The 203,155-nt window shown below is 46.4% G+C and overlaps 6 protein-coding genes, 2 long non-coding RNA genes, 1 other non-coding gene and 1 pseudogene across 34 annotated transcripts; 4 read left to right on the forward strand and 6 right to left on the reverse strand.

The window, feature by feature from the left end:
• Nucleotides 1-5,432: 5,432 nt before the first annotated feature.
• LOC100352112 (olfactory receptor 6C74-like) lies at nucleotides 5,433-9,780 on the reverse strand. Its single transcript, XM_070058375.1, has one exon. It carries the CDS (start codon nucleotides 6,594-6,596, stop codon nucleotides 5,505-5,507), a length of 1,092 nt encoding a protein of 363 aa, XP_069914476.1. The 5' UTR covers nucleotides 6,597-9,780; the 3' UTR covers nucleotides 5,433-5,504.
• Nucleotides 9,781-22,801: 13,021 nt separating this feature from the next.
• On the forward strand, nucleotides 22,802-44,786 carry LOC127488304 (uncharacterized). Of its 2 annotated transcripts, none has more exons than XR_007915963.2 (3): nucleotides 22,802-27,621; nucleotides 27,749-27,850; nucleotides 40,820-44,786. It is a non-coding gene; the product is annotated as an uncharacterized protein (transcript). The 2 variants fall into 2 exon arrangements; XR_007915961.2 differs by lacking the exon at nucleotides 40,820-44,786 and adding an exon at nucleotides 35,416-35,553 and having other exon boundaries at nucleotides 22,806-27,621.
• LOC100351365 (olfactory receptor 6C74) lies at nucleotides 28,368-29,617 on the reverse strand. Its single transcript, XM_002722534.5, has one exon. The coding sequence runs from the start codon at nucleotides 29,406-29,408 to the stop codon at nucleotides 28,443-28,445; it is 966 nt and encodes a 321-aa protein (XP_002722580.3). The 5' UTR covers nucleotides 29,409-29,617; the 3' UTR covers nucleotides 28,368-28,442.
• LOC100349877 (olfactory receptor 6C75) lies at nucleotides 36,085-134,167 on the reverse strand. Of its 2 annotated transcripts, XM_070058376.1 has the most exons (4): nucleotides 133,667-134,167; nucleotides 46,062-46,568; nucleotides 37,817-37,901; nucleotides 36,085-37,480 (listed from the first exon to the last, which is right to left on the reverse strand). In XM_070058376.1, exons 2-4 carry the CDS (start codon nucleotides 46,485-46,487, stop codon nucleotides 36,519-36,521), a joined length of 1,473 nt encoding a protein of 490 aa, XP_069914477.1. In that variant the 5' UTR covers nucleotides 46,488-46,568; nucleotides 133,667-134,167; the 3' UTR covers nucleotides 36,085-36,518. The 2 variants fall into 2 exon arrangements, with proteins under 2 accessions (XP_069914477.1, XP_069914478.1); XM_070058377.1 differs by lacking the exon at nucleotides 46,062-46,568.
• LOC100349619 (olfactory receptor 13A1) lies at nucleotides 57,435-63,859 on the reverse strand. Its single transcript, XM_051836947.2, has one exon. It carries the CDS (start codon nucleotides 59,943-59,945, stop codon nucleotides 59,019-59,021), a length of 927 nt encoding a protein of 308 aa, XP_051692907.1. The 5' UTR covers nucleotides 59,946-63,859; the 3' UTR covers nucleotides 57,435-59,018.
• LOC100350863 (olfactory receptor 6C4) lies at nucleotides 76,160-77,082 on the forward strand. The gene is given in 2 exon segments (XM_017338468.3): nucleotides 76,160-76,847; nucleotides 76,850-77,082. Coding segments are annotated over 2 exon segments (921 nt in total).
• Nucleotides 84,250-85,226, forward strand: LOC100350606 (olfactory receptor 6C4-like). The gene has a single exon (XM_002722532.3). The coding sequence runs from the start codon at nucleotides 84,279-84,281 to the stop codon at nucleotides 85,224-85,226; it is 948 nt and encodes a 315-aa protein (XP_002722578.1). The 5' UTR covers nucleotides 84,250-84,278.
• Nucleotides 104,364-133,673, reverse strand: LOC127488305 (olfactory receptor 6C74-like; annotated as a pseudogene).
• A 4,630-nt stretch (nucleotides 134,168-138,797) lies between the features above and the next one.
• On the forward strand, nucleotides 138,798-178,293 carry LOC103345547 (uncharacterized). 21 transcript variants are annotated; one of them, XR_007915928.2, is made up of 7 exons: nucleotides 138,798-138,986; nucleotides 144,935-144,980; nucleotides 145,197-145,354; nucleotides 145,700-145,897; nucleotides 149,971-150,103; nucleotides 150,926-151,129; nucleotides 159,074-178,293. It is a non-coding gene; the product is annotated as an uncharacterized lncRNA (long non-coding RNA). The 21 variants fall into 21 exon arrangements; XR_011382612.1 differs by lacking the exon at nucleotides 145,197-145,354 and having other exon boundaries at nucleotides 138,799-138,986; XR_011382611.1 differs by lacking the exons at nucleotides 138,798-138,986; nucleotides 144,935-144,980; nucleotides 145,197-145,354 and adding exons at nucleotides 139,708-140,038; nucleotides 143,171-143,302.
• Nucleotides 178,294-180,420: 2,127 nt separating this feature from the next.
• Nucleotides 180,421-187,656, reverse strand: LOC103345546 (TBC1 domain family member 26). 4 transcript variants are annotated; one of them, XR_011382601.1, is made up of 6 exons: nucleotides 185,852-185,947; nucleotides 185,299-185,406; nucleotides 184,013-184,196; nucleotides 183,397-183,496; nucleotides 182,871-183,023; nucleotides 180,421-181,303 (listed from the first exon to the last, which is right to left on the reverse strand). It is a non-coding gene; the product is annotated as a TBC1 domain family member 26 (long non-coding RNA). The 4 variants fall into 4 exon arrangements; XR_011382603.1 differs by lacking the exons at nucleotides 185,299-185,406; nucleotides 185,852-185,947 and adding an exon at nucleotides 184,868-185,003; XR_011382602.1 differs by lacking the exons at nucleotides 185,299-185,406; nucleotides 185,852-185,947 and adding an exon at nucleotides 184,375-185,001.
• Between the last annotated feature and the right edge of the window lie 15,499 nt (nucleotides 187,657-203,155).

Consider the following 203,155-nt stretch of genomic DNA (forward strand, 5'->3'; position numbering starts at 1 on the left):
CACTTGGAATAGTGAGATGGCATTGGTACATGCCACCTTGATGGGATTGAATTGGAATCCCCTGGTATGTTTCAACTCTACCATTTGGGGCAAGTCAGCTTGAGCATGTCCCAAATTATACATCTCTTCCCTCTCTTATTCCCACTCTTATGTTTAACAGGGATCACATTTCAGTTAAATTTCAACACTTAAGAATAACTGTGTGATAATTACAGAAGTAAACCTGTCATATTAAGTAGAACAGACAAAAAAAATACTAAGAGGGATAATGTATTAAGTTGTTCATTAACAGTCAGGGCTATGCTGATCAAGTCACCATTTCTCATAGTGTCCATTTCACTTCAGGAGGTTTCCTTTTTGGTGTTCAGTCAGTTGTCACCGATCAGGGAGAACATATGGTATTTGTCCCTTTGGGACTGGCTTATTTCACTCAGCATGATGTTTTCCAGATTCCTCCATTTTGTTGCAAATGACTGGATTTCCTTTCTTATTGCAGTATAGTATTCTAAAGAATACATATCCCATAATTTCTTTATCCAGTCTACCGTTGATGGGCATTTAGGTTGGTTCCAGGTCTTGACTATTGTGAATTGTGCTGCAATAAACATTAGGGTGCAGACCGCTTTTTTGTTTGTCAGTTTAAACTCCTTTGGGTAAATTCCAAGGAGTGGGATGGCTGGGTCAAACGGTAGGGTTATATTCAGGTTTCTGAGGAATCTCCAGACTGACTTCCATAGTGGCTTGACCAGTTTGCATTCCCACCAACAGTGGGTTAGTGTCCCTTTTCCCCCACATCCTCGCCAGCATCTGTTGTTGGTAGATTTCTGTATGTGAGCCATTCTAACCGGGGTGAGGTGAAACCTCATTGTGGTTTTGATTTGCATTTCCCTGATTGCTAGCGACCTTGAACATTTTTTCATGTGCCTGTTGGCCATTTGGATTTCCTCTTTTGAAAAATGTCTATTGAGGTCCTTGGCCCATCTCTTAAGTGGGTTGTTGGTTTTGTTTTTGTGGAGTTTCTTGATCTCTTTGTAGATTCTGGTTATTAACCCTTTATCTGTTGCATAGTTTGCAAATATTTTTTCCCATTCTGTCGGTTGTCTCTTCACTCTCCTGACTGTTTCTTTTGCAGTACAGAAACTTCTCAATTTGATGCCATCCCAATAGTTGATTTTGGCTTTGACTGCCTGTGCCTCCTGGGTCTTTTCCAGAAATTCTTTGCCTGTGCCAATATCTTGAAGGGTTTCTCCAATGTTCTCTAGTAACTTGATGGTGTCAGGACGTAGATTTAGGTCTTTAATCCACGTTGAGTGGATTTTTGTGTAAGGTGTAAGGTAGGGGTCTTGCTTCATGCTTCTGCACGTGGAAATCCAGTTTTCCCAGCACCATTTATTGAATAGACTGCCCTTGCTGCAGGAATTGGTTTTAGATCCTTGATCAAATATAAGTTGGCTGTAGATGTTTGGGTTGATTTCTGGTGTTTCAATTCTGTTCCATTGGTCTATCCATCTGTTTCTGTACCAGTACCATGCTGTTTTGATTACAACTGCCCTGTAGTATGTCCTGAAATCTGGTATTGTGATGCCTCCGGCTTTGTTTTTGTTGTACAAGATTGCTTTAGCTATTCGAGGTCTCTTGTGCCTCCATATGAATTTCAGCATCATTTTTTCTAGATCTGAGAAGAATGTCTTTGGTATCCTGATTGGGATTGCATTGAATCTATAAATTGCTTTTGGGAGAATGGACATTTTGATGATGTTGATTCTTCCAATCCATGAGCATGGAAGATTTTTGTGAATGGCTATTTTCTATGATTTTGCCTGTGTGTGGCTGCAAACCCTTTAGTGGACTCTCAAGCCTTCCCAGGGATATTTTGGTTTTTGCATCCCTGTCTATATTTGCAGAAATGGGTTGGGAAAAGTGAGGACTAATTTCTTCTACTCTGCCTGGTAGGTCAAGGAATATTGTTTTATATTTATATAAGAAATCAAGAAAATAGAAAACTTTCAGGATGTGTGATTTTATTGACTGAGTTCTCATATAAAATTAATCCTTTTAAATTGAACAATTCAGTGACAGGTAGTACAGTCAAGAAGTTTTGCAGTCAGTGCTTGTATCTAATTCCAAACATTTTATCACCCCGGAAAGATGCCCTATTTCTATTCAAGTAGGTTGCTCCTCATATTGCCACTCTCCTATGATTCCTCAGCCAGATTATGCCCAGAAGAAGTGAAAACAGAAACTTTAACAACAAATACATGTCCAAATACATAAAACCTGGAAGAAGCTCCTGGCTCCTGACTTAGGATCAGCACATCTCTGGCCATGGTGGCCAATTGGGGATGGAAGACCTCTCTGTCTCTCTCTCCCTCTCCCTCTTCCTCCCTCTCTTTCTCTCTCTCTCTCTCTCTCTCTCTCTCTCTTTCTACATCTTCTCCTCTCTGTGTGTAACTGTGACTTAAAAATAAATAAACGAAAAATCTTAAGAAAAGAAAAACAATAGAAAAAACATGGAAACAGTTCAAATGTCCACCAAAAAAAACTATGGATAAACAAATTAAAGTCTGTCTATGGGGTATCTAATTGTAAAGAATTTGTGTTCAGGCTAGTACTGTGGCATAGCAGGTTAAGCCGCCACCTGCAGTGCCAGCATTCCATATGGGCACTAGTTCGAGACCTGGCTGGTCCACTTCTGATCCAGCTCTCTGCTATGGCCTGGGAAAGCAGTAGGAGATGACCCAAGTCCTTGGGTCCCTGCACCCATATGGGAAACCTGGAAAAAGCTCCTGGCTCCTGACTTAGGATCAGCACATCTCTGGCCATGGCGGCCAACTGGAGATGAAAGACCTCTCTCTCCTCTCTCTCCCTCTCTCTCTATCTCTGCATCTCCTTCTCTCTGTGTGTAACTGTGACTTACAAATAAATAAATAAATCTTTAAAAAAAAAAAGAATGAAATGGGCCAGCGCTATGGCACAGTGCATTAATGCCATGGACTCAAGCGTCAGCATCCCTTATGGGTGCCAAACCCGGCTGCTCGACGTCCCGTCCAGCTCTCTTCTGTGGCCCGGGAAAGCAGTAGAAGCTGGCCCAAGTCCTTGGGCCCCTGACCCATCTGGGAGACTGGGAAGAAGCTCCTGGCTCCTGGCTTTCAATTGGCACAGCTCCGGCTGTTGTGGCCATCTGGGGAGTGAACCATCAGATGGAAGACCTTTCTCTCTCACTCTCTCTCTCTGCCTCTCTTCTCTCTGTTTAACTCTGACTTTCAAATAAATAAATCTTTTTGAAAGAAAGAAAGAAATAAAGAAAGAGAGAGAGAGAGAATTGGTGTTAATCACTGATAATGTAATTTTTAAACTGTGTACTTTCTTCTTGTTGGAAAAAGTAAGATGAAAACATTGATATTTATCCCACTTATTTAAAAGTGAATTATCAAAGACAGTCTGCTATATTAGACCAATAATACTGTAAAATTTTAGAGATCAAAAATCAATGACAGTACAACTCATTTGTCATTCTGAGAAAAATTATTATCAAATCAATAAATTCACCACATGTGGGAAGAACAAAATAGCCTTAACAAAATCACATGGAAAATTTTACACAACTGTGTTGTTAGCTGAGTCAAGTCTAGCCTGCAGATTGTGATTATGTCAGTAATGTGACCAACGAAAACCATGATCATTGTCAGTAACCAACTTATAACAAACCAAATGCAGATACTGGGTTTTGCTTCTAATCTTATCAGTTCTGATCAAAGCCTTGAGTAACAAAGTTACAATTGTCACATTTATTCTACCAGTAAAACATCCCACCATCCTCCCTGTGCCATGCTCAACTCACACTTTTGTAAAAGTATCAAGTCACAGAAAGCATCAGTACTGTCACTCACAGTGGTACTAAGATGATGCCTAAAGGTGACCACCACCTGCCCTCTTACTACACAACTGACACACTTACTCATCTGTGCATTCGGACAGCGTCACAGCCACAAGCAGAATTCTTCCACCTCTGATTAGATTTTACCAAATCGTAACAATTTTGTATGGTAGGGAAAATCTTAATTATCAAGTCTGTACCCCACAGTTCGCAATACATCTTTACTTGAGGCAATTCAACTTCAGTGCTTTGCTTGTAAAACCAACCTGGCAAACCAATGAAGCCAACAATGTCTTTATTTCAGCCATATTCATTTATGTGATTTCTTCCTAGGGAGAATTAGAATTATAAAGATTATATGCATGAATATATAATTATATAATTAATATTCATTTTATATACAGAAAATTAAAAATAATTGTATTGAGAATCTGCAATGAGTTTACAGATTGAAGGACAGTCAGACGTCAATGTGTGTGTGTATTGTTATTCACCACTGAATATCAAGACCCTGGTCACCTATGCTTGAATGACTTCCTATTCTCTTTTTTTTTCTACAGGCAGAGTGGACAGTGAGAGAGAGAGACAGAGAGAAAGGTCTTCCGTTACCATTGGTTCACCCTCCAATGGCCGCCGCGGCCAGAGCTCTGAGGCCGGCGCACCACGCTGATCCGAAGGCAGGAGCCAAGTGCTTATCCTGGTCTCCCATGGGGTGCAGGGCCCAAGCACTTGGGTCATCCTCCACTGCCTTCCCGGGCCACAGCAGAGAGCTGGCCTGGAAGAGGGGCAACCGGGACCGAATCCGGCACCCCGACTGGAACTAGAACGCGATGTGCCGGCACCACAAGGCGGAGGATTAGCCTATTGAGCCATGGCGCCAGCCAACTTGCTATTCTTAATACCCAGGTATTTTATTCTCTACCTCCTTACAATTACCACAAGTAGATACACAAAACCACAGCTTGTCAGCTTTGAGATTCCACCTACATCAAATAGATTCATGTATTCAAGGGTGTTCATTAAAATCATTTATATTAATGATTTACAACAAATGAAAACAAGATGAGGGACAATATTTTGATCTCAATGTAAAGAAGATGTTCAGAGTTTTCAGAAAGGATTAACAGGTCAGCCCCTAATTTAAGATAAATAATCAAAGATGAAAAAGGTAATAAATATACAATTTAGGGGGCTGGTGTTGTGGTGTAGCAGGTAAAGCCGCCACCTGAAGAGCCGTCATCCCATATGGGTGCCAGTTCATGTCCCGGCTGCTCCACTTCCGATCCAGCTGTCTGCTATAGGCTGGGAAAGCCGAGGAAGATGGCCCAAGCCCTTGGGCCCCTGCACCCATGTGGGACACATGGAAGAAGCTCCTGGCTTGGATTGATGCAGCTGCAGCCAATTGGGAGTGAACCAGCAGATTGAGGAATTCCTCTCTCTCTCTCTCTCTCTCTTTCTCTTTCCATCTCTCCATCTCTCCATCTCTCCTTCTCTGTGTAACTCTGACTTTCAAGCAAATAAATAGATATTGAAAAAATATGTACAAATGTGCTGAAGTTTGGGTACATGGAGGAAATTCTGGATTCAACTGTGGAAATGCTGCACCCTCCACTGAGGAGCTGTGGTTCTACTTCCCCCTGCACAGGGCACCCCTGAGAGCCTGGTACACCTGCTTGTTGCGCAGGGTGTAGATGACAGGGTTCAGCACTGGGGTCAGCACCGTGTTCACCAGAGCAGCCTGTCTGTTGAAGTCCACCCTGCTCGTCTGCTTTGGCTTCACATAGATGAAAAGACAGCTGCTGTACATGAGAGAGAGGACGATGAGGTGAGACGAGCAGGTGGAGAAAGCTTTCTGTCTCTCCTTGGCTGATGGGAGCCTCAAGATGGTGACTACGATGTTGCTGTATGCAATGACAGTGACAAGGAGGGATATAAAGAGAACCAGAAAAGCAACATTGAAGAACAACATTTCAATAGATTTAGTATCAGAACAGGAGAGCTTAGCCAAGGGCCCAAAATCACAGAAGAAGTGAGGGATGACATTGGGGCCACAGAAGGACAACTGGGAAAGATGGACAACTGGGACCACCATGAAGAGGAATCCCAAAGTGAAGCAGGCAGTGACCAGCAGGGAACACACCCTGGGGCTCATGATGCTGGAGTAACGCAGAGGTCTGCAAATGGCCAGGTACCGATCCAGAGACAGCACTGCCATAAGGAAAAAACCAGCTGACCCCAGAGAAAGAAAGACAAAAGCTTGCGTGAAGCAGGCAGCAAAGGAAATCACTTGCCTCCCTGACAGGAAGATGGCCAGCAGTTTAGGAATCACCGTGGTTATGAAGCAGCATTCCACAAAGGAGAAAGTGCTGAGGAAGAAGTACATGGGTGTGTGGAGGCGATGGTCAGCCCAGGTGATGGTGATGATGAGCGTGTTTCCCATGATGGAGGCCAGGTACGCCAGCAGGTGCACCAGGAACAGTATTTTCCCCAGGTGCTGGACAGCAGGGAAGCCCTCCAGGATGAACTCCTGGACCACAGTTCTGTTCCCTGCATCCCACATCATCAGCTTTTTCTTTCCATCATTACTTCTCACCAAACTCTCTTGCTGTCTCAAGACTGAAGAAAAGGAGAACTTTATATCATTAAACATACATGGCCTGGGTAATGGCCCTTTTTTATATGAGAATACTTTTTTAAATCTTTTTGTTAATATTTTCATGTTATCTCTTTCAAAGTGAGAAACCTCATAGCCATTGTTTCACACCCGTCAACTCCCATGTTTACAACAGCTCCAACTCTGCCAATCCATAATCATGAAGTGTGAGCTGAATCCGGTGTCCCAGTTGGTGACAGGGACCCATCTAATTTACCACTCTCCTATAGGGAGGAAGCTGGAGTTAGTAATATGGCCAGAAACTGACACAGGCACTCCTATATGGGAAGCAAGCATTCCATCTAGCATCTTATTGTATAGATTTTTCCCATTATTATACAAAAATAATTTTTATCTATGAATAAAATGAATGCAGCCCTAAAACCTGGATAAATTACAACTTTGTCTATAGCTCCAAGTCTATGTAAAAATGATGTAGGAGCTAGCACTGCTGTATGGCAGGAAAGCTTCTATATGTTGCTAGCATCTTACGTCAGAGTGCAGGTTGAAGTTCAGTATAACCAATGCCAACGCCGCCAATCCTTTTAATCTATGAGATCTACTCAAAGAGGAATCGGACTCTGCTTCATCTTACTACAATTAAATAAAAGAGATGACCCAGACACACTAAGACTACATACCCATCCACATGGAGTTCCCAGTCAACAATGCTGCACCTGTAGATCTTCACACTTCTGAAAAAAATCAAGATGCTGGGCTGGGCTCTGAGTACTGTATGAAAACAAACAAAAAGACTTGCACTGAGATGCCCCTATGCTGTCCCAGAGAGAAGTTCAATGTGTATATCATGTGAGCTCTTTATCTTCCATGAATCCAGAGCTTTCCAAATCAGGGGAGGCTGAAGTTATAACTGAGTGGCAAATGTGCCACTGAAATAAAAAAAGGGGAGCACATCCTCTCTCCAAACTTTAGAACTTGGGTGTGAGTCCACTTGCACCACCAAAGGGATCTCATAGCCTCATTAGAGGCCCCAGGTCTCCCAGATCCCCAACATGTTCCTACTCCTGAATCAGCCGGCTCCAACAAAAGAACTTGATTCCTGGAGAAAAATGACCCAGGATAGCAAAGGGACAAGAAATTGGCTCCTGACTTAACCTGGTGTGTTACACATAGATCACGAGTATATGTCGTGTGTTCCAGGGATTGGGTTTCCTATTCTTACCTCAGTAGACAGGAGGACACTCATGCTGTTGAGAGAAGAAATTAAAGTTATATGGAATTGTCCCATTGTTGGTTTGTCACTGGCCTGTCTCTTGACACCAATTAGGATCTACCAGGACAATTGGCCACAGACATCATTAGGAGAAGATGGAACAAAGCCATCTAGAGACCAGTGTCCCTCCAGGATCTCTGTTGGATACTAATTGGGTACTCTTGGAAATAGAAAACTTATTATACAAGCATCACATTTGCTCTTTCATTACGATTGCAAATATAATAATATGGACTTACAGATGTCTGAATTCTTCCCAGGAAAAGTCTTTGAAAGTAGGGCGCCTGTAGTTACTATAATAACAATATAGTCTATAAAGTCCCGATTGCATTATATTACTAAGGTGGTGGTAGATAGGTCAAATAGGAAAACTGCATCCTCTCCCGGCTGCATCGAGTTGTAGCTCCCCCTAACTCTGGCAGAGCAGTGCAAAGTTACGCTATAATTAAGAGCCAGAGTCTCATAACATTATGCCCAAAATAAATTTCCAGGTTTCATTAAAAATCGCTGTAATAACAAAAACTAAAAAAAAATCCTCAATTTGATTGTAAAGACATCCAAAGTATCAACATCAAGATGAGATAGATACATGAATTATGTAAAAGTTCAAAGCACCTATCATAAAAATGCTTCAACAGGAATTCAAAAATGCTGAAACTAAATTCTGAAAAATGAAAATCTCAGCAATAATACAGAATGTTTCAGCCAAGAAACAGAAGACATAAAGAAGAATAAAATAAAAAATTTGGAGCTGAAAAGGACAGTAAGTGAATATTTAAGAACTCAACGATGAGTGCAACAGCAAATGGGTGGTACAGAATGGGGAATATTAGTGGATTATACGCAGAATGAAATTAATTACCAATGTCATCACCAGAAAGAGAATGATAAAATGTAAACAGACCCTAGTGGGTCTGTGGGACTATGGAAAAGATCTATCACATTTTTGAAATCCTACAAAGAGCAGAAACAAGGCAAGATTGTTACACATCGGGAAATAAACAAACCCAAGAGATTCAAGAAGATCAACGGATCCCAAATAGGATAAACTCAACAAGCTCCTTCCAGGACACAGTGTAGTTAAACTTCTAGTAATTAGAGACAAAAAAAACCGTGAAAGCAGAAAGAGAGAAACAATATGTTACCTATGAGGAAAAATAACTCAAATGACAGTGAATTTCACATCTGACACCACAGAGGCTAGAAAGAAATAACACAATATTTTCAAGTGGTAAAGAAAAGAAATGTCAGTATATAGAATTATAAATACTTATGAGTTAAGTGAAGATAAAGACATTCTCAGATGAAGGAAAACCAAGTATCTGTCACAAGCATAAACAAAATGCTAAGTATGAAACAAGATCCTTACCTTACAGCCTATACAATAATCAACTGACAATAGATAGGGATCTAATCTAAGATGTGAAACCAGGAAATTACTAGAGGAAAATATAGGGGAAACACTGACATAGGCAAAGACTTGTTCCATAAGACCCTAGAAGCCAAGGCAATAAAGCCCAAAATAGACAAATGAGATTACATAAATCTAAGAAGTCTCTGCACAGCAAAGAAAAGTAAAGTACAGAGGCAACACACAGAATAGGAGAAAATATGTGCACACTATACATCTGATGAAGGATTAATATCCAGTATATATAAGGAGTTCAAGAAACTCAGCAACAACAAAAACAATCCGATTAAGAAATGGGCTAAGAGGGACCACTGCTGTGGCACAGCAGGTAATGCTGCTGCCTGTGGTGCCAGCATCCCATACTGGCAGCAGTTCAAGTCCCAGTGGCTCCACTTCCAATCCAGGTCCCTACTAATGCACTTGGGAAAGCAGCAGAAGATGGCCCAAGTCTTTTGACCCCTGCATCCATGTGGAGACCTGGAAGAAACTCCTGGCTCCTGGCTTCTGATCAGCCCAGCTTTGACCACTGCAGCCATTTGGGCAGTGAACCAGTGGATAGAACATTTCTCTCTCTGCCTCTCTCTCTCTCACACTCTGGCTTTCAAATAAATATATAAATAAATCTTTAAAAAAAACTTCAGCAATATTTAAAAAGAGAAATTGGCTAAGAATATGAATACGCATTTTTCAAAGAATGAAATACAAATGGCCAACAGAGGGCTGAAAACATGCTCAGGATCTGGGAGGAGCCAAGATGGCGGAATAGAGAGGATGCACGCTGATAGTCTGGGAAAAGATAGGTTAATAAAAGTGGAATTTCAGTAATCTCCGGAAATGCTTGGGGAAAAAATTGCAGAGGAAACTCTTCCAGATCTAGTGGATCTGACACAGATGACCTGCAGGGAGAGCAAGGACGCCCACGGAATCTGTGCTGAAAGGGGAGGTGACCCTGTAACCAGAGACATCGGCGGGGAAACCAGCTTGAAGCCCCACAAGGGAAAGTTCACCAGACTAACTACAGGAGAGAGGAAAAAAAAGGGGGGACCAGTAAGGTCTCTCTCTGCCCACCTCACAAAGGCGAGCAGGAGACAAAGAGCAGGAGCCATTTTGGACTTACGTAAAAGGTGTGCTAGGGACCTCAGGGCTGTGCGCAACCTGAGAGCTGCGCCTGCCCCCAGGCAAACAGAAAAACCTGACTGGGGTGGGGGTGGGGGTGAAATAACAGGAGATTAGGACTTGTGAAAGGGTGGAGCTAATGAACTGAGTGGGGGGGAAGAAATGGTGGGCGAGAGAACTCACGTGAGTACTCTTCAGAGACGCTACAATTCCGTAACCTTGGCAACCCGGTGGGAGACTGCAGGAGAATTTGAGTCCATACTGAGGGCAGCACAGATTCTTTTTGTGGTCCTGGGGAAAAGCAGACGAATGATATACCCACAGAAGGCAGAGATTGGAAGCTGACTACCTTCAATTCCACTCAGCTGTGAGGTATTACTTCCCTCCTGAATCAAAAAAATATAAATAAATAAATAGAGAGAGAGAGAGAGAGAGAGAGATTTACCATGCCTAACCTGAGTGTGTCACCTTTGGCACACCTTTAGCCCTGAAGAACCAAGCAAAGCTCTCTGGCCACACCCATCTCAAGCCTCAAGCCTCTAAGGCTCCTCCAAAAGCAGAAAGTCCACTTAACACAGTCATAGCATAACAAGAAAAAAACACAACAGCGAGGGAAGAAGAATCCAAAGAATATCTCCACAATGCCAAGCAACAAACACAGAAACTGAGGGAACAAGATCAAGGAAGACATTATGACACCCCCAAATGAACAAGACATCATAAGCCAAGATTATGAGGATGATGAGATAGAAGAAATGCAAGATACAGATTTCAAAAAATTTATAATAAGAACATTTAGAAGTTTTCAGAAACAAATTTTTGAACTACAGAAATCCTTACTGGACAGGAAAGAAAATCTCTTTCATGAAAATGAAATCTTAAGGAGGAATCAAAATGAAATCCAGGAACTAGTAGAACAGGAAAGTGTGATGGTGAAGAGAAATCAAAATGAAATGAAGAACTCAATAGATCAAATGACAAACACATTGGAGAGCCTTAAAAACAGAGTGAGTGAGACAAAAGAGAGAATATCAGACTTACAAGACAGAGCACAGGAAAGTATACAGTCAAACCAAAGAAAAGAAGAGGAAATTAGAAATTTAAAAAATATTGTTGGGAATCTACAGGATACTATTAAAAAAACCAACATTCGAGTTCTAGGAGTTCTTGAAGGCATGGAGAGAGAGAAAGGAATAGAAGGCCTTTTTAGTGAGATAAGCAGAGAACTTCCTGGGTTTGGAGAAGGACAGAGACATCCTAGTACAGGAAGCTCATAGAACCAAAAGTAAACATGACCAAAAGAGACCCTCACCATGACACGTTGTAATTAAACTCACCATAGTGAAATATAAAGAAAAGATCCTAAAATGTGCAAGAGAGAAACGTCAGATTACTCTCAGAGGATCTCCAATTAGACTCACAGCAGACTTCTCATCAGAAACACTACAGGCTAGGAGGGAATGGCGAGATATAGCCCAGGTGCTAAGAGAGAAAAACTGACAGCCCAGAATATTATATCCTGCAAAGCTCTCATTTGTGAATGAAGGTGAAATAAAGAACTTTCATAGCAAACAGAAATTGAAATAATTTGTTGCCACTTGCAAAAGATGTGCTGCACACAGAAACACAGAAACACAGCCATTAATATGAAAGAAGGTAAAGGAAGAAAACCTACCAGTAAAAGATCATAGGAAGCTCAAAGCATATACTAGAAAATATCTTTGGGAAAATGGCAGGGCAAAGTCATTACTTATCAATAGTTACATTGAACGTTAATGGTCTTAACTCTCAAGTTAAAAGGCAAAGATTGGCTGATTGGGCTAAGGTTCAAAACCCATCTATTTCTGCTTACAAGAAACACATCTTTCCAACAAAGATGCATATAGACTGAAAGTGAAAGGCTGGAAAAAGATATACCATGCCAACAGAAATGAAAAAAGAGCAGGCATAGCCATCTTAATATCAGACAAAATAAACTTTAATGCAAAAACAGTTAAGAGAGAAAAAGAGGGGCACTATATAATGATTAAGGGATCAATTCAACAGGAAGATATAATGATTACCAATGTATATGCACCTAATTACAGGGCACCGGTTTAGTAAAAAAATGTGTAAATGGACTTAAAGGGAGACTTAGACTCCAATACAATAGTACTAGGGGACTTCAACACACCACTCTCAGAAAAAGACAGATCATCCAGACAGAAGATCAACATGGAAACAGTAGATTTAAATGACACCATTGCCCAAATGGATATAACAGATATCTACAGAACTTTTCATCCTACACAGAAAGCATTTACATTCTTCTCAGCAGTACATGGAACCTTCTCTAGGATTGAGCACATACTAGGCCATAAAGCAAGTCTCAGCAAATACAAAAGAATTAGAATCATACCATGCAGCTTCTCAGACCATAGTGGAATGAAGTTGGAAATTAGCAACTCAGGAATACCTAGAACATATGCAAACACATGGAGATTGAACAACATGCTCCTGAATGAACACTGGGTCATAGAAGAAATCAAAAGAGAAATCAAAATCTTTCTGGAAGTAAATGAGGACAATAGAACAACATATCAAAACTTATGGGATACAGCAAAAGCAGTGCTAAGAGGAAAATTTATATCAATAGGTGCCTACATCAAGAAATTGGAAAGGCATCAAATAAATGAGCTTTCAATGCATCTCAAGGATCTAGAAAATCTGCAGCAAACCAGACCCAAATCTAGCAGGAGAAGAGAAATAATTAAAATCAGAGAAGAAATCAATAGGATTGAATAAAAAAATTACAAAAAATCAGCCAAACGAGGAGCTGGATTTTTAAAAAAATAAACAAAATTGACACTCCATTGGCCCAACCAACTAAAAAAAAAAAGAGAGAGAGAAAAGACTCAAATCAATAACATCAGAGATGAAAAAGGAAATGTAACAACAGACACTACAGAAATAAAAAGAATCATCAGAAATTACTACAAAGACTTGTATGCCAGCAAACAGGGAAATCTCTTAGAAATGGATAGATTCCTGGACACATACAACCTAAATTGTATTGAACCAGGAATACATAGAAAACCTAAACAGATCCAAAACTGATTCAGAAATTGAAACAGTAATAAAGGCCCTCCCTACAAAGAAAAGCCCAGGACCAGATGGATTCACCGCTGAATTCTACCAGACATTTAAAGAAGAACTAACTCCAATTCTTCTCAAACTATTCAGAACAATCCAAAAAGAGGGAATCCTCCTAAATTCATTCTATGAAGCCACCATCACCTTAATTCCTAATCCAGAGAAAGATGCAGCACTGAAAGAAAATTACAGACCAATATCCCTGAGGAACATAGATGCAAAAATCCTCAATAAAATTCTCGCCAATAGAATGCAACAACACATCAGAAAGATCATCCACCCAGACCAAGTGGGATTCATCCCTGGTATGCAGGGATGGTTCAATGTTCGCAAATAAATCAATGTGATACACCACATTAATAGACTGCAGAAGAAAAACATATGATTATCTCAATAGATGCAGAGAAAGCATTTGATAAGATTCAACACCCTTTCATGATGAAAACCCTAAGCAAACTGGGTATAGAAGGAACATTCCTCAATACAATCAAAGCAATTTATGAAAAACCCACGGGCAGCATCCTATTGAATGAGGAAAAGTTGGAAGCATTTCCACTGAGATCTGGTACCAGACAGGGATGCCCACTCTCACCACTGCTATTCAATATAGTTCTCGAAGTATTAGCCAGAGCCATTAGGCAAGAAAAATAAATTAAAAGGATACAAATTGAGAAGGAAGAAGTCAAACCATCCCTATTTGCAGATGATATGATTCTTTACTTAGCGATCCAAAGAACTCTACTAAGAGACTATTGGAACTCACAGAAGAGTTTGGCAAAGTAGCAGGATATAAAATCAATGCACAAAAATCAACAGCCTTTGTATACACAGGCAATGACACGGCTGAGGAAGAACTTGTAAGATCAATCCCATTCACAATAGCCACAAAAACAATCAAATACCTTGGAATAAACTTAACCAAGGACGTTAAAGATCTCTACAATGAGAATTACAAAATCTTAAAGAAAGAAATAGAAGAGGATACCTAAAAGTGGAAAAATATTCCATGCTCATGGATTGGAAGAATCAACATCATCAAAATGTCCATTCTCCCAAAAGCAATTTATAGATTCAATGCAATACCAATCAAGATACCAAAGACCTTCTTCTCAGATCTGGAAAAAATGGTGCTGAAATTCATATGGAGACACAGGAGACCTCGAATAGCTAAAGCAATCCTGTACAACAAAAACAAAGCTGGAGGCATCACAATAGCAGATTTCAGGGCATACTACAGGGGAGTTGTAATCAAAACAGCATAGTACTGGTACAGAAACAGACGGATAGTCCAACGGAACAGAATAGAAACACCAGAAATCAATCCAAACATCTACAGCCAACTTATATTTGATCAAGGATCCAAAACCATTCCCTGGAGCAAGGATAGTCTATTCAATAAATGGTGCTGGGAAAATTGGATTTCCACGTGCAGAAGCATGAAGCAAGACCCCTACCTTTCACCTTACACAAAAATCCACTCAACATGGATTAAAGACCTAAATCTACGACCTGACACCACCAAATTATTAGAGAGTGTTGGAAAAACCCTGCAAGATACAGGCACAGGCAATAACTTCTTGGAAAAGACCCCGGAAGCACAGGCAGTCAAAGCCAAAATTAACAATTGGGATTGCATCAAAATGAGAAGTTTCTGTACTGCAAAAGAAACAGTCAGGAAAGTGAAGAGGCAACCGACAGAATGGGAAAAAATATTTGCAAAATATGCAACAGATAAAGGGTTAATAACCAGAATCTACAAAGAGATCAAGAAACTCCACAACATCAAAACCAACAACCCACTTAAGAGATGGGCCAAGGACCTCAATAGACATTTTTTTCAAAAGAGAAAATCCAAATGGCCAACAGACACATGAAAAAATGTTCAAGATCACTAGCCATCAGGACAATGCAAATCAAAACCACAATGAGGTTTCACCTCACCCCAGTTAGAATGGCTCACATGCAGAAATCTACCAGCAACAGATGCTGGCCAGGATGTGGTGAAAAAGGGACACTAACCCACTGTTGGTGGGAATGCAAACCTGTTAAGCTACTATGGAAGTCAGTCTGGAGATTCCTCAGAAATCTGAATATAACCCTACCATTCAACCCAGCCATCGCACTCCTTGGAATTTACCCAAAGGAATTTAAATTGGCAAACACAAAAGCTGTCTGCACATTAATGTTTATTGCAGCTCAATTCACGATAGCTAAGACCTGGAATCAACCCAAATGCCCATCAACAGTAGACTGGATAAAGACATTATGGGACATGTACTCTATAGAATACTATACAGCAGTCAAAAACAATGAAATCTGGTCATTTGCAACAAAATGTAGGAATCTGGAAAACATCATGCTGAGTGAAATAAGTCAGTCCCAAAGGGACAAATATCATATGTTCGCCCTGACTGGCGATAACTAACTGAGCACCAAAAAGGAAACCTGTTGAAGTGAAATGGACATTATGAGAAACAATGACTTTATCAGCCCTTATCATCACTGTTGATGCACAGTTTAATACTATATCCCTTTTAGTATTTTTGTTTGTCCTACTTAATACCATTGGTTCAGCTATGTAATTAACACAGAATTACTCTTAGGTGTTTAAAGTTAACTGAAAAGCGATCTCTGTTAAATATAAAAGTGGGAATAAGAGAGGGAGGAGATGTACAATTTGGGACATGCTTAAGCTGACTTGCCCCAAGTGGTAGAGTTAGAAATGTGCCAGGGGATCCCAATACAATCCCATCAAGGTTCATGTACCAATGCCATCTCATTAGTCCAAGTGATCAACTTTAGGTCACAATAGAACATAATGATAGGTCTAAGCGTCAAAGGGATCACATAAACAAGACTAGTGTCTGCTAATACTAACTGATAGAAATAAAAAGGGAGAGAACGATACAACATGGGAAGCAGGATACACAGCAGACTCATAGAATGGCAGATGTCCTAAATAGCACTCTGGCCTCGGAATCGGCCCTTAAGGCATTTGGATCTGGCTGAAGAGCCCATGAGAGTAATTTAGGCATGGAAAGCCAAGACACTCTGGCAAAAAAAAAAAAAAACAAAAAAAAAAAAAAAAAAAAACAACAAACCTAAATGAAAGATCTCTACAGGTGAGATCACAGTTGAAAGAACGGGCCATCAAAGAAGGAGGTACCTTTCTCTGAAGGGAGGAGAGAACTTCCACTTTGACTATGGCCTTGTCAAAATAAGATCAAAGTCGGCGAGCTCAGAGGGCTTCCATGGCCTTGGCAACTCATGATTAGAGCCTGGGAGATTGCTGACACCTTAAACAAGAGTGTCAAACTGTTAAGTCAACAACAGGAGTCACTGTGCACTTACTCCCCATGTAGGATCTCTGTCCTTATTGTGTAATTCAATGTGAATTAATGATATGACTAGTGCTCAAACAGTAGTTGGCCATTTGTGTTCCGTGTGGCGGCAAACTAATGAAATCTTTACTTCATATATACTAAATTGATCTGTATATAAAGAAAATCAAAAATGAATCTTGATGTGAATGGAATGGGAGAGGGAGCGGGAGATGGGAGGGTTGTGGATGGGTGGGAAGTTTTGGGGGGTAAAAGCCATTGCAATACTTTGGAAATGTGTATCTACTAAATAAAAGTTTAAAAAAAAAAAAAACATGCTCAGTATCACTAACCATCAGAGAAATGCAAATAAAAACCACAGTGCATTTTCACCTCACCGCAGATAGAATGGAATCCAAAAATCAAAATAAACCAAATGCTGGTGAAGATGTGTGGAAAAAAGATACCCTAATACATTGTTGGTGGTAATGTAAACTAGTAAAACCATTATGGAAGACAGTATGGAGATTCCTCAGAAATATGAAAAGAGATCTACCATACGACACAATCATTCCACTCCTGACTCAAGGACATGAGATCAGCATATGAAACAGTTATCTGTACCCATGTTTTAGCAGCTCAACTCACAATATGTAAGATAGGAAATCAACACAAATGTCCATCAACTGATGGTGAGTTAAAAAAATTACAGTATATGTAAATGATGGAATACTACTCAGTTGTAAAGAAAAATGAACCCCTGTATCACAACAAAATGGATGTAGCTGGAGACCATTGTGTTTAGCAAAATAAGCCAGCCCGAAAAGATAAATATCATATGTTTTCTCTGATTTTTGGTACTAATGCATAGAATAAAATAAAAGAAATATGTTTGGGTGAAACTGACTTCTTCAGAATTATTGTTTATAGGCCTTGTTTATTCTCATCCTAAATACTGGTCTCTCTACATACTATTTGTTAAATTATTTAATTAGTAGAGGATGAAATTGTAATTGTAAAAATAAATTAAAAGTATGTTATTGCAAAAATTAAAAGGAAAAAAGAGAGAGAGAAAGAAGCATGATCATGGGCTTTAAATGGTGTATATAAAATACATGAAGTCTGTTCTTTGGAATGGGAGAGAGAGTAGGAGATAGGATGGTCTGCAGGTGGGAGGGAGGTTATGGGGGAGTGGGGGGAACTGCTATAATCCAGAAGTTGTACTTTCAAAATTTCTATTTATTAAATAAATATTTATTATTATTTTATTATTAAATAATATTATTAAATATTATTTTATTATTCACTAAAAGTTTTCAAGAAACAAGAAATCTGTTTTCTTTACATATAAATTTTTTTTTTAAATTTCAAGAGACTATAAAGCTCTCAGATATGTCTGTTGTTACTGAGGCAAAGGCACATATAAAACTAAGCATTTAAAAATTCAGTGACATTCAGTACACTCAAGACACTATGCAATCAGCACTGCTATCTAATTCAAACATTTTGGTTCCTTTCACAAAGGAAACTCCATACCTATTAGAGCAACTGATGCACATTTCCACTCCCCAGAATTTCTCTCAGAGACTATATGAAAGGGTATTACAAAAGGAATTCAAATAAATACATGCACACACATATCATACCAGTGGTATTCACCATTGAATAAAAGTGGCAACAGTTCAAATATCCCTCAACAGATTAATGGATAAGGAAATTTTGGCAAGTCTATGGTGTATTAACTGTAATGAGCAAATTGTGTTATTCAAATACAATGTAATTTTTTAATGATGCACTATATACTTGTAGGAGAGAGTAAAATGAAATTATTGTGTATTTTTGAATTTATTACAAAGTAGATTTTCAATGATGATCCATTATATAGTTTCAAATTTTAGACATAAAAAAGGCAATGACTATGCAGGAAAAATTATGAGTAAAGAAATACCCTCATAACATGAGTAAAAGAAACAAGCTTTAGCCCAGTGCCATGGCTCACTTGGCTAATCCTCCACCTGCAGTGCCGGCATCCCATATGGGTGCCGGGTTCTAGTCCCAGTTGCTCCTCTTGCAGCCCAGCTCTCTGCTGCGGCCTGGGAGGGCAGTGGAGGATAGCCCAAGTGCTTGGGCCCCTGCACCCTCCTGGGAGACCAGGAGGAAGCACCTGGCTCGGGGCTTCAGATCAGCACAGCGCCGGCCCTAGCGGCCATTTGGGGGGTAAACCAATGGAAGGAAGACCTTTCTCTCTCTCTCTCTCTCTCTCTCTCTCTCTTTCACTGTATGTAACTCTACCTGTAAAATTAAAAAAAAAGAAACAAGCTTTAGCAAAATCATATGGAAATTTTATACATATGAGATAAACAAAAAACTTCCATGGTTAGTTAAGTCAAGTCTAGTCTTCAAATTATTTTCTGATTATATCCATAGAAGTTTCACGTCACAGCCATTTATTATCCTCACAATGACGAAACCATGTGGTCAAGGTAAAACATCTTTGCCATGAACCAGCTTACCAAACCAATTCCAATTACAGGGCTTTGTCTACATTCCATCAATCCCACCTAAATTACAGTTGTAACTTGAAATCTTCCATTAAGTCATAGAATTTTCCCTACACCATGCTCAAGTGGTACTTTTGTAAAAGTGTGTCACATGTCATATGAAGTCTGAATAATGTAATTCACATTAGTGCTAAAGGTGATCACAGCCTCACTTCTTCCACAAATGTGGGGACCTATTCATAGGTGAAGTTAGAAACAGTTATAGTCACAATTGGACTTCTTCCCACCTCTGATTAGATTTCTCCCAAATTCTTTATATTTCCTAAAGCTGGCAAAAGATCCAGTTCCTTGTTCCAGATCTCATAATGCATCACTTCTAGAGGGGCTTCAAATTCAAGTCTTTAAGTGCTCAAGTCAACCTCCAAAATCAAGGAAGCCAAGAGGACTTTGATTTCAACCAAGGTGTTTATGTGATTACATCACAGGGACAACTAGAATTGTAAAGATTTGTGAAGAAAGAGAATTGCAAAAAATATATATCCATTAAACACAGACTATTCATCATTGAAAACAACTGGACTGAGTAACTGACTTAAGCAAGTGAATGATAGAATGGGTCAAATATGTGTGCGTGTGTGCTGTTCTTCATAATTCAGCACTATGACCATGCTAACTATCCTTGCATTAATTTGATACTCTTTTTAAAAGTATTTATTTATTTATTTGAAAGGCAGAGTGACAGAGAGACAGGAAGAGAGAAGAGAGGTGTCTTCCATCGACTGGTTCACTCCCCCAATCAGTTGCAATGGCTGGAGCTGGGCCTGTGCAAAGCCAGGAGCTTTCAAAGGACCCATCCATCCTTCTTGTGGATATAGTGCAAAAAAGAAAAAAAATGTCAACCTTTAGTAGACATATCTGCAATCCCTAGCTGATTGCAATAGCCAAGATGAAAACTGCCTAATTGTCCATCAACAGATGACTGGATAAGATATCTTGCTGGCTATATATGGCTTGAAAAGTGTGCTTTAACAAAAGGATACTATGGGTTTTCCATGACACTTTGGAATCCCTTGAACCTTTTGATTCATTCTCATACATACCTGTGTAAAATATTTGTGTGTGTGTGTATGTATATATATATATATATATATATATATAATGTGTAGCAATACATTGTACATGATAGATGTATGATTATATGTATATATATTGATATGATGGCATGCTGTCCAACTCAAAGATAAAGGAACTCATGTCATTTGTGATAAACTGGGTGAAATTGGAGGATATTATGGAAAGTGAAATTAACCAGATATAGAAACAGTAATCCTGCATGATGTCTGCTATGTATGGAATCTAAAAGGAAAATAGTTGAATATGTCAAAACAGAGAATATAAGGGTGGTCATCAAGGTGGTGGATTCAAGTGGGAAGAATAGAGAGATGCTGACCCAAGAGTACAAAGTAGTAGTTATACAGAAGAACTAAATCTAGGGTTCTGAAAGTCAAGCATGAGAATCTGAGTTATTAATGGAGCTATATTCTCTATTAGAATTAGAATTTTCTAAGAGTAGATTTTGTGGGTCCTTACCATGTGCAGGCACATAAAGGATAACTGTGAGATGATGAATATTTTTAATTACTGGTCTCCAGTAATCATTACACTATGCATATGTGCATTACAATATCATTTTTGCATGCTTAAGGATTGATTTTTTATTTGAAAAGCTGAGTTACAGAGAGAGGGTAAGAGACCTTCCATCTTCTGATTCATTCACTCCCCAAATGGCTGCAACAGCCAGGGCTGGGCCAAGACAAAGCTAGGAGCCCAGACTTCCATCTGGGTATCTCACAGGAGCTCAAGGGCCCAAGGACTTGAGCCGTCTTCCACTGCTTTCCCTGGCACATCAACAGGGAGCTGGATCAGCTGAAAGTGGAGCTGCTGGGACTCCACCAGCACTCATAGGGGAGGCCAGTGTCTCAAGTGGTGGCTTAACCCACTGTGCCACAGTGGAGACTCCTACATCTTAAATTTAAAATCACATCAAAATTTAAAATTTCAAAAAAATCCCAATTCAAATATAAACCATTCAAATATAAAATCCATTCAAATATAAACCTTAAAATTTTGAGCTTTTTGGGACTGGCATTTGGTTCAACAGTTAAGATGCATTTGGCAATGCTCACATCCTATATTTTTTTTTAATTTGACAGGTACAGTTATAGACAGTGAGAGAGAGAGACAGAGAGAGAAAGGTCTTCCTTCTATTGGTTCACTCCTCAAATTGCTGCCACAGATGGCGCTGTGCCAATGCGAAGCCAGGAGCCAGGTGCCAGGTGCTTCTTCCTGGTCTCCCATGCGGGTGCAGGGGCCCAAGTACTTGGGCCATCCTCCACTGCCCCCCCCCCGGGCCACAGCAGAGAGCTGGACTGGAAGAGGAGCAACTGGGACTAGAACCGGGCGCCCATATGGGATGCCAGCACCACAGGTGGAGGATTAGCCAAGTGTGCCATGGTGCCAGGCTAAAGCTTGTTTCTTTTACTCATGTTGTGAAGGTATTTCTTTGCTCAAAATTTTTCTGCAGAGGATTAACCGAGTGAGCCACGGCACCCGCCCCTTACATCCTATATTTGAGTATCTGGTTTGGAATCATCAAAGAGCTTCCCGTCCAGTTTCCTGCTAATGTGCACACTAGGAGGCAGCATGTGATGGATCAAGTATTAGATCCCTTACTTCTAAGGGTACTGCTTAACAACTTGCCATCAGACCCCAAAATCCCTTAAGCTGCCTGATAAAAATAGCAGGTTAAGTGCTACAAAGACAAATGGATAGGATTAAGTGGTAAAGTGAACATACAGATGGATCAAGTGTTAAAGTGATCATATAAACAGGATGAAGTGTTTGGAAACAATAATAGAATTCAAAAGGTGTGGAGGCTCTAGCATGAAAAGTGGTCCATACAGCAGACTCATAGAATGAGTAGCACTGTGAACTCAGAATTTGCCCATAAGGCATTCCAGTCTGGCTGGAAAGCCCATGAGAACATTTCAGGCATGGAAATCTAAGACACTCGAGCAAAAATTGCCCTACAAAGAGGACCCCTGTGGGTAGACCCCCGTGGAAAGAAGTGGCCCCTGAAGAAGGATGTACTTTCCCTGAAGGGAGGAGAGAATTTCCTCTTTGCTTATGGCCTTGTTGAGCTAGGTGGATCCAGAAGGCTTCTGTAGCCGAGGCAGCTCATGTCAAGTGGCTTGGGTGATCACTGATGTCAGACATAAGAGTGTTACTTCTTAAAGACACAGTGAGAGTCACTGTGCACTGCCTTCTGTCCTCAAAGAGTTGTATCATGGGCCTTAATAGTGAAACTGTTCTGCAGAATCACTTACTTGTAGTGCATTAAATGGAGGATATTATTACATCTCACAAGTTATAGTTCTGTCTAAGAGCTCCCAACAGATGTATCATCCTTGTGTTCTTCTTTGAAGACTATTGAGTTTCTTTTTCTCTTTTTTAGAAAGCATAATCTTTTTTTACTTAATGAATGAATTTTTATATATATACAACTTTAGGAATAGAGTGGTTCTTTCCCTCATGCCCCCAACCCCACTCCCTTCCCACCTCCCATTCCCTCTCCCATCTCCTTAATTTATGGATCATTTTTAGTATGACTTTATATATAGAGGACCATCTCTATGCTAATCATATAGGTCAACAATCTGTCCCCATGCCCACATGCAATATACAGAGTACAGTTTGGGGAGAGAATTTGTAGTCAATTCAATAGGGACAGAGGTCCTACCTGGGGCACAAGTGCACATTGACTACTGTTATTCCTTTAACAACTAACACTTTTTTTATGACGTCAGTGATCACCCCATGCTCTTGACCTGAGCTGCCAGGCCTATGGAGGCCTTTTGTGACCATAGACCCTGTCGCTACTTGGACACGGCCATAAGCAAGGAGGATGTTCTCCTCTCCCTTCAGAGAAGAGTCTCTCCTTCTTTGATGACCCTTCCTTTCCTCTGAGGTCTCCCAGAGATCCTCCGTGTAGGGTTGTTGTTGTTGTTTTCCCCCCCCGCAGTCTTGTCTCCCCATGCCTGAGATGCTCTTGCAGGCCTTTCAGCCCGAACTGGAAGCCTTATGGGTTGATTCTGAGGTCAGAGTGTCATTTACTGCGAAAGTCATTCTAGGAGTCTACTGTGCGGACTGCTTCCCATGTTGGCGCCTCCTTCCTTTTTAATTCTATTATTTTTACTGGGTATTTGATGGTATTTATGTCATCCCTTTTAAACTTAGTTCGGTCTATCTGTTGCCTTTAACACTTAAGTTGATCATTGTAACATTGAAGATGGGTTTATACCACCGATTCTTATGGGGTTGGAGCCCCATGAGTAGTTCTTAGCCTGTACCCTTACAGGTGAGTCTATATGCTGGTATGCATAACTATACCTTTTTTACAGTTTCAGACTACCTCCTCCATCTCTTATTCCCTCCCTTTTTTTAGCTGGTATCTTTCTCCAATTGCTTTAAAATAAGTATAATTAACCCTGCGTTACATCGAGAGTTCAGCCTACAGGGTGAGGTAGAAGAGAGAGAGAGAGAGAGAAAACAGAGGAAAAAGAAATAATAAACAACCATCAAAACCAAACCGAAGGAAGAACTGCGGAGAGGAGCATTTGCAAGCACCCAGGTGTCTCGGACTTTGGGAAATCTCTTACTGGTGGCCATCAACAGAGCGCAGGAAACGCGAGAGAAGAGGCAGCTAGAGACGCAGGAGAACTCACAGCCTGACTATCTGCCTCACTTTTCAATACCTTCCTAAAGTTCATCCACAAAACAAGCCTGGGAAAGTGCATGACGCGGGAAAAAAGGTAGAAGCAATCACCCACCAACAGCAGCTAAGTAACCGGAGCAATAAATACAGCGGACCGCCCACACGAGGAAGGCTCCTTCTCCGGACTCTGCGGCTCCCTCGGGATCCGGGCCAGAGAGACCCGGGAAGAGGGGTCCACGGCGGGGGCGGCAGGGTCGGGACCCCAGAGAGAAGAGCGGAAACCGAGCTCAGGTGGCAGAGCGAGCATTAACTCCACAGAGGGAACCCCGCAGCCACAGCGCCGCGCACCTGCTCCTCCGTCAGCTCCAACACGGCTGGGAAGGGCGGGGGCGCGGACGCGCGGGACGACCCCGCCCCAGACCGCGGGCGCCCACAGGCCACGCCCCCGCCACGCCCCCGGCGCTTTCCCGCCCGCCGCAAGCCCCGCCCACCACCCGGTGCCCTCAGCCCTCAGGAAGGCGAGGCCCCTGCGCCCGAGGGCGCCGTCGACGACCCCCAGCGCGGCCTGCAGGTCGCCGAGGGGGCTGCTGCGGACCCCGCTGAAGAAAACGGAGCTGTGGACAATGGAGGACCCGCCAGGGCTCCGGGACGGGACAGCGGTGCGGGGTCACGTGAGGGCCGCCTTCCGGAACCGGAGTCAGAGGAGAAGAAAGGGAAACGGGACGCGGGGCGGACCGCGCCCAGGGACGGGTTCCAGGAGGACGGGCGCCGGCCCCAGGCTCAGGACGCCGCTCCTCGGAGGGGGATGCGGGAGCCGCGCCCACAGCTCCCGGGAGGGCGGGAAGGGCCGGGCCCTGGGGAGGCCGCGGGGCTGCGGAGCCCGGGCGGCAGGGGGCGCTCTCCGGGACCACGGCCTCCTGTTTTCAACTAGTTTTATTCTTACCATTGTGTTTATTTATTCGAGAGAGAATTACAGAGAGGGGAGAGACGAGGGTCTTCCGTCCTCTCGTTCGCGCTCCAAATGGCCACAACAAGGGGTCTCCCAGGCAGGAGCAGGGCCCAAGCCCTCGGGCCACCTTCCACGGCTTCCCCAGGCCATTAGGAGAGAGCCAGACGGAGAGGGGCAGCCAGGACTGGAACCAGCGCCCACGGGGGAAGCCGGCCCTGCAGCCGGAGGCTTAGCCAACCAGGACACAGCAGAGGCCTGGACCACTGCGTTTGCGGTGCTGTGCAGAAAAACTGACTTGAAACTTACCAGACTCCACGAGCTAGAATCCTGCTGTCTTTTAGAGAGAGGAGGCCTTGCCTCCTGCGTGCGGGCTTGTAGTTTATAACTGTTGCCGGCAGAAGTCTCTGAGGTCTAAAGTGCAGGTAAGGAAGTGAGGTTAAGGTGGCTGCAGGTCATCCCGCACTGTCTAGGGTTAGAGGCTCTGGAGCTGGCGCGGTCACACTAAGGGAGGAGCCCAGGAGTGCAGCGTGGGGCGACAGGGCGTGCACAGAAGGGCAGGGCTGTGGGGGCGCTGTGGCACCCACATGGGAGACCCAGATGAAGCTCTTGGCTCCTGATTTCAGCCTGCCCAGCCCTTGCCATTGTGGCTATTTTGGAAGTTAACAGGCCAATAGAGGGTCAGTCTCTCTCTTTTCCTTTGCCTCTCTCTCTCTCTCTCTCTCTCTCCCCTTCCCCCTCCCCAACGTTCCAATGAATAACTAAAATAAATCCTTTAACAAAGAGAGAAAGAAAATCGATGGTAAAATCAAGAAATCAATGGTAAAGGACAAAATACCCAGCCCCACTTATGAAATTCATATACATTTCTTCAGGGAGTGTTTTTCACACCTTTGTCAAAACTAACTGGGATGTAGGTGCATGAATTTCTATGGATTCTCTTTAGTTCCATTGTCGTATATGTCTATTGCTATGTTGGTACCATACCGTTTTGGTCTCAATAGCTTTGTGGCACATCTTGAAATTTTGCATGGTGATGCCTTTAGCTTTGGCTTCATTGTGTTAAGAATACTTTCAGTATTCTGAGACTTTTGGTTTTTTGGTTTTCATAACAATTTTAAGATTTTTTTTCTAATTCTGTGAGGATGTCATCAGAATTTTGATGGGGACTATATTGAATCTCTAAATTGTCTTGGGTAGTTCTGACATTTTAATAATATTAATACTTCCAAATCAAGAGCATACGAGGAAATTTCATTATATTGTGTCTGCTTTAATTTCTATCATTAAATTCAATTGCTTTTAAATTTCCATTGAAGAAGTCTTTAACATCTGGTTGAACTTATCACAAGGTATTTAATTTTTTTGAGCTGTTGAGAATTGGATAGCACTTATCAAATCTCATCAAGATAGTTGTGAGTATATAATAAGGCCATTGATTTTGGAATTCACAAACTGTGTAGCTAATAAAGAATTAATAATCCAGAACATATAAGGAATAAAAAAAACTTCACCTGTCAGGTAGATGCCTCACATCAGAAGTTTGGAATTTACCTGGTTCATGAAAGTGAGATGTAAGTGAGGTGTTGAAGGCATTTGTTGAGTGTGGATGCTTTCTATGATTCCCTCCATCTGTGGACTCTGACATTAAACAAACTGCTTATCTGCCCCCAGTGTGCAGTGGACATAGGGTGACAGTGACAGTGGCTCTAATTCAGCAAGGGTAGAAATGGAGGCTACAAGGAAGTCATGCATCCAAGAGTTTTCAAGTTGAGATGGGCAAATCCAACAGGACTTCCTGGGATAGGTTTCAGGGCCGAGGACTAATCCTCTGTGACATGGGCCTTGCCTCTGGGTCTCAGCCTGCGATACTTCCATCTTCATTTGAGCCAGTAATCGTCCTTTCTTCTCACACTCCTCTGATGTTTGCCTTCTTCCTGATGTCAGCAGCTGGTTGTTTTGCACATACACCTTACCTGAGTCAGTCTGCCAATGCCCCGTGCTTGGCTCTGACCACTTTCTACCAGAGGCTGTTCTCACAATCTCAGGCACCTCTGGAAAATCTTTATTGACCTGATTTGCATAGTTCATGGTGGTTTTTAATTTTTTTTATCTTTGACACTAGCAGAACAGCCTAGTAGAAAAGCTAGGTCTACAGGGGCCCAGAAGGAATCTCTACTCTCCCTGGCTCCAGGACAAAAAAACAATAGCATGGATCTTCATACAGAAATGACCCCCATGAGGTCTGACACTCTCCAGCATTGCAGCAGAGGAGAAAGCCTGAGGGAGAATTCCGGAGGTGAGGGCTCCACAGGACAGGCAGGGCTATGTTAAATACCTGTTAAACTTGAGTGTTCTCTCTCACATTCTATCACCCAGTGATTGAAAACAGAGAATAAATAATGGCAGAAAAGAATTGTGAGAAAAGATGTGTCCAAGGAAGGACCTTCTTACTTTTGTTTGTTTTTTGCAGCAGAAATTCCAATGCTTTATGCAAAGTTCACAAAACCCAGCCATGCATTCCTGGAAGACAAGAGCCAAGCCTGGGACAGGGAAACTGGAGGTCAAAGCTCATGGGGTGGCCCTACTACCATCAGGTGCTGTGGTGCTGAGACAACCTCTTAGTCTCTATGGGCCTCAGGTTCCAAATCAGAGAGGTAAAGTGTGTATTGTTCCTCTCTGAGGTCCTCCTGCTCAGGTTCCTCTGAGTCCCAGGGGAACTGCACCATGCCCTGGAAACTGAGGCTGAGACCTGACCTAGTCCCTCCTCTGTGTCTCCTGCAGGTCTGGAGCTGAAACCACATCCTGAGATCCCAGAACTGAAGGTGCAGATGAAGGAAGAGGAGCAGCTCTCTGGGACATGAGAATGACCCAGAGAATGGCAAGGTAATGTTAGGGTGAAACCAAGTGTGGGTGAGATGAAGGACACATTGTGTCAGAAACCTCAGGGGATACTCAGAAAGGCCTACTCCACTGTCCCCCTCCTGTCCAAATCACAGAACTGAGAAATTGGCAAAGGTGCCCATGTGGGATGCCAGCACCACATACGGTGGCCCCACCTGCTATGCCACAGCACTGGCCCCAATTTGATACTCTTAATATTTAAGAATTCTGTTAGTTATCTCCTTATAATTATCACAAGTAAATATATGAAAAAACAGCTTCTCAGCTGAGATTCAGCATGCATGAAATATATTCACAGATTTGAGGTTCTTGATTAAATTAAAATTCTTGGGATCTTATTGATTTAAAATTAATGAAATGAATATAGCAGATAATATTGTATCCTAGAGTAAGATAGAATATAGAGCTATCAAAAAGATTTATTGTATCAAATATCAGCTCTTGATATTCAAAGATAAAAATCAAACATGAATAAACACAGTTAAAACTATAAAGTTCTGGAGAAGATTCTGTAGATTGGAAAGATTGGATTCAATCTAGGAGAAGCTACACCCTCCACTGAGGAGCTGTGGTTCTACTTCCCCCTGCACAGGGCACCCCTGAGAGCCTGGTGCACCTGCTTGTTGCGCAGGGTGTAGATGACAGGGTTCAGCACTGGGGTCAGCACCGTGTTCACCAGAGCAGCCTGTCTGTTGAAGTCCACCCTGCTCGTCTGCTTTGGCTTCACATAGATGAAAAGACAGCTGCCGTACATGAGAGAGAGGACGATGAGGTGAGACGAGCAGGTTGAGAAAGCTTTCTGTCTCTCCTTGGCTGATGGGAGCCTCACGATGGTGACTACGATGTTGCTGTATGCAATGACGGTGACAAGGAGGGATATAAAAAGAACTAAAACAGCATCATCAAAGAACAACATTTCAACAGACTTGGTATCAGAACAGGAGAGCTTAGCCAAAGGTCCAAAATCACAGAAGAAGTGAGGGATGACATTGGGACCACAGAAGGACAACTGGGAAAGATGGATAACTGGGACCACCATGAAGAGAAATCCCAAAGTGAAGCAGGCAGTGACCAGGAGGGAGCACACCCTGGGGCTCATGATGCTGGAGTAACGCAGAGGTCTGCAAATGGCCAGGTACCGATCCAGAGACAGCACTGCCATAAGGAAGAAGATGGTTGCCCCCAAGATAAGAAAGAAAAAAGCTTGTGTGAAGCAGGCAGCAAAGGAAATCACTTGCCTCCCTGACAGGAAGATGGCCAGCAGTTTAGGAATCACCGTGGTTATGAAGCAGCATTCCACAAAGGAGAAAGTGCTGAGGAAGAAGTACATGGGTGTGTGGAGGCGATGGTCAGCCCAGGTGATGGTGATGATGAGCGTGTTTCCCATGATGGAGGCCAGGTACGCCAGCAGGTGCACCAGGAACAAGATGTTCCCCAGGTGCTGGACAGCAGGGAAGCCCTCCAGGATGAACTCCTGGACTGCTGTCCTGTTCCCTGGATCCCACATCGCCACCGTTTCCATTCCTTCATCAAGTCTCATTGAGCTTTCTTTGAAATTTTTACTTAATATATACTAAGTTGATCTTCTGTATATAAAGATAATTAAAAATGAATTAGGATGAAGAATGAGATGGGAGAGGGAGTGGGAGATGGGATGGTTGTGGGTGGGATTGAGGTTATGGGGGGAAAGCTGCTATAATTCAAAACTTGTACTTTGGAAATTTATATTTATTAAATAAAAGTTGAAAAGAAAAAAACTGAAGAAAGGATAACTTTCTTTCATTTAAAATAATACAGATAAGGGAATTGGACTTGTTTGTTTTCAAATGAGACTACTCATCATTTATTTTATTGCTATTTCTTACTTTCTTTGAAATGGAAGAGACAGAGAGAGAGAGAGAGAGAGAGAGAGAGAGAGAGTGTCCAATCTGCTGCTTCACTCCCCAAATGACCAAAATATCTCAAGCTGGCCTAAGACGAAGTCAAATGTTGGAGGCACTCACCTGTTTGAGCCATCTCCAACTGCCCCATGGGTATGCATTAGCAGAAAGCAAAAAGTTGCAATTAAGCTGGGATTCAGAAACAGACAACCAGTTTGAGATGCAGGGTTTCCTAGTAGCACCTTGACCACTAGGCAAAATCCTAGTGCACTGAAGCCTTTGCATGTTATGTCTATATCATACATTTATGTCTATAACATAGATTAAAATGTCATCTAAAAAGTTAAGAAATTAGGAAGGAAGGAAGAAGGAAGGGTGGGAGGTAGGGAGAGAGGAAGGAAGGGAGGGAGGAAGGGAGGAATAGGTAGAGGGTGAGAGGGAATGAGAGAGAAGGGGAGGGACAAGGAAATTTCATTTTGTTCTTAGAATTGTTTGCATGAACTACACTGAATCTGTTCTTTGTATTAAATCACATTAACATGAGAATTGATGATAATTACAGTGTAGATATTATCACGCTTTTGCTGGGACTCTGAATATCTAGTGTATCAATAAATTCCTTAAATTACAAACATAAAATAAAACATTTTATTTCATATGTAACTTTTGTACTTTGTCAAAAGATAAAATTGAATATTACACGTAAGAATACATGTATCTTAAAATTATTGAATAAATAAAATTTTACTGGTAACTACCAGTATTCATAAGGAATAATGTAATATTAAGAATATTAGTGGCTGGCGCCGCGGCTCAATAGTCTAATCCTCTGCCTTGTGGCGCCAGCACACCGGGTTCTAGTCCCGGTCGGGGCGCCGGATTCTGTCCCGGTTGCCCTCTTCCAGGCCAGCTCTCTGCTGTGGCCCGGGAGTGCAGTGGAGGATGGCCCAAGTGCTTGGGCCCTGCACCCCATGGGAGACCAGGAGAGACACCTGGCTCCTGCCTTTGGATCAGTGCGGTGTGCCAGCCGCAGTGGCCATTGGAGGGTGAACCAATGGCAAAGGAAGACCTTTCTCTCTGTCTGTCTCTCTCACTGTCCACTCTGCCTGTAAAAAAAAAAAAAAAAAAAAAAAAAAGAATATTAGTAATTTTCCGTTACAATCTATTGCCAAGCAGAAAAATAAGTATCTTCTAAATATGCCACATAATACTTCTAACCAAGTACTCAAAATGTGTAGCCAATAGATTAATATTACAAATAAAAAAGTTAACTGACCCCAAAAAATACCCTATGATCATGATTTTCTCTAATCTCACAAAAAATTCCTTCATCATGTCTTGGGATTTGCTTCCACATTAGGGGACCTAATATCACTGGTGAAAAATGTTTCTGTGGCCTCGACCACAGAACCTTGCAGTGAGATAGAAGCCTCACAGAGCAGCACTAACTCGAGTGTTAGAGACAGCTCAGCTCCTTTTGGCCCTAGCCTAACTTCAGGCAGTAAGACAGGTGCCTTCTCCTCCATCCCATATTAAGTGGTCATCAATGAAGAATCTTAATCCTCTGGCCTTCTCACTGCATGTTAAAGGCTGCCTACCAGGAGATAGAAAGGGCAATGGTATGACTTGTCTCCAACAACTATTTTCTGAATACCTCTCCATCCTATTGTCTACCTATGTAGAATAAATCTTCTCTAGTGCTCATTCAATCCAGACTTAAATAATTGTTTCCAGACCTTGTCTCTACTGTTGAGGAATCATTTTATTTCTTCATACCATTTGTTGAACTCTCTTACTTAGTGTAGGCTTAAGTTTGTGTTCAATAAGTAAACTGAAAGTAGATCTTTGTAAAAGAGTGGGAATGGGAGAGGGAAGAGGAAGAAGGATTGGAGTGTGGGAGGGAGGGTAGGATTGGAAGTATCACTATGTTCCTAAGCTGTATATATGAAATACATGAAACTTGTATAACTTAAATGAAAGTTTTTTAAAAAATAGCTCTTTCATATGATGATGTCATTTCCTTTGGGAAAATTCCCAGGAGTGGGATGGCTGGATCATATGGTACGTCTGTTTTCAGGTTTCTGAGGAAGCTCCATACTGTCTCCCATGATGGTTGTACTAATTTACATTCTCTCCAACAATGTATTAGGGCACCTTTTTCTCCACATCCTCTCCAGCATTTGTTAACTTTTGATTTGAGGGTGATAGCCATTCTAACTGGGGTGAGGTGAAACCTCATCGTGGTTAGTGATCCTGAGCAACTTCGCATATGTCTGTTGGCCTTTTGTATTTCTTCCTTCAAAAAATGCCTGTTCATGTCCTTAAACCATTTCTCAACTGAGTTGTTTGTTTTGTTGTTGTTGAGTCTCTTGAGCTCCTTGTGGTATTTTAGATATTAAGCTGTTATCTAAGTTTGCAAACATTTTATCCCATTCTTTCAGTTGTCCCTCCACATTGTTGGGTGTTGGCTTTTATTGCCTGTGCTTTTGTGGTCTTATCCAAGAAGTCTTCGCCTAGTTCAATGTCTTGCCATGTTTTTCCTTATGTTTTCCTCCAGTAATTTGATTGTTTCGGTCTTGGGTTTAGATCCTTCATCCATTGGACTCAATATTTATGTAGAGTGTAAGGTAGAAGTCTTGTTTCATACTTCTGCATGCGAAGAACCGGTTTTCCCAACAACATCAGTTAAATATACTGTCCTTTCTCTAGGGAGTGATTTTAGCTTGCTTGTCAAAGATTTCTGGGGTTTCAAATCTGTTCCACTGGTCCACATGTCTATTTTTATGGAAGCGCCAGGTTGTTTTGATTGTAACTGCCCTGTAATACGTCTTGAAATTTTGTATTATGTATTATAATGCCTTTGACATGGTTTTTATTGTTTAAAATGTCATTGGCTGTTTGGGACTCTTGGGTTTCCATATGAATTGTAGGATCATTTTTCTAGATTGACAAGAATGTCCTTAATAGTTTGATTGGGATCTCATTGAATTTGTAAATTGCTTTTGATAGTATGGACATTCTGATGAATCAATTCTTCCAACCCATAAATATGAAGGACTTTTTTTCCTTTTTCTATTATCTCCTCCAATTTCTTCCTGTAATTGTTTATCATTTTAATTATAGAGGCCTTTAATGTTTATCCCAATAGATTTAAAAATTTTGTAGCTATTGTGAATGGGACTGATTTTCCATGTTCTTTTCTCAGCCATGGCATTGTTTGTGTATTCAAAGCCTAATGATTTTTGTGTGTTGATTTTATATCTTGCAACTTTGTCAAAGCATTTGTAAAATATAACATCTTTTCATGATTAAAAAAAACTTAAGCAATTTGGGTATAGAAGGAATATACCTAAGAGCAATCAAGGTAATATAATACAAACCCACAGCCAGCATCATACTGAACGGGGAGAAGCTGGAAGCGTTTCCACTAAGATCTGGAACCAGATAGGATGCCCACTTTCACCATTGTTGTTCAATATAGTTCTGCAAGTTTTAACCAGAACCATTAATCTAGAAAAATAAATCAAAGGGATTCAAATTGGAAAGGAGGAAGTCAGATTATTCCTGTTTGAGATGGTATGATCCTATACTTAAGGGAATCAAAAAACTCTCTCTTTCAAATAATAAAATGTTGTTTTAGATTAACAATAAGTTAAGCAAGAAATATTTGAATTTAATATGTATCTTTGTTTCATCTTTAAATAATCTATTTTCATAATATGTTTAGCAGGTAATAAAATAATAAACCCTTATATTTTTATTTGTCATTGAAGTTTTCAAAAACTGAGAGAAAGCAATGTTTTAGTCTTATGAAAGTCTTGATGATAAACACAAAACATGGAAAACATGGTTCAAACAGGCTGTGAGGATATAACTGTTATCCCATAGGTAGAACATATTCATGCTGGCCTACATCAGCCTGCGTGGGCAGTATCAAACCAAAAGAATCCAGAATTAGGCAAGGATTGAATCTCTTCAATATGTGTTTATTACAATAGAGAGGATCCTCCAACCGCAAGATCTGCAAGCATCTCAAAGTCAAACAGTAAGACAGCTTTGCTTTAAATGGAGGAGTAACAAGGCTAACAGGATCTTTGTTGTAGGGGAGAGGCCAAGGTGAGGGGGAGCAGGTGGAAAAACCAGACCCTTCCACAGAAATGGTTCTTCCTGTGGCTGGCCAATACTCAGAATGAGTTGTTAAGAAGGAATGTTCTACACTTTTGTCTCTGCTCTAGGAGTTGACACACTGCATGTAGCATTCCTTCTACCAGCCATTTCTTTAACCTTCATGACAGAATAGAAAAACCATAGCACTACTCCAAAGTCCATCTCATCACAGATGTCACATCCTCCATGAAAAATTCCTGATTCCCAAAAACAGAGTTGAGTAAACCCTCCAATGTGCTACCAATACATCTTGTATTTACATACTCTTCAAACTCAAAATGATTTGTTTGGCAATGAAAATTCCCTATCAGACTAGGAACTGGAGTACTCACTTTGCACCTGCATTCAAAAAGTAGAAATAAATTCTTCTTTATAATGTGTCATGTACAAATAAACTACATACTTTTTCTAAAAAAAAAAAAAAAGAAGAAGAAGGAATGTTCTGTACTTAGGCTCCGACTACCATTTGGTCAAGGCAAGGCAAGTGGTCATCAGTGGACAAGTCAAGGGGAATTGCAAGCAAGGGTCAGCAGCAAACCTCTGCTGTGGATGCCCGTTAGGACAGGCTCAACCGGATGACATCCTCAGCCTGCTGACACCCAGTCAGCACGGTTGCATTAGGATAGATGCCATCTCACCAGTTACTGCCCTGCATCTCTGGATAGAAAGATTCTGATTTGTTTTGGTCATAAATGACATATTCATCACTTGTTGATACAAAACAGACTATGAGCAAAGCTGAAAGACATGGAGCAGCTCTCATGTGGAGAATTTAGAATAAATCCGCATGCTGAAACTAGTAACATTCATTAGGTTCCTTCTTGGTGTTTCTGAGGTAATAACTTTGGAAATTTATTTGCTGCCGCCATGAGCATGAAGTGCTGAGCAGATGGTCACCTAAGGCTCAGAAACCTCAGGTATGAAGGTGTGTGTTACCCCAGAAGGCAAGCAATTGAAGCCACCTATAGGCTGGCCAAGGGTAAAGGAAAATCTTGAGTAGATGATACTGGAAGCTGATGGTGATCATCTGGTTGGCTCTGGCTCCAGCTGCATCTGAAGCACTGCCCCTTAGATCTGTAAGTCAGGCTTTCCATGATTATCTTTCAAAATGAGGCTAATTACTCCACGGACGAACATCCAGACAGAGTGGGCTTAAGGTCAGGAGCCAGCGTATGTGGCCAATGTAACAAGGAGATTGAAGAGACCCCCGTGGCCCCAGCCACAGTGCCTTGACCTTCCCCTTGACGGGCACACTGCAGGTTACTTACCTCAGCCTCCTGAGAACTCTGGCAAAGCACTCTTGGCTGGCTTGGAGGGACATTTCCGTGTGTACAAGTCGGGTGAAACTGCTTCCTTCTGGGTACAGCTGACCTTGCATGGAGTCCACTCATGAACCCGACACACAGTAACTGATGCAGTTTTAACCTGTTTCCTCATATTCAGGAACTTATCCTCCTCTTAAACTTTTCTAACTGTGTCTCCTGTACCTTCTTGCTACAGAAATGGTCAGCCAAGCAAATGGCAGCTCCTACACAGAAAGTCTCATGAGGAGAACATAGTTCTTACATGGGAGGAGAGAACTCAGAACCACACAGCCTGCCTTTCAGCAACCTGATGGCTCCAGGTCTTGGCACCGTCAATTACAAGAGAAAAGGCACAAATGCTTCCTTTTTTATTTTTTGTTTTAAGAAAGGTTTACAAATAATTGCATTAAAGAAATTTTGCACAATTAGAAGATGATAAAGTGATTGTTCTAATATCCTGCAGTTACACTAGGCTCTTTGTGGCTCCAAAACCACAGATCCCAAGAGAAAACTTAGCTTCTAGCTGATTCATTTACATGACAGGAAACAGTGAGAAGTCTGTGCTGTGGCCTTTAGGCTGAGCCCCTGCCTGCTGCACCTGCCTCCCATACAGACCCCGCTTCCTGTCCTGGCTGCTTCTTTTCCCATCCAGCTCCCTGCTTGTAGCCTGGGAAAGCAGTGGAAGCTGGCCCAAGTGCTTGGGCCCCTGCACCCATGTGGGAAACCTGGAAGAAGCTCCTGGCTCCTGGCTTCAGATCAGCCTAGCTGCAGCCGTTGTGGCCATTTGGGGAGTGAACCAGCAGATGGAAGATCTTTCTGTCTGTCTCTATGTATCTAAAGCTCTGCCTCTCAAATAAAAAATCTTAAAAAACAATGAATGAGTTATCATTTGTTTTCATAAGTCTATCGTATTATGATTTTATACAGTTTTCCAGCCTGATATACAGCATGGAAGTAACTTGCCTCTGACAATTTCAAACACGCTTCAAAAGAATAAGTTGGCAAAGAAAGTTTCTATGGTTTGATTTATGCTCTCCATCAATGTTACTTTAATTGAATTTATATAAAGTTAAAAAATGAGAATATCACAAAAGATACTTTGCAGCACAATATGGAGGAGTAATTCATATTTTCAAATAGTGAAAAGTACTGAATTGCAAGATAAGGTAGCAGGTATCTAGGTTATAAATGGTGAGAGATAAATTGCCGAATTTGGAGTTTCTGCAGAAGAGATTTTCACCATGGTGGAAAATTGAACTGGATGAACAATAGGCCATTTTCCTTCCAAAACTCCTTTTCCTATTTCTGCAGTCTCACCTTGCACACAGCACCCCTGAGAGCCTGGTGCACCTGCTTGTTGCGCAGGGTGTAGATGACAGGGTTCAGCACTGGGGTCAGCACCGTGTTCACCAGAGCAGCCTGTCTGTTGAAGTCCACCCTGCTCGTCTGCTTTGGCTTCACATAGATGAAGAAACAGCTGCCGTACATGAGAGAGAGGACGATGAGGTGAGATGAGCAGGTGGAGAAAGCTTTCTGTCGCTCCCTGGCTGACGGGAGCCTCACGATGGTGACTACAATGTTGCTGTATGCTATGATGGTTACAATGAGGGACAACACAATGACACATAAAGCAAGGAAGAAGGTATATATTTCAACAGCTTTGGTGTCAGAACAGGAGAGGTTAATTAAGGAACCTAGATCACAGAAGAAATGAGGGATGAGGTTGGAGCCACAGAAGGACAACTGGGAAACCTTGAGAACCAGAGCAGTGATGAAGAGGAAGGACACCGTGCAGCAGCAGAAAACCAGAAGCAAACACACCCGCAGGTTCATGATGGCTGGGTAGTGTAGAGGCTTGCAAATGGCCAGGTATTGATCCAAAGACATCACAGCCAGGAGGAAGAAAATTGTTGACCCAAGGAATAAGAAAGAAAAGGCTTGTGTGAGACACGCAGTAAAGTGAATTCTTTGCTGTCCTAAAAGAAAGATGGACAGCAGCTTAGGAATCACTGTGCTAATAAAACAGCATTCGCAGAAGGAGAAACTGCTGAGCAAAATATACATGGGTGTGTGGAGGCGCTGGTCAGCCCAGGTGACAGTGATGATGAGCGTGTTTCCTGTGATGGAGGCCAGGTACGCCAGCAGGTGCACCAGGAAGAGGACTTTCCCAAGGTGCTGGACAGCAGGGAAGCCCTCCAGGATGAACTCCTGGACAGTTGTCTCGTTCCTCACCTCCATCAATATCTCCATCCCTCTTTGATCTGTTGGGCAGAAAATACTCTCACTGATAAATAGTTTAATTGATGACCACCATTTCAAAAGCTGTTTGCAGTTAATATTCTCAATGGGAAGTAACTTTCTATTTTTAAAATATTTTTATTATAGGAAGCATACATTTAGCTTATTGATCAGGACACCCATTTCCCACATCAGAGTGTCTTGGATCTATTCTGGCTCAAACTCCTGACTCCAGCCTCCCATGCTAATGCAGACACTGAGAGGCAGAGAGGATGGCTCACTTATTTGATAACAATCACCCTGTGGTTTAGATGTTAGAACCATTAACTTGCAAATTATTCCCTTGTTCAAGTACTCACCAAGAAATAGCTGGCGGGAAACAGTGCTTCTGCAATCTTGTGCTTCTTTTTCCTTCCAACAAACCAGGGTCTTTTCCCAAAGCCACTGGGAAAGAAAAAGAAAGAACACCCAGTTAGGATATCTTTGCATTATCAAAAAGGCAGTTGGCATCTTGTGTCCTAACTCAGTTGGAAATTACTAGTAAGGCTGATTATTTCCAAGGAAAACAGAGATTTCCAGACCTTAGAGGATGAACAGTTGTAGTTTCCCTTTGGCTAACTTGCTGGTAAAGCCCACTTCACTACAAAATGCAACATGCCCACATCCGCCCGAGCAAGCGCAGGTGAGCTGCTGCAAGCTCCTTAGCACGCGGTGGCCCACTCTAACAGACGTGACGGCAGAGTCCACCTTGAAAACCAACAGCACTGCTTGTGCATCGCCCCAAAAAGACCCAGGAAAACAGACAAGAAGGGCCTAATTTCTGGGCCACTCTCCCAGACCGGCCTCTCTCCACCTGTCTGAGTTAGTGAGGTCATCACAATGGAAAAAGAAAACACATTTAAATGCCCTTATCTCAGGGATGTTTGCCACCACCACTGAGGATACACAGGGTCCCAAAGGACAAACTCTTGGACATTCAGGCATCATTAGAGGAGCGAAAATGAGGCAGGGACTACAATCACAGCAAAGTCTTGGGGGTATTTAATTATTCATTGTTGGAAATGGGAAAGTTCAGCAGAAATATACTCTAGTTACCATTTCTCTGCCATCATTCTCTGTAATCTACGTGGTTCCCAATAAAAGACTTCAGAGGGGCTGGCGCCAGGGTTCACTACATTAATCCTCCACCTGCAGTGCTGGCATCCCATATGGGCACTGGGTTCTAGTCCTGGTTGCTCCTCTTCCAGTCCAGCTCTCTGCTGTGGCCCAAGGAGGGCAGTGGAGGATGGGCCAAGTGCTTGGGCCTGTGTATCCACATGTGAGACCAGGAAGAAGCACCTGGCTCCTGGCTCCTGGCTTTGGATTGGCACAGCGCTGGCAGTGACGGCCATTTGGGGAGTGAACCAATGGAAGGAAGACCTTTCTCTCTGTCTCTCTCTCTCTCTCACTGTCTGTACTCTACCTGTCAAATAAATAAATAACAAAAAAGACTTCAGAGATGGATTTGGCAAGATGACCCCAAGGTGATATCATCTCAAATTATGTATTTCAAGAGACATAGGGACAAACCACATAAATATTTTTATAATTACTTTTTTAATGTTTTCTGCATGATTTTAACCTCACATTTTTTTAAAAAATGAAACTTATTATTTGGGCGATTTTTCAATTTCATGCTCATCAGCTGTTTATTGGCTCCACTAAATACAGAGTTCAACAAATAAAGAGCAAAAAGACCATGGCTCTGCCGGCCAGGAGGCACGGGCTATACACAATGGACAAAGGCAAAGACATCCAACTTCACTGCCATGAAGTTTAAAAGACACAAAATCATCAAAATTATACTAGCACATATCATAAATGCATTGCTTTTCTTTTTATAAGTTTTATTTATATAAATGGAACAGCCGTCATGTATTTCAATGCACAGTTTTAAGAGCATAATGAAACTTCCGACCCTTCCTACCTCCTTTGCTCCTACCCTCCTTTCTCCTTCTTTTAACTTTCAAGAACACTTTTCAATTTACTTTATAACCACAAGCCTAACCCTACACTAAATAAAAAATTTGACATGTACCAATTAGGAAAACCACTGTTTGTCAAGAAGTATAGATAGTGGCTCTAAACAGTGATCAAATCTCAAAATGTCAATTTTGCTCATATACATTGCTTTTTTGTACTCTATGATTTCCTTTAAGTTGTTGTATACACTTGACAAAATCAAAATAGTCACTGTTTTAAATACTTGTTAAATTGGTAGGGACTATACACTGCTATAGTTTTTCTTTATTGACATATAATTTACATACTGTAAAATGCACAAATTTAACTGTAGAGATCAATAATTTTCTGCATATATAAACAGCAATGTAACATTGCTGAAATCAACTTATAAAATATTCCCTTTTCAGCACAAATTTCCTTGTGCTCTTCATAGTCAATAGCCCACACTACGAAAAACAATTTTTTCTGTTTCTATCATCAGAAACTACTTATGTCTTTTTTAAAAATTAGCTTTTATTGAGCCAACATTTTGGCATAGCAGGTAAAGTCATTGCCTTCAATGCCAGCAACCAATATGAGCACCAGTTCATGTTCTGGCTGTTGCATTTCCAATCAGCTCCCTGCTATTGTGACTGGGGAATCAGCAAAGGGTGGCCCAAGTGCTTGGGCCCCTGCACCACGTGAGAGACAAGGATGAAGCTCCTGGCTTTGGTGTGGCTCAGCCCCAATCATTGTGACCATCTGGGGGTGAACCAGCAAATTAAAGAGCTCTCTCTCTCTCTCTCTCTCTCTCATTCTTTCAAATAAGCCATAAATATTTTATGATATTTTATGTATTTATTTGACAGAGTTATAGATAGAGGGAAAGACAGAGAGAAAGGTCTTCTATCTGCTAGTTCATTTCCCAAATGGCCTCAATGGCTAGAGCCAAGCAGATCCAAAGTCAGGAGCCAGGAGCTTCTTCTAGGTCTCACACATGGGAGGAGGAGCCCAAGCACTTGAGCTATATTCCACTGCTTTCCCAGGCCACAAGCAGAGAGCTGGCTGGGAAGAGGAGCAGCCGGGACACAAACTGGTGCCCATAAAGGATGCCAGTGCTGCCGGCGGAGGCCCAACATACCAGGCCACAGTGCTGGCCCCAACAAATAAATCTTTAAAAAAATTAGTTTTTACTTCCTTGAGAGACAGAGAGAGGTTGAATTATGTATACTGATCAAGTGTTCACATGGAACCCAGGCACTCTGATGTGGGAAGTAGAGTCTTATGTCCTTGGCTAAACTCAAACTCTCCACCAGTTTTGAATGGAAAACAGCTTTTGAATGGAACATGTTGCTTACCTGGCTTTTTTTTTCCTACAGATTCCTGAAACTCATCTCTGCTCTCTCGTATTGCTTGATGGTTCTTTTATACTGCCTTGTAGCAACACTGCATACATAGAATGTAAGTCGCCCCTCTTCCATTGGTAGTCATCTGTGATCTCTTTGATTCAATAGTATAATTAAAGCTGCTATACACAATTTCTTTTGTTGCAAAAGAGAAGGTTTCATTCTTTTTTACTGCTTAGTAGTATTCCAAAGTGTATATAAACCACATTTTCGTTATCCAGTGGTGGGTTCATGGACATCTGGGCTTACTGCATATCTTGGCTATTGTGAATTGAGCTACAATAAATACAGGGTACAGAAAAATCTTTCTTTTTTTTTTTTGAAAGATTTATTTATTTATTTGAAAGTCAGATTTACACAGAGAGAGGAGAGGCAGAGAGAGAGAGAGAGGGAGAGAGAGAGAGAGAGGCCTTCTGTCCATCAGTTCACTGCCCAAACGGCCGCAATGGCCGGAGCTGCCCATATCCGAAGCTAGGAGCCAGGAGCTTCTTATGGGTTTCCCACGCGGGTGCAGGGGCCCAAAGACTTGGGCCATCTTCTACTGCTTTCCCAGGCCACAGCAGAGAGCTGGATCAGAAATGGAGCAGCCAGGACTTGAACTGGCACCCATATGGGATGGTGGCGCTTCAGGCCAGGGTGTTAACCCAATGCGCCACAGTGATGGCCCCCAGAAAACTCTTTGATACACTGCTTTCATTTCATTTTGGACAGTTCCCAGGAGTGAGATGGCTGGCTGGGTCATAGGGTAGGTCTTTTCAGATTCTGGAGGAATCTCCACACTGTCTTCCATTATGGGTGTACTAGTTAACATTCCCACCAACACTGTATTAGGGTATTTTTTCCCTGCATCTTCCCAGCATTTGTTGTATTATGGTTTTGGATGATAGCCATTCTAAGTGAGATGAAACCTGATTGTGGTTTTTATTTGCATTTCTCTGTTGGCTAGTAATCCTGAGCACTTTTTCACATGTCTGTTGGCCCTTTGAATGACAGCTTTCGAAAGATGCCTGTTGGGGTGGCTCTGTGGTGTGGCAGGCAAAGCTGCTGCCTGCAGTGCCAGCATCCCATATGGGTGCTGGTTCATGTCCCGGCCGCTCCTCTTACAATCCAGTCCTTCACGATATCCTGGGAAAGTAGTAGAAGTATGTCCAAGTCCTTGAGCCCCTGCACCCATGTTGGAGACCCGGAGGAAGCTCCTGGCTCCTGGCTTCAGATCTGCTTCAGATCAACAGCTCTGGCTGTTGTGGCCATTTGGGGAGTGAACCAGCAGATGGAAGACACCTCTCTCTCTCTCTCTCTCTCTCTCTCCCCCTCCCTCTCTTCCTCTCTCCCTCTCTCTGCCTCTCCTTCTCTTTCTGTGTAACTCTTTCAAATAAATAAATATATCTTAAAAAAATAGATGCCTACTTAAGCCCTATGCCCATTTCTTAACTGGATAATTTCTTTTGTTGTTGTTTAGTTCCTTGAGGTCATTACAGATTCCAGATATTAATCCTTCATCAGTTGCACAGTTTGCAGCTATTTTCTCCTGTTCTGTCTGTTGCCGCTTCACTTTGTGGAGTGTTTCCTTTGCACTGCAGAAACTCTTAGCTTGAAGCAATCCCATTTACATAGTTTTGCTTGTATTGCCTGTGCTTCCAAGAAGGCTTTGCCTATGCCAACCTCGTGCAAAGCTTCCCCAAAGTTTTTCTCTAATAATTGATGGTCTCAAGTCATGGGTTTAGATCCTTGGTTCATTTAGAGTTGACTTTTTCATAAGGTGTCAGGTCGGGGTCTTGTTTGGTCTTCCTGCCTGCAGAGGTCCAATTTCACCAGCACCACTTGTTGAAGAGACTGTCTCTTTGGGGATTGGTTTTAGCTCCTTTGTCAAAGGTTGTAGATGCATACATTGGTTTCTGAGATTTCTATTCTGTTGCGTTGGTCTACATGTCTATTTTTGTGCCAGTATCAGGCCGTTTTGATTATAACTGCCGTCTAGTATGTCTTCAAATCACAGATTTGAGGAGTTTTCACTTATACCTTTTTAAATAATATTTCTGTCCCTTTCCCTTTCTCATATTTTTCTTTACCATGTATAAATGTTCTTTAACATGTATAATACATGTTACTAACATGTATAATACATGTCACTAACATGTATAATACATTTACTAATGCTGTAAAATTGCACATCAGCTGTTCTTCATTCCTATTGGGATTTTTTTCTTTTTCTCCTCTGATTGCCTGTTTTCAAATGAACTGTTTTCCCAGTTCATACATTTTCTTTACTGTGATCTATTCCACTGTTGATATTCTCTGCTGCAGTTTTTCATTTTACTTATAGTGCTTTTCAATGACAGTATTTCTATATGTTTTATGATTTCAATTTCTCTGGTTAAATTTACTTTTGGGATAATCTTATGTTTTCCTGATATCAGTAAATGATTCTCTGTATTTCGTTTAAATTCCCAGAGCATATTAATCAATTATTTTGAATTCAATAACAGCTGGTTTGTAAACGTCCCTCTCTTTGGGGTCACCAGCTGGGAAATTATATTCTTTGGGTGGTGAAGTTTCTCCTCCCTTTGTGCCTTACAGGGACGTTGATACATTCGGAGGAGCAGGTGCCTCTTCCTGTCCTACATACTGGTCATGGTGGAAAAATCTGCTAAGATACAGGGGAAAGCCCCACTCAGGGTGTAGTGCAGCAGGGCTGGCACTGGTCAGGGCGCAGCACCCAGTTGCTAAGCAGCTCTATGAGTTCATGTCAGTGTTGAGCAAAAATGCGTGGGTCTTCAGGGACCAACACTGCGCCTGTCCTGAGTGCCTTTGAGAGTTGTGAGGTCTGGAGTCCCACTGCCTGCAAGGGTCCTGGCAGTGTTTCTGCTTTGCAGACCTCACTCAGCAATGGCACTGGTGTCTGATGAGTGGCACTCTTAGAGGAGCCACAGGGCTGAGGTATGTAACATGGGCACAGCTGAAGAAACCACATCTCTCTCTGAGGTTCAAGGACATAATGGTTCCGATGCCTAGGGCACACGTACTCACACTTTCAATTTAGCAATGGTCTGAGTTGATAGAGCATCCTGTGAAGCAGCCAGGGAGGAGGGATGCGACCTCGAGAGTGTGCAGAGCTGCAGTGGCTCAGGAGGCAGGGTCATCCAAATCTCTTTGCATCTGAACCAGCAGCTCAGACAAACAAACAGACAAACCTTGGATCCAGAGCCCAGGGAAATCCTACCCTCCATGGTGGAGGCTCTGGTGTTTGAGGTATGGGTGCAAGTTTGGAGTCAGGACCAGTGAAGGTACTAGCTGTCAGTGTCAGCTGAGCTGCACTCTGAAGTGTGGGAACACGTAGGGAGTCTAGGATTTGGGGCCATGATGTGAAGTATCTCTCTATGACCATGGCTCCCACGTATTGGTGTGGCACGATGCTGTTTAGCCACAGAATTGGAATATAAGTGTGAGCATTAGTGGAGAATCAAAGACTCAGGTCAGGGACATATGCGGGTTGGAAGTGGTAGCTTAGGCGCCAGAGTGATACAGCGGTGACTGCTTCTTGATGGGCATTGTCTGTGGCAACACTTCCTGCTCTGGATCTCCCATCAGGAATGACTGTTGGTTTCCTCCATGCGTAGGATGCCAGTGTCTTGTGCAGGGCAGTGCCCCAGTGGTTCCTGCCAGGTGACTGCTACTTACACCCTCAATCTTCTCTCTGTGTTCTCGACCATCTCGTGGCACCTCTGACAGGCAGTCTTACCAGAGGTCCTTCCGGGTGGAGATTCTCCATGAATTTTCCCTCTGTGTTGCTGCACATTCTTCCAGGGGCCTCAGGCAATGTTGGTTTTGATCCCTGTCTACTTTTTAGAAAGGAAACTTGGGAAAGGCAAGGACCAATTTTTTTTTTCTACTTTGCCATCTTGATCAGGAATGATCTTGGTATTCACGAGAAAAAGTTCAGCGGAACATACAAATTTTGGAAAGTTTGTGTTATTATTCAAGTATATGTACATATAAAATTAATCATTTTACTTGTACAATTAATTGATATGTGTACATTTAGAGGTTAGGTAATCACCACTTCCATCTAATTCCAAAATATTTTCATCACTCCTGTAGGAAGTTCCATATACATTAAAGCATTTTCACCCCATCTCCTCTCCTCCAATTATTCCTATCCAAGTTTATACCCAAAATAATAAAAATATCAACTCATACAAAGACAAATCCACAAATATTCACAGCAGAGCTACTCACAAGAGAAAGAGCTGGAAACAATTAAAAAAAGATGTGTCTGTGTTTTTTAAAATACAGTATGATAACCATGTTTGTCCATGCTTTGAATCAATTTGATATTCTTAAAATTTATGAAATATTTAAATTAGTTCCTTACAAATATTCAAGAGGATACATGAAACCACAGCAGCCCATCATTGACATTCCAAATGCATCAAAAACATTTATGTATTAGATACTCTTCCTTAAAATTTTAAGTCTTATTAATTCAAATGTAATGAAAATACAAGAAGATATTTTATCTCAATATAAGGAAGATTATTCAAGCTTTCAGAATGGAAAAATAGAGCAATGATTCTATTATTAAACTAAAAATGAAAACCTGAATAAACTAACATATTTATAAATTAAAACATGTTTAGAAGATTATGCACATTGAAGGGAGATTCGATACAGATTATGCACCCTCCACTAAGGAGCTGTGGTTCTACTTCCCCCTGCACAGGGCACCCCTGAGAGCCTGGTGCACCTGCTTGTTGCGCAGGGTGTAGATGACAGGGTTCAGCACTGGGGTCAGCACCGTGTTCACCAGAGCAGCCTGTCTGTTGAAGTCCACCCTGCTCGTCTGCTTTGGCTTCACATAGATGAAAAGACAGCTGCCATACATGAGAGACAGGACGATGAGGTGAGACGAGCAGGTGGAGAAAGCTTTCTGCCGCTCCTTGGCTGACGGGAGCCTCACGATGGTGACTACGATGTTGCTGTATGCAATGACGGTGACAAGAAGAGTTGTAAAAAGAATCAAAAAAGCAATATCGAAGAATAACATTTCAACAGACCTGGTATCAGAACAGGACAGCTTAGCCAAAGGCCCAAAATCACAGAAGAAGTGGGGGATGACATTGGGGCCACAGAAGGACAACTGGGAAAGATGGACAACTGGGACCACCATGAAGAGGAATCCCGAAGTGAAGCAGGCAGTGACTAGGAGGGAGCTCACCCTGGGGCTCATGATGCTGGAGTAACGCAGAGGTCTGCAAATGGCCAGGTACCGATCCAGAGACAACACTGCCATAAGGAAGAAAATCATTGAACCCAGGGAAAGAGAGACAAAAGCTTGCATGAAGCAGGCAGCAAAGGAAATCACTTGCCTCCCTGACAGGAAGATGGCCAGCAGTTTAGGAATCACCGTGGTTATGAAGCAGCATTCCACAAAGGAGAAAGTGCTGAGGAAGAAGTACATGGGTGTGTGGAGGCGATGGTCAGCCCAGGTGATGGTGATGATGAGCGTGTTTCCCATGATGGAGGCCAGGTATGCCAGCAGGTGCACCAGGAACAGTATTTTCCCCAGGTGCTGGACAGCAGGGAAGCCCTCCAGGATGAACTCCTGGACCACACTCCTGTTATCTGTATCCCACATCATCATCTTTTCCGTTTCTTCTTCAACTCTCACTGGGCTATTGTGCAGTGTGAACAATGTAGAAAGGAGAATCCTTTTTCATTAAACCTAAAAAAAGTAGAAATTTATGTTTTTTATTAGAGAGAGAAAGGCCCACTGTCCACTGATTCACAACCCCAAATGCCCACACAACAGCCAGCTTGGGGTCTGTGCAAAGCAAAGAGCTTTGAACTCAGACCTCGCACATGGATACCAGGGACCCAAGCACATGAGCCATGTGTGTACATCATCTAGAACCTGGAATTGGGAGGAGGGCTTCAAACTGAAGTAGGATCTTCAATAGGGGAAGTAGGCACTCCAAAGAGCACCTTAACCTCTAGGCCAAATCACAGCTTCAACTATTTTGAAACATTAGATTTTATATATAACTTTTGACTGTTGCTAAATAAAAATAAGTTATTTTAATACCTGAACATAATTTGTGCAGCCAAAAGACCTAAGTTAGGACTGTGCTTGCAAGTAGCAATCTGCTTAAATGATGATGTTGGGGCCAGCACAGAGGCACCAGAGTTAACCTCTAGTTATGGTGCTAGCATTCCATGTCAGAGTGCTGGTTTGAGTCCTGACTACTCTGCTTCCAATCCAGCTTTCTGCTAATGCCTGGGGAAGTGTTGGCCCACGTGCTGGGGAACATGGCCAGCCATGTGGAAGACCTAGATGGAGCTCTTAGCTCCTGACTTCAGCCAAGTCCAGCCTGTCTGTTGTGGCCATTTAGGAGTAAATAAACAGAAGGATGATCTCTCTCTCTCTCTCTCTCTCTCTCTCTCTCTCTCTCTAGTTCCGTGTGTGTGTGTGTGTGTGTGTGTCTATCTCTGACATACTGACTTTCAATAATAAAAAGATTTGAAATAAAAACACTGGATTGTAATAGTTATTTTGCTCTATATTCTATAGCTACCCTAAAAAATAATCTGTATGCCAACCACGTTTCTGATCATGCCACATCTTACTGATAAGAAAATACTCATATTATACAGCCACACTTTCAATATTGCCAAAGGAAAATTATAACTGAAAAATATGTTCATGGAATTCTGTAATCCCACAAAACACATCCCTTCATGTCTTAGGACTAGTTTCCAAATTTGGGGATATAGTGTCATTGAAGGAAAACCATTCTAGGGCACCAACTGCAGCTCCCTTGAAGTGAGTGAGATGGGACAGCCGGATGTTAGAGTCTCAGCCCACCTCTTTTAACCCAAGGCTGACATCACGCTAAGCAGTCATCCAGGCCAGAAGTTTTACCTTTTGATCTTCCCATCCTTAGGTAAAGGATGGCCACAAGGGAGAAAAAGATCCATGGTGTGACTTGAGTCCTACAATTAATCTCTCATTCATTCTCCTTCCTACATTTATCCCACATAAAACAAATATTTCCTTTGCCCTTTACACCCACTAACATTTCTTGGGGGAGATTTTGTCCCGTTGGTCAACCTGTGCTCCTCTCAGATCCCTGAACTAGCTCTTTGATTTAGCCAAACCATTCACTATGGGGCGTCTGTTTAAGAGGAACAGACTCCACCTCAGTTTACCACAAATGAATGACTGACTCAGTGCCACGTGGGCCACTTAGTGTCACCAGAGCTCTATCTGCAGATCTTTGCAGATGATGAAATATCAAGAATGTTGGGCTAGGAAGTTGGAAAGGTAAGAAAAGACACACTTGCGCCTGAAATGTCCCTGATTGTCGCAGAGAAAACTTCATCGCATGCCTCAGGTCTGCTAATCATCCATCTTCAATGACTACACAAATTTCCAAACTAGGAGGAGGCAAAGTGACACTCAGTGGAACACTTTACACTGGGAGACAGAAGGGAGCACAGCCTTTCTCGGTGTCTGGAAATTGGAATCAGTCCATGTGCACTCCCAAAGTGTCTTCATAGCCTCCCTTCTGATCCCAGGCCCCAGATCCCCAACCTGCTCCTAATCCTGAACCAGCCAGCTCCAGCAAGAAATGCTGTTTTCTGGAAAAATACTTCAGTGCAGCAAAGATACAGAAATGTTCTCCTCACTTAACCTGGTGTCTTGGCCATGGATCTTCTGTCTCCAAAATGAGTTCCAAGCATTAGGTTTCCCACTAATTGCACTCTCCAGACAGGGGAGGATACACATGCCCTTGCAAGAATAAATATATGGAATTGTCCCATCATATGACTGACATTGGACTGTCTCTTGACACCAGTCAGGAGCCACCAGGGCCAGTGGGCAGCAGCCACATCAGGAGCCATCTGGAGACCAGTGTGCCTCTTGGATCCCTGGTGGCTGCTAATTGGGTACTGTTGGAAATGGAAAATAGTTACAAAAGCATCACAGTTACTTTTTAATTATGTTGCAAAGATAATGAAATGGACACATAGAAGTCTGAGTTGTCTCTCATAAAAATAGTTAAGAGTAGAGTATCTATAATACTCAGGATTTATGATTTTATGATTTCCCAAATTGCCTTTTCTTACTAAGGGGTGGGGGATTTAGATCCTTTCCTACCTCTGCCAGAGCAGTGCAAGTTCAGATAAACCCCAGGGTGTAAATAGGAACCAGAGTCTCAGGGCCAGTGTTGTGGCTTGGTGGGTAAAAGTGCTGCCTGTGATGCTACATCCCATATGGGCACGGGTTCGAGTCCCAGCTACCCTACTTCTAATCTACCTCCCTGCTGATCGCCTGGGAAAAGCAGCAAAAGATGGCCCCAGTGTTTGGACCAACTACATTGGAGACTCGGATGAAGCTCCTGGCTTTGATCTGCCCTGCCCCAGTTATTGTAGCCATCTGGGGAGTTAACCAATGGATGGAGAATTGGCTAATCTCTCTCTCTCTCTCTCTCTCTCTCTCTCTCCTCTCCCTTCTCTCCCCCCCCCCTTTCTCTTTTTCTTCCTCTCTGGAATTCTAATGTTCAAATTCACAAATAAATCATTAACAAGTTTAAAAAATTAGTTTTCATTTATTTAAGAGACAGCAAGGAATTGATTATTTTATACTGATCAAGTGTCTACATAGAATTCAGGCACTTGGATGTGGGAAGTGAAGTCTTAACTCCTTGGCAAACCTCAAACCTCCTCACCTTTTTTAAAAAAAGATTTATTTATTTGAAAGACAGAGTTACAGAGAGAAGTAGAGACAGAGAGTGATGTATTTCATCTGCTGGTTCACTCCCCAGATGGCTGCAATGGCTGGAGCTGGGCCAATTCGAAGCCAGGAGTCAGGAGCTTCTTCCGGGTATCCCACATGGGTGCAGGGGCCAAAGGATTTGGGCCATCTTCTACTGCTTTCCCAGGTCATAACAGAGAGCTGGATCGGAAGAGGAGCAGCTGAGACTAGAACCGATGCCCATATGGGATGCCGGCACTTCAGGCCAGGGCTTTAACCCACTGCACCACAGTGCCAGCTCCTCCTCACCTGTTTTAAATGGAACGCAGTTCCTGTTTCTTCTCTGGCATTTTTAATCAACACGTTTCTGAGACTCCTCTATGGTCTCCCATGTTGCATTCTTGTTCTTTTCTACAGCAAAGGATATCACACCCTTCCCTCTTTCCACTGATGGACATCTGTGACCTCTCAGATTCAATGATATTATCATCAAAGCTGCTAGAAATAAGCTCGCATGTGTCTTTGGGGGAACAGAGTCACTCCCTCCCCTTGGTGTGTGTCTTGGAGTGAAAGAACTAAATTACAGAGGAGAGTTCTTGCTGTAGTTTGAACTTCATTTGACTCCCCAACTCAGGGTGCCGGGAGAATGGACACTTGGCTCAGCTCTGGTGTCTGACATGGGAACCCAGTGTCAGGCCCACACGTCTGTGGGGTCTTTGCCCCCTGGAAGGCAGTGTTAATGTATAAAATAGCAGTGTTTTTCATTTTTACTAGTTGCATGACTCATATATTACTTCTCCAGTGACTGTCATTCCTTATTCAGGTCAGCAATTTCATGTCACATCAGTCGCCTTCTACCCAACAAACCCCCTTCACCACCTTTTGGACTTTAGTTTTGCTGCAAGAGAATTTCTTCAGCTCTTCATCTTACTTGTACCTGAAAATTCTGTACACGACTTTCACCTTTGAAGGATACTCTCAGCACATGTGCTGGTTTGAGGTCCTTTTAGAACTTGGGAGTTGTCATCACATGATCTTCTGATTCCCATAGTTCCTGGTGAGAATCAACATCCTTCTTATGCTTATCACTCTAAATGTAATATGTATTTCATCCCGGATGTCCTGGGCTTTGTCCATCATAAGACACTAACAGAATATTTTTCTCTTCCCCTCTGATTCTGTGTTTCCGGTAACCTGTTGCCTGCTCACAGAATCATTTTCTCCAGTGACCTAGTCTGATGCTAACACCTCTGTTGCATTTTGGTTTTCTTTCCTTCACTGTTCTCTGCAAACACAGAATTTCTGTGTGCTTTACGACTTCAATCTCCCTGAGAAATTTATTTTGGGTGTCAGTTTATGTTTTCCTGATGTCTATAAATTGTTTCTCTGTATTTTCTTAAAATCTCCTGAGTTTCCTTGAACAATTATCTTGAATTCTGAATCAGCTAGTTTGTAAATGTCCACCTCTCTGGGGTTTCTGACTGGGAAATTATATTTGTTGGGTCTGAAGTTTCTCTTCACTCTGTCTTACAAGGACGTCTGTGTGTGTGCAGGAGCATGCACCTCTGCCCTTCTTTGCACACTGGAGAGAAATCTACTAAGATAGAGGGGACTGGAAGGGCACCCTCAGGATGGAGTGCAGCAGTGCTGGCCCTGGTCAGGGTGCAGCAGTGTAGTCTCCAAGCAGCTCTGTGCACACTCATGTTGCGTTGACAAAAATGCAAGAGTCCTAAAGGCCCAACACTGTGTCCATCCTAAGTGACACTGAGAGCTGGTGAGGTCTCGAGGATCACTGACTGCGAGGGTCCACCCAACCTCTTTTTCTCCCACTCGGGAAACTGTGGTTTAAGGGGATCCCTACTGGCACTGTTCCTGCCTTGTGGACCCACTCGTGGTGGTGGCACCACTGATGTCTGATGAGTGGCAGTCTTAGAGGAACCACAGAGACAGCACAGAGACGAGGCATACAGCATGGGAATCCCTGAAAGAACCCTGTGTCTCGGAATTGGGGAGGTAACAATACCAACGCCCACGGCACAGGTCCACGAACTTCCACGTTAGAATGGTATGTGAGGTGCAGGTGCTTACGAAGGGAAACGTGCAGAACTACAATGGCTCTGCAACAAGCTTTCCATTGCAACTGGGCCAGTTCCCCAAGCCGTTGCCCAGAGAAACCTTGGCCCAGTGCCAAGAGCAATCCTGCCCACTACGGTGGAGGCTCTAGTGCTTGAGGAATGGGTGCATGCAGCACGTCTCTCAGTCAGGAGCGGAGTGTGCACTTGCTGTCACCGTCAGCTCAGCTGCAGTCTGACGCGAGGTAACATGCAGAAGCCTCAAGGTGTGGCTCTCTCCGCATGGCAAAGCTTCAGATCAGGAGGTGCTCTCCATGCTGTGTAGACACAGAGTTGGGGCCTCCGACGAGCATTCGTAGAGAAGCAGAGACACAAGGTCAGAGACACGGGCAGGCTGGAAGAAGTAACAGCTCGGGTGCTAGAGGGAGACAACCGTGCTTCCTTCCCGAGGGGCAGGTGCATGCAGCAACATCTCTCTCTGGGATCCCAGCAGGAAGGACTGCTGCTTCTGTCAGTGGCAGGAGATGCTGGTGTCCTGTGCAGGACGTGTGGCTCACAGCTTCAACTTTTTGTCTCTGTTCTTGGCCATCTCCTGGGCGGACACTCACTGTGACTTGGTCACCTGTGTTGCTGCAGTTTCCTCAGTAAGTGTTCAAACCTTCCCAGGGCTGGTTTGGCTTTTGGATGTGCGTCTGTAGTTGGGAAAGGGAATTGGAAAAGGTGACAGCCGATTGCTCCACCATCCTGGTCAAGAATCATGATTGCTTTTTCTTATAAATAATTCAAGCAGATAGAAAACTTTCAGTGTTTCTGTGTTTATATTGAAGTAAATGCAAATATAAACAATCATTTTAGATTGTGCAATTCAGAAACATGTGTACCTTCAGAGGTTACATAATAACAATTTCTAATTCAAAACTCCCATAGGAAGTCTCACACCCATGAAAGCATTTCTCCCCATTTCCACTCCTTCCATGATTACTACCATAGCTTATACCCAAATAAAGGAAACAGGAACTCAAGAAATTACATATCCAAACACGTTAATAATAGCTAAAGGTGGAAGCAATCAAAGATAATATAATCTTTAAGCTTTGTATTTTATACTTGTAGAAAAAGCATAGTGAAAATATTATGCATTTGCTCAATTTTTTAAAGTAGATTACCAAACAAGTCTAGAGCCTGCTAATACTAACCGATAGAATAAAAAAAGGGGAGAGCGATCCAACATGGGAAGCGAGATACACAGCAGACTCATAGAATGGCAGATGTCCTAAAGGCCTCAGAATCAGCCCTAAAGGCATTTGGATCCGGCTGAAAAGCCCATGAGAGAATTTCAGGCATGGAAAGCCAAGACACTCTGGCAAAAAAAAAAAAAAAAAAAAAAACCCTAAATGAAAGATCTCTGTGAGTGAGATCCCAGTGGAAAGAACAGGTCTTCAAAGAAGGTACCTTTCTCTGAGGGGAGGAGAGAACTTCCACTTTGACTATGACCTTGTCTAAATAAGATAAGAGTTGGTGAACTCAAAAGGCTTCCATAGCCTTGGAAACTCATGACTGGAGCATAGGGAGATTACTGATGCCATAAACCGGAGTGTCGATTTGTAAAGTCAACAACAGGAGTCACTGCGTACTTACTCCTCATGTAGGATCTCTGTCCTTAATGTGCTGTACATTGTGATTTAATGCTATAACTAGTACTCAAACAGTATTTTTCACTTTGTGTTTCTATGTGGGCGCAAACTGTTGAAATCTTTACTTAATGTATGCTAAACTGATCTTCTGTATATAAAGAGAATAGAAAATGAATCTTGATGTGAATGGAAGGGGAGAGAGAGCGGCAAAGAGGAGGGTTGCAGGTGGGAGGGAAGTCATTGCAGGGGCGGAAGCCAATGTAATCCATAAGGTGTACTTTGGAAATCTATATTCATTAAATAAAAGTTAAAAAAAAATAAAAACAAAAAAATAAAGATTACCAAAGATAATCCACTCTCTGAGACCAATAACTTTTTCAAATTTCAGAGACAAAAAAAAAGCAATGACAATGCAGTTCTTTTGTCAGTCCAGTAAAATTATTAGCGAAGTAACACCTGAACCACATGTGGGAAGCAGAATCTTTAGCAAGATCCCCCATTTCTTGATGTAGGTTCTTATTGCTTTAACTATCCTCTTCACATTGCTTTTGCTGTATCCCATAAGTTTTGATATGTTGTGTTGTCATCTTCATTTGTTTCGAGGAATTTTTAAATTTCTCTTTTGATTTCTTCTATGAAGTCAAACAGAGCATGTTGTTCAGTCTCCATGTGTTTATATATTTTCTAGAGGTTCTACTGTTGTTAATTTCCAGCTTCATTCTTCATAACTCTGAAAACAGATCTACCCTTTGACCCAGCCATCTTGCTCCTGGAAATTTACCCAAACGAAATGAAATCAGTGTATGAAAGAGTTAGCTGTACCACCACATTTATAGCAGCTCAATTCAGAATAGCTAAGATATAGAATCAACCCAGCTGTGCATCAACTGATGATTGGATGAAGAAAATGTGGCCTGTGTATACAAAATGGAACACCATTCAAGCATAAGAAAGAATTTATTTTGCAACAAAAATGGAAAGTAGAGATAATTTTTCTTGGTAAAATAAACCAGTCCCCAATAGAGAAACATCATATGTTTTCTCTGAAATGTGTTAGTTAATATATAAAATAAAAAATGTATAAGAATGAAACTGACATATGATTTAGCTATTGTGTATAGCCCTTGTCTATACTCCTGTGGAAGAGTGGCTTTTCTACTTCATACTTGTTGGCTAATTGGTCCTCCTCTGGCCTCCCCATAGGCAGCTTTCTGACCAGCTCATTGTAGGTATCTCTCCAAGGGGTTTCCCACACTCACACATGAATGTATATTTACTCCCTCACTTTTAAACAAATCCTTCTCTCATTTGTGTGTCTTATTTATGCCTCTACTTTGCATTCTCATCTCTGTGGGGGCAAGCACTTGGAATAAAAATGAAGACACTGCTCAGTGTAGGAGCTGCTTCCTCGGGGTCGTGCAGAAGTCCCCAGGAGGCTGAGCTTCAGACAAACCTAGGGGACAGTTCCATCGTAAGAAAGCGCTCATGTGCAGTGCTGGACAACCACATCTGCTGATTCTAAGGCAGCAAAATGAAGGATTCTGATGGGCTTCATGGTCGGATTAGGCTCTCATAGACTGAGTGCAAGCATTGCAGGGTAAGGGGCAGCACACGGGAGCACATCAAGGCCGAGCACCTCAGCACCAAACCACCAGTAGGTTCAGACCCAGGTGTACGGGCATTTAGTCTGCCAAAGGCATACAGTTTTCTCAGCCCCAGAAAAGGATAACACAAGGGGCTGTCTCCACTTGTTCTTGAATGTGGCATAGAGCTACCTACAGGAGGCCATTTCTTCAAGAGCCCAGGCTGCTTCTTCATCCCAGGGATTTGTAGAGAATGCCAGGGACTCACTCTGGTTGGGCAGCTGAGATGCCATGATGCAGCTGTGTTCCTGGCCTGTAGGGTGGAGCCCTCTCATGAGAATGGCCATGAACTCACCCAGCTGCAGGAGGAAGACCAAGGCCTAGCCCTGCCTTGTCAAATGTCTTCTTGCTCACCTTTGATGGAAGTAAGCCCTCCACCCCCCTTTCCAAGAGAAAAGGTCTCCTTAGATCCATTCAAAATATAAAATAAAATCACAATCTACTCTGTGCAATAGAGTCTACACTTCCCCAGGCTTACAGAGCTGCCCTTTCTCTGGAATAAACAACTGAACCTGCCAGACTATTCCAGAAGAAGTCTACTTCTGAGAAGGTGGCTCAGGCCTCCTGCCCCTGTAGATTTCATATCAGAAGGACATGACCTATAGTGTCAGATGGACAGCTTTGTAGTTCAGGCCTCAGTTGGTGCAGAAGCCTCCATGGAGAGGACCCGGATCCTGTCCCCACCAGCCAGAGCCATGATAGTGTAGTTGCAATGATGACAAACCAACCCACCATTTACAGGAGGTCGCTTGAGTCAGGAAGACCAAAGGAGCAAGGGCTTATGATTGGGGAGTTAAAGGAACATGTGTTTCCTTGGTTTGTAGGCATCAAAGACAGAAAGCTGAGGAATGGGTGACATGGGAAAAAAGAAGTTCTATCATTCCTGGCTCTTAAAGACTTGATCCTGGGACGTCATGGTCAGCCAGCCCAGAACGTGCAACCGGCAGAGTGCCTGGGGGTTAAGGGTGGGTCCAGGACTAAATCACAGGATTAATGTTGAGAGAGAACATAACCGGGAAGCAACAGCTGCTCTGAGTGCCCAGCAGAGGGTGCCAGTCAGTGCCCGTTCCTGCAAAATCCACCACAAGAACAAAGTCTTCATTATCAGGTCAGCTGGAGGGGTTTATGCCGGAGAAGGCAAACACCGAAGGAGACAGCAGTCCAGCAGTGAGGAATGTGTGCCAGCACACAGGGAGAAAGACAAGCTGCTTGCTCCCCCAGGACTCAGAGGGACAAAAGTGGCAGAGCCCGACAGCCACTAGAGGGAGGAGTGACTTGAAGAGCAAAGGGGACCTGTCTGAGTTTGGAGAACAAGAAAACAGATGGCTCTGGTGAGCTGGGACAGCATTCAGGACTACAGAAAGGTGAGCCTCCCACCTCTGCCAGGGAGTCCCTAAGTGAGGTTCCTGGGTGAGGATGGTGTCGTGTCTCAGTCTGGAGATTCCTGAGCTAAGCAGCACCCCCCTTCTGCATCAGAGACCACCGCAGTGGCTTCTCATTTACTTACTCCAATGGCCTCTCCCCACTGGGTGATTTTTAGAGCCAAGTCCACAGCTGTCCAAAGCCCCACCTGGGTGGTCCCGTACAATTCAACCTCTTTTACTCAATCTAGCCACTCTCCAAGAGCCAGCCCTGGGCAGGGACTGTGACATGGCCATCCTCGTCCCCAGGGGTCACTCACCAAGAATAGCATCCTAAACTCAGCTCTTGGCTTCCCTTTCTTAGATTCCCTCACTCCGGGTTGGCAGCATCTCGAGGTGGACATACTGTCCTCGTACTTAGAAGAAAACTAGGGCTCAAGTGAGCCGAATGCTACTGAGAGAGTCTGGATTTGAACCCCGATCTCCTCCCTCCCTCCCAGTTCAGGGCTCTTTCCACACTCACACTTCTTCCCTGGGCTTCTACAACTCCATGACACACACCTGACACACAGCACTCTCATGCCTTCTCTTTTTATCGTCACCATCGTGGTGCAAGTCACTGTGGGTCCATGTCACTGCATCAGCACCTCTCTAAGAATGCACAGCAAGTGTTATATTTTTATTTTGTCAAATTTGTAACGGTCTCCTGAACTCTCGGTACTGTGTAAGTGCTTTTTAAAAATCTGTTACAAATGTAGAAAATGCAGAAATTATAAGAAACTAAGACAAGTCATATAATAAGAACCCTTTTTGTTATGTTGAAAATATACTAGTGGGGCTGGTGCTGTGGCACAGTAGGTTAATCCTCCTCCTGTGGCGCCGGCACCCCATATGGGCACTGGTTCAATACCTGGCTGCTCCACTTCCAATCCAGCTCTATGCTATGGCCTGGAAAAGCAGTGGAAAGTGACCCAAGTACTTGGGCCCCTGCACCCATGTGGGAGACCTGAAAGAAGCTCCTGGCTCCTGGTTTCGGATCAGCACAGCTCTGGCTGTTATGGCTATCTGGGGAGTGAATCAGTGGATAAAAGACCATTCTCTCTGTCTCTCCCTCTCATTTTCTATAACTCTACTTCTCAAATAAATAAATAAAATATTTTTAAAAAGAAAATATACTAGTGATCATTCTGAGTCATTGGTGGACATTTTCAAACCTTTGCTTGTTGGAGAGTCTCCAATAAACATTGAGACTTTCAATATCTTATTGAAGGATCATAATGCTATTAGAAGACATTGTAACTGGCCTGTAACTTCTATGTTCCTAAACCACTGTCAGCCACAATTCAACAAATTCTTGAAGTTCATACCCAAAATCAACGTGCTTCTGATGGATGATAATGAGAATGCTGAATGAAGAAGAATCAGAGCCAACACATCAAACTCAACCTTCAACTGCAATAGCACACAATTTGTGTTTTTATTCTGTCAAATGATACAGCCTAACATTCACATCTTGCTCCTACCATTCCTAATGGGTCGGGATAAAGAGAATGGACTTCCCAATACAATTTCCCAACGGTGTAGAACACAGGCTCAAGACTTGTTTTCATGCGAGACGGAGGATTTGTCTACCCAGTTTTATTCAGAAACAATGGAAGGCTAGTATTGCCTTCTTTCAGTGCTATGTGACTTCTTATAGCCAAATCATAGCAGTGGTCCCCACTCCAGACCAATGCAGTAGATCAGATCCTTGTGGTCTGAGAGCAAATTCAAGGAAGGGTGAGAAGACATGGGCATCTCTCATCAGGTAATGAAAGGTGGAGTTTCTACAGTCAAAGCAATGTGGTAAAGTCCAACAGGGTCAAGAGAAACCAATTGAGTTAAGATGGTAGCCATAGAAGGTTCCTTAGGGAAGAATAGTCTCATTAAAACATTTCCTCTAGGGGCCGGTGCCATGGCTCACTTGGTTAAACCTCCTCCTGCAGCGCAGGCATCCCATATGGGTGCTAGATTCTAGTCCTGGTTGGGGTGCTGGATTCTGTCCCGGCTGCTCCTCTTCTAGTCCAGCTCTCTGCTGTGGCCTGGGAGGGCAGTGGAGGATGGCCCAAGTGCTTGGGCCCCTGCACCCACATGGGAGACTGGGAGGAAGCACCTGGCTCCTGGCTTTGGATCAGCATAGCTCCGGCTATGGCGGCCATTTGGGGGATGAACCAATGGAAGGAAGACTTTCTCCCTTTCTCTCCTCCCCCTTCTCTAACTCTGTCAAATAAAATTAAAAAAAAGAACATTTCCACCAGTCCAAACATCCTGCCTCACTCAATCTTTGTAGCCCACACACCTAAATTCTAGGCGTCCTTTCAGGATTTACACCCTGAACGTTGTGCATACGTTTGCACATGACTGTGTGTCTAGAACACAAGGAACACGTTGCTTCTCTATCTGTTTGGCACTAGCATCATCTTGGGGTCTGACTACGGAACCCCACTTCTCAGAGGTCTGGGGGCTGTCTCCCAGTCCCAATCCTCACATCAGCTAGCCCCAGGACCCCAGAATTCTGAGCTTATCCATGCAGGCATTCTACTGGGGTGGAAAAGACAGGTTTTATTCACTCTCTAGTCCATAAATCTGCCCATCAGAACCCCTCACAGGAAGGTCAATACCCAATGAAATGATAATTTCCAAGGAAAACGCCTTCTAAAAGCAAAACTTAGTTTCTGAAGAATGGGAAAAGCTTCCTGAGAGCTGTTTTGACTTCATTGTTTCTCAGAGAATAGATGAGGGGGTTGAGGGTAGGACTCAGCATGGTATAGAGCACGCCAGCCACCTTGCTCTTCTCTGCACTGTAGCTGGAGACAGGGCTTATGTAGGCGTAGAAGACAGCGGCGTAATACATGCACACTACAGTGAGGTGGGAAGAGCAGGTGGAGAAAGCTTTCTTCTTCCCCTCCGAGGTCCGCATCTTCAGGATGCTGGCGATGATGGAGCCATAGGACATGACAGTCATCAGGAAGTTCAACATGCCATAAAAGGCGTCAGCCAGGACAACCATGACACTGTTCACATAGGTGGAGCTACAGGAGAGACGTAGCAGGGGAGGGACCTCGCAGAAGAAATGGGTGATGACATTGGGGCCACAGAAACTCAATCGCAGCATCAGTCCTGTGTGGATGGCCGTGTTGAAGGCACAGAGCACCCACACGCCCGTGGCCAGTACACCACAGCACGTCTTGCTCATCATGGTGTTGTAATGCAGGGGGTGGCAGATGGCTGCGTACCTGTCATAGGCCATGACCGTGAGGAGGAGCAGCTCTGAGGACGCAGACCACGTGAGGAAGTAGAGCTGAGCCATGCAGCCCCCGTAGGAGATGGAGCTCCTCTCTGACAACAGATCTGCCAGCGCCTTGGGCATGATGGAGGAAGTGCAGATCACGTCCATGGTGGCCAAGTTAAACAGGAAAAAGTACATGGGAGTGTGGAGGCCAGGGTTGAAGGTGATGGCCAAGATGATTAGGACATTGCCTGTGAGCGCCACAGTGTAGAGAGAGAGGAAACAGCTGAAAAAGAGCACCCGGTATTCGGGGTGCTCTGAGAAACCCTGCAGGATAAACTCGGTCACCAGCGTCTCATTACTCATAGTCTGCAGGCTGGGAGGGGGTTCTGTGTCTGTCAGGTGAATCTCCACACACAGCTTCACGTCATTCAGGGCTAGAGAGAGAGGGAGGAGAGGTATCCCAAGGAAGGCTGCTAGCTTGTTACGTCCATACCTGACACCACGGCCTGGGCAACATTACGCAGGTGCACTAGGATGTAGTAATTAGGACAGACACACCAGTTTACAGTAGGCAAGGGTCAGGAGCATTCAGGTCATGAAAAGTAAATGCAGATGGCCTGCTAAATTCATGAAGCATCACTGAACCCCAGTCAAAGAAACAAGTGATCCACTCTTCACCATCTGTGACTTGGCGAGGTTAGATAAGCATGGCAGTGACTACCGTTAGCAAGGGTGCCTGTTCCACTGGAACCAGCCCTCTCCCTTCTGCCATGTATCCTGAGGAAGTAATTCAAAACACAGTGTCAGAGCAGTGCTACTGGTAATCATGCATTTTCTCATGTTCTCTACCTTTTTTTGAGGAATTTATTAATTCATCCCAGTCTCAGGGTCACAAAATTGCATATAATAGTGAAATTTTAAAATCAACCTATACCCTTAAAAGTCAGTTTACTAATATAATATAATGCTGAGTACTTGTCATACTGGTACTCTGGGAGTGTTTTACTGATGCTTTTCTTAAGATAGAACTAGAGGTTGTGTTGTGGCTCAGCAGGTTAAGCTGCCTCTTAGGACGCCTGCATCCCATATCAGAGCGCCAGTTACAGTGCTGACTCCTACACTCTGTTCCAGCTTCCTGCTAATGCACTTGATGACCCACCTGCTTCAGTTTCTGCCACCTACATGGGAGACCCCAATGGAGTTGCTGGCTCCTGGCTTTGGTGTGGTCCAGCCCTGGCTGTTATGGACATTTCCGGTAGTGAACCAGAAAACGTAAGATAACTCTCTCCCTCTGCTTTCTCTCCGTCACTCCCTCTCTCTGCCACTCTGCCTTGCAAATAAAACTAAATAGATCTTTAAAAAATAAATCCAATAACAGAGAATGAAAAAGATTAAATGTAATATGCACAATCCGATCTCATTTTTGGTTTAAAACAAAGAAGGAGGCTTGTGCATGTACTAGTAGAAAAAACAACTGGTGAGTGATAGACCAGAGTTTGAACAGTGTGGATAGCTTGTGGTATTTTCATCCCATTGCTTCCAAGACAGGACAATCAGGAACTCTAACAGTTGTTCCATGACCTCCAACCTCCACATGCTGCCCAAACCAATGCTCCCAGCCACAGTTGCCAGGAGCCCCACCTCTCCAGGCTCTCTCCCCATGCATCTCAACCCTCAAACCAAGAACTCCGGGTTTGCCCAGCACTCCCAGCATGGCCAATGCACCAAGGTCACACCAGGCTTTCCTGGTTCTGTTCTTGCAACCCCCTCAGCCAGGAATGCCTTTCCCAAGAACCAGATCCACCATCAGCCAACCTTGTCTCTGCACATCCTTCCCCTGGGCACGGAAAGGACTCCTACTTCTTTGTGTCCATCTGTGTTCTCTACTCGTCTGTCCTGGAACCCATCGCACATCACGTTGTGATCAGGCTACCCAGCTGTCCCTTCTAAGGTTGCTGCGTATGCCCCGTTTATCTCAGCACACCCCTTCCTAGCACCCAGCCCTATGCCTAGCACCCAACCGCACTGCAATGATGTTATAGAACAGTCTAGTGTGAAAAAGAGCAGAAAGGTTTCTCTTCTGAAGACAATGCACCTACTTCACTATTTGAGATAAAAATCAGCATGGGATCACACTTGCATTCTCCATCTTTTCAACTCCTTATTCAATAAAAGAGCTAACCAAGGTGCCCATTTCTAAACAAAAATTCTATCTTTGTCAAACCTCAAGAAACGGATTTACCACTAACACATTGAAAGATTTACACAACATGAGGAAACATCACCTGCACTCTAGTACATCACTATTCTAGCAGGTGAAGGCTGCTCTCTGTCCTTAAGAGCTGAGAGCAGAGTTAGGGTGGGGTGGTTCAGAGCTGGTGATAGTGATGGACATGGTTCTGGCAGCAAGGTGTCAGAATAGCTCCGAGACTTGGCTGGAGAAAATCAACAATGTGTGTGTTAGGCCGTTTCATTTTCGTTTGGGAAGAAAAGATTTGGACAATCACTTTTGCTCGGTTTCAATGGGGCCATCTGAGAAAACAGCTCTAACTTCACCTACTCCTTACCACAGCCCAGTAGGTGGCTCCTGTTTAACTCCAGGCTGAAAAAAAAACAAAATTGGACTTACCCCAGACATCCCCGGATAAGGTTTCCTGCCTGCTAATGTCCTCCCTAGGATTCTCACTCTTCTGCAATCCATAGTGGTGCACAATGCTGGCCAGGATCACAGAGCTGCCGCTGCACCCAGAGACCAGTAGGGGGCCAGACCTGCCCTAAGCCACTGCTGGGGCACCAAGACAGCTTTTCACAAAGGAAACCTTAATGCCAACCTCTCTCTAAACACGTCCAGAACCAAGAGAGAAAAAATCTGTTGCATTAATGGAGGCTGTGAACAGGTGCTGAGCAGAGAGAAGTTTCAACAAACCCACTCACATTTAGGGACATATTACCCACTCCCTGGGACTTCCAGGGCAGGTGGACAGTCCCCTGGTCTGGTCGGTGAATAAGGAAATCAAAGAAGCAAAGAGTCTTTCTGTGACAATGACCAAGGACCCTCTGTGGAACCTCAATAGCTACTTCTCCTTCAGGAAAACAAAGACCTTTCTCCCCCGAGGTTCTTGGGGCACTGGCTTTCATTCTCATCAAGCACCACAAGAGTATCACCAAGAACAGGAGTGAAAAGGACTTCAGGTGGCAATGACCAAGCTGAAGCACACACGACTCCAGGCGGCACGGTGGCTCCCACAGGCAAGGTGACAGGGTATTTAACCCACGGTTGTTCCCCACACTTGAACTCTTCAGTGTCCAAGCTCCCGAGAGAATGAAGTGCATCTGGAGGGTTGCTGCAATCTCGTGGAAGAAATGGCAATGGCTGTCCTCAGAAATCCCCAGAATCAAAAACCTTTCACCTCCCTGAGTTTTTCCTGAAGATAGATGGAACTTTATCAGAATACATTTTTGCTTTCAGTGAGATATTGTTAGATCCACTTTGTTGTTGATGGTTTCACAGATGGAGAATCTGCACTGCCATGAATAGCTGAGAACTTGTCTACTCCCATTGTTTTAATCTCTAAAGGAGTTGAAGGATTTTCACAGATACAAAATAATTCAATGTCCTATCATATATGAAAGTAGATGTTCCTACTGCAAAGATTTCACAAACAGAAAACTAAGCATCAGAACGTGCCAAAACTTCATATGCTCTGAAAGACATTTTGAAGATGACTTTGTTCTTTTTTTTTTTTTTTTGGAAAATCACAAAAGAATCTAAGTGGCTTGCCAGAGTCACACAGAGGAGCAGAGACAAAGCTAGTGTTGTGTCTCACATGTTTGGAATTCCACTCCCAGGATTCTTGGCTGTATGATATTTTAGATGCCTACCTAAATCTACCTCCATCCAATGTCCAAAAAAAAAAAAGCCACCAAAAAATCAACCAAGAGCTGATTTGAGCATTTTTATGGCTGAGGTGTGGAATGCAAACCCGGAGTCTCAGCAGGCTCTGGCATCTGCCAGAGCTATTTCCTTGACTGACCAGTCATGACACACAAGCAGAAAGACGCAACTGACCCTGTGCAGTTCAAGGAAACCCAACAGTTAGCGACTGATCCAGATTAGGAAGACTCGGAGTTTTAAACAGAAGATTCCCCTGTTTTTAAATCCCCACTGCAATGAGCCATCCTCGGAACACACATAATTACCTTGACAAAGCGATCTCACCCTCCTGGAGCTGAGTTTACCTGTGACCCTTTCTCTCTCTTTCTCTCTCTCTCTCTCTCTCTCTTCTCTCTCTCTCTCTCTCTCTCTCTCTCTCTCTCTCTCTCTCTCTCCCTCTCAGTGGCGGTTGAGGTTGGGAACCCAGTGACACTCTGCAAAGCCTGTGGCAGTCAGTCTAGACAGAAGGTTCTTTGCCTGTATTTAAACCACTCTCTCCTTGAACATCCAACTGATGTTTCGCCAAGTTTGTCCATGCCTGCGGGAGACACTTGGGAGAGTGGCTCACAGCCATTACTCTAAGTGGACCCTGAAGGAGCAATTAAATTAACTGCCTCTTTGCTGAGGACGTGGCTGTCCCTGGTGCTCACACAAAGGCCAGTTCAGAATCCTGATTCTAGCACATGGTAAAGAGCACAGGCTCAAGTCAGGGGCAGCAGGACCCACCCATGTCACAGCTCAGAATCTGGAACAGGGACCCACCCAGTGCCAAGTGTTCATAACAATGTGGGCACTCTGGGCACCGAAGGAGAAGGTCAGGCCAGCAGCTGACATCTCTGCTCTGCCCTCCACGGAAGACGAGAGGCACAAAGCCAACAGTCCCCCTCCTCTGCAGATTCCACCCAGCTAACAGAGCTGGCCGGCACTGTCTATCACTCACACCTTGGCTCCTGGTCTCCTTGCTACTTCCCTGTCCCATCTCCACCGTCTCCCGCCAGATCTTAGTCCCTTCTTCAGTCAAACCACCCCTGATTCCCAGAGGGCAAAGAGCCTTGTCTGTCACCTCCAGGGATTCCCCCACCAGGCCCCGGTGGCCATGCCACGGGCTGCAGGACCTTGAAAACCTGAAAGCTGATGGTTTTGTCACTGTGGGCTGCTCTCTCAACCACCCCAGGACACAATTATCACAATGAAAAGGCTTACCACACACACACAAACACACACACACACACAATCTCAAAACGTCTGTGGAAAATTATGAGAACACCATACATGGATTTCCAAATTATTTTGTGCCAAAATAAACATATTTTAATTCTATTTTTCCACTATAGGATTATTCTGTATTAGCAGGCAGAGACTAGGCTACACATATACCACCCATCACCCTAGAGACGTGCCCAAATATAGCTAGCACCTTTTGCACGCAATTATTAAGCAACTGGTTAGTTTGATAGGAGAGTAAAGTAGGTTTGTTACCAAAAGGTACTTCAAGTATTTGCTAAGCAGCATGATATTCTTGGAATGAGAATTGTTATTTTTCATTAATGGCTTTGAAACCTGACTCTGTTACTTAAATAGCAATGTGGATTTGTATATGACTTATAATTGCATTTGTTTTTCAAAATATGCAATGAGAATAATAATACCTACCTTCAGGATTTCCTTTGGACTAAATAAAATGACATGCATGAATCCATTTTCCAAGCTGTCCGTTACCATTATGGATGGGTCACCATAATGGAACTATTGAAATAATTACAAAGAAGACTTCTGACTTGGCACTTTTAGGCCAAAGTAGGTTACCGATTCTTCAACAAAATCAAAGGTATACCAACTAGGAATTCTTTCTGTGACATTAATGTTATGTTACCATTCAGAAGTAAATGTATGTTAGACTAAAGCCTACACTATTATAACAAAATATGTTGGCTTAACTCCTTCCCTTTCACCCAACAGTTTAAAGGTTTGCATGAGGGTTAGGGTAGTTTCCAGACTTGGTGTGAAAGTTTTGCACTATGAACTCGTTAGGCAAGCCCAGGTTCTTTTTACAAACAATAAAAGTCATTCAAGGGGTGGCAGTGTGGGAAAGAGACAAGAGAGCTGCCATCCACTGGTTCACTCGCCAAACGCCGGCAACAGCTGGAGCATGGCCATACCAGTGCCAGGGGCTGAGAACACCGCACAGGTCTTCAATGAGGATGGCAGGAACCCAATTAGATGAGCCATCACACTGCCTCCCCGGGTCCACATTAGCAGGAAGCAGGAACCCAAGCCAGGAAGCAAACCCAGGCACACCAATGTAAGATGCAAGCATCTAGACCATTAGGGTAAACAGCTTCTTCAAGTCAATGGCTCTTTGTTATTCCCCTTGACACAAGGAAGCTGCTGCCACCTCTACATTTCACCTCATGGGAAGGGAAGAAGCAGAAAGCTCAAAGAACATGATTTGTCTCAAGCAAGTGAGACAGATATTCCACACAGAGCTTATGCTCACAGTGTTGGCAGAATTTTACATCACATTGCATCACCTCACTAGAAAGAACCTGGGAAATGTCATCAAGGAAGGAAGACACAAGCACATGAAAAAGGGGGAATAAATTTGGGGGAGGGAGCAAAAAAATAATAATTGCCACAATATCCAAACAGAAATTAGAGGCAGGAGATTTAGACAAGGAGACTGGAGGTGAAAGTGAATTTTATATGCTACTCCCATGAATAGATACTCAAGAAAGAAATGAAAAATGAGTATTTAGTTATACAAAGAGGAGGAAATAAAGAGAAGACTGAAGAATTAGACTATTGAGTGGTCAACACTGAAAGCTAAAAGAGAAATTTAAGGTAATGACAAGTCTGGAAAGCATCTCAAAGTGGTGGGACTAAAAATTTATGTGAACCTAAACATTTGCCACTTGATGGATAAGAGAGCTGAGCAGCAGTGGGGAAAACTGACTGTCAGGTGGGTGAGTCTTGTTGGTCAAAGAAATGGTTGGGGCCGGCACTACGGCTCAGTAGGGTAATCCTCCACCTGCGGTGCAGGCACTCCAGGTTCTAGTCCTGTTCGGGGCGCCAGATTCTGTCCTGGTTGCTCCTCTTCCAGTCCAGCTCTCTGCTGTGGCCCGATAGTGCAATGGAGGATGGCCCAAGTCCTTGGGCCCTGCACCTGCATGAGAGACCAGGAAAAGTACCTGGCTCCTGGCTTCAGATCAGCGCAGTGCGCCGACAGCGCACTGGCTGCAGCAGCCACTGTGGGGGTGAACCAAGGGAAAAGGAAGACCTTTCTCTCTGTCTCTCTCTCTCTCACTTTCCACTCTGTCAAAAAAAGAAAGAAAGAAAGAAAGAAAGAAAGAGAGAGAGAGAGAGAGAGAGAGAGAGAGAGAGAGAGAGAAAGAAAGAAAGAAAGAAAGAAAGAAAGAAAGAAAGAAAGAAAGAAAGAAAGAAAGAAAGAAAAAAGAAATGGTTGGAAACTTGGGGAAAAACTATGGATCCGTAGACTATCTTCAGGAGTCCTGTCTGGGCAGTAAAACTGCCCATTTTTCCTATGCTATGTCCAAAGTTCAGCCAGGACCAGCTGGAATGACCTTTTGAATACGTTCTGGTTCATTTCTCATCACCCAGGCACATCCCTGAGCACAATTCCCATTCTTCAGACCTGCCCCCTTCTGTTTTCCCCCCTCACACTCAACTATTGGCCTTGCCGCCTACATTCCTGAGAAAAGAAATAGTCTCCTGTCAGAGCTCCTCAATTTTATTTCTCCCCTCTTCAATCTTTCTATTTCTTTATACTCAGTGTTTGTGAATCCAATCTTCTGCACAATTTTTATGAGAAATCAGTAAAAGAGCTAAGCAAAAGTCATTATTCCTTAAAGAAACTATTGGTCCTTGTCATCTTCTTCGGATGTCCATATTACCTTGGAATATTCACATAATTCCCATGGCAGACATAATTTGCACAACATGCGCAACAAACGTCATAAAATATTTCCTTATAATTAAAAAATGAGTCAAAACAACTCAGAAAGCAATGATGATAGAATTAGTAGACACAGACACTGAAATACATGTGTTCAAGAAGCTAGTAAAATATTGACAATATTAAGTAGAGACAAAGAAGATATAAAAATTTCTAGAGGTAAATCTAAATGTCTGAGATTAACAGTACACTGGGTGAGACATTGCAAGAAAAACACTAGTGAATGTGAGAAAACACCAATAAAATACCCAAAAGAAACAAAAATAGCAAAAAAAAAAAGAATAAGAACAGTGAATTAGTGAGCTGTAACACAACATCAGAAACCTAATATATGTGTAATTATATCTCCTACACATATGAGAAATAGGAAAAGAAAAATTCTTGAGTAAGTAACAGATAAAGTTTTTCCAAATTTAGTGAAGAATATAAACCTACAGACAATAAGTTCATGAACCCCAAACACAATAAACATGAAGAAGTTCACACCAAAACACATGCTTAAAACCAGTGATAAAGAGAAAAATCTTAAAAACCATGAGCATAAAAAATGCACACTAAACACAGAGAGACAAATCTAAGAATTACAGAGGATTTTCTATAGACTCAATGCATGCAAGAAGTGGAGAAATATCTTTAAATGCAAGACCAAAAAAGTGTAAAATTTTATACACAGTAAAATATCTCTTGAATATAAATATGAAAAGAAAATAAGAAATATAAAAGATAAAGTAACTCATCACCAGAAACATGTGCAGAAAGAACTATTAAAGAAATCTTTAGTAAGAAGGAAAATTTTACCTGATGAGAATCTGGATTTATTCAAGAATGAAGAAATGAATTAAAAAACCGAGGGTTTATCTGGGGATGAATGTAATATTTGGTTTCTTATTATTGAAATCATTTGAAAAGATGGTCAACTTCTTATTGAGAAATAACAGTTGTATCACAGGGTTTATATCAGCTCCAAAAGAAAAAGGAATGAAAACAATGACATAAGAGCTACCTAGAGACAAATGGAATTAGACTTTTGTAATGCCCACATAGTATATAAAAGGTAATATAATATCACTTGGTAGAGTCTGTGATAAGTTAAAAATGAATACAATAAGACCTAAATAGGCTCCTAAAAGAACTTAAGCAGAGTTATAACTATGATGCCAAAATAGGAAATAAAGTGGAATCATTAAGGATACTCTAATAATACAAATGAACAAAGAAAATGAGAATAACAAGAAAAGAGGATATATGAGACAAAACGAAAACAAATAGCAATATATTAAGTTTAAATGTAAGCAAAGAAATCCAGGGTCCTGTCAAGAATTGACGTCGCTGTGAAATACAGTTGGAAGTAGATTCATGGATCAAATGACGATGCACGGTATGAATGAGAAATTCAATAGCAATGTAGAAATCATGAACAAAAATTTTGGACATTTAAAATCCAATTAGTAAGATAAAAATACAGGCCCCTGCACCCGCATGGGAGACTCAGAAGCTCCTGGCTCCTGGCCTCGGATCAGCACAACTCCAGCCGTTGCGGCCAGTTGGGGAGTGAACCAGCAGATGGAAGACCTCTCTCTCTCTTTCTCCCTCTCTGCCGCTCCCCTTTCTGTGTAACTTTGACTTTCAGGTAAATAGATAAATCTTTAAAAGAAAAATGATAAAAATGCAATCAAGGGCTTCAACAACAAAATGGACCAATTTTTGATCTTGAGGACAAAACTTCGGAAATAACTCAGTCATATAAAACTAAAGAGAGAAGAATTCAAAAGAACAAAGAGGACCACCACCTGTGGCACCAGCATCTCACATGGGGATTGAATCCTGGCTGCTCCTCTTCCAATCCAGCTTTCTGCTATGGCCTGGGAAAGCAGTAGAAAATGGACCAAGTCCTTGGGCCCCTGCACCTGCATGGAAGGCCCAGAAGAAGCTCCTGGCTCCCGGCTTCAGCTCAGTCCAGCTCTGGCCACTGCAGCCATATGTGGAGTGAACTAGCGGATGGAAGACCTCTCTCTCTGTCTCTCCCTCTCTCTGTCTGTAATTCTACCTCTCAAATAAATAAATAAAATCTTTAAAAAAATTAAGCAAAAGCTACAGCAGTCAAGACAATGTGGCGTTGCATAGCTTGTCATATAGATCAATGGACTAGAACCAATTGTCCAGAAATAAGCCCTTATGTGGGGAGCAACTCGGACTAGACTGTTACTGGAATTAAGACTTATTCTATGCATCTGCTCTCCCACAATATGGCGCTGAGAAAGGTGGAAACAGCTTCTACACAGCTGCCTCCAGTTCAACCAATAAACAGCAGGACCTGCTCCTGATTGGAGGAGAGCAGTGTACTCGGCGTGTGGGTAGCAGAGTTGGGATTGGTGGAAGAGGACTATAAAGGAGGAGAGAGACAACATGCACCAGGAACATCTATCTGAAGGAACACCTGTGCAGCCCCCGAGAGAGCCGGCCGGCGGTGTGCCGCTCCCCCACGAAGTGGGGAAAGTGGCAGGGGGAACCGCCCTTCCACGGAGGTGGAAGGGACGGTAGCCAACCCGGGAAGAACCAGCAGCAAACCCGGGAAGGGCCGAGCAGACAAAAGAACAGCGCAGGGTCCTGTGTCGTTCCTCCATGAAGAGGGGGAGCGACACCCTTACATTTATGGTGAATTTTTAATAATATGCCAAGACAACTCAATGGGAAAAGAATAGTTATTACAATGAGTAACACTCAGACAACTGTATATCTACATTCAGTGGAATGGAGTTGGGTTCCTACATTATACCTTTTCTCCAGACTAAGCCAAACAGGGGTAGATGTAAATGAAGAGCCAACACTTAGAAGAAACGGTAGCAGTAAATCATGGTGATCTTAGTGCAGGCAATGGTTTCTTAGATACAGCATCAACATCACAAATGACAAAAAGAACACATAGGTAGGTAGGTAGGAAGGAAGGAGGGTTGGAACGAAGGAAGGAAGATGAGACTTAATTGACATTTTAAGAAACTGCTTCAGGGAGCCCACAGAAGCAATAAAACTATCTGTATTTTCAATTTTTAATTTTAGTTTTTCATTTGTACAATGTACTTTGTAGATATAATTCTAAGAACGTAATGATATTCCCTCTCCCCCCCACTTCTTCCTACTTGCCTTCCATCTCCCTTTTTTCTTTTTTTGTTAGTTTTTTCAGATAACATATTTTAAATTCACATTTCAGTAAAAAGGCTTAATACTTAACTGCATAACAAGTTTAAGAAGCAAAAAGCAAAAGTCCTGGTTAAGTGGGAATACAGACAATGGCTATAAGCAATAACTGAATGAAAAAATGACCATTTCACCTATATGCAGTAAATTTTAAAGTAACCAAATCATAAATCTGATTTTAAAATATTGTATCCAGGGTTGTAAAGAACACCTACAACTCAATGATAAAATAAGTAGCTCATTTTTAAATAGGCCAAATATTTGAATATATAGTCTCCAAAAATACAAAAATGGCAGATAAGCATGTACAATACCATCAGCTATTAGGGAAATGCAAATAAAAACCAGGGTGCAATTCTGTTTCACAGATAATACGGAGCATTGGCAAGAATCCAGCTCTCTGCTGATGCACCTGGGAAAGCAGTAGAAGATGGCCCAAGTCCTCGGGACCCTGCAACCTTGTGGGAGACCCGGAAGAAGAAGCTCCTGGCTCCTGGCTTCGGATCAGCGCAGCTCCGGCCATTGCAGCCAATGGGGAATGAACCATCAGATGGAAGACCCCTCTCTCTCTCTCTTTCTCTGCCTCTCTGTAACTCTGCCTTTCCAATATATCGTTTAAAAAATGAAATTACTTGGGAGACTTTTGGGATATTTAAGAAAACGGAAATTTAGGAAATTGCGCGTACAGTGTGCTCCGGCATCAAAACATGTAACAGCTGTAATGAAATTTTATTAACTGCCTTTTCTGTTATAAATGGTATTGTCAAATGTATCTGTATTTTCTACATTTTCAAAATGATAGTTTATTTTTCCAAAAAACAAAAAAAAACAAAAAAAAAAAACAAAAAACTACCTCATTCCCCAGAAACAGTAAAATGCGTGTACCCTCAGGTCTCAAGGGCGGCGCCCCAGCCACCTGCAGCCGCCCGGGAGCGGAGGGAGCCGGCGCCCGCGCACCGCCCCGCGCCGCCGCCCGGCCGCGCCCCCGGGGACCCTGAACGCGCAGTCAGCCCCGCAGACCTGCAGAGGGGGGACAGGGACGCCCCTGCCGGGGGCCCCCGGGAACCCCGAGCCACGCGCAGCCCCCGAGGGGGTCCGCCCCTCCACCCTGTCTCTCCCCGCCTGCAGGGGCGCCCGCTTCCTCCACCCCACGGCCTCCCCTGTGCGCGGACTCCTGCAGGCCGGGTCTTGGGCTCCCGTGTGCCCGCTGCGGACCCCACCCTCCGTGTCCCCCCGGGGGCGGCCTCCTCCGAGGTCTCCGGACTTAACGCCGCGCGGGTGGACCAGTCCCAGCGCCCGGCCCGGGACGGCTGGGATGAATGAGGGGCAGTAGATGCCAAGCAAAGCAGGTGGGAGGCGGGCAGGGACCCCCTGGGGAGGCGAAGTGCGGGCGGGGCCAAGCTTAGCAGGGGGCGTGGCCGGTGCCGCGTGGAGCGGGGCGGGGCCCGAGCGGGGCGGGGCCGCCAGCTGGCCTCGCGGCTGTGGCAGGTGCAGCCCCGGGTGTGCCAGGAGAGGCTGTGCGGCCATGCCCTCCTACACGGTCACCGTGGCCACCGGCAGCCAGTGGTTCGCCGGCACCGACGACTACATCTACCTCAGCCTGGTGGGCTCGGCAGGCTGCAGCGAGAAGCACCTGTTGGACAAGGCTTTCTACTAGGACTTTGAGCGCTGCGCGGTGAGGACCCCGGCCGGGCCGGGGTCACGGCTTGATTGGGGCGACGGGGTCCCGGCTGGGCGCACCTGAGAGCCAGGCGCACTCAGAGAGCGGTGCTGGGGTAGCGGGCGCAGCCTGAAGGGACCCCCGGGTGCCGCGCAGGTGAGGGAAGGACGGTCTGTAGGGCGCTTGCGTCTCCCTGGGGGGAGGAGGAGGAGGAGGTGAGGGGGGGGGGGGTCCTATCCGTCCTGTTCCCGAGCCCCGCGCTGGGTGGGGCTGCTCAGAAGCCCTGAGGGTCCCCGCCCTGCCACGGGGAGAGAGCGCAGTTCAAAGGAGCCGGGTGCCCTCTCTGTCCCCCTCTCCAGGCCTCGGTTTCCATAGCTGTGAAATGGAAGGCTGGCTTGAGTCTGGCCCCGGTCGGTGGCTCAGAGTGGCGCTGGCCGGTGTCTCCACACCTGGCCCGTTTTTAGTGTCCGGACAAGCCCCAGACGGAAGGAATAAGAGAAGCCAGGCCAGGAGTAGCCATCCCGTCCCCCAGTAGAATATACTCCAGGAAGGCCAGCCTGCCGAGACTGAAGGCTCCGTGGCGGAGGAAGAGGGAAAGCAGCTTCCTTACACCCCTCTTGGCTGGGGACCCTGGAGCCGGGGAAATTCAGGGAAGGCGGGCAGCTAGCATTTGCCCCTCGGCTCGCTCTGTGGGGCCAGCCGCTTCCCATGCCCAGGAGGCCGAGGCTCAGAAACCAGTTCGCGGTGCCTGGCCCAGTGCACAGCAGGTTCTCAGTGAATGACCGCGGGTAGTGGTCCCGGATGCACTGCCCTCTGTGACCTCCAGCCGACAATCTTAGACTTTCCCCAGCTCTCCTTCTCACCGTGTAGGTAGGTCAGATCACACAGAATTCCGCGTAACTTGCTGGGTTTGACAGACACACCTGGCGATTCCGCGTTTCTGTTGGCTCTAAGCCGTGGAGGTGTGTCTTAGGTCTGCAGACCCCAAAGGGGGCGAGTCATAGTCTCCTTTTTTGGGTTCTGAACTCCACGTGGGCTTCCTTCCTGCCCACCCCGAGCCTCAGAACTCCGAGGTAACTTGACATAGCACCTAGCCAGGTTCAGCATGCTGCTAGCCTGGTTTGGGCTTCCTTCCACAAGAGTTAGGGGTTGAGGATGAAAATCACCTAGAGCTTGGGACCCTCCCATCAGGGCACTGGCCCTGAGGACACTGGCGCAGTGGAAGTAATTGCTCATGCATCACCCAGGCGCTGATTTCCATGGATTCCCCAGAACCTAGGGGAGGGGGCCAGGACACAGATGACTTAGTGAACCCGCTGCTGCGCGCACGTCTCCACGAGCCAGCAGGGTGCGCTGCGGCGCACGGGTGCGCAGCCTGTGGGCTGCCTGCCCAGGAGGGAGACACAGAGATCCGGTGGTAAAGAGGGCATGGGTCGATGCTGAAAGCACGTCTTGTTCTTAGTCCCTCTCTCTGTCTCCCTCCCATGCAAATAACATCGCGAGTGAATACCTTGGTGAGAAACCCAGAAGCAAATTTTGGGAGAGCTTTGCATGTCACATGTGGGGGAGGGAGAGAGAGCAGGAGAGAGATCCAGCCAGCAGCAAAGCAAAAGGGGACTGCGCACTGCAGAGGAACCAGCTGGGGACAAAAGGCCCCTCACCCACCCCCCATGGAAGACCCCATCACAGATGATATTGAGCCCCTCAGAGTCCAGTGATCTAAACCCAGGAGAGACTCTGCCAGGGACCTTCTGCCAGGTGCCTGCAGGTGTGGGTGGAACAGGAGCTGGGGGGACTCCATTCTGTGTGCCAAGGGATCACCCTCCCTCCCCTCCCTCAGAGAGGTTTCGAGTCTCCTGTTCATGGGTCCCTGCCCACAGCCCGACCGCTGCCTCCCTCTGAGCCCTGCTGCCTTTTGTCCCAAGAAGCTGGACTCCTCTCTCCCTGCAGAGTGTCCCCCTGAGCCCCCACCCCGGGTAGCTGTTATTTGGAATGCATGGATGACACCTCTATGACAGGTCACGATGCTTGGTGGTTCACACCCAGTGCCAGCTTCTTGCTAATGCCCACCCTGGGCCCCTGCCACCCATGTGGGAGACCCAGGCGGAGTTCCTGTCTCCTGGATTTGGCCTGGCCCAGTCCTGGCTGTCGTTGGCCATTTCGGGAGAGAACCAGCAGATGGGAGCTCCCTGCCACTCCCCACTTCTCTCTCCCCCATCCCCCCTTCTCTCTGTCTCTCTTCTGGCCCCCGCCCATTCTCTCCACCTTTCAAATTAAATAAATCAATAATTTAGACTGGGACCCACTCCCCCTTACCAAGACTCCTTGGCACCAGTCTCTGAGGCCACTTCCCGCCCCCTCCAGCTACAGAAAAGCCACTTCCCCCGAAGCAGCCACCCCAGGTCCAGGCAGGCCTCCCAGCAGCCACTCCTGGGACCAGACCACATCCCAACTTCCCCCTGATCCACTTGCCCCACCAGCACCTAAATGTTTCCTGTCTGCTTCCGTCCTCACAGCCACTTCTCCAGGCTCACGGGGATTCTCCCAGGGTTCTGCGCCCCGGGGTTCGGAATTCAGAAGCTCTGTTTCTTCCTCCCATGTGCCATCCTGGCTAGTATTTTGGGCATGTGTGCCTGGGCGATCATAGCACTTAGGGTCCATGCTGGCTTGTGGCTGCTCATTTAGACTTCTAGGGGCACGCTGCAGGGGGGAGGGCTCTTGCTGAGAGCTGGCCAGGCAGGAGCTGCCCCCGCTCTCTGCATGAGTGAGTGGCGTGCTGGTGGAACAGAAGGGTGTGCCAGCATGGCAGGAGGCAGAGAGAGGAGGCTTCTGTTTTCCTGACCCTTAAGGCATTTGGGTCTGCCTAAAGAGCCCATGAGAGTATTTCAGGCATGGAAAGCCAAGACACTGGAAAAAAAAAATGACCTAAATGAAAGATCTCTGTGAGATCCCAGCGGAAAGAACGGGCCATCAAAGAAGGAGGTACCTTTCTCTGAAGGGAGGAGAGAACTTCCATTGTGGCCTAGTCTAAATAAGATCAGAGTTGGCGAACTCAAGAGGCTTCCATAGCCTTGGCAGCTCATGGCAAGAGCCTCAGTTGATTACTGATGTCAAAAATAAGAGTGTCAATTGTTAAATAAACAATGGGGTTCACTGTGCACTTACTCCCCATGTAGGATCTCTCTCCTTAATGTGTTGTACTATGTGAATTAATGGTATAGCTAGTACTCAAATGGTACTTTATACTTTGTGCTTCTGTGTGGGTGCAAACTGTTGAAATCTTTATTTAAATTGAAAATGAATCTTCATATGAATGGGATGGGAGAGGGAGTGGGAGATGGGATGGTTGCAGGTGGGAGGGAGGTTATGGGGGGGGAAAGCTGCTGTAATCCAAAAGTTGTACTTTGGAAATTTATATTTATTAAATAAAAATAAGTCAAAATGCAAAAATAAAGAAAGAGGGGGGGGAGGGAGGGAGGGAAGGAAGGAAGGAAGGAAGGGAAGGGAAGGGAGGGAGGGAGAGAGGGAGGGAGGGAGGGAGGGAGGGAGGGAGGGGCTCACTTAAAACCAAACATAAAATGAAGTCCACTGCCCAGGTCATTTGGTCATCTATGATTAATGAAATAAAGTTCTCTGTGCTTCAGCCATGAAACTGCAAGATACCTCTTTAATAAGTAAAAACTATTCTCATTTACTAAATAAACAAGTGCAATTGCCCTGGACATTGTGTGTTTGATGAATTGAAGTTCTCCTTTCTTCTCCTGTGATGCTGAAAAAGGTCAGGATGAGCTGATGAAGGAGTTAAAAACCTGATGATGTGGGTTAGAAGGAACAGGACTGCAGTCCAGGAGTTCATCCTGGAGGGCTTCCCTGCTGTCCAGCACCTGGGGAAAATCTTATTCCTGGTGCACCTGCTGGCATACCTGGCCTCCATCATGGGAAACACGCTCATCATCACCATCACCTGGGCTGACCATCACCTCCACACACCCATGTACTTCTTCCTCAGCACTTTCTCCTTTGTGGAATGCTGCTTCATAACCACGGTGATTCCTAAACTGCTGGCCATCTTCCTGTCAGGGAGGCAAGTGATTTCCTTTGCTGCCTGCTTCACACAAGCTTTTGTCTTTATTTTCCTGGGGTCGACAGCTTTCTTCCTTATGGTAGTGTTGTCTCTGGGTCGGTACCTGGCCATTTGCAGACTTCTGCATTGCTTCAGCATCATGAGCCCCAGGGTGAGCTCCCTCCTGGTCACTGCCTGCTTCACTTTGGGATTCCTCTTCATGGTGGTCCCAGTTGTCCATCTTTCCCAGTTGTCCTTCTGTGGCCCCAATGTCATCCCCCACTTCTTCTGTGATTTTGGGCCCTTGGCTAAGCTCTCCTGTTCTGACAGTAGATCTACTGGAATGTTGTTCTTCTACCTTGTGTTTCTGGGTCTTTTTACATGCCTCCTTGTAACCATCATAGCATACAGCAACATCATAGTCACCATTGTGCGAGTCCCATTAGACAGAAAGCTTTCTCCACCTGCTCGTCTCACCTCATCGTCCTCTCTCTCATGTACGGCAGCTGTCTTTTCATCTATGTGAAGCCAAAGCAGACGAGCAGGGTGGACTTCAACAGACAGGCTGCTCTGGTGAACACGGTGCTGACCCCAGTGCTGAACCCTGTCATCTACACCCTGCGCAACCAGCAGGTGCACCAGGCTCTCAGGGGTGCCCTGTGCAGGGGGAAGTAGAACCACAGCTTCTCAGTGGAGGGTGCAGCTTCTCCTAGATTGAATCGAATCTTCCAATATGCAGAATCTTCTCCATACTTGTAATTTATAAATGGCTACTTTGTTCACATATGATTATCTTAGAATAGGAGCTAACAGATCTTATACTCCATTGGGAAAGCTCTAATAGGCTGCCTATTATATGGAGATAAATGTATTATCTGGTATCTTTCTTTTATTGGTTTTAAATCAATGAGATTCAAACATTTTTAATGATGAACCTCATTAGTGAATCTATTTGATACACGTGGAATCTCAAAGCTAGGAGGCTGGTTTCAAGAATCTATTTTTACATAATTTTAATGATAGAGGAAAAAGTAATTATTAAGACTATTGTGAAAAAAGTCATGTGGTGTAGCGCTGTGGTGTAGTAGGCTAAGCCTCTGCCTGCAGTGCTGGTAGCCCAATGGGTACTGGTTCACATCCTGGCTGCTCCTTTTCTGATCCAGTACTCTCTGCTAATGGCCTGGGAAAGCAACGGAAAATAGCCCAAGAGCTTGGGCCCCTGCACCCATGTGGAAGATCCTGAAGTAGCTCCTGGCACCCAGTTCCAACCTTTGCATCCATTCTGGAGTGAACCAATGGATGGAAGACTTTTTCTCTTTCTCACCAAAGAGCTGAAAGATGTCTATGATGAAAATTACAGAATATTAAAGAAAGAAATAGAAGAGGACACAAAAATGAAAAAATGTTCATGAATTGGAAGAATTAATTTCATCAAAACATCCATGCTACCAAAAGCAGCTTACAGATTTAATGCAATCCCAATGAAATATCAATGGTGTTCTTCTCAGATCCAGAAACACTGGTGCAAAAATTCATATGGAAACATAAGAGATCATGAATAGCTAAAGCGATCTGAACAACAACAAAACAGTCAGAAGCATCACAACACCAGATTTCAAGACATACTACAGGGCAGTTATAATCAAAACAGCTTGGTATTGGCAAAAAGCAGACATGTAGACCAATGGAACAGAGCGGAATTCCCAGAAGTCAATCTACACACCTAAAACAAACTGTGAGTTTCACCTCAACCCAGTTAGAATGTGTGTCACTGAAAAATCAATAAAATAGTAAATGCTGGTAAGGATCTGGGGAAACGTTACCCTAATATACTGTTGGTGACAATGTAAGCTAGTACAACCATATGCAGTACAGTATGGTAATTCCTCAGAAATTTGAAAATAGATCTGCCATGTGACCCAGCCATTAGACTCCTGGGAATTTACCCAAATGAAGTGACATCAGCATATGAAAGAGTTATCTGTATGCTCATGTTTATAGCAGCTCAATTCACAATAGCCAAAATATGGAATCAATCCAGATGTCTATCAAATGTTGACTGGATAAAGAAAATGTGGTATACGTGCACTATGGAATACTACTTAGCTGTAAAAAAGAACGAAATCCTGTCTTTTGCAACAAAATGGATACAGCAGGAAAGCTTTAAGCTGAGTGAAATAAGCTGTGCCTAGAAGACAAATATCACATGCTTTCTCTGACCTATGGTAGTTAATCCAGAATATAAAAAATAAATGGGAATGAAATGGACGCTTTTGGTTTGATAGTTGTTTTAGCTCTTGCTTATACTCTAATGAGATTGTGGTCTTCCTACTTTTTACCTTTTGAATATTATGGTTAGTGGTGCATTAAGCCTGTGATTATGGAGTGGACTGCAGTTATGTATTTGAAAGGAATGAAGAAAAAAAAAGGAAAGAAGAGAGGGGTTAAGGGAGGAAGGAGATAGAGAAAGATGGTCATTTATTTAGAATTGTAACAATAAAAATAAAATCTGTTCTCTTTATATTAATAAAGTTTTAAAAATAAAAAACTAATTTGTTGGAAATGTATATTCATATTTTATTTAAAAATTGCAAAATAAAACAGAGTTATCTTGTATACCTTTTGTCCAGTTTATTCAAAGAGTAACATCTTGCCACACTATGGTACAATATCTGAAGAAGTATTTTCACATTGATACAATTGAGAAATTCCCACCATCAAAAGGATTCTTTATTTTAAACACTGAAAGCCATATCTACATTCTAGTTCCATATTTTTGTGCAATAACTTTCATTTTTTTAAAAAGAACAAGTATATGTATTTATCTCAAAAGCACAAGAGAGACAGGAACATAGGAAGTCTTCCTTGTGCTGGTTCATCCCCCAAATGGATCCAAAGGGCTGGGCCAGGCTGAAACCAGAAACCTGGACCTCCATCTGGTTCTTCCATGTGGGTTCAGGGGATCAACCATTTGGGCCATCTTCTGCTGCTTTCCCAGGTGCATGTTTTGGGAAGTGGTGCATCTGTGTTTTGAATCAGTGCTTTAAGATATTGGAATCAAGGTGGAGCAGTAGAATGCTGGCCATTCCATACAATAATTTTTAAGTTGCCTATACTTTTGCGCTCAATGTGAGTGTCCATTGGCACTGCATAGTTGTTCTATATTTCGTAATCCACTTTCTCCATCTGTTTCTAACTGGTGTACCTAGCCCAGTCACATTCAATGTACTCATGTAATTTTGATGCCTCATGCCTGCCTTCCATTTTATTTCTTGCTCCTTATCCTCTCTCTTCTTTTCATTTTCTTATTTTCTTTCTCCTGGCTTCTTGTCTGTTGTGAACATTTTGCTTTCACAGTTCTGTTTTCACTCGTCTACAGTACTTTTCAGCATGCGTTTTGTGCACAGTACTTTTCTTTGTTTAGTATGGTATTTTAACTGATTCCTCTAGATGCCATGTCCTTTCTGTTCAGAGAACTTCCTTGGACCATTCCTTTAGGATGTCACCTGTTTGTGACAAATGCTTTGATTTCCTTCATCCGAGAATGTCCTATGGTATCTAAAATTATATACACTAAGAGTTCTCTTCAACACTCTTGCATTTTGTGTCACTTCTTTCAGGTCCCTGTCATTTTTTTTCCTCATGGGTAGCATGTTTCTTCCTCTTTTCTGCTCTCACGTGTTTCTTTTGTTTTAGACTACCAATGGCCACCATCTGGAGTTTTCAAGGGAGAGGGAGAGGGAGAGGGAGAGGGAGAGGGAGAGGGAGAGGGAGAGGGAGAGGGAGAGGGGAGACTCCCCCTGTTTGGGAGTCACCCATATTCGTGAATCGCCTGGGAGTTCTTTCTTCCAGACGTGGAACAATTCTGCCCTGCTTCTTCTCTTTCCTTGACTCTGAAGATGGGAAAGATCTTTTCCACAGTCCCATGGATCCATGAGGTTCTGTTTCATCATAGTGTCTTTCGACTGAGGCGATTTGAATTAATTTTGTCCTACATTCCAGTTCACTAAGGTGTTCCCTCTGTGTCCTCCTTATGCCGGTGAGCTCCATCATTATTGCCTTTTCCACTTCCAAAAAAATTGATTCTTATTCATGTCTTCTATTTATTGGATGAAATGTTTTATATTTTTGCTGAAATTTTCTAATAAAATTTTAAGAGCATTATTATTACTCACTAAGCATTTTTATGCTGGCTGCCTTAAAATTTTTGTTGTAATGGGGCTGGTGTTGTGGTGTAGTGGGTTAATCCTCTGTTTGCAATGCTGCAATCCCACATGGTTGGCAGTTCAAGTCCTGGCTGCTCCACTTCTGATTCAGCTCTCTACTAATGTACCTGAGAAAGCAGAGGATATGGCTCAAGTGCTTGGGCCCTTGAAATCATGTGGGGTTCTGGAAGAAGCTCCTGATTTCAGCTGGTCCCAGTCCTGAGCATTGCAGCAATTTGAGGAATGAACCAGTAGATGGGAGATCTCTCTCTCTCTCTCTTTTTCCGTGTGTGTGTGTGTGTGTGTGTGTGTGTGTGGTGTATGTCTCCCTCTCCCTCTGTTACTCTGCCCTTCAAACAAATAAAATAAATCTACAAAAATAAACTTTGTTGTATCATGCTAATATCGGTCTCATTTTCATGTTGGTATATATTGATAGTCTTCAATCCAAAATCATCTTGGTTTTAGTTCTTGATATAGCAAGTAATTTCCAGGGGAAATGTGGACATTTTGAGTACTATGTTATGAGATCTGGCTGTTATTCAAACCTTGGGTTTTATCTGCCTTTGACACTGCTGAGGCAGAGTTAGGGGAGTTCCAACTCATGGTTGCCTGTGGGTCCAAATTTCTTACTTGACCTATCAATGCTCCCCCTTAATAAAAATGCATTTTGGAAAATTATAAGAGCTGGGAATTATAGGTATTATGCTTCTAATGATTTTTGTGAGGGGAACTTCATATTATTATACTTATTATTATACATATTATTATACATATATAATATTATTATACAAACATAATGAAAGATCAATTGTGATACTTGTGTAATAATTGACTATTTCTATCAGTGTCCAATTAGCAGCCACCAGTGACCCTAGAGGAATGGATATTGGTCTCTAGATGGCTTTGTTCCATCTTTTATTTTAATGATGTCGTTTGCCCACTGGTCTGGGTGACTACAGACTAGTGTCACGAGACAGACCAATGCCAAATATATGATGGGAAACTTAGACACAGTTTCATTTCTTCTTTCAATCTTATAAGCAACCTCCTGAGTGTGTGGAAGTGAAGCAGTGGGAAACCCAGTGCCCTGGGATGCATTTTAGAGACCCACAATCTATGTGGAAGGCTCCTTGTCTCCTTGCTGCCCTGGAGTGTGGTTCTCAGAAAATAGGGTCTTTTTCTGGGGCTGACTGGGTGAGGAGTAGGAGCAGGCAGGGATCTGGGAGAGCTGTGGCCTCTAGTAGGCAATGAGAGCTTTAGGAGGGCCAGTGGACTCACACCCAACTACAGAACACTTGGGAAAGATAGGATCTGCTTTCTTACCCAAAGGCAAATTTGCCACTAAGTTGTCCTTTTGATTTGCCTGGGTTTGAAAGCTCTGGGTTCCTTGGAAATGGATGATTAGAAGATAAGATGCACATGTTGACCATTTCTCAGGACAGATAAAGGGCATCGCAAGTACAAGTGTTTATTGTCTCACATTTCCAGCAGCTTAGCCTAGCAACTGATTTTTCAGAAGAGTGAAGAGCTGCAGAGAGAGAGCTGGTGACTAGGAACTGAATGTGGGTGAGTACATGGCCTTGGTGGCCTGGGTCATCTAATCATTCATTTGTTGTAAACTGAAGCAGAGTCTGATCCTCTTCAAGATCTTTCACAGTGAAAGGACTGGGGCTGTTGGCTTTGGCCAAACCAGAGAGACCATTCAGAGATCTAAGGTGAACATTAATCAAGCAGTGTGCTGTCTCAGCAGAGAGTAGTCTATGGATTTAAAGAGCCAAGGAGAATATTCATTCTACATAAGTAGACTGTAGGGGGGGCAAGCAATCATAAAATATTTGCTGGCTTCACGTCATACCGTTGCTCTTTCTAGCTCGTGGCGTGCATTCCTTAAACATAGATAGAGAGTGCACCAGAAGATTCAGCCCTCGATGACCACTTAGCATGGGGTGGAAGGAAAAGCACCTCTGTTAGTGACCGATGTTGGTCTTGGGTGAATAGAGGCTGGGCAGAGTCTGAAACATTCCACTTTGTGCTGCTCTGTGACTCCAGTAATCTAACATCACTTACTGGCGGAGTAGTTAAGGCCACGTAAAACTTTTTCATCAAATTTTGAAATAAACCCTAAGACCTAACGATGGAAATTTTTGTAGAATTGAAGAATTTCACTGCCAAAACTGTTTTTAACAATATTTCTACTGTAATATTCATCTTATGACTGCACAATGTGAGTTCTTTTGAGCAGTGTTACAGGGTGTGTTCAGATACATGGCCAACAAGAGCCTCAGATGATTACTGACTTCATAAATAAGAGTGTCAATTGTTAAATCAACAATGGGAGTCACTGTACACTTGCTCCCCATGTAGGATCTCTGCCTTAATGTGTTATACTATGCAAATTAATGGTAAAAATACTACTCAAACAGTACTTTCTACTTTGTGTATTTGTGTGGGTGCAAACTGTTGAAATCTTTACTTAGTATATACCAAGTTGATCTTTTGATTATAAAGATAATAGAAAATGAATCTTGATGAAGAATGGGATGGGAGAGGGAGTGGTAGTTGGGATGGTTGAGGGTGGGAGGGAGGTTATGGGGGGAAAAGCCACTATAATCCAAAAGTTGTACTTTAGAAATTTATATTTATTAAAAAAGTTTAAAAAATAAAATAAAACTGATACATGGCCAAAGGAAGACTGTTTTACTACTTGGCAATAGACTGTATAGGAAAATGAGTAATGCTTTTAAAATTGCACTGTTATTTATGCAGACTTGTAGTTGCAATAGAATTTTACTGGTACAATATTTTCAGGTTTATGCATTCTATTCATAGATTAAAAATCACTTACCTTTATTAGCATGAGGGAAAGATATATATAAAATCTTAAGTTCTTATAAAACATGGGATGGCTAATCCTCTGCCTGTGGCGCCAGCACCCCGGGTTCTAGTCCCGGTCGGGGCGCCGGATTCTGTCCCGGTTGCTCCTCTTCCAGGCCAGCTCTCTGCTGTGGCCCGGGAAGGCAGTGGAGGATGGCCCAAGTGCTTGGGCCCTGCACCCGCATGAGAGACCAGGAGAGTCACCTGGCTCCTGGCTTTGGATCGGGCAGCATGCCGGCCGCAGCAGCCATTTGGGGGGTGAACCAATGGAAGGAAGACCTTTCTCTCTGTCTCTCTCTCTCAGTCTACTCTGCCTGTCAAAAACAAAACAAAACAAAACAAAACAAAACATGGAATGAGCATTTAGCCTACTGATTAAGATGTTACTTGAGATGCCTGCGTGCCAAATTTGAATGCCTAGGTTTGAGCCTCGCTTTAACCCAAATATCAGCTTCCTGCTTATGCAGTCCTTGGAGGCAGTGAGTGATGGCTCAACTAGTTGGGTTTCTGCTAAACATGTACATGAGGGAGACCTTGTTGAGCTTCCAAGGCCCAATACTGGCATGGGGCAAAACCAGATATTTTGTGCATTTGTGCTTTGATCAGTAGACTGAAAACTTCTCTTACTCCCTCCTATACAAATAATAACTACCTAACTAAATTAAAAAAAAAAAAAGTACTCACACTCAAAAAATAGTGTAATCGCCCATGCTATTCTGTTAAATGAAATAAATTTCTCCTTTCTGCAGTTGTGACTTTGGAAAATAGCACTGGAGAGCAGGTGAAGAAATGGAAACGTTGACGATGTGGGATGCATGGAACAGGACAGCAGTGCAGGAGTTCATCCTGGAGGGCTTCCCTGCTGTCCAGCACCTGGGGAAAATACTGTTCCTGGTGCACCTGCTGGCGTACCTGGCCTCCATCATGGGAAACACGCTCATCATCACCATCACCTGGGCTGACCATCGCCTCCACACACCCATGTACTTCTTCCTCAGCACTTTCTCCTTTGTGGAATGCTGCTGCATAACCACGGTGATTCCTAAACTGCTGGCCATCTTCCTGTCAGGGAGGCAAGTGATTTCCTTTGCTGCCTGCTTCACGCAAGCTTTTGTCTTCCTTATCTTGGGGGCAGCCATCTTCTTCCTTATGGGAGTGTTGTCTCTGGATCGGTACCTGGCCATTTGCAGACCTCTGCGTTACTCCAGCATCATGAGCCCCAGGGTGTGCTCCCTCCTGGTCACTGCCTGCTTCACTTTGGGATTCCTCTTCATGGTGGTCCCAGTTGTCAGTCTTTCCCAGTTGTCCTTCTGTGGCCCCAATGTCATCCCCCACTTCTTCTGTGATTTTGGACCTTTGGTTAAGCTCTCCTGTTCTGGTACCAGGTCTGTTGAAATGTTGTTCTCCAACCTTGTTTTTTTGGTTATTTTTATACCCTTGCTTGTAACCATCCTTGCGTACAGCAACATCATAGTCACCATCGTGAGGCTCCCGTCAGCCAAGGAGCGACAGAAAGCTTTCTCCACCTGCTCGTCTCACCTCATCGTCCTCTCTCTCATGTACGGCAGCTGTCTTTTCATCTATGTGAAGCCAAAGCAGACGAGCAGGGTGGACTTCAACAGACAGGCTGCTCTGGTGAACACGGTGCTGACCCCAGTGCTGAACCCTGTCATCTACACCCTGCGCAACCAGCAGGTGCACCAGGCTCTCAGGGGTGCCCTGTGCAGGGGAAAGTAGAATCACAGCTCCTCAGTGGTGGGTGTAGCTTCTCCTAGATTGAATCGAATCTTCCAATATGCAGAATCTTCCACTTGCTTGTAGTTTATAAATGTTCACTTTGTTCATGCTTCTCTTAGATTAGGGGCTAACTGATCTTCTACTCCATTGGGAAAGCTCTAATAGGCTGCCTTATATTGAGTTAAATATAATATCTGGTATTTTCTTTTTATTAGTTTAAATCATTGAGAGTATAATTTTTTCATCATGAAGTTCAAAGGCTAAATGCATAAGGACTCTCAAAGCTGGGAAACTGGTTTCAAGATCTGCTTGTTGTAATTTTGAGGTTGAGAAAAAGTCGTATTTATTAAAAATATTATTAATTCAAGGCTGACTGATCCTTGTAATGATACTGAATTTTGAAGAACAATACACACAAACACACCTACACATATGAATGATATTCTATCAAGAAACTAAAATGACTCAATACAATTGTTTTCAATGTTAAATTTTCCATATATAAATGTAATAGAATTATATATCTTTATCTTTTTAAATTTTTTTATTTTTTATTTATTTGACAGGCAGAGTTATAGACAGTGAGAGAGAGAGACAGAGAGACAGAGAGAAAGGCCGCTACACCTGGCACTGCGCTGATCCAAAGCCAGGAGCCAGGTGCTTCTTCCTGGTCTCCAATGCAGGTGCAGGGGCCAAGCACTTGGGCCATCCTCCGCTGCCCTCCTGGGCCACAGCAGAGAGCTGGAGTGGAAGAGGAGCAACTGGGACAGAATCCGGCGCCCCAACCGGGACTAGGACCCAGGGCCATATGGGATGCGGGCACTGCAGGAGGAGGATTAACCAAGTAAGTCACGACTCCAGCTGTATATCTATATCCTTGAATGATTATCTTTGGATATCCCACAATAATCTTTACAATTTTTTCTAAGATGAAATTGCATAAAAGTCCCTAGTAGAAAGTCCCTGTGAATTCCATTGGTCTGCAAGGTTGATTTCAGTACTCAAAAATCTGAACATCAAGGACCTGATGCCAAGACACATTGTGAGTTCTGGAACAAGGAACTGGATAGTAAAGTTTTTTCCTGATATATAAAATTAAAGAAATTGAGGGAACTTTACTTAGAGGTGGGAAAAGTCTCATCGTGGCTGTAACTCTTTCCAAATGCACCTATGAACAAATGTTTTCATTGTGGAATAAGAGGTTAGGATGTTATCTCTTTAGTCCATTATAGGATTAATGTGAATGACATTGTTGCCATGCAACACATTTTTATAAAATTATCACTGGAGCATGACACAGGGAAGATGATGGAATATTTTAATTGCAGAATTCATGTTACAACTGTAACTTAGGTATAAGAAATATTGATCATAAATGATGGATTGTAGATAAAACCCTGTAGCTACAGATGGTTTGGTATACTTGGTTAAGGGAAATTGATTGTATTTTGCTTCGACCACATTTTTCTGCAGTTGTGAGGATAAAAAACGATTGTTATGAAGTGTTTAGGGACACAGTGACAAAAATTTTAAGAATAGACTTAACTCCACTAACAACACAAATTTTTGTTTACCAAATGAGTATATAACTTCCATACAATTTTGTTAAGTATTCCTTCATTTTTGCATGTGTGGTGAAGGTACTACTTTGTGATAAATTTCGCCCATAATGACATGAGCTACATTGTTATTGTTTCTTTATCTTTAAAAATTTAAAATGTTAATCTCATGTAATGTATTATCTTCAGTACACAACTTTGAAATAAATGGAACAATATAAAAGCTTTTCAACTTACTTTTCCTACAAAGTCCATAGTTTAAAATTTCACTGCAAGTGATTAACACTATCTGTTTACCACAATTGGGTGCATTACAGCTATCCTTCAGTTTCCCTATCGATTAGTCTATTGATGGACATTTGAACTGTTTCCAACTTTTGTCTATTGTGAGTAGCACTACTATGAATGGATGTGTCTGTGAATTTACTTGAATTTCTGCTTTCAATTCTTTTGGGTGTAATGTAGGAGAGGAAACATGGGGGAAGTGGAAATGGGGAACGAATGCTTTTATAGGTAGGGGGTTTCCTTTGGGTTTATAAAATAATTGGAATTAGATAGAAGTGGTGATCACATAATATCTTGAATATACTACATGTCACTGAATTGTTTAATTTAAAATGATAAAATTCCATAGACGTTTACTTCAAAAAAATACATAATTCTGAAAGTTTTCTAGCCCCTTGAAATTTTTATCATGATAATCAACAGTCCTTTTTAACTAAGATGACAGAGTAGAAGAAATCAGTCTTCACCTTTCCCAACCCCTTTCCAAATAAAGACGGGGATCCAAACACCAACATTCCCCTGGGAAGACTCAAGGCTCGAATGGAGAATCTTCAGTAACACAGAGTAGAAACTCACGGGGAATATCACCCAGGAAGGTCATTGCTGAGACAGGCACGTGAGAGGGGTCACAACATGGCTGAGGACGGAAGAGAGAGGCTGAGACTGAAGGCATCAGTCCCTGGGGGAAACAACAGTGGTCTAGAGAGCCCGCTCTACAGAGGACACTGGCATCTTTTGTCACTGAGGGGACAACGGCTGTTCCTGCTGGGAACCCAGCTGCACACACCTGGCCCTCAGGAAGCAGCCACTGATGTTGCCCTTTGTGACCTGAGCTGTCACTTCCTCCACCCTGTGCCTGCCCCCGACCCCGAGCCTTGCCTTCCCCATGAGTGCTCACAGGGTAGGCCTCAATGCTGTGGTTAAAGCGCACACACCAGGCCTTATACACGAGCAGTTGTGGTGGTGAGGTAGTTCACAGCCTGAGCCCCAGATCCAAGGTCTCTCTGTGTGCTCCCACGCTTCACAATGCAGCTCACTGACATGGAGCTAGTCCAAACTCTGGCCCAAGTATCAGACTGTGCTACATGCACTCAGCTTCAGATACTGCAGCCACCACCAGAGTGAGAAGCTAGTACCCTGCGTTCTGGAGTCAAGGTCTGTAACTTGGAATACCAGCTCAGCCTCGGTGGAGAGCGAGGCCAACCCTTACTACAAGGGACAGAAGCTCCTCATACTTCCATGTTTGCATCCCTATTCCCTGGCTGCTCAACAAGCACCTGTACCTAGCATTCTATTATTAACAGTCTGGGAACCTGATACTCTGGCCATAGTACTGTCCCTCCCCACAGCCCAGAGATGGAGTTCCTTCAGGGGTGCCCATGTTGTATGCCTCATCCTTGTGGCTCCTCTGACACCAGTGACTGTGACACTATGAGTGGGCCTGCAAGGCATAAGCAATGCCAGTAAGGATCCCTTATGCCTCAGCTTCCCTGTGTGGCAAGAAGAGGTGAGGAAGACCCTTGAAGTCATTACTATTGAAGAACACAGTGGCCCTCAATGTCACTGCACACAGGCACTTATGTCACCCACAGTGTCAGCTGACAGAGCCGCCCAGCGACAACACCGCTGCACCTGCAACTGCTGCCCTCCATCCTGAATGTGCTCTCCCCCTCCCCTTTCTCGTAGGGGAAGATTTCTCCCCGCAGAGATCAGTCTGTATTGACTGGAGGAGGGGACTGCTCTTCCTAATGCACACTCGTCCAGGTTAAGGCAAGAAAGCAAGGGGAACTCACATCACTGAAAGAATACAATTTCCCAGTAGGTGACACCAAAGACCTGGACATCTACAACCAGCTAATAAAAAACTTGAAGTTTTTTAGCAGTGTTGAAGGAATTTTAAGAAAATACAAGGAAACAATTGAATAATCTCTAGAAAACATTAAACGATCCAAATAAAACCTAAAAGCTGAGGGGCTTCTTTGCTCCTAGAATTGCCTTACAAATTCCAAAGGGAGTTCTTTGAGGTGAGCAAAGGACACTAATTGCTAACATAGAAACATAAAAGTAGAAAACTCACTGGTAAAATAAGCACAGAGTCAGATTGAGAGCACCCCAACACTGTAACAGTGATATATAAATCTCTCATTGTATCATAAAGGTTAGAACTAAAAACTATTAAATAAATCATTATAAAATAACTTCTTGGGGAGAAATGAGTAAAAGTTGATTTTTTATGTGATAAAAGTTAAATTATGAGCTTAAAATAGGTTGTAACAGCTACATTTTATCTTATTCATATACTGAAAAGCAAAAACCTATGCTAAAACAAAAACAAGATAATAAAGAGAAATAAAATTGTATCACTACAGAAAACCATCTCATCATGAATAAAGCAAGAAGCCGAGAAGATTCACAAAAGAACCAGACAACAACTCACAGAATGGCAGCAGCAAGTCCTTGATTATCAATAACTACCTTGAATTTTAGTGGATTAAATTGTCCAATCAAAAACAAAGAGGGGGTGGGCATTTTGGACAATGATTTAAGTCATGGCTTGCAACACCAGCCCCTCATATGGGTATCTGGGTTTGAGTTCTGGTTCTGTTTCTGATCTAGCTTGCTGTTAATGCTCATTTTGGGAAGGGACACAGGTGATGATTTAAATAATGTCCATGCCACACAAGTGGAAGACCTGGATTGAATTTCATCTGTTACCAGCCTGTCCAGGCCAACTGTTTTCTGTTTTCTGTGTCTCTGTCTCTCTCTCGCTCTCTGGCTTTCTCTGCCTTTCAAATAAGTAAAATAAATAAATAAAATTGAAAGATGTGGAGATCAGGAGGGGGCAGCATGTGGTTCAGTGGGTTAAGCTGCATCTTACAATGCTTGAATTCCACAGAGTGCTGGTTCAAGTTCTTTCTCAGCCAGCGCATTGTTGGTGTATATGAATGCTATACAATATATGATATGGTGTATAGGAATGTTATATAATATAATATTATACATAATAATGCTTCCATTTTCACCGTTCAATATGAGCTGGCTGTTCTTTGGTCATGCATTGTTTTTATTGTGTTGAGGTATGCTCCTTTTATCCCCAACTTCATAAAAAATTTCATCAAAAAATGATGTTGTATTTTATCAAAACTTTCTATGCATTATTAAGCTAACCATGAGTTTTACCTTCATTTTGTTGATGTGATATATCACATTTATTGATTTGTATATGTTGAACCATCCTGCATCCTTGGGATAAATCCCATTTGGTCCAGGTAAGGATGATATCTTTGATGTGCTGCTGTGTTTGATTTGCTGCTATTTTGTTGAGGATTTTTTCCATGTGTTCAGGGATATTGGTATGTAGTTATCTTATTTGTTGTAACTTTTTCTGGTTTTTGAATTAATGACATGGCTAGTCTCAAAGAAAGAGTTAAGGAGTATTCCTTTCAATTATTTAGAATAGTTTAAGAAGAATTGTTAGAATAGTTTAAGAAGTTCTTTATTAAAAGTTTGGTAGAATTCAGCAGTGAATCCATCTGGTCCTTGGCTTTTCTTTGTTGGGAAGCTCTTTATTACTGATTAGATCTCAGTTTGGGTTATTGGTACATTCAGGTTTACTATATCTTCATGTCTCAGTTTTGAGAAATTCTAGGTGTCCAAAAATCTATCCATTTCTTCTAAACTCTTTTATTTGTTGGCAGATAGTTGTTTAAAATAATTCTTAATGATTCCTTTTCTTTCTCTATTGTCAGTTATAACATCTTCATTTTCCTCACTGATATTATTAATTTGGGTGTTGTACCATTTTTGGTTAGTTGGGCCAATGCTTTACCAATTTTGTTAATTAAAAAATCTTCTATACTTTCCACAAAATGGATGAAACTACAGATCATTATGCGTGGTAAAATCCCAGGCTCCCAAAAGACAAATATCACATGTTTTCTCTGATTTGTGGTAGTTAAAACATGAGAGAGTACAAAAAGATAATGGAAAAAAGATACTGGTAAACTATGCTCATGAGCACATTGAAGTGATAATTCACAATGATCAAGTGGATTTTCACCCTGTAATGCCAAGTGTTTCCAAAATACACAAATATGCATATGATACTCCATATTAATGAAAACTGCATGAACATCTCATTAGGTGCAGAAAAATAACTTGAGAAAAATCAAAATTCTTTCATAATAAAAATAGTCACCAAGTTATGTATGGAAGGAATGCACCACAATAGGTCTCTGGATACTGCTCCAAGGTAAGGATTCTTGGTCCTTTCAAATGTCGATGAATGATGGATGATCTAAAAATTGATGAGCCGTATCTCCCTTGGGGTGTGAGTGTATGTGTGTGTATAATCAATTTGTTATGTATGTGGAATCTTTTATTTTCTTTTTACCCATGGAGATGAATATGTCACAACACAATGAGGGCAGTGAAGACAGAAAAGGCCCATTTTAATGGTATCTTGTTCTTATATTTGAACATCCAGCCCCTTATGAGAAAATCATCTAATTGGAGTTGATTTTCATGGCTATGTAAGTAGAATTTGCTTTCTATATAATTGGAGGACTTCTTTCAAGCTCCCATCAGTGTAACCTCAACAACTACGTTGCTGAAATTTGCCTGTGATTACTTTGGGTATTGGGTTTATGCACTCACAGAGAGTAAAATAGAGGTATAATTCCAAAAAATATGCAAATTATACTGTAAATACATTATTTATCACTTAATTTTTTAATTATAATTTTAATTTGTGAGATCCAAAATGGCTGAATAGGGAAAAGAAGTGTTGATTCTGACCACAGGAAGGTAACAGAAGCAGAAAATTTGCATTCCTGGGGGACAGTTGGAGAGAATTTGCAGTGGAAATTCCACAAAAAGAAGAGGGACTCCATGGAGCAGTGGGGACAGTACGTCCACACAGCAGTGAACCAGAAACTGCTGGCGATTCCACAGAGGGTGGGAGGAGGAGATGCCATCTTCCTTAAGCAGGGAAGCCGGCAACCAGCAGGGAGAAAATGATGCCTGCTTAATAAGGTGAGTATTTTCTGGTGCATCTACCATGACTGCAAGATTGTATCAGAGGAATACATCCATGATATCCACCGATTTGGGGGCTAGCTTGGAAGGTTGTCAGGAGACAGGGTGTCTTCTTAGGCATGTGCAATGTTCCCTTCCACTATATCAAGGTTCCCACACACCAATTGCCATGGCAGAGAATCAAACCATCTCCTTAGGTGAGGCAGCTGGCTCTGAGAATGCCATGGCTCTTTCTATGGATGGGGGAGGCTTGTGGGTCTGAGAGTGGATCCCCTGCTCCCATTGACTATGGGAGACCTGTACCCTGTGCCTGTGGGAATTCTGTGACTGTGTGATACAGCATGTGATAAGTTATAGCTGGGTCTTTGGGCATTCACTATGTCTGGGTTTGCAGGTTTGGGATTTCACGTTCACACTGGGGAGCATGCAGATATTTTGTGTGGTTCATGCACCTGCGTGATGAGGTGCCTAGGCACTGAGGGCTCATCCTGGGTGATGTGTTCACCTTGCCAGAGAGGGGCTGATGTTGTAATTATGCCAGTTGATCTTATCATACTCTCCCCTCTGTTGATGATAGAGGAGATTTACAATGTCTAACTTGTCACCCTGGGCTCTTGTCTCACCCTCAAGCACTGGCCAGAGCCCCAAGCCCTACCCAACACTTCTAGACATCCGCTGAAGGAGCAGATACTCCACTAAACCACAGAGGCATATTTCAAAGCTAAAAGCCATCAGAGGAGAAAACCAACAAGTGTTTCCACAAATGCCTAAAAATAGACATAGAAATATAAGAAACATGAACAAGGAAGACAAGAGAGAGAGAGAGAGAGATGAGCCACCTTGCTTGTTCACTGCTCAAATGCCCACAAAAGCCAGAGCTGGGCTATGCTAAAGCCAGGAGACAGGAACTCCACAACATCTCCCTTATTGGTGGAGAGGGTTCCCTAGAACTCAGGACACCATCTGCTGCTCCCCAAGGCATTAGCAGGAAACTGGATTGGAAGCAAGAAAACCAGACTAGAACAGGCACTCTGACATGGAATGCCAGCATTATAATTGAAGCCTTAACTGCCCTACCACAACACTGGCCCTTATAGCATTCTTTATGACAACTGATAGCTATGAGGCAGATCTAATTTATCCATCCTTTTAGTTTACATACACAACATTCAAAGGTAAAAGATACAGGTTGATAGGATTCAGATAGCAGAATAGAGAGGAAGCTTACTGCTCTAGTCTAGGAGAAGATGGTTTTAAAAAACTGGAGAGAGTTCTGTCTCAGGGAAGAATTAGAGAAAAAAATGGCAGAGGAAACTCCACACACATTAGAAGGACATTGTGGACCTATGCAGAGGGTGAGGACATGCATACTTCAGGACCCCAGCAGCTGACAACCTCAGCACAAGCTCTGGAGTGAGGTGAGATCAGTCTGCAGCAGCCCAAGTCACTGAAGATAAAGCTGTGGGAAGAACCTGATGGGACTCTGGCTCGGAGTCCTGTGGGAGACAGTGTATCTACCAACCTAGAGGATTAAAAAAGGTGGGGCTCGTTGCTCTCTCTCAAACCATTCAGCACTCGTGTCCCATAACTAGCAGAGAGCAGGCAGGTGCCGTTCTGGACATACATAACAGCTGCACCAGCTCATGTCCACGTGCCCAGCTACCAGTCGAGCAGAGACGCCTGAGTCTGGCAGGGAGAACTGATGGGGGTTGGGGGCTCATGGCAGAGGGAAGCTTGTGTGTCAGGACTGTGAAAACTCTGTGACTACATAGAAGGGCTCGGGGCGTGGCTGGGACACTGGGCAGTCACTGTGGGCGGCTCCACATGCTCAGAGCTCCCTGATTCCCTGGTGAGGGGCATTGCTGCAGTGCTTACACTGAGGACTACACAGAGCTTTTATGTGCTTCTTGTGGTAGAGTGGATGAGTATTATACCCACTGGGGCTAGCACTCAGGCACTGGTCTCCTTTGAGGAGAGGAGGTGAGCTGGGACTATGCCAACAGAGCAGAACTAACCTCCCCTCTCATGTAAAAAAGAAAAAAGGAGATTTACCATGTTCAACCTGGTCAACCTGGGTATCACCTTGGACACTCGCTTCCCCCTGGAGCACTACAGAGCTCCCTGGCCACACCCACAACATGCTTCTAGGTATCCACTGAAAAAGCAGACAGTCCACTAATCCAAGAGGCATAGCCCAAAGATAACAACCATAAGGGGGAAAAACAAAGAAGAAACTAACGAGTATCTCCACAAATGCCAAATAATAAATGCAGCAATTCAAGAAACAAACATAAGGAGGACAACATGACACCCCAAAAGAATACAACACTTCAATACTAGAATATGAAGATGAAGAGATTGAAGAAGAAAGACGAAATCAGAAACAAATCCACAAACTAAGGAAATCTGTACATGACATCAAAGAAAATTCTCCCATGAAATGGAGATCTTAAAGAGAAATCAAATGAAATCTTGGAAATGAATAATTCAATAGAGCAAATAAAAAATGTGGTGGAAATCCTTAACAACAGACTTGGTGAAACAGAAGAAAGAATATCCAAGTTATTATAAATCTCTGGAATTTTTACAATCAGACCAAAAATAAGTAGAAGAAATTAGAAAACTGAAAAACGCCGTTGGATATCTATAGGATACTATCAAATGACCCAACATATGGGTCTCGGGAATTCCTGAAGGCTTGGAAAATGAGAAAGGACTATAGGGCCTTTTAGTGAAATAATAACAGAAAATTTCCCTCTTAGAGAAAGAAAGGGACATCGAAATATAGAAAGCACATAGAACTCCTAATAGACATGACCAGAAAAGATCTGAACCATGAAAAATTGATTCTGAAATGCACATGAGAGAGACACCAGATTACATTCAGAGACTCTCCAGTTAGACTCACAGCAGACTTCTCATCAGAAGTCCTGCAGGCTAGGAGAGAATAGTGAGATATATTCCAAGTCTTAAGAGAAAAAACTGTCAACCCAGAATACTGTACCCTGCAAAGCTCTCATTTGTGAATGAAGGTGAAATAAAGACCTTCTATAACAAGCAGAAATTGAAAGAATTTGTTGCCACCCATCCAGCCTTACAAAAGATGCTTAAGATATGACAGTAGAAGATGGCGGAATAGGAAGGGAGCACACTGATAGTCCGGGGAGAGATAGTTTAATAAAAGTGGAGATACTGCAGGTTCAAGGAAGAGTAGGGGAGGAAACAGCAGAAGAAACTCTTCCGGAACGCGTGATTCACAGTGGACCTGCATGGAGAGCGTGGGAGCCCACAGTTCGGGACACCAGCGGCAGACTCAACACACCAGTGCTGGAACTCGAGGTGAGCCGAACCTCAATAGCCCGAGACACCGGCAGGCAAGCGGAGAGAGGAGACTAGAGGGAACGACCCCCTGGGGGGGGAAACTTCACCAGGCTAACTGGGAGAGAGAGAGGGAAAAAAAAAAGTGACTGGTACGGACACGGGTTTCTCTCTCTCCACTCACCTCTCAAGGGCGAGCAAGACAAAGAGCAGGCGCCATCTTGGACATACGTCATAAGCAGAGCGACCTCAGGTCTGCACCAGCCCTAAGCCTAGCAGAAAAACCTGACTCTGGGCGGGGCGAATTAACAGGAGATTAGGACCTAGTAAATTTGTGGTGCTACTGAACTGAGACTGTGAAAAAAGAGACGGTGGGGGAGAGAACTCATGGAATTCACTTGAGCACTCTCCAGAGACGCTACAATTCTATAACTTTGGCAACCCAGTGGGAGACTTAAGGAGAATTTGAGCCCACTCTGAGGGCCGAACAGATTCCCTGTGTGGTCCTTGGGAAAGAGCTTCCGATCACTGGCTCCTGTGGGTATATCATTTGCCTGCTAACTACCTCCAACTTCGTTCAGCTGTGCGGAATTACTTCCCTTTTGAATCAAAAAAAGAAAGAGAGAGAGAGAGAGAGGTTTACCATGCCTAACCTGGGAGTGTCACCTTTGGCACACCAAACAGAGCTCTCAGGCCACACTCATCTCAAGCCGCTAAGGCTCCATCAAAAACAGATAGTCCACTTAATCTAGAGTCATAGTATAACAAGAAAAAGCACCACAGTGAAGAAACCAAATATCTGCAATATGCCAAATAGCAAACGCAAAAACCGAGATAATAGAAACAAGGAAGTCACCATGACGCCCCCAAATGAAAAAGACACCCCAATTCAAGATTATGAAGATGATGACATAGAAGAAATGCAAGAAGCAGATCTCAAAAAATTGATAAGAACATTAAGAAGTTCTCAAAAACAAATTCTTGAACTACAGAAATCCTTAATGGACAAGATAGAAAATCTCTCTCGTGAAAATGAAATATTAAGGAGGAATCAAAATGAAACAAAACAACTAGTACAACAGGAAACTGTGATAGTGACGAGAAATCATAATGAAGAATTCAATAGATCAAATGAAAAACACAATAGAGAGCCTTACAAACAGAATGGGTGAAGCAGAAGAGAGAATATTGGACTTAGAAGACAGAGAACAGGAAAGGATACAGTCAGACCAAAGAAAAGAAGAGGAAATTAGAAATCTAAAACATATTGTCAGGAATCTTCAGGATACTATTAAAAAACCCAATATTTGGGTTCTAGGAGTTCCTGAAGGCATGGAGATGGAGAAAGGATTAGAAGGCCTTTTTAGTGAGATATTAGCAGAAAATTTCCCAGGTTTGGAGAAGGACAGAGAAATCCTAGTACAGGAAGCTCACAGAACCCCTAATAAACACGACCAAAAGAGATCCTCACCACAACACGTTGTAATTAAACTCTCCACAGTGAAACATAAAGAAAAGATCCTAAAATGTGCAAGAGAGAAACGTCAGATTACTCTCAGAGGATCTCCAATCAGACTCACAGCTGACTTCTCATCAGAAACCCTACAAGCTAGGAGGGAATGGTGAGATATAGCCCAGGTACTAAGAGAGAACAACTGCCAGCCCAGAATATTATATCCTGAAAAGCTATCATTTGTGAATGAAGGTGAAATAAAGACTTTTCATAGCAAACAGAAATTGAAAGAATTTGTCGCCACTCGTCCAGCCCTGCAAAAGATGCTTAAAGATGTGTTACACACAGAAACAAAGAAACACGGTCATCAATATGAAAGAAAGTAAAGGAAGGAAAGCTCACAGCAAAAGATCACAGGGAATTCAAAGCATATATTAGAACTTATCTTTGGCAAATGGCAGGGCAAAGTTACCACTTATCATTAGTCACATTGAACGTTAATGCCCTGAACTGTCCAGTTAAAAGACACCGATTGGCTGATTGGGTTAAGGAACAAAACCCATCTATTTGCTGCTTACAAGAAACACATCTTTCCAACAAAGATCCATACAGACTGAAAGTGAAAGGCTGGAAAAAGATATACCATGCCAACAGAAATGAAAAAAGAGCGGGCGTAGCAATCTTAATATCGGACAACATAAACTTTACCACAAAAACTGTTAAGAGAGACAAAGAGGGGCACTATATAATGATTAAGGGATCAATACAACAAGAAGATATAACAATTATCAATGTATATGCACCTAACTACAGGGCACCAGTTTATCCAAAAGATTTGTTAACGGACTTAAAGGGAGACTTAGACCCCAATACAATAGTACTGGGGGACTTCAATACTCCACTCTCAGAAATAGACAGATCAATAGGACAGAAGATCAACAAGGATACAGTAGATTTAAACGACACTATAGCCCAAATGGATCTAACAGATATATACAGAACTTTCAATCCTACAGCTAAAGATTTTACATTCTTCTCAGCAGTACATGGAACCTTCTCTAGGATTGACCACATACTAGGCCATAAAGCAAGTCTCAGCAAATTCAAAAGAATTAGAATCATACCATGCAGCTTCTCAGACCATAGTGGAATGAAGTTGGAAATTTGCAACTCAGGAATCCCTAGAGCATACACAAACACATGGAGATTGAACAACATGCTCCTGAATGAACACTGGGTCATAGAAGAAATCAAAAGAGAAATAAAAATCTTTCTGGAAGTAAATGAAGATAACAGCACAACATACCAAAACTTATGGGATACAGCAAAAGCAGTGCTAAGAGGAAAATTTATATCAATAGGTGCCTACATCAAGAAATTGGAAAGGCACCAGATAGATGAGCTTTCAATTCACCTCAAGGATCTAGAAAACCTACAGCAAACCAGACCCAAATCTAGTAGGAGAAGAGAAATAATTAAAATCAGAGAAGAAATCAACAGGATTGAATCCAAAAAAAATCACAAAAAATCAGCCAAACGAGGAGCTGGTTTTTTGAAAAAATAAACAAAATTGACACCCCATTGGCCCAACTAACTAAAAAAAAGAAAAGACCCAAATCAATAAAATCAAGAGACGAAAAAGGAAACGTAACAACAGACACCACAGAAATAAAAAGAATCATGAGAAATTACTACAAGGACTTGTATGCCAGCAAACAGGGAAACCTATCAGAAATGGACAGATTCCTGGACACATGCAACCTACCTAAATTGAATCAGGAAGTCATCGAAAACCTAAACAGACCCATAACTGAGACAGAAATTGAACTCGTAATAAAGGCCCTCCCAACAAAGAAGGACCAGATGGATTCACTGCTGAATTCTACCAGACATTTAAAGAAGAACTAACTTGAATTCTTCTCAAACTATTCAGAACAATCAAAAAAGAGGGAGTCCTCCCAAATTCTTTCTATGAAGCCAGCATCTCTTTAATTCCTAAGCCGGAAAAAGATGCAGCACTGAAAGAGAATTACAGACCAATATCCCTGATGAACATAGATGCAAAAATCCTCAATAAAATTCTCGCCAATAGAATGCAACAACACATCAGAAAGATCATCCACCCAGACCAAGTGGGATGGTTTAATGTGTGCAAAACAATCAATGTGATACACCACATTAACAGACTGCAGAAGAAAAATCATATGATTATCTCAATAGACGCCGAGAAAGCATTTGATAAAATACAACACCCGTTCATGATGAAAACTGTAAGCAAACTGGGTTTGGAAGGAACATTCCTCAATACAATCAAAGCAATCTATGAAAAACCCACAGCCAACATACTATTGAATGGGGAAAAGTTGGAAGCATTTCCACTGAGATCTGGTACCAGACAGGGATGTCCACTCTCACCACTGCTATTCAATATAGTTCTGGAAGTTCTAGCCAGAGCTATTAGGCAAGAAAAAGAAATTAAAGGGATACAAATTGGGAAGGAAGAACTCAAACTATCCCTCTTTGCAGACGATATGATTCTTTACATAGAGGATCCAAAGAACTCTACTAAGAGACTATTGGAACTCATAGAAGAGTTTGGCAAAGTGGCAGGATATAAAATCAATGCACAAAAATCAACAGCCTTTGTATACACAGACAATGTCATGGCTGAGAAAGAACTTCTAAGATCAATCCCATTCACAATAGCTACAAAAACAATCAAATACCTTGGAATAAACTTAACCAAGGACGTTCAAGATCTCTACGATGAAAATTACAAATCCTTAAAGAAAGAAATAGAAGAGGATATCAAGAAATGGAAAAATCTTCCATGCTCATGGGTTAGAAGAATCAATATCATCAAAATGTCCATTCTCCCAAAAGCAATTTATAGATTCAATGCAATCCCAATCAAGATACCGAAGACCTTCTTCTCAGATCTGGAAAAAATGGTGCTGAAATTCATATGGAGGCACAAGAGACCTCGAATAGCTAAAGCAATCTTGTACAACAAAAACAAAGCCGGAGGCATCACAATACCAGATTTCAGGACATCCTACAGGGCAGTTGTAATCAAAACAGCATGGTACTGGTACAGAAACAGATGGATAGACCAATGGAACAGAATAGAAACACCAGAAATCAACCCAAACATCTACAGCCAACTTATATTTGATCAAGGATCTAAAACCAATTCCTGGAGCAAGCACAGTCTATTCAATAAACGGTGCTGGGAAAACTGGATTTCCACATGCAGAAGCATGAAGCAAGACCCCTACCTTACACCTTACACAAAAATCCACTCAACATGGATTAAAGACCTAAATCTACGACCTGACACCATCAAGTTATTAGAGAACATTGGAGAAACCCTTCAAGATATTGGCACAGGCAAAGAATTTCTGGAAAAGACCCGGGAGGCACAGGCAGTCAAAGCCAAAATCAACTATTGGGATTGCATCAAATTGAGAAGTTTCTGTACTGCAAGAGAAACAGTCAGAAGAGTGAAGAGACAACCGACAGAATGGGAAAAAATATTTGCAAACTATGCAACAGATAAAGGGTTAATAACCAGAATCTACAAAGAGATCAAGAAACTCCACAAAAACAAAACCAACAACCCACTTAAGAGATGGGCCAAGGACCTCAATAGACATTTTTCAAAAGAGGAAATCCAAATGGCCAACAGGCACATGAAAAAATGTTCAAGGTCACTAGCAATCAGGGAAATGCAAATCAAAACCACAATGAGGTTTCACCTCACCCCAGTTAGAATGGCTCACATACAGAAATCTACCAATAACAGATGCTGGCGAGGATGTGGGGAAAAAGGGACACTATCCCACTGTTGGTGGGAATGCAAACTGGTCAAGCCACTATGGAAGTCAGTCTGAAGATTCCACAGAAACCTGAATATAACCCTACCGTTCGACCCAGCCATCCCACTCCTTGGAATTTACCCAAAGGAATTTAAATTGGCAAACAAAAAAGCTGTCTGCAGCCTAATGTTTATTGCAGCACAATTCACAATAGCCAAGACCTGGAACCAACCTAAATGCCCATCAACGGTAGACTGGATAAAGAAATTATGGGATATGTACTCTTTAGAATACTATACCGCAGTAAGAAACAACGAAATCCAGTCATTTGCAACAAAATGGAGGAATCTGGAACACATCATGCTGAGTGAAATAAGCCAGTCCCAAAGGGACAAATACCATATGTTCTCCCTGATCGGTGACAACTGACTGAAAACCAAAAAGGAAACCTGTTGAAGTGAAATCAACACTATGAGAAATGGTGACTTGATTAGCATAACCCTGACTGTTAATGAACAACTTAATACATTATCCCTCTTAGTAGTTTTTTTTTTTGTCTGTTCTACTTAATATGACTGGTTTAATTCTGTAATTAATACACAGTTATTCTTAAGTGTTGAAAATTAACTGAAATGTGATCCCTGTTAAACATAAGAGAGGGAATAAGAGAGGGAAGAGATGTACAATTTGGGACATGCTCAAGCTGACTTGCCCCAAATGGTAGAGTTAGAAACATACCAGGGGACTCCAATTTAATCCCATCAAGGTGGCATGTACCAATGCCATCTCACTAGTCCAAGTGATCAATTTCAGTTCACAATTGATCATAATGATAGGACTAAGAGTCAAAGGGAGCACATAAACAAGTCTAGTACCTGCTAATACTAACCGATAGAATAAATAAAGGGGAGAGTGATCCAACATGGGAAGCGAGATACTCAGCAGACTCATAGAATGGCGGATGTCCTAAACAGCACTCTGGCCTCAGAATCAGCCCTAAAGGCATTCGGATCTGGCTGAAAAGCCCATGAGAGTATTTCAGGCATGGAAAGCCAAGACACTCTGGAAAAAAAAAAAAAAAAACACAAAACAAAAAAATAACACCTAAATGAAAGATCTCTGTGAGTGAGATCCCAGTGGAAAGAACAGGTCTTCAAAGAAGGAGATACCTTTCTCTGAAGGGAGGAGAGAACCTCCACTTTGACTATGACCTTGTCTAAACAAAATAAGAGCCGGAGAACTCAAGGGGCTTCCATAGCCTTGGAGACTCATAACTGGTGCATAGGGAGATTACTGATGCCATAAACAGGAGTGTCAATTTGTTAAGTCAACAACAGGAGTCACTGTGCACTTACTCCTCATGTAGGATCTCTGTCCTTAATGTGCTGTACATTGAGACTTAATGCTATAACGAGTACTCAAACAGTATATTTCACTTTGTGTTTCTAAGGGGGTGCAAACTGTTGAAAGCTTTACTTAATGTATACTAAACTGATCTTCTGTTAAAAAAAAAGAAGAAATTATCAATTCCCAACTTGACTCTCACTGGGATTAAACATGACAATAGGTCTGATCTGATTTCATCATCATTTAAAAAATCATCTATTATTTTTCACTTTATGTTTCTGTGTGGGAGCAAACTGTTGAAATCTTTACTTAATGTATGCTAAACTGATCTTCTGTATATAAAGAGAATCGAAAATGTGAAATGGAAGGAGAGAGGGAGTGGGAGAGGGGAGGGTTGCGGGTGGGAGGGACGTTATGGGGGGGAAGCCATTGTAATCCATAAGCCGTACTTTGGAAATTTATATTCATTAAATAAAAGTTAAAAAAATAAAAAAAAAGTTTCCCAGTTGTCCTTCTGTGGCTCCGACCTCATCCCTCACTTCTTCTGTGATCTAGGTTCCTTAATTCACCTCTCCTGCTCTGACACCATAGCTGTTGAAATATATGCCTTCTTCCTTGCTTTATGTGTCATTATGATGTCACTCACTGTGACCATCATCGCATACAGCAACATCGTAGTCACCATCGTGCGGCTCCTGTCAGCCAGGGAATGACAGAAAGCTTTCCCCACCTGCTCGTCTCACCTCATCGTCCTCTCTTTCATGTACGGCAGCTGTCTTTTCATCTATGTGAAGCCAAAGCAGACGAGCAGGGTGGACTTCAACAGACAGGCTGCTCTGGTGAACACGGTGCTGACCCCAGTGCTGAACCCTGTCATCTACACCCTGCGCAACAAGCAGGTGCACCAGGCTCTCAGGGGTGCTGTGTCCAAGCTGAGACTGCAGAAATAAGACCATGGAGTTGTGGAAGGAAAATGGCCTATTGTTCATCCAGTTCAGTTTTCCACCATGGTGGAAATCTCTGCCATCATTCTTGGTAATCTACATGGTCCTCTGTCAAGGTCTTCAGAGGTGGATTTGGCAAGACTGCTTCAAGGTGATAAAATGTGTAAAATATGAAATTATGCATGACAAATCAAATTGCAAAACATTCCCATTTCACCACAAACTTCCTGGTTCCTCATCCCAGTCATTAGCCCACACCAAGAAAAAAACAATTATGTTCTTATTTCTGTAATCGCAAATTACTCATGCTATTCTTAAAATTTCTTTGTATTTATTTGCGGGACAGAGACAGTGGCATTGGTTTTTGTGTAGAATCTAGACTCTGATGTGGGAATCTTAACTGCCGGGCTAAATTCAAAACTTCTGCCTGTTTTTGAATGGAATGCAGCATGTGGCCAGGCTGCTTTTCCCAGGCCACTAGCAAGGAGCCGGCTGGGAAGTGGAGCATCCATGACTTGAACCAGTGCCCATATGGGATGCCGGCATTGTAGGCAGTAGCTTAACCCTCTGCACCACAATGCTGGCCCAGGATTAACGTGGATTTTTAAGAAATGATAGAAATCCCATGTCCTTTTACTCAGTTTCCCCAGATAGCTTCATCTGACAAAACAAAACAGAATATCACAGCCAGAAAAGTGACATTGATAAGGTCAAGATACAAACATTCCCGTGCCCACAAAGATTCATCCTGTCACTCTTTCAAAGCCACACCAATTTCCTACCTGCTGCAACTGATATGTTCTCCCTAAAACTTTTCCATTTAATTACTGACCTATCATCTTTATCTATCCAAATATGTCATGTATAATTACCTACAATCCATCAACCATCTAAATCTATCATTTATATATATATATATATCAACCAACTATTTATATCTATTATCTATTTATCTATCTATATGACATATAGACTATATCCAGTTTTTAGCTATTATAAATAAAACTTCTCTAAATATTTGTTTACAGGCTTTTTTTCATTAAAAGCCTCATACCACCTATAATCACTCCAAAGGTAATGAAATATTTTGATGTAAATATGTAGAGATTTTCTTTCACCCTTGGCCAGCACATCAGCTGGGTTAATTTACTTGCCCTCTGGAGTAGTACAGCCTGAGGGGACTGAGCCTTGGGTTACTGTGTACTTAGCAGATCATTCTCACGGTTGCTGCGAGGTAATTTCCAAGGTTATTATGAGAGAAGCCCTGAGGCACCCTAGTAGAATTTAAAGCTGAAACAAAGATACACATATCTCAGATTTAAAGTCTCAGCCTTAATTTATTGTCAGCCTAAAACAACATTTTACTATGAGAGAGAGAGAGAGAGAGAGAGAGAGAGAAGAAGAAGAAGAAGAAGAAGAAGAAGAAGAAGAAGAAGAAGAAGAAGAAGAAGACGACGACCACGGCAGCAAAGGAGAAGGAGGAGGGGGAGAGGGCAACAAAAAGGAAGCAGCAAACCTGTAAGATCTGTGACCTGCATTCGTGTAGGTCCATGACCTCAGTAGATACAGCCCTGCAGTTTATGCGTTATCAACTTAGACAGCCTTGTAGGACATGCAGTGTTATGGCTGTGCATTTGGCCCCATTAGATAGTTGCTTAGTCAACTAAACCTCACTAGCAGAGACCTCCATGATACATAAAGGAGAATTTTATTTCATTTAAAAAGTTTTAATTAATTAACTCCTTTTTTTGAAAGACAGAGAGAAAGAGATCTTCCATTGTCTGGTTCTCTCCCCAAATGCCTACATTAGCCCAGACTGGGCAAGGCCAAAGCCACAAGTTGGCCATGGAAATTCAATTCAGGACTCCTACATAGGTGGCAGTGACCCAGCTTTATGGGACATCATCTACTGCTTTCCAGGGTGCACATTATCAGGAAGCTAGAATCAGAAGCAGAGTTGATACTCAAATCAGGCGCCTCAATATGGGATGCAGGTTTCTTGAACCCTTACACTAAACACACACCCCATAACGATTTTTAAAAGAGGGAAGAAGGGAAGTGTTTTCTTTCTAAGTAAAACAGATGGGTAAGAATCAGAGATACATAGGTGAAATCTACAAGTCACAACAAATACATCAACTCAAAAAGTAATAGAAACAGTAATAGAAAATAGAAACAGATTCATAATGAGTAATGGAATTGGGTTATTGAGTTAAAAACTTCCCAAGTCCAGGAACACATAGTTTTACTGGTATTCAAAGAAGAATTAACACCAGTACATCACACATCATTCCAAAAATATAAGAGGAGAGAACACTTGCCAACTTTTCCAGACAATCACTATTACCCTAACATTAATGCTTAGTGAAATAAGCCGGCTCCCAGAAGACAAATATCATGTTGTCCCTGATTTGTGATAATTAATCATTCTCCTTGGTTGCTGTGAGGTAATTTCCAACGTTATTATCAAAGAAGCCAAAAAAGTGATGTACATTAGGATGCCAAAAAAGTAAGGTACATTAGGGCAAAATTGACATTTTGAGATTCTGTTATTGTTTATAGCCCTTGTAGGCATCGGCCCTTGTTTATAGCTCTTGAGGAACAGTGGTTTTCCTACTTAACTGTTTGTTGAGTACTTTATTTAGTTTACTTAGTTCTTTATTTATCAGTTATTCTTGTTGCTATAAGGTAAATTGAAAGTATGTCATTGTAACAATTAAAAGAAAAATAAGATAGGAAGGAGGAGGGAGGGTGGGAGTGAGGGAGGATCGGGTGGGAAGTATCATTGTGCTCTTCAAACTGTATGTAGGAAATACAAGAAACTTATTCCCTTTAAATAAATAAAAATTATTTTTAAAATTGCCAAACAAACAAGACCTGACACAAAAATTCTCCACAAAATAATAGCACATCAAATTCAGCAACATTTGAAAGCGTTATATACCCTGACCAAATGGAGTTTATCCCAGAAAAGTATGATTGCTTGAACTTACAAAATTATTCAGTGAAATGTACGTATTATTGGAATGTACAGCAAAATGTATACATGGTGATAAAACATTCTCATGATATAAACACTTGAAAAAAAAAAAACAGAAGGAAAATTCCTCAACCTGATAAAGTGGTTTTGCTTAAATCCAAATTAATACAAGGATACTGAAAGCTCTCTCCTTAGCTAAAATCAGGAACTTTTCTAGCCACTGTTACTCCACATCATACTGTAAGTCCTAACAAAGGAAATTAGGCAGGGAAAAGAAATAAAAGACATTCACATTTTAAAGGGGTAGCAAAACTATGCTATGTTCTTGAACATAGAAAAGTTATAAGAATACACACACACACAGACACATACACAACTATTAGCGTTAATATTGGTAAAAGGGATCATAATGATAGGACTAAGAGTCAAAGGGAGCACATAAACAAGACTAAGTGTCTGCAAATACGAGCTGATAGAATAAAAAAGGGAGAGAACGATCCAACATGGGAAGTGAGATAAACAGCAGACCCATAGAATGGCAAATGTCCTAAACGGCACTCTGGCCTCAGAATCAGCCCTTAAGGCACGCGGATCTGGCTGAAATGCCCATGAGAGTATTTCAGGCATGGAAAGCTAAAACACTCTGGCAAAAAAAAAAAAAAAAAAAAAAAAACCCTACATGAAAGATCTCCACGAGTGAGAAGAACAGGTCATCAAAGAAGGAGGTACCTTTCTCTGAAGGGAGGAGAGAACTTCCACTTTGACTATGACCTTGTCTAAATATGATCAGAGTCGGTGAATTCAGGGGGCTTCCATAGCCTTGGCGACTCATGACAAGAGCCTAGGGTGATTACTGATGCCATAAACAAGAGTGTCAATTTGTTAAGTCAACAACAGGAGTCACTGTGCACTTACTCCTCATGTAGGATCTTTGTCCTTAGTGTGCTGTACATTGTGATTTAATGCTATAACTAGTACTCAAACAGTATTTTTCACTTTGTGTTTCTATGTGGGTGCAAACTGTTGAAAGCTTTACTTAATATATGCTAAATTGATCTTCTGTATATAACGATAATTGAAAATGAATGGAAGGGGGGAGGGAGAGGGAAAGGGGAGGGTTGCAGGTGGGAGGGAAGTTATGGGGGGGGAGCCATTGTAATCCATAAGCTGTACTTTGGAAATTTATATTCATTAAATAAAAGTTAAAAAATATTGGTAAAAGAGTTTAACAAAGTTTCAGAATGCAAAATCACCATACAAAAATAAGCTATACTTATCTACACTAGCAATAAACAGTACAAATGGAAATTAAGAAAACAATTTTCATTTACTAAAGCACAGAAAAGAATAAAACAGGAATAAATTTAACCAAAGACTTTCATACTAAAGACTACAAAGTATCATTGAAAGAATTCAAGACCTAAATAATGAAGACATCTCATGGTCAAGGATTCTAAGACTTAATATTATTAATTTAGCAACATTCCCAAAATTAATTTATAGAATCAATGCAACATTTATCAAACTTCCAGCTGCCTCTTTTTTTTTTCTTCAGAAACGGGGAATAATATGGAAATTGAGATGGAAATGCAAAAGGGTCAGAATAATCAAAATGAAATAGGAGGAAACAGATTTCCTAAAATCAAAACTTAATGTACACTGATGGCAAATCAGTATGTGTAGTTATGGCTTAATGGTCGATATGTCAATCAATGGTCCAAACAGAAGCCTTTAAATTTGTGGTCAATTTCAATAAAAGTACCCAAGATAACTCAATGAAAAAGCATAATCTTATCAACAAATAAACTGGAACAATGTAATCTACTTACAATAATTAATTCTGGACTTCTATTCACCTCATATATAAAAATTAACTCAAAATGGGTCAAAGAAATAAATGTATGAACTAAAATTTTAAAATTCTGAGAAGAAAGTGTTGGTGTAAGATGGTGTGACCTTATTTTAGGCAAAATTCTTAGCTATGACACCAAAAACCGAAAAACAGCCTTGTGGTGCAGCAGGTTGAGCTGCCACCTGCAATGCCGCATTCCATATCAGCACGCAAGGTTCAGTCCCCCTGTTCCACTCTGATCCAACTCCCGCTGCTGTGCTGAGAGGGCAGTGGAAGATGGTGCTGGGTCCCTGCCACCCACTGGAGGACATGGATTGGGTTCCAGGCTCCTGGCTTCAGCCTGGCCCAGCCCTGGCCATGGCAGCCATTTGAGGGGTGAAGCAGTGGGTAAAAGATCTCTCTCTCTCTCTCTCTCTGTGTCTCTCCCTCTCTCTCTGTAACTCTACCTTTAAAATAAATAAGTAAATCTTTATTTTAAAAAGAAAAACATAGATTAAGCTTCAGCAGAATCCATTTTGAGTTGGTGGTGAGAGAGAGAAGGATGTAGTTTCATTATTCGACATATCCAGTTTTCCAGCACCATTTATTAAAAACATCAACCATTCCCCAATATGTGTCCTTGTCACCTATGTCAAAAATAAACTGGCTGTAGATATGTAGGTGTATTTCTGGGACCTCTAATGTGGTCTCTTGGTTTAAGTGTCTGGTTTTATGTGTCAACGTCCACATCAGGATTTGTCCTTCACTGGCTGGTAGTGGCCAGCCTGAATACATAGATTCAGTTTTTGCATCAACTTTCTATTTATCAAGCTGACTGTTCAACTGTAGTCTACCCCAAGGTGACACAAAGTGCATCTGAATAGTTGAACTATCATGAATTATTAAGTCTTGACTGAAACCCGGGGGAGGCTTGTATTCCTTTCAGCGAGTGGGCCACAGGAACTGATTTTTCCTAATGTTGCTGAACCCCAACCTCAACATAGTTTTCCAGGCGTTCAAATCACAAGGTGGGAGGTTGTTTTAGTGGTTTCCATGTGAAGAAATTTTTTGAAGCTAGAAACTAGTATATATTTATGATGTATAATTAGAAGCCATATATATTTATGATGTACAATTAGAGACCATATATATTTATGATGTTCTGATATATGTATTCATGAGCCATCTGTAAAGTGGACTCTAAAGATTACTGGGCTTAATCTCCAAATTTTATGAATAAAGAGAAGTGTTTCAAAAGGCCACAACCAAGAACTATAAAATGGACCCAATAATCATTCTCTGAGTTTTAGAGCACTTCCAATAATTTTCATTTCTAATAAGATGAAATCTGAAATTTGCAATATGAATTCAATGCCAAGTATGATCCAGTCATCATCAAAGTACACAGCCCTTGTCTGTACTGCTAAGGAACAGTGGGTGTTTCTACTTAATATTTATTGAATTATTTACTTAGTGGAGGGTTAAGCTTGTGATTATAAAATAAACTGAAAGTATGTCATTGTAAAAATTAAAAGAAAAAATAAGAGAGGAAGGAGGATGGTCGGGAGGGAGGGGGGGCTGGGAGGTATCACTGTGCTCAGTCCTAAACCTGTACATATGAAACACATGAAATCTTCACTTTATATCGATAAAGTTTCTTAAAAAATTTACTTCTGATTATCTAACCTCGGAATTTGGCTTAAAAACAAAGGCAAAATGATATTAATCTTTTTTGGAGTACTCTGAAGATAAAACAAACACAAATAGGAGCTAAAATCACACAGAGGTTAAACATTGGATGAGGGAATTGTTGGTTTTCATGTAGATAGAAGACAATATTATAGCTGAAAGAGAAATTCACCAAGAAAAAAAAGTGTTTGTTTCAGTTATTTTCATTAGTAACATAAAGTAGATAAACAAATGACTGAAGATTCTATCACCTTGATTCTTTGGAAGAAATTGTACAAATGGGGGCTGGCGTGGTGGCACAGCAGGAAGGACACTGCCTGAGACAATCACACCCCATTATGGATGCTGGTTCAAGTCCCAGCTGCTCCACTTCTGATCAAGCTCTCTGCTATGGCCTGAGAAAGCAGTAGAAGATGGCCCAAGTGCCTGGGCCCCTGCACCCATGTAGGAGACCTGGAAGAGGCACTTGGCTCCTGGCTTCTGTCTCGCCCAACCCTAACCGTTGGAGCCCTTTGGGGAGTGAACCAGCAGATGGAAGATTGATCTCTTTCTCTTCCTCTCTTTCTGTAACTTTGCCTTTACAATACATAAATTAATATTTTAAAATATTTGCAACAAAATGAATGCAACTGGAAATCATTATACATAGTGAAACAAGCCAGTCACACAAAGACAAATACAAATATGGTCTCTCTGATCTGTGGTAACTAATAGAGTACTTAATATGTAATCTACAGGAGTGAAACTGACACTTTGAGATGCTAAGGTTTTTTTAAGATTTATTTATTTATTTGAAATTCAGAGTTACACAGAGAGGCAGAGAGAGAGGGACAAAGAGAGACAGAAAGAGAGAGAGAGAGGTCTTCCATCCCATGGTTCACTCCCCAGATGGCGACATCAGCTGGAGCTGCGCCAAACCAGGAGCTTCTTCAGGGTCTACCACATGGGTGCAGGGGCCCAAGGACTTGGGCCATCTTCTACTGCTTTCCCAGGCCATAGCAGAGAGCTGGATACGAAGTGGAGCAGCCGGGATTCAAACCGGCGCCCATTCGGGATGCCGGCACTGCAGGCGGTGGCTTTACCCATTACGCCACCACACCGGCCCCATGCTAGGGTTTTGGAAAGCCCTTGCCTTGGCTGTCAGGGAACAATGTTTCTCTTGTTCGTTTTTGTCTTTTTGTTTTTCTTCATACTAATTGGTGAACTCTCTATTAGTGTAGGGCTAATCTTATGAATATAAAAATTAACTGAAAATTGATCTCTGTAAAAAACAAGAATGGGAAAGGGAGAGGGAGGAAGAAAGGCAGGAGTGTGGGTGGGAGGTGGGTGGGGGCAAGAATCATCATGGGCCGGCACCGCGGCTCACTAGACTAATCCTCTGCCTGCGGCGCTGGCACCCCAGGTTCTAGTGCTGGTCAGTGCACTGGATTCTGTCCAGGTTGCTCCTCTTCCAGTCCAGCTCTCTGCTGTGGCCCGGGAAGGCAGTGGAGGATGGCCCAAGTGCTTGGGCCCTGCACCCGCATGGGAGACCAGGAGGAAGCACCTGGTCCTGGCTTCAGATTAGTGCAGCACGTCGGCCATAGCAGCCATTTAGGGGATGAATCAACGGAAGGAAGACCTTTCTCTCTGTCTCTCTCACTGTTTAAATCTGCCTGTAAAAAAAAAAGAAAGAAAGAAAGAAAGAAAGAAAGAAAGAAAGAAAGAAAGAAAGAAAGAAAGAAAGAAAGAAAGAATCACCATGTTCCCTATATGTATATATTAGATGCATGAAGTTGTATTCTTTAAACAAAATAAAAAATGTAAAAAAGTGTATGAATGTGAGATAAAGGAGCCCCTCCCCTGGACACATGTCCCTCCCACCGTGATCCTGTCAGCATAAGACCCACTCATAAGCCAGGATTTCTGTGATGGTCTGGAGCTGGAATCAGCGACTTAGCAGGATCAGAGCACCTGGGATTGACATCAGAGCCTGTGTGTCAACGCTCCGGTTGTTTCACATCCCTGGAGAATGAGCCAGGACCCCAAACAGTTCCCCAGTTGCTGTCCAGTGTGGGAATGACGCTGGGCCTCTGGCTGGGCTGAGAGCAGCAGTGAGGAGCACAGAGGATGTGACACATCGACATCCATGGTAAAGGATGCAGTGACATCACTCCCCTGGCCACACGTGGAGGGACTACGGACATGAGCCCTGGTACCGTTTCCATCATTCTCTTCATACCCACAGCCCAGTACTCCATCTTCCGTCATGTTAGCAATTTAATTGCCCTTTGGTTATTAATCCTGCTGAGCCATGCTTACAGCTAAAGTGATATGAACATATTTTGGTAATAGTTTTCATCAGAGGGATGACCGGAAATCCAGTAAATGCTAGCGCCTCACACTGCTCTTGCTGCTGCTCCCCCTCGGGCTTAATCTAGAGTCTGCAGCCCTCACCTTGCCGTTCAGCATTAGGAGCCCCGGGCTGTCTCTATGCTGGCTGCAGGACGCTCCACCCCTCCCCCTCCACTGCAGGAACAGAAGCAGATGCTGGGAGAAGGACTGTTCTCACTCATCCCAACATTGCATTCAGTCCTGGTGGGAAGACCACAGCCACACTGCTGGAGAAGGACGGCTCTGAGCTGCTACCTGCTGCAAGGAAGATGACACTGTCGCTGTTCTACAGCCCGGGAGGCCAGGGAAGAAGCTGCCCAGAACGTGGGCGCTGTTTCTGCTGCTGCCTCTTAGACAGGGAGAGACCGATGCACAAGCCAGACAATCCCCCTGTGAAGGTCAGCTCAAGGTTTGAAGACTTCCTAGCTTGTCCTACGGACCTCAACACCAATAGCCACACACTGCAAACGTAATAGGTCATCTGTATCAAAAAGTCAGTTAATGAAGCACCCACAATTTCTCAATTATACTAATGTATTTTTCTGATTTCTACTATGGCTGAGAAAGTACAGATTTTGAATTTTTTCTTAAATATGTTCCCTTCCATGGAAATTCGTTTTATTTGATGTACCGAAGTCCTATGCTCCTCAATAAAGAAAAATCTCCATTAAGAAAATTCAGAAAAGGATTTTACAATTAAAACCTGTGATCATCCAATTCATGGGATATTGAGGGAGAGGGTAGTTGCACCCCAGAGTAAAATGTGGCCCTGAGCAAACAGAGGTGTCACTGTGCAGGGGATGAGCAAACACAGAGAAAGTGAGCTTCCCAGAGATGCTCCACTGTAGAACTGTCCATCAGGTGGACTGCGGACAAACTGCTCTCTGAAACTCTCCACCTCAGGGACAAGCAACTTTTATCTTGATATTTTCATTCTGTGCATAGTCTCCCTGAGAGCCTGGTGCACCTGCTTGTTGCGCAGGGTGTAGATGACAGGGTTCAGCACTGGGGTCAGCACCGTGTTCACGAGGGCGGCCTCTCTGTTGGAGTCCAGCCTGCTCTTCTGCTTCGGTTTCATGTATATAAAGACGCAGCTGCCGTACATGAGAGAGAGGACGATGAGGTGAGACGAGCAGGTGGAGAAAGCTTCCTGTCGCTCCCTGGCTGATGGGAGCCGCACGATGGTGACTACGTTGCCAGACGTGGTGACGGTGACAAGGAGGGATGTCAAAATGATAAGCAAAGCCAGGCCAAAGACCAGCATTTCTATAGATCGGGTGTCAGAATAGGAGAGATGGATCAGAGGGCCGAGGTCACAAAAGAAATGGGGGATGACGTGAGGGCCGCAGAAGGACAGCTGAGACACCTTCCCCACGAGAGCACTGGTGAGAGTGAAGCCTGCGGCAAAGCAGGCAGTGACCAGCAGGAAGCAAGTCCACAGGTTCATGATGCTGGGGTCATGCAGAGGCCTCAGATGGCCACCCAGCGGTCCAGAGACATCACAGCGATGAGGAGGAACCCTGAGGCTCCCAGAAACACAGACAAAGGCTTGTATGAAACAGGCAGCAAAGGAACTCGTTTGCCTGCCTGAAGGGAAGATGGCCAGCCACTTGGGAATAACCGTGCTTGAGAAGCAACACTCACAGAAGGAGAAGATGCGGAGGAGAAAGCACATGGGTGTCTGGAGCCGGGCATCCGCACAGGTGATGGTGACTAGGACTGCATTTCCTGTCATGGACGCCAGGTACGCCAGCAGGTGCACTGGGAAGAGGACCTTCCCCAGGTGCTGGGCAGCAGGAAACCCCTCCAGGGTGAATTCCTGGACACTTGTCCTGTTCCCGGTTTCCATGGGCAGCTCTGTCCACATCAGCAACACCCAAGTCTCATCTGTAACAGAGATCATAGAGCACTAGAGATCAAGATGTTTGGCTGCCTGGGAAGAAGACCCACTGGGATGGAAGAGGCGAGCTGGTGCCCCGCTGCAGAAGAAGCTGAACCCACAGTGGCTCCGAGAACTGAGAGCGGGGTCATCTTTGGGAAGATAGTTGGCCCTTGGGAACTTTACTTTCACCCTCTGTGAAATGAAGGTGATGACGGGACCCCTGTTCATGTTCTAAGAGTTAAATAAGATGAGGAGTGCAACCATCTTGGGTGTGACATCAGTGTTACCTATGTGCGCCTCAAAGGCTGTGATATTACAGTCAATAGTGTGCTGTACAATACACCGTGTCCTGTAGACTGGGTTACAGGCGTTCGCATAATTCTAAGACACTCTATTGTACCTCTAATGCCAATTCCTAAATAAAGCACATAATGTCAATAAACACAAAACACAACGTCAGTGATGTTCTCTTTGAACAAGAGCTTTTAAGAACGTGCAAAACTTCATTCATATCATGATCCCAGTCGTGATCATAATTTGCTGAAGGCTTTACTAAGGCACAAAACCTCAATTCACTATTTCTCCTATTCTCCGTAATCATCGTCTTAGGTTGCCCCCCACCCCTTCCTCTACAGAAGGATAAATTGGGGTTTAATGTGTCCCAGGGAGGTGGGCTCACACAGCTGGTACATGCAGAGCTGGACCTGTCCAGACCCAAAGCCCTTACTTTCAAATGTTGTGATAAAATATTATGAATAGCAACAGATCCATTGCTGCAACACCTCCAATTTACATGCAGTGAAACTTCATTTGTCTTACTTTTTTCCATCATTCAGTTAATTTCACCGACAAACCACGAAACTTTGGAACGACAAACCCACAACTGGGTGTTGCAGATGGACGGTTTCAGCTCAGCCGCCTTACAGAGCGATGTGAGATGAACAGGGACCCCCGATGCTGCTTGGGGACATAGACTAGGACTCCCCTTGCTCTTCTGGGGCTCCAGGCTGGCCGGTAAGAGAGATGGGAGCGATGGTCGTTCTCAGGCTCAGCACACTTAGGACGGTCATTCCGGGACCTTGGTACCCTCCCCCCGTTTACATCAAAGCTACACCAGCTTCCTTCTCCTTCCAGCCGCCTGCCTGGACCAGTTCTCTTTGATGGCATCTGGCTCTGGTATCTCCATCCCACACTGAAGCTCAGCAGGGCTGAGTGTGTCTGTCTCACTAGCCTGCCCTGGGCCGGTTCAGGCAACCCCCCTGAGCTCACTGCACAGAGGACGGCCTTAGGCACCTCTGCCTCTGCTCCAGGAGACAGCAGTGGGTGCACGAAGCCCACCTCCGAGGGCACTACTTCCTCCTCCTCTAGGTAGTCTCTTCCAAGACGTGAGGAGCTTGCCCAGGTCTGACAGCAAGGAGAGGAAGGAGACCCATTAGCCAGCTCCTGCTGTCCCGGACAGGGGCGACTGTGCATCTGTCTTCCCAGTGTCCCTGACAGACACAGCCTGTCCCCATGCTTTCTGTAGTGCAGAAGGCTTCACATCAATACAGGGTGCTGTCTTCCATGGCAGCCTTGACTAGAGAAGCCCCGGAAAGGAGGAAGCAGGCGAAAGCACCACATTGCACAGCCCCCCAAGTCTGGGCCAGTGCTCGGGGCTCTGGTGCAAGATCTGGCTCTGCCCCAGCCCAACAGGCAGCCTCGCTCTCTGTGTACCTGTGAGGTCAGGTGCAGGCCTGTGAGCTGTAGGGGCACCCACCGACACACTCACTTGTCTCCACACAGCTACTCCACAGCACACCCCCTCCCTGATGCGCACTATCCCTCTCTCATTACCCCACCTTTCCGTGTCCCACTGCATGAGATGAGAACCTCCCACACGAAGCAACAGGGCGTGCACGAGCAGGCTGTCTCCAGCCAGCGAGCAGACAGCTCAGGTGGCCAAACCTCTCTAGGAGCTGAGAGCAGGGGCAGAAAATGAAGGCAGCGCTGGCTCCCCAGAGCCAGCTAAGTGGTCACTTTTGAGAGCAAGAGTGCCCGGCCTGCCTCTGTGTTGATTGCTCCCTTGTGTCACAACAGTGTGCTTTGAGAGAAACACATTTTACACAATGAAAAGGAGGACATATATAATAAAGGAAAGATTGATGGGACAGAAAGACGTAATCTGAATTTGCCCCTGAGTAAATGACGAGTCGACAAGACTGGAGGATGGTGTACTGCCTCACTGTGTTAAACCACTCACTGCTTGCGATGCCAACATCCCAAATGGAATGCCGGTTGGAGTCCCTGCTGCTCCACTTCTGATGTAGCTTCCTGCTGGCGTGTCTGGGAAAGCAGTGGATGATGGCCGAAGCACGCGGGCCCCTGACATCCATGTGGGAGATCAGGATGGAGTTCCAGGCTCCTGGGTTTGGCCTGGCCCAGCCCTGGCCCAGCCCTGGCTGTTGCAGCCATTTGGGGAATGAACCAGTACATGGAAGAGCTCTGTCTCTGTGTGTCACTCTGCCTTTCAAATATATAAATAAATCTTTAACAAAAAAGAGTTGACAAGATGAAAATGGAATCCCAAATCATAAACTGTTAGAAAATATATTTCTTTCGTTAAGTTTTATTTATTTAATTTTGCAAATCAGACTTACAGAGAGAGAGGGAACAACAGAGTGGCTCCCTCCCCAGATGGCTGCAAGAGCCAGGTCTTGGCTAGGCCAAAGCCAGGAGCCAGGCATTTCTTCTGGGTCTCCCATGTGGGTGGCAGGGGCCCAAGTGCCTGGGCCATCCTCTGTTGCTTTTTTCAGGCCATTGGCGGGAGGTGGATTGGGAGTGGAGTAGCTGGGACTTGAAACACCACCCATATGGATGCCAGCGTTGAAGGTAACAGCTGAACCCACTATGCCGTAACCCCTGCCCCAGAAAAGTTATTTCTATTTTTAAGCCACCCAGTCTGCAGTATTCCAGGATGGCAGTCCTACATTTTATAGCACAGTAATCGAAATCGAGACATCTCCGGCGCCGCAGCTCACTTGGCTAATCTTCCGCCTGCAGCGCTGGCACCCCAGGTTCTAGTCCCGGTCGGGGTGCCGGATTCTGTCCCAGTTGTTCCTCTTCTAGTCCAGTTCTCTACTGTGGCCCGGGAAGGCAGTGGAAGATGGCCCAAGTGCTTGGGCCCTGCACCCACATGGGAGACCAGAGGGAAGCACCTGGCTCCTGGCTTCGGATTGGCACAGTGCGCCGGCCAGGGCGGCCATTTGGGGGGTGAACCAATGGAAGGAAGACCTTTCTCTCTGTCTCTCTCACTCACTGTCTAAATCTGCCTGTCAAGAAAAAAAAAAGAAAAAAAGAAATTAAGACATCAAAATTCATACAATACCACAATCGAATCCACAGGCCCCATCCAGATTTTAGTAGTTATCTCAACAATGTTCTTTATAGCAAAAGCAAAGCAAACAAAAACAAATGACAATAACTGTCTTGTTCTCCCTTCAAATTTTAATGTGGTATCCAATCCAAGATCCAGTGTTGTGTTTACTTGTCAGGTCTATTCAGTAGAAGAGTCTTGCACCAGTTTGGTTTGTATGCTGTTTCATTGTGATTAGGTTAAGTTTAGGCATGTTTGGCTAGAATACTAGGGAAGTGAAGCTGTGTTCTTTTCAGTGTAACACCAAAAGTCCTTGATGTTGACTTATCCCATAACTGGAGATGTTAACTTTTATCACTTGACTAATGTAGTGTCAGCTAAAGCTCTCCACTTTACAGTTAATAAGTATTCTTATTTTTCTTGTTTATTTATTTTTAATTTGAAAGGCAGAGTGAGAGAGAGAGAGAGAGAGAGAGAGAGAGAGAGAGAGAGAATCTTCCAGCTGCTGGTTCACTTTCCAAAATAGCTGCAACAGCTAGGTTTGGACCCAGCTGAAGCCAGGAGCCAGGAACTCCATTCTATCTCCCAAGTGAGTGGCAGGGGCTACACACTTGAGCTGTCCTCTGCTGCCTTCTCGGGAGCACTAGCAGGGAGTAGGCTGGAAGCAGAGCAGCTGGGATGCAGCATGTGGATGCAGGTGTTGCGAGCAGGGGTTGATCCTGCTGCACCACATCGCTGGCCCCCAGGAGACCCTCCCCCTGATTTGCGGCAACTAATACACAGAGTACAAAAAAGTAAGTTGTATGAGCAAAATTGACATTTTAAGATGTGATTATTGTGTATAGCCCTTGTCTATATTCTTGAGGAATAGTTTTTTTTTTTAATTTTACTACTTGTTGAAATCTTTTTTTAGTGGTAGGTTTAGCTTGTGAGTACAAAATAAATTGAAAGTACGACATTATATAAAAGAAATATAAGAAAGGAAGAAGGAGAGAGGGCGAGACTGAGGGAAGGAGGGAGGGAGGGAGGCAGGGCTGGGTGAACATCAGTATGATCTTAAAACTGTCTACATAAATACATGAAACTTGCCCACTTGAATGAATGAATGAATGAATGATAAACAAAAGGAAAAAACCGATAAAGGAAGCCCTGCAGACAGAAGGGAGTCAGAACCAGAAGAAACCTGGGGCACCACTAGTGAAGGGCAACACAGACATGAACGCCAGGCTTCAACTCAAGTGACGCGACGTTTCTTCTGAGTAGGGCTGGGAGGGCATTGCCGCCTCTGCTCTCGGTCTCCTGCACCCTGGGCCTCTGTGTCGTGAGTGAGTCCAGGCTGCTTACCAGGGAGGAGCAGCCTCCTTGAGGAAGAGGTAGACCAGATGACAGCTGGCACCAACCTCCAGACATGCAACTGAGGTCCCTTGGGCCTCCCAGTTCCAACCACTGATGAGATACTGCAGCCACATCAGGGACCCCAGGAAAACTCCCGAGATTGCCAACTCACAGAAGTGAGGAAGAACTCTTTTTTGTTTTAAGTCTATTTCCAAAAATAAAAAATAAAAAATAACTAGGGAATTAAAATCAAGCCACAGACTTGGAGAAAATACTTTCCAAATGTATATCTTGGAAAATGACATATCCAAATAAAGAATGCTCATAATTCAATAAGAAGATAATAAATCCAATAGAGAAACGGGAAACATTGGTAGCAATACTTCATCAAAGAAGATGTGTGGAAGATGGATGCGTCCAAGGAAAAACAGTTACAATCAGTAGTCATCATGACAGTGGATTACAAGTTAGCAATAAAATTAAACCAACCGCTGCTATGTACATCATGTGAGTAGCTCAGAAACTGGAAGTACGAAAGAAGCTAGACAAAGCGTACATTGCCTGTGTTTAATTTATGTGAGGCTTAAAATAGGGAATACTACTGTACAATGATGGAAACAAGAACAATGGTTTTCTACTGGGGTGAAAGGCCATCTGTAATTGGGAAAAAATAGGAGAGTTTTGGGAAATGCAAAAATGATCCATATCTTAATTAAGGTGATGGTTACACAAGTGTACAGGTATGTGAAACTAATCAAACTTTAAACTTATCAAGATGCATTTCATGAAATATAAGGCACAGTCCCCCTCTGTCGCTCCCCCTCTTCGTGGAGGAGCGACACTGAACCCTGCCTAGGCTTCATATCCAAGTCACGGCACCATTATGTCGCTCCCCGTCTTCGTGGAGGAATGACACAGGACCCTGCGCTGTTCTTTTGTCTGCTCGGCCCTCCCCGGGTTTGCTGCTGGTTCTTCCCGGGTTGGCTACCGACCCTTCCACCTCCGTGGAAGGGCGGTTCCCCCTGCCACCTTCCCCACTTCCGCGGGGGAGCGGCACACCGCCGGCCGGCTCTCTCGGGGGCTGCACAGGTGTTCCTTCAGATAGATGTTCTTGGTGCATGTTGTCTCTCTCCTCCTTTATAGTCCTTCCACCAATCCCAACTCTGCTACCCACACGCCGAGTACACTGCTCTCCTCCAATCAGGAGCGGGTCCTACAGTTTATTGGTGAACTGGAGGCAGCTGTGTAGAAGCTGTTTCTCCCTTCTCAGCACCATATTGTGGGAGAGCAGATGCATAGAATAAGTCTTAATTCCAGTAACTTAGTCTAGTCCGAGTTGCTCCCAGTTGCTCCCCACACCCCTCCCCGCAAAACGGAGAATGGAGAAAGTAAATGCTCAATTCAAGCTGACATTTTCATATAATTTATAAGCAAATAGTAATTTTGTAAGAAAATAAAATACTTTCAAAACATTGAAATAATGGTTGTTCTTCAGAAACAAAATACAACAAAATGAAGTATTATAATAATCTGAATAGTGACATTTAGGTGAAAAATATTTTTAATTGTTGCAAACACTCTTTCTGAGTCTAGTCTAAGGGGAGGAACTCTGTGGAGGCAGTTAGGAGTTAACAACAAAATATCTCCTCTGGTTCTTTGCTGCTCAAATAATCTCATATCTTGTATGATAATTTTGAGGAAACTTGTAAAAATATTTGAGTTTTCCAGGTGGCCCTACCTTCAGAAGAGCTGATGTGCCTTTATGTGATTTATTTCATGCTGTTTGCAAGGAAATCCCAATGCAGAAGCATCAGGCTCAGTTCCTCTACTGTTACAGGCTTTTTTCACTGGCTCAAAATTCCTCTGAAGTGAAGGAGGATTTTTCATGTAATTAAAGTTTTATTTAGTTATTCAGTATTTCTCTTAAAGATTATGATGATTTGGGAGGATGCTTTGTAAACGAGACAAACTTTGTTCAACTACAAATTCTAATACAGCATATAATTCTATTTCCATCTCAGGCGTAATGAGTCAGATTACCTACAATGCATTATGTTAATAAAACCATCTGGGACCCAACCCAAGTATGTAAGATGGTCAGAACTGTGGAAGGGTTCAACAAGTTATCTGAGTGGACTATACCTGGAGATTAGATGATGCCATATTTATGAAGTCTAGTCTGTAAAACAGTGTTTATCAGGGGCCAGCGCTGTGGCCCCAGCCTGCAGTGCTGGCATCCTATACGCACACCGGTTCGAGTCCCAGCTGCTCCACTTTTAATCCAGCTCCCTGCTAATGCATCTGGGAAAGCAGTGGAAGATGGCCCAAGTACTCAGGCCCCTGTTCCCCTGTGAGAGACCTGGATGAAGCTCCTGGCTCCTGGCTTTGGCTTGGCCCAGCCCCAGCCATTGTGATTATTTTGGGAGGGAACCACCAGGTGGAAGATCTCTCTCTCTGTAACCCTGCCTTGCAAATAAATAAAGCTTTATAAAACGTCAGTCTGAAGATCTTAAAATCTCAAGGAATGTATATATTATGAAAAGACTACAACAGATTTCAAATTTTTGCATAAAAATAAACATCTTTATAAAAAAGATTTATTTTATTTATTTGAAAGACAAAGTTACAGAGAGAGAGAGAGAGAGAGAGAGAGGTCTTCTATCTACTGGTTCCCTCCCCAAATGGCCACAACAACCAGAGCTGAGCCAGTCTGAAGCCAGGAGCCAGGAGCTTCTTCCAGGCCTCCCATTATGGGCCCAAGGACTTGAGTCATCCTCTGCTGCTTTCCCAGGCCCATTAGCAGGGACCTGGATTGGAAGTGCAACAGCCAGAACTGGTGCCCCACAGGATGCCGGTGTTGCAGGCCAGAGCTTTAACCTGCTGCGCCACAGTGTCGGCTCCATAAACTTATTTTTTAATTTCATTCCCCCACAAGCTTTTGAAGGTACTCTCACATGATTCAGAGGATTTTTTAAATCACAGATTTTGCCCCCACTCCCCACCCCCGGCCAGGAGTTTCTAATTCTGTGGCTGGGACCCACATTGCTAACTCATTGTTAACGAGCTTCCAGGTGATGTATTGCTACTGACCCAGGGCCCACGCTTTAAGAATCAGTGCTATATTTCATTCCTTTGACACTCACTCCAAGCCTCTCCCACTAAGCGCAGTGTTCAGTGAAGTATCAGAGAGATGAAGCCACAGCTATAACAAGCTTCCATCCACAACATGGCAAGGATCACCCAGAGCACCAAGAGGCTTAAAGGAGGTGCTTATTAAACCCAGCTGTTTGTAGCAAGAGGGCGCAGAGGAAGTGGAGGTGGGAGAGAGGCAGAGGTTGTTAACTTGCCTACTTAGTGCCAGCTGGTCCCGAGGCTGTGAACAGACATGGCTGCAGAGCTGTTAGTGGTAACTGTGATGCCACGCGTGCAGGCTGGCACAGAGCTCTCCAGGGCTGTCTGGGGCCCGTGTCCTCCTGGATGCCAAGTAAGGAGCTGCCACACGGGATTTCTCTGCCCATTGGGCTTCACATGGAAGGTGCCAAGTTCATTTCCCAGCCTCCTTGTTGCTCAGGGTGATAAAGGAGCATATAATTAAGTCTTTAGGGAGTGGTTTCTCCACTGTTTAGTTTAACTTGAAAATGTTTTCTTGTGAAGCTTATATACCCGTGGGGAAATCATTCAATCTTGCCTGCATTGCCCTGCTGATGTGCTGGATCATTAGTGCAGGGAAGTAGTTATCAGGCCTTCCTTAAAACGTCTCCCTGAACCTCAGGTGGTGCTCAGGGTAGGGCTGGCAAGGAAGTTACAACATAAAAATTATTTGCACAATATAGTGACTCAGTATAGGGCCTGTACTGGGGAAGAAGGAAAATGAGGTAACAGGAGGAGGTACAAAACATCAAAGGTGAAAGACATGGAAGGAAGGAAGAGAGGGAGGGAGGAAGAAAGAGGGAGTAAGGGAAGTATCACTATATATTTTTTAAGATTTATTTGTTTATTTGAAAGGCAGAGTTACTGAGAGGCAATTGGGGACTGAACCATTGGATGGAAGACCTCTCTCTCTCTCTCTCTCTCTGCCTCTGCCTCTCCTTCTCTCTCTGTATAACTCTTTCAAATAAATAAATAAATCTTTTAAAAAGCAAATATAAATAGAAATCAAGGAATGGTAGTCTATAGCTCTTTAAAAACAAAACAAAACAAATAAACTGGAGGTCCAAGACTGGGTGCAAGTTATGTGCAGAAATCAAGGACTCCATAGCAATGGCAGAAGCCAGTTCTACACATTGCATCCTTCTCTACTACTAAAGGTAGTCATCAAAGAGGGTGTATAGATCAGCTATTCCAGAACTCTGAAAATAAGCAGTAGTAGCAGGATTGGAAAGACAGAAACCTAAAATCCCACCACAGCAGTGGTGAGTGTACCCTGGCTTTTGATCCTGGGGCCTCTTGACGCCTGGTCCAGGACACAGGTGCAGTCACAGGAGTTGGCACAGAGAACCGTGAGGCTCCACGCTCCCGACTACAGCACCTGAAGGGAAGCCTCAGGGAACTAAATGTGTTGGGAAGATTATGAAAGAGACCTCAGGAAAGGAAGCCACTAAATTTTTAAACAATTTCAAAGCTTAATACAAAACCATGTATGATTGGATCTGCTGCTAACCAGTATAATAAAGCATCGAATAGCTCTTGTGATGGTTTTGAGAACTGAACTGATGATGAAGCCACTTCCTACAGAAGATGAGATGGGACTTTTGCCCTGAACTTAACCAATCAATTTCTTGCCAAATTAAATATATCACCATTCACCAAAGGAATTTAAAAGTTTACAAGCTGGGGCCAGCATTGTGGCACAGCAGGTTAAGCTGCTACCTGTGATGCCAGCATCCCATTTGAGAGCCAATTTCAGTCTCAGCTGTGCCGCTTCCAATCCAGCTCCCTGCAAATGCACCTAGGATAGCAGTGGAATATGGCCCAAGTGCTTGGGCCCCTACATCCACGTGGGAGATCCGGATGACTCTCCTGGCTCCTGGGTTCAGCCTGGCCCAGCCCAGGCTATTGCAATTATTTTGGGAGTGAACCAGAAGGTAGAAGATTTCTCTCTCTTTCTCTCTCTCTCTCTCTCTCTGCCTCCCTCCCTCCCTAACTCTGCTTTTCAATTACATAAAATAAATCTTTTTAAAGTTTGCAGGCCATATGCATGATTCCTAGTCCATAATTACTCAGCAAATAAAGAACCAAGGAAATTTCAATTCTCATGGGAGAAAGATGATCAAGAGACACAAACACTACAATGGTACAAATGTAAATATTTAACAAACATTTTAAACAAACTATTTAAAAATGCTTCAGTATACAATTGCAAGCACTCTAAAATTAGCAGGAAAAATAGGACTCAGTTATGACCAAAGAAGAACAAAACAGAAATATCAGTCCTGAAAAAATACAATAACTGATACAGAAAACTCATAGAATGTGTCCCAACACATACTGGATATTACAGATTAAATGGGAATTAAACTGAAAATAGATCAGTAGAAATATTCCAACCTTGAAACTGGAAGGAAAAAGGATTTAAAGCAAATGAACGAAAACTTGGAGATTTGTAGAGCAATAACAAAGGGTTTAATATCCTTGTCATAAGAGTCTCAGGATAGCAGAAAAAAAAAACTCAGTGCTAAAAAAAAAAAAAAAAAAAAAAAAAAAAAAAAAAAAAAACATTTCAAGAGATAATGACTGGAAGCTTCCTAAACTTAGGAAACCACATAGTCCCACAGATTCAAGAAACTGAATGAACCCTGTGTAGGTTAAGCGCAAAGAAATTCCACACTCATACAAATCATAGTCAAATAGCTGTGAACTATAGACAAGTAATAAAATCAACCAGAAAAAAGGACATATTACTTGTAAAGCAAGAAAAATTGAATGATTATTATGTGCTAACCAGAAGCTACAGGAGTGACATAATGTTTAATTACTGAAAGAAGATAATTAACTTGAAATTTTATAGTTAGCAAAAGGATGTTTAGGAATAAAGCTTAAATGAAGGTGTTATAGATAAAGGAAAACTAAGAATTTTAATGGCGGACAACTTCAAAGGGATTGCTAAAATACGTTCTTTACACACAGTGAAAATTAGAAAATGATACCAGAATAAAATGCTCCATTAGACATAATAAGAGAAATGGTCAATTTAATGGGCTATTCTTATCTTCTTGAATTCTTTCACATGTTTGAAAATGGAAAGTAAAGATAGCATTGTCCAAGGGTTTTTCAATGTATATGTCACATATAACTGAAACATATAGGGGGAGAGTGGAAGACGCGTATGGTTGTAAGAGTTACACATGCAAATTCAGTGACAAAGCGATTCTATGTAGACGGAAAAGTTAAATACATAAACCACTAAAAATGTATACAAAGAGATATAGTAAAAACCACACTTGACTGGGATGGACAGTTGGGTCAGGGGTTAAGCCACTGCTTGGGATGCCTGCATCCTATATCAGAGTGGCTGGCTGGAATCCTGGCTCCACTTCTGATCCAGCCTCCAGCTAATGCACAGACTTGGAGGCATCAGGGGATGGCTCAAGTACTTGGGTCCGTGCCAGCCACCAAAAGCAAGGCCTGGATTGAGTCCCGGGTTCTTGGCTTCTTGGCTGGCTCAGACCTAGGTATTCCAGGCATTTTGGGAAATGAACAAGTGGATAGGAAACCCCTGCTTGTCGGTCTGTATTTCTCTGATTCACAGTCTTTTTCTAACTTTTTATTTCAGAATAGTTTTAAATTTACAAAACAAAAATTGTGGGGCTTTCCAGTATACACCACATCCAGCCTCCCCTATGATCAACATCTTGTATTAGCATATTTGTCACAATCCATAAACCACACCCAGTCTCTCCTATTGTTTTAAACCCAAACTCCCTGTATCCCTCCCATCTCTCCTAACCACTAGATATGGAAATTCTGTGGTCATGCTGAGTTTGTTTTTTCTTTTTTTAATTCTAATATGTGGAAGAGAATATATGATATTTGTGTTTCTGTGTCCAGTTTATTTCAATTAACGTGATATCCTCTAGTTCCATCTACTTTCCTGGAAATGACAGAACTTAACTCTTCTTTATGGCTGAATAATATTGCATTATATATATATATATATATATATATAAACCAAAAGGTTTCACTAAGACACTTTAGAAACTCATAAGAGTCTAGTAAAGTTGCAGGTCATAAAATCATCACTCAAAATATCAATAGCCTTTGTATACACAAACAAAGAATGGCCAACAAAGAACTTGTAAGAACAATCCCATTCACAATAGCTACAAGAAAATTAAACACCTCCAGCCTGCGCCACGGCTCACTAGGCTAATCCTCCGCCTTGCGGCGCCGGCACACCAGGTTCTAGTCTCGGTCGGGGCGCCGGATTCGGTCCCGGTCGCCCCTCTTCCAGGCCAGCTCTCTGCTGTGGCCAGGGAGTGCAGTGGAGGATGGCCCAAGTGTTTGGGCCCTGCGGAGAAGCACCTAGCTTCTGCCATCGGATCAGCGCGGTGCGCCGGCCTCAGCCCACAGGCCGTGGTGGCCATTGGAGGGTGAACCAACGGCAAAAAGGAGGACCTTTCTCTCTGTTTCTCTCTCTCACTGTCCACTCTGCCTGTCAAAAAAAAAAAAATTAAATTAAACACCTCGAAGTAAATTAACCAAGGATGTGAAAGACCTCCTCAATGAGAATTACGTAACACTAATGAAAGAAATAGATGACACACAAAAAATGCAGAAGATGGGAAAGTATTACATGTTCCTGGATTTGAAGAATTAATATTTTTTTTATTTTTTATTTTTTTTTTTATTTTTTGACAGGCAGAGTGGACAGTGAGAGAGAGAGACAGAGAGAAAGGTCTTCCTTTGCCGTTGGTCCACCCTCCAATGGCCGCCGCGGCCGGCGCGCTGCAGCCGGCGCACCGCGCTGATCCGATGGCAGGAGCCAGGAGCCAGGTGCTTTTCCTGGTCTCCCATGGGGTGCAGGGCCCAAGCACCTGGGCCATCCTCCACTGCACTCCCTGGCCACAGCAGAGAGCTGGCCTGGAAGAGGGGCAACCGGGACAGAATCCGGCACCCCAACCGGGACTAGAACCTGGTGTGCCGGCGCCGCTAGGCGGAGGATTAGCCTAGTGAGCCGCGGCGCCGGCCCAATATTTTCTTTTTTAAAAGATTTATTTATTTGAAAGAGTTACACAGAGAGAGAAGGAGGGGTAGAGTGAGAGAGAGAGAGATCTTCCGTATGCTGGTTCACTCCCAAATGGCCACAACAGCCAGAGCTGAGCTGATCTGAAGCCAGGAGCCAGGAGCCAGGAGCTCCTTCTGGGTCTCCCACGTGGGTGCAGGGGCTCAAAGACTTGGGCCATCTTCCACTGCTTTCCCAGGCCATCAGCAGGGAGCTGGATCAGAAGAGGAGCAGCTGGGACTCTAACTGGCACCCATATGAGATTCTGCTACTGGATGCAGCAGCTATACCTGCTATGCCACAGCACTGGCCCCAATGAATTAATATTTTCAAAATGTCTATACTAACAAAAGCAATTCACAGTTTCAATTTGATTCTAATCAAAATACCAATGACAGTCTTCTCAGAACTGTAAAAATGTCAAAATTCATATGGAAACACAAAAGAGCCCGAAAGTGAAAGCAATATTAAACAACAAAAAGAAAGTCAGGACAATACAATACAAGACTTCACATCATACTCCATGACAGTTATAATCCAAACATCCTGGTACTGGTGCACAGACATGTGCAATGGAACAGAACAGAAATGTCAGAAATTTATACATGCATCTACCACCAACTAATCTTGCAGAAACTAATCCTTGGAGACAGGAAAGTCTCTTCAACAAATAGTGTTGGGAAAATTATATCTATACATGCAGAAGTATGAAACAAGACCCCCTACCTTATATAAAAATCAACTCAAAAATAGAAAGTTATAGATCTATGGCCTGATATTATCAAATTATTAGAGGAAAACATTGGAGAAACTCTGCAGACATGGCATAGGCAAAGACTTCTTGAAAAATACCCTAGAAGTGCAGGCAATAGAAACAAAAATAGACAAGTGGAATTTCATAAAGGTAAGAAGATTGTGCACTGCCAAAAAAAAAAAAAAAAAAAAACCACACTCAATGAAGTGAAGAGGCAACCAACTAAGTGGGAGAAAATATTTGCAAACTAAAGGATTAATATCCAGAATGTATAAAGAGGTCAAGGAACTGAACCACAACAAAACAAACAGTCCAGGTAAGAAATGGACAAAGGACATGAACAGGTTTTTTTTTTAAGTTTTTATTTAATGAATGCATTTTTTCATAGATGCAACTTTAGGAATATAGTGGTTCTTTCCCCATACCCCTCCCCCAACTCCTATTCCACCTCCCTCCCCCATCTCTCTCTTCATTATGGTTCATTTTTAGTTTGATTTTACATACAGAAGACCAAAACTCAAAAAATGTTGATGATATGTAGGGGAAAAGGTACCCTAATACACTGCTGGTGGGAATCTAAACTGGTACTACCATTATAGAAGACAGTATGGAGATTCCTCAGAGATCTGAAAATAGATCTACCCTATGGCCCTACTCCTAGGAATTTACCCAAATGAAATGAGATTAGCATATGAAAGAGTTATTTGTATCCCCACATTTACTGCATCTCAATTCAGAATAGCAAAGATATAGAATCAATGCAGATGTCCATCAGTTGATGACTAAACAAAATGAATGTGACTGGAAACCACTATACTTAGTGAAATAAGCTAGTCCCCAAAAGACAAATATCATGTTTCCCTGCCTTATGGTAACTAATATGAAGAGTACAAAATAATATAATATATATGAGTGAAACTGACATTTTGAGATGTGGAAATTGTTTACAGCCTTTTTCTATACTCTTGAGGAACAGTGGTTTTTCTACTTCCTACTTAATGAATTATTTAGTGGAAGGTTACATTTGTGATTATAAAATAAACTGAAAATAAGCCATTGTAAAAACTAAAAGAAAGTAAAAGCTAAGAAAGGAGGAGGGAGGGTAGGACGGAGGTTAGGGTGGGAAGTATCATTACGCCCTTAAATGTGTATATAGGAAATACATGAAATTTGTTCTCCTTATATAAATTAAAGAATTTTAAAAAGAGAGACTGATATGCCCCCAGGATCTCTCAATATCAATGATTACCTGCTTCCTTAGTGCTATTTACTTTAATTTTAAAATTAAATTTCTTTCTAAAAAAGTTCTGTAAAGGTATCTATTCTCCCCAGTTGATTTAAAGCTTAATTCAATTTCAATAAGAATCTCAAGCAAGATTTGTTATGGATATAGACAGATTCTACTATATAGAAATGCAAAGCATTAGAATAAACAAATTCAAAAAAGCAGCATACAACTGCAGACATCACACTGATTCTAATACCTACTAAAAAGCCAGAGTAATCAAACAATGTAATATTTATAGAGACACATAAATCAATAGCATAGCATAGTAAATTATCAATTCCCAACTTGACTCTCACTGGGATTAAACATGACAATAGGTCTGATCTGATTTCATCATCATTTAAAAAAAATCATCTATTATTTTTCACTTTATGTTTCTGTGTGGGAGCAAACTGTTGAAATACTTAAGGTATACTAAGCTGATCTTCTGTATATTAAGATAATCGAAAATGAATCTTGATGTGAATGGAAGGGGAGAGGGAGTGGGAAAGGGGAGGGTTGTGGGTGGGAGGGACGGATGGGGGGGGAAGCCATTGTAACACATGAGTCGTACTTTGGAAATTTATATTCATTAAATAAAAGATAAAAAAAAAATAGCATAGCATAGTGGTACCAAAGATAGATGTGCACAGATACGCTCTATTGGTTGTGCACAAAGGGACAAAAGAGGTTCCATGGAGAAAGGATCATCTTTTCAACAAGTGGTGTTGGAGTGATTGGATGTGATATGCAAAATAATTAAACCTCACATCCAGCTCAGATTAATTTGGAATGAATCATGGATGTAAAGGCAAAATGCAAAACTTTAAAACTTTTAGAGTAAAACCAAGGAAATGTGCTTTGCAGCAAGACAGTGGAATAGGAATCCATGTACTCCAACTTCTTCCCTGGCCACAGCCAATCAACACCAGTATCCCTCCCTCTGTGACGAGCCCAGCTGCTGGGTGAGGGGCTCCTGCGCTTCAGGCAAACACAAAAGCAGTGGCACAGAAGCTGGAAGGATAATCTGAGACTCGCTCTTGCTATGAATGCTCTTCCTGGAACAGCATCACATGATCGGGGAGCCCCTCCAGCTCCAAACTTCTCCATGGAGAGGGAAGGGAAGGGAAGACTGAATGTCCAGTGTCTAGGGGCAGGGAGCCCCAGGAATTGGTTTCTGCTTTACCTGAATCTGAGCACTGACAGGGAAGTATTCTAGATTGGAAGTTGTTGAAAGCAAAGGCTCCTTGGACAAGGTCACACACACTCACCATGGAGCCTCTTGTGGCTCCAGGCAAAGCCAGTAGGTAAAAAAAAATAAATAAATAAAAAAATAAAAATAAATAGTAAAATCCTAAAGCAAGCTTCCACCTCAGTAGAGAAAGAATTGAACCACGCACCCAGAAATGCCATTTTTCTAAGGGCATCCCAAGGGAATGCCTTCTATCTCATTTGCTTTTTGGTGTTGAAGGGTCCCAGATGTTTTACAAGCCTGATGCCACTGAGAACAAAGGTGGTAGTCTGTAGTAATATGGGCTCATTGACCAGAGCCCCTCTCTCGGGCTCAGGGTGGTGTGACTGGGAAGATTCCACCACTGGCTTACACCTTAGGAGGAAGAGAGAGGGCTGAAACATGATCCACTGTTCAGAATTTTTAGGGGGCTCCCCAAAGGACTGCTTTTAGCCTCACCTGTTTTGGAGCATGGATGGGACCCCAAATATTCTAGATGCTGGAGACCACTGATAACAGAAACAACCAAAACCAGCAAGCACAGCGGGTGACACCTGGTGGCCTGTCCCAGGAGTATGGCTGGTCCAGGGCTCTGGGATGGGACAGGTCAGGTCAGCACGGTGAGCTCCTGGCTTGTTCCCCTGCCCTTGGACAGGACACTCCTCACCCAGCTTGGCATCTGGCTACCCTCAGTAGCCACCACAGCCCAAGCACAGAGGTCTCCCTGCCCCACTCCCGGCTCCCACATATCTGGGGAGCAGAGCAGGCCTAGTCTTGAACCCACATGCCAACACAGACCACACCAAGGCACATTTTCACCCACTGCACAGCAGAGTGAGCAATGAGGCGACTGTGTATATGCCCTACACACAGGGGGTGCCACTGAGGGCTCAGTGGCATCATCCATGGACATAGGCATGTGAGATCAGTGCCACCTACTGGGAGTGACAGTCCCTATGTCACAGCACAGGCAGAGAGAAGTCCCACTCACCTCCATCATGAATCCATTCGATTCTGTCAAATGTACCTCCTGCCTACACTACCAACACCTGGTCAGTTGGGCAGTAGACGCAGTACTGGACACTGGTCGCCTCCCAGCCCAGAGTGCGCATCCTCAGTGCCTGTGACATCACAGAAGCCTCCCAGCCAATCCCAAGGGGCTCTGCTGTGGCAGGGGTCAGGGTCCTCAGTCCTGGCTTCATTACAGGTCACCAGAAGTGGGGCCTGTGTTCTCCCCAGGGCCCAGGTGAAGAGGGCAGGGCTTTGGCAGAACTGCCCCGGAACCAGGGGTGCCTGGGCCCTCTGCCACCTGCCATAACGGTCCCAAGTCCCAGGCAACCTGCACCTCCTGCCCCTCCTTTATTCCTCTGCAATTTTATTACAGCACCACTGTGAAAGCCTTTCTCTATGAACACAAGGTGGCACAGGGAGCCCCATCATGGCCTGTCCATCTTCCTGAGGTCCCCACACTCGGGGCTGCCCCTGCAATGACCTGAACGGAGACTCCCAGGGCTGCAGCCTGCTGTCCTACCACAGGCCCGACCCCAGCACTCCCAACCCCTGCTGACCCCTCCTGCTCTGCTCCAGCCCTTCTTCCCAGGAGTTTTAGGAGGTGGACACAGGGCGTCCTCCTGGGATGGGGGGAGGGGAGCGGCCCGCTGAGCACCACCTGCATAGGACCTCAAGCCGGCATGGCCCAGACTGTCCAGAGCGGGAGCCAGGGCCCTGTCCTGACACTGACCAGGGCTTCAGGCACAGAGCACTGAGAACTCCTGGGCACCAGCACCTGAGCCACATGCTGGTAACACCGGACTGCTGCTGACCTTAAGGACAGGGACAGCACATGTCGGGCAGGAGCAGCCACATGCCCACAGCTCCCTGGAGTGCTGATAGCCAGGGTGCTCCCCCTGGGGAAAGTGGCTCAGCCCTCCCCCAGAACCCCTTTGGTCCTGGGCCCCACACTGCCCCTAGGCTGCCATCTTGGGGCCACAGTCTGTTCTTTTCCCTTCAAGGGCCCGTTTCTCTTCCTCTGCCCACTTCCTTTACCCTGGCATGGGGACCACAGTGTCCAGGGCCCTGGTCACCCACATACCTGCTGGCCTCCCCTGTGGAGTGTGAATGAGTGCACAGCTGTGTCATGTCCAGAGGTGCTGTCCAGCAAGACTTGGGTTTTACTTACTCTTTTATTCCCCCCCTCCCCACTCAGCTTCTCCTCTTTTAAATTTCATTGTACACTCTTTTGGAGATTCACAAAGAACTGTAAAATTACACAATGAATGATGAGTGGGGAATCACCCAGCTTCAGCAGTCAACTATTCTTAATTGGGGGGAAGATGCCCATGGGTTTTTCTTTCTCTCCTGGGCTTTCCTTCTTCAGATTCCCTAGGGTTAGTGTTCTCCAGGTTGTATGTTCCTTCACTGGGGGTGAAGGAAAGCATGGGCCCCAACCCAGCTCCTGAATGGACTGACGCTAGTCTTCTGTGGTGGGTTAGGGTGCACAGGGATTAGTTCCCATTGTTGTTGCTACAAATGTTTCCTTATTATCAGGGGGTTGTTACAAATTTTTAATTCATGGATCTTGGGGGGGGGTGGTTGCTTCCATCCACTGTTCTCCCCAGAGGCCTGCAGTTGCCAGTGGCTGCAGCTGGATCTCAACCCCAATCTCCCACGTGGGTGGCAGGAACCCAATACTTGAGGCATCCTCACTGCCTCCCAGGGTGCACGTGTGTAAGAAGCTGGACTCAGGAGCCGAGGCTGGGGATGGACCCCGGGTGGTGCAGTATGCGATGCAGGTGTCCCAGTGGTGTCTTCCCCACTTTGCCTGCCCTGGGGTTGTTATCACGGACAGGTCTGGTCCTCCTCTCCCCCATCTCACTCAGGCTCCTGCTGGGTAATGCCATCTGCCATGAGGCCCTCACCAGAAGCTGGTGCCCGTGCCACACTCTCGGGCTGGTCAAGCCACAAGCTAAAGTGAACTTTCATTTTCTAAGCAACGCAGCTTCAGGTATTTTGCTATTGCCACACAGAGTGGGCGAGGACTTCCCTCCAACTTCAGCACAGTGCCCTCCAATGTGCTTGAAGGGTTTCTGAGAAAGCCTCTTCCCAAAGCATCAGGTGCTCCTCATTCCGGATTTCAGCTGAGGTCACCTGAAAGCCCACTCTGGCTTCCTGTGCCACCTAAACACCCAGGCACTGAGTTCTCTTTTAGGGGTGGCTGGGAGTAAAGGCAGAGGCCAGCTCAGCAGCACTGCTCAGGGCATCTGGGAGTCCGGCAGGACTTCGAGTCCCTCTAGTCAACCTCAAGAGACATCGCGGGGCCTCATCTGAGTCCTGGGAGACAGGGGCTGGGCAGGTGCTGGGAAACGCTGAGTCTGCCTTTGGCCGCCACTTCTTACAGGGCGCTCTGGAGCTGCCCTGCAACTCAGGTGAGCCATGGGCCTGCGTGCACGGCTGAGAGCTGTGGCTACCCGGCCGCAGAGATCACCTCTGACAGTGGTGCTTAGGGAGCACAAGGTGAGCCTGCGTGCTAGGGCCCTTCCCACCCACAGCACGTGACCTCAGCACACAGACCAGACCCCTCCAGCGTGCTGCTCCAGCCCTTCCTTGAGAACCACTCTGAGTCCCAGGGCCAAGGGCTCTGCTCCCGTGGTGTTCACGCACAGGCACAGCCACATCGCCTATGGGACCCAGCGTGGAAGACCAGTGTCAACCACCTGGGCGCGACCTTCCCCGCATCACAGGCCACACAGAGAGCCAGTCCCACTCACCTCCATCATGAATCCATTCGATTCTGTCAAATGTGCCTCCTGCCTACACTACCAACACCTGGTCAGTTGGGCAGTAGACGCAGTACTGGACACTGGTCGCCTCCCAGCCCAGAGTGCGCATCCTCAGTGCCTGTGACATCACAGAAGCCTCCCAGCCAATCCCAAGGGGCTCTGCTGTGGCAGGGGTCAGGGTCCTCAGTCCTGGCTTCATTACAGGTCACCAGAAGTGGGGCCTGTGTTCTCCCCAGGGCCCAGGTGAAGAGGGCAGGGCTCTGGCAGAACTGCCCCGGAACCAGGGGTGCCTGGGCCCTCTGCCACCTGCCATAACGGTCCCAAGTCCCAGGCAACCTGCACCTCCTGCCCCTCCTTTATTCCTCTGCAATTTTATTACAGCACCACTGTGAAAGCCTTTCTCTATGAACACAAGGTGGCACAGGGAGCCCCATCATGGCCTGTCCATCTTCCTGAGGTCCCCACACTCGGGGCTGCCCCTGCAATGACCTGAACTGGAATTGCCAGTGGTGCAACCTCCTGTCCCAGAAAGGCCCCATCCCTTCATTGCCCACCCCCACTGTCCCCTCCCATGTTCTTCCTGTTCCTCCTCCCTGGTACGTTAGGTGTTGGCACCAGGGGGCCCTCCTGGGATGGAGGGGATGGCAGTGGCCAGCAGACAACTGGACCTCAAGCCAGCCTAGCTCAGACTATCTACAGCAGAACCCAGGGCCCTGTCCTGACACTGACCAGGGCTTCAGACAGATCACTGTGACTCCTCCGGACAAGCACCTCATCCGCATGCTGGTAACTCCAGGCTAGTGCTGGCAGTAAGGGCAGAGACAGCACATGTGGGGCTGGAGCAGCCACAGGCCCGCAGCTCCCAGCACTGCTGATGGCCAGGACACCCAGCCCTGGGAGACCCAGGGTCACTGTCAGCAGCACCTGGCCGGTCGTGCTAAGCACTGGCTCTGCAGAGGCCAGGAGGCCCCTGTGGGCCTGGCTCAGCCACATGGGCTCTGGCTCAGGCTGCCTTCCATGTACTCCCTATGCTGTCTGCCTGGTGAAAGGGAAGCTGCCTTTCACTGTGCGGCCTCGTGTTCCTCTGTGTGACGTGAGCACACGTGGATACCCAGCATGTGTCTGCTCCAAGGCTCTCCCTGGGGCTGGAGGCTCCACATCAGAAGCACACAAAGGCTTATTTATTTAGTTTTTTATTTATTTGACAGAGTCAAACAGTGAGAGAGAAAGAGAGAGAGAGAGACAGAGAAATGTTTTCCTTCCATTGGTTCACCCCCCAAATGGCTGCTATGGCTGGAACTATGCCTATCTGAAGGCAGGAGCCAGGTGCTTCCTCTTGGTCTCCCATGTAGGTGCAGAGGCCCAAGCACTTAGGTCACCCTCCATTGCGTTCCTGGGCCACAGCAGAGAGCTAGTCTGGAACTAGAACCCAGGGCTCATATGGGATGCCAGCACCACAGGCAGAGGATTAATGAAGTGAACCATGGCACTGGCCCCACAAATGCTTATTTTGGACTTTGTCATTGTCACCTCCTGGAATGCTGGCTATACTTAGTGGCACCAGGTGTCCTGCAATTGTCCCAGCCTGCCTCCCTGGGCTGTTTCTTAGTGAGGATGGGGGAATGCCAAGGGCACAGCCCCATGGGGCAGCTCCCCCACATGAGGGGCACACAGGTCACGTGAGGTGTGGGTGGCCTGGCAGGACTGGAATGCACCCACCTTCGTGCACACCTGTGCACCTCAGTGCAGCATGCATGGGTGAGGCTGAGTGGACGAGTGCTGATGGGCTCAGGAGGTGCCCAGGATCAAGCCCTGCTCTGGTCCAAAGACTGCCAGCTGCACAGTGCCCGCCAGCTTGGCCCAGGGAAGGGGGAAGCCAGGAGGGAGGGGCGCCCTCACCGCTGGGACATGGCTTCTGGGCTGCAGGGTCAGGTGGTGGCCACAGCATTGGTCCTCTCCACATCGGCCCTCTGCCCTTGCCCTGGAGGGGAATGAGAAAGAACAGAAGATGCACCTGTCCCTGGAGCCCCTCCCTGCCCTTGCTGAGACCCCAGCACAGGCCTCTCCTGACCATTCCACCATAGCTGTGGCAGTGACAACTCAGGACCACCCACAGCCTGGGCTCAGCCACGGGCCCTTCAGGGATGAGGAAGAGCCCCCTGCTCATCACCTCTGGGGGAGCCCAGGGCTTCCCAGCACCTGCTCTTCCTGGGCAAAGTGGCTCAGCCCTCACCCAGCACCTCCTTAGTCCTGGGTCCCACATGAACCCCCAGGCTGCCATCTTGGTGCTACAGTCTGTCCTTGCCCCTCCAAGGGCCTTTCTTGGCCTCTGTCCTCTTACCTTGTGCAGGCACAGAGAACACCGTGCCCAGGTCCCCATCCCCACCCATCTACCACTGGACTCTCCACTCTGGATGTACCATTAGCCCCTCATCTGCTAGGGAGCTTCCTGTGTCCATGAGCCCACCCCAGTGTCCCTGTCACACCTGAGCTGACCCACCTTGAGTCAGCACTGATTTATCCATCTAGAACTTTCTACCCAGATGGGAGGGCAGGGAGGCCACCCAGGAATGCCCTGAAAAGTCCCAGTCATCACAGCTTCCTTTCTCTCCTTCTCTCATTGCCCTCCCCACAGGCAGCCATCACTTCCTGTGCTGATGCCCAGGATGGCCTCAGTTCCGGGGCAGGGGTGCGGTCTGAAGTCTGCACACTGGGCAGAGCTGGCACATGGGCAGGTCGGAATCAACAAGTAGCCGGGAACTCTGCCACTCCCAACAGTCTGGGGACGAGTTGTGCGGCCTCTGGCCATGAAGACACTGAGGTCGACGCACAGGCGTCCCCACACCATGAGCTCCACAGGTTTCAAGGGCATGGGATGAGATAGCAGGGCCAGAAGGGTGGCTGGGCTCTCAGCAGGGACCTCCAACACCCAGGCCTCCTGACTGGGTGTCAGGACAGTGGGTGTGCACTGCTCACCCATTTTGGAGAGCAGGCCCCCCTGTGTTCTATTGGAAGAAGACGTGGCCACCTGGATACCGCTTGGATGCCCTGAGCCTGGCCAGCCACAGTGGGACTTGGGACAGCGGCATCCAATCAGAGCTAGGCTCCTCTGTACCTATCTACCTTCCCCTCCTTGGACACCTGCTCCTCATATTGACAGCCCTTCCTATCTGCTGGGGTGTCCTGGAGGCCCTGGGATGCACAGAGCCATCACAGCCTCATGCCAGGGCCTGGGGACTCTGTCCCCCCTGGTGCCCATGCTGCTGGCCCTGGGCCAGGATGCCTGGGACCCTCTCCTGAGGTCTCTGCTGGCACAGGAATGCCCAGGGGTCCTCCTCATGACCTGGCCATTCTGCACAGTGGTCTGCTCTGGTAGTGCCACAGTCTCAGCTGCTGGCACATTCTGTACCTGGGGCCGCCATTTAGCTGCCCGTGCCCAGGACCAGCTGCTGAGGCCGAACCATCTGTGGGGCTCCAGTTTCACCTGCTGCTTTGGGACCAAGACCTCCTCCTCCATCAGGTCTTCCCTGAGCCTTCTGGTCAAGTGATGGTGACCAGAAAGCACTGGAGTCAGGTGTTTGGGGAGGGCAATCCTATGTCTGTATGTGCACATTTCTGTGTTCTTGTGTGCATGTATATACATACCTATTTATTTACTTATTATTCAAAGAAAAAAGATTTTAATGCCAGCATTCTTGCAATACATTTTTAAAAATACAGTATGTATCTGTTTAATATACATTACAAAATCCTTAATTTTAGAAATATCGAACTGTCTAAATAGCCAAAGAATCCCACCTTCCAGTATAAACATGAATCAGTTTCTTCTATTATACCAAAATTAAAATTTAAGCCATATTCGAACATTGAGAAATGAGATTAAAAATACCACCATTATAAAGTCCATGTAGAAAATGTCAACAGTGACCCCAGATACTACCTTTATGCATGCAATCTTGTTTGTGAGACACATGATTTGTCCTATGTAAAACACGATCCATATGGTAAATGCAGGGCTAGACTATGGAGGACAGACCTGTGTTCAGAAGAGAACTGTGTAGAGCACAGGTATTTCTGGTCCTTGTACAAGTGGGTGCATAAGTGTCTGAATAAGTAGATGACAAAGATTTCTTCACGTGTAAGTCAGAAATAATCCCACACAGCATGTTTGTAAGGAAGAAGAGAATGAACGGGTACCAAAGTGTTTTCTAAGCCTGAGTTAAAAAGTCTGCGTTAACAGTGTATGTTATGTATATAGTATCAAATTTTAAATACACTCTAGTAGTTGGCCTTGATGAAGAGTTTTATTTATTGTTATGTCTTCCTTTTTTATTTTTTACTTTTTCTTAAAGAAAGATTTAATTATGTATTTGACATTTAGAGTTACACACAGAGAGGCGGAGAAGCAGAGAGAGAGAGAGAGAGGTCTTCCACCTGCTGGCCGACTCCCCAATAGGCCGCAGCAGCCGGAGGTGAGCAGATCCGAAGCCAGGAGCCTCCCGGGGCCTCCTGAGTGGGTGCAGGGACCCAAGGACTAGGGCCATCTTGTGCTGCTTTCCCAGGTCCTAGCAGAGCGCAGCATCGGACGTGGAGCAGCCGGGACTCACACAGGCGCCCATATGGGAGGCCGGCCCTGCAGGCGGGGGCTTTACCCGCTACCCCACAGCCCGGCCCTCCCCGAAGCCGGTCCCCTTGGGATCCCGCCTGGGAAAGCAGAGGAGACGGCCCAGGACTTAGGCCTCTGACCCCACTGTGCAGTACTGAGTAAAAGCCCTGATTCTGCTCCGGCCTGGCCCAGCCCTGGCCTTTGTAGCCCCTGGGGGGGGACCCAGACGGACGCCCTCTCAGAGAGAGAAAGAGGCTGGCGACCTCACGCACTGCTCCTCTGCCACGCGGCTGCCATGGCCAGCGCTGGGCCAGGCAGAAGCCAGGCGGCAGGAGCTCCATCAGGACTCACACGAGGGAGGGAGGCCGGGTCCCAGGGACCTGGGCCCTCAGTGGCTCCTCCCTGGGTCACAGCCTGGAGCAGCGGGACTGGACGCGGCCCTGGACATCAGATGCCTGATGCGGCAGCGTGCAGATGTGTCATGTGACCCCATGGCGGCCGCCCGTGTGCAGTGCGCCTGCGCCAGGCGCTGGACCCGGAAGTGCCTCTGCACGCATGGCCGCCCTGACCCGCGGTGCTCAGGTGGGAGTGAGCGCCTTGTCCGCTCCTGCCCAGAGCCAGCGCAGGCCCTGAGGAGCCGTCCTGGACGCTGCTGGCCGAGCCTGAGGGAGACCCAGCGCCCCCGGGTGAGGCCGGGGCCAGGTAGGCTGCGGCTGAGGCGGCCGTTACCCTCAGGACTCCATGCCTGCCCTGAGGAACAGCGAGGTCCTCTCTGGGGGAGCTGGGCGCGGGGTGTGGTCAGCTGAGGAGGCCTTGCTGTCACCGGGTAGGCGGGGCCGGGGCGCTGGGCTCGCGCGGGAGGAGGCCGGGCTGGGGGGGGGCAGAGAGGGGCAGGGGTGTGCGTGGGAGGAGGCCGGGCGGGGGGGGCAGAGAGCGGGCAGGGGTGTGTGTGGGAGGAGGCCGGGCCGGGGGTGGGGGCAGAGAGCGGGCAGGGGTGTGTGTGGGAGGGGGCGGGGACAGGAGGGGGGGCAGAGAGCGGGCAGGGGTGTGTGTGGGAGGGGCGGGGACAGGAGGGGGGGCCAGAGAGCGGGCAGGGGTGTGGGTGGGAGGGGGCGGGGACAGGAGGGGGGGCAGAGAGCGGGCAGGGGTGTGTTTGGGAGGGGGCGGGGACAGGAGGGGAGGGGGGCAGAGAGCGGGCAGGGGTGTGCGTGGGAGGGGGCAGGGACAGGAGGGGAGGGGGCAGAGAGCGGGCAGGGGTGTGTTTGGGAGGGGGCGGGGACAGGAGGGGAGGGGGGCAGAGAGCGGGCAGGGGTGTGCGCGGGAGGGGGTGGGGACAGGAGGGGAAGGGAGGGGCAGAATGAGAAGGGGCGCGGAGGTGGGGGAGGGAGGGGAAGCGGTGCGCGTGGGAGAGGCAGGAGGAGAGTGACGGGTACGGGGCGGGGCGGCGGTTGGAGAGCAAGAACCTGCCCGGCCCGGTTCCGGTTTTGGGTTTCCCGTCCCCGGCCGGAAGTAGCCTGGGCCGCGTCCGTGCAGGAGCCCGGTCGGCCTCTCTGGGCCGGCTGCTCTAGGTGTGACGTGTGTGCAGGACACGGCCCGGAGCCCGAGTGAATGCGCACGGCCTCTGGTGCGTTTACACCGCCTGCACCCGGGAGACGCGGACTCAGAGAAAGCCGGGAACCCCTCTGCGCTCGGGTCCAGCCTGCCCCCGGGCTCTGCCGCCTCAGAGGACGTCCTCGTTTTCTTTCTTTTGAAAGGTTTGTGTCAAAGGCGGAGTTATAGATGGGGCAGTGCGGGAGAGAGCTTCGATGGCTCCCCGACCCCAAAAGTGCTTCTGAATGGCAGTGGAGTCCAATCAATTGCTGATGATTTTGGGATTTCGTTACAGACTATGTGGTCAGTTATTGAGATTTCAGCGTCTTCCATTACAATTGTGTATTTCCTTATCTCTTTAGCCATGTTGCATTGGATTTTGCTGCCTTTATTTTGAGGGCATGGCAGTGGTCTCTTCTAGCTCGACCACCTCACCTGCTGTCACATTGTGCACCTCGGGCCACCATTTACCTAACCCCTGGCCTGGACCAGCTGTGGCCGGCACCCTCTGTGGGGCTTCAGTTTCACCTCCGGCATTGGGAGCGAGACTTTCCCTCCATTAGTTCTTCCCTGAGTCTCGACTGGACCTCTGGGTCAATTGAGGGTAACCGTAAACACTCTGGGTCAGGTGTTTGGGTGTGTGTATGTATTTGTGTGTGTCTGTATGTGTGTGTTTATGTGATTTTTACTCATTAATTAGTAGGCAGAACAGAGAGTGGGAGCTGGAGATCTGCTGTCCAGTGGCTCTTTCCTCAAATGGCTGCCGTTGGCAGCGCTGGCCCAGACAGAAGCCAGGAGCCAGGGACTCCATCCAGGTCTCCCATGAGGGTGGCTGTGGCCCAAGTACTTGGGCCATCACCTGCTTCCTGCGTGGTTCACCAGTGTGGAGCATTGGGACCGGAAGTGTCGCTGGTATGTTGGACGATTATCTTTGTGAGTCTCCATTCTTTCAGGTCTTTGTCAAGGGCTCATTCCCAGTGCACGGTAGTCTCTGGCTGCATTCTTGATGTATTGGAGTAGCTGTGCCGTGTGCATTGAAGTCCAGATACTCTGTGACTGACTGTGCACTGGAATGCTGACCGCAGCACCTGACCCCCCCCCCCATTCTTCTCTTGGAAGTGCACCTGCAGGGGCTGTGGCATCGGCTGCACGTGTTCATCTCTGGTGCTGCTTTCTCAGGCATGGGTGCTGCTGTGTTTCCCCATCAGTACTGTGTGCGTCCTGATGCTTCCTGTCCACAAGAGCTGGCCCTGGCTGTCCATGGCCTTTCCACTCTTCCAGTGAGTTGTGATGGAAGCCACTGGTAGTTGTCACACAGCCACTGTGTGAGTGGATGCTTTATTATTATTTTTTAAACATTTATTTAGTTAGTTCACAGAGTTACACAAGAGAGAAGAAGCAGGGGGAGAGAGAGAGAGGTCCTCCATCTGTTGGTTCACTCCTCAGTTGGCTGCAAAGGCCCGGGCTGAGCTGACAGAAGCCAGGAGCCTCCTCGCGGACTCACATGAGGGTGCAGGGTTCCAAGGACTTGGGCCATCTTCTACTGCCTTCCCAGGCCACTGCATTGAGCTGGATGAGAAGTGAAGCAGTTGGTTCTTGAACTGGCATCCATATGGGATGCTGGCACTGTAGGTGGTGGCTTTACCTGTTATGCCACTTTAACATACCCAGGTGTAATTTAAATGCAGTGACGTGCACAGATCTGAGGTATGGTTTGATGAGTTTGATAAATGTGTGCAGCCATGGAACCCACTCTTGCTCAGATCCCAGTGATGCCCAGGGCCTCTAAAGTGGCAGCTGTTCTAGAATTGGGCCTGTGTGTGATGAGGGACCTCCCTTATTTGGGTCACTCCTCTTCATCGTGGGAGGCTTTGTGGGGGTCATATATGTTTCCTTGCTGCTTAGAATGCTTGCTCTTCCTGGCCTTGGAGGGTGCTAAGTTGTACCATTAAGCACAATGTTTCTCCTAAGTTTCAGAATTTTGATGGCCCCAGAACATCTCCTCTTGTCCATTTCCAGTCCATTGAGGTGCTTCAGAAAGGTTCTTGAAGCATTAGATAATTAAAATATAATTTTATTTTGATGCACTACAACTTTGTAATTTCTGAATTATTTCTCCATTGTGCTCATCTTGAACATTGTGAAGTGGGTTTTGCCTGTTGTGAAGCTTCCCCAAATGGAACGTTGTTTCCAGAGCCTGTGGCTCAGCATCCACGATGCTGCACAGATCACTGAGCACTCCCCTTTATAGCCAAACACCCACTGGGCATGAGTAGAACCATGCTGTTTACCCCTTCTTCTTCTGCTCTTATTTTTTCTAAAGATTTATTTATTTGAAAGGCAGTGTTACAGAGAGGCAGAGGCAGAGAGAGAGAGGTCTTCCATCCCTGGTTCACTCCCCAAATGGCCACAATGGTAGGAATTGGGCTGATGTGAAGCCAAGAGCTTCTTCCTGGTCACCCACGGGGGTGCAGGGACCCAAGGACTTGGGCCATCTTCTGTTTCTTTCCCAGGCCATAGCAGAGTGCTGAATGGGAAGAGGTCAGCAGTGTGGGATGCCTGTGTCACAGGCAGCGGCTTAGCACCCTATGCCACAGCGTCGGCCCCATTACCCACTATTGGGTATTCTATTGGCCATTCGCATCATTTCTAGTTTTTGGCTGTTACAAGCAAAGCTGCTGTGAAGTGTGTTCTTGTCCCAGTCTGTGGACGCATATTTTCATTGTTCTAGAGGAAACATACCTAGCTGTGCAATAGTAGCTTCTGAAGGGAGTGTATGCTTACCTGGCGAAGAACTTGCCAAAGGATTTTACAATGTTTGCACCATTTTACACTCTGTCCAGCCATTGCTTGCTAATTCCAGCTTCTCGCCCTCCTCCGCATTCACTGCCGTCAGTCTTTCTTCACATTAAGGATTTTAGGGTGTAGGTGTACCCCACGTGGTCTTCATTTGTGTGTTCCCTATGACTATTCATGGTGAGCACTTTTTCTCATGCTTCTTGTCTGTTCACAACAGCACTCCATCATGTAATGTCCAAGACATTGCTCATTTTTTAAATTTTTAGAATTTTGAAGATTTAATTGATGTAACACTTATCTTTGTGGGGTATGGTATTGTAATTTATTTTTTTTACATATATTTATTTGACAGGTAGTGTTATAGACAGTGAGAGAGAGAGACAGAGAGAAAGGTCTTCCTTCCATTGATTCACTCCCCAGATAGCTGTTAAGGTTGGCGTTGCGCCGATCCGAAGCCAGGAGCCAGGCGTTCTTCCTGGTCTCTCATTCGGGTGCAGGGGCCCAAGGACTTAGACCATCCTCCACTGCCCTCCTGGGCCACAGCAGAGAGCTGGACTGGAAGAAGAGCAACCGGGACTAGAACCGATGCCTATGAGTGATGCCTGCACCACCGACGGAGGATTAACCAAGTGAGCCATGGCACTAGCCCCGGTATTGTGATTTCGTAGTTGTATACAGTTGTCATGATCAATCAGGGTAATGAACACGTCCATCTCTTATATTTCTGTATATCAGAGCCTCGGCGCTCCTGTCTTCCAGGTCTTCTCAGAAACATGGTGGGTTTCTGTGCGCAGTGATGCTCCCTGTGCTTTAGGATGCTGGGAATGTGTCAGATTGTAACTTTGGTGGGTGTCACTCAGCCTTCCCCGCCCTCTCCCGCCTACCCTTCCCAGCAGGCAGTATTCACTGCTTGCCTGTTGAAGGCCGTCTGGGCCTTTCCTGGCTTTGAAGATCACGTGTAAAGCACTGTGAATTGTAACTGCTAGTTTTTCTGTGACTGTGGTTTCATTTCCCTTGAGTAAATGTATAGGGATGGAATTGCAGGGTCGCCTGCTCACGGGATGTTTCACTTTAAGGAAATGGTCAAAGCATAGAGGAGGGGGAAGCTCTTCCATCCACTGGTTCACGCCCCAGTGGCTGCAACAACTGGAACATGGTCATCTGAAGCCAGGATCCAGGAGCTGCTTCTGTGTTTCCTGTGTGAGTGCAGGGGTCCTAACACTTGTGTCACCTTCCACTGCTTTCCCAACCATAAGCAGAGAGCTGGATCAGAAGTGCAGAGCCAGGACGTGAACCGCACCCACAGGGGATGCCGGCACCACAGGCGGGGGCTTTGCCTACTACCCCACAGTGCTGGTCCTGGTCAAAGCCCTTTGTAGACCTGCTGCTTGGAGCAGGTGTTTGATTAGTGGGTAGAATGGTGCTTATGATACCTGCATCCTAAATCAAAGTGCTTGGTTTTGAGTTTCAGTTCCACTTCCATTCCAACTTCCTGCTTATTCCCACCCTGGGAGGCACAAGTGATGGCTCGAGTAGGTGATTCCCTGCTACTGTAGCGTGGCAGATTAAGGTTTGTGGGTGATCCTGTGCCTGGCCAGGACGCTGCCTGCCCAGCCCATGCAGGAGGTTAACCTGACTGCTGGCAGGTGGAAGGAGCCCCAGGCACATTTCCCTCAGCCCCGCCTTCTGTTGAAGAGCCTTGTGATTGCCAATCTGGTAGATGGCTCCCACGTGTGGCCCAGGCCCATCAGGAAGGCTACCTAGGCTTCGTGATCTTCAAGCTAAATGGAGGAGCGCATTCTGCCAACATCAGCTTTATCGTATAGAATTAGTGTTGCCCTGAGTTAGCTATGCCCCCTCTGCCTGCCCTTTAAAAGCTTATGCTTGGTCGTTTACATGGACACATTCACCAAACTTGTCTCTGGTGATTCTTGTCGAAGAACGCAGTCGTCCCACCATCCCGGCAGTGCAGGCCTCACAGGATGAGTCCACACAGATTGAATTCCCAGTTTCTAGATTCCCCCTGGTCCTACCTCAGCTGTTTGGAGCCTCTGGGTAGTGAAGCAGCAGTGTGGAGGCCTTTCTGTCTCTCTGATTTCTGCCTTTGAAATAAATAAGTACAAATGAACAGAAATAGTAAGTGTTGTACTTGGAATGTGTGGGTATTTTAGTTGCTCTATATTCTCCCCAGGATTTTGCTATCATTTTCCTTCTTGTCAGTATTAACCATTGTAATGGGTTGTTGTATCTCACTGTTATAGGAATTCAGGTTTCCCTACTGAGGAATACCGTGGAGCATCTCTTCAGGTTTTTATTTGCTGTTTGAATGTCTGTGTTTGTGTATTGTCTGTTTAATATTTCTTCCATTTTATTTTGCTTTTATTTATTTGGTTTGTTAGTGTTGAATTTTGAATGTATTTATGTTTCCAGATTCAATTCCTTTATCTAAAGTATCTGATGTGCAAATATTTTCTCCCAGTCTGTAGTTGTCCTGTTTGGTCAGTCAGTGGAATTGTTTTTCAGCACTGTTTCTGGTTGCAGAGAACAGAGTAGACAGCACAGAGAGTCCTCTTGTATCGTCCCCAAGTTTCAGTGTGTCCCCCATCGAATTAACATCTTGCTTGAGTGTGACATATTGGTTCAATTGTTGATCCACTGTGGAGATACAGCAGTATTATTAGGTAATGTCTATAGGTTACATTAGTGCTCACTCTGTGTTGTACATTCTGTGGGTTCTGACAAATCCATGCCACCCTGAGTCCACTAATACAGTGACACACAGAGTAGTTTCAATGTCCTGTAAATCTACGGGGCTCCACCCATTCACCCTTCTCCCTACTCCTGTCAACTGTTGATCTATGAACTGTGTCTGTATTCTCTGACTTTTCCAGAAGGCAATATACTTGGCAACATGCAATATAGAACTGTTTTTTTTTAATTATTGGCAGAAAGAGACAAAGAAATAGATGTGGAAGTAGAGATCAGTATATAGAAAGTGTTCTCATCATCTGGTTCTCTCCCTGCAGCCCCACCACAGCTGGAGCAGGCTGAAGCCAATAGTGGGAGCCAGAAGAGAATCCAGGTGTCCTCCAAAGTAGCAGGAACTCAGTCATTTGAGCCATCACCAGTGCCCCCCAGGGCCTGCATGAACAGGAACCGGAAGTCAGGAGCCTGAGTCGGTGTCAGACCCTGTGCTGCAATCTGGGATGCAGGCATCTGAACTGGTGTGTCCCCTGCCAGGCTGACCACCTGCCCCTCGTGTTCTGTCTACACAGTGAGAGAGATCAAGTTCATCCTTCCCTGGGTCAGTCTTCCGTTGCCTGGAGTGTCTGGAATTTGGGTCAAAGCTGGGAAGTAGGAGCTCACTCCAGCTCTCCCATTGGGTGGCAGAAATGCATTCACTTGAGCAATCACTGCTGCCTCCCAGGATCTGTACTGTCAGGAATTAGGAGTCAAGGGTGGAGCCAGGTTTGCAAGCCAGGCACTTCCCTATGGGGCCGGCTGTCTTATCCAGCCTGTTAACCAAATGCCAGGTGAGATACCCACCCTGGACAGTAGGTTGTGGAGCTGTAGTCTCAGTTCTTATTCTTGGTTTGCCTGCAGTGTGATACAGGTTTCTGCATCCTTTGCCCTTCTGTTTGACATTCAGTCACTTTGTTGACATCCACAGAAGAATGTGCTGACACCCTGGTTAGGATTAGAGTGAACCCATAGGTCAGTGTTGAATAAATGAGAACTTCACAGAGTGATTTCACATTTTCATGGTTCATTATTTCTGTTGTTCTGTCGATTTTAAGGATTTACTTGTTTATTTTCAAGGCAGAGTTATAGACAGAGGTTGATCTGGTAGGATCTGCAGGGATCCGAAGCCAGGAGCCACGAACTTTTTCTGGATCTCCCACATGGGTGCAGGGGCCCAAGGACTGGGGCCATCTTCTCTTGCTTCCCAGGCCATAGCAGAGAGCTTGATTAGAAGTGGAGCAGCTGGAACTCGAACCAGTTCTTTTATGGGAAGCCGGCACTGCAGGCACGACTTTACCTGGTACGCCACAGAGCTGGCCCTACAATTGACTTTTTCATCCTAGCCTGGTATCCTGCCACCTTCTTTTTTTTATTATTTATTTTTGACAGGCAGAGTGGACAGTGAGAGAGAGAGTGACAGAGAGAAAGGTCTTCCTTTTCCGTTGGTTCACCCTCCAATGGCCGCTGCAGCCAGTGCGCTGTGGCCATAACATCATGCTGATCTGAAACCAGGACAGGTGCTTCTCCTGGTCTCCCATGTGGGTGCAGGGCCCAAGGACTTGGGCCATCCTCCACTGCACTCCTGGACCATAGCAAAAAAAGCTGGACTGGAAGAGGGGCAACCGGGACAGACCGGCGCCCCAACCAGGACTAGAACCCGGTGTGCCGGCACCACAGGCAGAGGATTAGCCTGTTGAACCACGGCGCTGGCAATCCTGCCACCTTCTTAGAATAGCACATTAATTCCAAGAGTTTCTTTGCCGTTCCCCCTTCCTTCCTTCCTTCCTTCCTTCCTTCCTTCCTTCCTTCCTTCCTTCCTTCCTATTCTGATTCTTACAGATTTATAGTGTATGATATCATTTCACCAGTGAACGAATATCATTGTGTTTCTCCTCCCCAGTTCATACAGCTTTTATTTTCTGTTCTTCTCAGATTGCATTAGGTAGAGTGTCCAGCAGGTGGTGCTGAATCAGTGGTGAGAGATGACATTATTGCCTTGTTCTGATTTTAGAAATATAATGTAAAATTTTCATTTTGTAGACATTCCCTATCAGATTGAGAAAGTTCCACGCTGTTCCTAGTTAGCTCAGGGTTGTGTCATGAGAGAATGTTGGATGTTGTCTGATGTTGTCTCAGCCCACCACGTGATGATGGTGTTCTTTAGCTTGTTGATGTGATGTACTTCACTGGCTGGTACTTGACATGTCGATGTAGCCTTGCAGACCTGGAATAAGCTTCACTGGTTGTGCTGTAGGATTCTTTTTTTTAAGGTTTATTTATTTGTTTGAAAGTCAGAATTACACAGAGAGAGGAGAGGAGGCAGAGAGAGAGAGAGGTCTTCCATCCGCTGGTTCACTCCCCAGTTAACTGCCACAGCCGGAGCTGAGCCAATCCAAAACCAGGAGCCAGGTGCCTCTTCTGGGTTTCCCATGTGGGTGCTGGGGCCCAGCATTTGAGCCATCTTCTACTGCATTCCCAGGCCATAGCAGAGAGCTGGATCAGAATCGGAGCAGCAATTTGAATGGGACTGAAACCGGCACCCATAAGGGTTGCCAGCACTGCAAGCGGTGGTGCCAGCCTCCGTGTATGATTCTTTATAAATGTTATTGGCTTCAATTTGTGAATATTTTAGTGAGGACGTTTCTATGCATATTCGTGAGAGATACTGGTCTGGAGTTTTCTGGTATATGTTTTTACTTTGTTTTGATATTAGAGTATTTTTGGCATCATAGGATGAGTATTCCTTCTACTATCTTCTGGAACAGATCATAGAGAATTAGCCTTTTTGAAAATGTTTGGTGGAGAGGAAGTATGTTGGCATAGTGTTAACACCACTTTGGGGGCAGGCGGCATGGCTCACTTGGTTAATCTCCCACCTGCGGTGCCAGCATCCCATATGGGTGCTGGGTTCTAGTCCCGGTTGCTCCTCTTCCAGTCCAGCTCTCTGCTGTGACCCAGGAAGGCAGTGGAGGATGGCCCAAGTGCTCGGGCCCTGAACCCACTTGGGAGACCAGGAGGAAGCACCTGGCTCCTGGCTCCTGGCTTCGGATCAGCACAGCGCCGGCCATAGCGGCCATCTGGGGAGTGAACCAATGGAAGGAAGACATTTCTCTCTGTCTCTCTCTCTCTCACTGCCTATAACTCTGTCAAAATAAGTAAAACACACACACACACACACACACACACACCACTTCGATGTCTGCATTCCATATTGGAATGCCTTGGTTTGATTTCTTTTCTTTTTTTTTTTAATTCTCTATTTACTTGTACTAGTTACAGAGACTCAGAAGCAGAGGCAGAGAGAGGGAGAGAGGTGTCTTCCATCCTCTGGTTTACTCTGCAGGTGGCTACAATGGCTGGAGCTATTCTGATCTGAAGCCAGGAGCCAGGAGCCAGGAGCCTCCTCTAGGTTCCCACGCTGGTACATGGGCCCAAGGACTAGGGCCATCTTCTACTGCTTTCCCAGGCCATAGCAGAGAGCTGGATCAGAAGTGGAGTAGCTGGGATTTGAACTGGCACCCATATGGGATGCTGTTACTGCAGGCTGTGTCTTTACCCACTGCGCCACAGCACTGGCCACTTGGTTTGGTTTCTTTTCTGCTTCTAATCTAGCTTCCTGTCAGTGTGCACCCTGGGGGCAAGAGTGATGGCTCAAGTAGTTGGATTCCTGCCACCACGTGGGAGATCTGGATTAGGATCTTGGTTTCTAGATTCAGCCTGGCCCAGTCTTGGCTGTTGTGGATTTTTGCGGAATGTCCCAGTGATGGGTACATTCTCCCTCCCTCTCTTCTTTGGCTTTCAAATAAGTAATGTATTAGAATAACAATTTAAAAATGTTGATAAAATTCATTAGGAAATCATTTAGGCATGGCACTTTCATTACTAATCATTGATAAAATTTAATTAATTGTTATGGAACCTCCAAATTTTCCAGCTCTGCTTGTGTGAATTTTGATACATTGTATGTTTCATGGAATTGATTCAATTCATTAATCTTGTCAAGTTTTTGGAAACAAAATTGTTCTATTCCATTGTGGTTTAGGTTTATTTTTGGTCCATTGTGTCAGTAATGATGTCGCCTCTTTCATTTATAGGATTGGTAATTTATACTTGTTCTTTACTTTTTTCTTGGTTAGGCCTGACAACAAGTTTTTTAATTGTGTTGATATTTTCAAGAAATCCAATTTTAGTTCTGATAGTTTTCTCTACAGGTGTACTTTTTTTCCCTTCCATTGATTTCTACTTCTAACTTATTTTACTTATTTTTAAATTCATCTTCTTCCTCTGATTTTCAAAGATGAAAGCCTAGCTTATTGATCTTGATTGTCTCTAAAAGATGTATTCATTATTATAATTTGGCAAGATATAGTTCCGCTTTCATTTAATTTGAAGTATTTTTCAATTTTCTTGAAATTTATTCCTTAAACACGCATTATTTTGAGGTTTGTTGCTTAATCTCCAAGTATTTGGGATTCTCCAGTTGTGTCACTGACGTCTCATTTGGAGCCCATTATGAGCTGAGAGCTTAGTTCCTGTGACTCCTATTCTTTCTTAGGTGTTGACGTGTGCTTCACAGCCGTGGAGGTGGTCAGCGTGAATGTTCTGTGTGGGCCTGAGCAGAGTGTGGATTCTGTTGTTGTTGGATGGAGCATTTTCTCCATGCCCAGTAGATGCACAGGTGATTGATGGTGCGTTTTTATTCAACTGTATCCATACTGCTCTTGTAACTGCTGATCTATTAATTTCTGCAACTCTTGCTTTTTTGCTTTACATTCATATGTGAATTACATAGATGGGTTTTTTAATGTTGAATAAACTTCCATTTGTAAGACTAACCCCATTCAGTCATGGTACATTTTTATAACACCAGATTTTATTCTGATAATATTTTTTGATGGTTTGGAAGATTTTATGATTTGAGAAATTTAGTGCATAGGTTCTCTTCCAGTAATATGTTTTTTTAAAAGATCTATATATTTATTTGAAAGTCAGAGCTGTATATAGAGAGAAGGAGAGGTAGAGAGAGAGAGAGGTCTTCCATATGCTGGTTCACTCACACACACACACACACATACACTTTGCTTCAATGGCCAGGGCTGCGCTGATCTGAAGCCAGGAACCAGGAGCTTCTGGGTCTCCTACGTGGGTGCAGGGTCCCAAGGACTTGCACCATCTTCCACTGCTTTCCCAAACCATAGCAGAGAGCTGGATGGGAAGTGGAGCAGCTGGACTCAAACTGGTGCTCACTAGGGATGCCGGCACTGCAGGCAGCGGCTTTATCCACTATCCCACAGTGTTGGCCCCGGTATGTTTTGTGATTTGGGTATTACACTAACTCAAATCACTCAAAATGAGTATTTCACCTTCTAATTTCTTGAATTATTTGTGTAGATTTTGTGTTATTCCTTCATTAAAGTATGGGTGGAATCCACTAGTTGAGCTGTATGAACAAGGAGGGGTTATTATTTTCTTTGCTGGGAAATTTGTAACTGTGCATTCAATGTCTTCAGTAGATGCAGGAGAGTACTTCAGAAAGCCACAGGAAAGTGAAATGGAAAGATAATTTTATTTTGGAGGAAATGAAGAGATATGTGTATTGTGGAAGAAAAGAACTTTATGTCACGAGGCCAGCAGAAATGTCATCAGCAGGCTGAGGAGAGGAGGATGTGGCGTGACCCCTGTCAGAACCTGTGGCTGGGACAGAGCTTCGACAGGTGAGCCCTCATGTGCCCCCTTGGTCCAGCCTGCAAACTACTGTGCCACACACCTGCCCCCAAAGAAGTGTTTAATGCTCATGTTAATCTCTAGTACTGCATCCCACAAGTTTGAGCATGCTGTGTTTTCAATTTCTCCTTCCATTTTAACAGTTTTCCTGTCTTCTATCGGAGCTCATTTGTGAGGTGCGTATACAATGAGGATTGTTGTCTTCATGGTGAATTGGTCCTTGCTGTATTATATAAAGTATATCTTTGATTCTAGCCTTTTTGTTTTACTGTGCTATCTCCTTTTGTATGAAAAAAGACTCTCTGACGTTCTTTCAAAAGACTATACATGCTGTTGCATGCATGTTTGCGAGCTGTTGCTCAATTATCAGACTCCCGTAGAGACAAGAGGTGGTGAGTCTTGTAGATTAAAACTGAAGTTGAACCAAAAACGGTCAGCTCATGTGCACATTTCTTGCTTGTCTGTAGTGCTTGTAGCCTTTTGAGTCCACAAACTCTGTCATTATTTAGACAGGGCCATAATCAATGTGGAAGTGCTCTCCTCCCTTCAGAGAAATATACCTCCTTCTTTGATGATCCCTTCTTTCCACTGGGATGTCATTGACAGAGATCTTCCATGTAGGCCATGTTTTGCCACAGTGTTGGCTTTCCATGCCTGAAATGCTCACAGGGCTTTTTAGCCAGATGTGAATGCTGTAAAGGCTGATTCTGAGGCCAGAGTACTGTTTAGTGTGTTTGTCATTCTATGAGTCTGTGGTCTGCTTCCCATGTTGGATCATATTCTCCTTTTCAATGCTTTTTAAAAGATGTATTTATTTGCAAGTTAGAGTTACAAAGAGGCAGAAGCAGAGAGAGAGAAGTCCTCCATCTTCTGGCTCACACTCCCTCTGGCTGCAACTGCCGGAGCTGTGCTTATCCAAAGCCAGGAGCCAGGAGCTTCCTCCGGGTCTCCCACATGGGTGCAGGGCCCAAAGACTTGGGCCATCTGCTGCTTTCCCAGGCCTTAGCAGAGAGCTAGATCAGGAGTGGAACAGCCAGGACCCAAACTGCCACCCATGTGGGATGCCGGCAGTGCAGGCGGCAGCTCTACCTGCTACAGCACAGCGCCATCCCACCTCCTTTTTCATTCTATCTATTGATATTTGCAGACACTTGGTCTTATTCATGTGATCCCTTTGACACTTATTCCTATCTTTATGATCAGTTACACACTTAAAATGATCATTTTAACTAGTAATAGTGGCATTAGTACCTGCCGACTTCATGGGATTTGGAGTCCCATGGCAAGTTTTTAGCTTTACACTTAGGTGTAAGTTTGTAGGAATGTGTGCCGAACTGTACATCTCTTCTCTCTCTTATTCCCACTCATTATTTTTATAGCAATAAATTTTCAGTTGGATTTAACCACCTAAGAGTAATTCTGTGTTAATTAAAAAATTCAACCAATGGTATTAAGTGGAAAAAGAAAACAGTAAAAGGAATAAAATAATAAGCTGTTCCTCGACAGTCAAGACAAGGGCTGATCAAATCATTGCTTCTCATAGTGTCAATATCACTTCTACAGGTTGCCTTTTAGGTGCTCAGTTAGTTGTCACCGATCAGGGAGAATATATGATATTTGTCCCTTTGGGACTGGCTTATTTCACTCAGTATGATGTTTTCCAGATTCCTCTGTTATGTTGCAAATGACTGGATTTCTTTTGTTTAACTGTTGTATAGTATTTCATAGATTACATATCCCATCATTTCTTTATCCAGTCTTCTGTTGATAGACATTTAGATTGGTTCCATGTCTTAGCTATTGTGAATTGAGCTGCAATAAACTTGAAGGTGCAGATAGCTTTTTATTTGCCAATTTAATTCCCCTTGGATAAATTCTGAGGAGTGGGATGGCTGGGTGGTATGGTAGGACTATATTCAGATTTCTGAGGTATCTTTTCAAGCTGTCTTCCATAGTGTCTTTGCCATTTTGCATCCCCACTAACAATGGATTAGGGTACCTTTTCCCCCACATCCTCACCAGCATTTGTTGTTTCTTGATTCCTGTATGAAAGCCATTTTAACCTGGGTGAAGTGAAACCTCATGTTGGTTTTGATTTGCATTTCCCTGAGGGTTAGTGATCCTGAATATTTTTTCATGTGTCTGTTGGCCATTTGGATTTCCTCTTTTGAAAAATGTGTATTTAAGTCCTTGGCCCATTTCTTAAGTGGGTTGTTTGCTTTGTTGTGGTGGCATTACCTGATCTCTTTGTAGATTCTGGTTATGAATCCTTTATTGGTTGCATAGTTTGCAAATAATTTCTCCCATTCTGTCAATTGCCTCTTCACTTTCATGACTGTTTCTTTTGCTGTACACAAACTTCTCAATTTGATGGAATCCTAGTTGTTAATTTTGGCTTTGGCTACCTGTGCCTCTGGGGCATTTTCCAAGAAGTCTTTGCCTGTGCCAATATCTTGTAGGGTTTCTCCCATGTTCTCTAATAATTTGATGATGTCAAGTCATAGATTTAGATCTTGAATCCATGTTGTGGATATTGTATAAGGTGTAGGTAGGAATCTTGGCTCATACTTGTGCATGTGGAAACCCCATTTTCCCAGGACCATTTGTTGAATAGAATATCCTTTTTCTAGGAATTGGTTTTAGCTCCTTGATCAAATATAAGTTGGTTGTAGATGTTTGGATTGATTTCTGGTGTTTCTATTCTGTTCCATTGGTCTACCCAGTACCAGGCAGTTTTGATTATAACTGCCCCATGGTTTCTCTTAAAATCTGGTATTGTAATGCCTCCAGCTTTGTTTTTGTTGTAAAAGATTGCTTTTTAACTATTCTAGGTCTCCTATGCCTCTGTATGAATTTCAGCAGCATTTTTCTAGATCTGTGAAAAAAATCTTTGGTATTTTGATTGGTATTGCATTGAATCTGTAAATTGCTTTTGGAAGAACAAACATTTTGATGATATTGATTCTTCCAATCCATAAGTATGGAAGATTTTTCCATTTTTTTGAATTTCTTCCATTTCTTTCTTTAACGTTTGGTAAATCTCATTGTAGAGAGCTTTGACATCCTTGATTAAGTTTATTCCAAAGTACTTGATTTTTTATAGCTATTGGGAATGGGATTGCTCTTAGAAGTTCTTTCCCAGTCATGGCATTGTCTGTGTACACAAAGGATGTTAATTTTTATGTACTGAGTTTTATATCCTGCTACTTACCAAACTCTTCTATGAGTTCTAATAGTCTCAGTGGAGTCCTTTGGATCCCCTATATAAAAAATCCTGTCATCTGCAAATAGGGATATTTTGACTTCTCCCTTCCAATTTGTACCCATTTGATTTCTTTTTCTTGCCTAATGGCTCTGGCGAAAACGTCCAGTACTATATTGAATAGCAACAGTGAGAGTGGACATCCTTGTCTGGTACCGGATCTCAGTGGGAATGCTTTGAAATTTTCCTCATTCACTATGATGCTGGCCGTGGGTTTGTCATAAATTGCCTTGATTGTGTTGAAGAACATTCCTTCTATACCAATTTGCTTAGAGTTTTTATCAAGAAAGAGTTGTATTTTATCAAATGCTTTCTCTGCATCTATTGAGATAGCCATATTTTTTTCAGCAGTTTGTTAATGTGGTGTATCACCTTGTTTGATTTGCAAATATTGCACCATCCCTGCATACTAGCAATAAACCTCACTTGGTCTGGGTGGATGATCTTTCTGATGTGTTGTTGGATTGATTGGCTAGAATTTTGTTGACGATTGCTGTGTCTGTGTTCATCAGGGAAATTGGTCTATAATTCTTTTTCTCTGTTGCATCTTTTTCAGGATTAGGAATTAAGGTGATGCTGGCTTTGTAGAAAGGATTTGGGAGGATTCTCTCTCTTTCAGTTGTTTTGAATAGCTTGAGAAGAATTGGAGTTAGTTCTTCTTTAAATGTCTGGTAGGATTCAGCAGTGAATCCATCCAGCCCTGGGCTTTTCTTTATTGGGAGGGCCTTTATTACTGATTCAATTTCCATCTTGGTTATGGGTCTGTATAGGTTTTCTCTCTTTCTTTTTTTTTTTTTTTTTTTTTTGACAGGCAGAGTGGACAGTGAGAGAGAGAGACAGAGAGAAAGGTCTTCCTTTGCCATTGGTTCACCCTCCAATGGCCGCTGCGGCTGGCATGCTGCAGCCGGCGCACCGCGCTGATCCGATGGCGGGAGCCAGGTACTTATCCTGGTCTCCCATGGGGTGCAGGGCCCAAGTACTCGGGCCATCCTCCACTGCACTCCTGGGCCACAGCAGACAGCTGGTCTGGAAGAGGGGCAACCAGGACAGAATCCGGCGCCCCGACTGGGACTAGAACCCAGTGTGCCGGCGCCGCAAGGTGGAGGATTAGCCTAGTGAGCCGCGGCGCCGGCCTTGTATAGGTTTCCTCTATCTTCATGGCTCAATTTAGGTAGGTTGTATGTGTCCAGGAAATCTATCCATTTCTGCTGTTTCCCAGTTTGTTGGCATACAGCTCTTTGTAGTAATTTCTGATGATTCTTTTTCTTTCTGTGGTGTCAGTTGTTACATTTCCTTTTTCATTTGTAATTTTATTGATTTGGATGTTCTCTTTCCTTTTTTGGTTATTTGGGCCAATGATGTGTCAATTTTGTTTATTTTTTCAAAAACCAGCTCTTCGTTTTATTGGTCTTTGTATTGTTTTTTGGATACAATTTTTTTGATTTCTTCTCCAATTTTAATAATTTCTGTTCTCCTTCTAGTTTTGGGTTTGGTTTGCTGTTGTTCTTCCAGATCCTTGAGAAGCTTTGAGAGCTCATTTATTTGGTGCCTTTCCAATTTCTTGGAATAGGCATGCATTGCTATAAACTTTCCTCTTAACACTGCTTTTGCTGTATCCCTTAAGTTTTGATATGTTGTGTTGTCATCTTCATTTGTTTCCAGAAATGTTTTGATTTCTCTTTTGATTTCTTCTGTGACCCACTGTTCATTCAGGAGCATGTTGTTCAGTCTCCATGTGTTTGCATATGCTCTAGGGATTCCTGAGCTGCTGATTTCTAGCTTCATTCTGTTGTGGTCCGTGAGGATGCATGGTATGATTTCTGTTGTTTTGAATTTGCTGCGACTTGCTGTATGGCCTTGTATGTCATCACTCCTGGCAAAGTTCCATGTGCTGCTGAGAAGAGTGTTTATTCTGCAACTGTAGGATGAAAAGTTCTGTAGATATCTGTGAGGTCTGTTTGTTTTATAGAGTCAACTAAATCTGCTGTTTCCTTGTTGGTTTTCTGTCAGGTTGATCTGTCCATTGCTGAAAGTAGAAACCTGATTCCCCCAGTACTATTGTGGTGTAGTCTATGTCTCCCTTTAGATCCCTTAACATTCTTTTTAGATAGCCAGGTGCCCTGTAATCAGGTGCATATACCTTTATAATAGTTACATCTTGCTGTTGCATTGGTCCCTTAATCATTCTATACATATGCTCTTCTTTCTCTCTTTTAACAGTTCTTGTGTTAAGGCCTATTTGGTCTGACATTAAGATGGCTACACCAGCTCTTTTTTGGTTTCTGTAGGCATGGAATATCTTTTTCCATCCTTTCACTTTCAGTCTCCATGCATCTTTGTTAGTGAAATGTGTTTCTTGTAGGCATCAAAAAGATGAGTTTTGTTTTTTAATCCACTCAGCCAGTCTGTGTCTTTATGCTGGGGAGTTGAGGCCACTTGCATTCCATGTGACTACTGATAAGGAAGGACTTTGCCCTGCTAGCTTCCAAAGACATTCATAATTTATACTTTGAACTTCCTTTGACCTTTTACTGAGAGATTTTCTTCCTTTACCTTCTTTCGTATTGATGACCATGTGTCTGAGTTTCTGTGTATCTGTGCAGCACATCTTTAAGCATCTTTTGCAGGGCTGGACTGAAGGTGACAAATTATTGCAATTTCTGTTTGTTGTTATTTCACCTTCATTAACAAATGAGAGCTTTGCAGGGTATAATGTTCTGGGATGAGTTTTTTTTTTTTTTCCTCTTAGGAATTGGACTGTATCTTGCCTATCTCCTAGCCTGTAGGGTTTGAAGTCCACTATGAGTCTAATTGGAGAGCCTCTGAAAATAACCTGGTGTTTCTCTCATGCACGTTTTAGAATCTTCTCTTCATATTTCACTGTGGTGAGTTTGAAGACAGTATGCCATGGTGAGGATCTTTTCTCGTCATGTCAGTTGGGAGTTCTGTGTGCTTCTTATAGTTGGAGGTCCCTTTCTTTCCAAACCCTGGAAGTTTTCTGCTATTATTTCACTAATAAGGCCTTCTAATCTTTTCTCTCTCTCCATGCCTTCAGGGACTCCTAGTACCCATACTTTTTTTTTATAGTATCCTGTAGATTCCCAACAGTGTTTTTCAGTTTTCTAATTTCCTCTTCTTGTCTTGATTTGACTGTATACTTTGCTGTGCTTTGTCCTCTTAGTTCGATAGTCTCTCTTCTGCTTCACCAATTCTGTTTTTAATGCTCTCCACTGCATTTTTATTTATCCTATTGAATTCTTCATTTTGATTTCTCTTTAATATCTCAATTTCATGTTCTATAAATTCTTCATTTCATTTTGATTCCTCTTTAAGATCTCAATTTCATGGGATAAATTATCTTTCATGTCCTGCATGAATTTTAGTACTTTGTGCATTTGATTTTTATTACTCTATATAATCTAATGAGCTATGTTTGGTATTCCTCTTTTTTATTTTTTTTGCTGTAGTGTCTTTTATCATTGTATTATGACTCTGTAGATAAGTGGACTGTCTGCTCAGTGAATCTCTAGAGGCTTGTAGTGGTTGTGTCCAGAGAACTATGTTCAGTTCTCCAGGGGTAAGGGCGTGCCTAAGGTGATACACCCAGGTTTGGTGTGGCAAATCTTCTCTATTTTTGCAATCAAAAGCAAGGTATACTGCTCAGCTGAGCTCTTCTCCTCTATGGAGACCAGTGTCTGAAAGCTAGCCCCAGAGGATATAGTATTTGTCTGCTCAAGGATCTGTGTGGTCCTCAGTGTAAGTTCAGATTCCCCAGCAATGTCTCTCACCAGGTAACCAGGAACCCCTGAGCTTGTGGAGTCTCACAGTGAGACTACTCAGAGTCCCAGCCACATCGTGATTCCTCCCACACACCCTCAGTTTCTTTCACATTCCCAGTTCACAAGCTTCACACAGTCACCAGCTCTTAGCCCCCTGTTAGTTCTCCCCACCAGAGTCAGGAGTCTCTGCTTGGCTGGGTGCCGGGTGTAGCCACGAGCTATTGCAGCTGTATGTATATCCAAAACGGCACCCACTCTATCGGTTTGTTGTGGTACACCATTGCAAAGTGATTCAGGAGAGGGAAACATGTCCGTCCCTTCCTCTTTTTTTTTTTTTCCTCCTCTACTTGGCTGATACACTTTCCCCCATGGGGCACCGAGGCTGGTTCCCTCTAGGCTTTTCCTGCCGCTTTTTCACCAGTGGCTTGGACTGCTGCAGTCTAGTCTCACCTCACTTTCCAGCGCTGTTGCATTGGCTCCCAGAAGTTGGAGTCCTGAGCCATGGGCGCCCACACCCTCCATGGAGGTCCACCTTGTCCCTCTAATTTTGGTAGAGTTTCTTCTACCATTTTTCCCTAACTCTTCCCTTAGGCTACTTTGTCTCTACTTTTTAAAAACTATCTTCTCCTGAGCAAGATTAGTAAGTTCCCTCCATGCTCCACCTTCTTGGAACATCCACCAGGACATATTTTACCCATTTTAATTAAACCCACTATATTTGTACCTTCTTTCAAAAATTTTCCGTTACTTTTTGCAAAAATTCCTTAACTGTATCACAGCCTAATTAGAATCAATGTTTCCATCCATTTCACATGAACTGTGGACCTCTTACCAGCTTATAAGCCCCTTTGCTCTGCTCCTTGATGCTATGATTATGTACTTTTCTGTGTTAGGCATGGAACCCTGGAAGACAGTGTCATCTCTGCGCTTCATCTTTCTGGAGACGTGGCTGTCAGGCACTTCTGTGACCTCCGTGTTCCAGGTCAGTGTCAGTGTGGATACCTAGAGGAAAACCGCACTGGGGGCCAGAAGCCGATTCCCCTGAGGGACCGGGTGATCACCTGCCTGCCCCTCCTCCATTGGGCACCTCTGACAGCTTGGATGCTAGAGGTGGCTGTGTGTGAGTTTCCGAGTCTCTGCTCCCAGGGCGTGTCCCTGATGGGGCGGATTCTCTCCCAGGGAATGTGTGTGCAGCCTCCGTGTTTGAGGTGGATTTCACCAAGGCCTTTGCACCTAGCACCACGTGTGGTGGTTCTTCCAGCAGCCGGCTGCTTCCCATTGGTGCTCCATGGAAGCCACCTGGCCCAGCTGCTCTCAGGTCCATGGTCGGCTGCTACCTCTGCCTGAGCCTCGGGCTCTGGGCTGAAGCAGCGTGCGAAGTGGAAAATCTCGTGGACTTGTTTCTCTGATCCAGCATAGAGACCTTTTAAGGTGAGTGAGGAAGACTTCTAGTTTCCTTTTGTGATTCTTCCCTGTCAGCCTGTGCCATGCCATTCTTCTTTGCATATTGCTCTCATGCTGGGAGTTCTACTACTGCTGTGGATTGCTTAGCACTTTTCTGAATGTGAGCTCATGCTAGGGGAGAACAGGGGTGATTCTGCCTCTCCCAGGATGGTTGCTTTTCATTTCCATTTTTGCCTGCAGTGGCACCTGCTGAAGACCATTTTTTTGTTTCTAATGTTTTTTAAAGATTGATTTATTTGAAAGGCAGAGTTAAGACAGACAGAGTACTTCTATTCACAGGTTCATTCCAAATGGCCACAGAGGCTACAGAGATGGTCAAAGCCAGGAGCTTCATGGAGGTCTCACACATAGGGCAGGGCCCTAAATACTTGGTCCATCCTCGGCTGTTTCCCAGGAACAGTAGCAGGGACCATCTGCTGGTCCATTCCATAAGTGGCCGCAACAGTCCGCAATAGCCGGACCAATCTGAAGTCAGGAGCCAGGAGCCTCCCCAGGTCCCCCACAGGAATACAAGGACCCAAGCACCTGAGCCATCCTCCACTGCCCTCCAGGGCAAGGAGGGAGCTGGATTGGAAGCAGAACAGCCAGGACTGGAACCGGTGCCCACATGGGATGCTGGCACCACAGGCGGCAGCTTTACCCATCATGCCAGAATGCTGGCCCCTATTTGATTTTATGTTTTTAAGGCTATTTGTGTATTTGAATTCAGAGCTACAGATTGGATTGTGTGTGTGTATGTGTGCGTGTGTGTTCGTGAGACACAGCCCTGGTTATTGCAGACACTGGAGAGTGAAGTAGTGGATATAAGTGTGTTGTGTGTGTTGTGTGTGTGTGTGTGTGTGGTGTGGTGAGCCTTTCAGATGAAAAGAAATAAGGAAATAGAGAGAAGTTTATTTGGTATGAAAAATTTTGAATTCCATGCACAGGTGTTCATTTATTTTTTTTAAAAGATTTATTTACTTCTTTGGAAGGCCAAGTCTTGACCTGCTGGTTCCCTCTCCAAATGGCCACAGAGGCTGGAGTCTTCCAGGTCCCATGCGGGTGCAGGGGCCCAGGTGGGTGGAGGCAGCCATTGTGTGTGCTGGGTCTCAGCGCAGGCCACAGCGCCCTCACCACACCGAGGCCACTGGCTTCCTGGGTGCTCCATGGGAACTGCAGGGGGCATCGTGGGTGGAGCAGGGCGCTGGGCGGCGGCTCCCACGGGTGGGCCTTGCACTGAAGGCCTGAGGCAGCATTGAAGCAAAGGCCTTCGCGGGCCTACGTCCAGCAAGCACAACGGGGCTCCCTGTGGTGAGTGAGGGGGTGTCCCGGGTTCCTGCTGGGGGCTTCCCTGCTGGCTTGGGCCAGGCCTCTGCACCTTGCCTGTTGCTCTGGGGTCCTGCAGGGAGCAGGGCGTGGGCGGAGTCGCAGTGGTGCTGTGCGGACCCTGGAACTTTGCCCAGTGTGTGAGCAGCTGTGGAGAGCAGAGGTGGCTCTGCCTGCTCCCGGAACGGCCCGTGTTCCCCTTTGTGTCCTTGTTGATGGCCCAGCCACCCTGCTCTAGACCTCTGAGCCCCCTGACCCAGGAGTAGGAGCGAACATGCTTGTCTGTTTCCTGGGCTCCGAGGATGGTTTCTGGTTACTGCATTCAGTGTGATGCCGCGCTGTGTGCATTTTTCATGAAAGATCGTTGTCCGGCCGAGGTTGGCCTTTGTTCCTAATTTGGTGATTTCTTTAATATCTCAAAGGTAATTAAGTTTATGCAAAATAGGTTGCTGTGTCTATAGGGGTGCTTTGTAGGCTTTTCCCATGTTTATTCTGTTCTGTGATATATTGATTTTTATATGGTAGCCATCCTTGCATTACTGAAGTAATTCCCAGATGCACAGAGTGTGCGAACCTTTTGTTGGGCTTCTGGATAGGGTTTGGTAACCTTTTGTTGAGGCATGGGACACATTCATAACAGATATTTGTGTGCCATTTTCTTTATGATCTGTTTGTGTTGGCTGTTGGGCTAATGCTGGTCTGATGGAATAAAATGGAATGTTTTTCCTATTTGTCTCCTTTTTGGGAGAGTTTGCGAATCAAGGACTTCAATTATCCTTTAAATGTGTGTTTTCGCCTTTGGAGCCATCTGGTCCTGGACTTTTCTTCATGGTTTTTTTGTTTTTCTGATACAGCAATCTCTTTTCAAATTATAAGTATATTCAGAGTTTTTAGTTTTACTGGAGTCAGTTTTAGCAGTTTGTGTCTTTCTGAATCAGTCTATTATATCTATGTTGACCATAGATCATAGACCATCCAGGTGCCCAACAGGAAGATTTGCTTCCTCCTCCTGATGGTGGTCTATGTCTTTCTTCAAAACCTCCCTGGATCAATGGAGTTTAACAGTTAATGTGTATTTCCCATGAACTCTCTGAAGACCCCTCACACCTGACTCAGTGTTGTCCACTGTCTGGTTCAACCACTGTGGGTTGTGGGCATTGCCCAGGTGAAAGCTGGCAAACTTGTCTTCTCACAACCCTTGCCTCAGGAGGTGCATTTTGGTATTTCAAGAACTTTCCAGACTTGATCAGGTAGCAGTGGGTGGTGTAAGTTGGTAACTATCCGTTCTCAGAAGGAGAGGCTAAGGTCTCCTTGTGGTCTTCCTTTGAAACTTTATGCAGAAGTCATTTCCTAGTCAGAAAGATGGCTAGGAACATAATGCCACATCTGGGTTCTGTGGGACTAGCACACTTGTATGCAATATGGTGTCAATGTTCTTCTCTGAAAACGTACCTGATCTCTCATAGGTTTTACTATTTACTAAAATAGTCAGAGGAGGACGGGTTTGGGGTATAGAGACACACTCAGTTTTTTCAGATACCTTTGCTGTGTCTCTAAAGGCCTGTGTGTGTGTCCTTATTCTGTTTATTACATTGATTGCCCTTTCGTGTTTACCATCCTTGAATTCCTGGAATTATGCTCAGTTAATCAGAGTGTGTAAACCTTTTATTATGCTAGATTCCATTTGCTGATCATTTTTGTATATTCACAGGTGATACTTGTTTGTAGTTTTCTGTATGATGTAGTTTTATTTTCACATCAGGCTCATACTGGTGCCCTGACATCAAATGGCAGGCACTTCTTCTTCATCGGCATCGAGAGGGTTTCTGAATTCTGGTTTTAATCATCCTTGATATGTGTTGGCTATCCCACCAGTGAAGCCATTGGGCCCTGCACATTTCTTCATGGGATTTCTTTCTTACTACTTCAATCTGTTTGAGTACAATATGATCAGATTTCCTATTTTTACATGAGTGACATTTGGCACTTTGTGTGTTTACAGAAAATCATCCACTTTATCAATGTTGTCTAAAGAACTGGCTTATGATTTTCCATAGAGTTCCCCGATCCTTTTTGTGAGGTGAGTAGTGATGTCTGCTTCTTTATTTCTGATCTGAAATAACTTGCGTCTTTCCTTTTCTTTTGTCTTCTCTAGAGAATAGTTTGTCATTTTCACTGATCCTTGCAGAAATCAGCTTGTGGTTCATGGAATTTTGGTCATGTGTTTTCTCTATTCAGATTGATTGATTGCAGTTCTTATCTTTCTTTTACCTCCTTCCATTACCCTTGGGGTTCTTCTGCTCTTCTAGTCTTTAAAGGTAAAAATTTATTGACTTGACATCTGTATTATTTAATATATACATTTGTATCTGTAAAGCTTCCTCTAGCAATATTGTCAAATGAAACATTGTATGGATATTCCCTCCCCCCACAGCTGTCCCTATGGTCCAGATCTGTCCCAGAGCTCACGGGCACTCACTGCTGCTCTCCCAGCCCTGAGCCAGCCCCCTGGAGGGCACAGGTGAATCTCAGGCATTAGCTTCAGGGTGCTGTGCAGATCTCTGCCTGGGGTGGGGGCTGTGGAGCCTCCAACACTCGTCAGAAACACAGAGAAGCCCTGCTGAAGCTGGGCTATGCGGGTCACAAAACTGGAGCAGACATGTTCCAATCTAACACTTAAATACATAGGAACAATTTAATACACGTCAGCATCAAGAATAAAGGCCTAAAGGTTCTCCTTGATGGTGGGGGTGGGAACAGTCCAGTGGCTCCTGGCTCTGTGCTGTCATCTTCAAGCTTTGGGGATGTCCACAGCAGTCCTGACACCCCTCTGCCCTGAAACAGGAAGAGGATGGGGAGGGCCACTGGGTGGGTGGGGGGCTCAATCCAGTGTAGAGGACTCTGTGTAGAGAACGGCAGGCTGCTGCCCAGCCTGGGCAGGACACATGGTGGGCTCAGCCTCTTCCAGGAGGCACCCATAATCCAGGTGTCCCGTGGAATAGGAGGCACGGAGGCCTTGAGCCAGGGAGGGCACTGGGCCTGGTCTCCAAGCACAGGGCTGGCTCTGGCCGGCTCCAGCCTGTGACTGTACCCAGAGTGTGTGGGGCTGCCGTACAGGTAGGGAGTCCTCAGCCGTGGCCCCCAGGCTAGGACGGCCTGCATGGGCCCTGGTTCCGGGGGCTCTGAGGCCCGTGGAGGAGCCCACATCCAGAGGCCTTCCTGGCTGCCAGCATCGAAAGACTCCTCATCTTCCGTGTGTCGGGGCATTTTCAGATTTGGGAGACTCACACACTGGCACAGCCCTCCCCTCCCCCACGAGCTCTCGGGAGTCTCAGAGGGACTGGCCACACGTGGAGACTGTGAGTTCCCCACAGGGGAGCTTCCTCTCTGGGTGGGAAGCTAGAGCCCTGGTCTGCTCCCACAGTGCCCGCATGTCCTCCCCGGTGATCTTGGCCACCAGGGCTGTGGGAGCAGGAATGTGCTTCTGGGGATTGCGTGTCTGCCCCAGGGGCCTGCTGCAATGTTTATTTCCTTTTCTGGAAGAACAGGCGTGGTTTGCTTCTCCACAGCTTCCATCTGGCCTGCAGACTGCCTGCCCTGACGTCACCCTGGGGTCCCCATCACCCCATGTGATGCTGAGGACTCTTGTAGGCTGATGACCACAGAGGGAAAGGTGTGAGCAGCCTGGGGACCCCTCCGGCTGCTCCCGCACAGCCCCCACAGGTGTGGTGGGGCCCTGACCTCCCTGCCTCACTCTCTCATCTCTGGGGACCACTGGGAGCAACTCAGGACCCTGTGCTGTTCCCAACACCTGCTCCACCTGACGTCCCTGTGCCCTGACACAGGACCACCCTAAGGACAGGTATCTGTACCCCTCCTAAATGGCTGAGGTGGTGGTGGTGAGAGCTGGGGCTCTGGGGCAGACTTGGAGTCTGGGCCAGGCCCTCGGGGACAGGGAGTGCTGATTATAAAGAGGTGGCAGGGCTGCCATGGGGCCTCACCAGTGCTTGAACAGCCTGCCCCTGGGCCCCCACTGCCAGCCTCTAGAGCTGGGAAAACCCATCTCTGCTCTGCATGGGGACCCAGGTGCTCAGGTCCTTGATGGCAGCAGCAGGGGACTAGCATGGGGACCCCTCCCCACCAGAGCCCACCAGGAGCAATGCTGTGGATTCTGCTGCTCTCTGTAGGCCCCAGGCTAGGAATGCAAATCTCAAACAGCTACACTCTGGGTTCTGCCCTAGGGGCCCCCAGTGCCTGCCTCTGCACCTGCTCTGCTCACAGGAGTGGACCCGGCCCCCATAACTGGGCTCAGGGCACCAGGGGTCCTCAGATGGCTGAAGGGGATCCAGTGCCAGCTGGCTTTGGCCTTTACTGCACAGGGTCTCTCACAGCCCCACCTCCCTCTAGCCCTGCCCACATGCAGGTAGGACCCTCCCACCACTGTGCTAGGAGAGTCCTGTGTGCAGACAGCTGTGGTCATAGTGCCAGGAGCCTGCGTGGGGTCAGTCTGTGAGAGGCCCCCTGGGCAGGCAGGGCTGCTTCTGATCTTGCTGGAGTGGGGGTCCAGCTGTGCTCCGGGCTCCTGGGGACAGTGAGCCAGGACACCTGCTCCAGACTTGGGCGGGGAAGCTAAAGGCAGGGCCTCGACTCTACCCCAGAGTGGAGGTCAGCCAAGGAGCCAAAGCCACAAGCAGGGCCTAAGGACAGCTCCACAGCCCAGCCCCTGAATCATGGGGGGAGAGTAGCCCCCTTGGACACCCATGGATGTCATGCCTTGCACTGGAGGACCAGGGGCCGCTTTCCCTGGGCAGTGACCCTGGCCATCCCAATCTGTGCACTGTGTGTTGCTGGGGTTGGGAGTGTAACAGGGGTTTCTCAGTGCCCTCCCCAAGTAGACCCAGGACTCAGAAACTTCCTAGTCCCTCCCATAAGTCCATCTCACCACAGCCAGGCAGCTCCTTCATCCCTGCACCCTGGCCTCGGTGGGCTCTGAGGACTTACTGTGATGGACCTTGAGAGTTGTATAGGTCATGGTGGTGAGCACGTGCTCACTCTCAAGGATATAGATGTCCTACATCCTCAGAACCAGGGAGAAAGGCGCCTGGAGGACAGCAGGCATTGGAGGACCCCACGCGTCAGGGCCTCAGCAGGGCCCACAGGGGGTGGGTGTACAGTGGCACCCCCACCCACTCAGGGAACCACACCCAGAGTGATGACCATGTCCTGTCCTGGACCCTGGGCATCTGCACACTTTGGAAGCCACACTGGAGATGCCAGATACCCCAGGGTCCTGGGGGAGGGGTCAGTCCTTGGGCTGTGCTGACACCAGCCTCTGCCACTGGGGGTCTATGGGTCTCCTGCCTCTCACTGTAGGGCTCTGGCCTTTGCCAGGCTCTCAGGATGGGTCCTGGTGGGACCTTTCCCCTCCTTGCTGGCCCTAAGGCTCAGCCTCAGCTTGGACCACCCTCAGCAGGGCAGGACCTGCCTGGTCTGCACAGCAGACTCCCTCCTGTGTCTGCTGGGGCTGGGGGAGCTCAGCCTTGTTCAGAGTCACAGGCCACCAGGACCAGAGAGCCAGGCACTGGGGCAGGGGCTTTCCTGGGCAAGGGGTCCCTGGGGCATTTACCCCATCCAGGAAGCACTGGATGTACCAGTGGGTGGTGGAGTCCTCCAGGCACACGCCCTCCTTCTCCTAAGAAGAGGCAGAGGGGGCTCAGGGCCCAGGGCCCAGGGCCCAGGGCCCAGGCCTCAGGCCTGACTCCCTCTAATCTGAGCCCTGTGGCAGAGCCCCTGGGTGCAGGAAGCCCAGCAGCAGGTGCATCCCCTCTCCCAGCCATGCAGGTTCCTGAAGGGACACAGGTCCCTCAGTCCACTCTGCCCTGGGGACAGTGTCTCCCTGCAATCTACGCAAACTCTGGGGGAACAAGTGCTGGAAAACAACCCAGCACCCAATATGCTGCAGACCCCAGTAACCAAGCAAAGCCTGGCCCAGGAGGGAGTCAGGACCCCTCTCTGACCTCTGCTCCCTGAGCACAGAGTCCCTCGAGAGGAGAAAGGAGATGCTTTACTTACCCGGTTGTCTCCAGGGAGGGGAGCATGCGATGCACAATATCTCCCAGGTGTTGCTGGAATCGCTCCAGTTTTGGGGTGTTTGGTTTGTAGAAACCTGAGTAGTATCAGCCACACCCCCACGTTAGAGCCTCCTCCTAGGAAGGCTGGAGAGCCCAAGGCCGGGGTGGGGTGTACCTGAGCACTGAGGGTCAGGGGAGGCTCGGCCAGGGGCAGGTGGGAACGAACATGGCCAGGGCAGAGGACCTGCTTGGGAGATGGGTGCAGGTGGGTGACTGTGTACAGCCCAGGCCAGGCTGCCCCTGCAGCCCGCTGGGGTGGGTGCTGTCAAACTGGGTGCCTCCTGACCATTCTGACACTCAGGAGTGAGGAGGGGGTGACCCCACAGGGGATGCTGCCTTCTGCAAGTTCCCTGGGTGTGGCTCTGTGCTTGAGAGGAAGCATAGAGTTTGTGAGTTAGAAGGGACACTCGGGACCTGTGTCATATGACCAATGACAGGACCCCTTGTTCTGAAAGTTCCCACACACACGATGGCCTTGGTTGGTTGCAAGGATTTTGGGTTTTGGGGAGAGAAAGGGACTGGCTCAGTCTAGGATTCCTCTGCCAGCCCTGGTTTCTAGGGAGCCCCACCACAGGGACATTGTCCTGCACATTCAGGAGCCAATGAGGGCTGTATATGGACTTGCATGCACTGGTCCCCACATGCCAACCACCTACCATGCATCATGTGCTTGCTGTTTTCCACGAGTTGGGCCAGGGCCCAGAAAGAGTCCCCTCGGTCATGAACATAAGCAAGAACCCCAACACATGGCTGTAGCCCACCTCCTGCCAGACCCCAGAATGCCTCTAGCTGACCTCCCCTGGCAAGAATGAACTCTCCTGGGATGGCCCACCTCTCAGGGAGACCAGGGTCACCCACTGAAGGGCCCAGGAAGATTGAGGAGGCAGCCCCTCTGGCCGCCCCCTCAGCCTGAATCCTGCCACTTGGTGTTGGCATCCTAAGAATTGGAGCCCACATCTCAGTGTTCTTGGAGAATCCTACAGGGCCTGAGCTCATGCAGCACAGGGGGGAGACCAGAAGCAAGGACACCTTGCACCCCCAAGATGTCAGGATGGGCCAGGCTGCTGTAAGAATCCAGGCTCCACACCCATGGTAGCTGCTGGATCCGTGAGCTCCACAGGTGACCTGTTGGCACTTTCTCACATGAGGGAGAAGTAAGCCAGGAAGTGCACCAGGCCAGGGCCGGAACAGGGAAGTGTGCCTCTGTCATGGGTGCAGGCAGTGCCAGGCCCCAGGGCTCCAGGCAAAGTTGGTCAGTGGCAGGTCAGCGGGATGGGGATGCCCAGGCCTTGGTGGGTCACCCATGGAGTCCTGCACCTGCTCACCTCATTGGAAAGGTCTGAGTGGGTGGTTGTGGCAGTGGCATGGTGTGGAGTGGGATTCGGGCCCTTGGCACCTGCCACATATCTGACAGGTGCAATGGCATCAGCAGGACGCATCTCTACTATCTTTTCCACAGCGTAGTCACAGGGCTCATCTCCATCCCCACCCCGACCTGTGGGGCACTAGTCCTGGGAGGAGCATCCCAACACTGCCAAGCTCCTGGGGACTGTTGGGGTAGGACCTGGGACATGATCCCAGAATACTCACCAGGTTGTATACCGAATTGGCCATTAGGTTTCAAATAAGGCGCATTGCCCCCTTGAGCTGAGTGCAGAGCCGTACCGTGTGCTTGCCTGGATTCTGGGCCTTCTTCTTCTCCACCTCCAGCATCATGGCCCACATCTTCCCGCGCACCTGAGCATGGATGCCCTTGTAGATTCTCTGCTGAAACTACAGGAGAGAGGAGGCTCTGGTGAGTGGTGAACGTGGCCACTCGGGGAGGGAGCGCAGGGTGAGACAGCAGGAGGGAGAAGCCAGGGGCTCCGTGAGTATTGGCAGAGGGAGGATCTGCCCAGATGGGGGCCTTATGACCCACAGTGACTGGGGGCCAAGGGCTCAGGGGCACTGGCTCCACCGTGCACTGCCAGCCCCCTATAGGGCTCCTGGAACCACACCTGCCCTGCATGCGGGATTGTCTTCAGCAGTGACTTCAGATTTTCTACCAAGACAGTGTCTTGCGTGTATGGGGAAGGGGTGCACATGACCTGTGTCCCTGGGGGCTGGACAGTTGCCCCTGGGCATCTGAGAGGCAGGCGGTGCCTGGCACGGGAATGGGCACTGCTCAAACCCCAACTCAGCTGTCAGTGTTCCCGAGGGGCCCTCAGCTCCACGGTACCTTCTCGCTGCCATGGTATTTGGAGTGGTTTTTCATCATTTTGATCCATTTCTGGATCCTGCGCACCTGTTTATGCTGGAAAATGAGACAGGATGGCATGAGCCCAGATGCAGGTTTCTGACAGTGGCTCTCGGATGCAGCTCCGGAGCTCTGTGTGTGCTCAAAGGAAGGAGCCAGAAAAGGCACAGACCGTGAGCCCCAGGTCTTCTGTCTGAGGGAGTGTTGGTGGCCTGGCCTCTGACCCGAGCTGCCCCACCCCAATAGGCAGAGCCCCTGAGCTCCAGCCAGGTCACTCCCAACCATGCCAATGAGTCTTGGCAGCTGACAGGCAGACACCCCGAGCTGTGGCTCAGTTCTGGCACAGGTGAGTGTGTTAAGGTGTCAGCAGGTGCCCTGCAAGTACTGCATCGCAGGACCTTATGGCACTCCCACTAACCACTGCCAAGCCCCATGTGCCCCCTCCACCCAGCTCTGCTTCCAGATGACTGGCCCATGGCCAAGGACTTGTCCTTACCTTTGCCCCTGGGATGCTGTCTTGGGGCAATTTCTGCTCACTGGAAAGCAAGGGAGATGGAGAGGTGGTGTGGACAGGTCCCTGATCAGACACTTCTGGCTCCCTAGTGGGCCAGGGAAGAACCAGTTTCATTATCTGTGGGTGATTGTATGCCTAGCTTGGAGATTGTCTGCCTAGCCCATGCAGGAGGTTAGCTGCAAAAGGTGTTCCAAGGAATGAAGGCACTGTTAACAAAGTTCCAACTTCAGGAATTCTTGAGGAAGGCATTCATGGAAGGATCCTCTTCAGGTCAGTTATAGCTTACATGGAAGGGACTTCACCAGGTGCTACTGAGCACGCCCACCCCAGTGAGGTTAAGATGAAAGTTCTACCTCTTAAGTCTTCTCAGGTGAATTGCAAAAGACACAGCTGATTATTCCTGTAAGCCAAGTAGAGGCTTTGAGCAAAGAGAGTAAAGCTTTGACAGTCCTCACATCAAGAGTGCTGCTGTCCCTTCAGACACCTGTGCCTGCCTCTCTCAATTCTCTCTGGGAGCTGCTACTGACATGCAAGTCCTCATGTGTTTTTCTATTGAAATCTACGCTCAAGTGAAATGGGTTTATAATCTATCAGCACCCACTATGTGGGAGTCTATACGGTACATTCTTTCCATCTTATGGGGCACTGGACTTTTGTTCACTTCTTGGTCCTGTTCCACTTCTGTTATGCTACTTAACAAGCTTATCTGTTTCAGAACTTAACTTCTGGGAGTAGCTGACCATGCAGGGGACACAGACATTGGCAGGGACCGAGACCGCTCCAGCTCACAAAGCAAACTTGTTGGATGAGCTAGGCAGAGACTCCCAGCCCCAGCAAGGCAGGGCCTGCACTACGCCCCTCATAAGCAGGAAGCAGCTATAGAAGATGTGATGATTCTACAGCCTTCAGCATCCCTTAGGATTAAGGGACTGGAGTCTCTGAAGGGGCTGTGATGTAGGCGGGCATATAGGATTAGGTTTGTGAGCTGGAAGACCACGCCCTCATGCCCCTACCTGACCACATCTGTACACCCACCTGCCAGTCAGACTAAGCTCTCCTCTTTGGAAGTGGATTAAAGGCCTGGGACACGATGGGCCTGGCGGAGTGAAAGGCTATACTATGGGCAGAGATTTTGTCCATATAGACAGGGTGATGTGGGTGATTCTGCCCCTAGCTGGGGGATTGCCTGCCCAGCCCATGCAGGAGATGAGCCTGACTGCTGGCAGGCAGCAGAAGCCACAGGCACATTTCCCCCACCCTGGCCCTGTAATTGCCTATCAGGGAAATACTTCCGGGTGTGGCCCAGGCCCATCGGGAAGGCTCTAGTCCATGTGACCTTCAAGCTGATGGAGGAGCCTAGCAGGGCCAATATTGGCTCTATCCTATAGACTTAGTGTTGCCCTGAATTAGCTACGCCCCTTCTGTCTGCCCTTTAAGAGGTGTGCCTGATCATTAATAAAATGGGTATGTTCACTGAAACTTGCTTCTTGTCAAAGAAGGCCGTCGCCCCATATCCCACAAAGCCCGGGCCTCACAGGATGAACCCGCAACCCTCAGCCCAGGGGACTGAGATGGGAAGGGAGGGGCTGGTGACCATGAGCACAGGGAGCCCAGGGCTAGGCAGGGGCCCTTGCTGTCAGTGGGGGCTCCAGGCCATCAGAGGTCCGCCTTCCTGGGCGTGTGGCAGCACCCCCACAGCGGTTGGGGGATTGCTGTCCTGAGCAGGGCCAGGCTGCCCAGGGCTGAGGGAGCAGTGTCCCCACACCAGCTCTCCCCAGGAAGTCACCCTGGAACTGACGAGGTCTGGGTGGCCTGCCTGAGAGATGCTCAGTGCTGAGTGTGCACCTGGGGCTGAGGCACCTGGGACCACCACATCCCCCATGGCCCCTCCCCACCAACCCTCCCCCCGTGCATTGGCTGTCTGAGGTTCCTGCTCCCCAGCTAACCCCTCCTCTGCCAGCCCACCATCCCTCCACCACTCACCTTTCTCTCCAGGTTCTGGCACAACATGGAGCCAGAACCCCCTATCTCCATGCTAAGGGGGGCTGCTGAGTCACACCAGAGAAGGCCTGAGATGGCTCCATCCCCCTTAGTGATAAGAGCCCACCATCCAGCCACGGGGCCTCTCTCCTAGACATCTTTGGGAACAGCCTCCAAGTCTGCCACCTGCCCACAGGCCCCACTCCTCCCAGCACAGACCCAGGGGCAGGACCCTCAGCTACAACAACCCCCCACCCCTGTCTGAATTTTGTGTGCCCACAGGCAGGTCCAGAGCCCTGGATGTCACACCACTGGCCTTCCCTCAGGCTGGGTTTAATAAGCCTTTAGCCTGGCCCCTGACCCAGGCACCTGCTGGACAACTGCCCCCCTGCTCGGGTGGTGCCCAGATCCTGTGGACACAGCTCGAATGCTGTTCACGCAAACGTGAACCAGCACAGGGAGCCCTCAGGAACTGCTGCCCAGAGGTCTGTCCCCCGATCAGAATGGGGACAGCCCCACATCCAGGCAGGTGGGTACCTGGTGGCCAGTTCCCAGGAGTATGACTCGTCGAGAGCACAGGGACTAGGGACAGCTGGGCAGGGATAGCCCCTGGCTACCTCCCCTGCCCTCGGCAAGGAAGCTCCTCCCTGAGCCTGGCATCCATGTGTCCAAGGAGCACCACAGCCCAAGCCAAGGGATCTCCATGTACTACTTCCCCCTCCACAACTCTGGGGCTCCCCATAGACAGCTCTCACTTCCTGTGCTGATGCCCAGGATGGCCTCAGTTCTGGGGCAGGGGTGCGGTCTGAAGTCTCTGCACACTGGGCAGAGCCGGCACATGGTAAGGTCAGAATCAATAAGCAGCTGGGAACTCTGCCACTCCCAACAGGCTGGGAACGAGTTGTGCAGCCTCTGGCCATGAAGACACTGAGGTCGACACACAGGCGTCCCCACACCATGAGCTCCACAGGTATCAAGGGCATGGGATGAGATAGCAGGGCCAGAAGGGTGGCTGGGCTCTCAGCAAGGGCCTCCAACACCCAGGCCTCCTGCTAATGAGAGTGGTTGTGGACTGCTCACCCATTTTCAGGAGCAGGGAACCCTGTGTTCTATCAGAAGGAGACATGGCCACCTGGATACCACATGGATGCCCTGAGCCTGGCCAGGCACTGAGGGACTTGGGACAGCGGCATCCAGTCAGAGCTGGGCTCCTCTGTCCCTATCTACTTTCCCCACCCTGGACACCTGCTTTTCATATCAACAGCCCTTCATATCTGCTGGAGGTGTCCTGGAGGCTCTGAGATGCACAGGGCCATCACAGCCTCATGCCTGGGCCTGGGGACTCTGTCCCCCCTGGTGCCCATGCTGCTGGCCCTGGGCCAGGATGTCTGGGACCCTCTCCTGAGGTCTCTGCTGGCACAGAAATGCCCAGGGGTCCTCATCATGACCTGGCCATTCTGCACAGTGGTCAGCTCTGGTAGTGCCACAGTCTCAGCTGTTGGCGCATTCTGTACCTAGGGCCGCCATTTAGCTGCCCATGCCCAGGACCAGCTGCTGAGGCCAAACCATCTGTGGGGCTCCAGTTTCACCTCCTGCTTTGGGACCAAGACCTCCTCCTCCATCAGGTCTTCCCTGAGCTTTCTGGTCAAGTGATGGTGACCAGCAAACTCTGGAGTCAGGTGTTTTGGAAGGGCAATCCTATGTCTATGTGTGCATATTTCTGTACTCACGTGTGCATGTATATACCTAACTGTTTATTTATTACTCCTGGCAAAAAAGTTGTTAATACCAGCATTCTTGTAATACATTTTTAAAGATACCATATGTAACTCTTTAATATACATTACAAATCCTTAATTTTAGAAATATCCAACTGTCTAAATATCCAAAGAATCCCACCTTCCAGTATAAAAATTAATCAGTTTCTTCTATTATATTTGTAAGGAAGAAGAAAATGAATGGGTACCAAAATGTTTTCTAAGACTGAGTTAAATTCTTTTTAAAAGTCTGTGTTAACAGTGTATGTTATGTTTATATTATCAAATTTTAAATACACTCTATAATGGGCCTTGATGTAGTATTTCATATATAGCTATATCTTCCTTTTTTATTTTTTTACCTTTTTAAAAAGGCTTTAATTATTGATTTGAAACTCAGAGTTATACAGAGAGAGGTGGAGTGGCAGAGAGAGAGAGGTCTTCCATCTGCTGGCCCATTCCCAATGGCTACAACAGCTGAAAGTGAGCAGATTGAAAGCCAGGAGCCTCCTGGGCGTCTCCTGAGTAGGTGCAGGGGCCCAAGGACTTGGGCCATCTTGTACTTCTTTCTCAGACAAGAGCAGAGAGCGGCATCAGAAGTGGAGCACCAGGGACTCAAAGCGGCACCCATATGAGATGCCGGCCCTGCAGGCGGGGGTTTACCTGCTACCCCACAGCCTGGACCCTCCCGATGCCATTCCCCTTGGGATCCAGCTGTCTGCTCACAGCCTGGGAAAGCAGAGGAGACAGCCCCAGGACTTAGGCCCCTGACCCCACCCTGGAGTACTGGATGAAGTGCCTGATTCTGCTTTGGCCTGACCCAGCCCTGGCCTTTGTAGCCACCTGGGGGGGGGGGACCCAGACGGACGCCCTCTCAGAGAGAGAAAGAGGCTGGCGACATCACGCACTGCTCCTCTGCCACGCGGCTGCCATGGCCAGCGCTGGGCCAGGCAGAAGCCAGGCAGCAGGAGCTCCATCAGGACTAGCACGAGGGAGGGAGGCTGTGTCCCAGGGACCTGGGCCCTCAGCGGCTCCTCCCTGGGTCACAGCCTGGAGCAATGAGACTGGACATGGGCCTGGGGCATCAGACGCCTGATGCGGCAGCACACAGATGAGTTGTCACCTGGCACCATGGTGGCCAACCATGGGGAGGGAGCCTGCACCAGGCACTGGGACCCTAAGAATGACCCAGTGCCACCAGGCTTAGGCCAGGAACAGGAGACGTTGTTCTGAAGTGTAACATGTGTACAGGAAAACGGGCACATTGCACTCAAATGAATAGACACACAAGCTGGTGAATTTTTCAGAGACTCAGGACACATGCTACAAGCATTAAGATGGAGGAAAAAGCAGAAACGGAGAAACCCAAGAATCCCTCTGTGTTGGGGCCAGTGCTATGGTGCTGTGGGTTAACACCCTGGCCTGAAGTGCCAGCATCCCATATGGGCGCCGGTTCTAGTCCTGGCTGCCCCTCTTTGATCCAGCTCTCTGCTATGGCCTGGGATAGCAGTGGAAGATGACCCAAGTCCTTGGGCCCCTGCACCCGAGTAGGAGACCTGGAGGAAGCTCCTGGCTTCTGGCTTCAGATTGACGCAGCTCCAGCCATTGCAGCTATCTGGGGAGTGAAACAACGGATTGAAGACCTCTCTCTCTCTGTTTCTAACTCTCTCTGTAACCCTGACTTTCAAATAAATAAATCTTTAGAAAAAATCCCTCTGAGCTCTGTTCCAGCCAAGGCTCCAGGATTCTGTGTCTGATAGTAAGTACAGCTTTTTATTTTTTTTTAATTTAGAGATTTGTTTGAAAGGCAGTTATTGATGGGGGTGGGGAGGTCAAGGGAACACACTCAAGGGAACAACTGGACTGTGGAACACCCCATGGAGGCTCTGACCCCAGGCACATCTCTCCCTCATCAGAGTGCAGGCTCAGGCGGGCCTGGCTGGGACCCAAGGGCTGACCTGCAGAGCCCAGACGAGCCCAGAGAGAGGCCCCGTCCCCATCCCTGAGGGCACCCGGAGTCACCAGGCAGCCAGCTCTGCAGGCAGCAGCAGACAGCTGTGGCACAGGAGGCTGTGCGGAACTGGGACAGGTTGAGGCAGAGGGGATGGGCTCAAAGCAGGTCGCTGTACTAGACCAGGGCCAGGCCTGGGGTGAGTGGGGCCAGCCCACAGCACCCATGGCAGCCCTCCCCCCACAGCTCAGTGCAGACACCAGGGCTCAACGGTACAAAAAGGCCCTGCTGGCATCCCCCTAGACCCAGCCGAGCACGCTGGGTGCCCTCTCCCGGGGTCAGGGTGAAGAGGAGCTGGGTTCCAGAATTTGGGCAAGCCAGGGATGCTGCACACGGCCGCCCAGGTCTACGAGAGCATAGAGGTGACACCACAACTGTCCCTATTGTCCTGATCTGTTCCAGAGTCATGCCTGCTACTTTCCCTGTGCTGACCCGGTCCCTGTAGGGCACAGGTGAATCTCAGTCATTGCCTGCAGGGTCCTGAGCAGGTTTCTGTCTGGGAATGGGAGCTGTGGAGCCTCCAACAATCGCTCCCCAGGAACACAGAGAAATTCTGCTGCAGCTGGGCTGGGGGTGGGCAAAAACTGAAGCAAAGAAGTCCCAAGCTAGCAATTGAATACCTAGAAACACTTTAATACATGGTCAGCATCAAGAATAAGGTTCCCTGGAGGGTGAGGAGCTGCATCAGGCACTGCTCCATAAACTGAGTCATTGCCCTGCTCTGGGGATGCCCTCAGCACCTATGATCCCCAACTGGAGTCAGGGCATAGATGACCAGGGAGAGGCTCCTCAGGGAGGGGCACAGGAGCCCCTGAGGGCAGCCATGTAGAGACAGGGCAGGCTGCTGCCCAGTCTGGGCTATACAACAAGTCACTGTGCCCACCCACCCAGCAGCTGTCCCAGGGAGTGGGCAGCTTAGATGCCACTAGCAAGTGAGGGCACCCGGGGCTGTTGTCCCCACACAGCGGTGTCTCGTGCAGTGGGCTGCCAAGGACAGGGTGCAGGCGTGGACTCTTCAGCCCTGTGCCTGGGGCTGAAGGTGACCGAGTGGGACGTGAGACCAGTGGGGCCAGGGCAGGTGGGCAAGGGGCCATCTGGGATTTAGAACTTCTCAGAGGATGACTCTCCTCTGGGGGGAGTGAACCCCCTAGTGGCACCCGCAGGCCCTCCTCCGCCATCTTCTTTTGCCTCTATGGTTTTGGGGAGGAGCAGACTCCTGAGAGACCTGCGGTAACCCCAGGGCCGTGCTGCAAAGCTCGTTCGCCTTTGCTAAAGGGAAAGCAGACGTGGTTTGCTTCTCCACAGGCACCATCTGCAGTGCAGGGTGTGCCTCTGAGACCTGAACCCAGGGTCCCATCACCCTGTGTGACGCTGAGGACTCTTCCGGCCTGCTGGCCCCAGAGGGGAGGGTGTGTGCAGCCTGGGCCAGGGGAGCCCTGGGACAGCTCCGGCTCCTCCTGCACAGCCCCAAGTGTGGATGGCCCTGACCTCCTCGCCTCACTCTCTCATCTCTGGGGACCGAGGCACCAACTCAGGACCCTCGGCACTACCCCACCTGACCTCCTGCGCCCTAACAGTGCATTGGCTGAGTTACCCGCATCTGAGTCCCTCCTAAATGGCTGGAAACGAACTGAGCCTAAGGTGATGGGGGTGAGAGCTGGGGCTGTGGGGCAGACATGGGGTCTGGTTCAGGCCCTTGGGGACAGGGAATGTGGTTTCTAAAGAGGTGGCAGGGGCACCCTTTGTCATCTGACCCTGGGCCACTGTCCCTTTCCAGGTGAGACATGGCTGTCACCGCTTCTGTCCCACGAGCACCCAGGGGAGGCAGCAGCTGGAAGCACACTGGGGCCTCCCCAGTGCCTGTACAGCCTGCCGCTGGGCCCCCACTGCCAGCCCCTAGAGCTGGGACAAACCCATCTCTGCTCTGCATGGGGACCCAGGCGCCCAGGTCCTTGATGGCAGCAGGAACAGGGACGAGCACGGGGACCCCTCCCCACCAGAGCCCAGAGGCCAGCGCTGCTCCTGGTCCCGCTGACTTGTGTTGGCCCGAGGCTAGGACTGCAAAGCCCACATCAGCCTCTCTGGCTGCTGCCCTAGGTCCCACCTCTGTGCCCTCCCCTGCTCCCTAGGGTGGAACTGGGGCTCCACAAATGCGTTGATGTCATGTGGGGCTTCCAAATGTGCCCAGGTGACTTCAGCCCTCACTGCACAGGCTCTTCTACTGCCCCAACTCCTGGTAGCCCCACCCATAACAGGGTACCATGCCCACACCCACTGTATCAGGGTCCTGTGTGCAGACAGCTGTGGCCATCAGGCCTGAAGCCGGTGTTGAGTCAGTCAGGGTAAGGCCCTCTGGGGAGGCAGGGAGAACACGGCTGATGAGGAAGAGGTAGAAGGCCCTGGGGCAGGGCCGCCACGTTGGGACTGTAGTGCTGGGGAACTCTCAGAATGTTTCATTGACTTCATCTCCAGTAGTGCATCGCACAAGTGTGAGGATGCTGTGTTTTCCTTTTGTTTTGATTGTCTTTTCTTGCCCTCTTTTGATTTGGTTCTTGACGCCAATGTCATTTAGAATTGCGGTTTTAAATTTCTCAATATTTTGACATTCTCCCATTATCTTCGTTAATAATTTTTGTTTTCCTACTATTGTTATAAAGAACAACATATATTAGATAATTCATGATATTTATAAAATTGTTGAGTTATGCTGTGTAACCTGGAATGCAGTGCATTGTGGCCAGTGTTCTATGTGTATTGGAAAATGTGTATGCTTCTGTCATCAGCAAAAGTGTTCTCTAAATTAGGTGGAGTCCAATCAATTGCTGATGATTTTGGGATTTCGTACAGATCCTATTTGTTCAGTTACTGAGACTTCAGCGTCTTCCATTACAATTGTGCATTTCCTTATCTCTTTAGCCATGTTGCATTGGATTTTGCTGCCTTTATTTTGAGGGCATGGCAGTGGTCTGTTCTAGCTTGACCACCTCACCTGCTGTCACATTGTGCACCTCGGGCCACCATTCACCTGCCCCTGGCCTGGACCAGCTATGGCCAGCACCCTCTGTGGGGCTGTAGTTTCACCTCCGGCATTGGGAGCGAGACTTTCCCTCCATTAGTTCTTCCCTGAGTCTCAACTGGACCTCTGGGTCAATTGAGGGTAACCATAAACACTCTGGGTCAGGTGTTTGGGTGTGTGTGGGGGGGTATGTGATTTTTACTCCTTAATTAGTAGGCAGAACAGAGAGTGGGAGCTGGAGATCTGCCATCCAGTGACTCTTTTCTCAAATGGCTGCCATTGCCAGCGCTGGACCAGACAGAAGCCAGGAGCCAGGGACTCCATCCAGGTCTCCCATGAGGGTGGCTGTGGTCCAAGTACTTGGGCCATCACCTGCTATCTGCATGCTTCACAAGTGTGGAGCAGTGGGACCAGAAGTGTCACTGGCATGTTGGACAAAGGGTGCAACAGGGCGTGTCAGTTTCACACCTCCCCAGGACACCTGCCGGTGGGGAGCATGCCTGTGCCAGGCGCTGTGATCCGGAAGTGCAGCCAGTCACATGTCCCCTTTTTGCCAGGCACAGCACCGCTCCCTGGCAGGAACCAGCCCCACGTCCGCTTCTGGTCGGAACTCATGTGAGCTGTGAGGAATCGCTCTCCTCACAAACACGGCTGGGCAAACCTGGGAATGACCCAGTGCTACCAGGCTCAGGCCAGGAACAGGAGACATTGTTCTGAAGTATAACATGCGTGCAGGAAAATGAGCACATGCACTCGAATGCATACGCACACAACCTGGTGAATTTATCACAGAGACTCAGTACCCATGGTACAAGCATCCAGATGGAGGAAAACACAGGAACTTAGAGAAACCCAAGAATCCCTCTGAGCTCTGTTCCAGCCATGGCTCCAGGATTCTGTGTCTGATAGTAACTACTATTTTATTTTATTTTATTTTATTTTATTTTATTTTGTTTTATTTTTAGAGATTTGTTTGAAAGGCAGTTATTGATGGGGGTGGGGAGGTCAAGGGAACACACTCAAGGGAACAACTGGACTGTGGAACACCCCATGGGAGGCTCTGACCCCAGGCACATCTCTCCCTCATCAGAGTGCAGGCTCAGGCGGGCCTGGCTGGGACCCAAGGGCTGACCTGCAGAGCCCAGACGAGCCCAGAGAGAGGCCCCGTCCCCATCCCTGAGGGCACCCGGAGTCACCAGGCAGCCAGCTCTGCAGGCAGCAGCAGACAGCTGTGGCACAGGAGGCCGTGCGGAACTGGGACAGGTGGGGACAGAGGGGATGGGCTCAAAGCAGGTCACTGTACTAGACCAGGGCCGGGCCTGGGGTGAGTGGGGCCAGCCCACAGCACCCATGGCAGCCCTCCCCCCACAGCTCAGTGCAGACACCAGGGCTCAACGGTACAAAAAGGCCCTGCTGGCATCCCCCTAGACCCAGCCGAGCACGCTCGGTGCCCTCTCCCGTGGTCAGGGTGAAGAGGAGCTGGGTTCCAGAACGTGCAGGATGGAAGGGAGAAACACGTGGGGGCAAGCCAGGGTGCTGCACATGGCCGCCCAGGTCCACGAGAGCATAGAGGTGACTCAGGCCCTCCCCCCATGACTGTTCCTATTGTGCCGATCTGTCCCAGAGCTCATGGGCACTCACAGCTGCTGCTCTCCCACCCTGACCCAGACCCCGCAGGGCACAGGTGAATCTCAGGCATTGCCTGCGGGGTCCTGAGCGGGTCTCTGCCTGGGGCTGGGGGCTGTGGAGCCACCCACGCTCTCCAGGAACACGGGAAGCTCTGCTGCAGCTGGGCGCCGGGGTCACAAACTGGAGCAAACAGGTTTCAGTGTAACCATGTAATACAGGGTCAGCAGCACCTGAGGGTGGCGGGGGTGGGGGGAAGGTAGTACAGTGGATCCTGGTACTGCTGCTGTCTTCCAGAGATGGGGTGTCCTGGCCCCAGGAAGAGCCTGGGGGTCGGGGCTCAATCAAGTGTATAGAATGCCATGAAGATACATGGAAGGCTGCTGCCCAGGCTGGGCAGGACACGTGGTGGGCTCGTCCCCTCTTCTAGGAGGCACCCATCATCCAGGTGCCCCATGGAGTAGGAGGTAAGGAGGCCTCAGGCCAGGGAGAGCACACGGGCCTGGTCTCCCAGCCCAGGTGGCCAGCTCCAGCCCATGACTGTCCCCAGAGTGCGTGGGGCTGCCATGCCAGTAGGGGGGAGTCTTCAGCCGTGGCCCCCAGGCTGGGGTGGCCTGCATGGGCCCTGGTTCTGGGGGCTCCGAGGCTTGTGGAGGAGCCCACATCCACAGGCCCTCCTGGTGCCAGCATCAGAAGTCGTCCTCCCTGTGCCCTGGCCCGTCAGATTAGGGAGATTAGCACACTGGCACAGCCCTCCCCTCCCCCACGAGCTCTCTGGAGTCTCTGTGGGGCTGGCCACATGTGGAGACTCTGCGGTCCCCACAGGGGAGCCCAGGCAGAGGGGCTCTGGGCTGCCTTCGCAGCTCTCCTCCTCCTCCATGCCTTCCCTCACGGCGATGCGGAGGCCAAAGCTTTCTGGAGGATGGATCATCACTGCCCGGGCAGCGGGACCCCTGGTCTGCTCCCACACTGCCACTGTGTCCTGAATGGCGATCTTGGCCTTCGTGGCAGTGGGGGCAGGAACGTGCTTCTGGGGGACGCGTGCCTGCCCCAGGGGCCTGCCGCACCGTTCGATGGCCTTGGCTGGGAAAAGAGGAGATGCAGTTTGCTTCTCCACAGCCCCCGTATGGACTGCAGGGTGCCTGCCCCGACCTCATCATGGGGTCCCCATCACCCCGTGTGATGCTGAGGACTTTTCTGGGCTGCTGGCCCCAGAGGGGAGGGTGTGTGCAGCCTGGGCCAGGGGAGCCCTGGGACAGCTCCGGCTCCTCCTGCACAGCCCCAAGTGTGGATGGCCCTGACCTCCCCGCCTCACTCTCTCATCTCTGGGGACTGAGGCACCAACTCAGGACCCTTGGCACTACCCCACCTGACCTCCTGCGCCCTAACAGTGCATTGGCTGAGTTACCCGCATCTGAGTCCCTCCTAAATGGCTGGAAATGAACTGAGCCTAAGGTGATGGGGGAGAGCTGGGGTTGTGGGGCAGACATGGGGTCTGGTTCAGGCCCTTGGGGACAGGGAATGTGGTTTCTAAAGAGGTGGCAGGGGCACCCTTTGTCGTCTGACCCTGGGCCACTGTCCCTTTCCCAGGGAGACATGGCTGTCACCGCTTCTGTCCCACAAGCTCCCAGGGGAGGCAGCAGCTGGAAGCACAGTGGGGCCTCCCCAGTGCCTGAACAGCCTGCCGCTGGGCCCCCCCACCCGGGCTCCCCCCACCCCCGCCAGCCTCTAGAGCTGGGACAAACCCATCTCTGCTCTGCATGGGGACCCAGGCGCCCAGGTCCTTGATGGCGGCAGCAGCAGGAACAGGGATGAGCACGGGGACCCCTCCCCACCAGAGCCCAGAGGCCAGCGCTGCTCCCGGTCCCGCTGACTCTGTTGGCCCGAGGCTAGGACTGCAGAGCCCACACTCAGCTGCACTTGGGTTCTGCCGCGGGGGCCCCCAGTACCTGCCTTTGTGCCCACCCTGCTCACAGGAGTGGACCTGGCCCCCATAACTGGGCTCAGGGCACCAGGGCCTTCCAGGGGTCTTCAGATGGTTGAAGGGGATCCAGTGCCGGCTGGCTTTGGCCTTCACTGTGCAGGGTCTTCCACAGCCCCACCTCCCTCTAGCCCTGCCCACATGCAGGTGGGAGCCCCGCCCACCCCTGTCCTAGGAGGGTCCTGTGTGCAGACAGCTGTGGTCATCGTGCCAGGAGCCTGTGTGGGGTCAGTCGGGGAGAGGCCCCCTGGGCAGGCAGGGCCACTTCTCATCTTGCTGGAGTGGGGGTCCAGCTGTGCTCCGGGCTCCTGGGGACACTGAGCCAGGGCACCTGCTCCAGACCTGGGCAGGGTAGCTCAAGGCGGGGCCTCGAATCCACTCCAGAGTGGAGGTCAGCCGAGGAGCCAGAGCCACAGAGCCCTAGGACAGCTCCACATCCCGGCCCCAGAGTCATTGGGGGAGAGCAGTCCCCCACAGGAGGAATCAGGGCAGCTGCCTGACGCCCCACCAGGCCATGCTGTCAGAGCTTCTGAAAGCAGAACTGCTGAGCCCAGGGAGGACATGGAGGACAAGGAAGAGGGGAGGCCCTGGGCGGGGCTGCCAGGGCCTGGGTCTCCCACTACTGACTCCCCCAAGGGAGCATGGGACGGGGCCGTGTGCTGGACTCACCTTCGGGAGGCAGGAGGCACTGGAGCTTCCCCAGCTCACGCATGGAGGCCCGCAGCTGCCTGATGACCACATCCTTGCTCAGTTACCAGGCCTGCTTCAGGGTCACCTGCAGGAACTCCCGGAGGTGGTCCCTGGACATCTTCAGCAGGCGCTCTAGACATGGGGGTGGGAGTCAGGCTAGGAGTGACCCTAGGGATGGCGCAGCCACCATGGCTGCTCCAAGCCCTGTCCCAGCTCCAGACATGGGCTGCAGACACCCTTGGACACCCTTGGGTGTCAAGCCAAGCACTGGAGGGACTGCTTAGGGACCAATTTCCTGTGTGATGACCTTGGCCACTTCTCCTTGTGGTCTGTGGGGGCCTGGGATTGGGGGTGCAACAGAGGATTCTCAGTGCCCTCCTGAAGGGAACCCAGGACCCCAAACCCCCTCATCCCTCCCTCAAGCCCTACTCATGAGGGGCAGGCAGGGGGACCCCCAGCTCCTCCGTCCCCAGCACCCGGGCCTCTGTGGGCCCTGAGGACTCACTGTGATGGATCTTGAGGGCCGTGTATGCCATGGTGGTGAGCACATGCTCGCCCTCAAGGATATAGATGTCCCACATCCTCAGAACCAGGGGGAACGGCACCTGGGGGACAGAGGCATTGGAGGACTCCACCCATCTGGGCCTCAGCAGGGCCCACAGGGGGTGGGTGTGCAGTGTCACACCCCCACCCACTCAGGGAACCACACCCAGAGTGATGACCATGTCCTGTCCTGGACCCTGGGCATCTGCACACTTTGGAAACCACACTGGAGATGCCAGACAACCCAGGGTCCTGGGGGAGGGGTCAGCCCTTGGGCTGTGCTGACACCAGCCTCTGCCACTGGGGGTCTATGGGTCTCCTGCCTCTCACTGTAGGGCTCTGGCCTTTGCCAGGCTCTCAGGATGGGTCCTGGTGGGACCTGTCCCCTCCTTGCTAACCCTAAGGCTCAGCCTCAGCTTGGACCACCCTTAGCAGGGCAGGACCTGCCTGGTCTGCACAGCAGACTCCCTCCTGTGTCTACTGGGGCTGGGGGAGCTCAGAGTCACAGGCCACCACGACAGGAGAGCCAGGCACTGGGGCAGGGGCTTTCCTGGGCAAGGGGTCCCTGGGGCACTTACCCCATCCAGGAAGCACTGGATGTACCAGTGGGTGGTAGAGTCCTCCAGGCACACACCCTCCTTCTCCTAAGAAGAGGCAGAGGCAGAGGGGTGGTGGTTTCAGGTGGTTTCTGAAAGTCCATGTGATGGCGGAGTCGATGTGATGGAAGTGAGTGGCGCCCAGCCTGGCCTGCTCTTTCATCTCCTGCAGGGCAGGGACAAGGGGGAGGGGCCAGCCTCAGGACCAGCAAAAGCCCCATTGCCACATGAGGCTCTCTACTCCACGTCAGCTCTTCTGGCTGGCGGGGAGAGTTCCCTGCAGGGAGCTCATTCCCTTCTGGGTCCCACGTTGGGGGGGGGGGGGTCATGGGCTCCCTACTTGCCTCAGTGTCCACGTCACCCCCGTGGCCAGCACCCCTGCTGAGGGGGCCACTGGGACCCCAATGGTCAGCATCAGACAGGGGCTCTGAAAGGTCCCTGTGCACTACCCCTGCCTGCCCTCAGCTCTCAGCACAGATGCGGTCTGACCCCAGCCAGGCTTCTGATCCCCCTCGCTGGCATCTCAGGCCCTGCCCTCCAGGAGTCAGCCACAGCCTGGCCACTGCTCCATGCTGCGCCCTGCTGGAGGGGCCCATCTCCATCTAGACATTGGAAGCCACCCTTGGCTTGGAGCCGAGCCTGGGCAATGACTGTCTCCAGGCCCAGCTCCCAGGGCCAGCCCCAAACTGCAGACTTGGGGGAGGTAGGGTGGGCCACACAGCTGGGCCCTGCTCCCTGATGGCAGCTGGGGACATGAGAGCCAGCTGCAGTTGCCAGCCCTCTGCTCACACCAGCCCTCACTCCCTCCATTCCCGGAAGCTTTGAGAGCTGTCTGACCATTGGACCAGCCACTCCAGGCAAGGGCAATGCCAGGGGCTGCAAGTGCATGTGAAGGCAGGGCCAGCTGTGGGCAGGCCCTGTTAGCACAGAGCCTGTGGGGCTCCCTACCTCACACCATTGTGATCTCATACTGGGAGACCCCCGCCCATCATGGGCGCAGCAATTCCTCTGTTCTGGCCTTATGCCAAGCTGCCCTGGTGAGCTCAGCAGAGAGCAGGTTAAAGCCTCTGGCACAAAACACACATGTGCAGTCCCAGCTGGGTCTGGGGAGACGTGGAGGAGGCACTGACTAGGATCTAGGGAGAGAAGCAGGCAGGATGGGGAGGAGGCTCCCGAGGGCTCAGTCAGGGACGGTCCTCCACGGAGACTCAGGCTCCTGACCAGGCCCGAGCAGGCCAGGGCCCCTTGGGCTGAGTGCAGAGCCATACCGCGTATTTGCCTGGATTCTGGGCCTTCTTCTTGTCCACCTCCAGCATCACAGCCCACACCTTCCCGCGCACCTGGGCAGGGATGCCCTTGTAGATTCTCTGCTGAAACTACAGGAGAGAGGAGGCTCTGGTGAGTGGTGAACGTGGCCACTCGGGGAGGGAGCGCAGGGTGAGACAGCAGGAGGGAGAAGCCAGGGGCTCCGTGTGTATTGGCAGAGGGAGGATCTACCCAGATGGGGGCCTTATGACCCACAGTGACTGGGGGCCAAGGGCTCAGGGGCACCGGCTCTGCCCTGCACTGACTGCCCCCTACAGGGCTCCTGGAACCACACCTGCCCTGCATGCGGGATTGTCTTCAGCAGTGACTTTAGATTTTCTACCAGGACAGTGTCCTGCGTGTATGGGGAAGGGGTGCACATGACCTGTGTCCCTGGGGGCTGGACAGTTGCCCCTGGGCATCTGAGAGGCAGGCGGTGCCTGGCACGGGAATGGGCACTGCTCAAACCCCAACTCAGCTGTCAGTGTTCCCGAGGGGCCCTCAGCTCCACGGTACCTTCTCGCTGCCATGGTATTTGCTGTGGTTCTTTATCATTTTCACCCATTTCTGGATCCTGTGCACCTGTTTACACTGGAAAACAAGACAGGATGGTGTGAGCTCAGCTTCAGACTCTGAGAGTGGCCCTCAGATGCAGCTCAGGAGCTCTGTGTGCACTCAAAGGAAGGAATCAGAAAAGGCACAGACCGTGAGCCCCAGGTCTTCTGTCTGGGGAGCGTCGGTGGCCTGGCCTCTGACCCGAGCTGCCCCATCCTCAAGGCAGAGCCCCTGAGCTCCAGCCAGGTCACTCCCAACCATGCCAATGACTCATGACAGCTGACAGGAAGATGCCCCTGAACTGCGGCTCAGTTCTGGGGCAGGTGAGTGTGTTAAGATGTCAGCAGGGGCCATGTAAGTACCACATTGCAGGACCTTATGGCACTCCCACTAACCATTGCCGAGCCCCACATGCCCCCTCCACCCAGCTCTGCTTCCAGATGACTGGCCCATGGCCAAGGACTTGTCCTTACCTTTGCCCCCGGGGTGCTGTCTTGGGGCAACTTCTGCTCACTGGAAAGCAAGGGAGATGGAGAGGTGAGGACTGGACCACAACCGGCACCTCCACCTCCCTACTGGGCCAGGGAAGGACCAGCTTCATCCTCTCTTCCCAGGGGACTCAGACGGGAAGGGAGGGGCTGGTGACCATGAGCACAGGGAGCCCAGGGCCAGGCAGGGGACCTTGCTGCCAGTGGGGGGCTCCAGGCCTGTCAGAGATCCACCTTCCTGGGCATGTGGCAGCACCCCCACAGCGGTTGGGGGGTTGCTGTCCTGAGCAGGGCCAGGCTGCCCAGGGAGGAGGGAGCAGTGTCCCCACACTAGCTCTCCCCAGGAAGTCACCCTGGAACTGACCGAGTCCGGGTGGCCTGCCTGAGAGATGCTCAGTGCTGAGTGTGCACCTGGGGCTGAGGCACCTGGGACCACCACACCTCCCAGGGTCCCCCCCTGCCCACCATCCTCCCCTGTGCACTGGCCGCCTGAGGTGCTGGCTCCACACCTGCCCCTCCTCTGTCAGCCCAGACCCTAGCCATCTCTCCACCACTCTGCTCCTTTTTTTTTCTCCAGGTTCTGGCACACTATGGAGCCAGAACCCCCTATCCCTGAGCTAAGGTGGGCTGCTGAGTCAAGCCAAGAAGGCCTGAGAAGGCTCCATCCCTCTAGGTCACCGGAGCCCACCCTCCAGCCATGGGACCTCTCTCCCTGACATCCGTGGGAACAGCCTCCAAGTCTGCCTCCTGCCTCCCAGGCCCCACTCCTCCCAGCACAGACCCGGGGGCAGGGCCCTCAGCTGCACCCTCCCCATGGTCTATACTATGGGATCCCGCAGGCAGTTTCAGAGCCTCAGAGACTACACCCCTGGCTATCCCTCAGACTAGGTTTTAGTAAGCCTTGAGCCTGGGCCCTGAGACCCAGGCACCTGCTGGACAACTGCCCAGCTGCTAGGCTGGTGCCCCAACCCTGTGGACACAGCTCTGGAGTGGCGATGGTCAGGCTGTGTTGCCTGGGAGCATGGGGACCCTCAAGCCACCCCCTCTACTTAACAGAAACAGAGACCTCAGAGTAAGAGTGCCCAGTGCTTGCCCCACGTCCAGCTCTGTCCCTGCCTGCAGTCCTGAGTCACAGGGTCACTCGGCTCTGGCCAAATGCTGACCAGTGCCTGCCTGTGACCACAGCTGGGCTCAAGGTCAGGGCCTGGAGACAGGTGTGCCACTTCATATTGGGGTTTCTGACCCCAGTCCCTGCCCTGGGGTGGGGTGGGGTGTGGAGGACTCACTGCAGGAACCCAAACCTGTCTGGGACGAGGCAGCCGCCCTCATCATCCTCTTCTTCAGGCTCTAACAGTGCCGCGCCTCGGCATCCCTGCAGCCAAGAGGGAACCCGGATGAGAAGTCACTGGGGAAGCTGAGCCGCCTGCCCAGTTCTGTGTCCCCAGGGAGGCGGGGTCTGGCTCTCACAGGCACAGTCCTTGAGGCAGGGCCCCACCTCCTCCCCCAGCACCCTGGCCCGTACCTGCTCATATTTCATGATGATCGCTGCTCGCTCCTGGGCCCTGCCAGACCTCAGGGCGTCCATATCCAATCTGTAAGACACACACGCACATGTGAGCCAGCACAGGGGAGCCCATGGGAACTGCTGCCCTGAGGGCTGTCCCCCTGGTCAGAGGAGGGACAGCCACACAGCCAGGCAGGTGGGCACCTGGTGGCTGCGTCCCAGGAAGATGACTCGTCCAGAGCACAGGGACTAGGGACGGTTGGGGAAGGACAGCCCCCACCTTGCTTCCCCTGCCCTCAGAAAGGACGCTCCTCCCCAAGCCTGGCATCCACATGTCCTCCAGGGAGCCCAAGTCTAAGGGTCTCCCTGGCCTGCTCTCAGCCCACGCATCTCTGGGGCTCTCAGAGCCGGCCTCCCTGCCACACCTGATACCAGGTGACCCGACACCTAGTCTTGAACCCGTGTCTGACACAGACTCACACCAAGGCCCATTCGACACTGATGCCCAGCAGAGCAGGAGGAATGAGACGACTGTATACACCCTCTGCACACAGGGGTACCATGAGACCTCAGCCACATCACTCATGGAACCCAGCGTGGGAGACTAGTGCCACCCACCTGGGCGCGACCTTCCCCCATCACAGGTCACACAGAGAGCCAGTCCCACTCACCTCCGTCTTGAATCCATTGGATTCTGTCAAATGTGCCTCCTGTGTATGCTACCAACACCTGGTCAGTTGGGCCATCCTCCACTGCACTCCTAGGCCACAGCAGAGAGCTGAACTGCATTTTTAATTACCTAAAAGATTATTGAGGTACTCCATAGCAATATATGTGTGTATATATATATATATAGTGTATATATATATAAATATATATATTTAAATAGATCATGGGAAAAATTACAGAATGGAAGAAAATACTTACATCATACATGACAGATGAAAGTTAGTTTTCTCAATATACAAATATCTCCTAAGAGAAAGACAAATGAAACCAACAGAAAAATCATCAAATGACAGAAATGGACAATTATCAGAAGAGGGAATGTGCTTATTAACCATGCTGGTAATAAAAGATACCCAGTAAAATAATAGAATAACAAATAACATTTTATGCATCGTATTGGCCAACATTTAAGAGAACTACAATAGACAGTGTCAAGCAAAATATACAGGAAGAATGCCCAATTCCTCTGTTGTGGGTATGGGAATCGCTACCACCTTTGTGAAACAGAACCTGGCACTGCCTTGACACACGCATGTGTTTGGTCCAGCAGTCACATTTGGAGGGATCTACCCACAGAACTTAGGGCCCCAGTGCTAAGATGTGTCTCCCAGTCTCATGCTGGTAAGCTGTGCTGTGTACTTCTTGAGGCCCTTGTGGGAATTCAAAGCAACATACAGGGAATGCATTCTGTCAGTTAGCTACCAATGTGGAAACACAGGGCAATGTGGAAACACTGGGCTTTCCCCACGACAGCCATGGCTTTCCTCCCGGTACTCCTCACCTATCTGCTCTGCACCTCATGTTCCCCACAGTGTAGCCCTCAGAGGAGTTAGGAAGGGAAACAGCAGAGTCAGATGGGACTGTGCAGGAGAAACCCTGTGCCTTCTCAGACCAGAACAGAGAAACCCTGGAGGGTGACCTCTGAGAACCCTTCCTAGTCTATTGTTTCTCTCAATCACTCTCAGAAAACTGGGGGTGGGAGCAAAACATTCCTGGCCAAGTCTGCCGGGATCCTGGGGGCTGGTCGCTCTCCACTGTTCTCTCTGGGCTTTGTTAGCTCAAGGAAGCTGGCCTCCCAGCTGGCGCCTCCATGCAGCTCCCGGTCTCTAGGGTGTTTCAGGACCACTGGTAGCCACAGGGGGAGCCTTTGAAAATCTCGGCGAGTAGAGCAGGGACAGACACAGACGGGTTCCAGGGAATTGTGCTAAGGGTCTATAGGCTAGAGTAACCTGTGCCAGGAGACACACAGGCTGCAGGAGCCCTTTGCTTGGGAAACCACTCAGTGTGTGAATGATGCCCAGCGTTAGTAAGCAGGCTTGCACACCTTGGTTCATGGGAGATGTGTCATGTTCATGGGGCGTCCCGCCCTGCCCTCACTGAACATTTGTCCCTTTACTCTGTATCCCACCCCTCCACCACCTCATTAGCTTTGGAGTCGCATGGCTCTTCTTAAAAACAAAATGCAGAGACCGCCATTCCATAAGTGTGCTGAGTGAGGGAACCAGAACTCAGCTGCGGCTGGTTCTGTGGCACCCTATGTTTGTATGGAGGGGCAGGAGGACACAGGACTCTGGTGGTGAGACAGCGTCACACCACTTGAACACATCTAGAGGAGCTCATGTGGACTCCCTTTGCCTTTGAAATCCAGGCTGTGCTCCTGCAGGCTGAGGCAGAGGATGTATCCTCTGGCCAAATAAAGGCATCACAGTTTGATGGAACAGAAGGAGACTCCAAGCAAACTCTCAAGTATTCAAAAATTAATAGGTAGCAAATACAGCTTCGCAGACAACTGTTGGTTCTTGAACCATGATTTTCTCACAAAAATGGCTAATTACATCATAAAATATAACAAATTCTGGTTGAATTAAAGAGTTAAAACTGAACAATGGAATCATGGAAAAGCATAGTGGAGATTTAACTCACATCTAATGGCAAAACTTAAGCACAAAAATGAAAAAGAATAGGAGGAAGAGAAGGAGGAAGAGAATAAGAAGACAATGAGAAGAGAAAAGGGTAGATAAGTGAGTTATTCGATTTGACTGTATAGTTTTAAACTCCTGTACATTGAAAAAAAATCTGGAACAAATGAGAGAAACAATTAACTTTTTAATATTTAAGAAAGCTCAACCAAGTCAATAAGCAAAATACATGCATTCTAAAAGAAATGTAAACAAGACACAAAAATATAAAAATCGAACAAAAAGAATATAAAGTGTTAATAAACATGCAAAAAAAGTCCAGCACACTACAGACCATTTAGAAAGCAAGATATGGGCATTGTGTATAGAATGGCGATGGCCAAGATGTGCCTTCGTATTCAGTGAAGACAAACGTCCCCTATACGGAGCAGCTGGGGACTGGGGTGCAGGAGCAAGCGAGCCTGTGTAAAGGGACCTGCCACTGCAGAAGCAGAGAACATTTGCAAACTGTGGGCTGCTGCTTCTCACAGAAATGAGGAAGAAGGGCTGGGACACACATGGCTGGCTTGTCCACCAAAATTCACCAATAATGTGGGTCCTCCCCCAACCCACACATCCCTGAGAGAGCAGGGAACGAGGCTGGAAGAAGACAAACGTGTTACAGCTGGAGGAACGCTCCCTGCCTGGGAAGTTGCATCAGAATTGGGAAGAAGTGCCCCCTTCCAAGGAAGCAGACTCCATGGCCTCCTCCTCGGCCCCCTAACTGTTTAACTACTTACTCATGCTGCTTTTCTAGCGCTGAGTAATCGATTATCACAAACTTACCGGAGCAAAATAGCACAAATTTATTATGTGTGAGTCAGGAGTCTGGGCATGGCTCAGGTGTTCCTCTACAAGGCTGCACTTAAGGTGCCTGACGGGTCCACACTCCAGCTCACTCAGGTCACAGGTGCAGCCTGTTTCCTTGTTGCTGTAACACTGGGAGCCTGGCTCCCTGCTGGCTTTTGCTGGGGACCACACCAAACTCCTAGAGCCGCCTGAGGCTCCCTGACATGTGACGCCCTCCAAAGGCTCATTCCTGTCATGGCAACTTGCTTCTTCAAAACCAGTGTGGGACAAAGAGTGGAACGCTGGCAAGATGGGATCTATGTAATGTTATGCAGTCGTGGAGTGGTGCCCCACCATCTCGGCCATATTCTACTGGTTAGGGTCGAGACAGAGGTCTCACCCACTCAAGGGGAGGAGCATGGCGACAATCTCAAGGTCTGTCCATCTGTCCACCACATGACCACACAGTAGGACCAACACTTGACCTCAGATAAAGGGATGCTTGCTTTCCTCACTCCTTCTACCCCATCACATTTTCTAATTTCTTATTTATAACACTCTGGGGTTGGGTGTTGTGGCACAGTGGATCAAGGTGTGGCTTAGGATGCCGGCATCCCAAACTGGAGTGCCTGGTTTGATCATGGCTACTCTGCATCTGATCCAGCTCCCACCATATCTGGAAAGGCCACAGAGGATGACTCCAGTACGTGAGTCCCTGCTACCCATGCGGGAAACCTGGATGGGGCTCTAGGCTCCTGGCTTCAGGCTGGCTCAGCCTCAGCTGTTGCAAGTGTTTGAGGAGTAAACTCACCGGTGGAAGTTCTCCCTCTCCCCTAGCCACCTCCTCTCTGTCTCCCTTTCTCCTCCCCTTTCTCTCTCCCTTATTCCTCCTCCCTCTCCTTTGCCTTTCCCACTCCTCTGCCTTTCAAATAAGTAACTATAACAATTCCACGTATCCTATTTCTACATTAACCAGGACCACTGGTTCTAAATTCTAAAATGATATACACATAAAGCTAGCTTATGAAAAAGATACATCTTTATACTTATGTATGTGACCTCACAAATACAAGAAATAAAAGAACATTCCTACTAGGAGAAGGGTAAGGATGGGCCGCAAGAGAAACTGAAACTAGGACTTCAGGTGCTAGCAGGGCATTTTCCCCATCTCTCACACACGCACTGTTCCTGTTAGCCTCACCGTCTCTTACTGTGTGTCTCTAAGCAGTGTTAAATGGGGCTGCTGATACTGTATCTTACAGCTTCTGTAACAGGAAGTCTACGGGCCCATTTTTAATTTCAGCTTTAAACACACCACATGAGGACCTTTCGTTTCCATGTATAATGAAGTAGCTCACAGTAGAAAACATAAAAAAGACCTTGATGAGACTCACCTGAACAATCATGTGTTTTTATTCATGTAAGCCACGGGTTTAATCAAGCAGGACTAGAAGAACCAATACTTCACAGAGGGGAAACCATGGATCAATTAGACATTGTTCTGCAGTCACTTTTTAAAAAGATTGCTTATTTATTTATTTGAAAGACAGAGAGAGAGAGAGATCTTCCATCCACTGGTTCATTCCCCAGATGGCTGCAATGACCAGGATGGCCCAGGCCAAAGCTAAGGGCCGGGAGCTTCTTCAGAAGTAATATTTTACTGGCTGTGTGGGTATCACTGAACTCACTTTGACACGAAAGCAGCCATCACCAGCCCAAAGCCAGGTGGCCATTTTGACTGTTGTTGAAAACATCTGAGGTGTTAAGTATCAAGATAGATGCTGATGAAGAGAAAAGCAAGTCCTTCACTCGTTACCTAAACTTGGCCTTGGGTCTGGCGCCAGCTCTAGAAAGGAAAGGTATGAACCATTCCATTTCAAAAGGCAGATGAAATCAGTCATCATTTGCAGGTACTGCCGTTTGGAAACACACACTCAGCTCAGAAAAATAGGAGAGGGCATTGAAAAGTGAAGCACACACTAGCACGTCCTTGGGACCTTCTACGTAGCCGCCAGAAAATCTATCAGAGGTGGAAACCTGATTCTATCCACCCTCACTTCCAGCCCTCGGATGGCACATCGTCTCCAGAGGCAGCAGTGCATGTTTCTTAGCTGGCCATTCAAGGCCCACCACGTTCTGTCCCCTCTCCCTCCTCTGCCTCCTCTCCCATTGCCCGGCACACACTCCAAGCAGCAGTCAGACTGAATACCCCGTCTGTGCCTTTCTCATGATGTTCCTACAACCTGGACCCCTGATCCATCGTGACTGGTGTCCTTACAAGAAGACAAGACAGACACAGGGTGAAGGCCGCGTGCAGACGGAAGCAGGGTTTGGAGAACCGGCTCTACAACCCATGGACCCTGAAAGACGATGAGCAGCACCAGACCTAACAGAGAGACATGGCGCAGGTTCCCCACTCCCCCCCCCCACTACTCTCCTACTCACCAGCAGCACCAGAACCTAACAGAGAGACATGGCGCAGGTTCCCCCCCACTACTCTCCTACTCACCAGCAGCACCAGACCTAACAGAGAGACATGGCGCAGGTCCCCCCCCCCTCCTACTTCACCAGCAGCACCAGAACCTAACAGAGAGGCATGGCGCAGGTTCCCCCCTCCCCCCACTACTCTCCTACTCAGCAGCACTAGAACCTAACAGAGAGGCATGGCACAGGTTCCCGCCCCCCCCCCCCCCACTACTCTCCTTCTTCACCAGCAGCACCAGAACCTAACAGAGAGGCACGGCACAGGTCCCCCCCCCCCACTTCACCAGCAGCACCAGAACCTAACAGAGAGGGACAGCGCAGGTTGCCCACTCCCCAACCCATCATCACTACTCTCCTGCTTCACTGGCAAATGTTCCCCTGGCTCACCCAACCAGGGGTGGGCCTCTCTGTCCTTAGCACTCTGCTACAGCAAGTCCAGGCCACGGCTTTGTATACACCCCCATCGTAGGCAGGACTTGGTTTCCTGGCTGACTTTTCTACTATGCAGAGAGCTCTCTTGGCAGGGCCTATGGCCCAGTGAGCCCCATACTGGCACTATGTGTATAGGGCCCATCAGGGTCTGATGACTGGGAAACACACAGAACGCTGACTGCCCTTCCAGAGTCGCATCAGAGGTCAGCCACTCCCAGCCTATGCAGGCAGAAAGTTGTGGAGGCAAATAAGACTCCCTAATACATGTCAGGTGGGAAATGCCACGTTATGTTTGAAACTGAAAAAGAAAAATGCCTGCCTTTGCCAGCTTTGGGACTGCCATGCTCACTGACAGTGACCAGAGCTGTGGCTCCAATATTATTCCCAGTATAAGGAACCAGGACCCCCCCAAAGGACAACTGATTCCACGGCTCAGGACAACTCATAATGGGTCTGTCAGAAGAGGGGCTCCCACTAGTGAGGATCACTTTGCGATACCTATGCTTGATTCAGGCAAGTTAAAACAGTAGCCATGGTCCCCCAAATACAGACACGCACCACAGGGTTGAAAGAAATGTATGTATACTTCATATGTATCAGAATACTAACACACGAGATTCCCCTCCTAATTATGTACTACTTAAAATTTTATTATGAGTACTCCAACAGCTTCATGGAAAAGTAGAATTAAGAGATACATTATTTTTGCACAAAAATGTTTAAATCCATGCATAGTTTTTGGTAACATGCATTTTCCATGAATTTTTAAGTACTCCCACCTATAAGTATAAGAATATACATATCCATATTTTTTATCTGAGTGAACAAAGAACAAAATCATTGGTCAGAGCAGACATGCACAATCTGAAGAGTGAAGTGAGGAGAATATGGTTTGATAATTCTGCCCATGTACTTGAGTACATTTTTGAAAGAGAAAATTGCCTAAGAGGAACTTTTCTCAACTAAGTGTAAATAAAAACCAACTGAAATTCTTTTCTTTTTTTATTTATTAGAAAGGCAGAGTTACAGAGAGGGAGACAGACACAAAGAGAGGTCTTCCATACACTGGATGTCATCCCTAAATGACTGCAACAGCCAGGGCCGGGCCAGGCTGAAGCCAGGACCCAGCAGCTTCTTCCAGGTCTGACCCATGAGTTCAGCGGCCCAAGGACTTGGGCCACCCTCTGCTGCTTTCCCAGGGGCACCAGCACGGAGCTGGATGGGAAATGGTGCAGCTGGGATTCAAACCAGCGCCCACATGAAGGTGGTAACTTAGTCTGCTATGCCACGGCACCGGCCCTGATTTTTTTTTATTACTTCTAGGTAGTAAGGTTTTCTTACTGCTAATCCTTAGCAGACATGGTTCAATAGATAAGAAAACTGAATAGCACTGTAAGAGTGGATACAAACACACACACCAGAGAAGTTATGGTTTCTTTGAAAGTACTTGTACCAGAAAGCCGTGTGCTCATTACGATGCTGCTAACACAGGCTGTTAGATGACTCACTGGGAAGCTGCCTCCAGAGCCAACTTGTGAGCTGTGTGAATTTGTTCCATTCCCTCTTTACTCACTTGCCTCTCCTTCTTTTCTGTCATTCCTTCTTTCGTCTTGCTGGAAAAGCCATTTCTCTTTCCCCGTGCAAAACACACACACACAAAGGCAGGAAGGAGCCCGTGGCTGTGGTGGCAGGGTCCCTGGGGTGGCAGGTCCGGATACCTGGGGCTGCCAGGGTTCCCACCCTTCCCAAGGCCTGGTCGCTCAAATCTTTCTTCAGCCATCTTCGTCACGTCTCTTTATGTTGCTTTAGTTAACCAAACTTGGTTTTGGCAGCTTGCAGCCACAGAGTCATAAATGAAACATCCAGGTTAATGGCCAAGTTTGGCTTCATTTGATAGACAAAAAGCCCTAGATGCAGAGAGGGAAAATGATTTGTCTAAGGGCACACGGATCTAGAACTCAGGACGTATCTCTCCAATCCAGATGTCTTTTACATCACACGGCGTCTTACACTCTACATCCCCACCCGAGATGCACACAGCTGTGGAACACAAAGATGTGCACAGACACAGTCTCTGTAACACAATCCAGCCCTTTGGAAGTGGGCAAGAAGAAGGGGATTCAGGGAGTAAGTTACCTGACGAAACTGCAGCGAGATGCAATGCCAGGCAGGGCTTCTCCCCAGCAGGCAAAGGCAGCGAGGCACGGAGCCATTGCTCTGAGGTCCCCCCTCCCTTTTGCTACTGCAATTTACTTTGTTTTTTTTTTTTTATTTTTTTTTTTATTTTTTTTTTATTTTTTTTTTTATTTTTTGACAGGCAGAGTGGACAGTGAAAGAGAGACAGAGAGAAAGGTCTTCCTTTGCCGGTGGTTCACCCTCCAATGGCCACCGCGGCTGGCGCGCTGTGGCCGGCACACCGCGCTGATCCAAAGGCAGGAGCCAGGTGCTTCTCCTGGTCTCCCATGGGGTGCAAGGCTCAAGCACTTGGGCCATCCTCCACTGCACTCCCTGGCCACAGCAGAGAGCTGGCCTGGAAGAGGAGCAACCGGGACAGAATCCGGCGCCCCGACCGGGACTAGAACCCGGTGTGCCAGAGCCACAAGGTGGAGGATTAGCCTAGTGAGCCGCGGCGCCGGCCACAATTTACTTTGCATGTATATTTGAAAGCATAAATATAACGTCTGTATATGGTAAGAAGATCAAACAGCTTATGATAAGGAAAAGTGGACAGTCCTCCCAGCCCGGAGCCCCTGCATCAGTGTCCACACCTGGGTCCATCCCCCCAGGGGCACAGCCTTGCTTCTCAGCGGTGGTCTCAGGTGCCCCTCATGTGCACACGTCTTCTTGGAGAAGCTTGAGAAGGGTGTAGCTGAGCCGGGTGGTGGATGACAGCTTGCTGGGGAGAACGCTGGTAAGGGATAGGACAGATCTTGCAGGGACAGCCAGAGAGGAGTGCAGGAAAGGACTACGGTATGTTTAGTGAACACTTCTGATGATTTTTATTTCTGTGCCTTGATAAGAAAGAGACTTACGAGAGAGGAGGAAGTGGGGTGGTACTGGGAGTGGGAGGGCAGTTAGGGTGGGAAGAATCACTGTATTCCTAAAGTTTCTTAAGAAATTTGTACTAATTAAAAAAAAAAAGTCTCTAAAGAAAAGACTTCCTTATCTCCATGCCTTTTCAGTTATTTGTTATCTATTTTACAGTGGGAATGTTAATGGCATTCAGGTAATTGGACTAACATATGCTCAATTTCTTAACGTATGGTGTGCCTTCGAAGACATTGTACCTTACCCGGCTCTCCCATAGTGGTTTCCTGCGCTCAGCAAGCTAAGGGAAACACGCACACGCGACTGCTTTCCGTTCTGTGTCCTTTGCTGCCATCTAGCGGCCATTCTTCATAATGCAAGTCCCCAGGGTTGTGGAGAACCCAGCCGGGGGCTGTCTCAGCGTGGCACTGCCCTCGCGGGTCTCACGCGGCACTGGGAGCCGGAGGAAGGCCCTCTGGGCTTCAGTCGGTGATGCCTGCAGGTGGGGCATCCGCCGTCCATGCTGGTTGGCCTATCTGGAATACAGTTGTGGACACGGACCCTTTACCTTGGTGAGGTGAGTCCTCGGGGCGGCCAGCAGCTACTCCCCGCGCCCTCCCTGGTCCTGCCTCCCTCGGGCTCTGCCAGGTGGAGGGACAGTCGTCCCCTTCTCCCGTGTCTGAAGAAAGCATGTCAGTCTCAGGACCGATTTCCAATTCCAGGGGTGATGTCCCGGCACATCTGGCCTCTCAGGACGAGTGAGCTTTTCCAGAGCCAGGGTCACAGGATGCAAAAAAGAGAACACAACAAGATTCCAGGCTGCCTTCCAGGCCCGGTCAGGGACAATGGGGGAAGTGTCTCCACCTGAGAGAAAGGTCTGGTCAACTTCTGCCCCGGCAGGCAACTTCTGGTACAAACAGAGAGGGGTGGCGAGGAGGCAGTGTCTTAGCCAGGGGTCCTCACAGGCCATGGGCACTGGGGGACTGGGTCCTGACAGGCACAAAACCAGGAGGATGGGTCATGCTGTGGGATCAGGTTCACTGTTAAACGTCAGCGGTTTAACCGAACGGGGTTTATTTCTCACATTCTGTGTCCAAGGCAGGCTAGCAAGGTCCTTGGGAGCCATCTGGAACCACCGAACGAGGTTTATTTCTCACTCACATTCTGTGTCCAAGGCAGGCTAGCAATGTCCTCAGGAGCCGTCCGGAACCACCTGGGACATCCCCTCCACATGGCCGGGCAAGTGGGAGCCCAGAAAACTCACCCAACAGCTGCTAAACGCCTCAGTCATGGGGCCGGTGCTGTGGCACAGTGGGCTAGGCTGCCACCTGCAGCACTGGCATCCCACATCAAAGTCTTGGACGCTCTGCTGCCAGTCAGGTTCCCTGCTAATGCCCCTGGGAAGGCAGCAGATGTCCCAAGGGCCTGGGCCCCTGGACCTCCACTCTTGCCTTCAGCCTGCACCACCCCTGGTTGTTGTGGCCATTTGGGACTGAACCACTGGAGTGGAGGTCTCTCTCTCTCTCTCTCTCTCTCTCTCTCTCTCTATCACTCTTTCAAATAAATAGACAAACTTTTAAAAAGTCCCGGTCTCTCTAACTGCCAGAATTGGTCATGTTCCCCACTAACTGCAAGAGGGGAGTACTTGGGTGCTTTTCCATCAGACATCCCTGTCTGTTCACCTTTTCTCCAAGGAGGTCAACTCCAAATCCTATGCAGACACCGCTACAAAAACCCCAGACCCCTGCATTGTCTCTGTAATGGGCCTGCCTCTGTCTCCCTGTGGCCCAGAGTTCTGTGAACCCAAGCCATCCAATGTCCATGCTCCTCTGCACACACTCCCAACATGGTGGAGGGACATCACCACACTAAGGCTAAGAAACACCCAGAGCACCCCAGCCTGTGGCAATGCTGGTGTCCTGCAGGACAGACACTCTGACAGCCTCTCCCTGGGGCCGGGAGTGTTCCCTTGTTTAGAATTTGCCTCCTGGACATGCCACTGAATGAATGCATCCTACTCTCCTTATATTAAAATAGAATATTATTACTATGACGAACTATACTTTGTAATTTTGCCGTATAAATAACTTTCCTATAAATTGCTCTAGAAATAACTTTCTCTATAAAAAACTTTTCTACAAATAGTTCAGCTCTCAGTTAGAGGACTTTGGCAACTCTGCCCTGTGCCACTGACAGCTTGTCATTACTCTTCATGCTGTATATTCCTCACTCTTAATATTTCTGTACATTTTATCTCTCCTTAACTATATGTTCCTTGAAGGTAGGGCCAGCATCTTTTTTTTTTTTTTTTTTTGGACAGGCAGAGTTAGACAGTGAGAGAGAGAGACAGAGAGAAAGTTCTTCCTTCTGTTGGTTTACCCCCCAAATGGCCTCTGCGGCCGGCGCACCGCGCTAATCCAAAGCCAGGAGCCAGGTGCTTCCAATCCTGGTCTCCCATGGGGTGCGGGGCCCAAGTACTTGGGCCATCCTCCACTGCACTCCCAGGCCAGAGCAGAGAGCTGGCCTGGAAGAGGAGCAGCCGGGACAGAATCCGGCGCCCCGACTGGGACTAGAACCCGGGGTACCAGTGCCGCAGTCGGAGGATTAGCCTAGTGAGCTGCGGCGCCGGCCAGGGCCAGCATCTTTTCTCAGCTACACCACTTGGCTCAATGGGGTGCTGAAGTGGGATGAGATGCTGTCAATCACCTATTATTTCTTTCCCACAAATCTCTCCTCCTTTTGCACTTAAAACCTGTCAAGACCCTGACTCTTCTGATTTCTCTACCCCCAACGCAAACTTCTGATCCTTCATGTTTAATCCCCTGACAGACCCTCTTCTCTCTGCAGGTCTCTACTGGAGGTACCAGTTACCACAGGATGATATTCCAAGTAATTAACAGGGGCCTGTCCAGTCCTGAGTGGAGCCCTGGGTTCAGACATTAACTCTTTCAGTGATGCTACTAAAGAGGGCCTGGGAGAGGTGGGAAGGAGCTAGGGTGTCTTATGGGAGTGTGGTGGGAGTGAGTACTTGGCTGGCTGGTGGCAAGGGTCAATTGCCAAGCAGCATGAAAATATTTTAAGCTAACAGCTAGTGTGTCTAGGCCAGCATTTTCAGCTTACTGCAGCCCCATGGATCCCTTTGTGGACAACTGAGAGAGAGGTGTGCGCTCTCTCTAGGTGTGGAGACCTGGAACACACAGCAGTTGTGAAAATGGTTATTCTAGTATCTCTTTTGCTTCCTGAATACTGAGATAAAATGGCTTCATCTTTTATTAATAAACCTAATGATTTTCAACATCAGAAGAAAAAATAAAAAACATCAGAGACAGTTCCCTGCTGGGAGTTAGCAAAGAAGATAGATATGGATCCACTCCCTACTTCTCAGTCTCTTTTGGGGCTCTGGGTGTCTGGTTCCTGCTGGTTCTTGTGGATGCCCAGCCAACAGAGGGAAGCAACTGTAATTTGTTTTATGCTTAGCTCCTGCAGGGCCCAGTACTGCCTTTTTTTTTTTTTTTTTTTTTTTTTTTTTTTTTTTTTTTGACAGGCAGAGTGGACAGTGAGAGAGAGAGACAGAGAGAAAGGTCTTCCTTTGCCGTTGGTTCACCCTCCAATGGCCACCGCGCTGATCCGAAGGCAGGAGCCAAGTGCTTCTCCTGGTCTCCCATGGGGTGCAAGGCCCAAGCACTTGGGCCATCCTCCACTGCACTCCCGGGCCACAGCAGAGAGCTGGCCTGGAAGAGGGGCAACCGGGACAGAATCCGGCACCCCAACCGGGACTAGAACCTGGTGTGCCGGCGCCGCAAGGCGGAGGATTAGCCTAGTGAGCCGTGGCGTCGGCCCAGTACTGCTTTCACTGCCAAGTTTCACACCGTATCAACATCACAATCAAATAGCCTTTTAGTCCTGCCAAAATACCAGCCAGCGGATGACTTCATCATCCTCTCCCAACCTGCCAGCAGAGGGCAGCCCTCTGTCGCGTCCCAGGACACCAGGCCCTTTTACTGGGCCCTCAGAAAGAGCAGAGAGAACTAGCTCCACACAGGAAGCAGAAACCTGTGCTTTGGATGCCACGCCTGTGCTGCCCCCAAATCCACAGATGCGAACCCTGAGCTCCAAGGTGATGGCATTGGTGATCAGCTCCTGAGTGGGACAAATGCCTCGAAAGAACAGGCCAGAGCGCTACTTCTCTCTCTGCCACGTGAGGACGCGATGAGAAGTCACCATCTGCAGCCCTGGAGAGCTCTCATGAGAATGCAAACATGACCCCAGACCTCCAGCCTGCTCAACCACACGAAATGACTTTCTGTTGGTTTCAAGCCACCCAGACTAGGATACTTATTATAGCAGCCCAGGCTTCCTGGAACATCTGGTTTTGATTCGTTTGGTTTTCGAGGGACCAATAAATCCAGACGTCTGGATAGGTATCCAACCAAGGCAGAAAAGGTTCTCCGCACAGGGAGAAGAGAATTCAGAGACCATATGTAAAGCCCAGACTCTTGTAGCATCCATCTGGGAAGTCTCCTCTTTCTTTGAGAACTACAAAGTTGGAGTCGCTAACATTCCTGATAGCCATTTGAACGCTGACCAGACACGATAGGCTGGAGTAACAAGATTTTCATTTGACATCCAAAATTTGGCCTCGGGCCTTTTGTTACCGTTTAAGCTGAGTGAGCTGCTGCATCTTCAGCTTCTTCCTTATCCAGAAAACGGGAGAGGTATCTGTTAGGGATCTGCATTGTCTATATGTTGAAGCCCTTCCTCCAGTCAGACTGTCTTTGGAGACAGGGCCTTTAAGATGGGAATGAAGGTTGGAGGAGGTCATGAGGACTGGACCTCGACCCAGCAGGGCTGACATCCTTGTAAGCACACCCAGTGGAAAGGACGTGAGAGGACAGCCACCTTCAAGCAAGGAAGACAAGCCTCACCAGAAACTAAACTTGCTGGAGCCTTGGGCTTGGGCTTCTGGCCTCTGGAGTTGTGAGAAAGTAAGTTTCTACTGTTTTAGCTAGCTAGTCTCTGGTATTTTGTCAGGGAGTTGCAAGCAGACTAACACAAGTACCTAATGTATACAAAGCATCGGGCCAGTAGTCATTCAAGTATTTATCTCCCTCGTCCACATCTTCCACACCTCAGATACAGATATTCAATGTCCTGTTAGAGTTCTTCCCCAGACATTCCCAGAAGGTCAGGGTTTCCTAATACAAGGTAATCATTTCTCCAAAACCTTATCTTTCTAATGACCTGGGCTAAAAACCCTCCATCACGCTGTTTCTCTCCTGTCTGTTCCTCAAACCTGATGTGTCCCCAGGCCACTCAGTCTATTCGGCCCACTTGGTCGCCACGGTGCCTCTCGGTCGCCATGGTACCTGTCTCCCACTTCTGCTCCTCCTCTCCAGAACCTTCTGCAAGCATTCTTGGTGCTGGGAAGAGTCTTCTTGATATTCAGTGGCGACAAAAGGCTTCGTGACCCAAGTCTCTACCTTTCAACTGACCTAGAGGCAGTCTTCACAGGTAACCAACTTAAAGTTTTTGCCAACCTAAAAGTTTTTTCCAAAAACTTCAGTGACTTTCCAATTTCGGAGTAAATGCAATTTCTTGATTATTGAATCAATACTTTGAAATGTGTGTGTGTGTGTGTGTGTTAATGTCTGCAAAGTCCATAAAATGGGGGCCAGCATTGTGGCATTGTGGATAAAGCCACTTCCATCAACACCAGCATCCCATATGGGCGTGGGTTTGGCTCCCTGCTAATGGCCCGGGAAAAGGAGAAGGCCCAAGGGGCTGAGCCTCTGCCATCCACGTGGGAGACTGGATGTAGCTCCTGGCTCATGAAACCCAGCCCTGGCCCTTGCAT

Source organism: Oryctolagus cuniculus, chromosome 15 (genome assembly GCF_964237555.1).
Source record: "Oryctolagus cuniculus chromosome 15, mOryCun1.1, whole genome shotgun sequence".
Lineage (NCBI taxonomy): Eukaryota > Metazoa > Chordata > Mammalia > Lagomorpha > Leporidae > Oryctolagus > Oryctolagus cuniculus.

Coding starts and splice junctions, on each gene's coding strand:
- LOC100349877 (XM_070058376.1), bottom strand. CDS start 46,487: ATGATGATGTGGGATACAGATAACAGGAGTGTGGTCCAGGAGTTCATC. Junction 37,902..46,061: donor CCAGCATCATGAGCCCCAGG/GTGAGCTCCCTC, acceptor TTTCTTTCCCAG/TGGCTTTGGGAAAAGACCCT. Junction 37,481..37,816: donor TTCCCGCCAGCTATTTCTTG/GTGAGTACTTGA, acceptor TCTGCCCAACAG/ATCAAAGAGGGATGGAGATA.
- LOC100349619 (XM_051836947.2), bottom strand. CDS start 59,945: ATGAGTAATGAGACGCTGGTGACCGAGTTTATCCTGCAGGGTTTCTCA.
- LOC100351365 (XM_002722534.5), bottom strand. CDS start 29,408: ATGAGACTTGATGAAGGAATGGAAACGGTGGCGATGTGGGATCCAGGG.
- LOC100352112 (XM_070058375.1), bottom strand. CDS start 6,596: ATGAAAATATTAACAAAAAGATTTAAAAAAGTATTCTCATATAAAAAA.
- LOC100350606 (XM_002722532.3), top strand. CDS start 84,279: ATGGAAACGTTGACGATGTGGGATGCATGGAACAGGACAGCAGTGCAG.